The 217,859-nt window shown below is 37.3% G+C and overlaps 2 protein-coding genes across 2 annotated transcripts; both read right to left on the reverse strand.

The window, feature by feature from the left end:
- Nucleotides 1-21,050: 21,050 nt before the first annotated feature.
- On the reverse strand, nucleotides 21,051-164,550 carry Gdi (GDP dissociation inhibitor). The gene is made up of 10 exons (XM_090369680.1): nucleotides 164,377-164,550; nucleotides 98,461-98,668; nucleotides 83,562-83,696; nucleotides 69,893-70,091; nucleotides 50,732-50,863; nucleotides 50,461-50,629; nucleotides 44,096-44,198; nucleotides 39,931-40,075; nucleotides 32,051-32,105; nucleotides 21,051-21,915 (listed from the first exon to the last, which is right to left on the reverse strand). Exons 1-10 carry the CDS (start codon nucleotides 164,419-164,421, stop codon nucleotides 21,775-21,777), a joined length of 1,332 nt encoding a protein of 443 aa, XP_090225806.1. The 5' UTR covers nucleotides 164,422-164,550; the 3' UTR covers nucleotides 21,051-21,774.
- A 28,709-nt stretch (nucleotides 164,551-193,259) lies between these two features.
- On the reverse strand, nucleotides 193,260-201,520 carry LOC150088822 (general transcription factor II-I repeat domain-containing protein 2B-like). Its single transcript, XM_090370331.1, has 2 exons — nucleotides 201,128-201,520; nucleotides 193,260-193,295 (listed from the first exon to the last, which is right to left on the reverse strand). The coding sequence occupies exons 1-2, from the start codon at nucleotides 201,518-201,520 to the stop codon at nucleotides 193,260-193,262; spliced, it is 429 nt and encodes a 142-aa protein (XP_090226457.1).
- Between the last annotated feature and the right edge of the window lie 16,339 nt (nucleotides 201,521-217,859).

Genomic DNA, 217,859 nt, shown 5'->3' on the forward strand with positions numbered 1-217,859 from the left:
CTTTTTTGATTTACACTGATCATTACTGATAGCACAATTTCCACATGGCATTACAGTAAATGCCCACTGCTACAGACAAATGATAGGGCAGTTACAACCAGCCATAATGCAGAGAAGCCTGTTGACTCAACATAGTTATTATTTGGTTTTTAGGAGCATTAGCAACTTAGGCCATATTGCTCCGGGATATGCGGTGGTCATTCCCTGACCTTTCCGCACCCTCCGTATTTGGTGGTGACGGGCTCGAATCCTGGTCTAATCAAGAAGTGTGTGCTATGCACTGCTGCTGCTCCTTCCCACCTGGCTACGGAAGTGCCACTCAACATAGTAATCTATGACATGTACACCCTTGTGGTTTTTAGGTCTGCTTATCAATCATCCTAAAAATATTTCTGGTAGAATTCAGTAACTTATGAATTAGTATGCATTACAAAAGCTGTACTGGGTTTCTATTAGCCAGAATAAATATGAGTTTAATAGGATGGAAGACTAATGGAAATTTATGATTAATTAATGAATTACTGCCAATTGATCATTTATTTTAACACACAATACAGTGGAGCTCCAACATCTGATGGTAATTCATTCCACAAAACCCATTGTATGTTGAAAATATTGTAAGTTGAAACCAATAATACATTTGTTTCCCTGTAATTCATTCTAAACTCTTGGCAGGCGACCCAACAACACATAAAATAGGTATTTCTTACATGTTATACTTGATTTGTATGTTAAAAATGAGTGTTTTATAAAGATTATTTAATAAATAGTTATAAAACATCTTAAAATAAAAAACAAACAATAAATTAGCATTTACCTTAAACTTGAAGTGCAGGGCTGATGAAATCAGTAGTGACGTGGCGGTGGTGGTATTAGATCAGACGTCAGCTGTCTTTTCAGTCTTTTGCTACTATTGGCAAAGAAACTGCCAAAGGTGGACTGTTTTTGATGACTTTTTTGTAGATTTCTAAAGTAAGAAATGACTTCATTTTACATTTTGCACATCACGAGTTCAGTGTTTTCAATGTTGGGGTGTTTTTTTTTTGTTTTTTTTTTACCACTTCTCTTAAACACTCCCAACAAGAATTAACAGTCTTCAGCTTTACACGTTTTGGGTGTTCTCTTACTCTCCAGTGTCACTCTTCATAATTTTCTTCAACTCTTATAGCTCCTCTGCCATTAGCTTATGCCCATCAGTAAGGTCCTCCACATCCTTTTCGTCAACCTGTAGACCCGTCAATTTACCAAGAGTGACAATATCATTTGTTAAAGCACCATCATCTTCAAATCAGTTAACGTTATGGATGATTAAAAGCCAGATGATTTTCCAGGCTAAATTTAAGCATCTGGTGGAAGCATCATTCCAAGAACTTAAGATCAGCCTCACATAGTCCAGGATGTTGAACTTTGACCTCCAAAATCTTTGAGGGTGACAGCAGTTCCAACAGAGGTCACTGTAAAGCAACTTGCAAACATTTTCTTGGTATAGATTTACTGAAGTTTGCAATGACTTCTGGTTGAAGAAGAGGAATGGTGTTGTATAGCAAAAATTTGACTTGCACAAAGTCAAATTGTGCCTCATGAGATGGAACAAGGTCGGGATCATGGCCTGGCACATTAGCCAGCAGGAAGCTTATGGATATGCTCCTCACACGTGCTTCAAGACTCCGGTGGATAGCAAAACAACATCTCCTTCATATCACAGATAAAAAGATAACCGTGAGGTACATAAGAACAGTTATCTTTCCACCTTTACTCTATGCTGCTGAAATTTGGGCGTCAGCGGCACCGTCAATAAAGAAAGCACTCTTTGCCACAGAATTCTGGCTCCTAAAGTGGGCCAACAGGAAGCACAACCTTCCAGCTCTGATTCGTACCACACAGCTTGCCAACTCTCGGAATTCCACGGCTTCCCACCTTAGTTGACGACCAACGCCTCCTAGCAACAGTCATGATAACAGGCATAATGGCAACACTTTCATTCTGGGATACCTGTGGCTGGAGGATCCCCCCTGCTGCCCTTAGGGCCAATCGCGAGCTCTACTCGCATTCAGCAAGACTCCATCTCTCGGACAGGTTCCTTCCTCAGCAGATGCTCAAGCAAACCCAGGCACTGGACGCCGACCTGAACAAATTCGCTGCTGACCGGACTTACCGGAAAAAAATTGACTGATTAGTCCTAATCGCCAGAAGACCTTGCATCTGTTCCTGTCTGATTGAGCTGGTGCTCTTATCTCGATGTTAAGCCAGCTCAATCAGACTTAACTCTCGTAAGGAGTTCTCTCCTTTGTATTATGTTTTCTTTGTAAAATTACCTTTTTGTAAATAATTGTTCAATTTTCCCGGAAGTTTGGGAAACCGTAAGCCCCTGGCTTTATGGCCGTGAAGGGTAATAAAGATTATCTCTCTCTCTCTCTCTCTCTCTCTTATATTTCTCAAGATAACTCTTCACTGAAGAGCACCCATTTATTGAAGACATCTTGTAATCCAGGCCTTCTAATTGCTGCACCAAAACACTCTCAGCATGCCTTTATTGACGTTTCGTTGTTTAAATACCCTAGGGATGTTAGAATGATACACCAGCAAAGGCTTCAGCTTAAAATCTCCAGAAGCATTGGCACCCAACAGGAGAATGAGCCTATCTTCCATAGGCTTATGTCCAGGTAAGCTAGCCTCATTCTTAGTGATGAATGTTCTCCTGGGCATTCGCTTCCAGAAGAGGTTGGTTTTGTATAATTGGCAAAAATACACTCCGCTTACACACTAGACAAGTGCATCAAACAGAAGATAAAGAAACTGAAAGAAACGAACATGCTGTTGAACAATAACAAAGATGCTAATTGGTTGAGAATAATCGTACAAATGATGTTTTAACGCTTCTGAAAATTTCCACCAATGCATTGTTTCAGCTATATCGGAAAGCCATTGGTTCCTGCAAATATCTCCTTAAAATAAAAATATCGTATGGAAGGTAACTCAGTTCCTGAGAATATCAGATGTCGATGTCATCGGAAGTAGAGGCCTTACCGTATACACAACAGGCACATGCCCAGTTAAAATGTATAACAGAGCAGAAAAAAGATAACAGAACAAAGATTGTACAAAACATAAGAATAGCACTTTGTACAATGAAAGTTCATTCAAATGGTAAAAAAAATAACTTCCTTTAGCCATATTATTTTGTGTGAAGGTATTAATTTTTGTTTTCATTACTATACCTGCGTTCAAAATTTAACCCAATTTATGTTGCATGGTGAAACATCAATGTATGATTGTCACCTTTACAATCAGTATTAATCAGAATTTTTTTTTTTCATGGGTAATATGACATTTATCTCTTTCAACTTTATGAGCATAACAGCAGCATTTTTTTTTTTTTTTTTTTTTGCTGTACAGTATTTCATAATCCAGTGGGCAAATATGTTGATTTTCACATACCATCCTGCAAGCTTTGTGTTGCATGTGTGAATATTTTTATGTTAAAATTTTATTGCACCATGTAATGATAAAATTATTTCAATAATAAATTAAAAGGGTTATGTAGCTTTTATGAATCACAACAAATCGAAAAACTTAATTAAAAAGCTGGAATAAAATGAAATGGATGCTATGCAGTTTGTAACAATATGATTATGAGTAGGTAATAGGTTCTGCAATTGATAATTCCACCTAGCACTCCAAGTGACTGGCGCCTCCGTAGCCAGGTGGGAAGGAGTAGCAGTGCATAGCACACGCTTCTTGATTAGACCGGAGTTCGAGCCTGTCACCACCAAATACGGAGGATGCGGAAAGGTCAGGAAATGACCACCGCATATCCCGGAGCAATATGGCCTTAGTTGCTAATGCTCCTAAAAACCAAATAAACAACAACAATCCAAGTGACTCAACACCAGCAGCAAAACTATCATACTAGAAGGTGCAGCACTGCAGTGAAGTGGGATCTAATGTGAGCCCTGGTGAAAAGTGCATGATGGGCTTCCTTCTCTTTGTATATGTGTTCTTCTCTTTGTATATCTTATTATTGTGTGTCCACAGTAGATGTGATAGTTAAAAAGTAACAAGTCAATTCTAACATAAAAATCAATATGATAAAAAATAAATAAAAACATTCTTTTAAATTTGTACGTTTTTTGCCAAATATTAAAAATGCATCTAATTACTTAAAAATGAAATGCTTAATGCTACAAATTGTAGTGCCTGGAGCCTAGGCACCTATAAGGTGATCTGATTGAGGTGTTTAAAGCTTTTAAATGGATTGAGCTAACTCAATGGGAATGGCATTCTTTCTCTTGCTCAGATTACACCCAAAGGGGTATAAATTCAAATCAAGGAATAATTGGTTGCAGGACAGTGATGAAATTTGCCTTCAGTCAGCAGGTGGTTTACAAAAGTGGGTAGTTTAAATTTAAGGAAGAACTAGACAAACTATTGTTTGGAGGGAATGGACAGTGCTTATTATTATTATTTGTTTTTGCTGATGCTGTATAAGATTACATAATTTGCCACTACTAATACTAAAAACCACAATCAACCTTGGAATAACTGTGCCTGGCAGGCAAATACACTTATTTGCAATAGTAAAACACAGTCAATTCATTCAAAATACATCCATTTCAATTTAAACAGGTTCAGGATATCCATAAAAGTTCAGAACGTGTCAGTACTGATTAATCAAGAAATTTTTAGTTACCCTGCAGAATATTCATAATTCTCATTTGAAATATCAATAACCTTTTAGTTGCAATGTGGGAAATATTTATGAATAGATGGTTACTGCATTAATTTAGTCGATATAAAAAAATAACTGTGCTGTGGAAAAATTCACTACATTTCTTGCACATAAGATTGCTAAGTTTTGTTTTTGTTGCCACTACAGTAATACCCCGAAGTTACGCGATAGGTGGGTCCGACGAAAATCGCTTAAGTCGAATTCGCGTAAGTCGGGGTAGAACTTTACATATAAATACATATAAATTTTGTTTAATTGGGACCAAGGACTAACAAAAACACTAGTTTAGAAGAAAAATATTTAATAAAATTGCAATTCTTTATACATATTAATACAAAATATGTATTAAAAAATAAATGAGTTACGTAAAAAAGTTATTTCGATGTCGATGGCTTCATAAAATCTAACAAATTCGTCTGACGACACAGTGCCTTCTTTTTTTCACGCAGAATTTCTTCATAGCAAGTTAATTTTTTTATTCCTTGCTTTGTAGCTATAACGTGTTCTTCGTTGGAGTCTATGTGTTCTAAAATTTTTAAGCCCTTTCAATTGAGCTGAGACCTTCTGTCAAACTTGCAATTGTCATGTGCTTTTCTGGTGGAACTGGGTCTGAAGTGTCGGATACTTCAGTGACGTTTTGCTCACGCATCTCTAAGAGTTCATTCATTGTCAGCTCCTGACTATGTGAATCCAACAGCTCGTTGACATCATCACCATTGACTTCCAAATCTAATTGCCTGACAAGATTAATAACTTCTTCTATCACATGAGCGACATGATCAGTTTCTGGCGTTGTTTTCGTCTCGTTTTTGAAAAAAAATGAACAAAGTTTCTTCCAGAGACCATTCAATGTTTTTTTTGTGAATTTCATCCCAAGATTCTTCAATGATTCTTACGGCATCTAAAACATTGAATTGTTTCCAAAAGTCTTTAACAGATATCTATTTTGTCTCATAGCTTCATTCAGACGTGCAAACGAACGCCTCGTGTAGTAAGCCTTGAATGTTTTGATGACTCCCTGGTCCATCGGTTGAAGCAAGCTGGTTGTGTTTGGAGCCAAAAACACAACTTTCACACGTGGGTCAAAATTAATTAGGGTGGCAGGAGGGTGACCGGGTGCATTGTCAATAAGAAGCATCACTTTAAATGGAATCTGTTTAGACTTGCAATAACGTTCGACTTCGGGTATGAAGTGGTGACCAAACCAGTCCTCAAAAACGGAAGCTGTCACCCAAGCTTATGATTTGACTTCCAAATCACTGGTAAGCTAATTTTAGATATACACCAAACGAAAAAATCAAGAACCGCATAACTCCGAGTTCGCGTAAGTCGGGGTATTACTGTACTGATATATACAAGCTGTACATTAAAAAGAGTATTCTACGAGTGCATGGTGATGCATGCAATAAGCTGCAGTGGCTATTGTGCCTATTTGTGGTAATGTGATAGAAAATAACTAAGAACTTCCTTTTCATTTCAGAAACCTGCGCAGAATTTATTATATACTCCAGTTTGTTTCAGAAAACAGAAAAATTAGTTAATGTTTGCTCTCACTGCCAAATAATATGCTGCAGTGCCACGTTCTTGGAGATTAGTCACAGAATGAAGGACTGAAGTTCTCTCTTGTCAATAGTGGGGGGAGTCAATCAATATGTCTGACTGTTAGATATGCTGAACAGTGTGGACACCGAGGAGCATCACCTGTGAGTAGATGGAAGTGAGTCAAATAAATGTCCTATTCTTGTCTGTGCAAGTACTACTACTTCACATTGCAGTCTGAATGCTAGTTTTGGGTCCTATTTCAACTGATCAAGTTTATTATTGGTTTGGGTGCCACAGCTCTTCCCACTGTGTAAGGCATGCTTGCTTGTGTGATGAGATTATAGTCAAGAGGCTGGAATAGGGACAGAGGTTAAAGTTAAATTTAAAGTTTACAGATTTTTAGCAGCTACATTGGCCAGTTAATCCCTTTTATGCCTGAATGTGTTAGTGACCTTTTGTTGTATCCCAAATTGATGACATTTTTTGATTTGCAATAGGAGGCTCATTTGGTTTAAAACAAGGTGAACCTTATAGGGGGATTTTGCATTGCCGTAATTGATCTGAGAATCAGTAAATTATAAATTTGAAGATGGGTAAAGATTCAGATTTTCTAAAGCTAATTTAATTGCATGTGGTTCCACTGAAAAGCTGCTCACTCAGGTGGAAGGGAAGCCAAAATGATAGTAGTGGCAGTATATATATTGGTAAGAAATTAACGTACTTCTGAATATGGCTTGCATGGAGTTGTTTTACATTGAGTGTTGGCAGAAGGTTCTTTTCCCATTGATGAAAGAAAATAAGTATCACAGGTCAGTTGGGAAGGAGCTCAAGGTAAGCGAGAGTAATTCATTAACTGTTGCCTGTTGAGAAAAGGAACATTCCAACATTCAAGAAGGCATAGGCCTATTGGTCTTATTTTGCTAGGTTTATTTCTAGATTTTGTAGTGTGGATTGAAAAGGTATGGCTGAATAGGATGCAGACAGCCTTGGTATTTTGGCTGCATACTTTAGTGGCATTTTTCTGCAGATACAGAATGAGGGCTTGTGATATGTTGACTATGAATCAGATGTCCTGAAATCAACAAATGGAATTAATAATGCATTGTGCAGTAATCTCCTTGGGCAGAATCACAGACTGGAACAACAATCTAAATGGGATCTAATCAATGCTCTACATAACAGCAGAAAGGAGATACAAACTGCTTCCCAAGAGATAAAGCTCCTAGTGTGGTCAGCTTTTTGAGTTGTTGTTGTTTGTTTTTTTTGGAGCATTAGCAACTAAGACCATATTGCTCCGGTATATGCGGTGGTCATTCCCTGACCTTTCCGCATCCTCCGTATTTGGTGGTAACGGCTCGAACCCCGGTCTAATCAAGAAGAGTGTGCTACGCACTGCTGCTCCTTCCCACCTGGCTACGGAGGCGCCTAGCTTTTTGAGAGAGTAGGTACAAATTTAATGTGCTCAAAGAAGTTTGATTGACTGTTAAAGATTAATCCTGAAAATCTGTTGTTGGCAAATAGAATGGTAAAGTTTGATATCTTAAGTTCAGGATCTGTATGCAATTTCAGTTGTCTGCAAAAGATCATAATAGTTTTCTGTTGCGAAAGATATTTCAATTATCTGTTCCAACATCGCACAGAAATGGTTCTTCCCCAGTCTCTGCACATCATACTTAATAACAGGACATGAATTACTGAATGCAAAGTTGCAGTTAAATCTCACTTCTACAGATTCTCACTTCTGTGGTGGTACTGAGGACTGACAACAAATCTCAACTACATCTCACCATTTTGTTCCTGGAAATGAACACAAAAATTTAATTGCAAATAAGGAAACTTTTGAAATCTTCCAAGAATTTGCAAAAGAAATCTTTAACAGATGGTACCAGCCAACTGGCTTCCATACTATCAGGATATTTGCCTTATAACTCAATTATAATTTATGATATAGTTACCTGCCTCGAACAGAACTTATTGATTTTACCTTACTTACTAAAGAAACTGCCATCATTGACATGTTTTTCCCCCCTTCTTCATGTGATTCTGGCATCAACCTGACTGTCTTCTGTTCTGCCATGCATCGTCCTAGCCAAGTCTACCTGAAATTTTATTCCACAACGGTAGCTACCAGACTTTACCTTCTGATTTCTCCGACTAGACTGCTGATTGTGGGCGCCTCCGTAGCCAGGTGGGAAGGAACAGCAGTGCGTAGCACAAGCTTCTTGATTAGACCGGGGTTCGAGCCCGTCACCACCAAATACGGAGGATGCGGAAAGGTCAGGGAATGACCACCGCATATCCCGGAGCAATATGGCCTTAGTTGCTAATGCTCCTAAAAACCAAATAACAAACAAACTGCTGATTGCAACCCCCGACTAGGCTACATGACAACTGCTGAGTCAGTATTCCCGATGGATTTTTTTTTTTTTTTTTTCTGCTGGTACCACTGGTTTGGGCTCTGTGGTCCAGGATCTGCTGGTCTTCCATTGGAATTGATTTTTCTTCCGGTGGATGCAGGATTCATATGTCACTTTTGTTTGACAGTATGCACATTGTTGTGGCCCACCTCCTTGTGGTGTGGATGGGCACTAGGGAGCAGCCATCCTGGTGATCGCTGCCCGCCCCTAGCAGCAAAGCGGCCAGAAACAACAAAACATACTTCACAGATGATACACCATACTCATATCTGGCCATTTTACGGAGTTCTGTATTCATCACAGTGTACCATGGCAGAGTTGAATTAATGTTTAGGTGCCACCATACATAAGACACAACACATGTCCATGTTGTGAAAGATAACCATTGAGCACTGCCTACTTCATTCAGAGATATCCATAGTTGCCTTTCAATAGATCTCATATTCAAGAGTGACAAAAAATAGAGATCAGCATAAAGGTAAGAATCAACAATACTTGGGAGTTTTTACAATGGAATTCTGAGGGCAAAAAGGGTTGCACAAAGTGCAGAACCTTGTGGCACTCCTTCATGCAAGAATATTGTAGAAAGGCAGTTTTGATATCAAACTGGAAAGGAATGACTCTCAAGGAAGTTCTTAATGAATATAGGCAGGTTACCCCTCATCGACCAAAGTCACAGACAGCATCAAATGCCTTCTCCATATCTATAGCAGGGGTTCCTAATGGGTGTGATATTGACCCCAAGGGGGAAAATTTGTTTTTTTTTGGGGGGGGGGGGCAAAAATCATGGGTATTACAATGGTTTGTGGCCCTCCAAAGTGCAACCCTACTCAACATCTTATTCCTTAATATTTAATTTCTCTCACTGGATTTTATTTTCCCATGAGAACTGATTTTTAACATGTAAGTACAGTAAACCCCCGCTATTCGCGGGGGTTACGTTCCTGAGAAATGTCGCGAATACCGAAAACGCGAATACTGAGTTATGGCTCCCATAGTAATAAAGGGGGTTCCGTTCCAAAGTATGAAATATATAAGAAAAACTAGTCTAAAATTTTGTCTATGTATGTATTAGATGTACATAGTGAAATGAAAGCATATAGCATCGAAATGAAAATAAGAAACAATTTAATATTAAATGTAATATTTATTAGAAATTTCAAACCAGCGCCTTTGCTAGCAAAAAAACTTATCCCGCCAGTGCTATCACCAGTTTCGCTAAAGTGTTGATAAAGGAGTTTTGTCTTTTCACGAATGATGAGTGAACTTAACAGAATTTTATTTTGAGTTCGGTCTTCTATCCACAGATTTAAAGCCTTTTCCATTTTTTTCTAATTTAACATCGCGAGTTACAGAGCAAAATTTTTAAGGAATTAGCGCGTTTTCACGGACACTACCGCAGATTTTTTTCTTCCGATTTTTTGATTGATCGTACCCTTGACTCATTGATTTTATAATGTTTTGCCAGTGAGGAGACATTTTCACCATTAGAAATATTATCTAATAACTCAATTTTATTCACTAATGTCATCACCTTCTTTGATATTTTCACATTTCCCTGGTTATTCGTAGCCATATTTTTTGTACAGGTTAGAAAGAACTTGCCCACAATAAAGTCAATTTCTTCCATTAACACTCGAAAAAGTCTGTTTTACACTGCAAAACGGTAGATTTATCACTTTTGTATGCATATCAATTTATAAGCATATAAATTAAAAGCAAACGAAGAAACCTTCCATGACAAGCGCATAACACATACTGAACAAGGATTAGCGAGAAACATCCACGCTCGCGATTTTGTCACCCCTCTCCCCCACCCACTGAGCGCTGTTTTGACTGGGAAAGATAATTTTAGCCACGCCCATGTTTTTTTATGGCGGAAAATGTTCACGGCGCTTTAAAATTGACATTTTTTTAGGTTTCATTTTATATTAAATCAGCGATCGCGAATACGCGAATAGCGGGGGTTTACTGTATATTATATTAGGAGTGAGTGAGAAATTTTTATAAAAGGAAGATAGTTCGCATGATTTAATTCAATCACCTTTGCTTTTCACAGGCATTAAATGCCTAAGTTCTTTCAGAGGTAATGCCTCCACAATCCTTGGTGTTTGTGCCTTTCCAACAGCTGCAACCTTGGCGGTGGCGTGGTTTATTTATTCTTTTGTTTCATTTGTCAATATATGAGGCATGGATGGGATGAGAAAATGTTTATTGTTTCTACTTTCTAAGCGACAGTTAGTATTGATTTGTTTCCTTATGGAAGTTATTTTTGATCCACAGTGCATTTGTGAGTGACATGGGTTATGAGAGTTAAATAAAAATTTATATTTTATTATTTAATTCTTTGTAGTTATTTAACCCATCAATCATGCCAAGTGCTGGAAAGAAAAAGTGTTGGCAGTATCTGGATGAATACTAGCTTATGGTTTTATTGAAAGCCCATTTGACTCAAGACAGCCTAAGCATTTTATGCGTAATAGTTCTTTTTCAAATGAGGCTATGAAACCATCAAGACTTTTAGATCACTTAAAAGGAAACATCATGATAAAGTTGGTAAACATATTGAATATTTTAAAAATTTAAAACAGAATTTTGAACAACATAACACTGCTACTTCTTTATTTTAGAACACACAAATAAATGAAGATGGAATGATTGAGTCTTATAAAATTGCAGAAATCATTGCAAAAACTGGTAGTTCTCATACAGTTGCTGAGACTGTTATGACCTGCACTAGAGACTGTAATTTCAACAGTGATGCATTAAAATCCTTTCAGCATTTTAAAAGCATTGTCATTGAGCAACGTTCAATTTGATGAAATGTCAGTTAACGTTGAAGAGCAGCTAATTGACAAACTAAAAACAAGAAAATTTTCTATTCAGATTGATGAATTCACAGTTACTCACAATAAGGCCCTTCTAATGGCATTTAATTATTTTGATGATGATTGTAAATTGCAAGAAGATATGTTTGCAAAATCTATAGAAACTGACTGTACTGGAGCATCCATTTTTGCTACTGTAAAAACATGGTTTGATGAAAAATAAGTAGCATTGGAAAATTTGGTATCCTGTTCCACTGATGGTGCTACTTCCATGGTTGGAAGACAAAGGTTTTATAGCCCATTTAAAGGAAGTATGTCCAGAAGTTCCTGCAATACGCTGCATTGTGCACCGACATCTGGTTGCAAAAAATATTAGTCTAGTTCTTTAGCAGTCTCTCAGTATAGTTATTAAAACCATCAATAAAATAAAGTCACATAGCAAATATGACCACCTTTTCAGAATTTTTTTTTTTTTTTTTTTTGGTGGTAGTTGGTGCATCGGCTTCTGTGGCCATAATGCACCTCCCAAGGTTTTTGCAGTACTTTGATCCAATCCCGAGGCGGGATTCGAACCCACAACCTTTGGGTTGCCAGGCAGGCACTTTACCCACCCGGCTAGCCGGGTCGGCCAGAAAATTTGTGTTGATAATGAAGAACAGTATGTGAAGCTTCTTTTACATACAGAAGTCAGATGGCTTTCTAAAGGAAACTGTCTAACAAGATTTTTAAACCTTTTTGATACAATAATTAGTTTTTTAGAAAGTGAAGGGGAGATAGATTTAGCAAAGGAGATCAGAAAACACAAAAACAACATATACAGGTGACCCCCGCTTAACGCTGCTAATTCGTTCTGGAAAAACAGAGCTCTAAGTGAATCAGTGCTAAGCGAGCGCCTTATTCCCGTAATGTAACATATGTAACATATATATGTCGCAGTCTATATCACCGCGACTCACAAATAATAAACAGCAGTGAAAAGATGCCAAATATCAGTCAAAATATTTAATATTAAAAATCTGTACATATAAAATATTCTCCATTACTTATATAATTATGTGGTAACTGCATTACGTATCAAAATTAAACTTAAAATGCCAATTAAAATCATGAATTATTAATCCGATGGCTCTGGGCTGTCAAGTTTTCATATCTTTGGTCGATTTTGGGTTGTACTTTGGCCCTCTTCCTAGTAAACTTAAAAGGGTTTTACTTTAAAATCCCTTGAAGCATTACCACTCAACAATAAAGTCAACCGATCCTTCGTCGCATTGAAGCCTGGCATGTTTTTTTCTTCTTTCAACATGAAACTTCTTTTAGGCATTCGCTTCGAAAAGTCATATTTCATCTATGCTAAAAACTTAAGTACAACACCTGTCTTCAATAGTTTTAAGTTCTTTTTTGAAAGTTTCGGTTCCTTGATCTGCACTTCCGGCTTCTCCCTGAATTTTAAATCTATCAAACCAGCCCTTACTAGCTTTAAATGGTTCCACATTTTTTCCCCCCCTCTCTAAGGTGAGCTTTTATCAGATCATATAAGCTAATTGCTTTTTATTTAATAATATTTAACTTAACAGAATTATGCATTGGATATTATCTTCAATAAAATTATTTAGAAGTCTCTCCATTTCAATTATAATAGCTGGCCTAGCCATAACCAATTTAGTTGCTTGCAGTGGAACAGATCTTTCCCGCTGCTAAAATTAATTTTTATTTTTTTATAATTGTTCTTACAGTTGAATCTGCCAGTCCTAAATGCTTGCACCATCCACTTGTCATTAAACAGAATTGATTCGCTTTAAAACGTATAATTTAATTTTCAAATTCAGTCTTTTTCTTACCTTAGTAGGCTTCGTACCACACCCAGACGTCACTTTTTAATTCTTATCCGCCATTATTATCTTCAAAAATGTAACCGCATTGCATTAATAATTATACAATGTTCGAGTAAACTGTCCATTACCTAACACTGAGTGATGACTAGACTTCAGTAAATGCATATAACACAAATATTACAAGCAATATACTTGATCATTTTTTAAAATGTTGATCTCTGAACTATGTAACAAGCCACCATACTGCAATTAAATTAGTGTGGAAGAAAATTTCACAAGTCAGTGTGGGAAACTTTTTAATGCTGTTTTGCTATTCATTTTCAAGCTATCGACTACATCAGATGAAACGTTTTCGTTAAACATGCCAATAATTTAATCTGTACACTGGTAAAAGAGCATTATAGTGAGTTGTGGCAGCATTAGTGAGATATGGGTTATAATAATAAGAACAGCGTTATAGCGAATCAGCGTAGAGTGAACCGTGTTATAACGAAGACCTGCTGTACTATATAGCTTGAATTTTTCGAAAACGTAATGAAATATCACTTCAACTTAAAGGGAAATTAATTATGGTGATAGACTGCAAACACGTATTAAAAGCCTTCACTGAAAAACTGGAAATATTTGAAAGCAATTTCATGGTATGCAAGAGTTAGCTGAAATCAATGGATCTCTCACCGAGAACAATCTTAAGAATAATTCAGATCATTTGTGTTCTTTAAAAGGTGAAATGAAAAATAAATTTTCAGATTTATTTTCTTTTTAAGTGAAGCCATGGATGTTAGATCCAATTAGATGCAACTCACTGAATTAAAATGTTAACAAAGAATGCAAATATAAATTCGAAAAAGGTGGAATGGCCAAATTGTGGGACTCAAAAACAACTAAACTTCTTTATCCAACAGTGGTTCGAAAGCCAAAGTACTTCTTTGTTTTCTGCCTTACATGGTTGAAAGTGGTTTTAGTTCAGTAAATAAAATATTAACAAAGAAAAGAAACAGAATTGTATTCAAGAGGAGACATTAGAATTAAACTTACTAACATGCTGAAAATTGAACTTTTAGCTAAGAAGCATCAGGCTCAGGGATCCCCCATTGAATAAAGAGTGTAAAGTATTTTCTTGTTTAAAATTTCATGGGGGTCAATTAGGAAAAATTGTCTAAAACAGCCCTTTAGGTTGCAATAATTAAAAAATGGTTGAGAAACACTGATCTACAGAAACAATAACAAGGTGTTTGATTTCCACAAAAGGCACTGTAAACTCAGTCTTGATCATGAGATCTAAGGACTTATTTTGGCAAAAGTTATGCTATTACTTGTTAGATGTTGCATTTCAACGATCCAAATGAGTGGATTGCGGGTGTTTCTTTTTTTAAGGAGAGACAACTGGAGAGGGAGATTGACTTACAACTATAAGAATTGCTGGAATCTTTTCCAGGCTTCAAAAAATGCCAGAACTGTGTCATGCCAAAAAGTGGGATGTTTTCCAGAAAGATTCCATTATAAAAAACCAGCAGCAATTGTAAATTTTTATCATTAAGATGCAGTACCATGACATAATATATATACCATCTGACCCAGTGGCACCGTCACATGCTGTTTTAATAGCAAGTAGTTAGAATATTGAAGAAGCTGGATATATCGAATAGAGGTTTGAAAGTCAATGTTCAGTGTGTCTAATTTTCTGGAATATCAACATGGTAAGTTTATGCCACTAAGAGACAAAAATTTTGTCCAATGCATTTGCTATATCCAGAGGAGCAGAAAGTTCTTGCCCATTTGGGCAAGGAATGGAAACTTATCAGAAAGCTACCTAATTTTCTTCCATATTAAATCTGGAATCAGTGTTTCTATTAACAGTAGATGCAAATTGGGTCTAGAATTTCTTCTTGGCTTGTCTTCAAAAGAGATGTGCTTTTGCCCTTAGCTTCTTGTAGTTAATAAGATTGTGGTTTGGGTTAGATGAAATATATTCCACTTTATTTTTTTCCTTCTTCACTTTTGTGCATTCTTCATTACATTAATAATTAAAATGTTGTTAGGCCAGGGAATTTGATAATGAAATTGAGCATTTAGCTGCAGATAAGAGATGTGACAATATAATCTGTGACTTCAATATGGGCTGTAGTGGTATAATTTTCTCATTCAAGGCTGAGATTTCCATTCCCTGCAGGGTTGGAATGACAGTTGTGTAGTGAAATTACAAACAATTGGAAAGTGGTCACTGCCAATGAAATTATCTTTCATGACTGTAAACAGTATCAGGGAGCAAATTGAGAGATCAGTTGCATAAGTTTGTCCAGTGGAAAACTGCATGCAAGTAGTCGATTCCAGTTATTTGGGACACATCGGGACTAGTGCATTTTGTCCCGTTAAGCGAAGTTTCATGTAAATAGTTAAAAATACAATGGACCCCCGCTTTACAATTGGTTCACTGTACAATCAAATCATGTTACGATGGACTCACTATAGTAAAGTACTGTTCACTATACGATATGTAGTTGGGGCCAGTCATTGTGATCACGTTTGTGAATTGAATTTTAATTCAATTAAACAGCGATTCTAATAAGCGAAAATAGGAGGAATATTATCCACAGGCTATAAAAGCAAAGATGTATTAAGCACAAATTTACCCGATTAAAAAATTAAATGATACATGAAAATCGGAAGAATATACATGAAAATCAGAATATACGTGATAATCGGAATAATTAATACGTACTGTAACGCGTACATACTAACTAGTTGATATTCTGTTCTCTGACATTTGTGGGTGGGGGTTAATTTAAAACAGTAAAAAGATAAGCAATGAATAACAAAGAACACGGCACACAAATTGCAAGTAACACGATACACGCAAGTGAGAACGGAGTAACAAATTACGAAGCTTTAAAAATAGGAATGAAGATTTCATGGAAGTGTAAACACACATCACCATAATAACCCACAGAATTCCAGCTGTTGGTATTATTGCAAATTCAATAAGATCTAGTTTCCTACCAGTTTATGATAGATTGCACTAACAGAAAAGCCCAATAAACAGGTGACTGCTAATTGTTTTTGTTTTTTGGTTGTGACCTCCAGAAATTTGACTGAGACACGTGGTACGGTCAGAGACAATCGTAGGATAATCTCCAGTGCTGGGGTTTCCCGCCCCGATTAAATGGCATATTGTCCCAATTAACCGAAGTAAACCCTGGCCATTTTCTCGATTGGGTTCTGATCTTTAAGATTTGTCCCAAATAAACGGCTGCCCTGATTAACTGATGGTCCAAATAATTGTCTTGAATATTGACAATGTTGCTGTGACAGCCTCTGCAATTCCACTGTAAAATAAAAGACGTTACTTGAATTTTGTATGAGCTTTATCTGACTGCTTTTTTAAATGTTGATGGCTTATGGGATTCAGACTTCAGTTTGTATTTTTTTTTTTCTTAGGGAAGAAAGGCTGACAGGTGTCCATATCTTCATCCACACATTTCTAGAATTGGATCTTCCTGTTAGGATGAGTTGTTTTGTATCCATGGGTGTGTCTTGAATATTCTTTGTTGAATTCAAACTGATGTATTAGCCGTCACTGGCATTGTAAGAGGAGTCTTACTTGCCTGGTCCGAGTGCTTAGGGACATTGGACTGTTGCCGAGAGAAGACTGCCTGAGCCCAGTCAGAGATAGATAGATAGGTAGGTAGGTTTGAAGGGTCTGTAACATCAGGTAGAATGGCCACTATTTGATGTTTTTGTACAATATTGGCATAGGTACATTTGGGCAAACTGAATGCAATTAGTTTCCTTGCTTTTTGAGAAATTTGTATTCAACCATATATTTTACATCCCCCCCCCTCAGTTTTCCATCTGTCACATGTCTTAGTTAGAGTATGCAGGATGGTTGCCTTTATATTTGGGCAGGTCATTTTCAGTCACCAATTACTAATCCAACTAATCATTTTGAATGTGATCAGCAGATCCACACCAAGTTTCCTCCTCATGTCATATGACAGTGGCCATACTTTTGGCATTTATAACATTTCAAAGGATTGGGAATGTAGGGATGAATGCTGCAAAGTTAATAACCTGCTTTTGCTGATGAGGATAGGTTTTTGGGTATTAAAGGTAAAAATAATATTCCTGATAGGTGTAAGTTTACTATAATTTGTTTGACTACAATTATGCTTTATTCCTGAAGCTCTTGAGTTATTTCCTCAGTGACATTCAACAGATCCCAGCAAAATTTGTAACTTGTAGTGTTTGATGTAGTTTATAATTTTGCACTAGTATATATAATCTGTTTTTATCTTCAAGATAAGATTTGCAATCAGATAACACAAATCTCATTATACAATGAGCAAACAGGGGTAAGCAATCTTTTTCCTTGAATGACATTACAATTGAAAAAATCTTCAGGTGTGCCACTTGGACTGGTATCTGAAATACACCTATGCAGCTGAATAGGTTTTATCTAATTCACAATAATTTAGTGGAAATGCTATTTAACTATTTGTCAATTGCCAAATATTTGCAGAGCAAAGCCAGACATTGGACCCAACTAATTTTCATTTGTACTTGGCGAAATCTGCCACTTACATGATAAATGATGTTTATACCTGCTTTACTTTGACTTGGAGGCAAGTTCACACACACTTCATGCAGAATTGATCTAGACAAATTTGGATTAGCATTGGACAGGTGAGAACATACCATGCCACCAGCATGCCATGGAAATCTTATGTGCCATCTGGTAGCATGTGATGTGTGCATAGGGCTTCTGATGCCTGAATTAGAAGATACCTATATGGCTAGAAAGAATCAAATAATGCCATCTGATCATTATTTGATAAGACTCAATCCAATCTGGTGGCATACTGCTGCAATTCTCAGTTCAGGCATCAGTTAAATGCATGCCATTCTATTACATTCCATCTATGGTAACTATGGTAACACTTCTCTTTTGGTTGCAAAAGACAACTTATAAGCCAAACTATTTTCCAATGTAGTTAAATACTACTGAAAATATAAACAGAGGGAACATTATAGGTAAAAAGGCCTACGCACTCTGGATTCATTATACTATTTTCATTATGTAGCACAGAGCAGAACGGAAAGTAAAATAACGAGTTGTAGTTAAACTAAGTTTAATGTTAAATACATACGATAAACAGAATATGTAGATACAAACAGTAACCAGTAATACAAAAGCTTTCAGGCTTTATGTTGCACTTCATCAGTTAACCGTTGGATTGAAAGTTTTGGGAACATAGAACTTAAGAGTGTGCGATGGCAGTCATGCACAGTGAACTGTTGTAAGTTGAAGTCTGTGGTGGTGACGTATGGTAACATTGCCACCATTTGTCAGTCATGAGAATGGCTGCTTCAATAATAGGATGAACACGATATCCTGTTTCTGTCGATGGAAGTATTAGAGCACGTGATGTGCAGAGACTCCAACCAGGTGCAGCGCTAGTAATGGTGGGACCGATCAACAACCATGACAGTGGCGTGGGTCAATGTCGTGTTGACCAGAAGTGCTCAGCAATGGCCGAGTATTCTATGTCTGCTAAGCGAATGGCTCTTTCATGTTCTGAAATATGTTTGCCGAGTCTTCTGCCAGATTCCCCAATGTAGCAGCTAGTGCAGTCACGGCAAGAAATGCAGTAGATTAGTCCATTCTGTAGATGAGAGATCGTAGTTTCTTGCCTGGGAGTTGTTCACACTTTATCTCATGAGATTTCAGGACCCTAGAAACCTGATGTGAAAGGTTTGGGTAGTATGGGATAAAGGCGCTCGCGGCAGAGTCATTACCTTGAACGGTCCTGTCAGTCGCTACGTGGTCACGTGCCTGAGGTCGCACCTATCTAGGGTACTGGTGGGATAGCCACATCTCGTAAGATGTCTTGACCTTAGCAATCTTGGTGCATCTCTCATCTGCAGAACTAGAGTGGGTCCAGGCAAGAGTCAACAAGGTCTGCGCAGTTTAACTATAACTCGTTATTTTACTTTCCGTTCTGCTCTGTGCTACATAATGAAAATAGTATAGAGGGATCATTAAGTAACCAGGATTTACTTATATTTTCAAATTAAATTACTTAATGTAATAAAACTAGCACCGTACGTTATATTACTTTAAAAGTCATGAAGATTGTTCAGGCATTTTTCCTAAACTAGTCTTGTGACTTAAATCCAAAGGAGTCAAGGCAGGGATGTTAAAGCTGGATTAAGTAGAACTAATGAAATAACACTTGCTTCATGTAGATACAAAGTGTTTAAATTTATCACTGACATGTTTTTACATTAACCAACAAGAAAAGGTAACTGAATATTAAACTTGACAATCTAATGTTTGAAGCCGACTTTAAGCTTTTCTACAACAAACACAAGAAAAGCAAATATTTATCAGAGAAGCTTAAAATGTTTGGTTAAGTTTAGGTATATTTTCTGGTTGCTTATAGTTAGTTGTCAATGACAGATAAAAACACTTCTACTAACCTAGATTAAAACATCTACTTGTTTTAACCTGTGAAACAAATGTTAATTCATTACAACTATCAAAGTTCACACTACTCTTTCACAGTTTTATTTGAAATAGAATTTTTTGCTTGAAACAGCACAGGCTTTCTTTGTTGGTTCAGAAATGTGAAGCACACTGTTATTCAGAAAACCTACATTTAGGCAGCAATCCAAGTTTTCCTCCAGGGCTGGTCATGTTTTGGCTCGTGAGTGTATATAGAGAAAGAAGACTTAAAAGTACATGGAAGAAGAGTTATATTATACAGTTGTAATTAAACCAAATTGCTAAGTTTGGAGAATGTAAAATAATTTTATTAAGTGTTTTATAAATTTAGAATTTTAGTAATTAATTGATAAGGAAATAACTGTATTTCCTTTTCACTTCAGTTAATCACAGAAAAAAAAAAAAAAGTGCACCTGAAATGTCGCTGTATATTACCTAACTTGTAATGGAAGTATGTTATCTGATGTTTAGACATTTCTGAATAATGAAAAGGTACAATCAATATTACATTTTCAGTGTGTTTTGTTGGTCTCTGGCAAGATTTCAAGATCAATCATAGCCTCCCCTGACCACAGAAATTTATTCATATAAATGAAAGTATATCTTGCATATTACTCTAGAGCAAAAAGTTGGATCAAGGCCAAAATTTCAACCCACATTCTGTTGGTCCTGGAGAAAATTTCAGGTCGAGTTACAATTTCACAGCCCTCAATCCCCCCCCCCCCCCAACGTAAACACAAATCAATTTTCACATTAGTTGACAAGAAAAAATGTGGATTTCCACCAAATTTTCAACATATATTCTGTTGGTCTCAGAATGCGTCTAAGTTCAATTACAATTTCATAGCATTCCCTCCCCAGTTTTCCCTGCAAATATATTACTATAAATTTGGAACAGCTCAGATCCATTTCAAAATTTCAATGCTTGCTTACTTAGAATATTTTAGGAATCTTTGTAATAAGTTTTCATGTCGACTGGTTATGAATTGTGAATTATTACTATTTGCTAATGCACTGTATACATTAACTAATTTGTTATATTATATAACTGGTTTATTAATCTCTATAATATATTTTAAGGGACAATCCATGAAACAAAAATAATTCTACAAAACTAATTAAGAAAAAAATGACATTTTTAAAAACTCAAAAGTTTATTTTATACTTAAAATGCTGCTTCAAATTAACAAGAACAAGACAGAATGGCCACCATGGGTGCCTTTTATTGAAATTTTGACAGCTTACAGAGCAGAAGCAAATGTGCAAGTCACAGGGTTTACTTCCCACGTTACATACAACAGATGTGGATGTAAAATTATAGCCAAAGTGTACTTAGTTTTTAGGGTCAATCTTCAGAACTACAATTTACAGCTAATCACAATACAGTACAGAAACCTCTGTTCATTTACTCTATCACACATCTCCCCCCCACTTAACATTTTCAATCTCATTTATACACACATGCACGCACTTCATGCACACACTCATTTTTTCACAACCAGCCACACATATGCATGTACACACATTTGCACACAGTCTGAATGGAAATACTAACATTTATAGCTTTGGTTATATCCTTGAGCTGAAAAACTACCAAGACATTTCCATCTAGTCTATTACTGTAATGAATAGTGATCGTGCCCTGCTCCATAATGAAATTTTAGAAAATCATGACTGATCCAACAACACTTTGCACAAAGTGCAAAGGGCATACTATGCAGAAGCTATCACTATGAGAACAGCTGCCACAACCAGCCATCTTATTGGTCCTCTGTTCCTTGCCTGAAAACCAGGAAGCAGATATGTTTTTGCAAGTAACCCCAAAGAAACACAGGAAAGCCTACTCTCAGTAATTTCTGTTTTAATTGCAACTTGGGTAAAACAAAGCAGCAAGGCTAAGTGACAACTGTTGATGTAAAGTCTAATCTTGTTCATCACCAAGGTCATGTTTTACTTTTGAGAAATCAAAGTCTTCACCTGTACCTCTACGAAAGATATCTAAGACATCCAAGCACGTGGTCTCAAAATGTGTAGTAGCATCAAATGATTCTGAAATGAATATCTGAAAAATACACAAGTATTACTAAAGTACCTTATAACTTTAATACAAATTTATATATTTTACTGTACTTAAAATATTATCCAATGCAGTAATCTCACAATTTATGAAAACCATGCATTCCTGAAGTAGTTCATAAATTATGAGTAATTTTTCCATATAACAATATATAATGGGAAGTTGCAACAACAACAAAAAAAAAAAAAAATCCTTTTTGAATCTCTGTTACAGTATGGTTTAGTATTGGAATGGCCAAATGATGCATTTTTATTTAATGCATCCATTAATACTATATTTTCTATATCGTACAGTATGACGGTAAAAATAAAGTATAGCACACTCTGATGTTGTGCTTCCATAGATATGGAAGTACAGGTGACCCCCGCTTAATGCTGATAATTTGTTCTGGAAAAACAGAGCGTTATGTGAATCCGCGCTAAGCGCCATAGGATATTTCCTAATCAATAATAAATGGTAGTGAAAAGATGCACAAATGTCGGTCAAAATATTTAATATTCAAATATTTGTACATATAAAATATTATGCATTACATCCGTATATAATTATGTGGTAACTACTTTACGTATCAAAATTAAACTTAAAATTCCAAAAAAAAAAAAAAATCATGAATTTAATTGATGAGTTTAATCATGAAAAATGTGTCGATTTTGGGTTGAACTTTGGCCCTCATCCAAATAAACTAAAAGGGGTATTAATTTTAAATCCCCTGCAGCGTTACCACCTAACAATAAAGTCAACAGATCCTTCGCCGCTTTGAAACCTGGCATGTTTTTTTTCTTCTTTCAATATGAAACTTCTTTTAGGCATTTGTTTTTCCGTAAAAGTCCTGCTCCATCTATATTAAAAACTTGTTGAGAAGTATAACACATAATACCCCTCTTCAATAATTTTAAGTTCTTTTTTGACAGTTTCGGCTCTTTTTTTTTTTTTTTTAGGTGAGTTTTCTTTAGATCATCATATTGGCTAATCTCTTTTTCTCTCTCTCTCTCTCTTTTTTTTTTAATTTTAACTTAACTGAATTCTGCATTGGATATTATCGTCAATAAAATTAGTTAAAGTCTTTCCATTTCAATCCTAATAGCCAGCCTAGCCCTAGTTGCTTGCAGTGGAACAGCCATCTTTCCCGCTACTAAAATTAATTTTTTATTTTTTTATAATTGTTCTTACAGTTAAACTTGCAAGTCCTAAATTATGGCACACATCTGCTTGTCGTTGACCGGAATCGATTCGCTTCAAAACATCTAACTTAATTTTCAAATTCAGTATTTTTCTTACATTTATAGTCTTCGTACTGTGCCCAGACGTTGCTTTTTCATTCTTATCAGCCATTATTAACTCTTTGAAAATGTAACTGCGTTGGTTGCATTAACTATGATAAAATGTTCGAGTAAACTGTCCGTTACGCATGATGTCTAATACTGTACTGAGTGATGATTAGACTTTGGATAAATGCATATAACGCAAATATTACAAGCAATATACTAGATAATTTTTTAAAATGTTGATCTCAGAACTACGTAACAAGTCACTGTACTGCAATTAAATTAGCATGCGAGAAATTTCAATGCTGTTTTGCTATTCATTTTCAAGCTATCAACTCCATCAAATGAAACGATTTCGTTAAATATGCCAAAAATGCAATCTGTAAAAGAGCATTATAGTGAATCAGCGTAAAGCGAACTGCGTTATAACGGGGGGCCTGCTGTACAAGTGTCAATGGCCACCGATAAATAATTTATATTGTAAAAAAAAAAAGTTAGACAAATTTGTTTTATGATCTCTGAGATATATCGAGTGTTAAAAATTAAGTTTAATTTGTGCACAATTATGAAGCAAAAATAATCTTATTAGAAATTTCAAAATTATTGCCATTATTTAATGATGCAGTATTAATAAAGACTATTTACTAATTTTACTTAGTTCCCTCCCCCTAACTTTACTACAAAGTTTTAGGACAATTCCAACCCTTAATAGATTAAAATGTCTACTCCATTCGGAAGATATATATAAAAAGCGAAATATATTCATTACACTATGACAGATTTTCATCAGCTTATTTTCACTGAAGTGACGCTTAAGAAAAATGATATCTTTCCTGATGTGTTAACTAAAGGCATGTTCAAGGTTGCAATTGCACACACAGGCACCAGAAGCATAGGGTATTAAGTGTCAGTCCTTCCCACCATTCCTGAAGAGTGTTTAAATGAGGATGTTATTTTAGCTGTTGAAATAGTTAATTAGTTTTGGAATTATAAACCAAGCTAATGAGCAATATTTTATAAAGGAGTGTAGGATCAACAGACTAGCCTTGTTACCTAAAAGCACTTGCAGCTGAAAAATGCACACAAAAAGCTGTTGCTTATGCTTAGCCCTGCACCATCATATTGCCCACTAAGTGGGAATACAATTAAAGCCTTAGTAATTTGGAATAACAGAAGTGTTCCTAATTACACAAGTCTGAATTATCAAATATAATTATATGCAAATATTTTAAGTTGTAGTCATAAAAACAATTTTATAAAAAATTTATTCTTAATTCAGCAACGTGTTAATTTAATGGTAGAGTCATAAATATGATGAAAGGCATTTTATGAAACTATTTACAGTCAAAAGTATTTTGCATCTACATTCACGCATGAGGAGCTATTCAGGAAGGAGAATGATGTAGGTAAAGTAAACATTGGCAGTGAGCTGGATGATTTTGTAATAACTGAGAGGAAAGTGGAGGAGAGATTGTTGAGGATAAACATAAAAAAGGCACCTGGGGTGGATGGGATCTATCCAGTTATATTAAAGGAGGCAGCAAAGGAAGTATGCAAACCCCTAGCCATAATTATGAGAGCTTCTTTGGACTCAGGGGAGGTACCCATAGACTGGAGATGTGCAAATGTAACCCCAATTCACAAAGGAGGATCAAAGGCTGACACAAGTAATTATAGACCTGTTAGTTTAACTTCTGTTCCAGGTAAATTAATGGAGGCACTGGTTAAAGAAGCACTGCAGGATCATCTAGACAAGAATTCAGTTATAGCTCAGACGCAGCATGGTTTTGTTAAGGGCAGGTCTTGCCTGACCAATTTGATTGGATACTATGATGTAGTCACAAAAGAACTGGATGCAAGGAATAACTTTGATATTATATATTTGGATCTTAGAAAGGCTTTTGATACTGTTGCACATGGAAGACTGCTGCACAAATTGGAGCAGTGTGGTATTGGAGGCAAATTGCTGCTATGGATAAGGGGATGGTTGAGTGGCAGAAGACAGAGAGTGGTAATCAATGGACACTGCTCAACGTGGACTAATGTTATTAGTGGAGTTCCTCAAGGTTCAGTGTTGGGTCCGTTGTTGTTTTCGGTGTTTATGAACGATATTGATGATGGTATATCAAGTTTAATGTCCAAGTTTGCAGATGATACAAAGGTTGGCAGGGTCGTTAAGGACACTACTGATGCTATGCTGCTGCAACAGGATCTGGAAAGGTTGAACAGATGGGCTGAGAGGTGGCAAATGAAGTTTAACATTGACAAATGTAAAGTACTACATATGGGAAACAGTAACCCTAGAGCAACGTATGAACTCTGCGGTACTACACTGACAGTGGTGGAGAATGAAAAGGACCTGGGGGTAATTGTGCAGGCAGATATGAAGTTCTCTGAGCAGTGCAGACGAGCTGCAAGAGTAGCTCATGGTGTCTTGTCAATGATATACAGGAATTTTTCTAGCAGGGATAAGGAGGTGATTATTCCCTTGTATAAGGCAATGGTTAGGCCACATCTTGAGTACTGTATACAGGTCTGGAGGCCTCATTTCAAGAAGGATGTAGAGCTGCTGGAACGGGTACAGAGAAGGGCAACAAGATTAGTGAATGGAACAAAGGGTTGCTCTTACGAAGAAAGGCTTAAGTTTTGCAAATTACAGAGTCTGGAGACTAGGCACCGGCGAGGTGATCTGATAGAGGTGTATAAGGCTTTGAATGGTTTGAGCATGCTCAATGCCAATGGGATTCTTCATCTTGCTCAGAAAAATCACCTCAGAGGGCATAAATTCAAATTGAGGAAGGACGGATGTCGGATAGATGTGCGGAAATTTGCCTTCGGCCAGCGGGTGGTTGGTTGGTGGAACCGACTTCCATCACTTGTTGAAGTTGATAGCCTAAACAAATTTAAAGCTCAACTGGACAGGTATTTCGAACGAACGGAGGGGTGAAATGGGAGTGGGGTTTTTTTTTTTTTTTTTTTTTGGCTGATGCTGAATAAGCTTGCTTTCTTGCATCATATGCCTCTACTAATGCTAATGCTAAAATAAAATTTATCCAAGATTTCAAAATCAGATAGAACAGTGTGTAATTATTAGCATATTGTTGTGGTTGAGAACACACAATAAAACGTCATATCACTTTCGATGAGGGGGGGGGGGAAATCTCACTGTGCTCTTTAGGGTACTGTGAGACTCCCCCATGCTATTTTTAATACATAGTTTAGATTTTTAGGTTTTATTTTTTTTGTCAGGCTTACACAGCAATACACAAGTTGAAATCCTGCAAACTTAATGTACTGTGCTTGCTTTCTTTTGGCAACTTCCAACTTTTTTTTTTTTTTTTTTTTTTTTGTTGGTTAGAGAATTTTTTAAAAAGATTTTATTAAATTAAACAAACATATCTTGAGTATTATATTATAAAATGTGACAAAATGCAGTATTATAATAATAATGACTATGAAATGCATACACAAAAAACACTATGTACTATACCAGAAAGGAAAGTGGACAAATATTAAATTTAAAAAGGCTGAAGAGTGCGTGAATGTAGCAATCATCAGTTAAAACAGAATTGTAAGAAGTGGCCTCTACCTTTAGATCAAAGGTTCAAGTTGAATATGAAATAAACATCACCTGCACAATTAATGTTTCCTAGATTTAGTCTGTCATCCCTTTGCCAAAGCCAAAAATCAAGAGGGATGGTTACATTCAAGTTCTTAGGATTTTAGAGTGATACAAGCAAGAAAACATTTAAATGTTTTCTTGCTTATATGAAGTGCCAAGCATTTTTTAATGCATGGCACGTCAGAGGATTGACCATGGGATCAAAAGAGGAGAGCGTTAAAAGCACAAATGTTATAACAGGAGCTTATTCTATACAGTTTTAATAATTATATCCTTTGAGTTATTTGAATTAACAAAATAGCTGAAAACTGCATAGAGTGTTCTGCTTTAAACCATTCCTAGCCTTTATTCCAAAAAAAAAAAAAAAAAAAACTGAGTTGTACAACACACACACTAGTATGCTTGCAGTCTAGCAACTTCACGGTTTGAATTATTCACAGAAGCTCCGCCACCGGCGTAGCTCTGCTCGGGATCTGGCTTGCATCTAGTCTGTTTCCTGTGTACACGCACACAGCTGTATATGTGTGTGCATATCACCGTCAGTAAGGCACTGGCGCACACACTTTTCTAGTCAAATTTTTTCATCAGTTGCGAGATTGTTACTGTGAAATTCATGTGTGTTGTCTTCTACAAGCACTTTTTTTTTTACCCTTATCTACTAAAAATGGGATCTAACATGACAATTTTTTATTGAAACCAAGAGAAGAAAAAAGTTCTCATAGCAAAGAAAATGGAACTTTTAGATAACGTTAAAGATCTGAAATCTTTTGTGGCCATAGGGAAGATATATGGCACTGAGTCTACAGTGCGGTACATTTATAAAAAGAAGGAAATCTGCAGTTGTTTTGTGGCTAGTGCACCAAAGAGTGTGATTATTTCTCAAGTACACGAAAAAGCGTTAAGCAATATGGAAAGAGCGTTGAGTGTGTGGATAGAAGAAAACAATATAAAAAAGGATTGCCAATAAATTTGACAATTTTAAGAGAAAAAGTAAAATTTCTTTATAACCATTATCATGAGGAACAAGGTGGAGAAGGATCGTCTTCTGAAAGTTCTACAAAAACCTTCACTGCCAGTAAAGGTTGGTTTGAAGGATTTAAACGATTTTCTTTAAGAAATTTAAAGGTGATTGGCAATGTAGCATCTGCTGACCAAGAAGCAGCAGCAGTTTTCCCTGAAGAATTTAACAAAATAATTGAGAAGGGGTACGACGCTGGAAGAAGTCTTTAATGCAGATGAGTCTGGGCTTACTGGAAGTGAATGCCTAACAGGTCCTACATTACCCAAGAGGAAAAACGGATGCCAGGATTTAAAGCAAGTAAAGATAGGGTAACACTTTTATTTTGTGCAAATGCAGCAGGCGATATGATCAAACTCACTATGCTTTACCATTCCCGAAACTCGAGAGCTTTAAAGGGAAGGGGGAAATGAACTCCCTGGCTACCGGCAAAGTAACAAAAAAAAAGTGTGGGTGACACAAGAATTGTGCCTGGATTGGTTTAAGCATTGCTTTGTATCCGAAGTAGAGAAGTGCGGCTGAAATATCTTTCGTTCAAAGTTATGCTTATCCTGGATAATGGTGTCAGGACATCCAGAGGAATGAAACATCTAAATAAAAATATAGAAGTCATCTTTCTGCCAAATAACATGACTCATTTAACCATTTTTTCCTTTTATTCAGATGTTCAAAGCTCATTACACAAAATTGTCTTTTCATCAATTTTCAATGCAATGGAAGAAAATTCAACATTGCAGATTGCATTGTCACAGTTAAAGCACTGAAGGAACTAAAACAGGACTCTGTCAATGCATGCTGGAACAAGTTATGGCTGGAAGCTGTGAAAAATTCCACGAAAATCTCTTCTGCTGACCAAGAAATACAAGAAACTGTTAACATGGCACATTGTATTGAAGGGGAGGGATTGTCTGACATGGTACCTGGGGAGGTAAAAGAACTCCTACAAGAGCCTAATTATGAGTTAACACAAGAGGATCTTGATGAGCTTATACAAAGTTCAACTGATGTAGAAGAAAAAGAAGAGGAGACAAATGTGACCAAAGGATGCTAGTCTTTTGCAGATCTACAGTGGCAGACAAAAAAACTGCATCACTTGTGAATTTTGCAAATGTGTTTGGAGCTGCATTGTGGGTTGCAGAAATGTTCGGAATGCATTTGTTAGATGGGATATATATCTCTGCGAATGAAATCCAATAAAAACACTCCACCTGAGATACCCAACTGCCATAAATATCTTCCCAAAGGGTAAAATGCGTAATTAATGGAAATATGAGAAATCATGCAAATGGCAATCATGACAACCGAACATACATTTTATTGCATTTACGTGTACAAACTGAAAACAAGTTAACGTAATAGTATTATGTACTGTAAATCATCAAAATAAGTCCTCAATATTTTGTTGTTCTTCCTCGAGCTGCAATTACAGCCTTGCAACGATCTGGCATAGAATTAATCAACTTCTGGATATACGGTTGCCCAATTTCGTGGTACCACACCCTTACAATGCTCTCCTGCAGCTGAATCTTACTTGTTGGCTTCTTCTGAGCAATTTTAGACATTATGTACAATTTTTAATAGGGTTCAAATCTGTCTTGTTGCCTGGCCAGTCCAACACCAATGCCAGTATTTCTGAGGTATGGCTGCACCTTAAGGGAGAATGTATACATGTATGTTTAAATATTACAATAAATAACTAAACTGTTTATGACAATTTTTTCATTATAAACAAGGGAAAACATTGGTGTAAGTATGTTTTAAGCCTTGTGAGACAAGAAGACAAAAATCATCATTAAATCTAAATAGCATAAAACTTACCAATTTTGCTGTGTGGCAAGGTGCTGAGTCCTGTTGAAAAATGCAGTTTTGGAAGTCTGTGTGGTGATCTGTAATAATGGGTTTCAGGCACTCCTCCAAGATAGCAGTGTAGGTTTCTGCATTCGCTGTTCCGTTAATGAACTTAATTTGCCCCACCCCCTTTGCTTGTTATGCATTCCCAGACCATCTGACCAGTGGGGAACTTAACAGTCTGTATTATGCAGTCAGGATGGTATGCCTCCGATTTTCATCTTCTGACATATTGCTTCCCACCCGAGCAGCCATGCAGGTTGAATTTAGATTCATCAGAAAAGATGACAATGTCCCATTGCTCTTTTGTCCATGGAACATGCATTTTAGCCTAAGCAAGTTGCTTCTTCCTCATTTGTTGGGTCAACAAAGGCTTCTTCTTGGGCCAATAGGCATATAGACCACATTATGAAAACTGTATTTGGATAGTTTGTGCACTTGTTTCAACACCAGAGGCCATCTCTAAGTCCAGTTTTAGATCAGGAGCACTAGCATGGTGATTACGAAGGCACAGCAGCTTCAAATATTGATCTTGGGAAGGCTTAGTCGTTCTCTTAGGGCCTGATCCAGGTCTTCTCTTCACACCACCGGTTTCACGCTTTAAATTTCGGCACCTGGGATACTGTTGACTGGTGGCAGCCGATTTTATCAGCAATAGCACACGTAGGAAGCCCTTCCTGGGACAGAGCAACAGCTACACTTTTTTCTTGATGTCAACTGAACACATGGAGCCATGCTTATACCTCTGCAAAACAGGATACTAATGGGCTATACGTGTATACCCTTCCAGCGCCATATTTATAGAAATAGATGATGCAATACCTTTGCTTTGTAACAAACAAAATGACTATAATCAAATAATATTTTGTACGTTTCGCTACAAACGTTACTTTTTTTTAAGGTGATGCAGTTTTTTCGAATATCTGCCACTGTATTTAAAGACTAGAAATTTAAAGCACAAAATCCGTGAATTAGACCCTTCAATGGAAAGGAGTATGAAAATTGCTCAAGAATTGGAACAGGCATTTGTGCCATGCACCATGCTATACAACGAAATGAAGCAAAAAAAAAAAAAAAAAAAGCAGCTCCCTATTAACAGTTTTTTTTCGCAAAAAAAAATTAATATTTTTCCTTTGTGTTAACTAATAAGATGTGTTCATATATGTAGGATAATTAAAAATTAATTTTCATTTAAATGCGCTGACAAATTTATCAATAAACCATTTTATCAATTTCTCTTATTTTTATTTTATTAGCATTTTACAAAAGGAAAATATCCCTAAAAAAAAAAAGGTGTGGAAGAAATGAGCCACTGAACTTCTATTGAACATTGACATTGGGTGTACATTAACTTTAAAATTAAAAAAAAAAATAATAAGTTTTTCTGAGAGGGAAGGGGGTATCAATTATTCGTGAATTTTCGCTATTCCTATTTGCAGTAAGTCTTGGAATGCATCCCCCGTGAATATCAAGGGAACATTATTTCGTTTTTCTTATTAATAAAATTAATCATATGTACATGTATATATAAATATTACAATAAATAACAAAACTGTTTGACAATTTTTTCATTATAAACAAAAACCATTTTAATAATCCTAAAAATCGTGGAAATAAATAAATAAATAAATAAAAAAAAAAAGGCCCATATGTACTTCACGGACATTTTATTTAGTCCGCCATTTATACAGATTGCCCACCCGTGAACTACACTTCGTTCGATACTGGGCCATAGCTCAACCTAACACTATCACTGCTATTTTTGCTGACAAGTTTTCACTCAAGATTGAAAACCAAGGGATTGGGTCAATCTGGATTGGAAATGGCAGAAACATTTTTGAGCTCTCTTCTTTCTATGAACGAATTAATCAGTCTCTGGTGAAGGTTGTTTGACAAAAATCTTTTTTCTTCTGTCAAACTGGAAGAAAAAGTATTGAAAGTAGGGTGGTCACCTACTATTTTAACCCACCCCAAAGTGGATTAAAATTCGAAGCCACATATTTTGCAATCAGGAGGCAGTGAACTTGTTAATGGGACTGTAGAATTAGCAGATTTATGTTAATAACATCCTTGTAATTCCAGAGTATTACGTTTTGCATTCACCTTGGTATTATAGCATTTGACAGGCAAAGGGTCTTAAGTGTTGGGATGAATGTCAAAATTGTTAATCTTTTTCAAATTTTAAAATATTTGTTAGTTTATTTGTTTAGTGGAGATGAGTTATTTTTGTCTTTAGCTGTGTACTGCAAAAGTAATTAGATGTTCTGCTAAATATTTGTTGTAAAGTAATTTTCATATCATCCCTTTCAAAACAAAAAATAATAATCATCATCATAATAAATCAATAATATCAAATGAAATACAAACCTGATTTTCTTTACCATCATTTATTGGCAAATATACATCACTGACCCATACAAACCTAAAATAAGAAAAAGTAAAATTTTAATTTCTCTAAACAAAAAATTATGGCACGAATGTACGAGTTCATAAAAAAAAATTTGAATGGAAAAAGTAGCGAAGCTTGATAGTCGTCTTTATATCATGGAATTTAAAATAGATGAAAATGTAAAAAAGGACTACAGTGACACCTCTCCTCTCATGATGGACAGATCGACAATTTTTCACCAAGCGAAATATTAACAATAAATACACTGTTAACCTGGGAGGGGGGGAAATAAATGTTTAGAAAAAATTTCTTCTCCTAAGTGCAGATTACTAGCAGTAGTTTTAGAGATGATCTCTCAATGGCATTACACATGGGCTGCCTTGCTTCCCTTATCTGGTAACTAACACAGTATTTCTTTATTAGGTGTTATTTGAGCTGACAACCTTCCTGAAAGCAGAAATGCATTCAATGATTCTTGTTATTGCTAAAAAAAAAAAAAAAAAAAAAAAAAAAAAAAAAAGGTCAGGCTTGTATTTATTTCGGCCCACTCCATCCTGAAGAGCACTGGCTGTTAAAGCCTTCTCTTCGGGGCCCTGTTCAACAACTATCCCACTATCTCTTGCATATGATCCTGATACAACTCCCACAGCTCCTCTACACCCTCCATGCTGAATTCTTGAAAACCAGTACTGCTAACCAGGACTGAAGTAGGTGCACATTCTCCCAAAATCCAGTAAAGTAGTTTGTGATGCCTAGCTACATTTCAAGAAGTCATTTCTAATTGTATGAGCAGAGCTTCTTGAGATAGAAGGGTCTCGACCTAGGGAATAAACAACAAAACTCTGTTTTGAAGCATATGTGCTTAGGTCACTGCCAACACCAAAAAAAAAAACAAAAGTTGGGGCTTCTGCAGAAAAGGTTATGGCTATCTCTTTTTTTGAGATTCAAGGAATGGTTTACCAGTATGCTGCAGCATGTCATACGATTGTTATAGGACCTTACTACAGAATTGTACTACCCACTTTGTGGAATCACATTCGTCGCAAACGACCACAACTGCATGTGGGTGCGTGGATGCTGCATCACGACAATGCAAGACCTCATCATTCATGCTGTCATCGAGTACTTAGCTGGCATTAATGTCAAATGTGTTCCTCATCTGGCTTACAGTTCTAACCTTGCACCACGGTTTTTTTTTTTTTTTTTTTAAATTTTATTTCGAAAGTTAAAGAATGAGCTGAGAGGAAAACACTGTCAGTCGTCAGAAGAAGTTGTAAAGACATCGTGGACAATTCTCGAACATGTCAAAAATATGTCTACCATGTTTTTGAAGAACGACAGAAACATTGGAGTAAGCGCATTTCATCAAATGGGGACTTACTTTGGAACAATCAAAATATGGATGATTAACAAAGGTACGTTGTGAAAAAAATAATTTTAATTAAAATCATTGTAATTATAAAAATCATTTTTTCCCCCCAGTTATAATTAAAAAATACAGTAAACCCCCGCTATTCGCAGGGGTTATGTTCCTGAGAAATGCCACGAATACCGAAAACGTGAATACTGAGTTACAGCTCCCATAGTAATAAAGGGGTTCCATCCCAAAGTATGAAATATATAAGAAAAACTAGTCTAAAATTTTGTCTACGTATGTATTATATGTACCTTCATAATATGACTATGTACATTGACAGTCCATAGTGAAATGCAAGAATAAGGCATCGAAATGAAAATAAGAAACAATTTAATATTAAATGTAATATTTATTAGAAATTTCAAACAACTCTTTCAAACCAGCGTCTTTGCTAGCTAAAAAACTTATCCCGCCAGTGCTATCACCAGTTTCGCCAAAGTGTTGATAAAGGAGTTTTGCCTTTTCACAAATGATGAGTGAACTTACGTGGTCGAATATACGTGGTCTCAAATCTAATCTAAACGATGTCCATTTCCACTTGCAGTCTGCCAAACCACATGTACTTTTTCTGACAGAATCTCAGTTATCGGTTGATTCAACTACTGCTCATCTCAGATGCCCAAATTATTCGCTGTATGATTCCTTTCGCCTCAAAGGTGGTACTTGTGCATATGTCCGTTCTGATATTCCCTGTCAGAGACTTGGCAATTTGGAATCTCCTCTCTTTGATCTTCTCTGGCTTAAAATCTCTCTACCTCATTGTGTCAAATTCATCTGTTGTCTCTACCGTTCTCCCAACTCCACTAATCACTTGGAGCTCTTTGACTTCCTCTCGTTGCAACTTGACTTTCTCCAGTCCAACTTTCCTAACAGTGAGGTAATTTTCCTTGGTGATTTTAATGTTCACAACTCCAGCTGGCTTCCATTTTCTAGTCACACCGACCCAGCAGGTCGAGATGCTGAGGCTTTTGCAATTACTAATGACCTAGCACAGATTGTTCATTTACCTACAAGAATACCCGGACAATCCGAATCATACAGCCAATACGCTTGATCTTTTTCTCACAAACAACCCTTCTAAGTACACGGTCGAAGTGAGAGGTCCTTTAGGCACTTCAGATCACAACTTGGTGATTGTCTCTTCTCCAATGGAACCTTTATCTCATGGCTATTCCCAACCTCGTGTTGTTTGGCATTACAAGAATGCAAAATGGGATGACCTGCGAGACTTCTTTTCTTCTTTTCCTTGGTCGGATTACTGTTTCAAAACTTCTGATGTCAACGTTTGCTCAGATCGTGTCAGTGAAATTATTCTTGCAGGAATGGAATCCTTTATCCCACACTCTACTTTAAAATCTCGTCCTTTATCTAAACCTTGGTTTTCCAATAAATGTGCTAAGGCTGTTCAAGAGAAGAATGTTGCATATCGTAATTGGCTTGTTTCTAATTCTTCAGTTTCATTTTCTGCCTACACCAAAGCTCGCAACAATTGTAAAGCAGTTATTAATCAGTCCAAACTAGAGTTTGAACAGGCTAAGAGTAGAAAACTTGCTTCTTGCCCTAATGGTAGCCGAGCATTCTGGTCTCTTGCCAAAGCTATTGGCCGCAACTTTTGCCCATCTCTGCTTCCACCTCTGTCCAAACCAGATGGTTCTGTTGTCACTTCAGCCAAGGATAAAGCTGACCTGCTAGCATCCCATTTTTCTTCCAGCTCATGTATTAATGAACTTGGTAAAACACCTCCCACCATTCCCAACACGGTCCATTCAATGCCTCCTGTGGTCTTCCGTCAAAAGGATATCAGAAGGATTTTGATGAATCTTGATGCTAAGAAATCTCCAGGTCCTGATGGTATTTCTCCATTTGTTCTCAAAATCTGTGCTCCTGAACTTACTCCTATTCTTTGCCGCCTTTTCTCACTTTCTTATTCCAAAGGTGTTTTTCCTTCTGCTTGGAAATTTGCTCATATCCAGCCAGTTCCTAAAAAGGGTGACAAATCCCTCCCATCCAATTATCGTCCCATTGCAATTACTTCTACTCTTTCTAAAGTAATGGAGAAATCAATTAACCGCCAACTCTTAAACTACCTAGAAACCTTCCGTCTGATCAACGATCACCAGTATGGATTCCGTCAGTGTCGATCCATTGGTGATATCCTGGCTTATGTTACCCATTTATGGACTACTTCAATGGAAAGGTTCGGTGAAACACAAGTAGTTGCTCTTGACATCTCAAAGGCTTTTGATCGTGTTTGGCATAAAGGTCTTCTAAACAAGCTTCCATCTTATGGTTTGCCAACTGTTTTTAGTAATTGGTTATCCAGTTTTCTCTCTGATCGCTCACTGAGGGTGATGGTAGATGGCTCTCTGTCTTCTAACTTCTCCACTAATGCCGGTGTCCCCCAAGGTTCTGTTCTTTCCCCCACTCTTTTCCTCTTGTATATCAATGACCTTCTTCCATTGACTGGAAATCCTATCCATAGTTTTGCCGATGATAGCACATTGCATTCAACTTTCCGTTTTGAGAAATCTTGTTCTGCTCAATCAGCTTCAACTTCTCGAAAATCTGCTACCAATTCCTTAAATGCCGATCTTCAGGTAATTCTCCAGTGGGGCAAAGACAACTTAGTTGATTTCAACCCTTCTAAAACTCAGTCTTGTCTTATATCTCGCAAAAAGGATTCTTCTGCTCCTATGCTTATCTTTAGTGACACTCCAATTTCTAGTCAAAAGGATACATCTCTTTTGGGGATTACCCTGACTTCTAATCTCTCTTGGCACAAGCACATTACAAATATTGCTTCCTCTGCATCTAAAAAACTTGGTTTTCTCTTTCGCTCTCGGCGTTACTTTTCTTCCAAACAGCTGCTCACTCTGTATAAATCGCAAATCCGCCCTGCCATGGAATATTGTTCCCACATTTGGGGTGGTGCCCCCAAAACCTCTCTCAGGCTTCTTGATTCCATTCAGAAGAGGGCAGTTAGGTTAATTAATGACTCATCTCTAACAGAGTCTCTCCACTCGCTTTCTCATAGACTGTTTCTGCTGCATGCCTCTTTTACAGATACTTCCATGGGCACTGTTCTTCTGAATTGTGCTTCTATAATTCCCGCTCTCTCTTTCAAAACAGTCCGAACACGTGCCGCCACCAGCCAACATCCATTTACTGTCCAACTTCAAACCCACAGAACCAACTTTTCATCTTCCTCATTTATTCATTCAACTGCCGTTTTCTGGAACAACCTTCCTTCATACGTATTTCCTGAAAATTACAATCTACAGAAGTTCAAGTCCAATGTCAACAAATATCTTCTTTCGTCTTCTCAACCTCCAACCCAAGCACGGTACTAAGTACTATAGGTTCTAATACCTCTCGTGTTTGGGGTTCACATAATCAAAAAAAAAAAAAAAAAAAAAAAAAAAAAAACTTAACGGAATTTTATTTTGAGTTCGGTCTTCAATCCACAGATTTAAAGCCTTTTCCATTTTTTCTAATTTAACACCACGAGTTACAGAGCAAATTTTTGAAGCAATTAGCGCGTTTCCACGGACACTACAGCGGACTTTCTTCCGATTTCTTGATTGATCGTACCGTTGACTCATTGATTTTATAATATTTTGCCACTGAGGAGACACTTTCACCATTAGAAATTTTATCTTATAACTCAATTTTATTCGCTAATGTCACCTTCTTTGATCTTTTCACATTTCTCTTGTTATTTGTAGCCATATTTTTGTACGGGTTAGAAAGAACCTGTCCACAATAAAGTCACTTTCTTCCGTTAACAAACTCGAAAAAGTCTGTTTTACACTGCAAAACAGTAGATTTATCACTTTCGTAAGCATATAAATTAAAAGCAAACGATGAAACCTTCCATGACAAGCGCTTAACACATACTGAACAATGATTAGCAAGAAACATCCACGCTCGCGATTTTGTCACCCCCCACCCACTGAGCACTGTTTTGACCGGGAAGATAATTTTAGCCACGGCCATGTTTTTTTTATGGCGGAAAATGTTCACGCCGCTTTAAATTTAACTTTTTTTTTTTTTTTTAGGTTTCATTTTATATTAAATCAGCGACCACGAATATGCGAAACCGCAAATACAGATACCGCGAATAGCGGGGGTTTACTGTAATTGTGAAAAAAAAACTTAAAAATTATAATCAATGTTACTATAAGAGCTATTACTATAGCCCCTTATAGTAACTGTCATGCTGCATTTACCAACAGGTCCTTTGCACATATAATTCTAAGTAAACAGTAACATCCACTTTCAAAGCTGCTCAAAATAATACATTGGACATATTTAAGGAAAGTACAGAAAGTTTTCACCATTAACTTTGTACCAACAATTAATGCACAATATTAGTTTGGAGATGAACCAGTCAGGTCTCTGTTAACCCACCAATCAGATACAAGCTTTGAAATTTCTCGTGTAAGACAGAAATGTTCCCCCCATGAAACCCCCAAACACAAAAGGTATCAGAGCCAACAGTACTTAGCACCATGCATGGATTGTTGAAAGCTGAGGAGACTTTGTCAGACTTGAATTTCTGTAGATTGTAATATTTGAGAAATACATGTGAAGGAAGGTTGTACCAGAAAATAGAAAGCAGAAGGGATAAAGTTGGTTTTGCAAGTTTTGAGTTGAACAGTAAATACAAGTACTTGTGGCACATGTCTGGACTGGTTTAGAAGAGGACTGGGAATTACAGATACCAATTCAGAAGAATAGTGATCACTGAAGTAATTACAGAAAAGACATTCAGCAGAAATTGAGTGTCTACAAAAGAGAGTGGAGACTTTGTAAGATACTTCATTAATCCACCTCAGTATCTTCTTCTGAATGGAATCCAGGAGCTTAGATGTTTTGAGGCACCAACTCCAGATTTTGGAACACCATTCAATAGGGCAAATATGAGATTTATGCAGAGTGAGCTGTTCAGAATTAAACCACAAATAATGAAATTTTTTTTTTTTTTTTTTTTAAATACAGAGGAAGCAATATTTGTGATGTGCTTATGTCAAGAGAGATTAAAAGTCAGGGTAATTCCCATCAAAGATATGTGATCTCATCTAGAAATCAGCAGAAATAAGACAGAATTGAGTTTTAGAAGGATTGAAGATAACTAAAAATTTTCTTTGCCAAACTGAATTACCCGGAGATCAACATTTAAGGTGGTGGATATTTGAAGAGTTGATGCTGTTTGTGCAGGGCAAGGTTTCTCAAGCTAGAAGGTGGAATGTAGTGTGCTATCATTAGCAAAACTATGGATTCCAGTCATTGGAAAAGTCAGAAGATAAGAGAGCCATTTATCAACAAGTGAGCAGTCAGAGAGAAAACTGGATACTCAACTGTGAAGTTGAGTATCCAGTTTGCAGTTTTTAGTAAGTTTTAGATATGAGATGGGAGCTTGTTTAGAAGACCTTTATGCCAAACATAATATCAGTGTTCAGCAATGTGGACACTGATGGAGTCCACATTGTTGATCACCAACCAGATGGAGGATCGAGATAGTTTAAAGGTTGGCTGTTGATTTATTCTGTTATTTTGTGCAATGGAAGGGAAAGATTTTTTTTTTTTTTTTTTTTTTTTCACCCTTTTTAGGAACTGACTGGAAATGAGAAAATTTCCAAGCATATGGTGGAAATTTCCAAGCACAACTTAGGATAGTACCACTTTTGAAGCTAACGGAATCAAAGTGAATGATTAGGGAAACTGAGACGAGCAGTGGTTGAAGCAATCTATAAATGGCATTCTGTCTGCAGACTAAGTGAAAATGGACTCACTGAGCTTAGAACTAAGACCATATATTTGTGAAATGAATGAGTTTTGGGAGGTTTAGATCTTTTTGCAAATATGTTTTGTCTATTAACCTAACTATTCATGATGCATTCAGTAGATAAAGTAAAAGTGGAAATAACAAGTGGATAACTACTTGCCCTTCACTATATCCAAAAAATTTCAGCATGAATATACCCACCTGTGATGTAACATGGCCATGACAATGGTATGAAACATTTTATTTTAATCTTTGAGATTAAATGTATTAAAGTATACATTAATTTATAAAAGAATGGATACTATAGCTAAATTGCACTTTGTTCTGGAAGGTGGGGTGTGAAATTCATGAAATACTTTACAGGGGTGCAAGGTACCAGTGGTAACCTCTGCAGCATACTTATTACAAAAGTAGTATAATATCCTACAGTAACTAACTAGGGGTGAAAAAATCACAACCAACAATCTGCTGATGCAAAATGAAGACCTCCAGTTTTTTTTTTTTTTTTTTTTTTTAATTACACAGTGCTATTCTTGATGGCAGATAAACAAGAAGCAACTTCACATGAAGAGGTTAAATAGTACATTACTTCTCATTTGCTAAGGAAAGCTGATAATATTATATTTAAGTGATAATTTAAAATAATTACTTACTTCTGCTTTATTGGTCCCAGAAGATCTAAACCAGGTTTTATTTCCATTTCTGGATTTGCTGTTTCAACTGTTGTGCTAACCATAGCAATAAACCATCCTTTTGCAGCTACTTGATGTGTGTAAGACACAAGAGATACATATATATCTAGAAGGGATTAAAAAAAATAAAACTGTACATTTTATAAGACTGTTCATTATTAATCAGTAGAATCTCATTAATACAAAGTTCAAGGGACTTAAAACCTTTCAGATTTTGTAATAATGTGATCTGCCAAAATGTACTATTATTTGGCACATACAAGGTCTGTCACAAAATTAGACCAATTTTATAAAAAAAATTTCTAAAAAAATTTTATAACTACTCTGTGAAGTCCTCCACTGAATCGGTTACGGCACTCTGGATGTTGTCAAGCATCGCAAAATGATGTCCTTTCATGTAATTCTTTATCTTTGAAAAAAGAAAGAAGTTGCAGGGTAACAGATCCAGTAAACATGATGGCTACAAGAGCATTGGAATGCTTTTTGAGGTAAAAAACTGCATAACAGACATTGAGAAGTGGCAGGATGCACTGTCGTGATGCAAAATTGAGTTTTTGGCCTTTTCGGGTTGAATGCACAGCAATCCTTTTCATGGCCATTCAAGGGTTTCACAGTAAAAAAAAAAAAAAATTTGGTTGACAGTTTACCTTGAGATACAAACTCTTTGTGCACCACTCCAAACTAATCGAAAAAAAAAAAAGAAAAAAAAAATTTCATTCTGGATTTGCTCACTTACACATTCTTCAGGCATGGTAAATTTACAGTTTCTTCACTTTGTCTTTTCCCTGGATCCATGCTTTTATTACCTGCTTATTATCACTCGCTGAAGGAACCTGGCTCAATTTCACCATGATCGAAAAGGTCAAGGCAGATGTTCTTATGATTTAATTTCTGTTCTTCAACGAGATCTTAGCACTGTTTTCACACAAATTTTGCGCATGACAAAATGCCATGTTAAAATGTCATGGACAGCTCAGTCACTCGTGTTCAGCTCATCTGCCATCAATATGATGAAAAATGTCAGTCGGACAATTCGAGCCCTTAACCCTCTCAATATTCTTCTGTTGTTGCCAAGACAGGTCATTGCTGCACAAGGTTCACCTTCAATTGCTTTATATTTTTCTAAGAAGGCCTTGTGCCATTGGAAAACTTGGGCTCATGATAAACCTGATCTCCATAAGCTCTTTTTATCTTTCTGTACACTTGCACTGTGCTTTCATTGAGTTTGATGCAAAATTTGATGACACAACATAGCTCAATATTCTTCCGTTCCATTTTTCATGATGCAGTCAATGAACACATGGTTGCTTACTTCACAATGACTCGACACACACTGAACACGAGATGCAATTTCTCTTGTGTGGAAGGAATCAACCTAAACACTGTTATGCATGCGCAGTGCTACCATGTCACATTTTATAATGTCAGTCTTGTTAATTACATACTTTCTGTTATTTTCGTAGTCCATCTGTCATGTCTTCGAGCTACGTGTCCTGTCCAAGACCATTTTAGTTCTTTACTTGAGGTTTACTTGAGTTTGTTGCCTAATCCATGTGTTTCTCTTCTTATCTAACAGTCTGATTCCCAATAGAATTTATTTCATTCTTCGCTGTGTAGTTCTCAACTTCTCTTCCATTCTTTTGGTGAGTGCACAAGTTTCACTTCTATAAGTCATGGTGGGGCGTATACATTGGTTCATTATTTTACATTTCAGACAAATTGGGATATTGCTCCTCAGTATGTGACTATATTTCCTGAATGTTATCCATCTAAAATTTATTCTTCTCTTGACTTCCAGCCATTTATCATTATTACAGCTAATGACTTGTCTCAGATAGGTATATGACTCCACCTTTTCAATTATTGCTCCTTCAATCATTATATCCCTTTCTATGGCATATTGTTCATAACTTTTGTTTTAGCTATATTCATCTTTAGTCCAAAATCCTTACTAACTCTGCATAACTGATTAAGATTTTCCTCTAATTCTTTGGGATTGTGGCTTATGACCACAATGTCATCTGCAAATCGTAAACGGTTTAGGTACTCTCCATTCACATTGACTCCTTTCTGCGGCCAGTCTAATCTTCTGAAAGCTTCCTCAAGGGCAGCAGTAAACAACTTCGGAGATATTGTGTCTCCTTATCGAACTACTTTCTCAATTTTAAATTTGCTACTGTCTTTGTCTAGTCTAATAAAGGAGGTAGCGTTCTCATATATTTTCTTCAAAATCATAATATATGTGGTATCTACACCTTGTTTTTCTAGTGCCCGAAACATTGCCTTATGCTGTATGGAGTAAAATGTCTTTTCGTAATCCACAAATGCCCGGCATAATGGTGTTTTATATTCAATTGCTTTCTCCAGTAGCTTTGATATTACATGAAGGTGATCCATAGTTGAGAATCATGTCCTAAAGCCAGCTTGCTCTTTTGGTTGATTCTCATCAAGTATTCTTTCTAATTTGTTAGTAATGACCCTTGTGAACAACTTGTAGATGTGGGATATCAAGCTAATTGGTCTATAATTTCCAATTGCTGATTTATCTCCTTTCTTATGCAGCAAAACTATGATTGCATTATTCCACTCCTTAGGCATCACACCTTTTCTAATGCACTTTGTGAAGAGTCTTGCCAGATTTTGTGCCACGTCTCTTCCTCCCAATTTCAACAACTCTACAGTAATGTCATCTTCCCACAGGGTTTTCCGATTCTTCATTTTCTTCAATGCATGTTCTACCTCATCAGGAAGGATATTGGGTATGTTGTATGTGTTACTAATTTGCAATCCATCTTCCCTACTGCTGGCATCATTCCCTCGCTCCTTGTATAATTCTCTATAGTAGTCTTCTGCTATTTGAATTATGCCTTCTCTGCTCAGGTGTACAGCAGATTTCCACTTGATAAACTTATAAGTGATTCATTTCTTCTTGTTTCAGCCAAACCGATGATATTCCAATTCCTTTTCCAGCTGTAATATCCTGTCTTCACCAATGAGCAATCTTACGTTGTAACAGGCCAAGTTCAGTTTCCGTGCATGGTAGCCTGGTCGTACCCAGAGATTCTTAGCACCCTCTGCTTCCACTCTGGTCCTATCACTGCCATAAGAGGGGGAGTGAAAGCTGCTGGGGACTTAGGGCCATTTGTTTCATTGTGCTGTCGGGTTTGGTCTTTTCCTCTTCACGCTGACCAGGCGTCTTGAAGAGAACCACTCTACATGTTCATTGCCACCTAAGTGTCGTAACAGGGCTTACCATTGAGAAGGTGTGCATGAGTGGATTTTAGGAAGGCAGGTCAACCAGACTTCTCCTAAATCTTCTGAAATAGAAAGATATTGGATCCATCAGTGTTTACACTCAGTGTCTGAAAACACACAGAATGCCTGTTCCCCTCTAAGCCCCCTAAAGCAGTGGTGTTATAACCCCATTAATATAGTCCTCCATTCACAGATTACTATAGCTCTGCCACCTGGCTTACACTGTTAAAACTACAAGATGTTGCTACACAAAAAATAACCACCAATATCTTTATTTTAAAGATAGAGGTGATAATGCTTAAATAAAAATTAGAGACATTTGTTTCGGAGTAGTCTTTGTAATAAACACAATTCATTTAATTCCATAACTGAAAATTAAATTATTAAAGTGGACTAGGAAAGAACTATTAACGGTTCACATTGAAAAATTAACATTAAGGCATAAAACATTCCAATCTATCATACAGAAAACCGATTTTCTTCTTATGCAGGAATTCAATTATCTCAACGATATCCAACCAAATCAGTGGGATGCAAACTGTGATCCATAGGCCACAGGGATTCTGCAAGAAGACAAGCTCACCCATCACACTAATTCTGAGAGTCAGTTTAGACTAATTTTGAGCCCCTGCTCATAAAGCTAGTTATCAAAATGGATCCATGGCTGAAAACGTTTGCATGAAACCAACCTAGATTAATATTTTTCAACCTTTTTCATACGGTGATAAATAACAAGCCATTATTTTATACTCTCAGCACACTCAAGGTCAGTTTTAAAGTAATGCATGCATTAAATATGTGATAATAAAAAAATTTTAAGTTGCAACATAAGAAGCCCTAATGTAGACAAATAGAGAAATGTTGTACATACCAGATTTTCTTCCAACTTGCTTTTGGGGAATGATGATCTGGCAAGAAAGAGCATCTTTGGTATTGGGAATAGGATGATTCATTAAACATATACAACGCACCACCTGCAGAAATCAAACACCATTAATGTTTACAATGAACCGATTTCCTCTGACTCTGAAGAAACAAATATTCCATATGATTTTGAATTAATAAGTATTAAAACAGGCACAGTATCATTTCACATAATAACCTCATTTCTAAAAGATGTACTCAAAGTCTTGAAGTGCCAATGCATTACATTAAGACTCGTGTAGTGTTAAAATGGAATGTTGCAACAGTTATCCTGATCAAATCATTTGAAATTGAAGAACCTCACTTGTGTATAGTTTACAATCTATTTATTACTAACAGAGTCTAACAATTATAAATTTTGCAGATTTTTTCTCTTCTGCACTGTTGGCAATTGTAATTTTGTAATTTCTCCATCACAAAAACACCAAAGTACCAAACTGACAGACAAACAGTTTAGTACTTTGGCATTTCAATAGAAAGCCACAAAACATAACTGTTAAACATTAGAGTTGTTATCTTCAGAGGCTCATTCACAAAATAAGCTATCTCAAGTTAACTATTGCACATAGCAGATTTTATTCTTTAAAAACCCTCACTTGAATGAACTGGCTAAATGTAAATTAAAATCCTCTTCAGCAGAATGTCAAAAAATTACTTTAATGCAAACAAAATAAAGTCACCACAGATATTTTATAGATTACATTCAATTACACAAGTTAAATATTTTTCATCATAAAAAATAAATGTGCATTAGATCTCTGGACAATGATTCCAAACCTGTTTTTGGTTTTCCAAACAGCACACAGTTTCTGTAATAAGACTGATTATACCACTCATACACCTATTTGGCCATTACTGTTTACACATTCATATTTATGTAATTGCTTGAATATATCTATATCCTTGTTATTATAATTTATGATTTGATTATAAATTATTCAAAATCACCCCAATAAATTTTGCTATGTGTGCACCTCTTTCCTGTGAAATTGACTCATTAAGAAACATCACGAAAGATGTTTGGAAAAAATACCACTTATACTTTAGCTATCCTATAGATTATCAGAATAAGGCATGGTTACCACATTATTTGTACTGCTTGTTGAAATGGGTTACATGACTGCTTGAACAAAAGCAAAAATCAATGCTGTCTGCCATACCCATGACATGGAGGGAGGCAAAAGACCACAATGGCAACTGTTACTTTTGGAATATGAACATAACTGGATTTAGCAATGAGACCAATCCCTCACAATGACAGTATCCTTATTCTGGTACCTCCACAGCATTGTTATTTGGTTTTTAGGAGCATTAGCAACTAAGGCCATATTGCTCCGGGATATGCGGTGGTCATTCCCTGACCTTTCCGCATCCTCCGTATTTGATGGTGACGGGCTCGAACCCCAGTCTAATCAAGAAGTGTTTGCTACGTACTGCTGCTCCTTCCCACCCGGCTACGGAGGCACCGCCCCTCCACAGCATGAACGCTTAGATTCTCGTACTCATTTCAGATACTCACAGATTATCTACACAATGAAATGGAATGCAATGATAATACAACTGGCAGAGACCTGAGAACGTCAGCTGATCCTGAGTACACACCTGATGAAGAGACATTGAAACTGGAGCAGTTTACCCAAGAAGAGCTGAATGAACTCTGAGATCTAGCCCTCTCCAAAGATAAAGTCTAGCTTCTCACCAAGACTGAAGCAGAAATGCTTGATTAAGAAGAATGTCAAAGTGCCTCACTATTGAAAAATAAACCAATACAGTAAATGATCTACTCTGCTACTGCCATGATATCAATGGAGTTTTTAAGAAATTGTCAAGTACACATTACATGTGAATGGTACTTCTTTGTCAGTTTGTAACAGTGAAGTTTTAAAACTGTTCTCTTACATAACAGGAACTTAAAACTATCCATTCATCCTCATTGCTTACTCTGTTCATCTCAAGTAGGTATACTACAACATGAAGCCACTACTGAAAGCAATTCAATACAGCAATCATCAATGGAATATCTGCAGTTACCTCAGTCATTGTTATGTTAATAGGGATGGAAGGAGGGTTCAGAAAAATATTGTCTCCTATGCCTATAGGGCCGCCGTTCAAACCAATTACATTAGAATACATCACACTCAGACCATTAGATCAGATGTGACTGGACTGAAAGAAGCACGAGCCAGGAATGAGCAGTGTGCAGTATGTTCTATTATGGATCCAGCAAAGACCAATCTGGACAAAGTGTACCATAGGGAAATTTATCCATGCGAGTTTTTTTAAGTTGTACAGTGCAAGGTATTATTTTAACAATTGTGTATAAAGTTCAGTTTATTGGGTTTAAATTGTAAAATAGATAAAAATGTAACTATAACCAGTCTTTAGCATTAGTAGAGGCATATGATGCAAGAAAGCAAGCTTATGCAGCATCAGCCAAAAAAAAAAAAAAAATAAATAAAATAAAAAAAATATATAATAATAATAATAATAAATAAATAAATAAAACTACTATTTCACCCCTCCGTTCATTCCAAATACCTGTCCAGCTCAGCCTTAAATTTATTTAGGTATCAACTTCCACAACAAAAGATGGAAGTCTGTTCCACCAATCAACTACCCACTGGCTAAAGGCAAACTTCCGCACATCTATCCTAAAACTGTCTTTCCTCAATTTGAATTTATGACCTCTTAGGTGATTATTCTGAGCAAGAGGAAGAATCCCATCAGCATTGAGCATACTCAAACCATTCAAGGCTTTATACACCTCAATCAGATCACCTTGCAGGTGATCTGATCTGGTCTCCAGACACTGTAATCTGCAAAACTTTAGCCTTTCTTTGTAAGAGCAACCCTTTGTTCCATTCACCAATCTTATTGCCCTTCTCTGTATTCGTTCCAACAGCTCTACATTCTTCTTAAAATGAGGCCTCCAGACATGCATACAGTACTCAAGGTGTGGCCTGACCATTGCCTTATAAAGGGATAATCACCTCCTTATCCCTGTAAGAAAAATTCCTCTATATCATTGACAAGACACCATGAGCTACTCTTGCAGACAGTCTGCACTGCTCAGAAAACTTCATATCTGCCTGCACAATTACCCCCAGGTCCTTTTCATTCTCTACCACTGTCAGTGTAGTACCACAGAGTTGATACGTTATTCTGGGGTTGCTGCTTCCCATATTTTTCATTTGTCAATGTTAAACTTCATTTGCCACCTCTCAGCCCATCTGCCCAACTTTTCTAGATCCTGTTGCAGCAGAGTACTGTCATTAGTGTCCTCAACAACCCTGCCAACCTTCGTATCGTCTGAAAACTTGGACATTAAGCCTGATATACCATCACCAATATCATTTATAAATACAGAAAACAACAATGGACCTAACACTGAACACTGAGGAACTCCACTAATAACATTAGTCCATGAAGAGCAGAGTCCATTGATTACCACACTTTGTCTTCTTGCACTCAACCATTCCTTTATCCATAGCAGCAATTTACCTCCAATGCCACACTGCTCCAATTTGTGCAGCAGTCTTCCATGTGCAACAGTATCAAACGCCTTTCTAAGATCCAAATATATGATATCAAAGTTATTCCCTGCATCCAGTTCCTTTGTGACCACATCATAATATCCAATCAAATTGGTCAGACAAGACTTCCCCTTAACAAAACCATGCTGTGTCCGAGCTGTAACGGAAGTCTTGTCTAGATGATCCTGCAGTGCTTCTTTGACCAGTGCCTCCATTAATTTCCCTGGAACAGAAGTTAAACTAACAGGTCTATAATTACTTGTGTTGCCCTTTGATCCTCCTTTGTGAATTGGGATCACATTTGCACATCTCCAGTCCATGGATACCTCTCCTGAGTCCAAGGAAGCTCTCATAATTATGGCTAAGGGTTTGCTTACTTCCTCTGCTGCCTCCTTTAATATAACTGGATAGATTCCATCTACACCAGGTGCCTTATATTTATCTTTAACAATTTATCCTCCACTTTCCTCTCAGTTATTACAAAATCATATAGCTCACTGCCTGAGTTTAATTCACCTCTGGCATTCCCCTTCCTGAATAACTCCTGATGTGTGAATGTAGATGCAAAATACTCATTTATTTTGTTAGCCACATGAGCAGGATCATCAACAGTTGAAACATCAATATGCAGTGGACCAATCTGATTCATCCCTTTCCTTCTAGAATTTACATAGGTAAAGAACCCTGCTGTTTTTCTTTGCAACAATTTCTCATAATCTGCCTTTGCCTGCCTAACCTCCTTTGTGACTTGGTTACAAACCAGCTTATCTATCGTAGGCTTCCATGTCACCCATTAATTTATATGTATCCCATGCATTTTTCTTCTCTGCCACATGTCTCATTAGTTCATCTGACATCCATTTAGGCCTAAACTTTGAACAATATTTCTTAGTTGGTATGTAGCAGCTTCCAAGATTAATTCTTTGAATTCTTCCCATTTTGAATTTGCTGTTGGTAACATCATCAGTTGGTCCCACCGTAGTTGCCTTTACGAAAGCAAAAACCTTTCCCTTTACCCGACGGTAGTTACCTCTTTGAGTAAATCCCACTTCAGCACACTGTGATCACTGCCACCTAGTGGTCCCTTTATCTGCAGATTCTTAATGCATGAAGAATCACTACTGATAATCAGATCAAGAGTATCCTGAACATGCTGATGTAGAAAACAATCATCCAATAAATCCACAAAAGCTTTGCTAGTGTGTGAGTGACCAACCCACAAATTCCAGTCAATATCTAGGAGATTAAAATCCACCATTATAAGTCTCTCTGATTTACTGGCCCACTATTTCCCTGTACAGTTTCTTATTATACTCAGATTCATTAGGCCTATAACACACTCCTACTCTCAATTTTGATCACCCAGTTCTTAAGTCCCACAAAACTGACTCGACACTGCACTGTCCAGCGATGTCGCTGGACAGTGCAGTGTCCAGTGACGTCCATAACCCCTCCTCTTTTCCTATCCTTCTTGTACACACTGTACTCCCCAAATTCCAGTTCTGCATTCCTTATATCTGTGTGAGACCACATCTCATAACCCAACAATATCTGCCTTTGATGTTTTGACTAGCACCTCAAATTCATCACTTATTAACCAAACTCTTATTTGTTTTATAGAAAAATCTCAACTTCTACTGATATTGTGAACAGTTCCATTAGAAAAACAACATGTGCTAGAAAAAAATAAAGATCATATTTGAAATCAACACACAACTTGTTTACATCTTTGATGAAAAATGTTAAGTTTTATTTTTTTGGCCAGTGTTGTTTGATATTCTATTGTAGAGGATTTTAATTTATACACATTCAGTCTGTTAATTCAAATGTACCTAAGAATAACAACTGGCTTCACAGGCCCATTTCAACAGATTTTACTCTGCTGTGGTATCAATCACAAGCAAGACTGTGGTTTGTTTCAATGCACATCAGTCCAGAAAATTTAAACTTCTTTTTCTAAAGTAATGACAATACTGTTTCAATAGAAACAATTTAGGCAGGCTACCCTTTCTAGAGCCACACAGCAAGCAAAGAAAGTATACAAAAAAAAAAAAAAAAAAAAAAAAAAAATTTTTTTTTTTTTTTTTTAGAAACACATACAATAAAAGTTTTGTAGCAATTGTGGTTCACAGTTCTACCAATAATACAACTAGCCATATTGTCACAAAATGAGTGTCTTCTAATATAATTCTGAAATGCCAATTTGAATGTAGGTATTAGACATTTTATTCAGTGGTTAAAGGACATTTATATAGATGGTACACACAAAACTGTCTGACTGAACATAAATTTACCGATTTTGAATTTGAAAGACTTTTACATGTTCTAATGGTAAGAGGGTACTTTGCTTCTTTGGAAGTAAAAATACTTTTTATAGCTATTTAACAGTCATCATTTGTCAATTCCTAAATTATTATATTTTGACCACAAATAGAGTTTACTGTTTATCTCTTCTCCCCTTCACTCCCCAGACGGAAAGCTAAGTAGCACCCAATATGTTTTGATATGTAAAAATCTTTTTTACCAAATTCTAACTCAAACTTCTGTTCAGCCAAAACAAAGCTATGTCTTTAAGTGTTTGTCTACATCTGATATAGACAAACTGCATCACTTGGCAAATTTTAAAGTTCCCCAAAGAAACTTGTGCCACAGAGCCAGAATCCAGCAGGAAACTGAATTCATTCATGAATGGCTTAATAACATGCTAAATAGGCACTAAAATAAAAATCAACTGTAACCAAATCTTCATATTACTGGGCATTTAAATATATATACTCACCTGCCCAACCTTTGCTACTTGATCAGGAACATAGGAAGGATCACAGTAGACCTGCTTACATTTAGCAGTTTCAGAGCCTGAGCGAACACCAACAACTTTACCTCCTTCCATGACTATTTCATCAATTGGTTTATCCAACATATAAGTACCACCATAAATAGCACTTAGTCTACAAAAAATAAATAAAAATAAATAATCTGTTACTGTCCATCTTTTGCAAAAAAAAAAAAAAAAAAAAAAAAACAATGACCACATTATCAAATAATCTTACCTAGCAAATCCCTGAGGAAGTTCACCTAAACCATACAGAGGATATAGATAAGGGCTCCTTCCATAGCGTGCCAAAGAATCACTATACAACTTAATCCTCATGATAGTCTCCAAGCAAGATTTGCTTAAGTAACTAAGAAATAATATTAAAAATTTATTTTAGGTAAGTCATTTTTAATCTACAGCTTCATTATCATCACTAACACTTTTTACATAAAAAAAAAAAAAAAAAAAATCACAAAACTAATGCCATCAATACAAAACTAAATAAAATAAAGTTTCCTAAATAGTAGATCTAAGGTGAGTACCAAAATCACATATAATGAAATGACCAATCTTCGCAGAATTAATATAAAACTACTATTTTAAACTACAATAATGTCTCCAGCACAGTGGTATTTCAAAGTGGGCCTTTTATGTTTGTGGTGCACAGTAAAGAACTCACCAAATGCTAATAAAATTCTATAATAATAATTCTATAAAAATAAAACTATAACAAAGTTTAATGATATGCATGCATATTCTCAAATAAGCCACGTCCAACCTACCTTTCAGTTCAGAATAGTGACAGTGGAGTGCTACCATTACACCGTTGCTCCACATGCATTGTTACTGCGTAAACATTAATTGTGATAATTTGGTTTTGTTCTTACAAAATTTTATTCTCAATATTGTGATATTAATATGCACATGTATACCTTGTAGACACTTTATACTTACTGCCATGCATTACTGGTACATGTGTTCGTACTAAGACAACATAGATTTTGTGTGCAAGTCCTTGGGTTTTTAAAGCTGTTTAATAACTTCTTGTGATACTGAGATTGTCCCTAATTAAAAACCTATAGTTCCAAAGAAAAGTGTTGTCATCAATATTCATTAGACTACTTGTCATTTGGAGTACCCTGCCAACAAGCAATTTCAATGAAGTGATGAAACTTTCACAGCCTCATGGTAATGTTAATGCAAAATACCCAGATGAAAAGAGCAAGCCATCGGATTACTTTAAAACACAACGATTTTTCTTAATGCTCAACCACCCCTACAATATTTAAAAAATAATGAAAATGGCAAAGAAGAGCATATCTTTTTGCATAATCTGAGCTAATTCCTAAGAGTGGTAAACACTCTTAGCAATAACATCAATGAAATATTAAAAATGTTACCTTTGCAAAAGTTACTGCAGTAATACATAAAGACAGATAAGGGCAATTTTGACAGAATGAGAAGATGCCTCTTTTGTATCACCACTTGCAGAAGAAAATAATATTGTTCTTGTTAGCTTTTCCTAACTCACTTCTAGTTTAGATAGGAGTCTTCTTTCCCAAAAAAGAACTGCTTATAAGTAACAAAAAGGGGGAAGATTGCTGAATGACCCTTAAACTTTTTACCCATCACAGATTAGCATTAGCAGAGGCATATGATGCAAGAAAGCAAGCTTATTCAGCATCAGCCAAAAAAAAAAAAAAAAAAACGCACCACTCCCATTTCACCCCTCCGTTCGTTCGAAATACCTGTCCAGTTGAGCTTTAAATTTGTTTAGGCTATCAACTTCAACAACAAGTGATGGAAGTCGGATCCACCAACCAACCACCCGCTGGCCAAAGGCAAATTTCCGCACATCTATCCGACATCCGTCCTTCCTCAATTTGAATTTATGCCCTCTGAGGTGATTATTCTGAGCAAGATGAAGAATCCCATTGGCATTGAGCATGCTCAAACCATTCAAAGCCTTATACACCTCTATCAGATCACCTCGCCGGTGCCTAGTCTCCAGACTCTGTAATTTGCAAAACTTAAGCCTTTCTTCGTAAGAGCAACCCTTTGTTCCATTCACTAATCTTGTTACCCTTCTCTGTACCCGTTCCAGCAGCTCTACATCCTTCCTGAAATGAGTCCTCCAGACCTGTATACAGTACTCAAGATGTGGCCTAACCATTGCCTTATACAAGGGAATAATCACCTCCTTATCCCTGCTAGAAAAATTCCTGTATATCATTGACAAGACACCATGAGCTACTCTTGCAGCTCGTCTGCACTGCTCAGAGAACTTCATATCTGCCTGCACAATTACCCCCAGGTCCTTTTCATTCTCCACCACTGTCAGTGTAGTACCGCAGAGTTCATACGTTGCTCTGGGGTTACTGTTTCCCATATGTAGTACTTTACATTTGTCAATGTTAAACTTCATTTGCCACCTCTCAGCCCATGTGTTCAACCTTTCCAGATCCTGTTGCAGCAGCATAGCGTCAGTAGTGTCCTTAACAACCCTGCCAACCTTTGTATCATCTGCAAACTTGGACATTAAACTTGATATCCCATCATCAATATCATTCATAAACACCGAAAACAACAACGGACCCAACACTGAACCCTGAGGAACTCCACTAATAACATTAGTCCACGTTGAGCAGTGTCCATTGATTACCACTCTGTCTTCTGCCACTCAACCATCCCCTTATCCATAGCAGCAGTTTGCCTCCAATGCCACACTGCTCCAATTTGTGCAGCAGTCTTCCATGTGCAACAGTATCAAAAGCCTTTCTAAGATCCAAATATATAATATCAAAGTTATTCCCTGCATCCAGTTCTTTCGTGACTACATCACAGTATCCAATCAAATTGGTCAGGCAAGACCTGCCCTTAACAAAACCATGCTGCGTCTGAGCTATAACTGAATTCTTGTCTAGATGATCCTGCAGTGCTTCTTTAACCAGTGCCTCCATTAATTTACCTGGAACAGAAGTTAAACTAACAGGTCTATAATTACTTGTGTCAGCCTTTGATCCTCCTTTGTGAATTGGGGTTACATTTGCACTTCTCCAGTCTATGGGTACCTCCCCTGAGTCCAAAGAAGCTCTCATAATTATGGCTAGGGGTTTGCTTACTTCCTTTGCTGCCTCCTTTAATATAACTGGATAGATCCCATCCACCCCAGGTGCCTTTTTTATGTTTATCCTCAACAATCTCTCTTCCACTTTCCTCTCAGTTATTACAAAATCATCCAGCTCACTGCCAATGTTTACTTTACCTACATCATTCTCCTTCCTGAATAACTCCTCATGAGTGAATGTAGATGCAAAATACTCGTTTAGATTGTTAGCCATCTGAGCAGGATCCTCAACTGTTGAACCATCAATATCCAGTGGCCCAATCTGATTCATCCCTTTCCTTCTTGAGTTTAAATATGTAAAGAACTCTTTTCTGTTTTTCTTTGCATCCTTTGCCAAGGATTTTTCGTAGTCTGCCTTTGCCTGCCTAATCTCCTTTGTGACTTGGTTACAGACCAACTTATATCTATCATAGGCTTCCATGTCACCCATTAATTTGTATGTATCCCATGCATTTTTCTTCTCTGCCACATGTCTCATTAGTTCATCTGACAACCATTTAGGCCTAAACCTTGAACAATATTTCTTAGTTGGTATTTAAAGCCTGGTAGCCTCCAAGATTAGTTCCTTGAATGCTTCCCATTTTGAGTTTGCTGTTGGTAACATCATCAGTTGGTCCCACTGTATAGAATTTAAATACTGTCTCAGACCATCATAGTCGCCTTTACGAAAACAAAAACCCTTCCCTTTACCTCTGATGGTAGTTACCTCCTTGAGTAAATCCCACTTCAACACACTGTGATCACTGCCACCTAGTGGTTCATTTATCTGCAGATTCTTAATGCATGAAGAATCACTACTGATAATCAGATCAAGAGTATTGCTCCCTCTTGTTGCCTCACGAACATGCTGATGTAGAAAACAATCATCCAATAAATCCACAAAAGCCTTGCTAGCGTGCGAGTGACCAAACCACAAATTCCAGTCAATATCTGGGAAATTAAAATCCCCCATTATAAGACTCTCTGATTTACTGGCCCACTCTATTTCCCTGTACAATATCTTATTATACTCATCAGAGTCATTAGGCCTATAGCACACTCCTACTCTCAATTTTGATTTCCCTATGCTTATGTCACACCAAACTGACTCGACACTGCCCTGTCCATCGATGTCGACTGGCTTCACTTCCTTGGACTTTGTGTTTCTTAACTAATAGCATAATCCCTTCTCCCCTCCTGTCTTGTCTATCCTTTCTATACACATTGTATTCCCCAAATTCCAGTTCCGCATTACTTATATCTGTGTGACACCACGTCTCTGATATCCCAACAATATCTGCCTTTGATGTTTTGAGCAATACCTCAAATTCATCAAATTTATTTACCAAACTCCTAGCATTGGTGTACACACAGGTATACATGCACCTGTTTCTATTCTTAGCTACCCTAACACAACCCATGTGTTTACTTGTTCCACTATGACTCCCAGCAGTCTCTGAAATATCCTGCATCTTGTTTTTCAGGCTTCTGCTCATTTCAATAGAAGCAGTGCAAGAATCACTTCCACCTCTGCCAGTGGCTACTGTTAATCTATTAGTCCTTGTATCCCCCCCAACTAGCAGTTTTCCGACCCACCTAACACTGCCTCGACAGCATCAGCAAAAATTCTTGCACCCTTTCTATTTAAGTGTATCCCATCCCTGTAGAAGCAATCTCTCCTGTTAACAAGTACAGTCCAGGCTGAAAAAAATTCTACCCCTTGAGCCTTGCACAATCCCTCCAGGGCCGAATTGATCGACAAGGCTCTCATCATATACTCCCTCCTATCGTGTCTGGGCAGAATTGCAGACACTTTCAAATTCAACCCTAATTCACGGCTTTTTTTCAACAGTGACCTGTACTTGCTAAGTAATTCCGCCGGTCTCCTACTCTTAATATCATTAGTGCCAACGTGTACAACTATATCACCTTTTGCGCCCTTAAAAGATGATATCCGCTCTACAACGTCATCAACCTTTGCCCCTGGCAGACATACCCTGGTCCTATTCCACCTATCCTTTTTACAAAGCATGTTCCCCGTTTCCCTGACAATAGAGTCACCAACAACTACTAGTTCCTGTGGGACCAGCGCATTCTGCCTAGGGGACTGCCTCTGTGTTGCCTGATGACCAAGTGCAAGCTCTGGCGTTGATGTGGGCAGCTGAGAGCTTGATGGGCCCCTCAATTTATTTCCTTCGAGGGCATCCACCAGATTCCCTTGTTAGTTGGCACCAAGTACAATTCATACATTAAAATGTCTGTGAAATGTTCCTTTTAATATTTGTTTTTATATTAATAAACATGATTGAATTTGATGCCTTTTTAAACATTTATTCTATCAAATTTAATAAATAAAGTGTATAAAAAAGTGTACAATGGATCAAAAAAATTTGAAGATCACTGATCCATTATGGTTGTTGTTGTTGAGTTTAACAACACATAGGCTACTAGGACCCTATTGTGTCTTTCTAATGGTGAATATGAAATATTAGCTTAATTGTGAATAGTTCTTTTTCGTTAGAATCATCTCCCAGAATCTGTAATAAATTTATTGATGACTGTGCATTAGCTATTGATTTAAAGGTGTTTAAGTGATATTTTGAAAGTGGGTCCACTAACAAATGGCAAATGGTCAGTTGTACTTGACATGATGTACATTGGGGAGCGCTGTCATTAGTTAATAGATACAGGTGAGTGAGGTGAGTATGTCCAATCTTTAGCCTTCCTAAAATTATTTCATCTCACCTGTTTTTTTTCGGAAGCTGGAGAGCCACAGCTTTGGTTCCGGTTTTATTCGGTAGAGTTTATTTCCTGGATAACCTTTCCAAATTAATGACCAGCTGTTATAACATGCTTTATGGATAATTTGTTTGTAATATGTATATGGAACTTGAAAAGTCTGCGAAATAGTGGTTTGACTGCATGATCTGCTCTTTCATTGCCAGCTATTCCAGAATGTCCTGGGATCCAGCAGAATGCCACAATTTGGTTCAATTCCTTACAGACAAGTAACTTAGAATGAATATATTTTATTACAGGGTGGGAGGAGTTGGTATTAGTATTTATGGCAGAGACAGCACTGAGTGAGTTAGTGTATATTAAAGCAGACTGAATTAGATGTTCAATAATGTGATACAGAGCTAAGTTTATAGCATAGAGTTCAGCAGTGAAGATACTGCATTCTATTGGCAATGAGACAGAAGTGCTAAATGACGGGAAAATTGCAGCAGCACCTACTTGGGTCTCGGTTTTTGATCCATCTGTATAGATTTCACATGCATTTGAATTAGAAAGAGTGTAAGTTGCATGTAACTGTGCAATATTGGAAGGAGACAGCGTGTTCTTTCCCCACTGTTGAAAGTAGTCATTTATCGCACATATTTTTCCAGGGTGGATCTGGTGGTGTTTTGTCCTGAAATATATTGCTGATTTCTATATTCCATGATTGAGCCAGTTCCTTAAATCTAAGTGGAGCAGGTCGGTTTTCATTAGGTTTACTGATGTAAAATGACTCGCATTCAGTATTGTAGAGGATGAGAGGGCAGACTACAGATTTTTGCAGCATACATCAGATTGAAAAACATTACTTCGCAGAAGTAATGTTTTTCTGCGAAGATGTAAGGGAGGTTCATGAGCTTTGATGTAAAGGCTCTGAACCGGGGCGGTTCTGAATGCGCCTAGAGCAACTCTCAAAGCACAAAAGCACAGTGCTGGATGGTGTTTAGTCATTCTAAAGTACTTTTCCTCGCTGAATCATATACAGGAGAGCCATAGTCCAAGCGAGACCTGATGAGAGCTCTATAAAGATGGATGAGGGTATGATGATCAGCGCCCCATGACATGGATGACACACCAGAGGGTGTTTAATTTCTTCAAGCAGATAGTTCGAAGATAGGCCACACGTGCTTGAAAGTTCAGTTTCCTGCCTAGTATCAGGCCAAGGAAACGGACAGTGTGAGCAAGAGGAACTGACACATTATTTATCTTTAGCTCTGGATCAGGATGAAGTGACCGAAGTTTGCAGAAATGAGTGGTAGTAGTTTTCCGTTCAGCGAGATGATATCCATTTCGTAAGGTCTAGGATTGAATTCTCGTTAAAGCAATTTGTAGCTGTCTTTCGATAGTATTCATGCTTTGCAATTGGCAGGATGTGGTGAGATTGTCAGCATACATATATACTTCAATCGTTTTTGGAAGTTCTTCTAAAATGGGGTATATATGGATGCAAGGGTTAACGATTCCCATTGCTATCCGAACCACTACAACTTCTAAAGAGGTTTGTAGTTGGAAATGTCTTGACGGTATGTTAGTTTTGATAAGAATAGCCACCCCACCACGAGCAGGAGTGTCAGAATCCCTGTCTTGTCTAAACATAGTATAATTTTTAATTTTCAGAGAAACTTGTGGTGATAAAAAGGTTTCCTGTAAACATACACCTACTGCTTTAGTTTTTATGAGTAAATCATTCAAGTCATCTATATTACTGTGTAATCCTCTACAGTTCCATTGAAGGAATTTATTCATTTGTTGGATTTATTTGAGGAAGATTGATCTGACTGTTTTTTCTGAGGTTTCTGTCTGCTTAGTTTTGATTTTTCATTTCTGGGAAAGGTTGGGCATCCTGTATCCATGGTATCATTAGCATGTAACTCTAGTACTGTCTCTTCATCCTCTTGACTGAACCTCCATTTCCATGTTGCTAATGCGTGGTTTCACTTTCTTCTGGTTTTCAATAGTAGCTGATTTTGCTGTTTCGGGCAAGGTTGAGATAGCATCAGTTGGGATGCTGATTGGGGTGTTGCTGGTCTCATTGACTGTAGTTTTCTTATTGTAAGTTAGCACAGTTTTGGCCCAGGTAGAAAAGGAAATATTTGGTTCGATGGAGACATCTGTTTGGGTTGCAGCCGAGCGGCTGCTTTTGGTGACCGATGCATATGATCGGCCAGGCATGGTTAGCATTATTTGCTTTCTTGCTTCAGGGTATGTGACTTTATGCTCCACTTTATACTTCTGGATTTTTTCCCCTGTTTTCCAAAGGTAACATGCTTGAGAAAATGCAGGATGGCTTCCTTTACAGTTTGGGCAAGTGGGAGTGGAAGCTGTACAGTCTTTTTGGAGCCACAAATAGGGAACACAGTATCACCTCGGCATGCCATCTGAGAATGGCTGTACTTCTGGCACTGAAAGCAGTGAATGGGATTCAGGATGTAAGGTCGGATCTTGCAGTTTAAGTAACTTGCTTTTACAGAAGATGGGAGATTCGGAGTACTGAATGTCGAAATAATGGACCTGGTTGGCAATAGGTTGCCATCTTTTTTTTTGTCATAATTCTCCGTGCACGAGTCACTTTTTGTTCGCTAAGCTCTTGAATGATCTCTTCCTCAGACACATTTAGTAAGTCCCATTCGCTGATAACTCCTTTAGAGGTGTTCAGAGTGCTATGGGCTGTTGACACAGGAATACTGTTAAAAGTTGTTAATTTTAACAATTTTTCTGAGTGACTTGGCTTAGAATCTTCAATTAGAAGGTCTTCAGATTGGAGATGTTTAACCATTTTGGGAGATCCAACAGCCGATTCTAAACATTTCTGTATTAGAAAAGGCGATAGCTTGCCAACAGGTTGTGTGGATAAGGAATGCATTATGAGGCTGGCATGTCTGTAGTTTGTTTTTCTGTCCGTAGTCTCTTTGGACGATTCAAGTCATGCTCTGAATCAGAGTTCACAGGTCTGGAGCCCGTGGGCTCTAGCACAATCCATCGTTGTTCCTTTTAGCCCTGGAGGAGGGAATTCCTTCTCCCAGGTTACCGACCCTGCCACGTGGAGGCAGGAGCGGTGACAACCAGTGACCAAGCGAGGGAAGCAGTAACGTTGTGAGTGGTGGAGGGATTATTAAAGCACTAGTACCCACCCTAATGGACAGCAGAAAACAAACCTAAAAACTATTTTGTATTAAAATATTTTTGGATGTACAAACCTAAAATCTCAGTTAACAAATAATCCATATTCTAATAATGATGTTATCTTTGCACAGTGGTAGATTTGGCATTTTCAGAATCATAAGCAGGAATACATTTTTCAGAGGCTCTATTTGGTATAAAAATATAGTTATATTTACTATCCATAAGATAGCATTAGCAAAGGCACAAGAAAGCAAGCTTATATAGTATCACCCGCTGGCTAAAGGCAAACTTCCGCACATCTATCCTACCATCTTTCCTCAATTTGAATTTATGCCCTCTCAGGCGATTATTCTTAGCAAGAGGAAGAATCCCATTCGCACTGAGCATGCTCAAACCATTCAAGGCTTTATACACCTCAATCAGATAAACTCAAACTAGTACCTACATTCATTGTTTATTATGATTTGGATTTCATTACTTCACTTGAAAAAAAAAGTGAAGTTTTTTTAATGAATTAATCTTCTGCTGTTCACATTAATCAATACTAAATTTTCTGTAAGTATATATCTAATGTCAAGAGTGTTTGGTCTGTATTCTAACCTGTAATTGTATCCCCCCACCTTTTAATGGTAAGTAGAATTTATAACCCTACTTATTTATAAAGGCATAAATTCTGCCCTAATAATAATGTACATAATTTTTTTTTTTTATTTAAATGATTAATAAAAGCAAAAACACTTACCTAGATATGCTATTTTACAGATTTGCTTTTGCAAAACTATTGATCAATTTGGTGACATATTTTCTAAATACAGTAAAACCTAGCTAATTTGAAGTTTAACGGATCAAACTGTCTATTTCAGCTTAAATTGGGTTTAAGTATCAATACAAGTTTAGAACATATCAAGTATTAATTAATCAAGAGAAATTTTTTCAGATACTCTTATTAACACTATGCATAATTTTCATAATCTTCATTTAAAATGCTGATATTCATTTAGTTTTGATATTGTATACATTTGTAAATAGCCAGTTAATGCATTAATTTATTTTATCAACATGAGAAAGATAACTGTGCTGTGGAGAAATTCAATAGAATTTCTCGTACATAACAAGAATAGTAAGTTTTGTTTTTACCCATCTTTACAGTTCAATGCATACAAACTAAGTTAAAAAGTTCAAGTAAGTATTATGCCATTTATTATGTATGATTGTATATACTTACTAAAAAGAGAGGTATTTAGAATTTTTTTACATCTCATTTTTTAATGAAACAGAAGTTTTATTAATTCTAATGGGGGGGGGGGGACATTACAATCAACATATAAACAAAACTATTTGTTACTTCCATTTTCACTTCGAAATGCATATAAAAATCCAAACTTATCCATGAGCAAAGAGTGAAATAAACACTAGAGATAACAATAATTAATACAAGAAACCATGTTAAATTAACAATTATAATAATAAAGAAAAAATACATATAATAATTAAACATAAGCACAGGTATTTAATTTCTGTAATACACACACATCAAATAATGGATGAGTAACTTATTTACTTACACTAGGCTGAACCTGGAAATAGCAACATGAAGTGGAAGTCAAAAATAAAAACAGGAATGGTTACGCAAAACTTGACAGGACCTTTACGCCTATAATTCCAAATAAATAACATTTCCAAAATGCTCAAATAAAACTGCATGTCTAAGGTAAATAGTTATAAGTTTCAAACTTATAACCAACAATGAATGAACAAGAGTTATTATAGGATAGGTGGACCAGGGTATGTCGGCCGGGGGCAAAAATTGATGTTGTTGTAGGGCAGATACCATCTTTTAAGGGTATAAAAGGTGATGTACATGTTGGAACAAATTACATAAGAGGAGATCTGCACATTTACTTAACAAGTACAGGGCAATGTTGAAAAAAAGTCACAAATTAGGATTGAATTTGAAAGTGTCTACAATTCTGCCCAGACACGATAGGGAGTATATGATGAGTCTTGTTAATCAATTTGGTCCTGGTGAGATTGTGCATGGGGTAGAGTTTTTCTCAGTGTGCTATGTGCTTGTTAAAAGGAAAGACTGCATCTACAGGGATGGGATACACTATAATAGAAATGTGCAAGAATATTTGGATGCTATTGAGGCAATGTTGGGTGGGTCGGAAAACTGCTAGCTTGTGGGGGATACACTGACTAACAGATAAACAGTAGCTGCTGGGAGAAGCGAAAATGATTTTTTGCAATGCTTCTACTAGAATGAGCAGTAGCCTGGAAAACAAGCTGCTGGGGATTTCAGAGACTGCTGGGAGTCATTGTGGAACAAGTAAATACATGGGCTGTGTTAGGGTAGCTAACAATAAGAACAGGTGCATGTATACTTGCATGTAAATCAGGCCCGGGCAAACTATGGCCCGCGGGCCGCATGCGGCCCGCCGTACATTTGTGTGCGGCCCGCGAGCTTTAATTGTATTTTCGAAAAAAGTTTACTTATTTTATGCCCTTTGCGACGCCTTTTTGAAAAATAAATTTGTATAGTCCATTCCGGTTATTTGGGACACATCGGGACTAGTGCATTTTGGCTTGATTAAGCGGCTGCCCCAATTATCCGAAGTTTCACGTAAATAGTTAAAAATGCAATGTACTCCCCCTTTACAATTGTTTCACTGTACAATCAAATCACATTACGATGGAGTCAGCATCGTAATGTGATTTGATAGGTAGCATGTAAAGTACCGTTCACTATTACAATGTGCAGTAAGCGCTGGTCATTGTGATCACGTTTGTGAATTGAATTTTAATTCTATTAAACAGCGATTCTAATTAGCGAAAATAGGAGGAATATTATCCACAGGTTATAAAAGTAAAGTTATATTAAACAGCACAAATTTACCCTTTATTACCTTACTAATTAAAAAATTAAATGATACGTGAAAATCGGAAGAATATACGTGATAATCGGAAGAATTAATACGTACTGTAATATGTACATACTAACTACATAGTTGACATTTCTGTTCACTGACATTTGTGGGTGGGGGTTAAAATTTAAAACAGTAAAAAGATAAGCAATCAATAACAAAGAACACAGCACACACAAATTGCAAGTAACAGGATACGCGCAAGTGAGAACGGAGTAACGAGTTACAAAGATTTAAAAATAGGAATGAAGAGAAGATCTGAAAATTAATTTTTTTATATGATTGAAGATTTCATGGAAGTGTAAACACATTTTACCATAATAACCCACAGAATTCCAGCTGTCGTTATTATCGCAAATTCAATAAGATCGAGTTTACTGTCCGTTTATGATAGATTTCACTAACAGAAAAGCCCAATACACAGGTGACTGCTAATTGTTTTTATTGTTTTATGGTTGTGACCTCCAGAATTTCGACCAAACCATGTGGTACCGTCGGAGACAATCGTAGGGTAATCTCCAGTGCTGGGGTCTCCTGCCCCGATTAAACGGCATGCTGTCCCAATTCCAACGGGCCCTTTTATAACAATATAATTTGCGATTATAAACTAACCGCGCGAAACTACAGTAACAGACAACTGGTGATGACGACAACAGCTTTGCTGAGGTGGCGGAGTAATAGGATAGAACTGCTGACTGCCCTCAGTTCCAGTCTGTTTTCTCTGACGGTCATCCCGCAGTTAGTTTTTTGCGTTATCTTCGGTTATCATCTTTGGTGCCAGTAGCGATAAAAATATTTACGTCCTTTTAAAAATGAATAAAAAACGAAAAATTCAACAAGAGCATCGTGTCTTCAATGAAGAGTGGAGCACAAAATATTTTTTTGCTAACATAAATAATAAGCCTATTTGTCTCATCTGCCGGGAGAGTGTCTCAGTGTTGAAAGAGTACAACATTAAAAGACATTTCACTACTAAACATTCCGAATATGGTGCCAATTTAACTCCGGAAGCGAGAAAGAAAACTGCTGATGGATTGATTCAAAATTTATCTAGACAACAAAATGTGTTTACGCGGGTAACTAAGGAACAAGAAGCTACTGTAGAGGCAAGTTTTGTTATTTCTCATATAATTGCAAAAAGCAACAAGCCTTTTTCTGATGGAGACTATATTAAAGAATGTATGACTGAAGCTTGTGGAATTATATGTCCTGACATTAAACACAAATTTGAGAATATAAGTTTATCTCGGCGAACCATAGTAAGAAGAATTGAATGTATCGATACAAATTTGAATGAACAATTATTATCAGTATTAGAATCCATAACATGGTACTCGATAGCTCTCGACGAAAGTAACGACCAAAAGAATACTGCGCAGTTATTAATTTTCATACGTGGATGTACCTCTAATTTTGAAATTATTGAAGAGCTTCTTTCGATGGAATCTCTTAAAGACCAAACAACGGGAGCAATATATTTGAAAAAGTTGAAAAATGCTTAACAAGATATAATCTACAATGGAACAAAATGGTAAGCGTAACAACTGACGGAGCACCAAGTTTGACAGGTAAAAATGTTGGAGCGTTAAAGAAAATTCAGGATAAAATTTGTGAAAATTATCCTGATTATAATTTAATTACAATTCATTGTATTATACATCAACAAGTATTATGTAAAAATGTGTTAAAAGTTGAACATGTCACATCTTGTATTATTAAACTAGTAAATTTAATACGATCGAGGGGCCTGAAACACAGACAATTTTTTCTTCAAGATATTGAATCCGAGTACACAGATATTCCTTATCATAGCCAAATTCGATGGCTTAGCTTAGGAAAAGTTCTTCGGCGAGTATGGGATCTTAAAGATGACATCATTTTATTTTTAAAACTGAAAAATATTATGGACTTTCCCGAATTAACTGATAATAACTGGATTTGTGATTTTGCGTTTACCCTGGACATCGTGACACACTTAAATACTTTCAACACCGTGTTACAAGGGAAAAATTTATACGCCCATGATATGGTAAAAAGTTTGAATGGATTTCAATTAAAACTCCAGTTGTTCCTTCGACATTTATTAATTAACAAGGTAGACCACTTTCCAACCATGAAGTTGCTGAAGATTCCAGAAAATAAATTTGAAAAATATTGTGAAATTATCAGCGCTTTGAATGACGACTTTTCACGAAGATTTGGCGACTTCCGAAAAATTGAGACAAGTTTGGCAATAGTGCGCGACCCATTTTCAATAGAAATTGATAGTGCACCGAGTGAACTACAGCTTCAGATTATAGATCTGCAGTGTGATACCGATCTGAGAGAATTGCACCGTCGTGAGGAAATCTGTAAATTTTACAATACTCTTAATTCGGACAAATTCGACGAACTTAAAGATTTTGCCCGAAAAATGTTGGTTATTTTTGGATCAACTTACATATGTGAACAAACATTTTCCATCATGAATCTAAATAAAAATTGTTTACGATCAAGCATCACCGATGAACATTTACAAGCAGTTTTAAGAATCTCAACTACAAAATTAACACCCGAAATTAAAAAAATGGTAAAAGATGTAAAACAGTTCCATTCATCTCATTAAATTCTTGGTTGTTAGAGAATAATTTTTTTATGTAAAAGATGTAAAACAGTTCCATTCATCTCATTAAATTCTTGGTTGTTAGAGAATAATTTTTTGTTGTATTTCTTCTTCATGATAACAAATAATATATGTATATCTAAAAATAGGAATTTACGTGCGGCCCGGCCTTCTTTGTGAATTTCTAATGTGGCCCTTCAGCCAAAAAGTTTGCCCAGGCCTGATGTAAATCAATGCAAGGAGTTAATAAATTTGATGAATTTGAAGTGCTGCTGGTCAAGACATTGAAGGTGGATATTATTAGGATATCACAGACGTGGTGTCACACAGATATAAGGAATGCAGAATTGGAATTTGGGGAGTACAAGGTGTACAGAAAGGATAGGAAGGGAGAATGGGGTTATGCCATTAGTTAAGTAACACAAAATCTAAGGCAGTGCATCCAGTTGACATTGGTGGACAGTGCAATGTTGAGTCAGTTTGGTGCAATATAAGCAATGGGAAAGCAAAAATGAGAGTAGGAGTGTATTATAGACCTAATGATTCTGATAAGTATGACAAACTGTATAGGTAAATAGAGTGGACTAGTAAATCAGAATGTCTAATAATGGGGGATTTTAACTTCCCAAATATTGACTGGAACTAGTGGATTGGTCACTCGCAACACTAGCAAGACTTTTGTGGATTTATTCGATTATTGTTTTCTACAGCAGCATGTTCGAGAGGCAACCAACAGAGTAATACTCTTGATTTGATTATGAGCAAGTGAATATTCATGCATTAAGAATCAGCAGATTAAGGAACCACCAAGTGGCAGTGATCACTGTGTACTGATGTGGGATTTACTTAAAGATGTAACTACCATCAAGGGTAAAGAGGAAAGGGTTTTTGTTTTCGTAAAGGTGACTACAGTGGTCTAAGATTCTTAAATTCCATACTGTGGGACCAACTGATGATATTACCAACAGCAAATTCTAAATGGGAAGCATTCAAAGAGATAATTGTGAAGACTACTAGGCATTTTGTTCCAATTAAGAAATACTGTTAAAATTTTCAGCCTAAATGAACATCATAAGAACTAATAAGACTCGTAGAGAGAAGAAAGATGCATGGGGTATATATATATATATTATCAGGGGACACAGAACACTATGGTAGATATAAGCTAGTCTGTAATCAAGTCACATAGGAGGTTAGGCAAGCAAAGGCTGATTACAAGAAATCTTTGGCAAAGGATGTGGATAGGGACAGCAAAGACTTCTTTACTTAGGTATCTAAGTAAAGAAGATGCATCCAGAAGGATAAATCATATTGGTCCACTTGATATCAATGGTTCAGCTGTTGATCTTGCTCAGGTAGCTGGAAAACTGAATGAGTATTTTGTATCCTACATTCACACATGAGAAGTTATTTAGGGAAGGGAATGCCAGAAGTTTATTGAACTCTAACAGAAAACTAAATGATTTTGTAATAAATGAGAGAAGTGGAAGAGAAATTGTTGGGCAACAGGAAAGGCACCTGGAGGTAGATCTATCCAGTTATATTAAAGGAGGCAGCAAAGGAAGTAAGCAACTCTTAGCCATAATTATGACAGAAGCCCTGGACTCAGGGGAGGTCCCCATGGACTGGAGATGTGCAAATGTATCCCCAATTCACAAAGGAGAGATCAAAGGGCAACATGAGTAATTACAGACCTGTTAATTTAACTTCTGTTCTGGGGAAAATAATGGAGTCACTGGTTCAAGAAGCATTGCAGGATCATCTAGACAAGACTGCAGTTATAGTTCAGACACATCATGGGTTTGTTAAGGGGAAGTCTTGTCTGACCAATTTGATTGGATACTATGACGTGGTCACAAAGGAACTGGATGTAAAAATTAATTCTGACATCATATAGTTGGATTTCAGGAAAGCTTTTGATACTGTTGCACATAAAAGATTGCTGTGCAAATTGGAACAGTATGGCATCAAGGCCAAGATGCTGCTATGGATAAAGAGAGGGCTGAGCAGGAGAAGACAGAGTGGTAATCAATGGGAAATGCTCTTCGTGGACTAATGTTATTAGTGTGGGTCTCCCGGGGTTTGGTGTTAGGCCCATTGTTGTTTTCTGTATTTATGAATGATACTGATGAAGGTATATCAGGCTTAATGGCCAAGTCTGCTGATGATAATATACTTGCAGGGTTGTTAATGACAGTACGCTACTGCAGCTGGATCCAGAAAAGTTGGGCAGATGGGTTGAGAGGTGGCAACTGAAGTTTAACATTAACAAATGCAAAATACTGCATGTGGGTAGCAGTAACTCCAGAGCAACGTACCTTGTGGTACTACACTCAGGGTAGTGGAAAATGAAAGACCTGGCGGTAATTGTGCAATCAGATATGAAGTTCTCTGAGCAAGACAGGCTGCCAGGACAGCTCATGGGGTCTTGTCAGTGATATACATGATTTATAAATAGGGGTAAAATGTCACAAATAACATGAACTGAATTTGATAGTGCACGATTCGGCTTTTGTGTTTACAAGAAATGGCAGAATCACCTCAGCTGACTGCAAAACTTAATGTCATGTTTACTCATTTGCTACACGTGCACTGCTTTTTTGTAAGTATCAAGCACACCTCCTCATTTTTATTCTTTTTATACCATAATTGTGCTTTATTCCCTAAAAATGAATGAAATACTTGAAAAAAGTGGGAAGAGGAAGCATGCTGGAAGATACTGCAGGTTCAGAGAGAAAAAGAAAATATTTTCAAAAAATACAAAATTGTGAAACGCTACGAGTGGAATGAAAGAACATGTGATATTGTGTGCGCTACAGGCCTAAAGGAGGCAATGCTGACAACAATTGGAAAGAATGCAGAGAAAATAAGAGCAACTTTTATAGCAGGAACTACTCAAGGTGTAACAAAATCCACTAGATCAAGACAAAGAAGAGATCAGGAACAAGTTTGCATATGATAAAATCAAAAGCATTAGCAATATTTTATCACTTAAAAAAATCATAATAAAATACGTATTTTATTATGATTGTGCATGTATGATAATGTTTTTGTTATGTCTGTTCAGTCTTGAGTGCTCAGCACCTAACCCTATTTTCCCATAAGGCCAGACTGTACATGAATTTTGCTAGAAGGGATAAGGTGTGTATCCTTTGATAAGGCAATGGTCAGGCCACAACTTCAGTACTGCAAACAGGTCTGGAGGCCTCATTTTAGAAAGGATATAGAGCTGCTGGAATGAGTACAGAGAAAGGGAATGAGATTGGGGAGGGGAACAAATGGTTGCACTTACCAAGAAAGGCTTAAGTTCTGCAAGTTGCAGCATCTGGAGATTAGGCACCTGCGAGGAAATCTGATTGAGGTGCATAAGGCTTTGATTGGTTTCAGCAAGCTCAACACTGATGGAATTCTTTCTCTTGCTCAGATTATGCACCTGAGGGGGCATAAATTCTAATTGAGGAAAGACAGTTGCAGAATAGATGTGCTGAAGTTTGCCTTTAGCCAGCGGGTAGTTGATTGCTTAAATAAATTCAAGGAAGAACTAGACAAACTTTTGAAGAAAACGGATGGGTGAAATGAGTTTTTTTTTTTTTTTTTTTTGCTGATGCTGTATAAGCATGCTTTCTTGCATCATATGCCTCCACTAATGCTAATTATGTTGAGGGACCTCTTGTTAGGTCCCGCACAAATTCCTTGGCATGTGTAAAATGGATGGAGTTATAATCACTAATCCTTAACCAACAAGTTACTTGCTGATTAAAGATTGGCTGTAATTCCATCTAGGTAGTTGTACCAGAGTATACACAGAATATTTTTAATCTTCTTAATTACGCAACTAATTACATAACTAGGAAGCAATTGGCTGCACTGCCAAAAGTAACCAGACACAAGCATGTTAAAAAGATTCTTTTAATGACAATATTTAATAGTGGATTGGCCCACCTTTGGCTTTAATTACACACCGTATCCTCATTAACAGGATACGAATAAAGTTCTAATAATAGGAAGGCACATCCAAGAATTTCTTTCAAAGAACTCCATTACCGTGGTCTCTCATCTGCCATAATCACCAGATTTAGCTCTCTGTGATCTCTCTCTCCAAGCTTAAAGTTCCCTTGAGATGTTACAGTTTTGCAACAGCTGAGGAAATTATTCAAATGTGACACAAGAACTATCAGCAAACAAAGCCTCGAATGCATCCAGAAGTGTTGGAATTAGTGTATAGTGTAGATGACACTACTCTGAAGGAGATATTCCCCAACCCAAATAGCTGGTAAGCATCATCACACCTTGTGCAATCAAACAAGATGTAAACATAATTAGATATATATTTTTAATGTAAAATTTCCTTTTATTTATTTTTTTGGTTGAGCAAATGGAAATAAGCTCATGCGCCAGGTTAATCTTGCATACCCGGAGGAGCTGCCAATGCTTGTACTGGATGTTTTTGCCAGACACCTCAAAGGCCATGCAAAATCCTGAACTTTCCATTCTGAACACAAATTACACAGCAATACCTGCTGATGGTATAAACTCAGTGTCAGATTATTGTAGAGAAATTATATATTGGCTATAGGTTCAAGATATGCTGTATTTCAAATAGCACAGGTTATAGCTTCCATTAAGGCCATGATATATCTCTTCTCTGTACTACAGGTTAACTTGGTTAATAAACAATGACAGTTTTGGATTAGATGATGGAATGCAAATACTTTTTCTAAAAGGAATTACACTCTGGAAAGTATTTTTTTTTGATATTATATTATTCACTAACATAAAATGTTTTATCCTATAAGTCTGTGGCATATTTAAGGAGAGGATAGATTCATTAAATGTGTCTATACCATTCAAAAGCATACTTACTCATCATCCCTGTACAGTGCAAGAGCATGACCTGTGAAATCTGCAGTGTCTTTATCTAGTCCAAATTTTTCATACAGTTCTGCAGTTGTCATGTGACCAGGATCAACATCCTTCCAAGTTTTTGGATCATCTGATGTAAATTCCTGCACATATACTAAGAAATTTCTGAAACGTCGCTTCTCAAACATTCCCATCAAATCTATTTAAGGAAAAAACAAGGAAAGTTCAAATGTGCCATTTTTTCAAATTTCATTGAACTGCAAGTTTTCAAATTAAATTACTTCATTAATTCTGTATTCCACTGAATGCTTGTTATGCAACTGTAATGTTATTAACTTTTACAGGACAGTGTTAAATTTACATGAAAACAATTATAAATTGTCACACTTAAAGAGATACACTAAATATTATAAAATTTACAAAATTCATAAATTATGATGATTCTAAGTGTTGCTAGCAAGAAGACTGAATGTTTTTAACAAGGCTAATATGTGAAGATATTTAGATAAATAATGCTTGTGGATGGCAGAGTAACACAGTGCACAAGCCATTAGTGTGACCACAAACAATTGAGTTTCACATTGTCCATTAATGATATTTTTTTAAAATATCAGCTAGAATATAACAACCCAAAAGTAATGTCCATGGCCTTATATGCGATACAGCCAAAACACTTACAGACTTGCAAGTTAACACTTTCATTGCCATCTAAATGTGAAAGAACCTGTTCAATGTGCCATAATTTTTGGAATGTTGAGAAAAAAAAAAAAAAAACTTTCCAATGTCCACAGCATTCTAAAAGTTCATACACAATGGTTGAAAATTAAAAGTTTGAAATTTGGTGCTAAAAGTGAACACTTTTGTGCTGAACTGTAAATCAGAAAAAATTAATTTCATAAAAAACATTATGTACATAAACTAACATCAACACAAGCAAAAAACAAATAAAAATTCTGTACCAGGCAAATAATATGTCCTGCCGCTAGCATATTTAATGTGTTTTACATTTAAGAGTCATAGGTAGGCATTAAAAACATTTTAATTTTCAGATATTAATAAAATTCATGGATAATAATATAACAATGTTTTTATTTTATTAACAATAATTACATATCGGTTATTGAAAGTACTGGTCTGTGATGATTAAAGTAGGATATATAATTTTTGCACTGAAGAGATTTTATTTTAGTTCATGACTAAATACACCATCTATAGTTGTTCCATTACATGTAGTATTTATCGAAAGATATGATGACACGTGAAAGTTGAAGAATGTTTTCATAAATGTGCAGAATTCTTTTCTAGCCTCAGTTTAACTGCAAAGAAAAAAAATTACATTCAATCTGAAAACACCAGGTGACTTGAAACCAGATGCATTTCCCAGTTTCCAAAAGTTTTTTTTTTGCATCTTAAAACTTTAATATTTCTGTTTCTAAATTCCTTAGCTTTCCAGCGATATGCTCTTAAGTCCACATTATCCAGTTTATTACGCGTGAAAATTTCCTTGATCACATGTTCATAATTTCCACTATCCTGGAAAAAAAAAAAAAAAAATACTACTGCAATTTTCAGGGGTTTGAAAGTTTTTCCTCTATTACAGAACTAAGATGAAGTTCCGTGCAAAATTTCATTAAATTTGGTCCAGTAGAAGGTAAATTAAACCGGAATATATTTTCAGTGTGCCAAGTCTATAAACAAAAGCCAAGCATTACTGCAAAGCATTCAGTGTACCAATATTGAGTAGTTAATTTCATGTACCTTTTCAGGTACATTTATTGATTGCTTAAGAATGACTTAAGAATTGCTTAAGAATGACTGCTGGTATGCATTATGGCACAGTGCCCGGGTGCATTTTGACTCAGATGCACACACTGTGGCATACCACTCCTAAGTGCCATTTTACACTTGTGTGTAAAGGCACTGAACATGTTAAAACATGACTAAGCCTAGATACAATCACTTTTAAGGTACCTTGAGGGTGTTCCCTAAGTTGCAAGACATTGTTTTCCTGCCTATTCAAGATCTGATGAAAATCTGTCGTTTCTTTTTGCTTGTTTCATGTAATAGCATTAGCTATTACATGAAATAGCCGAATTGATCGACAAAGCTCTGAATCATATACTCCCTCCTATCGTGTCTGGGCAGAATTGCAGATACTTTCAAATTCAACCTAATTCATGGCTTTTTTTTTTCAACACTGACCTGTACTTGTTAAGTAATTCTGCCAGTCTCCTACTCTTAATATCATTAGTGCCAAAGAGGTATACGGTGCAAGAAATCAAGCTTATGCAGCATCCGCCAAAAAAAAAAAAAAGCTCCGATTTCACCCCTCCGTTCATTCCAAATACCTGTCCAGCTCAGCCTTAAATTTATTTAGGCTATCAACTTCCACAACAAAAGATGGAAGTCTGTTCCACCAATCAACTACCCGCTGGCTAAAGGCAAACTTCCGCACATCTATCCTACAACTGTCTTTCCTCAATTTGAATTTATGACCTCTCAGGTGATTAGTTTGAGCAAGAGGAAGAATCCCATCAGCACTGAGCATGCTCAAACCATTCAAGACTATACATCTCAATCAGACCACCTCACAGGTGCCCAGTTTCCAAACACCGTAATCTGCAAAACTTAAGCCTTTCTTCGTAAGAGCAACCCTTTGTTCCATTCACTAATCTTGTTTCCCTTCTCTGTACTCATTCCAACAGCTCTACATCCTTCTTAAAATGAGGCCTCCAGGCCTGTATACAGTACTCAAGGTGTGGCCTGACCATCACCTAATCCTTGTTAGAAAAATTCCTGTATATCATTAACAAGACACCATGAGCTACTCTTGCAGACAGTCTGCAGTGATCAGAAAACTTCATATCTGCATGCAAAATTACCCCCAGATCCTTTTCATTCTCTACCACTGTCAGCATAGTACCACAGAGTTGATACGTTACTGTGGGGTTACTGCTTCCCATATATAGTACTTTACATTTGTCAATGCTAAACTTCATTTGGCACCTCTCAGCCCATCTGCTCAACTTTTCCAGATCCTTTTGCAGCAGCGTACTGTCATTAGTCTCATTAACAACCCTGCCAACCTTCGTATCGTCTGCAAACTTGAACATTAAGCCTGATATACCATCATCAATATCATTTATAAATACAGAAAACAACAATGAACCATGAGGGACTCCACTAATAACATTAGTCCACCAAGAGCAGTGTCTATTGATTACCACTGTCTTCTCCCACTCAACCATCCCTTTATCAATAGCAGCAATTTGCCTCCAATGCCGCACTGCTCCAATTTGTGCAGCAGTCTTCCATGTGCAACACATATCAAAATCCTTTCTAAGATCCAAATATATGATATCAAAGTTATTCCCTGCATCCAGTTCCTTTGTGAAAACATCATAGTATCCAATCAAATTGGTCAGACAAGACTTCCCCTTAACAAACCCATGCTGTGTCCGAGCTATAACTGAAGTCTTGTCTAGATGATCCTGCAGTGCTTCTTTAACAAGTGCCTCCATTAATTTCCGTGGAACAGAAGTTAAACTAACAGGTCTATAATTACTTGTGTTGCCCATTGATGCTCCTTTGTGAATTGGGGTCACATTTGCACATCTCCAGTCCATGGGTACCTCTTCTGAGTCCAAGGAAGCTCTCATGATTAAACCTAAGGGTTTGCTTACTTCCTTTGCTGCCTTCTTTAACATAACTGAATAGATCCCATCCACCCCAGGTGGCTTTCTTATGTTTATCTTCAACTATTTCTCCTCCACTTTCCTCTCAGTTACTACAAAATCATCTAGCTCACTGCCGGAGTTTAGTTCACCTCTGGCAATCCCCTCCCTGAATAAGACCTCATGTGTGAATGTAGATGCAAAATACTCATTTAGTTTGTTAGCCGCTGAGCAGGATCATCAACAGTTGAACCAGCGATATCCAGTGGACCAATCTGATTCATCCCCTTCCTTCTAGAGTTTACATACGTAAAGAACTCTTTGATGTTTTTCTTTGCATCCTTTGCCTAAGATTTCTCATAATCTGCCTTTGCCTGCCTAACCTCCTTTGTGACTTGATTACAGACCAACTTATATCTATCATAGCCTTCCATGTCACCCATTAATTTATGTATCCCATGCATTTCTTCTCTGCCACATGTCTCATTAGTTCATCTGACATCCATTTAGGCCTAAATCTTAATATTTTTTAGTTGGTATGTAAAGCCTATTAGCTTCCAAGAATAATTCTTTGAATGCTTCCCATTTTGAATTTGCTGTTGGTAACATCATCAGTTGGTCCCACCGTATAGAATTTAAATACTGTTTCCGACCTCCGTAGTTGCCTTTACGAGCAAAAACCCTTCACTTTACCCTTGATGGTAGTTACCTCTTTGAGTAAATCCCACTTCAGCACACTGATCACTGCCCCATAGTGGTTCCTTTATCTGCAAATTCTTAATGCATGAAAGAATTACTGATAATCAGATCAAGAGTATTACTCCCTCTAACTGCCTCCCAAACGTGCTGATGTAGAAAACAATCATCCAATAAATCCACAAAAGCCTTGCTAGTGTGTGAGTGACCAATCCACAAATTCCAGTCAATATCCGGGAAATTAAACCCCCATTATAAGACTCTCTGATTTCATGGCCTACTGTATTTCCCTGTACAGCTTTTTTACTCAGCAGAGTCATTAGGCCTATAACCCACTGCTACTCTCAATTTTGATTTCCCAGTGCTTATGTCACGCCAAACTGACTCAACACTGCACTGTCCAGCGATGTACTTCCTTGGATTTTGTGTTTCTTAACTAATAGCATAACCCCTCCTCCCTTTCTATCCTGTCTATCCTCCCTGTACACATTTTACTCCCCAAATTCCAGTTCTGCAGTTCTTATATTTGTGTGACACCACATCTCTGATATCTCAACAATATCTGCCTTTGATATTTTGACCAACACCTCAAATTCATCAAATTTATTTACCAAACTCCTAGCATTGGTGTACATACAAGTATACATGCATCTGTTCCTATTCTTAGCTACCCTAACACAAACCATGTTTCTTGTACTGCAATGACTCCCAGCAATCTGAAACCCCTGCATCTTGTTTTCCAGGCTTCTGCTCAATCCAATAGAAGCAGTGCAAGAATCACTTTCACCTCTGCCAGTGGCTACTCCCCCCCATGCTAGCAGTTTTCCGACTCACCTAACTCTGCCTCAATAGCATCAGCAAATATTCTTGCACCCTTTCTATTTAAGTGTATCCCAACCCTGTAGAAGCACAGGGTTGGGATCCTGTTAACAAGCACCGACCAGGCTGAGAAAAATTCTACTCCTTGAGCCTTGCAGAACAATCTCCAAGGCTGAATTGATCAACAAAGCTCTCAATCATATACTCCCTCCTATCGTGTCTGGGCAGAATTGCAGACACTTTCAAATTCAACTCTAATTCATGGCTTTTTTTCAACAATGACCTGTACTTGTTAAGTAATTCTGCCAGTCTCCTACTCTTAATATCATTAGTGACAACCTGTAAAACAATATCACCTTTTTTGCCCTTAAAAAATGATATCTGCTCTACGTCATCAACCTTTGCCCCTGGCAGACATACCCTGGTCCTGTTGCACCTATCCTTTTACACAATATGTTACCCGTTTCCCTGACAATAGAGTCATCGACAACTATCAGTTCCTGTGGGATCAGTGCATACTGCCTTGGAGGTTGCTGCTAATATGATAGATACTAGTCCATTTACAGTGGAAGAAAGGCTAAAAGTGTAGTACCACAAGAGGATACGCACAAACAAGACAGTAAAACAAGTGCAAGAATACTTAGAAGAGAGATGTGAAAAGCCAGCACCATCCAAATCAAATCTTCAGTTGGGAAAAGAAGGCATTTCAGACTGGAAGAAAGTACTGGACATCAAATACAGTGGATAGCCAAAAATTCATCATTTGGAAATGAAAAGCATTCCAGCATCTGTGCTGAAATATCCAAAAACATTATCTCGTGCAATGAAACATGACCTTAAAATGAAACTATAAACCATTTGTGAATTATCAGAGATGCAGATCACAAAAAGCAGCAGCAATCTTATGACAGATTTCTGCAACATTTTGATACCATTCCCAAAAGATCAAAGGTCATGTTTAGTGATGAGTGTGCTATTTATCTCAGTTCATCTCCACACAACGTTTACTTTGGAATAATGTCAATCCACATTATGTGGAAGAAGTGCAAGACCATCCACCACATGTTATGGTTAGGGCAGCATTATCTGCTCACCACCTCAGTGGTCCTTATTTTTTTGATGGGCTGGTCAACAAGTAGTCATTTCTTGTTGACCAGCCCATCAAAACATGGTGGAAAATTACTTCATACCAGAACTTGAGGCATGGAATAGCCCATGAAATTTATTTTCAGTGGAATGGGCACCCGGGCATCATGCACATGCAGTTCAAAATTATCTCAACCAAAATTTCCCTAACTATTGGGCTTGCAGGTCTTTGTAGACACTTCTGTGGCCAGCAACACAGTCCAGACCTGATCACTTATGATAATGCCCTGTGGGGTATGTCAAAGCTGAGGTTGCAGAATGTTGCATGGCATCTATTGATGAACTGAAACAACAAATTCAGGATGCATTTGCTACAATAACACTCAGAACACTGCACCAGTTTTCACATCATACATGAAGAAGAATGATCTTGTACTATGAAAATGGTGGACATCATAACAATGCTCTATGTCTAAAAAACATGATATTCTTGTACTATTGGAATAAGTAGTGGTATTAAAGATTTGAAGTAAATATGCAACTTATTTTTTTATTTTTTATTATTATTATTTTTTTTTTTTGGTAGTTGTTGGTGCATAGGCTTCTATGGCCATAATGCACCTCCCAAGGTTTTTTGCAGTACTTTGATCCAAGCCCGAGGCGGGAATCGAACCCGCGACCTTTGGGTTGCCGGGCAGGCACTTTACCCACCCGGCTAGCCCGGTCGGCTATGCAACTTATGAAATACAGTATAGATGGATAGCATCTTCACTTGCATCCATAACCTCCTGTTCACTGCAGAAACAACAGCTTCAAAATATTTAATTTTCAGGAAAGGAAAAAATAAATAAATTGCATGGTAAAAGGTCAGGTGAGTAAAGCAGAGCTGATAATATAACAATCATGTATCCAGCATGTTAGATGGGATAGCAATATTAGGAGACTAGGCATCCCTCCTCATGCGACCATGTGACACTCCTGCAGTGGTCAATGATTATTAGGTCTGTAGGAGCCTGTGTATTCAGGAGTTATCTATAAGTTGTTGGGCTAAGTGGAGCTATCTATAAGTTGTTGAAAAAATAGGAATAACTGAATAAAATTTTGCTTCTTCCACCTCAAATCAGCTAATTTACACTCAATTGAAGACTTCAGAAATTCCTCTAGTTGATTGAAATTTTTATTAGTATTAGAAAATGACACAAGGAAACAAGCTTATATAGTATCAACCAAAAAAAAAAAAAAAAAACCCTACCCACACATCTCTCCACTTCTGTCTAAACCTTCTTTAAATTTATCTAAACTACCCACTCAACTGAACCCAGACCTTCCCAAATTGCATCATGCCAACTAAGCTGCCATAGCAGACCGGGGGATGTGGTAACAGCGGTATAGTACTCATGACTCTCGTTGCATAAAAAATGAGCAGTGTGCAGGTATGTTATGATGCAACAACTTTCAATCACTGACTGCCCACCATTCTGGACACATGCCAAATAGCCTCTCACAGCTAGTGCAACACCTGCATACGTATCTTTCTTTATTCACAGTGACGCCTTGAGGAACAAATTTGCACAAGAGAGATTTACCACCTGGCCTATCTTGTCAATTTTTTTTTTTTTTTTTTGGTTACAGTGAATGAGACTGCATATGGGTAGCAGTTAATGCAAAAGTAACATATCAACTGTGGTACTACACCCAGGGTAGTAAAAAATGAAAAAGACCTGGGGGGGGGGGATAATTATGCAGTCAGATATGAAGTTCTATAAGCAATGCAGACGGGCTGCCAGGAAAGCTCATGGAGTCAATAATGTACAGGAATTTTGCTAGCAGGGATAAAGAGGTGATTATCCCATTGTATAAGGCAATGGTCAGGCCACACCTTGAGTACTGTATATAGGTCTGGAGGCTTCATTTTAGGAAGAATATGGAGCTTCTGGAACGAGTACAGAGAAGGGCAACAAGATTGGCAAGGGGAAAAAAGGGGTGCTCTTAACAAGGAACGCTTCAGTTCTGCAAATTGCAGCATCTGGAGACTAGGCACCTGCAAGGTGATCTGACTGAGGTGTTAAGGCTTTGAATGGACTGAGCAAACTCAATGCTGATGGGATTCTTCCTCTTGCTCAGACTACACACAAGGCGTTACAAATTCAAACCGAGGAAGAACTGTTACAGAATAGATGTGCAGCAGTTTGCCATTAGCCAACAGGTGGTTGGTTGCTGGAACAAACTTCCATCTATTGTTGCAAAAGTTCATGATTAAATAAATTTAGAGAAGAACCAGACAAACCACTGGAGGGAATGAATAGGTGAAATGGGAAGCACATCCCCTCTCTCTCTCTCTCTCTCTCTCTCTCTCTCTCTCTCTCTCTCTCTCTCTCTCTCTCTCTCTCTCTCTGTGTGTGTGTGTGTGTGTGTGTGTGTGTTGACTGATGCTGTATAAGCTTGCTTTCTTGCATCATTTGCCATTGCCAATACTAACTTATTGATTATTCATGGTTTGTTTGTGGATCATACAGGAAACAAAAAGTTGCAGTCAAGCAGTGGACTCTAGGAAAAGTTAATTGTTACCAGATGCAGTTGAGATTGTCACAAATTGCTATCTGACCGTTGTATTAATTGTTGGTAAGAATCAGAGGCACTGCATGCTGACTAACTGTAAACATGGTCAAATCATTGAAAATATAATGGCTTCTGTGTGAAACGTTTAAAGCTCCTGCAAGTTTGTCAAGGTTCTAGTGCAAGTGGTTCTATTTCAATTTTTTCAGACATTAGAGCAATTAAAGGTCTTTTCAGCAGGGTCACCATCTGCAAAACTTGCTCCTTTCTTTAAATCTACAATGTCATTCAAACACAGTATAAGAAGTCAACCTCTCACATCATTTCCAATGTTTCAGAAATATATTTCCTTAAGTGGTGGCAAAATTTGATGTGTGTATGATGTTCTGAACTTTATTTTTCACACCCACATACTGTGATAAAATTAATGCACTTCAAATGCACACAGCAATGAAATGTACTGATTAACAAACTTCTACATGTAGATACATGTAAAAACTTACAACTTGACTATAGCAATACAAACTAAATTAAGCTAACACAGCTAACAAACTAAATGAATATTTTGCATCGACATTCACACATGAGGAGTTATTCAGCGAGGGGAATGCCAGAGGTGTATTCAACTCTAGCAGTAAGCTACAGAATCTTGAAATAACTGGGAGTAAAGTGGAGGAGAAATTGTTGAAGATAAACACAAGAAAGGCACCCGGGGTGGATGGGATCTATCCAGTTATATTAAAGGAGGCAGCAAAGGAAGTAAGCAAACCCTTAGCCATAATTATGAGAGCTTCCTTGGACTCAGGGGAGGTACCCGTAGACTGGAAATGTGCAAATGTGACCCCAATTCACAAAGGAGGATCAAAGGCTGACACAAGTAATTATAGACCTGTGAGCTTAACTTCTGTTCCAGGAAAATTAATGGAGGCACTGGTTAAAGAAGCACTGCAGGATCGTTTAGACAAGACTTCAGTTATAGCTCGGACACAGCATGGTTTTGTTAAGGGGAAGTCTTGCCTGACCAATTTGATTGGATACTATGATGCAGTCACAAAAGAACTGGATGCAGGGAATAACTTTGATATTATATACTTGGATCTTAGAAAGGCTTTTGATACTGTTGCACATGGAAGACTGCTGCACAAATTGGAGCAGTGTGACATTGGAGGCAAATTGCTGCTATGGATAAAGGGGTGGTTGAGGGGGAGAAGACAGAGTGGTAATCAATGGGCACTGCTCATCGTGGACCAATGTTATTAGTGGAGTCCCTCAGGGCTCAGTGTTGGGTCCATTATTATTTTCTGTATTTATAAATGATATTGATGATAGTATATCAAGCTTAATGTCCAAGTTTGCAGACGATAGAAAGGTTGGCAGGGTTGTCAAGGACACTACTGACACTATGCTGCTGCAACAGGATCTGGAAAGGTTGAGCAGATGGGCTGAGAGGTGGCAAATGAAGTTGAACATTGACAAATGTAAAGTACTACACATGGGAAATAGCAACCCCAGAGCAACGTATCAACTCTATGGTACTACACTGACAGTGGTAGAGAATGAAAGGGACTTGGGGGTGGTTGTGCAGGCAGATATGAAGTTCTCTGAGCAGTGCAGACGGGCTGCAAGAGTAGCTCATGGAGTATTGTCAATGATATACAGGAATTTTTCCAGCAGAGATAAGGAGGTGATTATTCCCTTGTATAAGGCAATGGCCAGGCCACACCTAGAGTACTGTATACAGGTCTGGAGGCCTCATTTCAAGAAGGATGTAGAGCTGATGGAACGAGTACAGAGAAGGGCAACAAGATTAGTGAATGGAACAAAGGGGTGCTCTTAAGAAGAAACACTTAAGTTTTGCAAATTACAGTGTCTGGAGACTAGGCACCAGCGAGGTGATCTGATAGAGGTGTATAAAGCCTTGAATGGTTTGAGCATGCTCAATGCTGATGGGATTCTTCCTCTAGCTCAGAATAATCACCTGAGAGGGCATAAATTCAAATTGAGGAAAGACAGATGTAGGATAGACGTGCGGAAATTTGCCTTTAGCCAGCGGGTGGTTGGTTGGTGGAACAGACTTCCATCCCTTGTCGTGGAGGTTGATAGCCTAAATAAGTTTAAGGCTCAGCTGGACAGGTATTTTGAACGAACGGAGGGGTGAAGTAGAAGTGGTTTTTTTTTTTTTTTTTTTTTTTTTGGCTGATGCTGCATAAGCTTGCTTTCTTGCATCAAATGCCTCTACTAATGCTAATGCTAATGTGCTGTGCTTACTGGCTGTACAGGAAGATAATTATATTACCAATGTTTCTCTGCAGTCCAGGAAATTTGACTGTACTACATATAAACATCATTTTCTTTATTCTCAAGGAGAGCAGGGATGTTTGATTTTATTATTAAACAAAGGTATTTTTAGTAAGCAAACAACAGTAGCGATTTCTGTGCCACAGACACTCAGTGCTTCTACAAGTCTTACAGCATCTAAAGATATAGGAAAGCAAAAATATGGGACACAAACAAATGTTGGGTGGAGGGGAAGGGGGGGGGGAAATTTACCCCAAAAGACAATACTTTACTGTATTGATCAAAATTAATATTGCACTGCAGTAGTCACAACTAACAACTATTTGTTAGCAGTAGGATTTATGGCCAGGCCGTGCCTTAAGTGCTGACATATTGCACACTCAATGTCCCAGGCATCTGCATAACCACATCACAAAGAGTGCAGCAGCTTATGATGAAGTTCCCATCAAGTGTTGAGTACAGATAAAAGTATGACACGAAGTAGTTATTGATTTCTTATGTTTTGAAGAGACAACATCCATCCAGTCACTGAAATTGTAAAGGCTGAAGTCCATAGCACTGAATAAGAGTTGATTTGTAATGGGACAGAGCTTAAGACTGAAAGGAGTTTAGACAAACAAATTAACAGTAGACAGACAGTATTCAAGCAGTTGTCACCAAGAGAAAATTCATAACTGAAGTTAATTTTTGAGGCTTTAGACCAAATTTCTGGTAAAGTGGAAATATTCTCAAAACAATACAAATTTTAAATGAAGCAGTTCCATCAAGAGGGCTGTTATGAATGGTATCAACTGTTACAATGTCATTCTTACTGAAAAGTTTTTAAGGACATAAAAGAACTCATACTCTGCACCTTCAGAAAACAATGTTTGTCTTCATCAATGGAGGAAGGAGAGACTGAACTTAGATTGTCATAAATGGATTCTTTTTTTATCTCTTTCAGTAACTCCAAATCTTTTTCTTCTCTCTGATGCCACACATGGAACTTAAAGTGTGGTGGACAATGCAAACTCCTCTGTGACTTCATGTGACATCTGTCATTACCACTGCTACATAGTGCACTGTCTTATTTATATGGGGGAAAAAGCCTGGCACTACAGTATTCAGTCAACTGGAATTCTATGTAAAGAGTAGGCTGGAGTACCCAACAGATCAAATGGGAATAGTTGTTGAAGCCAGAGTAGAAAGGACAAGTATCTCAGGCATGGCCACCCTCACAGTTACATCTGATATATTCATCAGTGTGTGTTGTTTCTTGTATCAAGAGAGAATCTAGCATTGACTAACTGCCAGCCAGAGCTCCCCATGCAGGCCATGCATACATTGCTAAAAAACAAGGAGTGAGAGGAGAATCCAACAAGCTGTCCACTGAAGCAGACATGTCACGGTGGGATGTAAAGCCACTATGTGGCGATATTTTTTCCTGATTAAAAAAAAAAAAAAAAAAAAAAATTTACAGTACCCCACTTCAACCTAGAATTTAAATTGAAACTGTCCCCTTTCTATGAAGTTCAGGCTGATTTTTCTACAGGTACTGAATATACTGTGTAAGAAAGAATGTGCCTACAGTGCAGGCACCTGAGGAGAGCTATTTGAGGATGACTAGAAACAAGCTGCCTGGTTCAATTAAATTATTTCCAACTGCACCATTACTAATGGACATGTGCAAATGTGGCATACTTAAAACAAAGCTCTCAAATCCCAGTAGACAAAGGGGATCATAGAGGCAGACAAGGGAAACAAATGGTCCGGGGCATATTTGAATGAAAGTCTCTGGGCATGCTGGTATCTATCAATCAGTGCCTAACTAGAGACTCATAAAGGTTCATTTCTGACCATGTGCTCCTGTTCATGTTTACTATCTTCCTGGGAAAGCAAGGCATTTTTCAACAAGAGAATGCTTTATGTCATAGATCTGTAACAATGTTTGACTGGTTTAACAAGCATTCTGAAGAGTTCTTCAGGCCAAACTTACCCGATTTCATCCTAACTGAACATATGTGGGATGTTACAGGACAGGCCATTTTGCAGCTCCAGTACCATTGAACATCCAGAATATGTGGAATCAGTGTGATCAGCTTGGGTTACCACATCTATGGACAGCTTCCAGTGCCTAACAAAGTCTATGCCATAACATATCCAAACTGTGTTGTATATAAAGGTGGCAACAATATACTTTTATTTTTTTAATTTAATGTATTATAAAAAATATATAATTTCAATTTTTTAAATTTTTTTTCATGAAAGTAACTGAGGCATCAGATTCTGTAAATTCTGTATATTCTATGGGTCAATTTGCCTGTTTTATCATAAGAAAATCCAGGTTTTTGTGTGTGGGGAAGTTGTGAATTCCTCTCAAATCCCACTGCTCTTTGCTTTGATTATTTTGTGCTGCATTTTAAACAGGTATTGTAAATAAACATCTAAAAACTTCAGTGTTAGCATTTTTCACATAAAATAAGCAAGATAAATTTGAAGAAATTAAAAACTACATCAGATTTCACTCTTTATTATAACAAGCACACATTAAATAAACATACTTGATGCTAAGGCCTCCTTTTCATCAGCAGGAACCTTGTAGATCTTGCCTCCCTTGTACACATAACTGCCTTCAACTGACTTGAATTCCAAATACCTAGTGACTCCTGTATGAATCAGTAACTTGACCAACTGACCTATATATAAATTAGCAATATAGTACACTGCAGAACATATAAGAACACTTAGAAATTCAGAATTAATGTAATGCCTTATTCTGGTGTGAAATGTCAGTCAAGGATCTGTATAGTAACTGTCTTTGTAATAATAGTAGTTGGGGTGGGGAGGAAGAGGGAGCAGGACACTTAAAAACCTCAACATGTTTAACTAGAAGTCTTTACAACAGTAATTAATTCTAATATAAACCCATACAGTAGAACCCGGATAAGAAGTTTTACGAGGGACTCTAGGTTTAGAACTTCTTACGTGGGACAACTCCTTGGAAGGAAGGAAGGAAGGAAGGAAGAAAAACGACCTAAGGGTATGAAATATTAACTACACAAATAAAAATGAAAAGATACACATATAAGTTAAAGATCATTTAAGTACTACTTCATAGGAGATCAATATTTTACTCCACCTATGGGAAACATTTACAATGACAATTTCTAATTGCTTAATGTTCTGTTCATTAAACTCATTACCAAATACTCACACCCTTCTAGCCAATAGCTGTCCCTGGGGTGTCTCCTCAACAGAGAAATAAATTGATAATAATAATTAACAAGTTGGAAGTGAGCTACTTTGGAGTTTCAATATGCCTTAAAAAGTTACAATTACAATAAAACAGAGCAACAATCCACTAAGTAATTCAGAACTGTTCAAAAAAAGCAGAACTTAACGGCAAATACTTCACTGTGCTTCACGTGGTCGACGCTATCCAATTATGGATATTGATGAAAACAATTACAATATGTCACTTCCATTATATCAAAATGTTTATACTAAAAAGGTTTTAGCACTGAAAAACTCAAGACTATGGAAAATTCACTAATTGAACAAGGCATCATTTTTGTGATATTGGCGCCGACAGGATATTTTGCAAGGTGGTGCATGCGGGAATAAATTTTTTGTTCACCAAATTTTTGAATACATGCAATATTTTAATTAAGTTAAGTCTGGCTGATTTATGTGTACAGCCAAACCAACATTTCTTGATCGGTGAATCTGTATCGTTTCAGATACAATTTGTATCTGAAAGAATACAAATTGTGAAATCTGAAAGAAAGAATTTGTATCGTTTCAATAAATTAATGAAAATATTAAAAATTGTGTATTACTTTGAAATCCAAAGGTGTTGCGCTTGCACCACCATGTTGTAAATACCTTCAAAAGTTGCCCTGATATTGAACTACCTAAAATAAGCAACACTTTGTCAGTGGATTCTCGGCAAATACCACCCCTGGGTGGTGGTATCCGCTGAGAATAAGTAACATTAGTCTTCTCCATTGGTGAAACGTTGCTTATTGGAAGTAGTGCAATATTAGGGTAACTTGTGAAGGCATTCACGATATGAGATATATCAAAAACAATGCCATTTCACCTACTTCGGTGATTTACTACGAACTAAAATGATGCTTGGCACTAAGTTGTTTGATTACCAAAATGTTTATATTGTTTAATATAAAAATAAAGAATTCTTATATTAAAAAAAAAAAAAAAAACATTAAGTGGGAAAACGTCATTATAATAATACACTGTATCACAAGCTTTTTATGCAGGGAAAATTTTTTACCCGGGAAACTTCTTACGTGGGAAAATAATACATTACAATATATATAGAGGTGAAATTGGGACTTTAAAAACCAAACCTAGTACAGAGGGGAACTTCTTATGCGGGAAAATCTTATCCGGGTTCTACTGTATTTGTATATCCAAACAATATCTCATTACAATAGATATTCTCATTATTTTTATCACATCTCTCATTCCTAAATAACAATAGTCACTGTTCTTTGGCATTTTTTCTTCTCATATACCTGTCTACATTTTTCTTAGTTCCCTTAACTGTGAATTTCCCACTGTTTCATGTAGTTACAGTGTCCATCAATTACAACTGCTTTTAGTGTTAGTAGTGGAAAATGATGCAAGATTATACAGCATCAACCAAAAAACTTCTCACATCACCTATCAATTCCTCTAATAATTTTTCTATTTCTTCCTTAAATTTATCCAAGCCACACACTTCCACAAAACCAGATGTAGATTTGTTCCAACAATCGACTAGTCAGACATTTCTGCTGACGAGGCTACTTGTGTGTGCAACTTTTTTTCAGGAACCACTAAGTAACTTTCTTCATTGCTTAAAAAATTTTTTTTTTTTTTTTTTTTTGTAACTTTTGACTTAAAATTAATAGTGAAGTAATTATTTGTGATTCTCTGATTAAGATGGTACATTTGTTCTTTGCAACTGCTTAAAAACCACAGCCCACTTCTGCCATTATTGTTATAGGTATAGATTATACTTGGAGATTTCTACATAGTTTTGTAGCAGTGTAATCAGTATCAGAAGAGGCCTATAAACTATAACTTACAGACAAAAATGTGTTTTTTTTTTTTTTTTTTTTTTTTTTTAAACTTTACTCTATCACATAACTAGTAGTGTAGTGCAAATTAGTGGAATTGTAGGGTTTTAATTGTGGTAAATAAGTAGCTTGTAGGTTCTAATTATTATTTTTTTTTGTTTTAGTTGAAGAAATTTCAAGTAAGGCTATAACTAATAATAAAGCTCCACGAACATAAGGTTATAGCGCAATACAAAACAAACTTGATAGCTTAATACATATTATTGCATTTAGGTATCTATAAATTTAATGTATTATTCATAAGTTAATTTGAATTTAAAGAGAAAACCATGCCTCACACTAGAGCAGCAAAGCAAAAAGGGCTCAAAGTAATAAAGTGATGGAGAATACTGTGGCTTGGGGAGAACTGGTGGGGGTAATTCTCCTATGAATCATAGCCTAATTAAATAAGGCTACTTCTGCATATTTGTGGACCTATCTGGAATGGGACATGACACAACCAAGTGGGATATCTTTGTGTCTTCAATGCAAAGAGTATGAGGAAATTACACACGAACTCAGCATTCTGATGGGCATTTACAAGAGCTTCAAGAATAGGGCGGATGCCTCAAAGGAATTAAAACAGATGCCCCATCAAGATCTCAACACCACAGCCCTTTCTTGTGCATCAGACAACAGTGGTAAACCCAAACAGAATGAATTAGTCCCGAAGAAGATAGCTATTGTCAGTGACTTTATCAGGAAACCAGAAAATATATTGTGGAAAAGAGGTAGGCAGAAATTTTGTTGTTGTTGTTATTTGGTTTTTAGGAGCATTAGCAACTAAGGCCATATTGCTCCGGGGATATGCGGTGGTCATTCCCTGACCTTTCCGCATCCTCCGTATTTGGTGGTCACGGGCTCGAACCCCGGTCTAATCAAGAAGCGTGTGCTACGCACTGCTGCTCCTGCCCACCTGGCTACGGAGGCGCCTGTAGGCAGAAAAGGACCAGGGTATGTCTACAAGGGGGAAAGTAGATGACATTATAGAGCAGATATCATCTTTAAGGGCACGAAAGGTGGTGCTGTATACATGAGCACTAATGATATTAAGAGTAAGATCTAAGGACTTACTTAGCAAGTACAGGGCAATGTTGAGAAAAAAAATTACAAGTTAGAATTAAAACTGAAAGAGTCTACAATCCTGCCCAGACATGATAGGAGGGAGATGAGCCTTGCCAATCAATCCTGTTAGCAAGCACAGATTGCTAACAGGAGACTATTTTTACAGGAATGGGACAGACATATATAGATGGGGTGCAAAAATATTTGCTGATACTATCAAGACACTGTTAGGTAGGTCAGAAAACTGGTAACTTGGAGGATATACAGACTAACAGATAAACTAGAGCTGCAGGCACAGGTGAAAGTGATTCTTCAGCTGCATTTATTGGAACATGCAATGATCTGGAAAGCAAGATATCAGCGATTTCAAGCCCTGCTGTGGATGGATCATCATGGTACATGTAAATAAATGGGCTGTGTTATAGTAACTAAGAGTAAGAAGAGGTATATGTATATACAGTCAGTCCTCATATAACACGTGTTTACACTAAACGAATTCGCTTATGCATGATTCGCCTTTGCGTTTACAAGAAATGGCAGTCGAACACAGAATCACCCCAACTGAACACAACACAATAGTAATGAAGAGAAGATTCTGAAAAAGTATTTTGTTTTTTATAACAGTGAAGGGGAAACACATTTCACCATAATAACGTAAAAACCCACACAATTCCAGCTATCGGTATTATTGCAAATTCAATTAGATCGAGTTTACTACCTGTTTGTAACAGATTCCACAAGCAGAAACGCAACTGGAAATTTGTTTTTGTTTTATGGTAGTAACCCTCAGAAATGTGCTTTAGTAAAATGTGGGCTAGCGAAGTGCTAATGGTGTCTCTCTGCCTTTATGATGTTGTTTATTCAGTTGCTACATGCATGCAGCTTTGTGTGTATCAAGCATGCCTCCTCATTTTGTAATTGTGCTTTATTCCCTAAAAATGAGTAAAATACTTAAGTGTGAAAAGGAAGCATCCTGGTGAAGACACTACAGGTTCAGAGAGAAAAAGAAAAGCAATATCGATAGACAGAGGTGGACTGGGTCAAACATTCTTACCTGTAAAAATTTGTGGCAGCCTCATACTAGCATTTATGGCCAAGATCACACTTCTGGCCTCCAGCCCACCATGGTTTTCCCGGTAAGGCCAGTCCACCTCTGTTAGAGAAAAATTATGAAATTGTGAAACACTTTGAGCGAAATGAAAGAACATGATATTGCACGTGCTACAGACCTAAATGAGGCAACACCGAGAATTAGAAAGAATGCAGAGGGAGAAAAAAAAAAAAAAAAAAAAAACTTTCATAGCAGGAACAACTCAAAGTGTAATAAAATCCATTAGATCAAGACACAAAGAATCGGAAGAGATAGAACGGCTGTCATTTGTTTGGATAGAAAATCAAACAAAGAACAAGTTTGCTTACGATAGAAGCAAAAGCATTAGCAATATTTTATTACGTAATGGTCATAATAAAATACGTAAGTATTTTATTACAATTATTTGTGTTTGGTAATGATTTGGTTACAAATGTGTGTTCAACCTTGGGTTGAACACACACATTTGTAACACACCTAACCCTATTTTCCCCATAGGGCCTGTTATTTATATTGCACGAGGGTTTATAGGAACACAACTATCATGCTATACGAGGACTAACTGTACTTGCATGTACACTAATGCTAGGAGTATAGTAAATAAATTTGATGAATTCAAAGTATTCATTAAGTCATCAAATGCAAATATTATTGGAATATCAGAGACTTTGTGTTAGTCAGACATAAGGGATGAGAATTTGAGTACAAGGGGTTGTGTACAAAAGGACAGATAGCCAGGAGGAGTGGAGGGTTATGCTCTCAGTAAAGAAGCACATTAAACCTACGGCAGTACTTCCAGTTGACACGGGTGGCCAGTGCAACATTGGGTCAGTTTGGTGTGACATAAGCACTGGAAAAACAAAACAGCAATTAGGAGTTTGTTACATGCCTAATGACTATTGTAACAAACTATACAAGAAAGAGTGGGGCAGTAAATCATAATGTCTTATAATGGGAGAATTTTAACTTTTCAGATATTGTTGAGATACACACTAGCAATGCTTTTGTGAATTTACTGGAAGACTGTTTTCTACAGAAGCATGTTAGAAAAGTAACAAGGGAAAGCAATACCCATGATCTGATTATCAGCAGCAATTGTTCATGCATTAAGAACAATTGCTGCTGATAATCAGATCAGCAGCAATTGTTCATGCATTAAGAACTTGCAGATAAAAGACCATCTGGTGGCAGTGATCACAGTGTGCTTATGTGGAATTTACTTAGATTAAGGGAACTGTTAAGGGTAAGAGTTTTTGTTTAGGCGACTTCAGCAGTCTGACACTTTTTTAAAATTATATGTGGTGGTACCATCTGATCATGTTACCAACAGCAAATTCTAAATGGGAACCATTCAGAGAAGTAGTCATAGAAGCTACTAGGTTTTTCATACCAACTAAATAATGATACATAATGTTAATGAAAATACTGTTCTAGGCTTAGATCTAAATGGGTGTCGGATGAATTGATGAGACTTGTGGCAGAAAAGAAAAATGCAAGGGATGTATATAAATTATCAGGCAATACAGAAGCCTACACTACGTATAAACTGGTGTGAAATCAAGTCACAAAGGAGATTAAGTGAGCTAAGGCAGATTACAAGAGGTCTCTGGAAAAGAATGTCAAGAAAAGTAGCAGATGAGTTATATTAACAATAGAATGAAAGTGTTGGATCACAATGGTCCTCGATGGTTTAACTGTTGATGATCCTGCTCAGGCTGCTGACGAACTGAATGTATTTTGTATCTACATTTATGCATGAGGAGCTTTTTTAAGAAGGGGAATAACAGAAATCATCAAAATCTAACAGGGAGCTAAACTATTTTGTGACAAATGAGAGGAAAGTGGAAGAGAAAATGCCAGGTTTCAAGGCTTCAAAAGACAGAGTCACGCTCTTGCTTGGGGCTAATGCAGTGGGGAGATTACAGATTAAAACCACTGCTTGTGTACCATTCTGGAAATCCTAGTGCATTTAAAGGCATCGATAAAGCCACCCTACCCGTGCATTTCCGATCGAACCAGAGAGAATAGATAACAATATCTCTTCGAGGATTGGTTTAAATGCTGCTTCATTCCAGAGATTGAAAAATATTGTAAAAACAATGACATTCCTTTCAAGATTTTGCTTCTATTAGATAATGCTCCTGGATGTCCTATGCATCTAGATGATTCCAATTCTAATGCGAGAGTCATACTTCTACCGCCAAACAAGGCTTCACTCATCCAACCTATGGATCAGGGTGTTATTTCGAATTTAAAAGCATAACATTTCCTCAGGCATTGTCTGCAGTAGACTATGAGAAAAATTTTACGTTAAGAGTTTTGGAAATCTTACAATATTTACCATGCCATCTTAAGCATTAATAAGGCCTGGGTGAAAATTACTAAAAGTTGTTTAAATGGTGCATGGAAGAAAATATGCCCATGGCACATAAAAGGGTTCGAAGGATTTGAAAAAGATGGATCATATGAAGAGGTTACAGATAATATTGTAAAGGTTGCAGAGCTACTTCCGTTGGAGGTTGATGCCAAAGATGTGGAGGAGTTAACAGAGGAAGAAAAGAAGGAATTATCTAACGAAGAATTTACTGACTTGCAGGCAGCAATAGTGAAAGAAGAAAATGCTGACAAAGCACAAGATGAACCAAATGAGGAGCCGAGACGCTTCATCACAAGAGAGATGGCAATGGCATTTCGTGAAATTGCATCGACAATGGCAAGGTTTGAGATGGATCCTGACAGCAAAAAATACTTATAAGTTAACATGGAGGTGAACGATATGCTTGCTTGCTACAAAGAAATCTACGTTGAAAAGAAAAAAGCCACTGTCCAGTCATCCATTAATATGTTCTTTCGCAAGGTTGTGCGGCCGACCGCTTCTAAATCTCCACAGCCCTCAACCTCCGCAGCAGCATACTTATCAACTGAAGACGTTGATTCTGGCAGCAATAATCAAGAGGTAAAACTTACTGATGTTATGCCTGTCTCCCTCTTTTTTTGCAATTTTATAAATTTGAAATTTTTTTAAATTGCATGCTTTTGTAATTTTTCCTGTGCACGAGATAAAAAATTGAATAAATATAACAAATAATTCTATTTACATATTTGTCAAACTTTTTTTTGATTCAATCAATTCAGCGAGCACAGTTGCGAGTGCTGCACAAGCATGGGGGAAATTCCGACTTATGTAGAGTTCTACAGAACGCAACATGGGGGAAATTCCGACTTATGTAGAGTTCTACAGAACGCAACTCTTACGTAAGTCGGGGAGTTGCTGTACTAATAAGAAACAGAATTATCTGTTATCTACAGATGGAGAGGAATTTCTGTATATGTAGGAACTGTATACAAACTGTAATTGGAAAATTAAATGCACTAGGCATAATCCTTATGGGTTTTGATAATTAACTATATAATATCGGTGTAAATACACCATAGTTAACCCATAGATTTGAGCTACGATTGTAGCGTAGAAGGCATCGTTTTAATTGTATCTCATAATGTGGTTGCCTTCACAACAAGATAGCTACTATTGAATTACTTCAAATAAATAACGCTTCTCTAGTAGAGAAGACTACTGTTATTTATTTTCAGCGTACCTCAAATCTATGGGTTAACTATGGTGTATTTACACCGATATTATATAGTTAATTATCAAAACCCATAAGGATTATGCCTAGTGCATTTAATTTTCCAAATACAAAGTACATTACCACCACACCCTTCTGGCATCTCTCATAATGTGGATATAACTTCGCAACTGAGATGGCTTGTTGTATTACCTACCCGCCCACTGATGACGAAGCCAAAAAGCTTCGAAACGATCGTCTGGGTGGTGGTACGCTGAAAATAAATAACAGTAGTCTTCTCTACTAGAGAAGCGTTATTTATTTGAAGTAATTCAATAGTAGCTATCTTGTTGTGAAGGCAACCACATTATGAGATACAATTAAAAGGATGCCTTCTACGCTACAATCGTAGCTCAAATCTGTGGGTTAACTATGGTGTATTTACACCAATATTATATAACAAATTGTAATGCATAAATTATAACAAATCAAAATAACTAACATTCACCTATGAACAACCATAACCTGAAGTGAAGCTAGTAAAGAATGCAAACACAGCAGTGCATGGGTTTCATACACATGTGCATAACTGAGTTTTCATTAATGGTGAACAAGATGTCAAAAAAATGTGCAGAACTTAAACTAGTGCTTTAAGATGATATAGCAGGTAGATAATACTTTAGCAACCATACACCTACTTTTGCCCTACCCTCTATATTTTAAATTAGCACCACTTGATATAACAGGAGAAGGCATTCTTACTGTTACACACAAAACAAAGTGCTCAACAAATTGCATACTACATTGTTTTATCACAAGAGGTTTTTTTTTTTTTTAGGAGCATTAGCAACTAAGGCCATATTGCTCCGGGATATGCGGTGGTCATTCCCTCACCTTTCCGCATCCTCCGTATTTGGTGGTGACGGGTTCGAACCCCGGTCTAATCAAGAAGCGTGTGCTATGCACTGCTGCTCCTTCCCACCTGGCTATGGAGTCGCCATCACAAGAGGAGAAGACTAACAGTTAATATATCTAAGATATGGGAAGCAAGAAATTAATGCTTAAATATTTCCAACAAAACAAAGAAAACTATACGTAGAATTTGGATAAGTGCATTAATATTACTAAATGAAATAAAAACTTTTGACTGGACATACATTAGAATAGGTTCACAACAAAATAAACTTAAAATAATGAAGTGATGACCACATGAATTTCAGGATTCATTATAATTTTGATGATTTTTTACCACATTGTGTTAAAATTCAAGTATGGCTGTTAAAGAAAGGGAGAGGGGAACTCTTGCTACTATGGTGTACAAGTACACCAATGCACCACTCAACTTTTTTCAACACAACTGACTTCATTCACATTTTATGCCCCTCAAGTAAAACTAAGGCAAAGAGGGTTTATTATTATTACTGATGCTGTTTCAATCGAAAAATAAAATTTCATAATTTTCCATCACTTACACTATTAAAATAACATATGGCACAATAAAATACAGTTTAAAGTATTCTAAACTACACTGTAAAAGCTGCTAGAGCAGCAAGCTACATATGAGCTGTGATCAAAAATGTTTGCGGCTGAACTAATAATTGGGAAATGAAGCTTGAGAGGCTATTGAGATGGATTTCTTTTGAAATAGTCTCCTTCCCACTGCATACACAGATTCCTATACTTCTGCAACTTCTGGAAGCATTCCATATAGGTTTCTTTTGAAATTGCTAATAGTTCCTGCGTAACATTCTGAACAATTTCCTCAGGAGCTGCAAACTCACCTTTCAAGGAAACTGAAATTTGGGGAACAAATCACAAGGTGTTACCATCTGGTAAGAATGGGAGACTTCAGTGACTGAATGCTTTGCAAGAAATTCTTGAATGGAAAGCACCAAGTGTGAAGGTGCATTATCATGATGCAAGTGCCAATTCCACGAAGCCCAACTTTTCCAGCTGTTTTCTCTGAACAGCCAATTACCATACAGGATAAACCCACAATGAACAATACAAAAAGCACGGTCATCACATTTGACCAAAACTTACTTTTTTTGGACCCTGGAGAAGTCTCCAGGGGCCATAGTACTAGGGGCCATATAGTGTAAGGAAGCCACAGGCTCTTGCTGTACCAGCAGTGGGAATGGGGGGGGGGGGAAGAGAAGTAGATAAAATACAAATTGTGCAATTCCCTCAATCGTGGCTGACATCTGAATTTCTTCAGATTGTCAGCCACAACTACCTAAGGATTATTCATCCCAGTAATCAACAACTTCCTACATAAAAGAAAAGAAAACTTCCTACAATCTAGTCTAAACCTCTTCCCTGTAATTTGAATCTATGACCCTAGTTCTTAAATTATTTATAACAATGAAAAATCCACCTTCATTCATTTCGCTAACAGAGCCTTATAAACCTCAAGCTCTCTCTAAGGTGCCTAGTTGCCAAACTCTGTAGCCCATGTAACTGAAGTCTTTCCTTGTATAGTCGTCCTTCTGCTGATCTCACCATCTGAGTTGCCCGTTTTTGGTCTCTTTCAAGAAGCTCAATGTCTTTTTTCAGATGAGGCCTTATACAGTGGGATTATGACCTCCTTATGTATGACTGTATCATAACTATAAGCTATGATACAGTCACACACAATTTACCATACAATGGCTTAGAATCTACAACTTCAAAGCTTTAAAGCTATGTATCCTACGAGAGAGAGATCTGACTGAAGTTCATAGGGCCTTAGGTGAGATAAAAACCAGGGAGGCAACCCGATGAGAACCCAAAGTTTTCCTTTGGGCAGAGTATTGTAGAACAATGGAATAAATTACCTCTCCATATGATAGGAGAAGGAAGTTTTAGTAAAGTTCAAGGTGAACCAGAAATGATCAGGTTTTAATGATTTGTTGTTCTTTCTTTTTAAGTCCACCCCTCCTTGGATCATTTGGGTGTTCTAGTACTAATACTGATCTCTCTGCTGCCACCTAAGCAGAGATGGTACAGGTGTTGATGGGAAAAGGAGTCAAGACTGCTGGAAGCTAGGCATTCTGAAAATGTTCAGGAGCACATGATTATGTACTGAAGTTAACTATAATTATAAATATTTTCCATATCTGTATACAGGCAACCCCGGTATAACACGGTACTTCAACACTGTTTCGCTCTAACATGATTGATAAATTGCAGCAATTCTCGCACAACACTGTACTTATATAACACGGTTTTGCTCTAACAGAGAATTTCGGTAAACCTTGCATAACATAGGTATTTTTGAGCTTTTGTGGGGGGAGGGGAACTCTGCTATTATGTTGGATGTAATTTTTCTACATTTCCACTCTTTTTGAATCTCCACTGTTGACTCGCTAGTCAAAAAAAAAGTTGAGAAATCCCTGTGTTACGTTCTGTGCTATTGAACTTAAGGAAAAGCCTAGATTTCAAAGTTTTATTACTGTTCGATAACACACCAGGCCATCTTCCGAATCTATTGAAGTAATGGAGGCATAGAAACATTTCTGAATTGTGGACTGTATCAGAATCATAGCTTTATTGCTGAAAGAAGTAAGCCGTCAACATTAAATGCGTGTGGAAAAATGTATGGCCAAAGTCAGTTCATTCAGGAAATATGGTTGAACCGGCAGAAAATGGAATCTGTGTGATATAGAACTTGCTAAGTTGGTAGGAGGGGAAGGTTTTGATGGTATGACTACTGAAGCCCTCGTGGGTAGCACAGTTGATAGAATCTACCTCCTCCCCCACACCAGGTGGAAAAGAAGACCAGAGTTCAAACCCCGTCGATGATGGGAGGAATTTTTATGGCTCTTTTTCACAACGTGGCTGAGTTAGTCAGGCTCAGGCAAGGGTAGCACAGTTTTTTCTCCCAGAAACTCAGGTTTTTTGTCCAGCAAAACAGAAAATCAACCTCAAGACACAATTTATAGACAATATACATAGAGTAACATGGCCTCAGTCACCAATGCTCCTAAAAAAAATTAAAAAAGATAATTACTGAAGATGTTCAATTACTGGTAGAAAAAAAACAGAGGCTGGCGAAGCAGATTTCGTGGAAATGGCATCGGAGGTAAAACCAAATCAATTCAGAGGATGATAGTGCAGATGAAAATTCTAAACTTCCAAATTTTACACTAAAAAGCATACAGGAAGGCATAAAATTAGCCAAGCAATTAGAATCTTATCTTTTGAATGCAGATTCTTGAATGAAAGGAGCCCAAAGTTCAAAAATGCTTAGTTCCATACGATGAAATTCAAAGATTTATGAAGAAAAAGCAAACAAACCCAGATCACTGATTTTTTAAGGAGTAGAAAATATATGAAATCTAGAATGGTATTTTCATTAGCTTTTGGAACGTAACCACCCCATACCTTTTTTCCTTAGTATGGAGTGGTTTCGCACAACACGACATTTTATAGGAACCTAACTACACTGTAGTTAGGTTCCTATAAACTTATACTTATACGGGTAACCCTCGTTATATGAGGGTTACCCGTATATCTAGCAGGGCCAGCAGTGAGAATCAGCGCTCTATTCAGAGGATAGAGGCTAGTTCCTCAGAACATCACATTATTGCATCCATCATTGTGCATTAATTTTCAAAACTAAGGGTGGCAGTTTGCCCATTCTCTCAGCATTCCAAAGGCTTCCTGGAACTCCTGATGATTTAATACTATGCATACTTACAACTGCTCCTATACATGCGTGGACATCTTGGGAAATGAACAAAATATCCAAAGTTTTCTTATAAAAAATAAAACTCTCCATGGTCAATGTTTAACAATGGCATGGCCCATAGTCTTCCACTTAAATAGGATGTTCCAGGAAGTTTTTGGAATGCTGAGAATCTTCAGAATCCATTGTATGCTAAATCCCAAATCACAGCGGAGATGGGAGAAATCCCAGGTGCCGTTTGACACGAACATACCACCACCCATGGGGAAAACCCCTAGTGCCATCAGACAACTAACACCACCACCCACCTCATACATGAGCGTCCTGCCTACGAGGACCTGTGCGGCATCCTCATGACAAAGACCCAGTTCACACTCAGGAACCAAAATGAGAAACACTACCGTGCCTTCACACTTTTCATGCAGGAGCTCTTTTCAAGACTTAAAAACTCTTCCATGACCACAGAACCATAGACTGACATCTCGTAAAGCTACCAGCATGGCTTCTCAGCAAGTCTACAAGCCCACAACAATCAATCCAAATACTCCAAACCCAGAGACTCTTAAAAGACAATACACTACAAGAACTAGAGGAGAGAATAAGAAAAGAAATGGAAAAGAAAGGAAAAGAGAAAGAATAAGGTAGAAGGAAAGAAGTAAAAGAGAAATGTTTTGAAGGAAAGAAAGGAAATCATTGACAGCGACAACCAAACCGGAAAGGAATTCTGTCCCATGCCTCAACATCCTGGCGGAGCTTAATTTGAGTGCAGAAATACCCCCCCCCCCCCTGCACTAGCTCCATCCACGATCCCACAGCAACTTGCTGCCAACAACACCACCTGGCGATCTGGACCAGGCACTTTGCCCGGCCACTTTCATTTCCTCTTCCCAGCAGGGTGGGGTGATGAGGTTTTTTTCCCTGTCTCCTCTCCATTCCCCTTTTTCCCTCCTGGTGGGGCATGGGCACCCCATTGACTTCCTTGGGGTGCCTTCTCTATTGCTCCCATATTTCTGTCTTTTCCCTTTAGTCTTCCTCCTCCTACTCTGTCTAAACCATCAGCGGATGCTTCACACATCAAAACTTTAAATGCTGACATCCATTTGAGGTCCTCTTCCCTATCGACTTCATTCTTCTGCCTTTTATCCCACAGTCTTCAGTCTTCCCCCTCTGTCTTAATGCAAGCAAATGCCCCACACACCTAAGTTTAAATACGTTCAAATTAACCTTCGCCCATATTCCAGACTTTTCCTATTCAAGCGACATCACCCTTTGCAATTGAAATAAAACTAATTAAATGAAATTTAAAATTTTTTTTTTTTTTTTAAATTCTAGCCACTGAAATCTCAGGGAATTAAGTGGTAGGACCTGCCAGAATAAATAATTATACTGGTGTACCTGGTCTGCCTCCACGGGGCAAAAGTGGGGAAACGTTTAAGGCCTCAGCAGGGCTACAGCAGCTAAATGACCAGATGAACAACGGTACACAACACTACACTTTATTACAACATCCATACACTTTTAAATCTCTTGCATTTCCAGCAAACTGGCACACCCATCACAATGCAAGCAACACGGAGATGGGGGAAATCCCTGGTGCCACTTGACATTAAACACACTTTGCCACTACCCACATTCAATGTACTGAGCTTATGTATGGCATGCCAAATGTGGGTGGTACCTTTCCAGCTACATTTATATCTCTGTGCTACTGCACCTCTCTGTATAAGTTTTAATGAAATATCTGCATAAACTTACACAAGATTAATTATTTAAATATTTGCATTAGCTTATATTAGTTTTATTGGTTACATCTTTATCCCAATATATTTTGGTAATTGTGTATTCAAGTGAAAACAAGTCAAAAGATTTCTTTGCTCCAATAAGGAGGAAGGCAAAAGCACTTCCATAACAACAAGAAAAGGAAACTAATCGGAATAAATAACTTACCATTAGCCATTAGAAATTTTGGGATGAGGTCCACATTCCAATCTCTGGAACGTCCATATTCATCAAGCTGGGTTGCAGGCATATTAAATTTAGAAAAGAGTTCTTCTAGCGGAGTAATGGAAGCACTTTCTCCACCATAATATTTGTTCCTATCCATATGAAGAACTTTCTTGCCACTCACTGATAACATCCCACTAAGAATACATTCCTGAAATCAAAGTAAATTCCATTATTTTAAAAATACTGCCTAATAAAATTTTACTAACCACAAAAACTAAATTACTCAACAGTATAAAAAAACATTTTCTGCCTTTCCAACTGGAAAGTGAGGTTATTTCTGAATTGATATTTCTCCATTGAGGTTGACGTTCAGTCAATTGCTATCAACCAAGAATATCTATCATTCGCAAATAATATTTTAACATTCGCGTTAATTCAAGACTCTGTATGGGCTAATTCGATACGCATAAAATTCATTTGTATGGTGTATTCTTATGCCTCCTCCCCAATTCATACTCAATGAAATGTAAGAATTTGCATATGAATACATTTGTTGCAGACGATATGTATTACTAGTGATTATATTACAAGAGAGTAAAGAATGTAAGGTTATTATGTTACTAATCCTAAGCCAATTTTAATGACTAAGCTAACTTAGAAGAAAATCATGTTTAGATGCAAACTGCACAGAGAAAAAAATTGGAAATCAAGGAAAAAAAAACAAATATCCACAAACAACCATCGGATTGGGGAGGGTCGTTTGTAATAAGCTCACATTTTCTGAAAACTCTCCTTATGAGCAAGTTTTTAGAAAATGTGTGGACTTAGTGGAGAAAGTTTCTTAATGGAATTTAAATTTTTGAAAAATGAAAATTTTGCACATAAATGCTCTTAAATATTAATTTGGTCTTATTTTGGTTTGAATGCATAACAGTAGAGAAATTATTGCCAAAAATCATAAAATCATAACAAAAATTTAAATAAATAAAATCGCTGTTACTTTTTTTTTTTGCAGTATCTTTTACATTTATTTATGTAACACCTGATTCAATTTCATCAACTTCTATATTCAAATTTCAGCTGTTGTAAGTCTAAATCAGAAAACTGAAACAAATAAAAGTGTAACTTCAATTTTCAAAGCTATTTTGGTACATCTACCATCTTTTATAAACTTGCCTACACTTGGAGAACAGATAAGGGATGGCACCATCTACTGGAAGAAAACAACTCATACTTAATGGACACAATCGTGAAAACAAATATGGTGCAGACTCTTCAAATGGCTAATTTAAAAAAAAAAACTAGTACAAGCTAATTTTTGGTGCTTTCTCTAAAGATAAAGTGTGCAGAAATGTAGAGATACTGGCGTAATCCTACTCAGGAGTAGAGGCTCAATCTATGTTTAGCACTGCTCTGGCAATGGACCAGTTTATTACACTAGTAGGTAGTTAATTCTGAAGAATTAATTTTCTATGGACACCTGTGATAAATTGCAAATTTTAGATAAACAACCCTTACAAAAGTGAGGGAGAAATAATGTCAATGTCAAATGAAAGCAAGAAAGCAAAAAATAACTTTTAAAGTCATCCATGGGAAACTATTGCATCTTCAAATCTTACATACTTATTAATGTAATAAAATAAGCCTATTAGCGTAATAACCCAGTCCATTGATTGAGCAACACTAATCATGTCAAGTAACTGCCAGGTGTCGCTTGGTGAAGACAGACTTCTGTAGCTGCTGCAAGCCGATAAGTTTTCATTGAAATTATCGTATTTTTGATTAGTTAGAGTATAAATTAAAAACCATAAAAATTAAAAGCTTGCCTTTTTAACTTTTTTACGTAGTGACATCTTCATTTATATATGTATTATTTGATTCAATTTCAGCTTGTTTAAACCAATAATGTCTTGGATCTTGTTGAAAAGTTTTAGCCTCTTGTGCTGATTTTTGAAACTATTGTAAATATAAGAATTGTTACTTTTATTCTAAATGCAGTTAGTAGATGGTAGCATGTCCCTGTAGAGTTGCAAAACAATCTACACACATATAGATATGATACAAAATTAACAAAGTTTTTCATGAACTTTTTGTTGTTTATAGCATTGCTGAATGCAAATATTTGATATAATAGGCATCCTGTTATGCAAGTTATTCATGCCTATAAAACAAGGGTTGCAACGGCTTGGCACACCCAGGGTCCTGAGCTTGGATATCATCATTCTTCTCTTTCTTGGTGATTCCCTTCTACCTTTGAGACACTCTCTCTCTCTCTCTCTCTCTCTCTCTCTCTCTCTCTCTCTCTCTCTCTCTCTCTCTCTCTCAGGCTAACTCTGGGGATTTTTTTTTTTTTGGCTGGTGCAGCATAAGCCTCAGGCTTCCTTGCACCATATGGCTCATAATAATAAATAATAAAAATAATAAATAACTCTTGTTTTACAAATAGATTAAATAGGGCCTAGTAGCATTCGTTAGCTTATTTTTTAAATTTAGCTAGTGATTTTGTAAGTTACAACTCGCAAAACATAGCGCTATCGTAGCGGTGTTTTAGGCAGGAATATTGTAGTGTAACCAGTAGACCAGAAGAATAGTAAGGTTTGAATTGTAATAATTAAGTATTTTTAAGGGTTTCATCACCTCTCGGGCATATATCTGTTGTATTTTTTTTTGATTAATTAACGTATTAATTTGCATTTTACAAATAGATTAAATAGGCTTAGTAGCATTCGTTAGCATATTTTTTAAAAAAATTTGCTAGTGACTAAGTTACAACTAGCCACTCTTACCACTATTGTATTGGTGTTTTGGGTGGAATATCATAGCGTAAAGAGAATAGTAGGGTTTTAATTGTAATAAATAAGTATTTTAAAGGTTTTAATCATTTTTTGGGCTTATCTTTTGTATATAGCTAAGGAATTTTTTTTTTTTTTTTTTATGAAAACCCCAAACACGAGAGGTATTAGAACCTATAGTACTTAGTAACATGCTTTGGTTGGGAGTTGAGAAGATGAGACAAGATATTTGTTGACATTGCACTTGAACTTCTATAGACTAATTTTCAGGATAGATATAGGAAGGAAGGTTGTTCCAGGAAACAGAAGTTGAATGAATAAACTGGGAAGATGAAACAGGTGGTTCCATGAGTTTGGAGTTGAACAGTAAATGGATGTTGACTGGTGGCAGGACACGTTCGGACTGTTTTGAAAGAGTAGGAATTATAGAAGCAAATTCAGAAGAACAGTGCCCACGGAAGTATCTGTAGAAAAGGCACCTACTTTAATCAAATTTATAGAGAAAAGAAGAATGCTTGGGAACAACTGGTTAAATCGACAATAAAGGATGAACCGTGGGGACTTGCTTACAAAATTGTGGCGGAGAAATTGCACCCTGGTGAGATCGTTTCGTCTATCGTGGCTGATGGGCAAGAGACTCTTTCTTGGACAGAGTCGATGAATGCAATACTGGATGGCATTATTTGCCAAGACATTTGTGTACCAGAGAGTACGGAACAAACAAATTTAAGGATGGAGCACTTGATGTATTTTGGATTAACTGATGAGGACCCGTTTACTAATCTTGAAATTGGCGCAGCTATTGACTCTTTGAAGGATAACAAATGTCCAGGCTTAGATTTACTTGAAGTTGCAATATTAAAAAGAATCTGGACAATCAAACCACAACTAATTGCTAATCTTCTTAATTCCGGTTTGGCTGACGGGCGTTTTCCAACTCCCTGGAAGCAAGCCAATCTTAAAATTCTGGTTAAAAATCCTAACAAACCCCTCAATGTTCCAGCCACCTATCGTCCTATTGCATTACTACCAGTGCTAGGCAAGATTTTAGAAAAGGTTATTGTAACTAGATTTATGAAATATTATAAGGCTAAAAATCTACAAGTAAACACTCAATTTGGCTTTACAAAAGGCTGTTCAACTGTTGATGCTATAAAGTTTGTAATGGATTCGGTCTCGAATGCGGATTCCAAGTATGTCCTCGGCCTTTTTGTGGACTTCAAAGGGACCTTTGACACCTTATGGTGGCAAAGTGTCCTGGCGAGGTTCCGGGAGGCCGAAGTGTCTGCACCCCTTTATCGACTAGTTTCTGATTATTTCCATGGTCGTAGCCTAGTGGTGTATTCTGGTGTCTGTTCGCTTACTCGTGCTGTTACTCGGGGTTGCCCTCAGGGATCAGTCCTAGGACCGGTCTGCTGGAATGTGGTTCTTGATGGGTGGCTTGGGGTACAGCGCGACAAAATTTTGAAGGCGGCATATGCAGATGACTTAACCATATTGGTTTTTGGAGAGTCTCGTAGGGAACTTGAAGAACATGCGAACGAAATCTTGGGAGACCTTGATGGTTGGTGTAGTATGCACAAACTACAGATTTCTATTGACAAAACTAAACAAATGCTTTTGAAAGGTTATTTGAACCTGAATAGACCCCCCCCAGTATAAAAATTAATAATCAATCCATTAAAATTGTAAGAACGCATAAATATCTTGGAATAACGATGGACGATAGATTTAGTTTCGTAGCCCACGCAAAAAATATACTGAACAAAATAAAAGTCTTAACTGGTAAAATCATTAGAATAACTAAAAATGTCTGGGGAATTAAACCCGTAACTTTAAAGTTATACTACGAGTGTATTTTTATACCAATAATTTGTTATGCTGCAGGTGCTATCGTGTTAATAACTGTTTAGTCTTGAAGTATTTGACTCAAGCACAACTTTTCTTTCTTCTTGCAATCACAAGAAATTGCAGAACAGTGTCAACAATGGCACTCCAAGTACTGAGTGGAAAACTTCCCATTCAATATGAAGTTATTTATCACTACTTACAATATTATCGTCGGAAAGCTCTGCCTGCAAGGGTGAGCAACTATTCAATTAATTTAGACATACCAACTAAGGATGATAATTGTAGAATTAGAAGAGAGTTTGTTAATAGTTGGCAATTAACTTGGTCCAATGCAGAAGTTGGTACAGTTACTTTTAGATACCTTCCCAACATAGTAGAATTTACCAAGCAACGGTTGGCCTGGTTCTGCCCAGGTCTGAATGTATCTTTTCTTCTAACAGGGCATGGCAGCTTGAACTCCAAATTGTTGTCTCTGGGGTTGGCTGCCTCTCCATTATGTAAGTGTGGTGCTCCTGAGACCATGATGCATTTAATATTTAACTGCTATCTCTATACAGACTTAAGAAATAATCTACAGCTTCTTACAGAAGTGTACAATGAAGATGACCTACCATGTTTTGTCAATGATAAAGAAAATTTACTAGCTTTTTGTAATTTTGCAGATAAATTGTTTGAAGAGACTAATTGGAGTCGATCTGTAAAGAGTGATGCCAAGTAATCCAGAGTCTGTTCAAGGACAAGAACTTTTTTTTTTTTTTTTTTTATTATTATTATTATTTTTTTTATTTTTTTTCCCTTAAAATATGTTTTCTGTAAATAAGTCCTTAGTTCTCTTTTCTTAAGTAACTATGTTGATTCCACGATGGTAATGATGTGTTTTGTAGATTATTTGCCATAAATATAAAATTGGATTTAGTAGAATTAACAGAGGTTGTCTGTTGGTTGTGTTAGTGATCTTGAGCGTGAAAAGCTGGCTGTGCATGTTGTAAATATATGATATTGAATTGTAAAACGCTGACAGGGCGCTACTTATGTTTGTTCATGGATAGCGCCTTGCTATTTGCCTTCTGAGTTTAACGGTGAAATCTGGTAGTGTCGGATCAGATAATCATAGCACCAGCCAGAACAAAAAAAAAAAAAAAAAAAAAGGTTGAGGTAAAGTGGTTGAGTCCTGTAAAACGACTGAACAAGTGTGTCTGGTTGCTGTGGCCTAATACTTTTCAAATGGTGTTAATTAATGTAATGAAGTGTTATTCATAGTTTTGGTTGTCTGATTAAGTCCCCCAGGAGTGGTGATCGTACTCACTTAGCTAATAGTAAACATTGTATATAGTTTTTTTTTTTTTTTATTATTTATTTTATATATATATATATATATATATATATATATATATATTTTTTTTTTACTCTATCCACTATTGTAAACTTCTCTCTTCTATTTCATGTGAGGTCTATCTCCCCCTTATCTTCTATGCAACCTCCCCATACCTCAATTCTTATCCCCACTTCCTTTCCCTTGGGGCTCCCAGGCTTGCCTGATAGCCCCAGTAAGAGTCTCAACTAGAAAGTGAACCTGGCGCGCCTCCTCGTGGCCAAGGTTGGGAGTCAGAGGGCAGGGGACCAGGTGTCCCCTGCCCCCTGGCTGCAAAGTCGCCAGTGCCGGCAGGCAACACTCATCATAACAAGACACATACTTACACACCTACATACATACACTTGCCGGCCTTCACCTTTTCAGATGCTACAGCCGCATATAGGGGAAACCCTGGAGACCGCAAATGAAACAAACACACCTTGACCTTGACCTTGTAGAAAAGGCATGCAGCAGAAACAGTACGTCTATGAGACAGCAAGTGGAGAGACTCAGTTAGAGACAAGTTATAAATTAACCTAACTGCCCTCTTCTGAATGGAATCTAGAAGCATCAGAGAGGTTTTCGGGGCACCACCTCATATGTGGGAACAATATTTCATGGTACAGCAGATTTGCGATTTGTACAGAGTGAACAGCTGTTTGGAAGAAAAGTAATGGCAAGAATGAAAGAGAAAAACCAAGTTTTTTGGATGCAGAGGAAGCAATATTTGTAATATGCCTGTGCTAAGAGAGATTAGAAGTCAGGGAAATCCCCAAAATAGATATATCAACTTGCCTAGAAATTGGAGTGTCACCAAAGATAAGCATAGAAGCAGAAGAATGCTTTTTGAGAGATATAAGATAAGACTGAGTTTTAGAAGAATTGAAATCAACTAAGTTGTCTTTTTTGTTCCCCCCCCCCTTTTTTGTTAGTTGTTGGCACACCGGCTTCTGTGGCCATAATGCACCTCCCAAAGTTTTTGCATTTTATTCTGATCCAAGCCTGAGGCGGGATTCGAACCCGCGACCTTTGGGTTGCCAGGCAGGCACTTTACCAACCTGGCTAGACCGGTCGGCAAGTTGTCTTTGCCCCACTGGAGATAAGCATGTATGGAATTGGTAGCGGATATTTGAGAAGTTGAAGCTGATTCAGCAGGGCAAGGTTTCTCAAAATGGAAAGTGGAATGCAATGTGGTATCATTGGCAAAACTATGGATAGGATTTCTGGTCAATGGAAGAATTTCATTAATATACAAGAGGAAAAGAGCAGGGGAAAGAACTAAACCTTGGGGGACACCAGCATTAGTGGAGAAGTTAGAAGACAGAGGGCCATCTACCATCACCCTCAGTGAGCGATCAGAGAGAAAACTGGATAACCAATTACAAAAAACAGTTGGCAAACCATAAGATGGAAGCTTGTTTAAAAGACCTTTTGCCTTTTAAGCTTGTTTATGCCAAACACAATCGAAAGCCTTGGAGATGTCAAGAGCAACTGCTTGTGTTTCGCTGAACTTTTCCATTGAATTAGTCCATAAATGGGTAACAAGCCAGAATATCACCAGTGGATCGACACTGGTGGAATCCACACTGGCGATCATTGATCAGATGGAAGGTTTCTAGGTATTTTTAAGAGTTGGCAGTTAATTGATTTCTCCATTACTTTAGAAAGAGTAGAAGTAATTGCAATAGGACTATAATTAGATGGGAGGGATTTGTCACTTTTTTTTTTAGGAACTGGCTTGATATAAGCAAATTTCCAAGCAGAAGGAAAAAATACCTTTGGAATAAGAAAGCAAACAAAGGCTGCAAAGAACAGGAGTAAGTTCAGGAGCACAGGTTTTGAGAACAAGTGGAGAAATACCATTAGGACCTGGAGCTTTCTTAGATTCGTCAAGATTCGTCAAAATCCTTCTGACATCCTTTTGACAGAAGACCACAGGAGGCATTGCATGGAGTGTGTTGGGAATGGTGGAAGATGTTTTGCCAAGGTCATTACTACACGAGTTGGAAGAAAAATGGGATGCAACAGATTAGCTTTATCCTTGGCCGAAGTTACAACAGAACCATCTGGTTTTGACAAAGGTGGGAGTAGAGATGGGCAAAAGTTGTGGCCAATAGCTTTGGCAAGAGACCAGAATGCTCGGCTAGCATTAGGGCAAGAAGTAAGTTTTCTATTCTTAGCCTGTTCAAAATCTAGTTTGGACTGATTAATAACTGCTTTACAATTGTTGCAAGCTTTGGTGTAGGCAGAAAATGAAAAATTGGAAACAAGCCAATTACGATATGCAACATTCTTCTCCTGAACGGCCTTAGCACATTTATTGGAAAAACCAACATTTAGATAAAAGACAAGATATTAAAGTGGAGTGTGGGATAAAGGATTCCATTCCTACACGAATAATTTCACTGACACGATCTGAGCAAACGTTGACATCAGAAGTTCCGAAACAGTAGTCCGACCAAGGAAAAGAAATTTCTCAGGTCATCCCATTTTGCATTCTTGTAATACCAAACAACATGAGGTTGGGAATAGCCATGAGATAAAGGCTCCACTGGAGAGAATCACCAAGTTGTGATCTGAGGTACCTAAAGGACCACTCACTTCGACCATTTACTTAGAAGTGTTATTTGAGAAAAATATCAAGCGTGTTGGCTGCATGGTTAGGATTGTCCGGTATTCTTGTAGATAAATGAACAATCTGTACAAGATAATTAGTAATTGGAAAAGCCTTAGCATCTCGACCAGCTGGGTCGGTGTGCTAGAAAATGGAAGCCAGCTAGAGTTGTGAACATTAAAATCACCGAGGAAAATCACCTTACTATTAGGAAAGTTGGACTGGAGAAAGTCAAGTTGCAAAGAGAGGAAGTCAAAGAGCTCCAAGTGATTAGTGGCATTGGGAGAACAGTAGAGACAACAGATGAATTTGACACAATGAGGTAGAGAGATTTTAAGCCAGAGAAGATCGAAAAGAGGAGATTCCAAATTACAAAGTCTCTGACATGGAATGTCGGAATGGACATTTGCACAAGTACCACCTTTGAGGCAAAAGGAATCATACAGCAAACAATTTGGGCAACTGAGATGAGTAGAAGTAGAATCAACCGATTACAGATTCCTTCAGAAAAAGTACATGGGGTTTGGCATACTGCAAGTGGAAATGAACATCCTCGAGATCAGAATTGAGACCACATATTTGTGAAATGAACTAGGAAATGTTTGGGAGGTTTAGATCTTTTCGCAGATAAGCTTACTCTATTAGTTTGACAATTCATTGTGTATTCAATAGTAAGAAAAAGTGGAGAGGGGGACATACTGTATGAAGTAATAAATTTTTTGATATGGCGTACACATGGTAAGAATATACCCAGATCCTTGACATAACGTGGCCTCGACAATGCCCCTCCCCCCACATACACACTACTCTGACTCCCTCCAGCCACAATCTGGCAGAGTAGAAGTAGCAAGATTATACACTAGTGATCTGGAAGCCTCCTAAAGAGTTACCAATAGGTTCGGGCCAGTGTACTAATTAGCGGCCAGCCTGCGAACCCTTTTACAGCTGTACCCTCGAAATGCAAGGTAGATTGGATCTCACCATAATGTCCATTATAACCTCAAAAGTGGTTTTTTTTTTTTTTTTTTTTTTTTTTTTTGTTAGTTGTGGCACATCAGCTTTTGTGGCCATAATGCACCTCCCAAAGTTTTTGCATTTTACTGTGATCCAAGCCTGAGGCATGATTCAACCCGGCAACCTTTGGGTTGCCAGGCAGGCACTTGACCCACCTGACTCAAAAGTCATCAGTCATACTGCATGATGGAAGAGATGGGGAAGGAATGACCGGAACTTAGCTCTGGAGAACTAAACATGGGTTCCACCACTTCAAGCCTCCAATAAGCAAAGTGGTGGTATTGCACCGGTTTATGAGTCATCTAACCACCTAGTATTGCCTGGTAACACAGAGGGATGGCATTCCTCCATGTGGTGTGGGCGCTACACCTTGACTTCTGCTTACGTTGGATCACACCTGGGTTGTCACCCACAGTGTCTTGTGCATGGGGGTTATACCCAGGATTACTAACAGTAACCCTGGGTATAATCCCACCATCGTGAATATGCAAGCAGAGGATTTGGCTGCCAGAGACTGTCTGGACTTCGCCGAAATTGGGTACACTTGACTTGAGTGTCACCTGAATATCAGTTTCATCAGTGTTTTAGACTCTCAGGTAACAAGTACAGCTTGTCTGGCATATCTAAGAGAATGTCTGTGACAACCTCAAGGATATAACTAATTTAGCATTGTGATCGTTACGGTATAGCATAACTTGATAATGTATATCTTGAATTTGATAGTTAAGGTATAATGTAAAACTATATAGCGGAATTCGTATTACTGCATTAACCTAATATAGTATTGTAAAGTCAAGAATAGTATAGTAAATTTAATCAATTAAATTTATTAACCTTGTTAATTTTCATTGTTAATTAATTTGTATTTAAACGGAAATCATGCCCCAGACTAGAGCAGCAAAGCAACGTGCACAAATTAGCGGGAGTTCTGTGGCTCGTGGGAAAACCAAATGGGGCGATTCTCCAACACATCACAGCCTAAAGAAATGTGCAACTTGTGATTTGTTTGCAGACCTTCTGGGATGGGACATAATGTTGCCAAGAGAGGGATGCCTTTGTGCACTCGATGTAAGCAGTGTGAAGAAGTTAGGTGCCAACTCAGCGCTGTTATGGGCATTTATATGAGTTTAAAGGAAAAGGTGGATGCCCACAAAGGACTTACATTGGGAGACCCATCAAGCTCTCAGCTGCCTGCATCAATGCGAGAGCTTGCACTTGATCATCTGGCAACACAACAGAAACCTTCGGGGCAGAATGCGCTAGTCCCACAAGAGCTAGTTATTGTCGGTAACTCTGGCCTCCACACAATAGGAGGGAGTATATGATGAGATCCATGTCGATCAATTCAGCCCTGGAGAGATTGTGCAAGGCTCAAGGGGAAGATTTTTTCTCAGCCTGGTCTGTGCTTGTTAACAGGAGAGACTGCTTCTACAGGGATGGGATACACTTAAATAGAAAAGGTGCAAGAATATTTGATGATGCTATTGAGGCAGTATTAGGTGGGTCGGAAAACTGCTAGTTTGGATGGATACACTGACTAATAGATTAACAGTAGCCACTGGCAGAGGTGAAAGTGATTCTTGCACGGCTTCTATTGGAATGAGCAGCAGCCTAGAAAACAAGATGCAGGGGATTTCAAAGGCTGCTGGGAGTCACTGCAGTATAAGTAAACCCATGGGCTGTGTTAAGGTAGCTAAGAATAGGAACAGGTGCATGTATACTTGTGTGTACACCAATGCTAGGAGTTTGGTAAATAAATTTGAGGTGTTGGTCAAAACATCAAAGGCAGATATTGTTGGGATATCAGAGACGTGGTGTCACACAGATATAAGAAATGCAGAAATGGAATTTGGAGAGTACAATGTGTACAGGGAGGATAGACAGGATAGGAAGGGAGGAGGGGGGTTATGCTTTAGTTAAGAAACACAAAATCCAAGGAAGTACAGCCAGTCAACATGGCTGGACAGTGCAGTGTCGAGTCAGTTTGGTGTGACATAATGGGAAATCAAAATTGAGAGTAGGAGTGGGTTATAGGCCTAATGACCCTGATGAGTATAATAAGGAACAGTACAGAGTGGGCCAGTAAATCAGAGAGTCTTATAATGGGGGATTTTAATTTCCCAGATATTGACTGGAATTTGTGGGTTGGTCACTTGCACACTAGAGCAAGGCTTTTGTGGATTTATTGGATGATAGTTTTCTACATCAGCACGTTCAGGAGGCAACTAGAGGGAGTAATACTCTTGATCTGATTATCAGTAGTGATTCTTCTTGCATTAAGAATCTGCAGACAAAGTAATCACTAGGTGCCAGTTATCACAGTGTGCTGAAGGGGGATTTACTCAAAGAGGTAACTACCACCGGGGTAAATGGAAAGGTTTTTGCTTTCGTAAAGGCGACTATGGAATTCTGAGACAGTATTTAAATTCTATACGGTGGGACCAACTGATGATGTTACCAACAGCAAATACAAAATGGAAAGCATTGAAAAGAATTAATCTTGGAAACTACTAGGCTTTTCATACCAACTAAGAAATATTGTTCAAGGTTTAGGCCTAAATAGATGTCAGATGATCCATAATTTAATTTTATCTATGTTGATCCATTATGGATCGACATAGATAAAATTAAATTACAAATAAAATAAGTAAAACACATAAAATCGACTGTAAAATATAATTTTACAGTCGATTTTACATATTTTACAGTCGATTTTATGTATTTTACTTATTTATTTTATTTGTAATTTAATTTTATCTATGTTTAAAGTTATAATTGGTCAGAGTTGGCGGCATCATTTATGGGTTGATTTCCTGACCACAGAGGCCTTTTTAGGAGATGTCAGATGAACTAATGAGACATGTGGCAGAGAAGAAAAATGCATGGGATACATATAAATTAATGGGTGACACAGAAGCCTATGATAGATATAAGCTGGTCTTTAACCAAGTCACAAAGAAGGTTAGGCAGGCAAAGGCAGATTATGAGAAATCTGTGGCAAAGGATGCAAAGAAACACAGCAAAGGGTTCTTTACTTATGTAAATTCTAGAATGAACGTGATGAATCAGATCGGTCCACTGGATATCGATGGTTCAACTGTTGATGATCCTGCTCAGATAGCTAACAAACTAAATGAGTATTTTGCATCTACATTCACACTAGGAGTTATTCTGGGAGAGAAATGCCAGAGGTGAATTAAACTCTGGCAGTGAGCTAGATGATTTTGTAGTAACTGAGAGCAAAGGGGAGGACAAATTTTTGAAGATAAACATAAGGCAGGCACCTGGGGTGGATGGAATCTATCCAGTTATATTAAAGGAGGCAAAGGAAGTAAGCAAACCCATAGCCATAATTATGAGAGCTTCCTTGGACTCAGGGGGGGGGGACACATGGACTGGACATTTGCAAATGTGACCCCAATTCACAAAGGAGGATCAAAGGGCGACACAAGTAATTACAGTAACAAGTAATTACCTGTTAGCTTAACTTCTGTTCCAGGGAAATTAATGGAGGCACTGGTTAAAGAAGCACTGCAGGATCATCTAGACAAGACTTCAGTTATAGCTCGGACACAGCATGGTTTTATTAATGGGAAGTCTTGTCTGAACAATTTGATTGGATACTATGATGTGGTCACAAAGGAACTGGATGCAGGGAATAACTTTGATATCATATATTTTGATCTTAGAAAGGCTTTTGATACTGTTGCACATGGCAGACTGCTGCACAAATTAGAGCAGTGTGGCAATGGAGGTAAATTGCTGCTATTAATAGAGGGATGGTTGAGTGGGAGAAGACAGTGGTAATCAATGGACCCTGCTCTTCATAGACTAATGTTATTAGTGGAATCCCTCAGCATTCAGTGTTGGGTCCATCTTTGTTTTCTGTATTTATTCATGCTATATCAGGCTTAATGTCCAAATTTGCATACGATACGAAGGTTGGCAGGGTTGTTAATGACACTAATGACAGTACACTGCTGGAACAGGATCTAAAAAAGTTGAGCAGATGGGCTGAGAGGTGGCAACTGAAGTTTAACATTGAGAAATGTAAAGTACTACATATAGGAAGCAGTAAGCCCAGAGTAAACATATCAGATGTGTGGTACTAACTGACAGTGGCAGAGAATGAAAAGAACCCTGGTGTAATTGTGCAAGCAGATGTTTTCTAAGCAGGCAGACGTCTGCAACAGTAGCTCATGGTATCTTGTCAATGATATAGAGAAATTTTTCTAGCAGGGATAAGGAGGTGATTATCTCCTTGTATAAGGCAATGGTCAAGGCACACCTTGAGTACTGTATACAGGTCTGGAGGCCTTTTAGGAAGGATGCAGAGCTGCAGGAACGAGTGCAGAGAAGGGCAACAAGATTAGTGAATGGAATAAAGGGTTGCTCTTACGAAGAAAGGCTAAGTTTTGCAAATTACAGTGTCTGGAGACTAGACACCTGCGAGGTGATCTGACTGAGGTGTATAAAGCCTTGAATGGTTTATGCATACTCAATGCTGATGGGATTCTTCATCTTGCTCAGAATAATCACCTGAGAGGGCATAAATTCAAATTGAGGAAAGACAGTTGTAGGTTAGATGTGCGGAAGTTTGCCTTTAGCCAGCACGTGGTTGATTGCTGGAACAAACTTCCATCTGTCATTGTGGAAGTTGATAGCTTAAATAGATTCAAGGCAGAACTAGACAAACATTTGGAGTGAGCGGATGGGAGAAATTAAGATTTTTTTTTTTTTTTTTTGGCTGATGCTATATAAGTTTGCTTTTTTGCATCATGTACCTTTACTAATGCTAATGTTATTGTCAGGGAGACGGGAAAATATATTGTGCAAAAAAGGATAGGTGGAATTGGACCAGGCTGTTCCTGCCATGGGCAAGAGTTGATGACGTTGTAGAGCAGATATCATCTTTTAAGGGCAAAAATGGTGATATTGTTGTACCTAAACATCGGCGCTAATGACATTAAGAGTAGGAGATCTACAGACTTATTAACAAGTACAATTCAAAGTTGAAAAAAATCACGAATTAGGGTTAAATTTGGAAGTGTTTGCTATTCTGCCCAGACACGATAGGAGGGAGTATATGATGGGAGCCTTGTCAATCAATTTGGCCCTAGAGAGATTGTGCAAGTCTCATGTGTTAGAATTTTACTCATCGTGGTCTGTGCTTGTTAACAGGGAGATTGTTTCTACAGGGATGGGATACACTTATAAAGGGTGCAAAAAAATTTGCTGATGCTATCAAGGCAGTGTTAGGTGGGTCAGAAAACTGCTAGCTTGGGGAGATTCACAGACTAATAGATTAATGGTAGCCACAGGTAGAGGTGAAAGTGATTTTTGCACTGCTTCTATTGGAATGAGCAGCAGCTTGCAAAGCGAGGTGCTGGGGATTTCAAGAGTTGTGTTAGGGCAACTAAGAGTAAGAATAGCTGTATGTATACTTGCATGTACACCAATGCCAGGAGTATAGTAAATAAATTTGAAGTGCTGATCAGGACATCAAAAGTGGATATTGTTGGGATATCAGAGACGTGGTGTCACATAGATATAATAAGCAGAGCAGAATTGGAATTTGGGGAGTACAGTGTGTACAGAAAGGATAGACAGCCCAATCTATCCTTTCATAAGGGAGGAGGGATTATGCTGTTAGTTAAGGAACATATACAAAATCTAAGGAAGTGCATCCAATTGACACTGGTGGACAATGGAATGTTGAGTCAGTGTAGTGTGACAAACACTGGTAAAGGGAAAATGAGAGTAGGTGTGTGTTATAGGCCTAATGAATCTGATGAGTATAATGTGCAATTGTGCAGAGAAATAGTGGACCAGTGAATCAGATTTTGTTATAATGAGGGATTTTAACTTCCCAGATATTGACTGTAACTTGTGGGTTGGTGACTCGTACACTAGCAAGACTTTTGTGGATTTATTGGATAACTTTTCTTCAGCAACGTGTACGAGAGGCAACCAGAGGGAGTAATACTCTTGCTCTGATTATCAGGAGTGAATCTTCATGTGTTAAAAATCTGCAGATAAAGGAACCACTAGGTGGCAGTAATCAGTGTATTGATGTGCGATTTACTTAAAGATGTAACTACCACCAGGGGTAAGGGGAAGGGTTTTTGCTTTCGTAAAGGTGACTACAGTAGTCTCAGAGTTTTTAAATTTTATACAGTGGGATCAACTGATAATGTTACCAAAAGTGAATTCTAAATGGGAGACCTTCAGGGAATTAATCTTGGAGGGTATAGACTTTTCATACCAACTAAGATATACTGTTCAAGGCTTAGACCTAAATGGGTATCAGATGAATTAATGAGGCTCGTGACAGAAAACAAAAATACATGGGATGCATATAAATTATCAGGCAACACAGAAGCCTATTGCAAATATAAGCTAGTCCGTAATCAAATCACAAAGGAGATTAGGCAAGCGAAAGCAGATTATGAGAAATCTGGCAAAAAATGCAAAAAAAAAAAAACAGCAAAACAGTTCTTTACTTATGTAAACTCTAGAGGGAAAGGGATGAATCAGATAGGTCACTTAACATAGATGGTTTGACTATTGATGATCATGCTCAGGTAGCTGATAAACAATGAGTATTTTGCATCTACATTCACACGTGAGGAGTTATTCAAGGAGGGGAATGCCAGAAGCTTATCAAACTCTAACAGAAATTATCAGAAGTTAAAATATAAGAAAGGCACCTGGGGTGAATGGGATCTATCCAGTTATATTAAAGGAGGCAACAAAGGAAGTAAGCAAACCCTTAGCCATACTTATGAATGATTTCCTGAATCTAAGGATGCTTAGATTCAGCGGAGGTCCCATGGACTGGATATGTGCAAAAAAATGCAGCCATTATCAACCCACTACAGGCTGGAAGCCTCCTCAACAATTCAGATGAGGGAAATGGACCATAATCTGCCACCCTGGTCCAGTGCGGGCCAGTAGATCAACCGTATTTAGCAGTCAGGAGCTTGAACCCCCAGTCTACTCAAAGAGCGCGTGCTACTGCACTCTTGCTCATGACCACTCAGCTATGTCCTCAATTCACAAAGGGAGATCAAAGGGTGACAAATAATTTCAGACTTGTTAGTTTGACTTCTGTTCCAGGGGAAAAATAATGGAGTCACTGGTTAAGGAAGCAATGCAGGATCATCTAGACAAGACTGCATTTATACTTCAGACAGCATGGGTTTGTTAAGGGGAAGTCTTGTCTGACAAATCTGATTGGATACTATGATGTAGTGACAAAGGAATTGGATGCAAAGAATAATTTTGATATCATATACAGTACTTGGATTTTAGAAAGCTTTTGATACCGTGACACATGGAAGAGTACTATACAAATTGGAGCAGCATGGAATTAAGTGTAAGTTGCTAGAATGGATAAAAGGATGATGGAGTGGGAGAAGACAGAGTGGTTATAATGGACACTACTCTTCATGGACTAATGTTATTAGTGGAGCCCTCCAGGGTTCAGTGTTGGGCCCATTATTGTTTTCGGTATATATCAATGATATTAATGAAGGTATATCAGGGTTAATGTCTAAGTTTGCAGATGATACGAAGGTTGGCAAGGTTGTTAATGATAGTAATGATAATACGCTACTGCAATAGGATCTGTAGAAGTTGAGCAGATGGGCTGAGAGGTGGCAACTGAAGTTTAACATTACATTTGTCAATGTACTGCATATGGGTAGCAGTAACGCCACAGTACCATATCAACTGGGTGGCACTACACTCCGGGTAGTGGAGAATGAAAAAGATCTGGAGGTAATTGTGCAGTCAGATATGAAGTTTTCTGAACAGTGCAAAAAGGCTGCAAGAGTAGCTCATGTCTTGTCGATGATATACAGGAATTTTGCTAGCAGGGTTAAAGGGGTGATTGTCCCCTTGTATAAGGCAATGGTCAGGCCACACCTTGAGTACTGTATACCGGTCTGGAAGCCTCATTTTAGGAAGGATGTAGAGCTGGTGGAACGAGTACAGAGAAGGGCAATGAGATTGGTGAGTGGAACAAAAGGTTGGCGTTACCAACAAAGGTCAAGTTCTGCAAATTGCAGCTTCTGGAGACCAGGCACCTGTGAGGCAACCTAATTGAGGTTGTGTAAGGCCCTGAATGGATTGAGCAAGCTCAATGCTAATGGGACTCTTCCTCTTGCTCAGATTACTCACCTGAGGGGGCATAAATTCAAATTGAGGAAAGACAATTGTAGAATAGATGTGCAGAAATTCGCCTGTAGCTGGCGGGTGGTTGACAGTTGGAACAAACTCCCATCTGTCGTAGTGGATGTCAGCAACTTAAATAAGTTCAAGGCAGCACTAGACAACCATTTGGAGTGAATGGATGGGTGAAATGGGAAGGGTGGTTTTTTTTTTTTTTTTTTCCGGCTGATGCTATATAAGCTTGCTTTCTTGCATCACATGCCCTACTAATGCTAACATGAATACCATTTTACTACAGAATATCAGAATTATGAATATGATGCAACCTCTAAATAATGTAGGTGTTAGGAGATAGGAAGTTAATGTGCACTGTCATCATCTTCTACACTGGGTGGTCAGTTTATTAGATATAACATACACATCATCCAAAAGGTTTGACTAATCAAAAGACAATATGTCTATACCATGTCATATAAAAGGGTAGTCAGATACAGAGAGATTGTTGCATGCACAATTCAGCCAGAGAAAGGGCTAACAGTATCATCTAAGCAACTGGGCTAGTATGACAGCACCTAATGTGTCTATATCACATGCACTGTGTTTCATGCACAGCAGTATATAAAGCATACTATGAATAACCCAACCAGAAACCATGTAGCCCAGCATTTCCCAAAACTGTTTTCCCGCAAGATGTGAACAAGTGAGCCGTAAAAAATCATAATTAAAAAAATAAAATAAACAAATTTTGCAAATATGTAGTTTTTGTACCATTATAATTTTTAACATAATTTTTTTTTCGGTTATTAATATACTGGCATAGACTTATAATGCAAAATAGAATGCAGAACACTTTGTTTTTGTGGGGTTTTGCATAGAGAAGTGCACATACAGGTAATGACATCTACAAAAAAGTAGCAATGTAGTGATCTAATATGCCATTCATATGTGATTTAGCCTTGAGTACACAGGTTGAAGGAGAAGGGGAAGCAAACCAATATCATAACTAAACTCACTTCCATGTTTAAATATTTTTTGATAATTATCAGTATTTCGAAATATTAAAATAAATGACCACGGATTTGTGGTTGAAAAGGCAACTTTAAAACGAGAAACAAGTACTTTTAGTATTGCAACTGTGGTCAATGAAAATGAACATAATACTGTCACACTTCAAAGTGAGGATGAACAATCGTAGCCTTTTATTCCCCAAAAATTCAAAGTGAAAAAACAGGAACCAACTAATAAAAGACCAAAACGAAAGTATGACAGTTATTTTAGTTTCGGCTTTACATGTGTTGGAAATAAAGATGCTCCTGATGCACAGTGCATCGTATATAATAAAATATTAGCAAACAGTTCTTTGGCTCTCACTAAACTTGCGTTTCATATGTGTTCTGTAAATATATTGTGAGATGAAAAGTGTTCAGTGACTAAAAAAAGTTTCGGAAACGCTGATCTAGCCAATGGAAAGTGAAAAGAATTGTGTATTCTAACAGACAAACTACAATCAAATCAAATGACAACCCAATGGAACCCTGAAAGGAGTATTATCAGATGATCTCTCATCAGATAAAAGCAAGCAGCTCTGGGCAGAGCAGACAGAGAAATACCAACAATGGACACCTGAGAAATGAAAAACGCTTGCCTGGTCAGATGAATCCCAGTTTCAATTGTTCTCTGGTGACAACAGCATGAATCAATGGACCCATCATGCCATGTTTCAACACTGCAGACTGGTGGTAGAAGTGTGAAGTGAGCTGTCATAGCACACATTAGGTACTCCGATACCAGTGAATCAATCACTGAATGAAAGAGTATACTTAAATATTTTTGCTAGACAGGACCATTTATTCATGCTCACAATTTATCCATCTGGTAGCAATTACAACAGGATAATGCTGTCATGTCACAAAGAATGAATCATTCAGAAATGGTTCTCGTAGCGTAAGGATGATTTACCATACTTCATTGGCCTGCTCAGTCATCAGATCAATCCAACTGAGTAACTGTGGAATGAGATGAAATAGGCTGTTCATGGAAAGGATCCACCTCCATCTGATCTGACATAACCATGAGATGAAATCAAATATGCATGGCAAGTATCCCCATGAATGCTTCTGGAACCTTGTGGAGTCAATACCCATAGATTCACTAATAGATGCCACCTGATGAGAAGCCAGTAGCTTCAACACAGCTGTCCTGGAAGTGTCTCGGATTTTTAAACGTAGAGCGAAATCACCTGTTCAGGTGACGTTATACAATTTAAAAAAAAAAAAAAAAAAATTAGTAACTTAGAGAAGACCATTGATCTGCCCTGCCATGAATGAACCTGCTCAGGCTGCTGACAAACTGAACTGATATTTTGCATCTATGTTCAACACAGGAAATTTTTTAGGGTGGCATTGTTGGGAGTATATCAAATTACAGGGAGCTAAATGATTTTGTGATAACTGAGAGGAAAGTGGAAGAGAAAGTGTTGAAACTAAAAGTAAATAAGGCACCTGGGGTAGTGGGACCTATTCAATTATTGAGAGGGGCATCAAAAGAGGTCAGCAAACCTTTAACCATAATTATGATAGCATCCTTGAATTCAGGGAGGTCCCTATGGAATGGAGATGTGCCAATGTATCCCCAATTCACAAACGAGGATTAAGGGGTGAAGTGAATAATTACAGATCTGGAAATATGGCATCTGTTTCAGGAAAGAATAACAGAATCATTGATTAAAGAAGTAATGCAGAACCATGTGGACAGGAATGGCAGTCAGCATGGATTTGTTAAGGGAGATCCTGTCTAAACATCAAGCACAAGCAACAAAGGAACAGAATGAAAAAAAATTAAATTTTTCCACCACATACTTAGATTTCAGAAAATCTTTTGATACTGTTGCACATAAAAGGCTGCTCTACACACTGGAGCAGTGTGACATTAGGGACAACTTACTGCTATGAATAAAAGGATGGTTGAGTGGGAGAATTCTCTTCCTGCACTAATGTTATTAGTGGCAACCCCACAGGGTTGAGTGCTCAGCCCATTGTAATTTTCAATGTTTATTAATGAAGACAAAGCTCTCATCATAAAAGTTACAATGCATTCATTCCCTCCCATGGCTCTGCAAAAAAAAAAAAAAAAAAATTCAAATGGATGAGAGGTTAAGGATATAATTGTGCAAAACAGAAGGGAAGGGGAAAAAAAAAAAAAAAAAAAAAACACGAGACAGTTACAGATTATTGAAAAATCATTGGCTTAGAGTATTACAAACATATAGGTAACAAAATCACTGATGGAATAAAACATGCACCACATGTTTTGAACCACAGGGGAACAGTGATTACCCTGTGGTTCAAAAAAAAAAAAAAAAAAAACACAAAAAAGATTTATTTTGCAGCAATGATCCAGAGATCTCTGAGAAGGATCATCACAGAAGAGAATCACAAAAGTTACCAAGGCAGAGGGGAAGGTAAGCGGCACCAGGATTATGTCGTACCCATCTTGCTATACTAAAAATGGCTTTATGCATGAGTGCATCAGCCCATCGGGAATGTTACTAAGATCATCAAATTCAGGGATAAGCCCCCTTGACTGCAGAAGAAAAAATGCCCCTCCCAATCCCAAAGGTGATGGACAACTACAGATGGTTAAGTCTCACTTCAGTGGTAAAACAAGGTCATGGAGTATGTGATTAAATATACAATAAAGAACCATCTCAACAGAAATGATATCTTTAATGGATCAAAGGCATGGGTAAAGGGGGAACTCTTGCAAGACCAGTCTGGTTAATTATTATAAAAAAGCCAAAAAAAAAAAAAAAAAAAACAGTTTGATACAAGAAACAACCTCAATATTATTTACCTTAACTTCAAGAAAAGCTTCTGATACAGGAAATATGTTGTGCACAATGGAAAGATAGGAATAGGGGCAGAGTATGTCTCTACCAGGGGTAAAAGTAGATGTTGTAGAGCAAATATCTTTTAAGGGCACAAAAGATGATATTGTTGTATACATTGGCACTAATGATATTAAGAGTAGGAGATCTGAGGACTTACTTAACAGGTACAGGACAATGTTGGGAAAAAGTTGAGTTAGGATTTAATTTGAAAATGTCTGCAATTCTGCCCAGACACAATAGGAGGGAATACACGTTGGCCAAAAGATAAGAGACGGTAATCATAAATAGACATTCTTCAGGGTGGTTCAGTGTAGTAAGTGGAGTCGCTCAAAATCAGTAATAGTAACCTTGTTTCTTCTTCACTCTTCCTTAATGATGATTTAAATCATCTTCTTTGGATGATTTAAAAGTAGGAAGAGTTGTTAACCAGAACCAGGCAATGTTACTTCAAAATGAATCTGATTGGTTGCAAATATAATCTGGGGGGGAAAAAAAAAGCACCCAAAATTTAATACTTCTAAATGTAAGGTTTTGCATATGGGGAGCAGAAATCTAGGAGTTTCTTATAAAATAGAAGGAAGAGCAGTTAAAAGTGAATAGGGTAAAGAGATTTAAAGTTATGACAAATATGAAATTTACCACCTGTGTAAACATGCAGATAGGAAGGTATGGCGTCGACAGGACCCCTGCAAGCAAGGAGAAGGATATTACTGTCCCTCTGTATAAGGCAGTAGTGAGGCTGCATTTGGAATATATTCTAGTCTAAAGGCCACATATAAAAAAGATAAAGCTTACACACACAGGTTGGTGTGGGATGCTAGTCAAAGCCTTTTTGAACAATGGCTCAGAAGGTGTGGTGTGCAAAGCTTGGCAAGTAGGCATCTTGGGGGAAGGGGGCCTGACTGAAGTATACAATGCCCCAAAGGGGTCAGTAAAATGAATGAGGAAAGTATATATCCACAACTAGAAGAGACAAGAACCAGGATGAACAAATATGAAATCTTAGAGAGAAACAGAAGCTGTCTCTCATGATTTTTTTTTTTTTTTTTTTTTTTTGATTTGGTAGTTGTTGGCGCATCGGCTTCTGTGGCCATATTGCACCTCCCAAGGTTTTTGCAGTACTTTGATCCAAGCCCGAGGCGGGAATCAAACCCGCGACCTTTGGGTTGCCGGGCAGGTACTTTACCCACTCGGCTAGCCCGGTCGGCGACTCTCATGATGTTTACCACTAGGCAGTGGGTCAGAATGCAGAAAAAGTTGGCTTCTTTGAATCATTTAGCCATTCTAATACTACTCTTCAATTTCTTGTTTTGTTTTTTTTAAATCTCCCCCATTTAAATTTATGTCCCCTTGTGCATGTCACATCCTTAAGTTTAAAGATACTTATAATTAAAATGTTTAGTTTACTCAAATCCTTTTAAAGCATTAAACATCACAAGTGGGTCACTCTGCAGATGCCTAGTTTCTAAACACTGTAACCTAGAGAACTTAAGTTTCTTTCAATAAAAATACTCCTTCATGCCCTTAACAAAAACAGTCACTTTTCTGTGTACCCTTTACAATATATCCACATATTTCCTAAATTTGAGTTTCCAAACCTGTACACAAAATTCAAGATGACATAAATACTGTTTTATATAAAGGAATAATCACCTCCATTTCTAATTGCAAAGTTCCTCCATTACACTGACATATGAACTAGCCTAGCAACCAGTCTACACTGTTCAGAAAAACTTCATATCAGAGTGTATAGTTATCGCTAAGTTGTTTTCATTATCAAATATCTTGTACGTTGCTATGTTACTCTGGGATTACTGCTGGGCAAATGCAAGACCATGTTTTCAAGTACAGTATTAAATTTCAAATTCCATTTTTCAGGACATTCACTAAATAATTCATTTAAATCTTTTTGAAGTTGCATACCCTGATTGCTACGATTAACCACCCTGCCCACCTCAACACCAGTGAACTTAGACACACTTGAAATACTGAAATTATTAATAAATATTAAAAAAAAAAGAGCCAGGCATCAAACACTATGGAAACCCAAATGTGGTATTAGACCATGATAGTAGTGGTCATATAATTCTTCCCTTGCTCTCCTGCTATTCAACCTTCACTTTATCCATTGCAGTAACTTGCTTCTAATTCACCACTATGCAAATTTATACAAGATTCAGTCATTCAAACTGTGTCAAAAGTTTTACCAAAATCTAAATTAACTATGTCAAAATTATTCTTTGCATCCAACACTTTTGTAGGAAATTCAAAGTAGGTGATTAGATTAGTTGCAGAAATGAACTCCCCTTACCAATGAGATATCGTGATAACTTTTTAATCGCATTATGTCAAGGTGTTCCCATATTAATTCTTAACTAAGGACTCATTAATCTTTCCTGGTACAGAAGCAAAGTTACAGGTTGTTAGTTATTCATTTCACCCTTTGAGCCACCTTTGTGAATAGGAGAAATGTTTGCACACTTCAAAAATTGGCCCAAATCCAAAAATGTTTTCATTATAAAAGCTAAAGGTTTGATGACATTTTTGCTAATTCCTTCACTATTATTTGGATATAGTCTGTCAGTTACTGATACCTTGTTCACTTTTAACTAAATAATTTCACTCTAGATCCTTCTCTGTTATCATAAGCATAACTACTGGTTAATATTACCTATGCTACTCCTACGTGCCTCAAGTTTAAAAAGTTCTCGTGAACATCAATACAAAGTATTTATTCAGCTTATCAACATCCAAATGGTCTCCCAAGACTTTTTTTCAGTGATTATCCAAAATTGTAGTATTCAAGATGTAGCATAAACACTGCCTTATATTAATGCATATATATATATATTATAGTATTTGTTTAAATACTGTTTGGCACCTCCGTAGCCAGGTGGGCAGGAGCAGCAGAGCATAGCACGCGCTTCTTGGTTCGATCCCGTGACCGCCAAATACGGAGGATGCGGAAAGGTCAGGGAATGACCACCGCATATCCCCGGAGCAATATGGCCTTAGTTGCTAATGCTCCTAAAAAAACAAAAAATAACAAATACATTTTCTTCACTCTCCTCAATTATACAGCATTTTTTTTTTTTTTTTGTATTTAAGGCACTCATCCCTAAGTTGAAATACGTTCACACTGCATCTGTCACACATTGGTTTCAACATGGATGGCCACCTTCTTAGCTGTCTGAGGCGGGCAGTTTGGTGAAATTTAAGGGACAAGGGAGAATGATAAAAAAGATGTTTTTTTGTGACACAGCAAAAGTCAAGCTTCCAAGCATCTTATGGCCTATACTAACATTAAAACATATATACAATGTATTCTCAAATATCTGTGTGGATTACCATACATGATTTTTTACCTAATATAAGATCATAAGATTACACACATATAAATACAAGCAATCCTCAGACTTAACAGCATGCTATGTCCAAAGAAAAGTGCTCTGAGTTTAACAAAGTAATGCAAGGGGGGAAATTTAAGAGACTGCGATAGTAGTGCTCGTCCTTCAAAATGAAAGGGCATGAAGACTTTGATTACTCCTACTTTAGTGATTCGACCAAAAATGAGAAAGGAATGTCTCCAATTGAATGTGTACACAAAGCCAAATTATTTGTTGAAACAGATGAATGAAAGGCAAGTCCTCTACCTCATTTCAGTGGCTAACCAGATTTCAGCAATGATAGGGTATTCAAGAAGTTGCTATTCACAGGGAGCCGCTTACTATTTCTGTTGCAGCAGGTAATTCATTCCGCACAGAATTTCAAAAATGTGAAGGAGAAAAATCTTCTGCCTGATCAAATCTATAATGCAGATAACACAGGCTTATATTGAAAAGGCTTGCCTACAACACTACTCACTTGCAAAATAAAAATCTGGGCAAGGACATAATTCATCTTACAAATGTCTAACAGGAACTTGTTGGAGAAATGCATCTTGTGATTTCATCAATAAAATGACACAAATTGGGTTAGCCTATCCAGAAGCTGCTGATGAAGATGACAACTTGATAGTATCCTGGAAAGAAAAAACTAATGACAGTACTGGAGGCCACACAGCATCTCAGGCATGGTACACTGTAAAACTAGCAACACTTGTTCAATTAAGGAAAACTTCACAGGGCAACTTCTTCCAGGTGCAAAATATGTCTTGCTTCTGTAGGAAAAACAAGCAAGGTGGACTAAGATAATTGATTAGACAATGCAAAAATATGCATCTTATCACTGTTCTGAATGCCAACAAAGAAAACTTAGTGAGCAGCTGAAAAGTTACTCATGTCAGGTTTTCAATATATGAGTGATGAGATTGTTGCTGCTGCAAGACAAATCAAAGATGAAGGCAGTAAAGAATTAATAAGTGCATCGCTTACAGCATGAAGCTACTTCGTGGTGACACTTCGTCAGAGTACGCAAGTCAAGGAGACTATAATGACATCATAAGGATTCTCAAAAACAGACCAAACTTGGAGCTTATATAATTTGGTATGTATACATGTGTATAATAAAAATCAATATAGGTTAGAATAATTTCTCATATTTGTAAGACAAAATATAAATTTCAGGTCACCAGTGTTTTTCAATTATCAATGCATCTTCTCACCTCCATTAGCCCATACAATTGAGAGTACATTGTTTATATCCGTGCAGACTTGCAAAACAGTTAATCGTGTACTTGAAAGGGTTGTTGGAACTTATTTGTATTCAATAGGCAAATGAACAAGTTGAACAATGTCATTAGTAACAGCAAAAGCCTCAGTATCCCTACCAGCGGAATCCACACAACCATAAAATTGAAGCCAGTTGGAGTTATGAACACTGAAAATTCACCTAGAACAGTTGCACATTTTTAGAAATCTCTTAACCACCTATTCATATTTAAATAAAATTTCTGCACAGACATTTTATTTAAATATGAATATGAACCACAGAACCCTTAAGCAGAGAATATATAGGGTGTCTCAAAAATATTGGTACAAACGTTTAGGGGAGGTAGGTAACATCTAAAGGAATGTGAATCGCATAGGAACCCATAACCGGAAACGTCACGGGAAAGCAGTAGCAGAGGCACAAGAAGCAGAAATGCTACCAGCCACTAATATTTGTCAAATAAATGTTTGACACTAATTACTGAGATGGATGCATTTCATGATGTTACAACAGATGCTGGAAGGTTCCACCATGAGAGCGATGCATGCGTGACACCAACGCAGCATGGATTGGTGGACATGGTCGAACACACCTGGAGTTTCTTTGACAGTAGCAGCAGCGCAGACGAGTCTCGCCACGAGATCCATTTCCATCTCCACAGGCGATTCATACACGATAGATTTGAGGGCCCCCCCACAGAAAGAAATCAAGGCTCGATAAATAAGGTGAGCGTGGGGGCCAGGCAACAGGTCCACCACGGCCAATCCATCGACGCCCAAAACGCTTGTTCAAATGGTCATGAACACACCTTTCATAATGGGCAGGCGCCCCGTCATGTTGAAACCAAATGTTACGTCTCACATTTGCTGGAACATCGTCAAGTAACCCTGGTAGAACTTGTTCAAGAAAGATCCGATATTTAGCGGAGTTCATGCGGGATGGTAACAGGTATGGGCCGACTAAGCAGTCACCGACCATACCTGCCCACACATTTATTGCAAAACGATGTTGTGCCGCATGGGGGCGCACACCGCGTGGGTTGTCGTGAGCCCACACATGAGCATTGTGCTGATTGAATAAGCCTTCGCAAGTGAAATAAGCCTCATTTGTGAACAAAACATAGGCTGGAAAATTCAAGTCTTGAACACTTTCTTGGAGAAACCATTGCGCAAAAGCCACATGTGCAGGATGATCTTGGGGGAGCAGTAACTGAACCTTTTGGAGATGAAAGGGGTGTAAGGAATAGTCATGCCAGACACGCTGTACACTGCAACGAGACACTCCTAAGGCAGAGGCAACGGCACGTGTGCTGGTAGTAGGATTATTCTGGACGGCATTCAACGCACTTTCTTCAATGGCAGGAGTTCACGTCGAATTTGGTCTGCCCACACTACTCCTATTACCTCTAAATGACCCATAATCGCACAAATTTTGATGCACATGTGCAAACAAATGGTGGTCCGGTACATATCTGTCTGGGAAGCGTTCTCCATAAATTCGTTGAGCGGCTCGTCCATTGCCCTCTGCTAATCCATACACTAGGTGCATGTCTGCCAGCTCACAGTTCGTATATCGATGCATGCTCTTCGTGCGGCGACTACTGCTTGAATGAGTAAACCAGAAATTTTCCCTCTCGCGAACTGATGAACAGCGCCGTCTACTGACTTACGGTGACGTTTCCGGTTATGGGTTCCTATGCGATTCACATTCCTTTAGATGTTACCTACCTCCCCTAAACGGTTGTACCAATATTTTTGAGACATCCTGTATATTATGCCATGAAAGAATAATCATCTTCACAATATCATCCAAAATTCACATCATTAATCAAAGATTACAGAAAGATTAATGGAGTAATCACTTCTCATTGCTAAACAACTCCCATCCTGAACCCTAATGCTGCCAACAAGATTATTCAAAAGGTCACTATGTAATAAATCCTGTTCATCCTTAAGGGCAGTTTTTAGCTCATGCAGTGCTTGAGGAGGACTCAAACTTACAATTTGCTTCTCCTATAGGAATCAGGTCTGGAAATGTGGCCATTCCATTCTCTGGATTTCTTCACTTTGAAGAAATTCATCAACCAAGACTAATAAGAAGAAATCTTTATTGTACAGTAACTATCTAGACCTGAGCATCACCTACAAACCAGATAATGGAGTTAAGTTGTTAAAGACAAAGGTTAAGTTGTTAATTTGTTAAAAACAAAGCCATTGGTTTTGATTCCAGGATAAGAGAAAACAACAGTTTGAGACTATGAATACTTAATCAACTGTATCTGAGGGGTTGAGAGAGTTGGCTTCTGCCAACTGGTAATATACAGTACATGATCAAAAGTAATCACACTTCCTTCACAAATATCCTGCGCTATGACAAAAGTCCCCAATGCATGTTGCATGTATATTGGCTCAGACATACCAATATAGATCTTGTCAAGGTTGCCTGTGTACCAGCAGTGTGTTATAATCCAATACAGGCTCTGAAATTGAAACTAAGACAACTAAACTCACAGAACACATTCAACCTTACACAGCAGGTCCAAGAGGCCACATTACCTGACAGCAAACACATCCACAGGCAGCAGTATAGCCTTGGATTCAATGGTAAGAAAGTTGTACATAAGCCCAATAGTAGTCACCAATGTGAAACAGCATTTGGAGTGGTGTCATCCCCATGTTCACAGATTCTAGAACAATGGAAGGTGCTGTAAAATGACAATTTTCCTACACAATTTTTCTTTCCAGTGGAAATGTTTCGGTATGGAGATTGCCCGAACAGTGCTTTCTGTCAAAGTAGTCTCTGACATAAGTTTGTTGAGTGTAGTATGGTATGGAGCTGTTTCAGACTTGGTTCTTTGATGGCAGTGACTGAAAATTGTGGGGTCCATGACCTCCCTGGGCCACTATGGAAGTAAGCCCTAAAGTGTCAGCATGACAATAACTCCTCCTTACTGTCAACAAGATTAGCAAGAGGAACAGAAGGGTGCCCTTACCAAGAAAGACCAGTTCTATGTGCAAGGAGGCCTGAATGAAGTGTTTAGGGCTTTGAATGGATTGAGTAAATAAAATGACAACAGCCAAACTCCATGATCGGATAAGACATAAGGAGACATAAATTTAAGTTGAAAAAGGATGTACATATAAATTTACTCTCAGCCAGAGAGTGACTAATCATTGGAACAAACTTCCATCTGGTGTTGTGGAAGTGAGTAATTTGAATAAATTTAAAGGTAAGAATTAGACAAATTATTAGAAGGGACAGATAAGTGATGTGGGAAGTGATTTTTTTATTTTTATTTTATGGCTGATTCTGCATAAGCTTTCCTTCCTTGCAACTCATTAATCAAATGTGCGTGTGAGGAACACTGGCACAACATGTCACAATTTACAGATGATATCAATACTGGAAGTGCTGCACTCCAAGAAAACTTGAATAAGCTCAAGGATGATCAGAAAAGTGGCAGCTGTATTTCAAATGCTATAAAATATAAGGTTTCTACCCTTGGGAAATAATCCAAGATAACAAACAAATTAAAAATAAGTCAAAAAAATCCCACTATACATAACAGCAATTGTTAGTCCAATATAAAAATACATTAAGCTTTGTGGAAAGATCCAAAGATGAACAATGCTGATGACATCACCAAAAGGGTGCCCAACTAGGGAACATCTTCAAAAATGTGGGTTATAAACCTTGGTAACTAAGTACCATATAGAGAATCTGACTGAGGCTACAAAGCTCTTCAAGGAATAGTAAAATTTTTACAATTTTTAAATGAGAGTAGAACTAGCAACCATAAATTCATATTAAGGAGCAAGAGGTATTACACTGGTTTGTACAAAGTTTAGCAACAACTTGTTAATCACTGTAATAAATTACCTCATAGGTAGCCAAGGCTAACAACTTGTAGAAATTCAAAGGGCAATTGAATTAAAAACTATTAGGAATAAAAAGTATGTAATTATTTTTGGATTTTCTTTTTTTTTTGTGGGTGGAGTAAAAAAACAACAACTGGGGGCTTCGCTGGACCATACAGCTAATACTACAGGGAAATGCATTATATTTAACCCAATGGCAGCATAGAGATTAACATCACAAGGTAAAACATACAGGGTGATTCACTACCAGTGCGACAAACTTGCAGGAGGTGTAGGGGGCACAAAGACGAATCGGAATCACATAGCATTGCAGGGTCCGAAATGCCTTCATCATGCGGTAGAGGACGTTGAACGGGAGGTCGCGTGAACAGCGATCCCGCTGGAAGTCAGCATTTGCGAACAGTTTCTGTTGAAGAAACCAAGTAGCAAAAGTCCACCGGAGTGGATAATCCGCAGGCTCCGATGATTGGACGCGCTGCAGATGGTATGAACTCATTTGGTTTGTTGACAGTAACCTCCATACAGTGGATTGGGAAATACCCAATCGTTGGCCTATCGCTCGAGTACTCGTACTCTGATTGCCTTCTGCAAGACGTAGGACATTCTCCTCATTGTCTGGCGTCCTCGTCGTTCGCTCTCGATTCATGGTACCTCTCGTGAAACAACCAGTCTCACATAACCTTCTGTGCACATGTGCGAAAATCGTATGATGAGGAGCACGCCTGTGCGGGATCATTCCTGGTACAAGCGCAGAGCGGCACGCCCATTACAGTCCGCAGCTCCATACGCGAGGTGCATGTCGGCCAGTTCAACGTTTGAATACTCGTCCATCCTACTCCTCGGGAACCGGTTCGCAAATGCTGACTTCCAGCAGGATCGCTGTTCACGCGACCTCCAGTTCAACGTCCTCTACCACATGACGAAGGCATTTCGGACCCTGCAATGCTATGTGATTCCGATTCGTCTTTGTGCCCCCTACACCTCCTGAAAGTTTGTCGCACTGGTAGTGAATCACCCTGTATATATTTCATATAATAAAAAAAAAAAAATTGATCCTGCTGTGTTCTTTAATTCCTTTCAAGAAAATCCTAAAAATATGGGTCAATAGCAATGAACTCCAATTAAGTTCAGAGATATGAACATAGCCATGGTCAAAATGTTGTAGATAGATTCCATCTCCATGGCTTCACTAATATACTGTATTTTTTCAAATACCCTATTCCTTTGAATAAGTCATGCATCCATTTTCTAAGACAATGCAAAAAAAAAAAAAAATGTAAATTTATTTTCTGTGAGCAGCATGATTTCAGTTTTCTATATCTTAAATTATTTTCAATTTGTCACTAACCATAAAGATTATAACCACATGCCTATATTTAGTGAAACAATAAATACCTAAGATATCACATTTATAATAGAAATTTCTAACATGGATAAGGGTTGGTTAAAAATTAGTCTTCAATTACCCAATATCAACCTTTCATTTCCACTAAGAGTAACTAATAATACTACTCTATATGTTGCTATCACTCCATTTCAGTTCCATCAAAAATTACACAATCCTATATTTGACTGAATTATGCACACTGCTAAAAATAAGCATGTTCATTTCCGAAAGAGCAAGTCTAACATATTTATGCAGTGCAACACTCCTAGTCATGTTTTAATAAATATCAGTTTTAAACAGAATATTTTTCAGTTGCAACCAGAAAGGTAAATAAAAAGGTCAAAGTTAATAAAAAACAGTGTTGTTGTGGACAGCCAAGGGAGAAATCTACAGCATCTAAGTAAATTTGAAAATAACACACACAAATATTTTTGGTTCACTTCTTTATTAAAAGAAAAAAAAAAGGCTGGAGCTTTTGAAAAGAAATGATAGTTTGTCCAACCCTCTTATTAAAAAAAATAAAAAAATTAGAATAAATATTCACTTCTACCACTGCAGATGGCAATTTGTTCCAACAATCATTCACTCTACCTGAAACCAAATTATTGAACATATCCTGCAACCATTCTTCAACTTAAATTTGTGTCTGTTATGTGCATCTTGTCTGAACAAGAGTAAGGTCATCAATATTAGGTTACTCAATCCATTCAAAGCCTTAAACCCTTCAATCAGATCTGACAGGTACATACACTGAGTGATCACAGAATTATGACTACCCCTATGAAAACTGAATGCTACCCACTGACCACACGAGGTACGAGAGTGCAAAGTTAGTCAACACACGTAGCATAGATAAGATGTCAGTGGTTCAGTAGGTAGTAAAATTCCGAGCGTGATGGGTAAAAGGAAAGATTTATCGGACTTTGATAAAGGATAGATTGTGGGTGCTCAGCGAGCTGGTGCCTTGATTTCCCAAACGGCTGAACTGGTGGGGTGTTTGACAGCCGCCATAGTACTGGCATAGTACCAGGACTGGCTTCAAAATGGTCAAACAACGACCTGATGGCAAAACTGCAAAGGTCAGAGAAAGGTTGATGTTAGAGGTGAGCACCGGGTCTGACGACTCATACAAGTGAACAGGTGCAGTGCTGTTGAAGAGCTGACTACCAAATACAACATGGGCCAACCCAGAACAATAACTGGCATTACCACACATCGCATGCTTGCACGTATGGGCTATACCAGAGAACAACCCCTACGATGCCGTACTCTCCTAACCAAGGTTCATCGGAGTAAAAGACTCTCCTGGTGCAAAGAGCATGCAAGTTGGATGTTAGAAGGCTGGAAGGTGTGCTGGTCGGATGAGTCATGTTATTTACTCCACATTTTGGATGGTCGTGTACGGATTTGGCATCAACAACATGAGGCTCTCGATCCATCATGCATGTTATCAAAAGTGAAAGCTGGTGGAGGTGGTTGTATGGCGTGGGGCATGTTTCACTGGCAAGAACTTGGATCCCTGGCGCATGTGGAACGTATCAGTGGTCTCCGCTATTGTCAACTGCTTGCTGACTGTTTTTTTTTTTTTTTTTTGATTTGGTAGTTGTTGGCGCATCGGCTTCTGTGGCCATATTGCACCTCCCAAGGTTTTTGCAGTACTTTGATCCAAGCCCGAGGCGGGAATCGAACCCGCGACCTTTGGGTTGCCGGGCAGGTACTTTACCCACTCAGCTAGCCCGGTCGGCTTGCTGACTGTGTACACCCCACTATGTTACACTTATTCCCGAATGGCGATGGTGTCTTCCAAGATGACAATGTGCCGAGCCTTCGGGCACTTGTTGCACAGGAATGGTTTGTGGAACACAGTTCTGACTTCCAGCATATCGACTGACCTCTGAACTCCCTCCGATATCAATCCCATAGAGCACTTGTGGGACACTATGGAAAGGCATATCAGACATCTGGATACAACAATCACCTCCATAGCTGGGTGCATTACACACAGCTTGGTTGGCCATAACTCCCGAATGCTTCCGACATCTTGTTGAATCAATGCCACGTCGGATAGCTGCTGTACTGAGGGCAAAAGGAGGACCTACGAAGTATTAGGTAGGTGGTCATAATTCAGTGATCACTCAGTGTAGTTTCCAGACACTGCACTTTGCAGAACTGAAGTCTTTCTACCTAAGAGTACCCTTTTGTTCTCTCATTAATCTCACTGCTCTTCTCAATTACCATTCTTACAGATCAACATCCTTTCTAAAATGAAGCATCCAGACTTGTACACAATACTAAAAATGGAACCTAACCACTGCCTATGTATATTACTAACAGAACCACATGAATTATCCTAGCAGCCTGTAAAATTACCCCTAGGTCTTTTTCATTCTCCACCATCCTCAGCGTGATACCACCCAATTGGTATGTTATTCTGGGTTTACTTCTACTGAACTGCAGCGAAACCTCAATTGGCATTTCTCATCCCATCTGCCTAATTTCTACAGATCTTGTTGCAAAAGTGCTCCACTAGCCCATCACATATGGTGGATTAATGACAGCAATTAGGATTTAATTGTTGTCACTGTTCCCAGCACAAGCTGATCCTGTGCTAGTGGATGTGGAATTTGCAGGCCTTCAGCCTTGTGCTAGAGGCAGGATTTCACTGGAGTCCAGGATGGGGCTTCTGGGCACAGGATTGCCATCCATTAGTCTTGCATCCTCTCCTAACCAAGGATGTGGATGTGGGATTTTATTTTATTTCATTATTATTATTTTTTAATTTAATTTTTAGTTGGGCTTTAGCCTTGTGCTAGAGGGGGGGATCTTGCTGGTGCCTGGGTTTGAGCTTCCTGGGTATGGTTGCTGGTATCCACTAGTCTTGCACTCCATGAGTGGATATGAGATTTACTGGCCTTGTGCTAGATGCAGGATTTGCGGCATCCAGGATAGGGCTTCTGGGCCCAGTATTGCCATCCACTTGTCTTGCAGTCCACCGATAAATGTGAGATTTTATTTTTTTTATTTATTTCATTATTATTTTTTTTTTTTTTGTTGACCTTCAGCCTTGTGCTAGAGGTAGTATCTTGTTTGTGCCTGGGCTCCCTGGATGGACCACAACTGAAACTCAGTTGTGGTCCATCTCAAGGTGCAGTTAGGCAGGCTTTCCAGGTGATCACCTTCCTGGAGGTGAAGTGTCCAAACAACTACACAAAACATACACTGCACAGTAATAACATCACACACCTCACATTTCTGGCCTGTTTATCGAGTCCTGTATCATTATAGAGGACAATGATGAATTTGAAGTAACATTTCAAATCTCATTCCCATCCCTTCCATTGTGCAGTATGACTGATGTCTTTCCAGGTTATGATGGATATCATGGCAGGATCCAAAGCCCTGGTGCTTTCTCCACTTGTTTTCCAAACCTGTGCTCACCCTTGTTCTATGTTGCTCTTTTTCACTTTCTTATTCCACAGGTATTTTCCCTTCTGTTTGGAAATTCTCATATCCAGCCAGTTCCTAAAAAGGGTGACAAATCCCACCCATCCAATTTTCATCTCATTGTACTTCCTTCTACTCTTTCTAAAGTAATGGAGAAATCTATTAACAACCAACTCAAACTATCTAGAAACCTTCCATCAGATCAATGATCGCCAGTATGAATTCTGTTAGTGTCGAACCACTGGTGATATACTGGCTTATGTTACCCATTTGTGGAAAAATTTAATGGAAATGTTTGGTGAAACTCAAGCAGTTGCTCTTGATATTTCAAAGAGCTTTTGATCGTGCTTGGCATAAAGGTCTTCTAAATAAGCTTCAATCTTATACACTGGTGTTCAAAGAAAGTGCATCACCTAGGAATTTCACATTTTTAACTCTTTTTTGCAATGGTATGTCACATTAATGACTAGCATCACAAATAGAAATATAAACAAAAGATATTTATTAATAGTTAAGGCAAAGCTAAGTAATATTTGACACGTGCTCTCAAAATATTCTAAAATGAACATATGCAACCTTTATACAACAGTTTTGATAAACACAACAATTATGGCTTAAATGTTATCAGAAGCCCTCAATTTGCTTCAGTTTATCATTTTAAATGGAAAACAAAATGAAAAGTTCACCAGATGCAAACTAATATTTAGTTGAACCGCATCTGGCCCAGATGACAGCAGACGACCGTCAAGGCATTAACAAGATCAATTTCTGAAGATAATCAACTGCTAGTTCATGCTTCCAAACACGAATTATGGCTTCCTGATGTTCACGAAGGGTCTTTTGTTTCTTTCTGGAAATGCAGATTCCACACGATGCCAACAGTTGTAATGGACCATTCTTCCAACAATTTCTTCGCCTGTAACAAATGTACACATTACTGTCAAATCTCCAATGCAGAAATGAAGCTAAAGTAACTACAGAAGTGCCTACATACACTTTTTGCCCGATGATAAGAAGCAAAGTCATCCTGAAAGACGCAGTTACTTGGCAGGTTGAAATGGTCTCTAATGGTTGGCAGCAATTTGCCTTCCAATATAGCTGGGCATCCACTGGCATTTACGGAACCTTTTATAAACTGCAGGTGACCCTGCAGTTTATAAAACTATATACTCCGCAATACAAAATGCACCCCCATATCATTTGGCTGGTAGGGAATTTCACTGTAGACACCATACAGTCTGGATGGTATTCATCACCACTTCTACAGCGAATCATTTGTCTCCCATCAGAGCTATGCAGGTTGAATTTCTTCTCATCCGAGAAAATAACTGACTTCCACTGTTCAGGGGTCCATTTGACATGCTCCTTACACCAAATTAATCAAGCCTTTTTTCATTTTTTGTGTGAGGAGGGACGACTTCTTAGGACGATAGTCTACAAATCCATTTCTGAAGAGGCGTCTTCTGACTGTTAACTGCACTTGCTACCACTCCTGTATGTTCTTCCCATTCTCTTTTCAGCTCAGACAAAGAAGCTTTACGGTTTTTAAGGCATAAGTGCTTCAAAACGCAGTCCTGTTTTGGCATAGACTCGTTTGCGTCCAGTTTCTTTTTAACTATCAGCACAATCAGTATTCTTGAGTTTGTAAAGAAATCTACTCACTGTCGACTGATTACAAGACACTATAAGCAATATGACAGGAAGAAGGTCCTTCCTCACAAAGCAACAATAGCACTCTTTCTTCATGGCGTCAACTGCACATAACTTGCCATCCTGACACAAGCAAGGAATGACTGCAACTCTTGCAGAGCGTGCTTATTTAACTGAAAGTAAAGGCTGATGCAATATTATGTCATCACCTACGTGTCAATCTTATCTGATGCAATCTGTAAGAAATATTGCCATATACTTATATTTGTACAATTACAATTTTAAGAGGTGATGCACTTTCTTTGAACACCAGCGTAGTTTGCAAACTTTTTTGTAACTGGATATCCAGTTTTCTCTCTGACTGCTCACTGTGGGCAATGGTCGCTGGCTGTTTTCTAACGTCTCCACTAATGCAGATGTTCCTCAAGGTTTAGTTCTTTCTCCCAATCTTTTCCTCTGATGATAGCACATTGCATTCCACCTTCCAGTTTGAGAAATCTTACCCTGCTCAAACAACTTTCAACTTCTCAAATATCCACTACTAGTTTCTTAAATTCTTCAGTGGGGCAAATATAATTTAGTTTATCTCAATCCTTCTAAAACTCAGTCCTGTTGTAGATCTCACAAAAAGAAGTCTTCTGCTCCTGTGCTTATCTCCAATGACACTCAGATTCCTAGACAAGATCACATATCTCTATTAGGGATTACCCTGACTGCTAATCTCGCTTGGCATAAACACATTACAAATATTGCTTCCTCTGCATCTAAAAATCTGGGTTTTCTCTTTCGCTCTCAGTGTTACTTTTCTTTCAAAGAGCTGTTCACACTGTACAAATTGCAAATCCACCCTTCTGTGAAATATTGTTCATATATCCGGAGCAGTGCACCTAAAACATCTCTCAACTTCTAGATTCCAATCAAAAAAGGGCAATTAGGTTAATTAATGACCATCTCTAAAAAATTCTCTCTACTCTGTCTCAGACACTGTTTCTGCTGCATGCCTTTCCTATAGATACTTCCATGGGCACTGTCTGAATTGGCTTCTATAATTCCCGCTCTCTTCCAAAGCAGTCCGAACACATGTTGCAATCAGTGAGCTTTCTTTTAATGTTTAACTCAAACTCATAGAACAAAAAACTTTTCTTCTTCCTCATTTATTCCTTCAAGTTCCGCTTTTTTGTTGCAACCTCCCTTCATACATATTTCCTGAAAATTACAATCTACAGAAATTCAAGTCTAATGTCAACAAGTACCTTCTTTAATCTTCTCAACCTTCAGTCCGTGAACTGTACTAAGTACTATAGGTTCTAATACCTCTCATGCTTAGAGTTTTCATTAAAAATAAATAAAATAAAATTTCAGAGCTGCTCTACATAAAGTACTATACATGTCATTAACCATACTGCTAACCTTTGTATCAACAGTAAACCACTTCAAATTAAACATGGTTGCCTTCATCAATATTGTTAATAAATATTAAAAACAATAAGGGACTCCACTAATAACATTATTCCATGAAGAGTACTGACCATTAATAACCACTCTGTCTTCTGACACACAGCCATCACTTTATCCATAGCTGTAACTTGCTCCCCAATACTGCTCTAATTAGTACAGCAGTTCTGTATGGTCAAACATCATCAAAAGCTTTACTGAAATTAATGTCAAAATTACTTTTTGCATTTCCTCTGTGGCTGTCATAATAGCTAATCAGACTAGCCAGATCTCCCTTTAGCAAATCGATGTTGTGGTTGCTATATAACTGCATTATTGTCAAGGTGATCCTGTTTTACTTCAATATTTACCAACTACATTATTTTCTCTATAATCACAGTCAATAATGTCAGTAATTACTCACTGTATCCTGTGATTCTCCCTTGAGTCCAAGGATGGTATCATAATTACGGCTTCATGTGTATTTAATGTTTTTGCTGCTTCTTTTAATGCCTAGTGTATAGATTCCAGCCTCAAGTGCCTTATTTACTTTTAGCTTCAGAAATTTAGATTCCATTTTTCTCTTAATAAATTTAAAATCATTTAAACTGTATTCTCTTCTGAAAACTGTAAAACAAAGAAAAAATAAGGTTGTCTGGTTTTCTATAAAATAGAAATTCATTTTCTTGTTTATACTCCAGCATGACCACCAGGTCAGTGGAGTTTACAATAAATCAATCAGTACAAATGTTAATTGTATTTAGCAGTCACAGTCTTGAACCCCAGTCCACTTGAAGAATGTGCTACTGCACTCGCACTCCTGACCACTCAGCTATGTCAGGCCTGTGTTTTTTATTGCTGCTACTGAAAAATTCTTCACAGTCAATAAAATTCCTTAAATTGACACAGGATTTCCTGAATGGTGTAATATATCTCAAACACTTTAAAGATCATAACAGATCTACTATGCCAGCAATGGTGAATGAATAGCATGCATGCCACAATGGCACTCACAGGAAAATATACTGGCACAACCACTCAGTTTATATCAAATTTTGAGAGCCACAACATATTATAGACAGGATTATTCAAGAAGTAAACATGACAACCAATGCAATAGAAGATAATGAGTATCATATCTTCTATTGTGTTGTTTGTGCTTAATCATAGCAATAATTTAGAGAAAATTATTTTAGTGAACATACAAAATCATAGCAATAATTTAGAGAAAATTATTTTAGTGAACATACAAAATGAGAGCCATAGATTCCTAACCTCTTCCCTGATAATATTTGAAGACAACTTTGTTTTATGGCCCATCAGCCAAACAGACAGTGATACAAGCAGGCATAATTGTGCATGCACAAAATTATCCAGCAAAGTTCTCAATGGATGTTTTCAAGTACTCATATTTTTACAATATCAAAAGTATATTGAAGTATATTAGTAAAGTACAATATCAAAAGTACAGCAGACTCTCCAATTTACCGGGACACTTCAAGATTCCAAATTAAAAAAAAAAAAAAAAAACAGAATTCATAAAATTCAAGTAATAAATAGAATAGGTATAAACAGATGTTTTGCAAGTCGTAAGCGACAAGAAGCAGCATTATAAATTGTCATTAGGAGATTGGTGTGCCTATTATCTTGTCACACCCGCCATTCAAAAAAAAAAAAAAAAAAAAAAAAATCAAACGTTTAGTTTGTTTTAGTGCGTCATGTCGATTGTAGTGTTCCATCGCACTGCAAAAGGACAAATTTTGTTTTGTTATGCATGTCATTGTCTTAACCCTGTAAAGTTATTTTCAGAAAATTTCATTTTGACCATTACCGTGGTGCCTTCTAAGAGAAGAAGCAACAGCGATCAAGTTGAATCGGAAAATTAAAATAAGGATGTATGAAAACTGCCAAACATTAACAAGTATCACGAGGAATTCAGATTTGTCAGTGGCAACGGTGAACACAATAAAGGAGAAAGACAGAATACGAGAAGCGGTCGGCACCAATGAAGGTCAACTAATGTCCCAGAAGGTCCCAGAAGTCTCTGAAATGCTCTGCACAAGGTGCAGAGCATTTCAGAGACTTCTGGGAGTGATCGCAGAACACGTCAATACATGGGCTGTGTTAGAGTAGCTAAGATTAGGAACAGGTACATGTATACTTGTGTGTATACAAGTACATGTATACAACTGATGATGTTACCAATACTAGGCGTTTGATAAATAAATTTGATATGCTGGTCAAAACATTAAAGGCAGATATTGTTGGGATATCTGAGATGTGGTGTCACACAGATATAAGGAATGCAGAATTGAAATTTGGGGAGTACAATGTGTACAGGAAAGACAGTCAGGATAGGAGGGGTTATGCTGTTAGTCAAGTACCACAAAATCTAGGGAAGTGCATTCAGTTGACATGGGTGGACAGTGCATTGTCGAGTCAGTTTGGTGTGACATAAACACTAGCAAAGTAAAATTAAGAGTAGGAATGTGTTATAAGCCTAATGACTTGGATAATATAATGAACTATACGGAGAAATAGAATGGTCCAGTATAACAGATTGTCTTATAATGGGGGATTTTAATTTCCAAGATATTGACTGAAACTTGTGGGTTAGTCATTCACACACTAGCAAGGCTTTTGTGGATGATTGTTTTCTGCAGCAGCATGTTCAGGAGGCAACTAGAGGAAGTAATACTCTTAATCTCATTATCAGTAGTGATTCTTCGTGCTTTAAGAATCTGCAGATAAATGAACCACTAAGTGGCAGTGATCACAGTGCACTGATGTGAGATTTATTCAAAGTAGTAACTACCATCAGGGGTAAAGGGAAGGGTTTTTGCTTTCGTAAAGGTGACTGCAAACAATGGTCCAAGACAGTTTTTAAATTCTATACAGTGAAACCAACTGATGATGTTACCAAAAAAAAAAAAAAAAAAATCTAAATGGGAAGCATTCAAAGAATTAATCTTGGAAGCTTTTCATACCAACTAAGAAATATTGTTCAAGGTTTAGACATAAATGGATGTCAGATAAACTAATGAGACATGTGGCAGAGAAGAAAAATAAATGGGATACATATAAATTAACAGGTGACAAATAAGCCTATGGTAGGTAAAAGCTGATCTGTAATCAAGTCACAGAGGACTGTAGGCAGGCAAAGGCAGATTATGAAAAATGTTTGGTAAAACATGAAAAAAAATAAAAGCAAAGAATTCTTTAATTATATAAACTCTTGAAGAGGATGAATCAGATTGGTCCACTTGATATCGATGATTCAACTGTTGATATAAGGAATTGAGATCATCTATTAATAGAATTAATAGATGATCCTGATCAGGTAGCTAGCAAACTGAATGAGTAATTTGCATCTACACTTACACATGAGTTATACAGGGGTATTAAACTCTGGCAGTGAGTTAAATGATTTTGTAATAACTGAGAGCAAAGTGGAGTAGAAACTGTTGAATATAAATATAATGCACCTCGGCAGATGGGATCTATCCAGTTATATTAAAGGAGGCAGCAAAGTAAGTAAGCAAACCCTTAGTCATAATTATGAGAGTTTCCTTGGACCCAGAGAAGGCACCCATGGAATGGAGATGTGTAAATGTGACCCCAATTCACAAAGGAGGATCAAAGGGTGACAAGTAATTACAGACCTGTTTAACTTCTGTTCCGGGGAAATTAATGGAGTCACTGGTTAAAGAAGCGATGCAGAATCACCTACACAAGACTGCAGTAATAGTTCAAACGTAGTATGGGTATGTTAAGGGAAAGTCTTGTCTGACCAATTTGATTGGATACTACAATGTGGTCACAAAGGAACTGAATGCAAAAAATAATTCTGATATATACTTGGATTTCAGGAAAGCTTTTGATACGGTTGCACATGGAAGACTGCTTTACAAATTGGAACAGTGTAGCATTGGGACAAATTGCTGCTATGGATTTGATTTGGGTTTTATTGGCACATTAGCAACTAAGGCTATAATGCACTGCTATGGATAAAGGGATGGTTGAGTGGGAGAAGACAAGAGTGGTAATCGATGGACACTGCTCTTCGTGGACTAATGTTATTAGTGGAGTCCCCCAAGGTCAGTATTAGGCAAATTGTTGTTTTCTGTATCTATTAATGATATTGATGAAGGTATATCAGGCTTAATGTATAAGTTTGCACACGATACGAAGGTTGGCAGGGTTGTTAATGACACTAATGACAGTACACTATTGCAACAGGATCTAGAAAAATTGAGTAGCTGGGCCGAGAAGTGGCAACTGAAGTTTAACATTGACAAACGTAAAGTACTACATATGGATAGCAGTAACCCCAGAGTGCCACATCAACTGGGTGGCACTACACTCAGGTTAGTGGAGAATGAAAAGGATCTAGGGGTAATTGTGAAGTCAGATATGAAGTTTTATGAAGTCAGGTTTTTACCCTGCCATGGCCAGAGATATGCTATATACCAGGAGTGGCCAACTTAATTTGTGATGCGATCTACCATCTCAAAAATTTCACTGCACAAGGTGCACAAATCGAGGGATGACTGTATATTTAAAATTCATTGTGATCGACCGAAATTAAATTCACGATCGACTCATTGGCCACCCCTGCTATATACAAAATGCAATTATTTTGTGGCAATTAGAAATATGCAGTAATATTTAACAAACAAATTATATGAGTGAGTTCCAGCAGACAACTGCTAATGTCACATGAAAAATGCCATCCTTGTTTGAGCTGCTTATTTTTGATATGCAAGCTGAAAAAGTATGCCAAATGCTATACTATAAAAATAATGCTGTAGTCTACTGACAGAGCACTTTTTTTTTTGTCTTCTTTTTCCAGAGAAAAGTTAAACACAGCCTCCAAATTGTATTATAAAAGTAATTATTGTATACCACACATTTTCTTGACATAAGTTTTTCAAAAGAATTAGGACATGATTAAATGAATGTTAAAATAATAAACAGACCAGCTACATGGGTAAATTATTTTTAAAAATTATATAAAAGCAAAAGGCAGAAAATATTAGAAAACAAAGAAAATAAGTTTTGTGAAGAAGACATTAAATGCAGAAAAAATTAAAGGAATTATAGAAAACAGTGCAGGTATAGATAAAATAAATGAGTTACTAAAATATGGAGAAGAAAAGCTAACTACAGAATTAATAGAATTACTGAAACAGATTTTTAGAGAAAAGAACATACCAAGTGGACATGCAGCAAGATGGAGGGATTACAAAGACTGCTGAGGGGAAATATGCAACAAGCAAATATGTGGGATGTGTTAGGGACTAAGATTAAAAAGGCCATATATATATATATATATATATATATATATTTTATTATAGCCTTAGTAAAACAGGTACATGCTATTTAATTGGATATTATGTTAGTTATATTGGTAGAGGCCAAAAATATTCAAAAATAACAGAAACAGATAGCTCTGTTAATTATGAGTGGGATATATTGAGAGGGTTAGCCCTCGATTTAAGTCCCTTTCGATGTATCCTATTACCTATAATTAACAATTGGTATTATATTATAATTACATTGTATTGCTAATTAGTATTCTTTACTAGGTTTGGCCACGGAGGCCAGTATTGGCTATTATAGAGTTACTTGGGTGATTTGATCTACAGGTATATTATGGATTATATTGCATTATATTATATTTTATATAAAATATTTATAAATTGTTCCTATTATTGATATATATATATATATATATATATATATATATATATATGTGAGGAGCACAGTAAATAAATATAATGCTGTTGTTGTAGTAAGGTTTCAGGAACAGCAACTAAGGCCATACTGTCTGTAAATTGTGTATATTCTGTGGTCCATTTTCTGTTTGCTGGACAAAAAAACCAGAGTTTCTGGGAAAAAAAAACAATGCTACTCTCACCTGAAACTGACTAACTCTGCCACATTGAAAAATGCCCATAAATTCCTCAGATGATCAGATGCCTCCTAGAGTTGTCATCAGGCTCAGCCTGGTGAACTATCTAGCAGCCAATACTAGGTAGTAGATGGCAAGTCATCTACTACCTAGTATTGGCTGGTAATACAGAGGGGGGTGACATGTATCTGTGTGGTGTGTATGCCACACATGGACCTCTGCTCATGTTGGTTCACATCTGAGTGGTCACCTCCAGTATCCTAGGTGCCATATTTTAGGACTTGGCACACAGGTTTACACTAAGTCGGGGTTATACGCAGGGTTACTAACGGTCCCACCATTATGAAGGTGCAAGCAGAGGATTTGGATTAGTAGAACGACCAGACTTCGCCAAAATTTGTTCTACTTGATTCAAGTGTCACCTGAATATCAGTGCCATTAGCATATTAGACTACCAGGTAGAAAGCCCTAGCTTGTCACAGCTGACAGAATGTCTGTCATGATTCCCTCCCTCCCCTTCCTGACCTATCTGTACACAGATGGGGAGGGAGGGAATCATGCTCTTGGTTAAGAAGCCCATAGAATGTAAGGCATTTCCCCCAAATGACATGAGTGCCAGCGTAATGTTCAGTCAATTCAAGGGGTGACACACAGAAAACAAAAATGAGAGTAGGAGTATGTTATAGGCCAAATAATTGTGATCAGCATAATGAAAAATTATACAGCAAAATACAGTAAACCCCCGCTATTCGCGAGGGTTACGTTCCTGAGAAATGTCGCGAATACCGAAAATGCGAATACTGAGTTACGGCTCAGTAATAGTAATAAATAATAGTAATAAAGGGGTTCCGTTCCAAAGTATGAAATATATAAGAAAAACTAGTCTAAAATTTTGTCTATGTATGTATTATATGTACCTTCATAATATGACTATGTACATAGTGAACTGCAAGCATATGGCATCGAAATGAAAATAAGAAACAATTTAATATTAAATGTAATATTTATTAGAAATTTCAAACAAATCTTTCAAACCAGCGTCTTTGCTAGCTAAAAAAAAAACTTATCCCGCCAGTGCTATCACCAGTTTCGCTAAACTGTTGATAAAGAGTTTTGCCTTTTCACGAATGATGAGTGAACTTAACAGAATTTTATTTTGAGTTTGGTCTTCTATCCACAGATTTAAAGCCTTTTCCATTTTTTTCTAATTTAACATCACGAGTTACAGAGCAAATTTTTGAAGCAATTAGCGCGTTTTCACAGACACTACGGCAGATTTTTTTCTTCCGATTTTTTGATTGATCGTACCGTTGACTCATTGATTTTAGTTTTGCCACTGAGAAGACACTTTCACTATTAGAAATTTTATCTAATAACTCAATTTTATTCGCTAATATCACCTTCTTTGATATTTTCACATTTCTCTTGTTATTCGTAGCCGTATTTTTGTAGGGGTTAGAAAGAACTTGTCGACAATAAAGCCACTTTGTTCCGTTAACACACTCGAAAAAGTCTGTTTTACACTGCAAAACGGTAGATTTATCATTTTTGTAAGCATATCAATTTATAAATTGATAAATTTATTCAATTTATAAGCATATAAATTAAAAGCAAACGATGAAACCTTCCATGACAAGCGCATAACATACTGAAAAAGGATTAGCAAGAAACATCCACGCTCGCGATTTTGCCACCTCTCTACCCCCACCCACTGGGCGCTGTTTTGACCGGGAAAGATAATTTTAGCCACGCCCATGTTTTTTTATGGCGGAAAATGTTCACGGCGCTTTAAAATTCACATTTTTTTAGGTTTCATTTTATATTAAATCGGCGATCGCGAATACACGGAACCGAATAGCGGGGGTTTACTGTACAGTGGCTTGGGATCGCCTTCTCTTTCGTTCCCATACTTCTACCTGTTCCCCCCAATCTTCAGTCTTCCCCCACTCTACCTTTACCGACCGTGAGTGTCCCACTGCATGCTGCTAAATTTCAATGTAAAAAATTAACCTAACCTTCATTTAAAATCTATCTCGGCCTTACCTAAACCTCTAGCGTCTACCCCATTTTCTTTTTTTTTTTTTTTTTTTTTTAGGTCCTAGCCACTGAAATCTCAGGAAATTAGGTGGCAGGGCCTGCCAGAGTAAATAATTGTAAAACTGGTGTACCTGGTCTGCCTCCACGGGGCCAAGTGTGGGCAACGTTGGGCCTCAGTAGGGGTCCAGCGGCTAAATGACCAGATGAACAACGGTACACGACAGTACACAAGTACAATATCCATACACTTTTAAATCTCTGGCCTCAACAGTGTTCTGTTTCACATGACAATGTATACTACGCGGAGATGGGGGAAAACCCCTGGTGCCGTTTGACACGAATACACTTTACACTTTACACTTGTACAGTGGCTTGGTAAATCAGAAAGTCTTATAATGGGAGATATTAACTTTCTAGACATTGACTGGAACTTTTGGGTTACTCATTCACACAAATTTCTGGACTGATTGGACAACTTTTACACCATAATTTCAGAGAGGTAAGAGAGAGAGAGCAATACTCTAAACATGATCATCCACAGTGAGTCTTCATGCATTATAAACCTTCAGGTAAAGGAATCTAGGTGGTAGTGGTCATTGTGTACTGATGTGGGATTTATTTAAAGATATGATAGTCTCAAGTGGAAATGGAAAAAATTAGTAGTCTACAGTAGTCTTAGCTTTTAAACTGTTTTCAGTGGGACCAACTGATGTTATTAAAATTCCAGTCTAAAGGGGAAGTATTCAGGGAAATAATCATACAAGCTAAGCTTTCTATACCAACTAAGAGATAAGAGTTCAAATCTAAATGGATGTCAGGTGAATTAGTATTAGTACAGGCAATCATGTACGAAAGCACGCTTATACAGACCAGAGTGGGAAAAAATTCCCACATCACCTGTCCACCCCCTCTAATAATTTGCCTAGTTCTTTCTTGAATTTATTCAAACTACCCACTTCCACAATGCCACACAGAAGTTTGTACCAACAATCAACCACCCACTGGCTGAAAGCAAATTTATGCAAACCAATCCTGCAGCCATCCTTCCACAATTTAAATTCATACCTCCTTGTATATGTGTGAGCAAGAAGGATACATCAGCATTTAGTTTACTTAATACATTCAAAGAAACACCTCAATCAGATCTCCTTGACCATGTCTAGTCTCCAGACACTGCAATTTTCAGAACTGAAGCCTTTCTTGAAAGGGCACCCTTCCCCACCACCCTCATCTCATTGCCCTTCTCTGCACCCATTCCAACAAATTCACATCCTGCTGCAAATAAAGCTTCCAGACCCATATGCAGTACTCAAGATGTGGCCCTAAGCACTGCCTTATAAAAAAGGATAATCACCTCCTTGATCTCTATTGGCATTTCTGTATATCACTGACAAAACCCCATGATCTGTCCTAGCAGCGTGTCACAATTATCTCATGTCTTTTTCATTTTCCACTATCCAAGTGTGGTACCACATAGGGTATGTTATTCTGGAATTATTACTACCCATATGCAGTACATTGCATTTGTCAATGTTAAATTTCAATTGCCACTTTACAGCCCATCTGACAATTTTTCTAGATCTGGTACATATTCCAATTATTGTCATTAACAACCCTGCCAACCTTTGTAATATCTGCATAATTAGACAAGCCTGAATGGGCCTTCATCAATATCATTAATAAATACAGAACAATGAGCTCAGCACTATACCCTGAGGAACTACCACTAATAACATTAGTGCCCACTGATAACCACCCCTTTATCCATATGCATAACTTGCCCCTAATACCACCATACTGCTCAAATCTGTACAGCAGTCGTGTTGAAATGTTGAAAGCTTCTATGAAATCTAAGAATATGCAAATAATTTTTTGCATCCTTTGCTACTACAACATAGTAATTCAATCATCAGAATGGTCAGACAAGATCATCCCTTAACAAATCCATACTGTAACTGCAGTATAACTGCTGTATTCTTGTCCAGATGGTCCTGCATTATTTCTTTAACAAGTTATTCCATTATTTTCCTTGATTGTTTTGTTTGGTTTTTAGGAGCATTAGCAACTAAGGCCATATTGCTCCGGGATATGCGGTGGTCATTCCCTGAATGACCTTTCCACATCCTCCGTATTTGGTGGTGATGGGCTCGAACCCCGGTCTAATCAAGAAGCGTGTGCTATGCACTGCTGCTCCTTCCCACCTGGCTACGGAGGCGCCTTATTTTCCTTGAAACAGAGCAGTCAAGCTATCTGGTCTGTAATTACTCACTTTACCCTTCGATCTCCCTTAGCAAATTGGGGATACATTTACACATCTCCAGTCCATAGGAACTTTCTACCCCCAAATCCAATGACACACTCACAATTATGGCTAAAGGTTTGCTTACATCCTTTGCTGCCTCCTATAACATGGCTGGATAGATACTATCCCCAGGTGCCTATTTACATTTAGGCTTCAATTTCTCTTTTAATTTCTTCCATCATCACAAAATCATTTAGTTCCCTGGTAAAAATATGATACACTTCTGGCATCCCAATCCCCAAAAAATTCCTCACTTGTGAACACAGATGCAAATATCTATTCAGCTTGTCAGAAACCTGAGCAGGATCTTCAACAGCTAAACCATTCATATCAAATAGATCCATGTGATTTATCCCCTTTTTATACAAACTATGAAATATTGTTAAAAGTTTAGACCTAAATGGGTGTCAAATAACACACATAAAATGGCAAATTTAAACTGGTGGGGGGGGGGGGGAAATAATAGTTGAACACAGATGCTAAAATTTGCCTTTCAGCCACAAGAGTAACTGATTATTCTAACAAATTTTCAATCTGGTGTTGTAGGTAGGGTAGCACGGATAAATTTAAGGAAGGATTAGGTCAGATAAATTATAAGATTAGATGAACAAATAAGTGTTTTTTTTTTGGTGGCCAATATATAAACTTGCTTCCTTGCATCATTTTTTTTTTACTAATACTCACTAAACATCTACAGCAATTACTCTGAGATAACTACTGTTGTTTATAAAAACTTAATCATCCAACTGAGAATATATACTGCAGAAATCACTGCAGTAGCTGGTTTCCCTCCGTAAGGGTAAAGAGTTTGCTTCTGCCAGTGTGCTTTTCGAAATTTCTGTTTTGCCAAAAACCACATTTCCCTTATGTTCCTCTTTCAGAAGGGGGGGTGGCACACCTGCATTATATCTGAAACCATTTCCCAAGAGGTGTGGTATACCAAGGTTACACTACTTACATACTTCTTCCATTATATTTTGTATCATATAATTAATCATATCAAGTTTCCACACAAATTTTAAACTTTGGAATTTATTTAAAAATTCCTTAAATGAACTTCAAATTGACTATTTAATAAATTTGGTTGGGCAAATTTAAGTTTTAAATTTTATTATTTTCAATAACACCATTTTAGTAGTATAGCAAGGGTAATAGAGGCAACTTAAATGCTTAAAACATTATTTCTGACACTTGAACCCTATATATCTTCCTTAAAACACCCTGAAAAAAAAAAATAAAAATAAATAGTTGCTAGTTCATGGGCACCAAGGTGCCATGCTGGTCAGCCCTGCTCTACTATGAATTTGATTAATAGTTTGCAAACAAGAGTTCCTTAAGTAGCTGTTTATAATTTTAATGGTATCCATTTTGTTTCAACCGAACTGTAAACATCAGAGTTTTAAATCTTAGCATTCAAGTGGCAGCCATTTTAATACATGGTTGCAAATTGAAACCCCCCCCCCCTTTTAGCTTTAACGTGCCTTGTATCTGATATGGGAAAAAGAATCCAACATGCCCTTAGTTTCTTTTTACCACATCAAATTCGTAGTAATAAGAATTCATAGTAGCCCCAAAGCCTTCACAAACCTTGAAGGGTTTTGCTCTACTGATTTGCCATACTACTGGCTTAATTTTAGTCTTATATACAGTAAGCGCTGGTTAATGGACTACACGTTCATCTTTTATTAAAATCGCATCTTCAGTTATAAGAATCAATTTTGAATGCCTCTGTGATATTTTTTCAAGAGCACATTTCTGAAGGTCACATGTCTAGAGGTCACAACCATAAAACAATAAAAACAATTTGCAGTTTTCAGTTTATTGGATTTTTTGTTTGTACAATCAGTTGTAAACAGGTAGTTACTACAGCTTTAAGAGAAGAAGAAATTGCCCAGTCTGTTACTGATAATTTCACCAAGGATGACGAAAATGAAGACTGAAGACGAACCCAAACAAATTCCAGTTACAAAATGGCAAACTCATAAAGCTATAGCCATCCTGAGGAGAGCATTGGAAGAAACTGGTGCAAGTGATAATGAATATAGACTGTTATACAATATTGAAAAATCTATAAATAGACTTTGTAGTGATAATTTAAAGCAATCTAAAATAAGTGGCTATTTAAAATTATAATAATATTACAAAGTATTGTTTAATTAATATGTATATTAATTAAGCATTGTACGTAAGTATAAATTTATTTTTATTTTGCTAACCTGTGGATAACATTCTTCCATTTTTACGCATCATTTAATTGGTAATAAAATGCAAATTGTGCTTTATATCTTTATTTTCATAGCCTATGGATAATATTCATCGATTTTTGCTTATTAGAATCATGTTTATTAGAATCAAAAATCAATTTGCAAGCATGATCACACTATAACCGGCGATTACTATATATATAAATAAAAAAAAACTAGTACTGTAAGGTGAAAAATAACAGTTTGCATTAAATTCATATAATGACAAATTCCCAAAGCAGCTGTTATCAGTTAACTAACTGCCTAGTTAGTTGACTGATAACCTTTTTTTTTATCTGTACTGTGAATTAGTTATAAATCATATATTAACTATTACACTATTACCAACATACAGAAGCAATACAAACCGAAAAAAACACAAGAGTTGATAAATTATCAAGTTATTGCCTGAGTTATGAACACCCCCTTAAGGTCATATTGCATACCAACAATGTTCTAAGATGAACAGTATAAAATTTTCATGAACAGTCCTTGAATATTTATTTTTTTCCCTGAAAATTAAAAAAGGATAAAGTTTGCTATATCAACATTGTATAAGAAACTACAAAATGTTCTCCTAGTAATTTTAATTCTATCCATATATGAAAGAAAACTGGTGTGACCGGTTAGGCTACGATTCTTCACATTTCTTAAACCTTCCATAAGTATGTACACATATATATATACTTTCCCCCCCCCCCCATGTGTGGTTTCAAAGTTGCATACATGCAGACTCATACTTTCAGAATCAATTTGGGAGTTGTAAACATTGAGAAAGTTTATATAAACACGTGTCTTGATTCTGAACATTTATGGAGCTATGGCTGTTTGAATTTTAAAAAATAGCTATTGAATTTTCAATGGCAAAATAATAAATATGAATAAGCAATAGTAAAATGTTTATTCATACTAGGCACATTAAATCGCAATGGTAAACAGTCATTGCATATTTATTTTTTTTTACCCCTGATCAATTTAAAAAGAATAAAGTTTGCTATATCACTGTTGAATAAGAAAAATTACAAAATATTCTAGAATTTTAATTGTAATGCTATTCAAATATGAAAGAAAGCTTTTTGTGATTGGTGAGGCTACTATTCTTCGTCATATTTCTTAAACCTTTCACAAATATGCACATAAATATTTTTTTTCTCCATGTGTGGTCTCACAGTTGCATGAATGCACACATGTGGTCCATAACATCAGGACCATACTTTCAGAATCAATTCGAGACTTGAAAACAATGAGAATGTTTATATGAGCATGTGTCTTGATTCTCAATGCTTATTAGCATTAACATAAGCATAACGCAAGAAAGCAAACTTATGCAGAATCAGCCAAAAAAAACAAAAAAAAACCATCTCTCATTTCACCCCTCCATTCATTCCAAATACTTGTCCAGCTCAGTCTTAAATTTATTAAGGCTATCAACTTCCACAAGCTGTAGCTCCTTATGGAGCTACAGCTGTGAATTTTAAAAAATTAACTATTGAATTTTCAATGGTAAAATAATAAATGAGAACAAGCAGATATATAGCAGAATGTTTATTCATAACCAAGCACATTTTTTTATTATTATTATTCTTTAAGGTGCATTAGCATATATCCATAATGCACCTACTATCTTCAATATGTCTATCCATCTGAATGTAATAACTGCTTCCAGTGAATGGGTTTCCACAAAATTTTATATTTTAGGCTTTTTAAAAATATTTGTCAAGCAACCCAAATTTAATTAAAATCAAACCAATTCAAAGCTATCAGTTTATTATTTTTCTGTCTATCCATTCACATGTAATAACTCTACTTTCAATAGATGTATTTTCATGAAATTTTATATTTCACCCTTTTAGAATTTGTCAAGCCTTCCTGAATTTCACTGAAACCACATTAATTTAAATCTGGCAATTTATTTTTTTTAAACATAAGACAGACTATCCATATACCATATATTGTAGCAGAAGCACTGGATGTGGTTTCTTGGTTGGAGGAATGAATGGACAATGTGGCAGATGCATCGAAATTAAATATTCTCAGTTCACATATAAAAGCCATTGCTTTTTGCTTCTTTTTTTTCCCTGTTATAAATTATGAATCATTATTAGTTGCTGATTGCACCTGAAATGCTGTGTACATTAGATTGGGTAAACTAAATGCTCACGGCATGCTTACTCCTGCTCGGATGACATACACATAACTAACATTAATCCTAGAAGCCTTGAATGCATATATACCATTAAAAAAATACTCCATGAGGACGATTCCAAGTTGGATGAATAACAAAGTTGCGAGATCACTTCAGCAGAAAAAGATGGCATGAAAAAGGCATGTGTATACCATGTATGCATGAAAGATGCTTTATGTGAAAACATCTTTTGAGCATCTAATCATATACTACAGTATATTAGCAAGGATAAAAATCAGTTCAGGTGGGGTCTGGTATGGGTAATGAATTTGAAAAACAAATTAGGGGCTCACATCGGGTTGGGCCAGCCAGGGTTAAGCTGGGAAAGCTTTTATTTTTGCATATTACTACCCGCTACTTACTCTACCAAATCAAGATTAGTGACTGAGTTAGCATCATTAAGAAAGTGACTTCATTTCCATCTCTTAATATGAACCATGTAATGTTTTATTCTCATGCCTGCTACTTACTGTACCGAATCAACGTTAGTGACTGAGTTAGCATAATTAGCACCATTTAGGAAGAGATGTCATTTCTGTAAGAAAATTTTGTTACCAATTGGTTTTGTTTCAGTCCGAAAATGTAGTAGGTGCAGCCAAAGATGTTTTCACATCAAAAAGTACTGAAGCCTATAACAGCTACAAATTGATCTGTAATAGTGCCACAGAAAAGATCAGGCTGGCAAATCAGATCAGACCCACAATTAATAATATTGAAATTTCACATGATTATTTAATGAAAAAAAAACTTTAGAGCCTAAAGGCAAGTAAGGCTCCTGTGGTTGATGGCATATACCCTATAAGGGAGGCAGCAAGTGAGTGCATTGAACCATTAAGGCTAATTATGAGAACATCATTGGACTCAGGAGAGATTCTGTTGGATTGGAAAATTGTCAATGTATTGCCAATACATAAAGGCAGTTCTAAGAGTGTAGTAGGAAATTACCGACCAGTCAGTCTAACTTCAGTAGTGTGGAAAATCACGGAGGCAATAATCAAGGGTGCAATTCAGGATCATTTAGATAGAAATGGAATTCTGAAGATGCACAGCATGATTTTGTAAAGGGAACATCATGTTTAACAAATCTGGTTAGCTATTTTGAGAGTCACTCATGAGCTGGACTTAGGGAATAATTTCGACATTGTTTATTTAGATTTCAGCAAAAAAACATTTGACTCAGTCCCACATGAGCAGTTACTTTATAAGCTGGAACACATTGGAATCACAGGGAAAATACTTAACTGGATAGCAGGATTACTGGAATAAGTTACATGTGTGGTTGGGGCTGACAGTTGGGAAATTCAAAGGTCAGCTGGATAGTTACCTACGGGAGGAGGGAAATTCATAGGTTGTCTATTTCCTTTTATTTTATTAATTATTCATTTTATTTAATTTTATTATTACTTTACTTTTTTTTTTGGCTGGTGCAGCATGAGCCTTAGACTTCCTTGCACTATATGGCCATTACTAATAGTAATACTAATTTTTTTACTATCGAAACCCCATAGGCATTTTTTAAAATTCAAACAACGATAGCTCTGTAACCATTCAGAATCATACATGTTCACAAAAACTTCTCACTTTGATTTCTGGTCTTCACATTACAGCCACACATTAAGAAACACCCAGTATATAGGTAAGAAGTAGAGAAGTAACACTGCTTGACAAAATTAACAGAACACATAGAAAACATGGTGTAACTTGTGCAGCTTACAACAAAATTTAAATTTACAGAATAACGATGAAATAAGAAGACAGTAAGAAACTTCAGACAGGTATAAGGACATTTATAGAATTACCAAAAAGGTCACATTACAGAAATCGATAAAAGATGCTCAAAAATATGGTCACAATACCTAAGTACAGCAAATGATCCCCTCCAATGGCTAAACAGGCCTGACAGCAGTGAACCATGCTCGATATAAGGGTGCTATATGTTTCTGTGACAACAAATCCCATTCTTCCACCAGTGCAAAAGTTAGCTCACCAAGTGACCGAGGAGTTGGCTGTCACCGTACAATGCAATGCCCAAGAGTATCCCATATATGTTCAATCAGATTTAAGTTTGGTGATTGTACTGGCTCAGTCCAATCAAGATATTCAAGATATTCCTCCACCACTTGAGCTCTAGTGCAGTGGCACTGCCGGGCATGAAAAGATATCTGGGCCATCTGCACTCCCAAAAAGTCACACATAGGGTTCAAGGATCTGTCCTTGGTACCTCTGAACAGTTAGTTACAGTATCCCTACCAAAAACATGAAGAGGGATGCAGCCGTTGATCATTATTCCACCACAGAGGAGAATACTGCCTCCACTGTAATTGTGCCTTTCTCTGATGCTGGGGAGATGGTACCGCATTCCTCATTGTCTGCAGATGAAATAAAGTATAGAATCTATTTGTAGGCTAAAATGGGACTCATCAGAGAACAGAACCATACCCCATTTGTCAGGGCTCCAAGTCATGTTCACAGCACCAGTTTCAACAAGCTCTGACTGGTTTGGGGGTTAATGGGACACAAACAACTGGCCTCCTTGCATAGAGTCCACTTCAATTGAGCCTTCTTAACACAGTCCAGTTGAAAATGTTTTCACCTGTGGCCGCAGCAACCGACAAGAGACAGTTGATAACAGGACATCGTAGAGTTCCATCTTGCTGTTAGAGCTAGACAGCTGTCTCTTCTGGGTGACACAGCCCTCGGGCGACTTTAACCAGTTCTTGTAATGGTTCCTACCTCCCAAAACTGTTTCCACAGTGCCGAAACGACACTGCGTGACACATTAAGCCAGAAGTTCCCAACCTTTCTCGGTTTACGGCACCCTTAGTGTCCCAGTAATTTTTTTAGGGCACCCCTAGGCCAAAAGAAATACCTAACACAGTGGTTTTCGACCTTTTAATATATACCTATATAATAATTTTATTCTTTATATAGGAGGTACTAAAAGATCAATTATAGATCACCACAAAATTAAAAAATACGGTACAATGGATATTGTACTGTACCCTTTACATTGTACCCTTTTATAATGAAATAAATATATAAATTTCAAAATAATAATAACTTTAAGTAACTTAAACCCAAATTACACGGCACCCCAAGATGGTTGTTGCAGCACCTTAGTGTGCTGGGCACCCCGGTTGAAAACCACTGCGTTAAGCCAACGTGCCATCTCTGCCTGGCTTCAAGTCATCCAATGGCCCCCATCTCAAAGAATCATTTAAACAATGATGACTTGCAATCCTAAGTACTTTAGATATGGCTATCCCACTAAGCAAGACAAAAAAAAAAAAAAAAAAACAGGAATGATGTGGTTATTATTTATTATTATGAGCCATATGGTGCAAGGAAGCCTGAGGCTTATGCTGCACCAGCCAAAAAAAAAAAAAAAAATCCCCCGAGTTAGCCTGAGAGAGAGAGTGTGTCAAAAGTAGAAGGGAATCACCAAGAAAGAGAAGAATGATGATATCCAAGCTCAGGACCCTGGGTGTGCCAAGCCGTTGCAACCCTTGTTTTATAGGCATGAATAACTTGCATAACAGGATGCCTATTATATCAAATATTTGCATTCAGCAACGCTATAAACAACAAAAAGTTCATGAAAAACTGTTAATTTTGTATCATATCTATATGTGTGCAGATTGTTTTGCAACTCTACAGGGACATGCTACCATCTACTAACTGCATTTAGAATAATAGTAACAATTCTTATATTTACAATAGTTTCAAAAATCAGCACAAGAGGCTAAAACTTTTCAACAAGATCCAAGACATTATTGGTTTAAACAAGCTGAAATTGAATCAAATAATACATATATAAATAAAGATGTCACTACGTAAAAAAGTTAAAAAGGCAAGCTTTTAATTTTTATGGTTTTTAATTTTTTTTCCCCTTTTTAATATATTGATTATTTCACAATCTCACTCGATTGTTCAGCTATAAAACCAAAATTGTAAAAAAAATTATATTTAAGAACATCTATGTACACATTTTTCCAAACTTCCATATTCCTTGAAAACAGCACCACCCCCTCCAGGTGGCTTATGTATATCTGAAAACTCACTAGAGAAAAGGTTAAACCAGTTCACACCATAAAATAATAGGGCCAATAGTTTAACAATGTACTAAAATCATCATACCACACCTCTGCCAATTCTTGCAAGTTAAATACCGCAGCAATGAATTAGCAATTCAACTGAGACATAACCTGCAAAACAGTAGCCAAGCCAGATTTCACAGTCACCACAGCAACCATATTTTCTGAGCCCTAATGACAGGTATGGTAAGGCCCAACATTTCTTACACTACAAGAGTGCAACTTTAAAACAGGTGCAGGTCAACTATTTTAAAGTGGTTGGCCTGCAAAAGCCCAACCACTTATTGCTAGAAAGTGCTTATTTCAACATTAACAAGGTTTACAGTACATAAGTAAAGTTTTTTATGACTATTTTATAGCATGTATAACTGTTTTCCTTTCAAACAGCATATTTTTATTTTATATTTTTGCACTATTTAATCAATTCTGACATATAAGAGTATAAGTGAAGTTACTTAGTCTTTTAACATGCCTAATAAAACTTCTCATGGTAATGCTAAGAACATTTACATTTTTTAAAACATGTCATGTTTTAAAAAAAAATTTATGAATCAAACTAATCTGAGACCAAATATCAATTTCTATGAATTATGAAAATCTTAAACTGACCAGATATCTGTCCTTATAACTATTTATTTTTCTAAGCCTGATAAAATTCTCACTTCTTTAATTCAGTGCCCTCCTGTAAATATCCAGACATGTCTACTTTGACAGTTGTACAAGGTGTGGCTATTAAATAATGAGACTTTGCAATAAAATAAATAGAATTAAATATCTTACAAGTTATCCCTTTAAAAATAATGTCCTTGGGCTTGTAAACACACTGTTACACTGTTTCATGTTTCTTCCAAGAACAGAAACATTTCTGGAAGTAACCTGTAAGCCCTTTTAATACTTCAGTCATTTTTTCTGAATATCTTCAATGGACTGAAAATGGGTTCCCTTAAGTATACGTAACAATTTAGAGAAGAGAAAAAAAAGTCACAAAGGGCAAGGTCTGGAGTATGTTAACACACAAGGATGCTTTTTGGACAGAAAATAGTGAACAGAGAACAAGTTGTGTGCTGGAGTACTGATGGGGCAGCCAATCATCTTTCCACAATTCAGGTCTCTTTCTTCAAACTTTTTCATCCATCCTTGTCAGATCTGTAGTATGTTTGATTGACAGTCTGCTTTGCTGGGACATACTCAGCCATAATAATTCCTTCAATATCAAAGAAAACAAGAAGCACAGTTTTTGCTTTTGACATTCTTGCTTTTTTTTTGGTCTGGGGGATTGTTTTGTCTTCCCTTGCATTGACTGTCTTTTAGTTCCTCAATTGTACTGGAACAGCCAGCTTTCATGACAAGTAATAACAGTACTCAAATTCTAGATCTTCAATTTTTTTTTTTTTTTTTTTCTTCCCAAAACAAAATTCTAGGATCTTCACAAACTTGGAGTCTTCTCATTCTTTGTCCTTCATTCAACATTTTTGGCACCATCTTGGCATACACTTCTCATGCCTAAATTTTCAGTTAAAATTGGTCTAATTGTTTCTTTGTCCATTTTGAGTTATGATGCAACCATTCTAATGCTTAAATGATGATCACTTCTAATCAGTGTCCTTACTCAGTCCACATTTTCATCAGTTTTCACAAATACTGGATGGCCCTGGTTGTTCATCTTCTTCCTCTCTCTCTCTCTCTCTCTCTTCCCCCCCCCCCTAAAATCTTTTATGCCATTCTTCAAACACGTGAGTTCTTGACAACTCAACTTTCAGTTGGTGTTTTCTTTAATATTGTTAATAATTTGAGGTTGATTTGTTTGAATATTTTGTCTTATTTTAGCATTAGCAAAGGCACATGATGAAAAGAAAGCAAGCTTATATAGCATTAACCAAAAAAACATAAATAAAAAAACCCTTCTCATTTCACCCATCCACTTGCTCCAAATGTTTGTCTAGTTCTGCCTTGAATCTATTTAAGCTATCAACTTCTACAACAGATGGAAGTTTGTTCCAGCAATCAACCATCCGCTGGCTAAAGGCAAACGAACATCCACACATCTATCCCACAACTGTCTTTCCCCAATTTGAATTTATGTCCTCTCGGGCGATTATTCTGAGAAAGAGGAAGAATCCCAGCAGCATTGAGAATGATCAAACCATTCAAGGCATTTTTCAAACCATTTTTCCAACAAATTGCAAAAAATACCAGATAATAAAAGCCTGTCTCACTGCAAAGCAAATGAGCATGTTAGAACATAACTTGAGAGATAACAAGGGAATGATTCATGGACAACTACTGTGCCTTTGTTTCACAGGTGCCACTTGGTATGCTATGGCTGTGAATGCATTCTTGTTATTTAAGAGCTACACTTTATATTGTAACCTCTATCTATCATATATTAATTTTACTGTATTTTAATTTCTAATTTTATTTAATGCAGTTTTTTTAGCATGCATTTTTTTAAATAGTTAACACATTCCAATATTTTATTGTTCTTAGTTGTACTGAACAGCCAACTTTCCTCAAGTAATAACAGCACTCAGAAAGCAATCTTCAATTTTTTTTCAAAACAGAACTCTAGGATCTTCACAAACTTGGAGTCTTCTCATTCTTCCATCTTCATTCGACTTTTTTTTTTCTTTTTTTTTTTAGCATTAGTAGAGGCATATGATGCAAGAAAGCAAGCTTATGCAGCATCGGCCAAAAAAAAAAAAAAAAAAAAAAAAAAAAAAACGCTCCCATTTCACCCCTCCATTCGTTCCAAATGCCTGTCCAGCTTAGCCTTAACACCATGTTGGCGCACACTTTTCTCATGCCTAAATTTTCAGTTAAAATTGTCTAACTGTTTTTCTTTGTCCATACTGAGTTCTGATGCAACTATTCTAATGCTTAAATGATGATCACTTCTAATCAGTGTCCTTAACCAGTCCACATTTTCATCAGTTTTCAAGGATACTGGATGGCCTGATTGTTCATCATCTCTCCCTCCCTCCCCTGAAAATCTTTATCCCTCCAATATTTTATTGCTAATCCGTGGCCAAAGTACCATGACAGGCTATTGTAACATGCAGTGCACACATTATATTTCCTTATATATTACGATAAAGATATGCACTTTCTCTAAGAAGAAATTCCACTAATAACAGCCAATTCTGGTAACAGCAACTTAAGTCAACAGGGCCAACTACAGAAAAAGATCCACAAGATTCATTTCATATGCATGACTGTATAAGACATGAAGTTACATATAGGCCATAGAAAGAAGTGAAAAATGTCATACCACATAGTTAAGATTATTATATGCCACTAATCAAACTACTAATCTTCTATGATCTTAATCAGAACAAAGTGACACCAATTATAACAGGCATTAGTTTTCCAAGTATAATTAGCTATTTTTTGGAAAAAAATACCTGATGCTAAGCTAAAAAATTATGCAAAATAAAATACTTTTAACATGAGAGAAAAGAAAGCAATGAATTCCCAAAAATATGGCTTAACAAAATTTACCACATCTCTTAAAAATAAGTTGCAACATAAACAAAACTGTAAAAATAACACTGACCAATAAGTTGTTTTACTTCAAAGCATACAAATAAGGAAATCAAATACACAGGAATTACCATCTATCCACTTAAAACACTGCTGTGTTGAAATAGGGTTAAACTTCAGTAAGAGACTTACTGAAGTTTAACCCTATTCTTACCCACAGATCTTTGCAATGGCAAATGGTGGCCAGAATGTCACTCCACACCCTGCTTCACACTGATTGGCTGCTAATTCTTAATGTTTAGTATGCATTTTTTTCGCTTTAATCTGTTCCAAATTTAATGGCATAATCTGATGTGACCTTTTTTTTCACTAGTGGAAATGACAACTCCTACTACAAACAAAGGTTAGGTTTACTGGTCTTTCTATCGTATTCCTGCTGGCTCTACTCGCTTGCAGAACAGAATTCACCCTAACTCAAAATTGTGGTGATTAGCAGCCATTCAGCACAAAGCAGTGGGCAGAGCTACATCTGGACAATTTTCTGTCACAAAGATCCACGAGTAAGAGTCTCTTACCGAAGTTTAACCAAATAGAAAGAAACGTATTTTCATAGCAGAGTAGATGTTCCAGCACTCAAAATTTAACTTAAAAATAAATTTATATATATACAGGGTGGCCATAATTAAAGTATTCCTATTCAGAGTTATCTGTAGCTCTAAGTAATAAGCGGAATGCCACCAAAATTAGTAAGTAAACTAATCAAGGCATGGGGAGAAGGATCCCGTGAAAAAAAAATAGTTCCAAAATCTGCCGATATGAGAATAATATGGCACCGTACAAGAGGAAAGATAGGACAAAGTACCAACAAATAAATAACTATGACAAACATTAATGAAATTACAAATTTTTATTTGTGCTCTTTGCAAAAAAAAAAGTAAAAAACCAGAAACTGAATTGCAGTAAAATTTTAAATCCAAACTAAAAAATAAGACACCTAAAAGAGCAGAAAATTTGTATAAATCTGAGTTAATTTAATTTTCACAGCAGTAGAGAGCTATAAAGGCACAACGCGAATATCGCAAGCATATTCTGTAAGTTTACTGTTAACAATGCGTCTCTCTCTCTGCCCGATTGCGCTTTAATTTCGAAGTTCTTCTACATTAAGGATGCAATGCAGCAGCCACTCTGCGTGAATTTAGACGCTGTAAGAACTTGTCAAGGTCCTTTATCAGCTGCAGCAGTTAGGATGATTAACAAATTTGAGGAAACTGGGTCCTTTGTTGTTAAGCCTAGAAGAGGAAGGAAGCCTGTTTCACCTCAGTTAGCAGAGGAAGTCGCAACGGCTATCGTCGACCGATCCATGGATACAGCTGCTGGAACTAGTAGCATTGCACGGGGAGTAGCACGGCAACTGGATGTCCCATATTCCGCTGTGCGGAAAATTATTCAGAAACTAATCCACTATTATCCATACAAGATCAGTCGCCAGCAGCAGCTACAAAGAGATGATCTTGAACAATGAATGGCATTTGCTCTAACATTTTTGGCAGGATGGAAGTGGACAATGCCTGGCCATGGAACATTCTTTGGGGAGATGAGGCCCATTTTTATCTCGATGGGACTGCCAACACTCAAAACTTCAGAATATGGGCTTCAGCAAATCCCATTGCACTCGCCGAAAATCACCGTCTGGTGTGGTGTGACTTCAAATTTCATCCTAGGGCCATACTTTTTCGAGGAATTGCACCCAGCAGGAGCAGCCACCTGTTCCGTTACAGCACAAAGATATCATCACATGCTGAGCAGTTTCATTATTCCTCAACTGCAGCAAAGAGGATGCCTGGATGAGACAATTTTTATGCAAGATGGGGCTCCTCTTCATAGCGCACAACCAGTACAGCAGCTTCTCTGCACCACTTTACTGCAGAAAGAGTCATTAGTCATTTGTTTCCCATTGCACGGCCACCACACTCACCTGACCATGTGATTTTTGGCTGTGGGGTTACCTCAAGGCCACTGTCTATCGAGGAAGTGTCCCTAATCTGGCTGTCTTAAAGGACAACGTAATGCAACATGTGCAGATCATTACTCCAGAGATGTTGCATTCCACAGCAAAGCACACTATGCATTGAATGCAATTTCTGGTCCAGAACAATGGTAATCACGTCGAAAACAAACTCCACCATCAACAACATCATCAACCATTGGGAGTAAACTGTGAGTGAGTTTGGAGCTGTGAAACCATTTCCTCTTGCAGTTTAGTTCACTTTCTTTCTGTTTTTTTGCAAAGGGCACAAATAAATTTGTAATTTCATTAAGGTTTGTCTTAGTTATTTATTTGTTGGTACTTTGTCATGTCTTTCCTCTTTTACAGCACCATATTATCCCCTGTCGGCAGATTTCTGAACTTTTTTTTTTTTTTTTCACGGGATCCTTCTCCCCATGCCTTGAATAGTTTACTTACTAATTTTGGTGGCATCCTGCTTATTACTTAAAGCTACAGAGAACTCTGAGTAGGGATACTTTATGGCCATCCTGTACATAATCACCGTATTTCATCCAGAGTGCACACACTGGATGAAATACCACTGTTTCTCTTGTAAACTCATTGCCTGGTATTGTTAGAGTACAGAACACAATACAACTTTACAATCATCAACACTATGGTTTTCATGCCTTTCTGAGAGAATATGGCAAAGAGATCTGCAAAATGTGGATATCTGGAGTAGCCCCCCCCACTCCAGAAATCCATATATTGCAATTCTCTTTGCAGTGTTCTTTTAGAAAGCAGCTGGTAAGGAAGTGCTTGGCTAACTGTTTACAGCAGTTCTTGTCTTGTTTGAAATTTTTTTTTTTTTGTTTACTAGACAAGACATTCATCACTAACCACGATCACTTAACAGAGCTTGACCATACTTCTGCTGCTGATTTCGGCCCACATCATTCATTAAAAAAACTCTTACTACTGTTCTTTCTGAAACACCAGCTAATTCAATTATTTCTGGGATGTCCTTTAAACCTGCAAAATGCATCACTCCAATTTTTGTGCACAAAATCTGGCCCCCACATGCTTCTTCAGTCACAGCTGGTATATCTGTAAATAAAGGAGTTAACCTTGTACTCTAATTTCAATGCTATAAGCATACAAGCATAGAGGGAGGATACATTGCCCTAAATATCAAATGTATAATTTTTTTTTTGTTTGGTATCCTTATGTATTAACTAAAATTCACCAATGATAAATCACCAACAATGAAAAGAGCTGAAGTTCCATACTGAATGAAGGATCGTTGGCTTGAACATCAGCAGGGAATCTAATTATATTAGAGGATGCAAGTGAAGATTGTCTTTTATTTGAATTTTATTTTTAAACAAATTTCATTAAACGTTCACAACATTCATTTAAAGGATATCTCCACTCCAATAACCCCGGGAACATATCCCTCGAAAATACTGAGAGTAGGTTCCAATTCTCTATCCATTCACTGGATAGAGCAGTTTCTCTGTTCCAGTCACATTTTATGTGGCAATAGGGAATGTTAAAGCTTCTTTACTATGTTCAATGGCATTACAAGATTTGCAAATCAGTCACTTTTTTCATAGTGGCAAACACTTATAAAACAAACTTGTCCTATTTGCATTTAGCTGTTAGGACCTCAACCTTTTAAAGAATAAGATAAATTTTTGTGCCATTTAATAAATACCTACACCTCATTATTAACCTTTGAACTTTCTCCACAAATGTTTCAAAAAAAAAAAAAAAATTAGTTTTCTTGGAAATTTACTAGCCACTCACTACAGCATTAAATCCTTCATAAATTAAGAACTTGAGCAAATTATTCAGCCTCTTCATAAATAAATGTCCTGCTTGAACAAAAGTTTTCATCAGCAATGAAAAGACATTTCAACACCCACTGGTCTATCTGGATAAGTTGCACTTCTTGTAAGAACAAATGTGAAGTGTACAAGAAAAAGGCTTTAAAGATTAGTAAAATTCCATTTTGGGAAATCTGGTGATAATGGGTGGAGAGATGCATTACCCCTACCACTGTACACAGTCTTCCTTTAACTGCAGTGATTCTTGAGAATAAAGCTAACAGTCATTTATTCTTTCCACTAAATAGAACAGCTTCTTGCACAGAATCTATGATTCAGCTTTGTTATGCCTTTTTATGGTGTTTAATTTAAAATTCTTTTAAATAATTAGGAATAATTTTTCATTCCATCATTTAATTTCTTGGCTTCATATGATATGGGTTTTTTTTTTTTTTTTTTTTTCACTCAGCTATCTTGCTATTCATCCTGCAAATGCAACCTTCAAAAAAATACAGCCTATATAATGGGACAAATTAAAGTACCACAGGTACAAGGAAACTGCCTTTATCCGTCCATCATCTATCGCCTCTTCAGAATGGGTAGGTGGATATATCAGTTGTAAAAGGAAACAGATGCTTCTACCCCCAAACTAAATGACTTCTATTATAAGCAAACTAAACAATTAACTTTTCATAATCCACAGAAAATCACAACAAAAACAAAAATATCATTTAGAGAAAACTGATATGTAGGGAGGATAAGATTTCACTTCTAAATTCAGAAAAAATAAATAAAATAAAGAAAACCAATGCATGTCACATGCTGCACAAGTGATAGAGTTCCTTGGTAGCCTGCTGAATATTACTGGAAACAGCAGTATTTAGCAATAAGAAAATTTTAATGGCTAAAAGAAATCTATCATATACATCACACACAAGAAAGTTTAACTTAGGTTTCAGTGATGCTGCAGATCTTTCTCCACTCTGATTTGGATCGGCGTTAAAGTTTCTCTTAAATTATATACACTGAAAAGTTATTTTTGCTATTAATACTTGCTTAAATGATGCAATTTAGAAACCATATAAGGGGGAGGAACCCCATTTCTAAAAATATATTAATATGCATAAACTACCTTTAAATTGGCAGTTTTAGACACAAGCTGCATAAATTATAACAAACATCTAAAATATCAACAATTAAGCTTGCACGGTAAGTGCGAGCTTTTTACCCTCCCTCCTCTCCGAAATAAAATGCCATTTTCTTTGCTAAATGTTTTTTTTTTTTTTTTTTTTTTAATTTAGAGCATTTATTACAAAAATGTAAGCATAACACTTTTCACGAAAACATTAAGAATACAATAAAATATTTGATAATTTTAAACTACGAGTTAGGGTTCCTTTTTTTTTTTTTTTTTTTTTCTCCCCCTCTCAGAGATGGATGACAAGCGGATTGACAACATATGACTGCGAGAGGTTACACCCTTCTTTATTTTATTCAGGTTTACCCTGACTGTATGGAACAGACCGGTAATTAACGAAATCTAAAATTAGGTACTTGGGAAATAAAAATTCGCATTAAAGTTTAAAGTTTCAATAAATTCACAATATTTCTATTTCCATTTAAGCCTAAATAGGCTTAGGACATATCAAAAGGAACCTCCAAATATAATTCTAGCGGCCTAAAATAATGATGACTCCTAAAATCCCACTATACCTTCAGGCCTGTGCCCAAAACCACGGCATCGTATTCTTCATCCATAGTTTATAAAATAATGAAATAAACTAAATAATAGCAAGCAAATTTTACTTAATTCTTATATACAGTACTAATAATGCGGCTACACAAAAATCCACGAAGCCAATCAACCACACCGCCCGCGGCAGGATGACTGCTAGTGCCACAGCACACCATCACTAAGGTCCTTCAATAATGAAACTCCTTGATATTATTGCTCCTTAACAAATAGTCCCATATGTTTATTAAAAATATAATTGAATTTTTTGGGGTAAGATAAGCTATTGGTAATGAAACCGTATGCGAGCAATAAGCTTGTTTTACAATTGATTTGAATTAACTTATGTTGAGTATATAAAAAAATTATATAATTCAATTAAAGTTGCAACTGGTAATTCCTCCTAGGCGGCAGTACTATCGTGAGAAACCACTGTCACGGTAGAAGAAACTAAAGTACGATGAATTTAATAAATTTTTATTTTCGCATTAATTAAAAATGACTATTGGTTAAAGTCTAGAAGAAAATATTTAAAAAAAAATGAAAACGTCTGTGCTTTTCCTTTATAAATATATTTGCTATTAATGTAGAAATAGCTTTTTTACATGAAACTCTAATTTAAAGTATATTTAAATGAAAAAAGAAAAGAAAATCATAATTATGGGTGTAAATGCTCGAATTGGTTCATATCCCTGTTAAACATTATATCGATTTACGTGACGCCAAAACGACTGTTTCCTGCAGTCTATGTTAGAACTGGATCTTTGCATGAATGTCTCGTCAGTATTTACCATAGACTACTACAGTACACGCTGCGGTACAAAATCAAGATGGCGGTAACAGTAGGAGTTACCTCAAAGGCTCGTCTGGGCTAAGGAATGACAATACGATTTCGACGTTTACAATTATAAAAGAATGCACTGTTCCGGATCTGCCAAAGAAAACAAAATGCTAATATATGAATTACTTTTCTTTAATGAAATTAAATGAAAAAAAAATTATTTCAATTAACAGTCACTAATAGGCTTTTACTGTCACCATACATTATAAACTTCGATTACCGCTTACATTATAAACTTAGAATTAATTAAGGCAAAATGAAATAATATGAATCTGAGCTAACTAGACACCTTTAATTTCTAAATCTTTATTTAGGGTATACATATTCAGAACTTACGTTAATTCCAACAAAATAACAGAAATTTATTCATAAAAAGATAGCTCGTATTTTCTTAAGATACAATATTATAGCCCATAATTTAAAATATATTTTGGTGAAATTAATTTCCATTAATTTCAGCAAATACAGTATATAGTGGAAATATCCAGACAGTGAAACTTTACGTTTACCTATTGGTAACGTCGTTAACTGAAATGAAATTTTTCCCTTTCTATAAAAAACAGTACTTCGTATATTAACATTTTATTTTCTTTAGCAGATGTAGAAATGACCATTCTTTTTTAATCGTAAATTGTAACTGTCGAAATCGTATTGCCTAAATATTCCTCGGCCCAGAAGATCCTTTAAAGAAACACTATTGCCACCATTTTTATCTCGTGACGTGGCCTGCACTATATTTATTCGTAATAAAGTAAGGACAGAACGATGCATATATGCAATTTCTGCTGTGAACCTGCAGAGCCCTCTAAGCATTAATAAAAAAATGGAAAAAAATGCATTCTTCATTAATGCAATTAATTAATGTGCAATAAGAAATAACATGAAAAGTTGTAAAATAATAGTTTACTAGTAATAGTACATATTGCGAGACAATACGTTAAAAACGACCTCACAGAAGAATGCTACGGACCGAAATAAATATCCTCAGTCTATTAGCATTAGCATAGTTGAGGAATATGATGCAAGAAAGCAAGCCTATAAAAAAAAAACCACCTCATTTCACCCAACGGATTACTCCGAATGTTTATCTAGTTCAGCCTTCAAATTATCTAATCTAGCAACTTCCACAACAACAGATGAAAGTCTGTTACAGCGATCAACTACCCGCCGGGTAAAGGCAAACTTCTGCACATCTATTCTACAACTGTCTTTCCTCAATTTGAATCTATGCCCCCTCAGGTTCTTAATCTCAGCAAGTGGAAGTATCTCATCAGCGTTGAGCTGGCTCAAACCATTCAAGCCTTTATACACCTCAATCAGATTAACCCCGCAAGTGTCCAGGTGCTGCAATTTGCAAACTTAAGCCTTTCTTGGTAATTAATTTTAATTATTATTTTAGGGTTGCCCGTAATTAAATACATTAACCCGTATTTGTGTCTGTAAATTGCGTATGTTCTATGGTTGATTTGCCTGTTTTGCTGGACGAAAAAACCCCAGTTACTGGGGGAGAAAAACCTTGCTATCTACGCCTGAGACCAACTAACTCAGCGACGGAGTGAAAAAAGCCCATTAAAGTTCCTCGCGTCATCGACGGGATTCGAACCCAGGCCTTTTCCACCCGGTGTGGGGAGGACGGTGACGATACCACTGTGCTACCCGCGCAGACTGCCTTTCTTGGTAAAAGCACCCCTTTGATCCCCTCACCAATCTTTTTGCCCTTTCCTGTACATGCTCAAGCAACTCTACATCCTTCCTAAAATAAGGCCGCCAGATCTGTATGCAATACTCAAGGTGTGGCTTGACCATTGCATAATAAAAGGGAATAATCACCTCCTTGTCTCTGCTAGAAAAATTCCTATATATCATTGCCAAAACTCCATGACCTGCTCTGTCAACCTGTCTGCACTGTCAGAGATATCTGACTGTACAGTTGCCCCCAGGTCTCTTTCATTCTCCACTACCCTGAGTGTAAGACCACCCAGTTAGTATGTTACTCTGGAGTTACTGCTACCCATATGCAGTACTTTCATTTGTCAATGTTAAACTTCAGTTGCCACTTCTCAGCCCATCTACCTAACTTTTCTAGATCCTGTTGAAGTAGCATACTGTTATTAACAACTCTGCAAACTTGGAAATTAAGCATGATATACCTTCATCGATAAATACATAAAACAACAATGGGCCCAGCTCTGAAACCTGGGAGACTCAACTAATAAGATTAGTCCATGTAGAGCAGTGTTCATTTATTATCACTCTCTGCCGTCTCCTTCTCAACCACTCCTTTATCCATTGCAGCAACTCGCCCTTAATGCTATACCACTCCAATTGTACAGAACTCTTCCATGTGCAACAGTATCAAAATATTTCCTGAAATCCAAGTATATGATATCAAAATTATTTTTTGCATCCAGTTCCTTTGTGACCACATCGTAGTATCCAATCAAATTAGACAGACAAGACTTCCCCTTAACAAACCCATGCTGTGTCTGAACTATTACTGCTGCCTTGTCTAGGTGATCCTGTATCAGCTCTTTAACCAGTGGCTCCATTATTTTCCCGCAACAGAAGTTAAACTAACAGGTCTATAATTATTTGTGTCACCCTTTGAATGCCCTTTGTGAATTGAGGAGATATTTGCACACCTCCAGCCAATGGGAACCTCACCTGAATCTAAGGATTCTTTCATAATTATGGCTAAGGGTTTGATAACTTCCCTCGCTGCCTTCTTCAATATAAGTGGATAGATTCCACTCCCCCCCAAGTGCCTTTTTTAAATTTAACTTCGACAATTTCTCCTCCACTTTGCTCTCTGTTATTACAAAATCACTTAGGTCCCTGCTATAAGAAGCACCAAGGCTGCATACACCTTCATCCTAATCAAAAACCACTTCACTATTATTGAGGGTCATATCATACACCTTCATATACCTTCATACACTATCTTCATATACTATCATACCTTCATATACTATCATACACCTTCATCCTAATCAAAAACCACTTCACTGTTATTGAGGGTCAAGTAATTTTAACTGATACAGCAGATCGGTTTTGGAAGAAAGCAATTGCAAAAATACTCAAAGCATCTAATCACCTAGCAACTGCATGCAATGCATTGCATATGGAATATCTACTTTTCACAACACCTTCTGACAATAGTAGAACGTGTGCATTTCGTGTGACACCATCCGCTACATCAAAGCTATTTCTTCAATAATAGTTTCTCAATTGGGTGGCATCTACCGCTCACAGTTGCAAAGTATTTTTTTTTTTTTTTTTTGTCAAATTTCTTCATTGTTTGCAGAAATTCATTTTGAGTAAAAAGTCCTCGGTTTAAGTATTTTCAACACCGGTACTCCCGAAGTGCAGTCAATGTGTTATTATAGCTTACATAAGAGATCTTAAAAAATAAAGTACTTCATTTGCAGTACAGTATTAAGGTTTTTCTTGAAATTGCAGTTTCATCTGGTTTTACAGCACCTAACACTTGTGTCACTAAACGTGTTATTAAATTGGCATTGCACACAACTGCATGCAATGCTAAGCAAACTCTAATTTCATCGAGAGAGAGAGAGAGAGAGAGAGAGAGAGAGAGAGAGAGAGAGAGAGAGAGAGAGAGAGAGAGAAGAATGACGATATCCAGCTCATGACCTTGGGTGTGTCAAGCCCATACTCACCAGATGTGAGCCAGTCAGATATGAAGCACTGTGAGCAGTACAGAGACTATCAGGACAGCTCATGGGGTTTTATCAATGACGTACAGCAATTTTTTTTGCAGGGATAAGGAGGTGGTTATACCTTTGTATAAGGAAGTGGTCAGGCCACACTACGAGTACTGCATACAGTCTGGAGGCCTCACTTTTAGACGGTACAGCTTCAAGAACGAGTACAGAGAAGGGCAACGAGATTGGTGAGGGGGAACAAAGGGCTACTCTTATCAAGAAATGCTTAAGTTCTGCACATTTTCAGAGTCTGGAAACTAGCCACTTGTGGGGTGATGTGATTTGAATAGTTTGAGCAAGCTCAACGTTGAAGGAATTCTTCCTCTTTCTCACACTACGCACATGAGTGTGCAAAAATTCAAATTGAGGAAGTACTGTTTCCTAATAGTTGAGCAGAAGTTTGCTTTTAGCCAGCGAGTGGTGGATTGCTGAAACAAACTTCCATCTGGTGTTGTGGAAGTTGATAGTTTAAACAAACTCAAGGAAGAACTAGACAAATTATTGCAGGCAATGGATAGGTGAAAAGGGCAGTGGTTTTTCTTTTTATTTGGCTGGTGCTTTATAAGCTTGCTTTCTTGCATAATATGCCACTACTAATACTGTTTCAATATAATTTTGTTTTTTGTTTCCTGTTTTGTTGTGTGATGTTGCTTATATAATATTAACTCAAACGTATGTGCAAAATAATCTATAATTCTTTCTTATAATCCAAAATAAGAAGAAAAAAAAGTCATATACATATGTGCACGATTGGACGAGTCAAAGACTTATGGTTGTTTGAATTTTAAACAAGTTCTTTAATGTACGCAGTACGTTACATTTCAGGCGCGTTAGCCAATCCTATTAATTCATGATTTATAAAAAAATAATAATAATAGCAGAGAGTAAACGCAATTACTTATGCGTGAACCGAGAAGATTCTTTTCTGCACATCAGCCATATTGCTCATTCATCCAATGAACAAACAGCACTACATGGATAGCCTACGTGATATGTAGGCGATAAAAAGAAAAGATATAATAAAGTGACGGATTTCTATTAATTCCATTTTAGTGAAATATCTGAAGGTTCGACAAATCTTTCTCTAAGATCGAAATATAAAATTTGATGAAGATGAACCGGGAGTCGAGTTATTATATGCACAAGGGAGGAAAAATAATCTTATTTGCGGGATTTGTATTATCCGATATTAATAAAATGTGGAACCATCCGACAAATCTTTCTAAAAGAGCGTGCTATAAAATGTTATGAAAATCCAAGAAGTCAAATTATTACATGCGGAGGAAAAGCGGACGGACGGTCAGACAGATAAATGGTGTAAACAATACGCGCTTTACGTTTATCGGCTAACCCACCGAAAAATGGCTACAGTGTTTTGAATGGTAAAAATGACAAAAATAATAAAAAATAAATTTAAAAGCACACATGCCAACTACGAATAATCACTTTACTAGGTGTCCATCCCCGAATTTACTTTTTCATTATTATTACCGTTCAAGCATATCTTAAAAAAATTGACGCAGGAATAATGCCATCACTATTCAGAAATGGATACATTGAAAAGAATTTTTTCTAATTTTAAATTTTTCGCACAAATGAATGAACGGACATATATCTGAAAAACCCTGTGTACACACATTGCCCTACTAATTGTTAGTATCACCATTGGCAAAATATGCAAGAAATCAAACTTATGCAGCATCAGCCAGAAAAAGAACGACACCAGCATTTCGCTTGTTTATATTTACCGATAAATTGTTTGGTTCTTCATTGAATTCATTTTAGCTATCAACTACCACAACAGATAGAAGTTTGTCGCAGCAATCAACCACCCTCTGGCTAAAGGCATACTTCCACCCATGAATTCTGCAACCGTCCTTCCTCAATTTGAATTTGTGTCCCCCCCCCTCACGTTTATAGCCTGGTAAGAGTAAGAATCCCATCAGCATTGAGTTTGCCAAGCCATTCAAAGTCTTAAACACGTCAATCAGAGCACTTCAAACATGCCAAGTCTCCAGATGCAGCAATTTGCAGATCTAGAGATTATCTTAGTAAGACCAGTCCTTTGTTCTTCCTCACCAACCTCATTGTCCTTCTCTTTCCCGTACCAGCAGTTCTATATCTTTTCTAAACTTAGGCCACCAGACCTGTATGCAGAACTCAAGATGTGGTCTCACCATTGCCTTATACAAAGGGACAATCACCTCCTTATCCCTCCTAGCACCGTTCCTGTATATCATTGACAAAACCAGATCAGCTATCCTGACAGCTTGTCTGCATTGATAAGAGAACTTGATATCCGGTTGCACAGTCACGCCCACTTCTTTCTCCTTTTCCCCTAGCCTGATTGTAGTTCCACTCTATCCATACATTACTCTGGGTTACTACTACCCATATGAATTTCTTTGCATTCGTCAATGTTAAACGTCAATTTTCATTTCTAGCCCAACTGTCTAACTTCGAGAGGCAACCAGAGGGAGTAATACTCTTGATCTGATTAACAGCAGTGATTATTCGTGCATTAACAATTTGCCGATAACAGATGGCAGTGATCACAGTGTACTGACATGAGATTTACTTAAAGATGACATTACCATCAGCAGTAAAGAGAAGGGTTTTTGTTTTCGTAAAGGTAACTACAGTGGTCTCAACTGACATTGTTCTAAATCGGAAGCGTTCAAGGAATTAATCTTGGAAGCTACTAGACTTTTCATACCAAATAAGAAATACTATTCAAGGTTTAGGCCTAAATGGATGTCAGTTGAACTAATCAGACTGGTGGAAGAGAAGAAAACTGCACAGAATGCATATAAATTATCAGGAGACACAGAAGCCTACGGCAGACATAAGCTAGTCTGCAATGAAGTCACAAAGGAGGTTAGGCAAGCGAAGGGAGATTACGATAAATTTTTGGCATAGGATACAAACAAAACAGAAAAGACTTCTTTACTTACATGAAATCAGAAGGAAGAGAATGAATAAGATTGGTCCACTTGATATCGATGATTCGACTGTTTATGATCCTCCTCAGATAGCTGAAAAACTGAACGAATATTTTGCATCCACATTCAGACATGAGGAACTCTGTAGGGAAGTGTAGGACAGAAACTTATTAAACTCTAACAAGGAGTTAACTGATGTTAGAATAACTGAGAGGGAAGTGAAGAAGAAATTTTTGAAGTTAAACGTGAGAATGGCACCTGGGGGTGGACGAGATCTATCCAGTTATATTAAAGGGGCGGAAAAAGGAAGTAAGTAAACCCTTAGCCATAATTATGAGAGCTTCCTTAGACTCAAGGGAGGTTACATGGACTGGAGGAGTGCAAATGTATCACCAATTCACAAAGGGGTTCAAAAGGCGACACAAGTAACTATAGACCTGTTAGTTTAACTTGTGTTCCGGGGAAAATAATGGAATTACTAGTTAAAGACGCATTGCAGCATCATCTAGACAAGACTGCAATAGTTAAGACACAGCATGGGTTTGTTAAAGGGGGGTCTTGTCTGACCAATTTGATCGGATACTATGATGTGGTCAGAAAGGAACTGGATGCAAAAAATAATTTTGATATCATATACTTGGATTTCAGAAAACGTTTGATACTGTTGCAAATGGAAGACTACTGTACAAAATGGAGCAGTATAGTATTAAGCGCAAGTTCCTAAATTGGATAAAGGGATTGTTGAGTGGGAGAAGACAGAGAATGGTAATCAATGGACATTGCTTTTTGTGGACAAAGTTAATAGTGGAGTTCCTCAGGATTCGGTGTTGGCCCATTGTTGTTTTGTATATTTATCAATGATATTGATGAAGGTATATCAGGCTTAATGTCTAAGTTTGCATCTGATATAAAGGTTGGCAGGGTTGCTAATGACAGTATGCTACTGCAACAGGATCTAGAAAAGTTGGGCAGATGAGCTGAGAAGTGATGGTAGAGAACGGTTTTGGTTTGGTTTTTTTTTTTTTAGGAGCATTAGCAACTAAGGCCATATTGCTCCGGGATATGCGGTGGTCATTTCCTGACCTTTCCGCATCCTCCGTATTTGGTGGTGACGGGCTCGAACCCCGGTCTAATCAAGAAGCGTGTGCTACGCACTGCTGCTCCTTCCCACCTGGCTACGGAGGCGCCGATGGTAGAGAACAAAAAAGAAAAAAAAGACTTGGGGGTATTGTGCAGACAGATTTAAGTTTTCTGTGCAGGCTTTAGGTCTTGTAAATGATATAAAGGAATTTTGCTAGAAGGGAAAGGAAGTGATTATCCCTTTGTATAAGGCAATAGTCAGGTCACGTCTTGAGTATCGCATACAGGTCTGGAAGCCTCATTTTATGAAAGATGTAGAGTTGCTAGAACGAGTACACAGAAGAGCAACAAGACTGGTGAGGGGAACGAATGGGTTCTTTTACCAAGACGGCTTAAGTTCTGAAAATTGCAGCGTCTGGAGACTAGGCACCTATGAAGTGATCTGATTGAGGTGCAAAGGCCTTGAATGGTTTGAGCAGGCTCAATACTTATGGGATTCTTCCTCTTGCTCAGATTACGAACCTGAGGGGGCATAACTTAAAATTGAAGAAAGACAGTTTTAGAATTGATGTACGATAATTAGCCTTAAGCCAGCGGGTAGACTATGTATAAGTGTAGTGCAAAAGCGGCAAAAGCGGCAATAATACATAGCCAAATCTGAATTAACAAAATGTTAGGAAGACGGCATCGTTTAAATTATATCTCATATTGTGAACACCTTCACAACGAGTTGCCATGATATTGCACTACTTCGAATAAGTAACGCTTCACCTAAGGAGAAGAGTAATGTTACTTATTCTCAGATGGATACCACCACCCAGACGGCACCGTTTCAGGCCTATTTTGTATATATGTGTGGGATAATAACTCGACTATCCACTTGTCCCTATCAGACTTCGAAAAGCAAAAAGGTAGAGGGAAAGTAATAGTAGGAGTGGAAGAGGGAAAGAAACGGTGTAGAAGAATGAAAGGGACAGTAACTCCTTCGACTCACACCACTCAAAAACTCCTCGAATAGGCAACGCTTCCCCAGTGAAGAAGGCTGTTGTTGCCTATCTTGGAAACTCCGGACATCATCAGGCTTCCCCGGTGCCGTTTCAGGGCTATTTGTATATGTGTGGGATATAACTCGACTATCCACTTGTCCCTATTAGACTTAGAAAAGCAAAAAGGTAGAGGGAAAGTAATAGTGGAGGAGGAAAAGAAACGGTGTAGAAGAATGAAAGGGACAGTAACTCCTTCAACTCACACCACTCAAAAACTCCTCGAATAGGCAACGCTTCCCCAGTGGAGAAGGCTGTTGTTGCCTATCTTGGAAACTCTGGACATCATCAGGCTCCCCCTGGTGCCGTTTCAGGGCTATTTGTCCCTTCTTCGGTGGGTAGGTACCTGAGTGATACAACGATGAGAAAACAGTTATGAAGTATAACTCCACAATATGAGAGATGCCTGATGGTGTATAATGTGTTTAGACTATAAAGCGTTTATGGCTGAAGCCTCAAGCTATGGAAAAGTCTAATCTATGTATAAGTATAGTGCAAAAGCATTAATAATACATAGCCAAATCTAAATTAACAGAATGTTAGTAAGACGGCATCGATTTAAGTCATATTTCATATTCTCTAAACACATCATACACCATCAAGCATCCCTCATATTGTGGAGTTATACTTCATAACTGTTTTGCCATCATCGCATCACTCGGGTACCTACCCACTCACCGAAGAAGGGCCAAATAGCCCTGAAACGGCACCAGGGGAGCCTGATGATGTCCGGAGTTTCCGGATATTCTCTAAACACATCATACACCATCAGGCATCCCTCATATTGTGGAGTTATACTTCATAACTGTTTTGCCATCATCGCATCACTCGGGTACCTACCCACCCACCGAAGAAGGGCCAAATAGCCCTGAAATGGCACCAGGGGGAGCCTGATGATGTCCGGAGTTTCCAAGAATAGGTAACAACAGCCTTCTCCACTGGGCAAGCATTGCCTATTCGAGGAGTTTTTGAGTGGTGTGAGTTGAAGGAGTTACTGTCCCTTTTATTCTTCTACACCGTTTCTTTTCCTCTTCCACTCCTACTATTACTTTCCTGCTAACTTTTTGCTTTTCTAAATCTAATAGGGACAACTGGATAGTCGAGTTATTATCCCACACAAATACAAAATAGGCCTGAAACGGTGCCGTCTGGGTGGTGGTATCCATCTGAGAATAAGTAACATTAGTCTTCTCCTTAGGTGAAGCGTTACTTATTCGAAGTAGTGCAATATCATGGCAACTCGTTGTGAAGGTATTCACAATATGAGATATAACTTAAAACGATGCCCTCTTGCTAGCATTCTGTTAATTCAGATTTGGCTATGTATTATTGACGCTTTTGCACTATACTTATACATAGTCTAGACTTTTCCGTAGCTTGAGGCTGCAGCCCTAAATGCTTTCTAGCCAGCGGGTAGTTGATTGATGGAAAAAACTTACATCTGTCGTTGTGGAAGTGGATAGCTTAAATAAATTGAAGGAAGAAGTGGCCAAACTTTTGGAGTGAATGTTGGATGAAATGGGAAGTTTTGTTGTTGTTTAGCTGATGCTGTATAAGCTTGCTTTATTGCATCATATGTCTGTACTAATTATATGTCTCATCATATGTCTGTAAAAAAGTTAATGCTAACTTTTTTAGATCCTGTTGCAGTAGCATACTGTCATTCCTGTGATTACCCACTGGGCGAACTATGTATCATCTGCAAACTTTGACGTTAAGCCTGATATGCCTTCATCAATAATATTAATAAATACAGAAAATAGCAATGGACCCAAAACAACCGAACCCAGGAGGACTCTACTAATGACATTAGTCCTCTAAAATCAATGTCCATTGATAACTACTTTTTGTCTTCTTTCACTTAACCAGCCATTTATCCATTAGCAGTAACTTGGTCTTAATGTCACTCTTCTCCAATTTGTATAGCAGTCTTTTAAGTGCATCGATATTAACCATTTATTTTCAACTTTAATATTGACAACCAAGGACGAAGACGTGCACTTCTACTTCCTTGCGCATATTTTAACTTCTGTTTTTAAACCTCAACTTACTTACTCCCAATTTAATTAAAATTATCATCCACCTTATTCAAACATCAATTGCAGATTATAAAAAACGGTGAATACCATAATAAATTAAGCTATGCTATCATATTAAGTCAATTATAAATGGTATTTTAAGAAATTTACAATTATAGAATTGTGCATCGATATCAAGAGCTTTCTTGAATACAAGTACTGTATATGATATCCGAATTATTTTTTGCATCCAGTCCTTTTGTGAGCACATTGCAGTATCCGATTAAATTGGTCACACAAGATTTCCCCTTAAAATACCCATATTTAAAGTATAATTGCAGCATTGTCTAGGTGATTCTGCATTACTTCTTTTTCCAGTGACTCCACTATTTTTCCCTGGAACACAGGGCAGTACTTATGAACAGGCGCATGAGGCGCTAGCCTCGCGCCTCAGCATAGAAAGTGGCTTATTTGTGTATTTTACTTTTTTTGTTGTTGGGCTCTCCTGTAGCTCAGAACTAACGCTCATATCTTCGATGCAGGTGGCTCGGGTTCGATTCCGGTGGGGCCCAAATTTATGGTGTCCACCCAGCATCGTGATGTGAAATGAGCAGCTACTTGCGAAAGGGCAGCGGACTCTTGTCACAAAAGTCAGAAACAAGGTGATGGAAGTCGATTCACTGATGTGTTTAAACACAACGTTTGGGTTTAAGCAGATGGATAAAAAAATTGTTTTTTTCTTTTTATATATATAGGCAGTCTGCGCGCGTAGCACAGTACTATCGTTACCGTACTCCCCACACCAGGTGGAAAGGGCCCGAGTTCGAATCCCGTCGATGACGCGAGGAACTTTAATTGGCTTTTTTTACTACCTGGCTGAGTTAGTCGTTCTCAGGCGTAGATAGCAAGGTTTTTCTCCCAGAAACTTGGGTTTTTCGTCCAGCAAAACAGACAAATCGACCATAGAACACACGCAATTAACAGACATAAGACACACAGCATGGCAGATGAATTTAATTATTCGAGTAGTCTAAAATTAATAGTTTTATAAATGCAAATTTTTTTTTTATTTTGGTTTTTTTTCTTGGACTCGTATCTTTAAGATATGTGTCCAAAAAAACCCTGCAAGAGCTTAACGTCTCGGGCCTTGAGAAGTGTAAGTACGGTCCTGCGGGAACAGAAGTTAAACTAACAAGTCTGTAATTACTAGTGTCACCCATTTATCCCCTTTGTGAATTGGGGATACATTCGCAGAACTTCAGTCGCGGGAAACTCTCCTGACTCCAAGGATGGTCTCATAATTATAACTAAGGGTTTGCTTACTTCCTTCGCCGCCTACCTTAATATAATTGGATACATCTTATCTTCCCCAGATGACGTTCTTATGTTTATCTTCAACAATTTCTCTTCCACTTTACTCTCACTTATTACAAAATCATTTAAATCTCTGTTAGAGTGTGATAACTTCTTGTTCCCCTTCCCTAAAGAATTCCTCATATGTGAATATAGATGCAGAATCCTCAATCAGTTTGTCAACAACCTGAGCAGGATCATCAACGTCGTTATCAAGTGGACCAATCTGATTCATCCGCCTTCCTTCTAGTATTTACATAAGTAAAGAAGTCTTTGCTGTTTTCCTTGCATCCTTCGCCAAGGATTTCTCGTAATTTGCTTTCTCTTGCCTAACCTTCTTTGTGACTTGATTACAGACTATTTTTTATCTACCGTAGGCTTCTGTGCCGGTTGATAATTTATATGTATCCGACGCATTTTTCTTGTCTGCCACGAGTCTCATCAGTTCATCTGACATCTATTTAGACCTATACCTTGAAAAGTATTTCTTAGTTAGTATGAAAAGTCTAGTAACTTCTGGGATTAATTCCTGGAATGCTTCCCATTTAGAATTTTCTGATGATACCATCATCAGTTGTTCCAATTGTATAGAATTTAAAAACTGTCTGAGGCCATTGTAGTCACCTTTACAGAAGCTATTAGCCTTCACATTACTTTTGATGGTAGTTACATCTTTAAGTAAATTCCATATCAATACACTGTGATCTCTGTCACTTAGTGGTTCTTTTATCTGCAGATTCTTAATGCACGAATAATCACTGCTGATAATCAGATTAATAGTATTATTCCCTATTGTTGCCTCTCTAATATGCTGCTGTAGAAAACAATCATCCAATAAATCCACAAAAGTCTTGATAGTCTATAAGTAACCAATCTACAAGTTCCAGTCAATATCTGCAAACTTAAAATCCTCCCTTTATAAAACATTCTGATTTACTGGCCCATTGTACTTCTCTGCACACCTGTTCGTTTCTTTTCATTCATTTTCATTCTTTTCTTTTCATTTGTTTCTTTTGCTTTCCCAATGCTTATGTCACACCAAACTGACTCAACGTTGCACTGCCATACATACCAACTGGATGCCCTGCATGAAATTTTATATGCTTCTTAACTAAGAGCATAGCCCCTCCCCCTTTCTATCCTGTATGTCCTTTCTGTATACATTGAACGACACACATTCCAATTCTGCCTCTCTTATATCTGAATCACACCACGTCTCTGATATCCCAACAATGTCTGCATTTGATGTCATGACCAACTCTTTTAATTTATTAAATTTATTTACTCTGCTCATAGCATTTGTTTATGTGCAAGTATACATCTCCTGTTCTTACTCTGAGTTATATATTTACTTGTACAGTATTTACTTGTTTCGTGATGACTCCCAGCAGTCCTTGAAATCCCTAGCACCTTGTTTTCAGGGCTGCTGTTCGTTCCTATAGAAGCAATGCAAGAATCACTTTCACTTCTGCCTGAGGCTGTTTCATCTATTAGTCTGTGTATCCCCCCACATCCTAGTAGTTTCCGACCAACCTTACGCTGCCTTGATAACATCACCAAATATTCTTGCATCCTTTCAATTAAGTGTTTCCCATCCCTGTAGAAGCAATGTCTTCTATTAACAAGCACCCGCCATGCTTAGAAAAATTTTACTCCATGAGCCTTGCACAATCTTTCAAGGGCTGAATCCATTGACAACTCTCTCATCATATACTCAATCCTATTGGTATCTGTGCAGAATTGCAGACACTTTCATATTTAACCCCTAGCTCGCGACTCTTTTCAACATTGTCCTGTACTTGTTAAGTAAGTCTGCAGATCTCCTACTCTTAATGTCATTAGTGCCAATGTTTATTACAATATCACCTTTTGTGCCCTTTAAAAGATGATATCTGCTCTATAACAAATTTTGCTCTTGGCAGACATATCCTGCTTCTCTTCCACCTCGCCTTTCTGCACACTCATTCAATAGAGTCACCGACGACAAGTAGCTCAAATGGGACCAACGGATACTACCATGCAGGTTGCCACTGTGATGCCTGATGATTAAATGCAGTCTCTGGCTTTGATGTGGGCAGCTGAGAGGTTGATGAGCCCTAGTTTAATACCTTCGACGGCGTCCACCGTGTTTTCAAGTTCTTATAATAGCCTATAACAACCATGAGTTGGCGGCTAATATCCTCACATTCCTTACATCGAGTTGTTGTTATTTGGTTTTTAGGAGCAACTAATTAGCAACTAAGGCCATATTGATCCGGGGATATGCGGTGGTCATTCCCTGACCTTTCCGCATCCTCCGTATTTGGTGGTCACGGGCTCGAACCTCGGTCTAATCAAGAAGCGTGTGCTACGCACTGCTGCTCCTGCCCACCTGGCTACGAAGGCGTCCCTTACATCGAGCACACACAAAGCACCCCACTTGGCAATATCATGTCCTGTTTCTGACAATTCTGCAAACATCAAACAAGCCATACAAGTCATAAGGCGGTGATTCGGAGGAGAACTGTCCCCTCATATCTCCCCAGAGCCACGGCACTCCCACTAGTTTGAACCCTTTGCTGACCCGGTCTGAGATATGATTTTTGATCAAATTCAATATAATTAAAAATACTATGCTAAACAAATACCTAATGTAGTAATAACACTATGCACTGGTTATGCTAAGATGTTTACGTTATTAATTAAATATAATTAAAATTCGAATATTGTTATCGATACAAAAGCTTCATTAACACACCTCACATGTGGAAATGTATATATTTTATTTTTTATTTATTTATAGTAGGTAAATCATTGAACCTTTCCTGTGCTGTGAAATAACGTCTGTTGTTTCTGACAGTTTTTTTTCTGTTTTTCTTCATTTAAAAGTTTCTTTCTTTCGGGAAGACAAAAATGAATAAAATTGAATTCAATCAAAAATACATTTAGCTCTTTTAGGAATATTGAACAATGATACTGTAGATAGTCGATTTTAAATAATTCTAAATTAATTTTAACTTGCTAAAACTTCTCTCACACGAAGCAGTAGAAACGGGAAGAGTGAGAAATATTCGGAGAGCAACATTGGTACTGTATTCGGATATGACTCAATTAATCCAAAGTCATGAAGAGCCTGTAGAATATCAAGCGGAGTTGCAGTTTTAATGTTTTGTATTAGTGTCGAGGATTCAAACTTAAAGCTTTGAATTTCACATGTGAGCGATTACATATTTAAATCTTTGCTATACTTAATAGCGTGATCTGCAGCCGATTTTTGTAAATCAGCAACGCTCATCGATTCTAAAGACGAGCCATAGAGAACTCAAAAAATCGTCACAAACAGTTCTCAGTTGCTCATAACGTCAATCTATTTGTGACAATAGAGTGTCAAAAACGCTGTAAATTTGCATTTTAATAATTCTTCGAGTGTCATGCTACTTCCTCCATCCGGTGCTTCATCTATTTCCATTTTCTTAACTCTTCTCTTCAGTTTATTAGGAAATCCAATCTCCATTGTTTCAGCCAAATTTTTTGCTTCCAGGAAATTTTGTTCGAAACTTGTTTCTCGTAGTCCTTGTAAAGTACCACGTAGTCCATCAATTAAATTTGTTGCATGGTCTATCGATACATCTTTTCGTTGTAATGCTTTATTTGTTCGTTCAATGCATTGTAGAATTTTAAAATTTGAAAATATTATTATATTTGACAATTTTTTTGTCAGTTCCATTTCAGGGCCCCCCTTCGTCCTGGGCCCTGTGCCTGTGCACCTGTTAGACGGTACTGAGTATGCCGTCCAACAGATGTTTGCAGAGTAATGCAATAGATTTTTTTGTACCATGAGAGTGAATTATGGTGGCCTTCCCAGTCACAGATCTTAATCCAATTGAGCCCTGTGAGATGAGATGAAACAAGATCTCCGGAGTAGAGAACAGCAATCATCTAATTTCTATGAGAAACAATTAAATGTACATGTATTACCGAATATTATTTCGGTAATACAGGATGTATTACCATAAAGAGAAACATCCCATGATTAAAGCACATATGCAACTTTTTTTTCTTGCTTTAAGAAGCTATAATTTCGTCCGAAGAAAGGTCTTCTAAGATGCTATAGCAACTTACAACATGAACTTTTTTTACATTAGGTTACTAAACCATAATGGCTTCCTCAATTGGCACATGGACAAATAAAGAAGTAAATGGCAGTTATTCCAGATCTGAATGCCTAAAGACTAATTTTACAGAAAGTCATTTTGTGTTTGATTCAATAAGTTGAAACAAGATATACTACTGTCCGTGTACAACAGTGGTTACAGCACTACTAATGAGCAGTGTCTCCTATCTAAGAGAGGTGGTAATTTAATTCGCAGTCTGTTGCAAGATTTTATGTTTACCGCGCGAACTTTCCATAACTACTGCTAGAGGCGCTCTCCCTGATTGTTACTGAGCAGACTCTGTGTGCACATGCCAGTAATTGTCGAGCTAGGGTTGCGTGAAGAGAGTTTTTTTTAGCCTGGTAATAGTAGTAAGGTTTTAGAAGCATCGGCGACTAAGGCCATATTTCTCCCTGTATACTGTCTGTAAATTGCATGTATCATGTGATCGATTTCTTTTTGGTGGATGAAAAACCCAAGTTTCCGGGAGAAGAACCATGCTACCCTCGTCTGAGATCAAATAACTCAGCCACATTGTGAAAAAGACCCATGAAAATTCTCCGCTTCATCGACGGGACTAGAACTCAGGTCTCTTCCACCCGGTGTGGGTAGAACGGCGATTCTGATTCAACCAATTGTGCTATCCACACATACGTTTTTTTTTTTTTTTCTTCTTTTTTTCGCTGCGTATCACTGACTATCGTTTTGAAGCAAGAATCATGCCAGACATACAGATTGAATAGTGATATGAGATTCGTTATTGGGTCAGACGGAGCTTAAATGCATCGGAAACAGTAAAGAGATGAACGAAGTGCATGGCAATGCATGTCTTGGTAGGATGGCAATATTCCGATGTGAAGTGGTTTCTCCATAAAGACAATACCAGGTCCCATACGGCTAATATTGTGCAGCCAGTGATCAGTGCCATAGGTGCCGAGGTTCTGCCACATCCCCCTTGTCTGCGAATTAAATGATCACTCCTTCGTATTATAGTCTCGACCTTGCCTTTTTAGCCTTTCATTTTTTTGGCTTTGGAAAAACATTTAGCAGTAAACCAATTCGACGATAATTATCAAGTTACATTTTGAGTTTACGTCTTGTTAAATGGAATGCATCTGAATTTTAAAGTAGAGATAAGAGTACAATGATGACACAGTGGGACAAGGAAGCGGTTGTAGTGGATGACTATATTACGAATTCAGCAATAACGTGTCTTCCTTTATATTTCACTGTACTGCGATTAAATGCCTTTCACAAACATTTGTTACCTTATTTCCAAGCAGCCATTGTATTACGAAAAGAGATTAAAAAGAAAATTTCCAAAACTTAAGCATACAACGGGTTTGTAACATATTTCCACATACGTTGTAAATATGGCCTTCATCAATACACATACAAAAACATGCTCTGATTGTATTACGAAAAGAGATTAAAAAGAAATTTTCCAAAACTTAAGCATAGAACTGCTTTGTAACATATTTCCACATACGTTATAAATATGGCCTTCATCAATACACATACAAAAACATGCTCTGATTTCACATGACGTGACACGACTCCACGATTACTTTGCCTATTCAGCAACCGTATAGGAAAGCAAGCAGGAAAGCGAGAATATTCGATATTCCTCTTTCGGTGACAAAACTGATCATATTAGGACTGCTAATGTGTTAAGGATGTGTCTGGACAGACTACCTGTGAGAATTTTTTTTGATACACAACTATTATACTCAAAACTAAAAAAAAAAATTAAACTATTATATTAGGGCCACCCATAATTTCTTATATATACCCATATATATATTATGTCTGTAAAATTGAGTGTGTTCTCTGGTCGATTTGCCTGTTTTACTGGACAAAAAAAAAACACTGTTTCTAGGGAAAAAATCTTGCTGTCCGCGCAAGATCCGACTAACTCAGCGATTGAGTGAAAACAAAGCTCAGTAAAGTTCCTGGCGTTATTGACGGGACTAGACCCCGGGGCTTTTCCACACAGTGTGGGGAGAACGATGACGATACCACTGTGCTACCGCGCAGACACGGTTACTCTACTCAGTGATCACTGAATCATGACAACCTTATCCATAATGGACTATGCTGCATAGCTCACAGTATAAAAAGCCGAACAGCATCGTACGCTAAAGTACACTGGTGTGCAAAAACTTAAGGACCAACACTATTTCTAAAGGTTACAACCATCTGTGGCGATTTGTATAACTGTGGCCGTTCGGTAGAAAGCTGGTGCACATGCAAAAATTTCAATCGTGATGAGAGGGCTCACATAAACAGATAAAAGCAGCAGTTCAGCAGTTATGTACACATTACCAAATAGTCAGCACGATTATTACTGACGTTCGATTGGTTTCATACAGTGCTACAGACAACGAAATGGCCAGTAGACAACATCTGGATGACTTTACCAGGGACCGAATAATTGGGAAGCTCGGGGAAGGTCAAGGTTCAAGGTTCAAGGTTTAGGCCTAAATGGATGTCAGATGAACTAATGAGACATATGGCAGAGAAGAAAAATGCATGGGATACATATAAATTAACATGTGACACAGAAGCCTATGATAGATATAAGCTGGTCTGTAACCAAGTCACAAAGGAGTTAGGCAGATTATGAGACATCCTTGGAAAAGGATGCAAAGAAAAATAGAAAAGAGTTCTTTACCTATGTAAACTCAAGAAGGAAAGGGATGAATCAGATTGGTCCACTGGATATTGATGGTTCAACAGTTGAGGATCCTGGTCAGATGGCTAACAAACTAAACGAGTATTTTGCATCCACATTCACACATGAGGAGTTATTCAAGAAGGGGAATGCCAGAGGTGAAGTAAACTCTCGCAGTGAGCTAGATGATTTTCTAATAACTGAGAGGAAAGTGGAGGAGAAATTGTTGAGGATAAACATAAAAAAGGCACCCGGGGTGGATGGGATCTATCCAGTTATATTAAAGGAGGTGGCAAAGGAAGTAAGCAAACTCTTAGCCATAATTATGAGAGCTTCTTTGGACTCAGGGGAAGTACCCATAGACTGGAGATGCGCAAATGTGACCCCAATTAACAAAGGAGAATCAAAGGCTGACACAAGTAATTATAGACCTGTGATTTTAACTTCTGTTCCAGGAAAATTAATGGAGGCACTGGTTAAAGAAGCACTGCAGGATCATCTAGACAAGACTTCAATTATAGCTCGGGCACAGCATGGTTTTGTTAAGGGAAAGTCTTTCCTGACAAATTTGATTGGATACTGTGATGCAGTCACAAAAGAACCGGATGCAGGGAATAACTTTGATATTATATATTTGGATCTTAGATAGGCTTTTGATACTGTTGCACAAGAAAGACTGCTGCACAAATTGGAGCAGTGTGGCATTGGAGGCAAATTGCTGCTATGGATAAAGAGATGGTTGAGGGGGAGAAGACAGAGAGTGGTAATCAATGGACATTGCTCATCGTGGACTAATATTATTAGTGGAGTCATTCAGGGTTCAGTGTTGGGTCCATTGTTGTTTTCTGTATTTATAAATGATATTGATGAGGGTATATCAAGCTTAATGTCCAAGTTTGCAGACGATACAAAGGTTGGCAGGGTTGTTAAGGACACTACTGACGCTATGCTGCTGCAACAGGATCTGGAAAGGTTGAGCAGATGGGCTGAGATGTGGCAAATAAAGTTTAACATTGACAAATGTAAAGTACTACATATGGGAAACAGTAACCCCAGAGCAACGTATCAACTCTGTGATACTACACTGACAGTGGTTGAGAATGAGAAGGACCTGGGGGTAATTGTGCAGGCAGATATGAAGTTCTCTGAGCAGTGCAGACGGGCTGCAAGAGTAGCTCATGGTGTATTGTCAATGATATACAGGAATTTTTCTAGTAAGGATAAGGAGGTGATTATTCCCTTGTATAAGGCAATGGTCAGGCCACACCTTGAGTACTGTATACAGGTCTGGAGGCCTCATTTCAAGAAGGATGTAGAGCTGCTGGAACGAGTACAGAGAAGGGCAACAAGATGATGAATGGAACAAAGGGTTTCTAACACCCTTTCCTCAACATCAGGTGTTATGCTTCTGGGCCTACCTGCTTGTACTCCATGTGCAAAGTACCCATGTTCTCTAAGGCGTTGATGTATTCTGATGAATGTGCACCTGTTGGGCTGCTTTCGGCGGCGGGGGAAATGCTTCTTAGTACAAACGTGCAGCCTCGAGTGCACTGCCGTTGGCTTTACCATACATGAACTGCATGTCCGCATACTCTTCGTTGTTGTAACCTCTTTCCATGTTGACTATCCTTTGACAAGTACTAGTATGCCGCTAGATCTCTGAGCATTGAGAAAGGGGAAAGGGAGAGAATGAGCATAACCTAACCTAAACAAACAAGTCAGTGGTGGATCCCAACTCTGTACAGTTCACCTTGTCAGTGATGGATCCCAACTGTGCAAATCTCGAAAACGATTCACTTAAGGACCCATGTTTACTAGAGTTTTTTGCATATTGTAGTGTGTACAGTTCACCTTTAAATTATCGACCTTCACTTTTGAAACACCGTGTATAATAAAGATACATCATGGGGCTTCAAAAAGGGCTTGATTGCTGGAGCTCGTGCGTCGTGTGCTTCCATATTGAAGACGACATGTCTTTCAGTTGCTCACGACCCACTGTGGTTAAGGTGCACAAAGAATGATATCATATGGGTCAAACCACCTCTACCAACAGAACTGTAAAAGATTTTGAAAGGTGGACGTACATGGTAAGCAAAAGGTACAGTGTGTTGTACAAGCTCAATGGCAGGTCACTATGCAACAGTTGACACTGCAAAACAATATCCCAAATGATAATGCGCCATACATGCAGACATATGGAGTTCCGGCCCATGACCCAAGAGACACCTGCCACTGATCATTATTGATGCACCCAGTGTGCTGTGGTGTCAACAGCACACTGGTTGTACACTGGAGGACTGAAAATGAATGTGTGCGAGTCAGATGAGTACAAATAATATTTACATTCGGCACTGCAATACGTTCATTAAGTAGCGATCTTCCTGTAAAAGTAGTTCACAGATACCATAAAAAACACAAAGTGGTCTTATCGTATGTAAGTAAATCGAATCTTTCTGTAAAAATAATTGATTAGGTTACCTAGTAAAATCATGCGAATTTCTCGATGTTCCTCTAACAAATGTCAAACAACAATGTATTGAAAAACGAGGTGCACACTCAAATAATTCTTCAATGTCATGTATTTATTTATTTATGACATAAGTCTAAGATTAGACAATAATAATAATAATAAACAACAGTCAGAAATATCCAAAGTGTCACGTAAACTTGTATTATCTGCTCTTGAATGTGACAGAAAGTGAACTAAAATGAAAAATAATAATTATTATTATTTTTTATTGAATACACATTTTTCATTGAATACTCCAATTCGTCAAATAAAACCATGGAAATGAAAATCATGTACACGTAAAAATCAAAGGTATCTTCCTTTGACAGAGAAGTGCCTCACTTAAGTGTTTCTTCTCAACGGTTGTGGGAATCCGTTTCAAAATTAAATTTCTAGTTTAGCTGTAATTTTATTTCCAAGGTAATGTACCGACTTCCAAAATGTAATCCCAACTTTATTCTCTATTTTCTTCACAAAATTGACGCTTCACCAGTGCCTTCACATTCTGGCACTCTTTCCCCTGTTCTTGTCTGGAAACGATACGTCGGTGATGGGTTTGCTATTCATGAAAGAGTGAGGGTATGACTACACCAATATTTTAACAGTCTGTTTCCATTCATCCAGTTCGTATCCAAACCAGAAGTAAATGATTCGTCTTCATATCATGGGCTTGTCATTTGTATGTTTGTAGGTAACTGATGTGGTGTGCTAAATGCAGGACGAACATAATATACTTTAAATTGATATACAGAGGCTGATAATTTAATTCGCGGATTGGCTGCGCCACAGTATAACTACTCAAGTTTCGGCGAACTGTTGATGCATGGTAAGAGAGTGTAAATCCAAGGACACAGTTGCAAGTTTTTATACATTGTCTAGTAGTTGCAAGGCGGCCTTAATTTACGTCCTTAGTTTGAACCATTTTGTTACTGAATAACGGAAGATCTGAAGGTGGAACAATGTTTCGTTATTCCCTGAATTAGAAGAGGTACGAATGCTACAAAGACTGTGGGAGAAATGTCAAGGGTTTACGGAGACAAGTGTTTCAAGAAAACTGAAATTTTCAAGTGGCACAGTAGCATTAAAGGTCGAGAATCTGTGGCCACTTTCAACGACCGCTCTCTCAAAGACTTATCAAGAAATAGCTTCCGGGAGTGCTTCTACGAATGGATTCATCGATAGTTCAAGTGTATACACTCTGAAGGAGATTATTTCGAAAAGAAGAAGGTAATGTCAGACTTCATCAACGAGGATTAAAATTAAGGTTGGTTCATTCCGCAAATTATATGATCAGCCTGTGTATACAAAATTTTAATGCATTAACAATCCTGAATGCTTGACATTTCAATCCATAACTGCAGGGGTGAATCCTATAAGATTAATAAACTACATGTACTACTAATAATGATAATATAATTTTACATTAGATCAGTGAGTCTGTCCATTTGAAGCTTTATAAGTCCGCATATTTATATATATATATATATATAGATATAGATAAAAATATATATAGCCTATTGGTATAGGGCGCAGAGAAGAAAGAAAAATTGCAGAAAAGTACCTGTAAAGAACATATGAAATTAGTAATGTAAGATTACTTATTGTTGCAATCACGATGATTTTGGCGTTTTCTTCAGGAGTCAGCCGCCAAAACCAAGGTAAATGCAACAGATAAGCAAGGGCCTCTGTTTCGAACACGAGATATACTCAGTACAGTGTAAATTACTGTGATAGTGAAGTGAATAAAAGCGGGAAATGAGTGTGAAAGCTGACGTATATCTCGTGGCTGACTCTACAGAGGCGGAAGAAATACTAATAATAATAACTGGCGTAAAAGTGAAAAACTAAGGAAATAAAATTCAAAGATAGAAGGAATGAGATAGAATTAAAATAAATTAGTGGGTCGAAGTGGTACTTCTGATGTCAGCTGAAATAAATATTGATACATGATCAGGTATTTCATCAGGGGACTACACCTGACCATGTATCAGGAACTGCATTTCTATACTTGTCCATAGTAGTAGAAGAAAAGTGAAAGGCCAAAAAGGAATGAAAATGAAATTAGCACTTTCTAATACAGTATGGACAAGTTAGTCCCAACGCAGTGTAATTTATTTAGGTAAAAATAAGCATCGAGTTGGGATTAAAATGGTTAATATCAATATGTTTAATATAAATATGTGGACTTTAGTGTAGGATTCAATTTTGTACAGATAAGAAATCAATGTATTTTAAAAATAGATTTGGAACAAGCAAATCGTATAAGGGTGAGGTATTAAATTGGGGAAGGGGAAAAGGAGTATTTTAAATAAATAAGTTAATTATAAGTAATCTCATGAATGAGATTATTAAAACAAATCCATTGGATATACATCAATAATAAATTTAACTTTGATGTCATCTATCGTATCAACTGTCATTCCAGTATTTCCAACAAAATACACAAAAAATATAATATGCACCCAAACCATAAGACTAGCTAATATATGCAGTAACCAATTACTGTTCACCAAAGCTCTACAACTCCTTTATAATAAGCTGGCCAACAATAATATACCTATTTCTTTCAATATAGTTTCCCATGTTATCAGTAATAAATTTACTTATAATTTACTATATACTGGTCAGTTCTAAACGGATCTGTATAGTTGTATATTATCTGGTGGAATTCCACTATTTGGTAAGTAATAGCTATACATGATTTCCGATGCAACTATTTTCTTCGGATTGATGACTTTATCTCTTTACGTACTAAGTTTCTACTGTTATGTTTTCACTTTTCTCGTATATCCAATGGATTTGTTTTAATAATCATTCATGAGATCACTTATAATTAACTTCCCTTGTTGAATCTTGGCTTACTTTTATTTATCTGCCCATATTGAGTCTTGGCTGACTTCTAATGATTTGTTTTAGGATACGGTTGATATCGTATGTAGAATTTACCCTGTGAATGCCGGATTTTTCAAGCTTATGTTAACATACTACCCCTTTGAATATCCAATTCTAGATTTTCCCCACTAAAATCATATAACAGCGTTCAGATTTTAGTGACTTTGGTCTATACCACTGAACTGTTTCATGTCCCTAAACTTGTTTCCTGTTCTTTTATAATTGGATTCTTGACTACACTACCAATGGATGTGTCAACAGGTTCTTTTTCCTGGGATGCATTTATTATTCTTTCTTTCTACAGTGATCCACACCCAATACTACATGTGGATATATCTAATTTGATATACATGGAATTATTTCCTGTTCTTACATACTGTAGTTATTTCTTGGAATTATTTCATTTACATGGACTTATTTCCTGTTCTTTTATGATTGGATCCTTAACCACACCACCTTTAGATCTTTATTCACCATGTTACTGTTGACATTCACAATAATGTCAGTTGACATTCACAATAATGTCAACAATAATGTCATAATCAGTTGACATTCACAATAATGTCAACTGATTATTTTTCCTTGGTTTCAGTCACTATTATTTCTATAGTAAATTCATACCAGTGGATTCGTCTAGTTTTATATACATGGAATTATTTCCTGTTCTTCTATACTATAAATGTTTCCTTGAAATTATTGCATATTCATGGACTTTTTCATGTTATTGGATCCATAACTGCACCACCTTTGGCTCTTAAGTCACCATGTTACTTATTTCGTGGGATTTAAACCAGTTCTGTTCCTTGGATGTACTTTCACCCAAATTTGGATAGATTATAATTATTAATTTATTTATTTCTCAAAATATTTGATGATTCTTATTTACCATACTCTGATACGTTTACTTTTCAGCTTATTATAAACGTAGCCCCATCATTTAGCCTACGTGTATATGTTTTTTGCCACCGTATAATTCTTTATATATTAACGGTAATTTTTAATTTTATATGACTGTATCATTGTAAAGCCATACTATTCCAACCACGTTTCTTTTTCTTTTCCTTTTTCCAACCTAATTATAAATTATCTCCATGCACTTGTATTCTAAATACGACTATAGAGGTCTCTATTTTTCCGCTATTTTGAACTTCTTCGCAGCTTACTATTAAGTCCGTTTGGGTTTTATAAATTGCTTTCTCATATAGATATATTGCTCATTTGGTTGAAGCCTGTATGCGTTCGTGTATTTTATTGAATTTGTGCCTATCAGCTCCCTGTCTTTATTTTTCCAGCCAGCTCATTTTCTCTTCGCATTTCTTGAAATACTCCAGGTATCGTACACTTTCACTGTCTTATCATATTTCGTTTTAGATTCATTTCTCGACATGTTTCGACACACATATTTTTCCTTTCAATAATTATTAAACTATTAGTGTAATACGAAGTTGAAACGAACGTTCCTACTTCAATTGCTATTTTTCGTCTTTATTTATTTAAAATACCTCTTTTTCCCTTCCCCTTCCTCAATTTAATACCTCACCATTATACCATTTGCTTGTACCAAATCTATTTTTAAAATACATTGATTTCTTATCTATACAAAATTGAATCCTACACTAAATTCCACATATTGATATTAACCATTTTAATCCCAACTCGATGCTTATATTAAACATATTGATATTAACCATTTTTATCACAACTCGATACTTATTTTACCTAAATAAATTACACTGCGTTGGGACTACCTTGTCCATACTGTATTAGAAAGTGCTAATTTCATTTTCATTCCTTTTTGGCCTTTTACTTTTCTTCTACTACTATGGACAAGTATAGAAACGCAGTTCCTGATAACATGGTCAGGTGTCAGTCCCCTGATGAAATACCTGATAATGTGTCAATATTTATTTCAGCTGACATCAGATCAAGCATTTTTGCATTACCTATACAGTATTAGACCATTTACTAAAAATGTCCTCCCCCATATCTGATGACAGATATACCATTTTCGTTTTATTTTTATTTTCATTTTTATTTGCATTTTATTAGTATTTTGTTGTACTAATTTTACTTTACAGTTCCCCCAATTTATATTGGCGTGACAATTCAGCCCATAATTACTTAATTCATCATAACCTCTAGGATATTAACATTCTTTCACCTTTCACTAATCTACTACTCTTCTTTTTCTGCTTTCCTCATCATTGTAGTTACTGGCACCTTGTGTAACTTTCACATCCATTTATGCATACTTAATTTAATTTAATATTAATACAATTTATATATATATATATATATATATATATATATTATTTATTATTATGATTATTATTATTCATTAGTAATATATATTACTAATGAACGGTCAATGTCAATACACCATATTTTGTTTGTAGTGACCTCAAAGGTAGTTAGAATGGTATCGATTTAATTGTATCTCATATTATTATTATGATGATTATTATTATTTTCTCCCAAGAGACACCCGCTTACGGCTATTAACCAGGAGGGGTAAACATTCAAATATAAGTTATACATGTAATTATCCACTTATAATTTATACATATCATAAATCTATTATACATATTGCCTTATTTTTACATGATAGGCAGCTAGAGAGCATAAGCATAATTTGTAATTTTACAAGAAATTGGAGAACTTTAAGAAATGTTCACATCTACACAACTATTTACAGCGAGATAACAAAACGATAAGACATATAACATAAACATAACAGGATCGCCAATGCGGAACAAAAACGGTCCTGACCTCAGTTCCATCTTCATTTCCTGCATTCTGTTTTCATCTATGGACTTTACTTGCTCGCAGCATTTATAGGTGGAGTAATACATTCTGAAACACTTCAATCCTGTACTTCTTCTCTGTGCAAAGCCTTTCTGGGTCTATTTGATGATCATTTTACATCTTAATGGTGTTAGAGGGAAAAATATCGCTGGAGACTTCCCAGCTGCGTGAGCGCACTACTGAGTGGACGTGATGGTGTCCTATTCGTCGCATATCTTTGCACCATGCGGAGCCGAGTCAGCAAGTACTCAACTTTCAATTCATTTTAATTCACAATTTCATATTGTGACTACCTTCAGAACGAGTTGCCATGATATTGCACTACCTTGAATAAGTAAGGCTTCACTAATAGAGAAGACTATTGTTACTTATTCTCGGAGGATACCACCACCACCCAGACGGCACTGTTTCAAGGGTTGGCCTTTCATCGATGGGCGGGTAGGTACCCTGGTATTGCAATTATGACAATCCAGTTATGATCGATGCCAATCTAACTACCTTTGAGATCACCAGGACAAAATATGGTGTGTTGATACTGGCCGTTCATTAGTGAATTTTCAATTCGTAGTCTTATGCATTATGCAAATATCCACAAAATATCCTCTTTGATTCAACCTTTAATTTCGAATAATTAGACACATCTTTTAGGTTCCTCATATTCTTTTTCATTTTCACCTTAATTCTTCTGTTTCTTACTTTCCTCTTTCTATTAGTTCTGGCATCTTGCGTTCTTTACAGTTCCATCTATATGCATTTTCCATCACTTCACACTTAATTTAAACATAATTATATATATACTGTATACAGTAATTTTACTAATTTGGTCGAATAACAGCGACTATAAAAATTTTTCTAAATAGAAACCTTTAAAGATGTCTGAGAAAACACCTATAATAAAGGATAAATTTAAAAAAGTGTTAATTTTTTAAAAAGTATCTGTAAAAAACTGCCAAACCCTTCTAGAATAATTGTTCCATATAACAAAAAGAGCACCCATGATATTGACCTTCCAAATTTCAAAGCAGGAAAGCCGTCCGAAAACGTTATTCAAAGATATATTAAAGGGGCAAATATTAAAGGATTTTGATGGGTAACTATTGAAAAAACGTCTCAAATAACTGTCACAGATTAGTTTCGTAACGCCTATGCAACCCATTGTAAACGTGGCACGTAGTAGTAGTAGTAGTGGCATGTGATGCAAGAAAGCAAGTGTATGAGCTTATGCAGCATCAGCCAAAAAAAAAAAAAAAAAAAATCACACCATTCCCTCCAAATGCCTGTCCAGTTCCTCCTTAAATTTATTCAACGTATCAACTTCCACAACGACAGATGGAAGTTTGTTCCAGCAATTAACCACCCGCTGGCTAAAGACAAATTTCCGCACACCTATTCTACATCTGTCCTTTCTTAATTTGAATTTATGCCCCCTTAGGTTCGTAATCTGAACAAGTGGAAGGATCCCATCAGAATTCAGCGTGCTCAACCCATTCAAGGCCTTATACACTTCAATCAGATCACCGCGCAGGTGTCTAGTCTCCAGCCACTGCAATTTGCAGAACTTAAGCCTCTCTTGATAAGAGGATCCCTTCATTCCCCTCACCAATCTTGTTGCCCTTCTCTGTACACGCTCAAGTAAATCTACATCCTTCCTAAAATGAGGCCTCCAGACCTGTACGCAGTACTCAAGGCGTGGCCTGACCATTGCCTTATACAGAGGGATAATCACCTCCTTTTCCCTGCTAGCAAAATTCCTATATATCATTGACAAAACCTCATGACCTGCCCTGGCAGCCTGTCTGCATTGCTCAGAAAACTTCATATCTGCCTGCACAATTACTCCCAGGTCTTTTTCATTTTCTACCACCTTAAGTGTAGTACCACACAGTTGGTACGTTTCTCTGGGATTACTTCTACCCATATGCAGTACTTTGCATTTGTCAAGGTTAAACGTCAGTTGCCACTTCTTAGCCCATCTGCCCAAATTATCCAGATCCTGTTGCAGTAGCACACTGCCATTACTGTCATTAACAACCCTGCCAACCTTTGTATCATCTGCAAACTTCGACATTAAGCCTGATATACCTTCATCAATATCATTGATAAATATACAAAACAACAGTGGACCTAACACCGAACCCTGTGGGACCCCACTAATAACATTAGTCCAAGAAGAGCAGCACCCATTGATTACCACCCTCTGTCTTCTCCCACTTAACCATCCTTTTATCCATTGTAGCAACTTACCCTTAATACCATTCTGCTCCAATTTGTACAATAGTCTTCCATGCGCAACAGTGTCAAAAGCTTTCCTGAAATCCAAATATATGATATCAAAATTATTTTTTGCATACAGTTCCTTTGTAACCACATCATAATATCCTATCAAATTTGTCAGACAAGACTTGCCCTTAACAAACCCATGCTGTGTCTGAATTATTGCTGCAGTCTTGTCTAGATGATCCTGCAATGCATCTTTAACCAGTGACTCCATTATTTTTCCAGGAACAGAAGTTAAACTAACTGGTCTGTAATTACTCGTGTCACCCTTCGATCCCCCTTTGTGAATTGGGGATACATTTGCACATCTCCAGTCCGTGGGAACCTCCCCTGAGTCCAAGGACGCTCTCATAATTATGGCTAAGGGTTTGCTTAGTTGCTTTGCCGCCTCCTTTAATATAACTGGATAGATCCCATCTACCCCAGGTGCTTTTCTTACGTTTAACTTCAACAATTTCTCCTCCACTTTGCTTTCAGCTATTACAAAATCATTAAGTATCCTGCTACAATTTGATAACCTTCTGCCATTTTCAAACCTTAATAATTCCTCACGTGTGAATGTAGATGCAAAGTACTCATTCAGTTTGTTTGCTATCTGAGCAGGATCATCAACAGTCGAACCATCGATGTCAAGTGGACCAATCAGATTCAACCCCTTCCTTTTAGAGTTTATATAAGTAAAGAAATCCTTGCTGTTTTTCTTAGCATCTTTTGCCAAGGATTTCTCGTAATCTGCCTTCGCCTGCCGAACCTCCTTTGTGACCTGATTACAGATTAACTTATATCTGCCATAGGCTTCTGAGTCGCTTGATAATTTATATGCATCCCATGCATTTTTCTTCTCTGTTACGAGTCTCATTAGTTCATTTGACAACCATTTAGGCCTAAACCTTGAACAATATTTCTTAATAGGTATAAACCTTTTAGTAGCTTCCACGATTAATTCCTTGAATGCTTCCCACTTAGAATTTACTGTTGGTAACATCGTCAGTTGATCCCACTGTACAGAATTTAAAAACTGTCGGAGACCACTGTACTCGCCTTTACGGAAGCAAAAACCCTTTCCTTTACCCCTGATGGTAATTAAATCTTTAAGTAAATTCCACGTCAGTACACTGTGATCACTGCCACCCAGTGGTTCTTTTATCTGCAAATTCCTAATACATGAATGATCACTGCTGATAACTAGATCAAGAGTATTACTTTCTCTGGTTGCCTCTCGAACATGCTGCTGCAAAAAACAATCATCCAATAAATCCACAAAAGTCTGACTAGTGTGTGAGTGACCAACCCACAAGTTCCAGTCAATATCTGGGAAGTTAAAATCCCCCATTATAAGACATTCCGATTTACTAGCCCACTCTATTTCTCTGTACAATTGTTCATTGTACTCTTTCAAATCATTAGGCCTATAACACACTCCTACTCTTATTTTTGCTTTCGCAGTGCTTATGTCACACCAAACTGACTCAACAGTGCACTGTTCATCTATATCAACTGGATGCACTTCTTTTGATTTTATGTTTTTCTTAAAGATAAAATCAAAAACACGTACACTGAATTGGGACTAAAATGCCATTTTAAAGGAATGAGTGTTTTTAATGATTAAATCATTTTTATTTTGTGGACTTAAAAATTAGTATAAATTCATTCAAGACAAAGCAAGTCAAGCTGTTAATTCATCTCAACAGCTTAGTGTAAGAACGTATCGGATATCATTAGACAGCTAAACAACCGATCTCAGGTTTTTATCGAACTAATTTAAAAAATTAATGCATTACATAATGATTTCATCTGGTGAAAAGAGACAGAATTGGTTACAACAACACCCAGTGCTGTGATAATCACTGCGCAAATCACCATTCCAAATTATTTCATTCCTCAAACGCCAAAAGACCAGAAATTTTCGTTCATGCCTGAGGTGGCCGAGGCGTTATATATTTATTATCTTTTATTATTATTATTTATTTTTTTAAATTGATATGACGAGTCATACATCCGGAGGGAAAGTGGACTCGCAAACTGGCCGACTGATGCAATAGTACCAGTGTGTCGCGCATTATTATAAAATTTGTGGAGGTGTATGGGCTCGATTTCAAATTATGCATAACCACATCTAGGCACGACAATTATAAGATCTCTTGTACTGCAAATAGTACATAGTCAATTTATTAATTTTACTAAACAGTAGATTAAAATATTTGAATTCAACTCACAGAATAGCGACAAAACGGAGTGATACTGTAGCACGAAAGGGTATTAATAGTTAACAGGAAGTATGTTTATAAATACCGAATATTCCCAGCGTTTAAGTAGACCATTAAAGCCCTAAAAAATTAAGCTAATATTTTAGAGTAGACTTATATTCCGAGTAATTCAGAGTATAAAATTCTAAGCTTTGTATTAATAATCAGTTATTAATACTGTTCAGGTATTTATTTGCATTATAATATTGTATGAATTACATATTTGTTTTACTAAAATGTTACATCTTTTTTTAAATTTTATTTTCGCTTCCTTCCTTAAACGCCAGGTGGTGGAAAGAGGTTGTGCGTTACAAACCATGACTACCATGCTACAAACGAAAAGTTTTATGGGGGGGGGGGGGGGGAATGACGAGTTATGTCCGAATTAGTTGTCAATGCAAATAAGAATTGCATAATTGATTCTAAACCAGTACTTAAGAATGTACAGTATATTCATAGAAACTTTTAGATTTGTGAACCAAGTAATTCACAGTTACGCCCTATTTATTTCTCAGGTTTGCTCTATTTTATCCTTTATTTACTTATCACTGCTATTTTTTTATTTATTTATTTTTTTGCCCTTTACATTGCGCCAAATATTATACATTCGTATAGCTTCTAAAATTGCTTAGCAGAACAGATATGCGCTATTAGAAGTAATCTTCGTATCACTTCCTTGTCAAATAAGTAGAATGTGACGTAATTCTGCATATTTTTAGAGCAAGCTATTCGCTCTTCACTATTTGTTATCTAACTGACAATTCTTGCGTTTCCTTTAATCCCGTTTTCCACTAGCTTATGTCAAACATGGAGTTACTATATTATTAAAATTTTAAAACGCACTTTAAAAGCATCAGAGACAACTATTCTGTATAACTTAGGTGTACACTCTTCAGCAGTTATTCTAGCAAAAAGCACAGCAGTGTATTATGTGAGAAATGTTTTTAAGAAATTATAAAAGGAACTGTAATCAAAGCCTATCCATGGTAATCCAGAAAGTGAGTAATGAGAAATAGCCAGAATCATATATGTTTACTTGTTTTTAGCATATATTTATTTTATTTAAATATATATCAATCAATATACTGTATTTAAATCAATTTAATCAGTTTAAATCAAACAATACAATCAATTTAAATTGATTAATTTAAATCAATCAATATATTTATATTTGTTTTTATTTTTATTTATTTATGTTTTTTACAGTGATTTCTATTGCAAACGACTGGATCACTAAAACAACAAAATATTTAAATTTTCTGTAAACGAAATAACATAGATGACAATATGTTTAGCTTATACAGCCATTTTTTTCAGTAGCTGTTATATTTTTGAGACCAATGAAATGTTATAGCAAATAGAAATTAGGAAGCTTGTTGTAGCTGATATTAGTTAAAATTTTGTAATTAACACATATTTCGATATATAGCATAAATTTTATTATTTATATTAGTGTTAACAATATTTGCAAAATGACTCAAGGAAACAAAGCATATAAATATATAACAAAGCTTTAAAAAATAATTCCAATAGTTAGCAACAACGACTGTTTTAAATGTTTTTACATATATCATATGGCCAGGAACAGGCCAAAGTTATCGATGCTATCCGGATGCATGGTTGGTTTGGGGGGCTTTCATCTGTTAAACTATGTTATAAGCATCTAAAACATTCAAGAGACCTCCTTCTAAATGTATATCGATCGTATCGGGGGCCCCGGTAGATTGCATCTAATGCATCCCTCCCCCTCCATTTTTCATTGCCCTGGTCATGAAGATTAACCCTCCGGGGTCGTAGCTTGATACAGATTGAAAGTTTAAGGGAGACTTTTTTCAGAGCAGTGAGTGACCAAACTAATTTAGAACAGTTTAAAGAACGTAGGTTACCAGAAATTACTAAATGTAGAAGAATATCGATTAAAAGGAAATACAAGCAGTCTATTGTAAGGTAAACAATCAGCAACGATATTTATAAAATTAATTCTGAAGATACGTGTGTTGCCCACAGGCGTGCATCTCCAGTCACCGTCTTCCCCAAACCGGGTATAAAAGACATGGATTCGAATACCGGTAATGACGCCAGGAATTTTAAAGGCTTTTTTTTTCACGACGTGGCTGAGTTGAGGGGCGAGGGTTGCATGGTTTTTCGTACAGAAGAGACAAACCGATCACAGAAAACAAGCAATTTACAGACACATATTGATGCCTCATTGCCTTTGGCGCTTAAACACACACACACACACACACACATGGCATTCATCTCTGCAATGCAGGCAATAGAGCTACTAGGCACCGTTTCAATGTTGGAGTCACGCTCAGATAAAACTCGAATTTTCCCCGGGGATAATCAGCTTTCTCTGGTCGCCCCGCTGAAAGTTATATTCGCATTTCATAGCATCTGTGAGATGCAGACAAGGTTAGATTTATCAAGGAACAGTGGCACTATGGTCTGAGGTTGTGGAAGAGGGGCTCCAGAACGTTGCAATTACTTCAGTGCAGGGCCCCAGCAACCTTCTTTTTAGGGCTTCCAAAAAATATGTCTCAGGGACCCAGGATTTAGGTTTCACCCACAAGGTCAATACCAACATCTAGCATTGAATGCAAGGCTCGAAATGGAAAATTGTACGTAACGGAACGCTCTTCAAGATAATAAGAAAAGAATGCAGGATAGGAACAAACCGACGTTCTGGTTTGTTTCTGTCTCTTCCTAGAGTGACTGTGTAGTGGGGCTGCTGAAAAACGAATACAGTAGGCTGTATTACTAGGACACAGTGGTATGTCATTCCATGGTGTAGGTCAGGTGTGACAAACTCATTTCTGTCGCGGGCCATTTTGTGTGATGGTATGATTTTTGCGGGCCGCATAAAATTTTCTTAAATATTATATATTGATTCAGTAGCATAATCAGGATAATTAAAACTCATATGTAATTAACATTTAAATTTTTATTCAGATCTACAGAATACAAGTAATTTAGAATTTAATATGTATAGTGAAGAAATGGGAGTAAAGCGGCTGTTGATGAACCTGGTAACCAAAGGAGCGCAAGGCAGCCAAAGTAACACACCTCTATTATTGGAAACGTTTCGGAAATTGCTACAAAGACTGAAGATGGATTTTGTAACAATAACAATTTCCGAAACGTTTCCTAATAAATTGTAACTAATAGAGGTATGTTACTTTGGCTGCCTTGCGCTCCTTTGGTTTTAGTATATATAATTGTTATATTATTATTTTTATTTAAAAATTAAATATTCAATATATTTATGAAAATAATTAATTTGTTTTCCCGGAAACCTGCCAGCGTTTACCCCCTACTAGTTTTTCAACATCAGGAGTCAAAGACTGGGAACGTACAATTTTCAGTACGTCGGAAAGATGTTTATCTGTCAATCTCGATCGCCGTTTTATTTAATTTCATACATGAAAATAATTGCTCGCATAAGTATGTACTCCCAAAGTAGCATATAATTTGCGCAGTAAACTTTTTAATTTCCGGGTATTTTTCACCTAAGTAAGAATATATTTTTGGAATTCCTACTTCTCGACATTTGTCTTTCAAAAATGAATCATTTTGGAAATCAATTAATTCCAGTTGAATCAAAATGGGTGCTTTTTCGATTTCAAATGAAAAAGGTCCAACAAAAAGAGAAAACATATCTTCTAACTCTTTAAAATCATTAAAACTCTTATCGAATTCGTTTTTGATTTCCTCAATTTTGTCACAATATTGTGAGAAAGAGCAATTTTGATTTTGTGTTTTTAATTGCTCACAAGTAGGAAAATGGGTCAAAACGTATTTTTTAAATGATTTTAGCAAGTTGTTTTTGTACAAAACTTGCAATTGCGTCGTACATGTTCGTTATTAACTTATTTTTACCTTGCAATGAAATGTTAAGATGAGGTGGCTTGTAATATTATTGAGGTGGCTTGTAATATCAATTAAAAATGCCAAATCCTTAATCCACAAAGGATGTTTTATAACTGATACATTTTCATTTTTCATTTCAAGAAAAACTGTTATTTCCTCCAAAAGCATATAAAATCTCTTTAAAACTTTGTGGCATGATAACCATTGAACTTCTTTAAGAAAAGAAGTAAATTGCCGATGGTTGAGTGCTCTCGCTCGAATAAAGTTGATTGTTTTTGTTACTGTTTTCAATACATCGTCCATTTTTAATATTTTTAAACACAGAACTTGTTGATGAATAAGGCAGTGGACAGCCATGGGTTTCGGTTTATCTGGGTACTCAGCTTGTAATTTTCTAATCAATTTTGACACAAATCCTCGATTTTCACCTGTCATTGATTTAGCACCGTCGGTTGTTACAGACACAAGTCTGTCAAGTGGAAGCTTACACTTTTCTAAAATGCTCCACACAGCAGCAAAAATATCTTCACCAGTCGTAGTTCCAAGAAGAGGGATAACTTCCAACAATTCTTCGGTGATCCTTATGTTATTATCGCAACCACGAAAAAATACAGCAACTTGAGCAACATCTCGTATATCTGTACTTTCATCAATCGCAATTGAAAAGAACAAGACTTCTGTAGATATATCCTGTAGTTGTGAACTGATGTTATCTGCCATTTCGCTAATTCTCTCTACCACTGTATTTCTTGATAATGAAATATCGCGAAATGATTGCACTTTTGAACGAACCATCATTGAACGATTTTGAACGTTTTGCTAACAAATAGCTTATTTCGTAACTTGCCCTTACTACTGATTCATTAGTTTTCATGAATTTTGTAAATACTTGTTGTTGACTATGAAGTGTTCTTCATTGTTTTTAATTTTTCTTCTCTTATTTTTCCTTCGAAGCCCGAATATTGTTCCTTATGATTAGAGTTATAATGCCGCTTAATGTTGTATTCTTTAGCAACACTAATATTTTCCTTACAAAATAAGCGTGTAATTTTACCGTTCACTTCCATACAAAAATAGTTCAGCTCCCACTTTTCTTGAAATTTTCTTCCCTCGTTATCAATTTTTCTTTTCTTGCTGGTGTTGAAAGCGACATTTTCTATATAAATTCTATAGTTGAAATTAAAATTATAAAATTAAAAAAAAACGATTACTTAGGTATTTGTTAAATTATAGATAGCAAACACAACGCACACAACACAACAGATCCCGACAAAGAAACTAGTACGAATGAAGTATCTTTTCGATAAAATTAAAAAAAACGCTGCATTTGCAATATTGTAATATTAGTTTAAGATTTCTCCATTTAAAAATATTTAAAAAAATAAAATGTAACTCTTTTATTTTTAAAGAAATAAACTAAAAAGTTACAATGTTATTTAAAGATAATAATTTCAGTTTTCATTCATTTGAAATTACTATTTATATTTTTAGTTCTTTCTAATCAAGGCTCCATCGATCCAGTCTTTTTTTTTTAATTATTATCAATTAAAATGATTATTTTTATATTTATTACAGAGGTTTTTTAATCCTTATATTCTAGAATTATAAATAGGTACTTTTTAATTGTTTACTTTAACATTTTATTTTTGGGCATCGCGGGCCGCCAGTTTAACATACAAACCAGATTTTTGGGGCCTTGTTGAAAGGCAAAAGTGTATTAAAATGATCCTCACACATTGGAGGAACTGAAAGTCAATATACAGAATGAATTTGTTAACACAGACGTGAACTTTGTGAACATAAGGTGTCATTGAATGTGATGAAAAGAGTCCATTTATTATAATGTTTTTATAATCACTTATTACCATTATGGATAATATAATTATTTTATTGAATAATCTGGTAATAAAAGAATTAATAAATTTACTGATTGGGTTACGCAAATTTTGAATCTCCCTAATACAGTGATTCGTAAGCATACAGTATCTTTGTAAGACCATGCGTTTGAACAATTTTTTATTTTATTCTATTTTGGCGTGATTACTGTAATAAATATGTACAGTTCATGCCAGGTTATCAGATTAATATCTATTAAAATAAAAAAAAAATAGTTCAAGATTTAATCTTATCTCAGCCTATGCTTACAAACTCCAACTACAGGTGAAACGGAAGTTGCAAAAGCTTTGAAGTAAAAAAAGTTAGGTAATATATTTATTGCACTACATTTCAGGCACGTTTGATTATCAAATAACGTACCTCAGGGCTTCAAAACATTTATAACTCAAGAAATGTATTAAACCCTCACTGAGAGATATTTGCATGAAGGACAGTGGATTTGTGTACCACTACTTTTTTGTGTGGAGGGAAATGGAGAATTGGGTTAACATATCGAAATAGAGTTTGGTACAAGGTCTCTAAGAATATTCTAAATATATCCTGAAATTCTGAAAGGGGGGGGTCAGAGTTTCTCTTCCAAATTGATCCAAATTTGTAGGTAGGAGAAATGGGGCTGTGGAATCGGAGTTGGACCTAAAACCTCCAGAGGGATCAGTGGCGAATTTTCACATGGGCGTACTAGGAAAGCGTCAAGAGCAACAATATTTGGGGTTCCCAAAAATTTGTTTATTATCAGTATGATAAAAAAGTAATTAATTAATTAAAATAGCAAACTGTAGGCAAGACATAATTGCATGCAGTTATACTTTATTAATTGATTTAAAGTAAAAAAAAGTACAGTATATATTCCATTTATTACTTAAATTTTAAATACACAAACCTTTTGGTATCGATCTGACTTTTCCTTGTCGAGTAATGCATGAACATCTGAAAATTATTTTATATATACAGGGTTGTTAAAATTAAAGTATCCCTATGTAGAGGGCTCTGGAGCGAGTTCTAAGGCTCGTACTGAAGAGAAATTTGGACAACAGGTACAATAAAGAATGCGCTCGCCAGTTATTAGAAAAAAAATTAGTTACAAAATTTGTCACTGTATGGCGCGTAACTACCTTAGTTACGATTATGCAAATAACTTACGTTATTTGCATAATCGTAAGTTATTGCCACAGCGTCACTACTCTGCTCTACTGTACTGTATAAAAGCAAAACAGTCTCTTCAAAATCATACAGTAGGTGTTTTCCTGCACTACAGCAGCAATGCCAACAACGTTGCAAGAAAAGGCGCTATTAGTGAAGCTACAGAAACAACAGCAACAATGCAGCTGCGGCTATCAGAGAATTCCGGCGTCAGAAGCGCATAAGGCGTGTACGTATGACTGTTTGTGCTGTCCGCAAAATGATTGCGAAATTTGAAGCGACAGGACATCTTGGTGTTTAACCAGGTAGAGGTCGAAAACGAGTGGACTCCTCTAGTGTTGAAGATGTGGCTATGGCTGTCATGGATTTATCAAGTCAATCTCCATGTGGCAGCTGTTTCTCGTGAAGTGGATATGCCGTATTCCACTGTAAGGCTAGTAATGCGTCAGGTATTGCGGTACTATCCTTACAAGATGCAAATGCTACAGCAGCTAAAGCATGGTGATGCAGATATTCGTTTCACATACGCACTTCAGTTTCTGGCACGAATGACAATGGATATCACTTGGCCATGGAACATCCTTTGGAGTGATGAAGCCCACTTCTGCTTAAATGCACAAGTGAATACGCACAACTGTCGCATTTGGGCAACAGAAAACCCTCGAGTTATCCAAGAGGTCCCATTGCATTCTCCAAAAGTGACAGAGTGGTGTGGATTTACAGGCCACATTCATGATTGGGCCAATTTTTTTTTTTTGAACAGGTAACACCGACTGGATCCCGCACCTGCTCCGTCACTGGACAGCGATATTATAAAACGTTGGCAAATTTCGCAATACCAGAGCTGCAACAACGTGAGTGCCTTCAGGATACCATATTCATGCAAGATGGTGCACCACCCCGCATCCACCGTTGTGTCCAAAGATTGCTAAGACCTAAGGCAACACTTTACAGACGAACGGGTCATCAGCCATTGTTTCCAGACATCTTGGCCACCCCGATCATCGGGCCTCACCCCATGCGACTTCTGGTTGTGGGGTTTTTTGAAGAACCAGGTGTATCGGGAAGTATGTCAAACTCTGGCAGATATGAAGGACAGCATTAGATGTCATGTGCTGGCTATTCCAGCTGACATGTTACGTTCTGCTGTAGAAAATGCTGTTCTTCGCATGGAAACTTGTTGACCAAAATGGAGGACACATTGAACAATTGTAGCGCTGTTCAAGTGATTTGTATTGCCACAGCGCCGTATAGTTTCAAATTTTGTAACTATTTTTTTCCCCAATAAATGACGAGCGCATTCTTTATTGTACCTGTTGTCCAAATATCTCTTCAGTACGAGCCTTAGAACTCGCTCCAGAGCCCTCTACATAGGGATACTTTAATTTTAACAACCCTGTATAGATTTCTGCAGGTGGTGGAGAGGGGGGATCGGGGTTGTTGTTGTAGGGTTTTAAGCGCATCAATGACTTAGGCCATATTGCGCCGTATATAACATGTCTGTAAGTTGCATGTGTTCTGTGGTTGATTTTCTGTTTGTTAGACGAAAAACCCGAATTTCCTGGAGGAAAAACTATGCTGCTTGAGACCGATCGCTGTTGTTGTTGTAGTAGGGTTTTAGGAGCATCAGCGACTAAGGCCGTATTGCTCTGCATATATTGTCTACTATTATATTATTAGGGTTACCTGTAAAGTCACTTCAACTACCCCTGTGCATGGGGTCTGTAAATTTTGTGTGTTCTCTGGTCGATTTCGTCTGCTTTGCTGGACGAAAAACCCGTTTTTCAGGGAAAAAAACTTGATATCTACGCCTGAGACCGATTAAGTCAGCCACGTTATGCAAAAGGCGCATATTTGTCTGTTTTGTCATTTCCGTGCCCAAACTTTTGAGTCTCTTTCTTGGATTTTGGTTTGTTTGTGTGTGCGATGTGAATGGTTCAGACTGCAAATTAATGATTGCAAATTTTTGATGAAATGCTCTTAAGAGCATCAGCAATAGCAGACCCATAGCATAAAAAACCATATAGCAAACCCATAATTAAAAAGTCAATGCTGCTCTAGCGCTTGATGTACAGCTCTTAGATCTTTCCTCTAATACTAAATATTGAGTACTGCATACAGGTCCGGAGGCCTCATTTTAGGAAGGATGTAGAGCTGCTCGAACGAGAAGCTGGCGGCAGAGAAGGGCAGCGAGGGGAAAATTGGGAAATTGGTGATGGGAAACAGAGGTGCGCTTACCAAGAAAGACGCTGCACTCTGCAAATTGCAGCGTTTCGAGACTAGGTACCCGATTGAGGTGAGGTGTTTTAAGGTTTTGAATGGCTTGAGCAAATTCACTGCTGATTAGATTCTTCATCTTGCTCAGATTATGCACATCAGTGAGCATAAATTCAAATTGAGGAAGGATGGTTGCAAAACAGATGTGCAGAAGTTTGCCTTCAGCCAACGTGTGGGTGGTTGATTGCTGCTGAACAAGCTACCATCCATTGTGATGGAAGTGGACAGTTTGAATAAATTCAAGAAGAACTAGAGAAACTATTGGAGGGGATGGATAGGTAAAATTGGATTCATTAGAAGAAATTAATAAAATTGTCATTTTATAATAAAATGTCAAAAAAAATTGTCATTTTATAATAAATACCTAGTCCCAAACCCTGTCAAATAAGAGTATATAATTCATTACTGCGTCCAATTAATTTAAAGCTGCGATTATCTTGCACTGTTTTCGCTTCAGCTAAACTTGATGGTTCAGTAATTTCTAGTAAGATAAAGTTAGATTAAGGCGTTGGAAGCAGCAGCAGCTATCTTATCTTATCTGACTGAATCGAATTTGGTTAAACCAGAGGCGTCCAACTTTTTTGGGCTAAGGGGACAAAACAGATAAAATGCTGAAGGTCGCCGCCAAATGGCTTCTCACGGGCAGCGGGCCTCAAGAACAGTTCATTACCACTAAGTTTAGTTGAATATTTTACATTTAATAATTAAATACGAAAATCCGACACTATTTTTATTTATTTATTTTGTTACTACACTTTTTTTGTTATAAATCATGAAGTATTACTATTTGCTAATATTACTAATCCAGGTACGAAGCGTTTTATTTATTTCTATTATTTGTATTTTATTTTTTTGAGAGTCAATGTATTGAAGTATATACGGTATTAATTTATAAAAGTATGTATATTCATAGCTAAATTTTAGATAAAATCTGTTCATTTGCACTTGTTCTGGAACTTGTTGTGGGGGCACATGAAATTTATGAAAAATTTTAAGAAGAGCTCAGGGCATAAGAGGTTTGGAATCTCTGACCTAGGTATGTTAAAGTCTGTGGAGGAAAGGTGCTGGATGAATGCAAATTACTGATCCAGGGGCTTTCCCCCACACATTTTATTTTTAGAAACTTCAAAAATATGTGCATCAGGATGCTAGATTTCTGGCAATGTCAACATCTTCCTGCATGTCTTGTTGTATAGTTCACATTAGCTAAGTCGTATATATATAGTGGTGTGCTGTCTTGAAACAAGTTAATTAATGTATGCGGTGCCTGCCTGCAAGGCTTTCCACACTGTTGTAATAGACGACGATTGCGTGTCTATACACCTCACTTCCCGTTCTAAAACATGCCACAGATGTTGAATTGGATTGCTGTCAGGCGAATTTGGAGGCCAATCAAGATGGGCGATCTTCGCTGCGTTCTCGAACCACTCGTGCACAGTGCGGGCCCAATGACACGGCGCATTATTGACTTGGAAGATCCCGTTTCTGTCTGAGAAAAAAAAAATGCCACATGGTCTTATAAGAACTGCCGGTAGACCTCACCAAGTGAAACCGTGGTCCATGCACCAGGGGTTATAGTTCTTGCTAGCAAAACATGCTCCGTATTAAGTAACCACAGTCGCTTGCCTGGATAGTGGTCATTATGTACGATTGGTCCATGGACTCGTATTATTTGCGCCACACACGCAACACGTCTGTCGGCGTGTTGCACCAGTATTTGGACTCATTCGACCAGCAAACTCGTTTCCAGTCCTCCAGTGTTGTTTATACCTAGTACGAGATACATCTGCACGGGATAATCGATTTATTTATTAATTTAAATAATATGCAAGTAAAAAAAAAAAAAAAAAAAAAAAAAAAGTGGTCCGGATTGTCCGCCATATATCAGAACTACTGCCGTTGTGCGTAGTATAAGTAGCGCAATCATGATCGCTGTCCTTCGGAACCATGTCGAAAAGTCAGGGTACGAATCCCTTCAATATAGATGGAATTCTTATGGGCATTTTTCACACCATGGTCATATTTACTTTCAACGGTATTGCATGGTTTCCTTCTCCCCCTCCCCGAAACTTAGGTTTTTCATCTGGCAAAACAGGCAAACCGTTCATAGGGTACATCTAATTTACACACAGATACAGTGACTCCTCATAGCCTTAGTGGCTTTAGGACGGGAAAAACTCTCTAGAACTCTTTTTACTAGACCCGTGTGCATCGATATGTACAGCACAAGAGTTTTGTTAGTAAGCTACAGTTTCTACATAAAACTAATGGTAACCCTAAAAACTATTGCAAGTCGACGAAATATTATTTTATAACTAGAAGGCTCATTTTTTTTGTAATTAATATGAAGTTTTTATACAATATTTTAAAATTCTTTAATCATATTATTATTATTACTGTATTAGATATATGGTGCAAGGAAGCCTGAGGCTTATGCTGCACCAGCCAAAAAAAAAAAAAAAAAAAAAAAATCTGAATTAACCGAGAGAGAGAAGTAGAAGGGAATCACTAAGAAAGAGAAGAATATCCAGCTCAGGACAATGGGTGTGCCAAGCCCATACTCACCAGATGTGAGCCCCTGGGTTTACGAAACGTAATATCAATTCATTCTCGTGCGATCGGCCTAGTTACGAGTAGGCGCATTAGCATGTATGTGCAAAGTGCCTGTTGCCTTCACTATGCCAACTCGTCCGTCTGTATGTAATAACTCGTGGTGGATTTTCATGAAACTGTATATTTTTTCTTTCAAAAAGAGATGTCAAGTAATCCCAGATTTCATCAGTATTTTTTATTATTTTTTTTTCCACACATATTACATGGGTTATCCATGTCATATATTGTAGCCGAAGCACTGGATATTATGTTTGTTGCCATGCGCTGATTGTAGTAATGAACGAAACATTCATGGACGAATAAAAGTCGTTGCTCATTGCTCGTTTTTTGTTATCAGTTTACTAAATGCATAAATCATGAATTATTACTATTTGATTATTATTTGGGCCTGACTTAGCCGAGTGGTCAGGAGCGAAATTGCAATGGCAGGTACTTTGAGTAGACGGGGTTCAAGCCCGTGCCTTCCAATCAAAGCATGACAACACACATTTTTGTTGCCATGCTTTGACTGGAAGAATTGGAACCCAGTGCTTTAGCTACAATATATGGATAGTCTATGTGATATGTTTAAAAAAATAAATAAATAAAAATAATTGGCGGATTTTTGTTTGTCCGATTTTAATGAAATTTGGGATATCTCGACAAATATTTCTAAAAAACTAAATATAAAATATCAGATAGTCCATCCCCCTGGGATCCGAGTTATTACATGCGGACGGACTGACAGCCACGGTAAAGCAATGGGTGTTATACGCATATATGCGAACCCGCCTAAAAACGGCTCGTCTAGTTAAATAAGCAAACTTTTAATTTTACTTCCACTTGTAATTTTACTTCGCTATACAAATTAAACTTTTTTTTTTTTTTAGTTTATGGATGAAACCTGTAGCATCCCCCAAGTAATAACTGTTTAAAATATGGAAACAACTGGCATATCATTTACTTATATTTCTTAAACATCCTTTGTATATCCTTTAAACACCACCACTATGAAGAATGTTATCGCACATACAGTTTAACGCACACACATTTGATAATCACTATGGAGAAGAAATGTTGAGAAATAGGTACTTGAACATTATCTCTTACAAAATAGCATTAAACTAATAGAACAGAACGTGACAGCGTTTGTAAAATACGATAAGCAAATTATTTTAAGTTACCGTAGTCAGAGGTGGACAAAGGAAAAGTCTAATAGAGTAATTGATATCATAAACACAATAGGAAAAAAAAAAAAAAAAAAAAAACAGAATGAGTGGGAAGGACAAGGAGAATGTAATTATATAAATTACTCAAATAATTTGTGTCACGAAAGCTTAAGATGAATTGTATATTACTGTGTGTGTGTGTGTGTGTGAGAGAGAGAGAGAGAGAGAGAGAGAGAGCGCGTAAACTTGGCTGTGTGATTCTTATCATTCCTATGAGATATACGAAGTTAACATTGTTTGCGTTACATCTTTTGACTAACATAAAGTAGACTAACTTGTATTTCTGCATCATAAAACAAGAATTTAAACAAAAACAACCCACAAATAATAATAATCTGTTTCTTAAAAGGCCTCGCAGTTCAGTGCGTAACTACAGAAATTTGGTTCCATCTGAAAAATGAATCATTGGCTACCATCTTTCCCATTTTCTGGATTAGGGCGGAGTCTTAAATTACGAAGAAGGGGTTCAACCAGAAGTAGCTGTGATAAAAGGTTGAAACAAACACAATGTATTACAATTTTTCAACACAGTCACCAGTCAAAATCACACATTTTTCGACTCGGCAATATAAATCAGCTTATCATCATCAGCAGCAAATTGTTTCCACGAAGAAAGAACTTCAGAACAGGAAAGAGGAAGAGATCCGGGGAATAAGCAGGATGAGGCAATATTTTAAACCCACATACGTGGGCACATCTCATTGCAGCATGCGAGGGGGCATTGTCGTGGAGCAGGCGCACACCCTTTAACAGCTTTCCCCATCTTTTTTTTTTTTTTTTTTTTTTTTTTATAGCAGCATCTAGCATCATCGGACTTTCACCTATTTCCTAATTTGAAAAAAAATTGCTAGCTGGTACCCATTTTCCCATTTACAGTGATGTCATTGCTGCAGGGGACGCATTCCTGGAAGCCCAAGAGAAAACTTCCTTTACAGTTGGAATTAAAGCATTGCAGCATCGGTGGCAAAACTATTGTATTGAATTGTGACTATGTTGAAAAGTAACACGTTACCAGACTCCTGAAATAAACTCTTCATACTCAGGCTACCAACTTTTCAACGTCCCTCGAAAGTTACATTTAATGTATAAATTTCTTTTTTGTGTCATGGAAAAAAAAGAAAAGAAATAATGATTGCTGAATTTGTCCGATTTTAATAAAATTTGGAATGGATAGACAAAATATTTTTAAAAGGCCCAAATATAAAATTTCATGAAAGTACACTGTAATTCGTGCACTGGGAGTCCCTCTCTGTTAATGCGATTGGACATGCTGAATACAATAGGTGCACTACAGGGTGTCATTGAAATACTGTAGGCGTTAATATTGATTGAAGGAAGGGTTCATTAAAATAAGATTCTACACTCAGTTTGAAGTAGGAGGAACAGGTTTTGAGTTGAGAGCGTTAAACAGTTAGTGACGTCATTTCCGCTTCTAGAGTTTCGCGAACATCGCAAAATGCGCTATGCAGATCATATTGTTGCACAAAATTTAGGTAAATTGTGTTTTTTTTTTTTTGTTTTTTTTTTTTTATAAAATGCGGGTGATCAAAATGTAAGGATGCAGCTGATTGTTACTGTGGTACAGTAACTTCATTACGTGTATGGCGAGTAGAAGAGCATTAATGTTAGCAGAATATGCAGATTCACTTTGTGTATGTGAAGGAAATGCTAGAGCTGCAGCCACCGAATGCCAGTATCCTTTTCTAACAAGTGACACCCTAATTGTCGTGTGTTTGTCAATGTCCACCGTAATTTGAGGGATTGGGATAGTGAAAGGGCATCACGACCGAGACCGACCCAATCATATTCTACACAAGCAGAGGAAGAGATGCTGAATATCGTGACATTAGATCCCTCCATCTGCACATGAACAGTTGCTGCAAGAATGGGTCCCCCAAAACCTTCGTTTAATGCCCACTGCGTGAACACGGGCTGTGTGTGCATACCATATGTAATTGAGTTCAGGCATTGCGAGCAGGATATTCACTTGTGCGTGAGCAGTTTTGTTTATGGATACTTAATCGTATGAACAACCCTGTCTCACCCAAGGGGCTCACATCTAGTGAGTATGGGCTTGACATATCCAGGGTCCTGAGCTGGATATCATCATTCTTTTTAATTAACTTAATTAATATTTAAGTGTCCGTAGATTTACCGTTTGTAACTTGCCGCCATTGTTATACGATACAACGTTACATCCGGAACTAGACAGTGTTAGCTTATATAGTATAGTATATAATATAATCAATAAATCAGTAAATTTATTAATCTTGTTGAACTTCATTGTCAATTAAATTGTACTCTTAATTAAATACATATAACGACTTAGATTTTACGAACGTAACATAATTAATTAATACATAACTTGATACGGAACTTATGTAAAAAAACTCGAAGATAATACTTGACACTTAAAAAATATATACAGGGTGATTCACTACCAGTGCGTTGCAGGAGATGTAGGGGACACAAAGACGAATCGGAATCACATGGCATTGCAGGGTCCGAAATGCCTTCGTCATGCGGTAGAGGACTTTTTTTTTTTTTTTTTTATGTAAACCCCAAACACGAGAGGTGTTAGAACCTATGGTACTTAGTACCGTGCTTAGGTTGGAGGTTGAGAAGACGAAAGAAGATATTTGTTGACATTGGACTTGAACTTCTGTAGACTGTAATTTTCAGGAAATACGTATGAAGGAATGTTGTTCCAGAAAACGGCAGTTGAATGAATAAACGAGGAAGATGAAAAGTTGGTTCTGTGAGTTTGAAGTTGGACAGTAAATGGATGTTGGCTGGTGGCGGCACGTGTTCAGACTGTTTTGAAAGAGAGAGCGGGAATTATAGAAGCTAATTCAGAAGAACAGTGCCCATGGAAGTATCTGTAGAAGAGGCATGCAGCAGAAACAGTACGTCTATGAGAAAGCGAGTGCAGAGACTCTGTTAGAGATGAGTCATTAATTAACCTAACTGCTCTCTTCTGAATGGAATCAAGAAGCCTGAGGGAGGTTTTGGGGGCACCACCCCCAGATGTGGGAACAATATTCCATGGCAGGGCGGATTTGCGATTTATACAGAGTGAGCAGCTGTTAGGAAGAAAAGTAACGCCGAGAGCGAAAGAGAAAACCAAGTTTTTTAGATGCAGAAGAAGCAATATTTGTAATGTGCCAAGAGAGATTAGAAGTCAGGGTAATCCCCAAAAGAGATATATCATTTTGCCTAAAAATCGGAGTGTCACTAAAGATAAGCATAGGAGCAGAAGAATCCTTTTTGCGAGATATAAGACAAGACTGAGTTTTAGAAGGGTTGAAATCAACTAAGTTGTCTTTGCCCCCCACTGGAGAATTACCTGAAGAACGGCATTTAAGGAATTGGTAGCAGATTTTCGAGAAGTTGAAGCTGATTGTGCAGGACAAGGTTTCTCAAAATGGAAAGTGGAATGCAATGTGCTATCATCGGCAAAACTATGGATAGGATTTCCAGTCAATGGAAGGTCATTAATATGCAAGAGGAAAAGAGTGGGGGAAAGAACTGAACCTTGAGGGACACCGGCATTAGTGGAGAAGTTAGAAGACAGAGAGCCATCTACCATCACCCTCAGTGAGCGATCAGAGAGAAAACTGGATAACCAATTACTAAAAACAGTTGGCAAATCATTAAAATGGAAGCTTGTTTAGAAGACCTTTATGCCAAACACGATCGAAAGCCTTTGAGATGTCAAGAGCAACTACTTGTGTTTCACCGAACCTTTCCATTGAATTAGTCCATAAATGGGTAACAAGCCAGAATATCACCAGTGGATCGACACTGACGGAATCCATACTGGCGATCGTTGATCAGACGGAGGGTTTCTAGGTAGTTTAAGAATTGGCGGTTAATTGATTTCTCCATTACTTTAGAAAGAGTAGAAGTAATTGTAATGGGACGATAATTGGATAGGAGGGATTTGTCACCCTTTTTAGGAACTGGCTGGATATGAGCAAATTTCCAAGCAGAAGGAAAAACACCTTTGGAATAAGAAAATGAAAAAAGGCGGCAAAGAATAGGAGTAAGTTCAGGTTTTGAGAACAAGTGGAGAAATACCATCGGGACCTGGAGCTTTCTTAGCATCAAGATCCGTCAAAATCCTTCTGACATCCTTTTGACGGAAGACCACATGAGGCATTGAATGGAGCGTGTTGGGAATAGTGGGAGGTGTTTTACCAAGATCGTTAATGCATGAGTTGAAAGAAAAATGGGATGCTAGCAGGTCAGCTTTATCCTTGGCTGAAGTGACAACAGAACCATCTGGTTTGGACAGAGGTGGAAGCAGAGATGGGCAAAAGTTGCGGCCAATAGCTTTGGCAAGAGACCAGAATGCTCGGCTACCGTTAGGGCAAGAAGCAAGTTTTCTACTCTTAGCCTGTTCAAACTCTAGTTTGGACTGGTTAATAACTGCTTTACAATTGTTGCGAGCTTTGGTGTAGGCAGAAAATGAAACTGACGAATTAGAAACAAGCCAGTTATGATATGCAACATTCTTCTCTTGAACAGCCTTAGCACATTTATTGGAAAACCAAGGCTTAGATAAAGGACGGGATGTTAAAGTGGAGTTTGGGATAAAGGATTCCATTCTTGCAAGAATAATTTCACTGACACGATCTGAGCAAACGCTGACATCAGAACTTTTGAAACAGTAATCCGACCAAGGAAAAGAAGAAAAGAAGTCTCGCAGGTCATCCCATTTTGCATTCTTTTAACACCAAACAACAGGAGGTTGGGAATAGCCATGAGAAGGTTCCATTGGAGAAGAGACAATCACCAAGTTGTGATCTGAAGTGCCTAAAGGACCTCTCACTTCGACCGTGTACTTAGAAGGGTTGTATGTGAGAAAAAGATGAAGCGTGTTGGCTGTATGATTAGGATTGATTCAGCATCTCGACCAGCTGAGTCGATGTGACTAGAAAAACGGAAGCCAGCTGGAGTTGTGAACATTAAAATCACCAAGGAAAATTACCTCACTGTTAGGAAAGTTTGACCGGAGAAAGTCAAGTTGCAAAGAGAGGAAGTCAAAAAGCTCCAAGTGATTAGTGGTGTTGGGAGAATGGTAGAGACAACAGATGAATTTTACACAATGAGGTTGAGAGATTTTAAGCCAGAGAAGATCAAAGGGAGTAGATTCCAAATTGCCAAGTCTCTGACAGGGAATATCAGAACGGACATATGCACAAGTACCACCTTTGAGGCAAAAGGAATCATACAGCGAATAATTTGGGCATCTGAGATGAGCAGTAGTTGAATCAACCGATAACTGAGATTCTCTCAGAAAAAGTACATGGGGTTTGGCAGACTGCAAGTGGAAATGGAGATCGTTAAGATTAGATGGTCTCAATTCTATGAACCTCCCGTTCATAGAATTGAGACCATGTATATTTGTGAATTGAATTAGGAAGTGCTTGGCAGGTTTAGATCTTTTTGAAGATAAGCTTGCTCTATTAGTTTGACAATTCATGGTGTATTCAATAGTAAGAAAAAGTGGGTGGGACATGCTGTATGAAGTAATGAAATTTTTCGATATGGCATACGCATGGTAAGAATATACCCAGATCCTTGACATAACGTGGCCTCGACAATGCTCCCCGCATACACACTACTCGGACTTTCTCCGGTCACTATCTGGTAGAATAGAGGTAGCAAGATTATACACTAGCTGATCTGGAAGCCTCCTAGAGAGTTAGCAATAGGTTCTGTCCGGTGTACTAACTAGTGGCCAGCCTGCGAACACCATTTTAGAGCTGTACCCTCGAAATGTAAGGAATATTGTATCTCACCACGATGTTCATCATAAGCTCAGAAGTCATCAATCATACTGCATGATGGAAGAGATGGGGAAGAGTTGACTGGAACTTAGTTCTTTGAACGGAAGGTGAACAGCGATCCCGCTGGAAGTCAGCATTTGCAAACCATTTCTGTTGAAGAAACCAAGTAGCAAAAGTCCTCCGGAGTGGATAATTCGCAGGCTCCAATGATTGGATGCGTTGCAGATGGTATGAACTCATTTGGTTTGTTGACAGTATCCTCCATACAGTGGATTCAGAAATACCCGATAGTTGGCCTATCGCTCGAGTACTCGTACTTGGATTGCCTTCTGCATGATGTAGGACATTCTCCTCATTGTCTGGCGTCCTCGTCATTCGCTCTCGATTCATGGTACCTCTCGTGAAACAACCAGTCTTATGTAACCTTCTCATCACGCCTGTTCAGGAAACGTTCCTGGTACAAGCGCAGAGCAGCGCGCCCGTTATGGTCTGCAGCTCCATACGTGAGTTGCATGTTGGCCAGTTCAACGTTTGAATACTCGTCCATCCTACTGCCTCGGGAACCGGTTCGCAAATGCTGACTTCCAGCGGGATCACTGTTCACGCGACCTCCCGTTCATCGTCTTCTGCCGCATGATGAAGGCATTTCAGACCCTGCAATGCTATGTGATTCCGAATCGTCTTTGTGTCCCCTACACCTTCTGCAAGTTTGTTGCACTGGTAGTGAATCACCCTGTATATATATATAGTGTTACAACTGAATTGGGCCGACCAGGCTAGCCGGGTTGGTAAAGTGCCTGCCTGGCAACCCAAAGGTCGCGGGTTCGAATCAAAGTACTACAAAAACCTTGGGAGGTGCATTATGTCCACAGAAGCCGATGCGCCAACAACTACAAAAAAAAAAAAAAAAAACTGCAATTAAAATTAAAACTGCAATTAATTTTAAGACTCAAGCTAAATGGGGTGCTGTGGCTGAGGGGGGGGGGGGAGGCAGTTGCCTTCTGAATCACAGCCTTTTAAAATGCACTGCTTGCTTGCTTGATGTTTGTGGAGCTATCAGGTATGGGACATGATATTGCCAAGGGGGATGTCTTTGTGTGCACGAGATGTAAGGGGTGAGGAAATGAGGCGACAACTCAACGTCGTTATGGGCCTATATGAGAGCTTGAAAGACAGGGTGGATGCCCTCGAAGGATCTAAATTGAGGGGACCATCAAGCTCTCAGCTGCCCACATCAATGCCAGAGCTTGCACTTGATCATCACGCAACACAGCGGCAACCCACAAGGCAGAATGTACTGGTCCCACAGGAACTAGCAGTTGTTGGTGACTCAATTGTTAGGGAAACGGGTAACATGCTATGTAAAAAGGATAGGTGGAACAGGACCAGGGTATGTCTGTCAGGGACAAAGGTTGATAACGTTGTAGAGCAGATATCATCTTTTAAGGGCACAAAGGTTGATATTGTTGTACACGTTGGCACTAATGATATTAAGAGTAGGAGACCGGCAGAATTACTTAACAATTACAGGTCGCTGTTGAAAAAAAGACGTGAATTAGGATTGAATTTGAAAGTGTCTGCAATTCTGCCCAGACATGATAGGAGGGAGTATATGATGAGAGCCTTGTCGATCATTTTGTCTCTGGAAAGACTGTGCAAGGCTCAAAGGGTAGAATTTTTTTCAGCCTGGTCTGTACTTGTTAACAGGAGAGACTGCTTCTACAGGGATGGGATACACTTAAATAGAAAGGGTGCAAGAATATTTGCTGATGCTATCGAGGCAGTGTTAGGTGGGTCGGAAAACTTCCAGATTGGGGGGATACAAGGACTAATAGATTAACAGTAGCCACTGGCAGAGGTGAAAGTGATTCTTGCACTGCTTCTATTGGAATGAGCAGCAGCCTGGAAAACAAGATGCAGGGTATTTCAGAGCCTGCTGGGAGTCATTGCGGTACAACTAAACACATGGTTTGTGTTATGGTAGCTAAGAATAGTAACAGGTGCATGTACACCAATTCTAGGAGTTTGGTAAATAAATTTGATGAATTTGAGGTATTTCTGAAAACATCAAAGGCAGATATTGTTGGGATATCAGAGATGTAGTGTCACACAGATATAAGGAATGCAGAA

This window comes from Mastigoproctus giganteus, chromosome 3 (assembly GCF_048544385.1).
Source record: "Mastigoproctus giganteus isolate SK-2022 chromosome 3, ASM4854438v1, whole genome shotgun sequence".
In the NCBI taxonomy this organism is placed as follows: domain Eukaryota; kingdom Metazoa; phylum Arthropoda; class Arachnida; order Uropygi; family Thelyphonidae; genus Mastigoproctus; species Mastigoproctus giganteus.

Bases quoted from the DNA above. Each gene is read 5' to 3' on its own strand.
- Gdi (XM_090369680.1), bottom strand. From the start codon at position 164,421: ATGGATGAAGAATACGATGCCGTGGTTTTGGGCACAGGCCTGAAG. The intron at 83,697-98,460 runs GTAAGTTATTTA...ATTTATATATAG, and splicing joins AAAATTTCTAATGGCTAATG to GTCAGTTGGTCAAGTTACTG. The intron at 32,106-39,930 runs GTAAGTAATTAT...TTCTTATTTTAG, and splicing joins CTGGGACCAATAAAGCAGAA to GTTTGTATGGGTCAGTGATG.
- LOC150088822 (XM_090370331.1), bottom strand. From the start codon at position 201,520: ATGGCAGATAACATCAGTTCACAACTACAGGATATATCTACAGAAGTC. The intron at 193,296-201,127 runs GTTCTGTGTTTA...CCTTTATTATAG, and splicing joins ACTGCCTTATTCATCAACAA to GTGTTTTCTCAGACATCTTT.